Below are 234,409 nucleotides of genomic sequence, written 5' to 3' on the forward strand. Positions count from 1 at the left end.
ATGTGTTTTGGAGGCATTAGGGACAGCGGAGCAGAACCGAATGCCTCCAAACATGGGAAACAAACAAATTACCACTGTGTGTGTGTGTGCATGTGTGTGTGTGTGTGTGTATGCATGCATGTGTGTGATTGCTAGAAGCAGTATGCAAGTGCTGTGTGAAAAAGTGATTCTTTGCTTCAATCTCTGATCGTGTTACTGAGATAGATGCTATGTGACTTGACTGCGCGACTCGATCGCACACACACACACACACACACACACACACACACACACTGTGGCCTGTCATGTTAGCGTGCATGATTTGAAGTGACAGGCCGTGTGTGTAATAACAAGCTAGCAGTGGATTTATAAGAGCATAAATGTGTGTGTGGTAACGCCGCCTGACCTCCCATATCATTAATGCAGCGGATGCTCATTGGCCCGTTAGCTCGCTCCGCCGATGCTCATTGGTCCAGAAACGTGTTCCACTGATGCTCATTGGGTATTTTATTGCTTGTGTCGGTCCAGGGACTGCTCATTCACAAGGATAGCCTTTATTATGATTAAAGAGGGCTCCGCTAAAAGAGCATTCATCCGGTCTTCCTAGATTATTTTGGCAGTAAAGAGCAAATAAGTGGGATTCAGAGTGAAGAGACAAATATATGACCCCTTGATCTTGCACGGATGAGGTGGTAGCATTATTTTAAAAACAGTTTTTAACATTTAAAACTTGTTTTAAGGGTTTGTGTCCGATCAAGTTTTTTTTACCCCCCCGATCCGATACCAATCTTTCAATATTCAGTAGCTATCGGCCCGATCGTAAATAAACAAAAATGCCCTCTCCTGCAGACACATAAAGCTTTTCTTATCTTACTTGTATTCTTCTAGTTAACGTGTGCTCGTTGCAACTGGAATAGCGCTTTCAATGCCTATGTAGCGAGGAGAGGGTAACTCCCCTTGGCTCAGGAAGCTCCAGCAGACGTTAAAAACCTGAGTTCCTCTGCTCCAGAAATGGACTGGTCATCTAACACCAGAAACTCTGTAACCCTCTCTGTAATATTTTTCACCTCTCTTTAAATTTATGGCAGCTTTTCCACTAGCCAACTGCCGTTAAAAAAGAAGAGGACCAAGACGCTTTGATGCTACAGGGACGTAGTTTTGGTTTATGGCAGACCTAAAATAAATAAATACAAAAGATTGGGATTGGTTGAAGCCCGATATCCATCTGATCCGAACATTTAAAAAAAAAAAATGCCCGATACCGATCCCCCTATATCAGTTGGGACATCCCTAACTTCTACTTTCTCACCCCACAATCCACTTCATAGGTCTTTTTGAACATACAGTTGATTCAAGCTGATGGCACCTGCTAGTATCATAGAAATAAGAGCACTTTTGTCTCCCCCTTTTGACTTTGAGAGTGATCACACCAACACTGTTGACGCTTATACAGTCTACACTTCCCTAGTCCCTTTACTTTTTTCAGTTTTCTCGATTAAGGAGAAACACACCAACTGTAATTTGTGTTCGTTCTTGCCGTCAGTCACTTTCTTTTTAGACTGTAATCTTTCCTAACAGGTCGTTTTAAACTACATCATCAGAAACTTCTAGGATTCCTGTGATTTGTTTTATTCTTCCTGACCCCCTGTCAGTGATTCATAGAACCCGAGTTACATTTGTAACCCCTGCTTCTCTGCCATAGATTTCTCCATACTCCTACATACTTTAGGCTACTCTGTCTATTTTTCTATTGCTTCTCCCCATGTCAGCACTTGTGGTATACTGATGCAATGGAGCGGGAAGATTTAAAATGACTTAATTAGCATTGTATAAACTTATTTGGCAAGTGACTGAATGAACAGACAGTGTAGCTTTAAAGTATAATTGTTGCACAGAAAGTGACAAGATCACAGGTCCCAGAAAAATAACTGGAATATCTGAGCCGGGACTAAATATGATAATAGGGGGTACAGAATTTGTCAGCGGCCTCATTTTAGCCTTCAGGAGATGACAAATTCTAACCTCCTTGTATTCATCGTGAACCTGGATTTGCTAACAGATTCACAAGAGACGGATGAAAGCTTCAGAAACAAGAAATGCTCATCATTTGGAGAAAGAGATTGGCATGGGTCGACAGGAACAGAAAAAAAGATAAGATAAAGGGATGATGGATGAACAGTGAGAGAGGAGAAACATTCTTTGCTGACACCTGATGGAAAAAAAAGCTCTGAATGTGCAGAAACTTGTGTACAAACACTCGACACTTCCATTTCCTCCTACCTCTTCTCTAACTTTACCTCTGTCTTCCACTACTTTCTATAACCAGTCCTCATATTTCTTGTCTTCCTTGTGTACTATACAGGAGAAAAATACAAAAAAAAACTGCTATAGGTGCAAACCAGAGGTAGAGGTTTAGAAAAATGCTTATAGTTCACCTTGGTTATAGAGGCTGACACCTTGGAGTTTTGATGAATGAAATCTGTCTCTAAAGTGTTTCTGTAGAATCATTTTGTTTTTTCCTGCAAGAGGAACATCAGCCTTTCTGAAGCTGCTGAGCTGTTTCTTATGAGAGACACAAACGTGTGTAGAGGAGTTTGTGTATAATGTCACTACTAATCTGGTGTTGATTGCTTGAGATGGATTCCTGTTTCCTGACTTTCTTCTCCATCCACTTACGAGGCTGATAAAAGTGACTTTAAATCAATCACAGCGGATTTGTTGCAGTTTCTGTCAAATATTGCGGTGTCGCGTGGAGTTTTTTTTTTTTTAGTCCTGGAAACTGTGTACGAAACTCTACGTGGTAATCCTGCAGCTTAGAAAAAAGAAGGGAAAATCATTACACCTGGATATCAGCACCGCAATCTAAAAAATCCTTGCAGTTCCCATGCGGATGCAAACATAATTAAAGTCAAACAAAATATATTACAGTGCATGCCAGGAATACAGTTTGTTACAGCGAGTTACTGAAATTAAAATCCTATGTCCTCTTCACATTATTGCTTTTTGTAGAACAAGGTTCTACTGTTTGTTACCCTTGCTGTTAACAATTAAACTGTGATGATTAAACCAATTGATTAGTTAATTAATCTATAGTTCATTTATTTTTATAAATTATTTTGTTTACCTACAACTAAAACATAGTAGCTGCCATTAAAAAACTGTTGGAGCCATATTGAATCTTAAGATATAATTACAAAATGCATAGACTTGTTTTGAGTAAATTATGGTATTTCTATTTATAAAAGAAATTATTATTATTGCAATCATCTAGATCTGGAGCCATCTTAGTTTAAAATGTATAAAGGACCTTAAGGACCTCCCACGGACAGATGGCTATTTAATTTTTGTTGAATGAGCGTTTCGAAGCTGTTAGGTGGCGGAGCATTAAAGTTTTCCGACCACACACTCACACACAAATGTTTCGGACCTTGCGTATTAAGTTACTCGTTTCATTTTGTTTTATAATTATGGAAAGTCAACCGGAGATTTATGTTCAATAAACATCAAACTTGGACGAGCGTCGTCTCTGCGCGTGCTTATTAAATAGTGTGTCGGTAACTCTCCACCTTAACGTCAGCTGGCTAAAAGGAGAAACACAAAGGATTAGCCACTTCAAAAACTGTTTAACTTCTTCCATCATTATCTCATGATAACATATTTTAACATGAATACTTTGAATGAGAAAACCATTTCCAACTTGACCTTTTAGCTAATGATAGCATTGATCAGAAAAGTAGACCTAATTAAGAGGTGGACAACGGAACAGCTCCTCAAAAGTGAAGCCAAAGCAAATAGAGCTCCCCCTGGTGGCTGGCTGCAGTATAGGTCTTAAGCTCCACCCCCTCCATGTTAGTGGATGAGATATGGGCTGAAGAAAAACACTCAAATACATGTCAAAAAAATTCCAAGGATGGTTTCTGTCATTTCAGGTAGTTAACATAACACTGATGTATGTTCAAGTGTCCATTTTTCTGGTAAAGTTTGTTTCAGTTAGTTATTTGACGCTATAGAAACAGGATGTGACATCATCATCACTACAAGTTTCCATGCCAGCTGCTCCAGGAGGTGACCAAGTAGGACTGTGAGAGTATTAAAAAAATAAATCAGTACAGTGTCTAATCCAACGTTTCCTTCTAACTAGTGGAGGTAGAGTAGAAAGCAGTATTGATTAAATGAAAACGAGAGTGAGTGTGAAGGAAGTGTGGGCAGGCCATCAATATCGCGGCTTAATGTGGCTCCACTCTCAGACCATATTGCGCAGACTCTGGATCCAAAGTCGTAAGATGGCGCCCCCCATATCCCTGGGAAAATAGCGTCAGTTTGGCCAATGCAAGGAAGTGGGTATGCGTTGTCCATATTTATATACAGTCAATGGACGTAACTGACGTATTTGCGTACTCCGCGTCACCGGCGACAGTGACGCGTCATTGCAACCCTAGTCCATTATCAATCGATTATCTTCACTGTCTCTTGACAGTGTAGACTTATAAAGGATCATAGTTTTGAATATGAACAATTGGCACTTAACGTTGTAGTTGTAACTACTGCGGCATATGCAAGTGTTACTGAGCTTCAGAGTTAGATCTGCGTTGAAAGTATTGTTTGTTACTTCAAGTCTGATGCACAGCAAGCTGCTGGAGTTGACTTTCAAGAGTCAGTGAGCCGTAGGAGTGCAGAACAATAATTGATTGGCTCTGAGAGACTGGAATCAAATGAGTGAGCTGCTCTTAGTCATCTTCCCGGATGAGATGTGCATACTGAGTTACAGTGCGTCTAACCTTCTCTCCTCTGCCACCCGCGGTAGTAATTATCATGTCCTGTGCACAACCACTTCAGAATTCAACAGTGTTGCTTCCTTATTCTGTGTTTCAAGTGGCACAGATAAATAAGTGTCAGTGCAGCACTTAGCAGCATTAGGGTTATCTGTATGTAAAGATGGACAAACCCTTCTGCGATATGATCCACAGGATTCCTGTAGTGCATCTGTCGCCATCTTTGCAGTGTCTGACTCTACTTAACTCTGCCTAACTAAAATGAGCTCCACCATTTGCTACCCCCCGATCCCCTTGAGACAGAAAAGTGAAAACCATGTTGACTTACCACCTGTAACCCCAAACGTCATCTGACGCCAAACCCCATGCTGAGAACTTCAGACAACCAGCCCATTCCCAGTCTTCCTTATTCGTATCCGTCATCAGAGTCAGGGTTCAAATTAGACTGACCCCTAACCAAGTCACACTGCAAACTACAAAGGAGGCTTGTTCTGGCACCATAGCGTCTCAAAGAAGTGCCCCCTCCTCTACATCTTGCAAGCAGAATCTTCCCACAGCTGCCAAAATGTTTTCACAGTCCTAGGAAACTGAAAGTCGGTGTAGAACCAACAGCAGGAACAACGTGGGAAGCTTCAGGGTGCACTTTGTCTGAAACAAGTGTGTTGCCCCAACGCACACATACACTGTGATTGATCTGAAATGGATCATTATTGGGAAAACCTTACCCAAAGCTGTAACCAGACTGGTTGCTCAAGATTAATTGAATATTCCATTGGATGAAAACACACGCCCATAGACATATTATCTGTCTACACCAGTCTCAATGCACAATTTGCTTCTTGGACACTGCACCAATCTCCACACCAACAGGCACAATGTAGGATAATTAATAAACTATCTGCACAGAGGACATAGTACAACTAAACAAGACAGTGGTTGGACACTGATACCGACCAGTGGATTTTTTGGCTTTGCTGCTTTGTTCAACTTTTTTTTTTTTCTATTTTCACAACATATACAACGCCTTTCGTTCGCTCGCAGATGCACACACAGAGGTCACTGATTGTGTGTTGTCCGGTATCCCACTTTCTGTTGGTCCATCTGGAGCCAATATAACCCTACCGCATGGAACAACAATAGTCTGTGTGTGTGTCTGTGTCGAGAATGAAAACTTGTGATAGCAATTGCAAACAACCACAGGCTTCAGAAAGACGACCCAGGTGTATGTGTGTGTGTGTGTGTGTGTGTGTGTGTGTCTACATTTTTCATGTGAGGGAAACTCTGTGTGTTGATGTCTGCCTGCATGTGTATGTCATTTAGGGGAGTTTGTTTTCTGAAGCTTTTGTGACAATCTGGTTTTCATTTCCTGAAGGATGATTTCCTTTGTCCCTCTCGCTCTCTCTCTCTCTCTCTTTTTCATTCCTTTCTTTCTCTGTCTCCTCCAAATCTCCTGAAGAGAGCATCGTCTTCTTTTGTCCTCGAAAAATTGACAGCAAACAGACGTACAATGTGCGACATATTCTGAGGAAGCTAGCATGCGGTATGAACAAAAGAAAGTAACGTGCTAATTGCATGTCATTACTCCCAACGCACAGTAATCAGTTTAATTGAAGTTACTGCACTTTTCTTCTACTATGTGGTGATGTTTCTGTGATGTTTCTTACCTACAGAATTCTCATAGTTCTGTTTCTTCTCAGTGTTTGACAATCGGAAATTCAACAGTTTAGAATGATTAAATAAAAGTCTGGATATAATATTGGAGTGACGTGAATGTGCCGATTTACAAAATGTTCTAAGGAACATGAAGTCATTTTGATTTGAGGAAACAACTACAGTAGCTGTAAAACTGACATTCTTGCCCATCAGACTACACTCAGTTACCCGTTATGCAACTAATTAAAGACATTTGTGAACATCTGAATTGCTTTAATAACAATTTGGCGAATTCTGATCAGTAATATTCCACAACACTGCTGAAATGTGATATTCTGAATAAATACTGTAGTTGCGCGCAGAGGGTCGAGACTGCAAAGAAGTTTCTTCAATTAATTGATTTTTATTCATTTGCCATGTACAAGATATGGAGTCATGGGAGTGCCTAAAAAAAAAAGAAAAAAAAAACTGTAAAAGAATAAATAAATGTTTTTATTTATATAAAATTAAAAGAAAGCTCTTGTTAAATGCATATAATTAACTCTGCTTTTTAAAAATTTAATATTTTTATATATGTCATCAATTCTTTTAGTTTTTCCTGATTATTCCTTTTGCTTTTTTAAAAACATATGAATAGATCATTTACTTATTCTTATTTTTTATTTCCACGTTTATTTTTTTCAACTCTTTTACCAACATTTGCGTCACTTCTGATACCATAGAAGAAACGAAGCCGTAATAGTGCATTTAATTGCAGACCATGTGATGTTGGTGTCCTTCTTTCTTCTCTATGGCTGTCTGAATGTGGTTTATGAGTTTACCTTCAAAACTCTCTGATTTTAAACAATTCTTGGTTTGTCAGGAAACTGTTTATACTGTAACTGCGGAACGATTTTGACCTTTTTCAAATAGCATTCGTTCTAAAATCAAGATGGATTAACACTTGTAGGACATTAAAAATGCTCTGACTTGGATATTTACAGTCACGGAAAAGTCATATTACAGTGCATCAGGTCTCCACTGGGAACCCTGGAGGAGGACTAAGGTCGATAGTGACTCATTTTCACACCTCTTCTCTCTTCAAGCCAAACCCACTCCTAAGCATTAGCAGCAAGCTACATCTCATAATCCTTCTTGTTTTCTCCATCGTCTCACTCTGCTGCTGTTTATCAGCTCGAGAAAGAGGAGAAAAGGGGTGAAAAAAGGAGGTTAGTGAATGAAACTTTCCTCCATTTTCTCACCTTTAAGTGGAGTCACTTTCAAATTTTAATTTGTACATTTGAGGCAGACGAAATACTTGTAAATGCCGCAAAGGCTGTAACGCACGACACCCTCAGCTCAACATGTTCTGTTCAGTATTTTCTCTATTTCTGTCATTCCTTTGTGTCAGAGGGTTTCACTCTTAATGAAGATCGTGTCAGGGTCTTGATTAGGGTCTTAACAGTGAGGATTAAGTCTTGCTCTTCTTATTCTGGCCACTAATAGAGTTAATAACAGGCTTATCGGGTTCACAGGGGGATTCTACTGATGCCTGTTGCAGCTGTGTCTGTGTGTGTCTGTTTATTGTTCCTTCGTTTCTACTACCCACAATTCTGCTCTCCCGGCCCATAATTCCATCTTCCCTACTGTGCTATTTAGTTGGACTTTATTCTTTTCCTGTGTTCCTTTTTTTTTTTCCTTACCCCCCACCCCCACGGTTATGATGGGTCATCAGGTTGCCATGGCAAAAACTTTGATTATCACCCAGGTTGAGCGGATGGCGTCAGAGAAATGAATTTTCCGAGAACTGTCAATAATTTAAAAGGAAGAACATTTGAAAACTCTGAACACTAAAGTGGACAGAGAATAATAGAGAGAAAGCTTTTTCTGCCACTTCACTGTTCATGTCCCGCTGAATGCTCCGGGAGCACCGTAACAGTGCAAATACAAACTTACACAAGTGGATGAACTGAAGTTCTTACATAGTTATGCAGCATTTTACAGTTTTCTGTACCCCCTGAACCTCTTAGTCTGGGGCCCGGGACCCCCTAATATGGGGAACATTAAAAATATGAGAGGTCTTGAGAAGTTATGGGCGAGAGAGATGGGAGAATATGCAGCAAAGGGTGCTGGTTCAAACCTTATCCTGCTGCAGTGAGGACTATATGCTCAATTTATCAGGTGCTCGCTCAACTAGCTGAGCTATAAGGGTGTCTGGTTTGACGCTGATAATTTTTTTTTAACCCCTATTAAAAAAATTTCAAAGCATATATTAACTATTAGGAGAAATCACTCACTGCTTATTGCTTTAAAGTTATAGTGCACAACTTTTATCTCCCCCTTCTGGCAGTAAGTAAGTAAGTATACAAACGGTACCAAATATATGTAGATATCAACAGTTTACCGTCCTGCATTCCTTTCTCTTCTTTAGTTAATTTCCAGTGGTAAACCATAATTGTCCTTGCCTTTGATTGTTTTCTTTTTTCTTTTTTTTTTATCTGGAATATAAGAAACTTTTCTTGGACACATTGATTCTATTTCAGGCCTTCAGACCACCAGAGACGGTAAATTCATAGAACCCAATTACATTAGTAACTACCGTTTCTCCAACATGGGCTTTTCCCGCTTTTCCACACTCCTGCTTGCCAGGTGTGTAAAAGCAGTGGGTAGCCTTCTCCATCGCTACATTTCCTGCCCCCTGCAGCTCTAGCAAACAGTCATTGCTAACTGATGTCATTGCTGACTGATGTCAAATGCGTCACTGCAAGTGCGCTAGTGCGAGAGAGTTGGCTCAGATTTACCTGGCGCTCATCGCCTTAATCATCATTTTGTAAACTCATTTGGCAACGGCATGATTGTTATATTTATTTGTATTTAAAAATCCACCACGTTAGCTTTAATTTGATGGGCCAAAAGCCAGACATATTGGGGAAGACTGCTTTGTATCACTGTTTGTTCAGTTCATATTGGGATATACCAGTACTGATTACAGAAAAAATACCAATTCTCTCTTCTATTGTTTTTAATCCATTCAGATTTTTGGGGGGGATCATTTAGACATTTTTGTTGGTTAGATATACAGCATTGTTATAGTCTTTTTAATTGTTGTTTGACAGCCCAAACCTTCTCTCACCACTTAAAGATCTATTTCCAGCTGCAGCGAGTTCAGCGGCTAAAGATACAAACATTACCGTCAAGGGTTAGGAGGAGAATTATGGATGGTATGAATGTTAATGTTTAATTGGCCGTGGAGAAAGAAAACAGTTTGCCACCACATTGCTCTAATCAATAAAAATATTCTAATGATGTACTTGCACTTCATAAACGTGGAAAAACAAATCAATAAACGCAGGTTTCTGCAAGTTTTTATTTCAGGTCTTTTGTATTTGTAGCCTGATATTGGAAAAAGTCCAACAGTGTATCAGTGTGTTTACTCAGACGGGCACAGTTGAGTAGAGAGCTTTAGGGTCTGCGTATTAGCTGTCTCTGCTTAGTAGAAAGAGGATGTTGTAGTTGTATTTTTAGGGTTCCATTCAAAGCCCTAGAAGAGGAAAAAAAGTTTCCAAAATTCCCAGAAAATTCTGAGTCCATTGTATGCCATGGCAATCATAATGAACTATGCCTGAACATGAAGGATTGTCTCTCACTTATATGAAAACTGCGACTACTTGGTGACTGCATTCCATTGTTGAGTTATCCATTTCGTCCTCGTGGCTTTCACGTACTGCTGTTTTCTTGCAGTGGATCAAAGTTCAGAGTCTTTCCACATAACAGACTTACTGTATGTGTCCACACATCGGAGTGCAGATTATCTAATGGCAAAGGCGGTCGAGCGGTTCAAGAGTCTGATATGTGTAGGCCGTGAAGTGTGGGTTTAAACTATGATTTTACCGTCCCCTGGAGTCCAAATCGGCAAATGGAGGGAGATAGAGAATAAGTGTTATAGAATAAAATCTCCCCCCCAAGTACCCCTCCAGGCCTGCTGATGTGTATGTGTATTTTCAGTCAGCTGCGAAATGGGTGATTCCTCCTCCTGGTTTAAAATCTGAGAGTAATGATGTAGAATGGAAGAGGTTTATAGAGGCATTAAGCCCACCTCATACTCCCTCACTAACGCTCTCTCTCTCTCTCTCTCCCTCTTTCTGTCTCGAGCTCTTACCTCTTCACCTCTCTCCCCCTCTTCCTCAATGTCCCCCTCTCTCTGTTTTTATGGTGGCATTATTATCTCGCTCTCCCACCCATTACTGTTCAGGTTGGAGCAGAATAATAAATTCCGGGATCATGCCGATGCAGCGTTTCTCCAGCTGAAGCTCATTCTGTGGACTCAACAGAAACGCTGCACCGAAACAACACAAGACAACAAAGACAGTAGAATATTCCTGTTTTCTTTGCGTTTTTTAACGTTTTAAAATGTATATTTTTTTAGGAAAACACAAATCGGTAGGAGTAAAAGTTGTTGTGGTTAATGGTTAAGGTTAAGGCCGTCGCACTATGATCAAAGACTTAAACACATTTAGAGCACATTTGGTGATTAGTGTCTGAAAAGTATGACAAATACCATTTGCGCTCGAGCAAGACAATTGTGTTCTACAGTGAATGTGGTGTGACGGACCGTAGGGACATAATTCACCACAATCAATGGTTTGGTGTACATTTTACACACTGTTATGTGTCATGTCTCCTTTGTTTCTCGGGTCTCTTTAAGGGTTTAGGGTTATTCACTGTGGTGAGTCAGCTGGGTTAAGAGTTTGAGGTTGCAATAAACAGAAGTGGATACTTGTACATCTCTACTCTGATGCAATTTCTCCAGTAGGGACTAAACTGCAGCGAACTTTTCTTCTAACTCTCTTGTGTGCTGTGCCAGTAGACACATTAAAGTTGTCTAATCATATCAGCTCTGCAAAATGGTGAACATCACCAAGATGTTTTGGTGAGCGACGTTAGCCGTCTAACCTTGTGTGTGTTTGCTTGTCTGTCTTCAGGTTTCAGCCTATGGAGGAAGTGTGGTCTTCACCGTGTCTTACACCACAGACCAACAAGAGCAAAGGGCCATCAGAATCACCTCGGAACCCGACCTAATCATAGAGGTAAGCTCAAACATCAACGAGCATTGACATACAAACACGAAAGCTAGATTTCGCTTTTACCCTTTGCACTAGCCTAAATGCACCTCCTCAGCAATGGGCCTACAAACCGTGGCAATGCAGGCCACAGCAACTGTGATTGGCTGGAAATTTATTTTCTCATCCACGTCTCTTTGTGGCTGTACAAGTACCAAAAATTCTCTCTTTCTGCCTCATAAACACTGTTTTGAAGACCTCAAAACAGCTGACTAGCCACCAACTAGCGTCTCAGCAGCATAATTACAGAATAATGCAGACAAGAATTGCTACCAACAACATTGGCCACTTATGTAGGCTACAGTGTTTACACAAGCCGTAGGTACATACACTTTGCATAGGAACCAACAAATCAGGCCGCAACAACTGTGATTGGCCAGAAATGCATTTCCTCGTCCATTTCTCTTTGTGGCTCTACAAGCACCAAATAGTCTCTCGTTCTGACTTAGTTGCCGGAAAATCTAACAACAGCTGACTAGGCGCAGACTAGCATCTTAGTAGCATAATTACAGAATAACGGCGACCCATCAGCCCACATGACGACACTACTGACCGTTTTGTCCACGTATGTAGGCTATAGCGTTTGCTCTATGTTGACTAACCCAAACCACGTCCAATGAAATCTGGACCTAGATCCATAAATGATCATTAAGAAAGAAATAGTAAAGAAGGAAGGAAAGGATGGAAAGAAGGCAAGACACTGGAGAAGTAAAGAAAAAGATTCCAGCTAATCTGCAAGGTTTTAAATGTAGTGTCTGGTAGTTTGTTTAAGTTTCTGTATTAAACTCTGTGGTGAGCAATAACTGATTCTGCAGGATAAGGACCCGTTCCTAGCTCTTAACAAATGCATTGTTCTTGTGTTGGGAGCAAGTGTTCACAGCCAGAGGAACTCGAGTACAAATGTGTGTTTACGCATGTGTGTCTGCGGCATTATTTATCTCTACCCGCAAGCCATTTGCTTTTGCTGGCAGTGAAGACCACTAAATGAAGCAGCAAATAAAAACTGTAAAAAAAAAAAAAAGCAAAAAAAAAAAAAAAAAGCAGACAGACGGATACTCACAAGCAGCTCCAGCTTGCAGAGAATCGCTGAACTTAGCAATAAAAAATGCAGATAGAGAGTCCTTCCCCCCCTTCCCTCTCTGTAAGTCTTTATAATGAGCAGGTTGCGATATGATGTATGGCGGCAATAAGCAAAGCAGCAACACTATTAGTTAACTGTTTATATCTCCCCTATCACCAAGCGACACTGCGCGTTAGTGTGTGTGAACCTGTGCTACACAAAAAATAACAACGCTGGCGTATACAGTAAGCAGGCTGGTGTGTGCGCGCATATGTGTGTAGAAACAATCCTGTTACTTTTCAGAAAAAACTTTCTACCAATGATGTGTTAAAGTAGTGGAGATGTCCATAAGAACTGTTTGATGGTTTTTGAACACGTGGGAGGACATTCTTCTGAATCACTGGATGGAAATAGAAAAATAATTAAAACGGAAATAACAAATTTCTTCTTGTAGAGACACGATTTAAGTTTAAATCTAGACACACATGGATACACGTACTATCAGAATTGAAAGGAAAGGAAAACAATACATAGAGAAGGAAGAAAGGGACAGAAAGAAGTCAAGACAGTAGGAAATAAATGAAACAGAGTGAACAATGGAGAAAGGAAAGAAGGAATAGGAAAAAAAGAATAAGGGAAAGACAGAATGGAAAGGAAAGACTAACGAAAGATGGAATGAAGAGTGAGGAAGAAGAGTGAAGGAGGAAAGAGGGAAAGAAATGGAGAGGAAGGAAGAAAGAAGAAATGAGCAGGAAGGGAAGAAACAGGAAAAAGCTGGAAACAAAAGTCAGGCAGAATGAAAGATGAAGAGAAAGAAAGAAAGAAAAGAAGGAAGCAATGAATATGACAAGGGCTGAAGACTGAAGAAAGATGGAATGGACTGTGAGGAAAAAAAATGTAGCTAATCAGGAAGCAAGAAAGAAGAAACAAGATAGGAAGTAATAGGAAGGAAGGAAAGAAACGATAAGGAAAGAATCTGAGGAGAAAGATGGATCGTCACAGGCCAGTGAGCTTGTGTTATTTAAAGACTTGTCAGTGAGATCGACGGACTGGGAGGAGGAGGAGAGGAGGACAAGTGTCGGTCTTGTTGTCAACAAAAAGCCTCTCCAAATGATGACAAATAATGAACCACCTCCACACTGTCAGCCGGCGTTCTCCCTCTTGTCTCCCTTTCAGCTTTGTGTCGTTCTCCTTTCTCTCTCTTCGCCCACTGTTTACTCTCTGCGTATCTGCGTGCAAGTTGTGATATTTTCTGCGGCGCGTTTCCGTGCGTAACGCGGGAACGAAGCTCGCGTCTGGGGTTTGTACGTATTTGGGATCTGAATAGATAATAATCTCTCTGTCTTTGTTTGTCCTGTGTGGCTTTGTTGCTTTCTGCCTCTTTCTCTCAGCCCGTGCCCACTCCATCAGCCTCCACCGACACGGCTGAAGGAAATGTAAATACCGAGCCATCGTGACAGCCATAACAACCAACCACTGTTCCGCTCACAAGTGGATTTTGAGTTGGCTTGTATCAGATTAATCAGACTGTATCTACATTTTTAGTTTATTATTTCTTTAAATTAAAGTATAGCGGCATATTTTAAATTCTTTAGTTGTTCAAGAATTCTAGAAACATCTACAAGCAAGTTGTATTGGTATAGACATGTTTGCTGTAATATGATAAATGTAAAATGAAATGAAGTAAAATTATAAGCTGTTTTATCTGTTCTCCGTGGTAGTACACACTCATAACATAAGTTTAGACATATAACTATTCATGATGCAATACTATCCAAAAAGAGTCTGATTGGTCCTAAATTCAACAATTCAACAATCCTACAAAGGAGATGATATACTCCCGATTGTCTCAAACTCTTGTCTCAACATCAGAGAGTCATAGAACATCTGTGATTATGTAGTGTACACACAGAAAACATGGAATATTAATGAAATTCAACAAGCTATACTAACGATAGGCGATGAAACCCTTTGGAGATGTGAAGTGGACAGGTGTCAAGTTGAACTAATCTCGAAAACCGGCACAAGCGTCTGATACAGTTGACTGAGAATTTCTGCAAACGCTGCACGAAAAGACCAAAGCTAACAACTATTACAAACATGTTAATGAGACACACTTTTAGACTGGTGAGACATTTCTTTCTGTTTGAGGAAAAGCTTTTCCCTTTTAATCTGTCCTAGCACAACACACAAAATGTGTATAAATCTGCACATAAAAGTAGTCCATTCATTCATTCATTCGTTTTCTGTAACCGCTCGTACTCTGGAGGTCCGCGAGGGGGCTGATGCCTATCCTAGCCGCCACTGGGCGAGAGGTGGGGTACACCCTGGACAAGCCAAAAGGCGAAGCTCTCAATGTACCGCTCAATCTACGTTCCAAACCTCACCTGTGGTCATGAACTTTGGGTAATGACCGAAAGAACAAGATCGTGAATACAAGCGGCCAGAATGAGTTTCCGTCGCGGGGTGGCCGGACTCAGCCTTAGAGATACGGTAAGGAGCTCGGACATACGGGAGGAGCTCAGTGTAGAACCGCTGCTCCTCCATGTTGAGAGGTGGCTAGGGCATCTGGTAAGGATGCCTCCCGGACACCTCCCGGGAGAGGTGTTTCGGGCATGTACCACCGGAAGGAGACCTCGGGCCGACCCAGGACACGTTGGAGGGATCATATCTCTCGTCTGGCCTGGGAACGCCTGGGGGTTCCTCCGGAAGAGCTGGTTGAAGGGGCTGGGGAGAGGGCTGTCTGGGCTTCCCTGCTGAAGCTGCTGCCCCGCGACCCGGACACGGATAAGCGGGAGAAGACGAAGACAATTAACCTAACAAGCGTGTATTTGAAAGGTGGGAGGAAACCGGAGTACCCGGAGAGATCCCAGAACCTTCTTGCTGTGAGGTATCGGTGCTCATCACCATACCACTGTGCTGCCCTGAACGTAGTCCATAAGTGCCTTATTTATTCCTGTTTGTATAACTTTATGCTAAATGCTATTTAACCTTAACAATAGCCTCTAGAATAGATACCCTCTGTTAACACAGATGGCAAGTAACCACTGGAAACTGTTTGGAGAAAGCTAGTCACTTAAAAGAACAGTACGAACCACTGTATGTGGTTTCAACAGACTGACTCCAACCAGCTTGACCAACAAACCCTATCACGTGGTGGGAAAGTGCAGATGAAGGGCTTTAAAAGCTGGCAGGCAGTCGTTCTTCCAGTTTTTGTAGGGCACCACAGAGCGTTGTCACACCTAAAACAAGTACAGTTGGTCAAATTGGTCGTTTGCTCAAGTGCATAGCTCAGAACCTGGTGAGATGGATTCTCATAATCTCCCGAGATTCTAGCTATTTCACAAGGTAAACTTTGCCCTGCTGTTTTTTTGATTGCGTCTGCCCTTACAACACAAACCTGTATATTTGTTACTTAATCTTTAAAGGAACCAGTTGGCTTGGGGATTAGAGCCATATTAAGGTTACAGAAAAAGCACAAAGAATGATAGTTGGTTTGGGCCTTTTATGGGTGTGATTGCTGAATGTATTTAGTTACTTTCTGTTGTGATACATAAAAGTGAGGGACTGTAAAACCCTGTCTTTCAAAAACATAACACTGTTTTCTGAGGTGACGCTGTCCTTCTTATCATTCTGCCCTTTTTCTTTGTCACTCTTTCACTCCATTTTATATCTCCCATCTCTCTGCCCTGCTGCTGCTTTCTCTGTCTTTAGTACTCCCTCCTCCTCCTCCTCCTCTCTTTCAATTAGTTTTTATTTAATGGTTTATTGGCATGGTAAGCTCTCTCTCTCTCTCTCTCTCTCTCTCTCTCTCTCTCTCTCTCTCTCTCTCTCTCTCTCTCTCTCTCTCTCTCTCTCTCTCTCTCTCTCTCTCTCTCTCTCTCTCCATCAGTAGTTGTCACTCTGCGTTAGCCGCTACATGTCATTGATCTGTTCTCAACAAGAGATAGTCTGATACCAGACCTGGGCTCAATTCACTTTGCATTTAGTCCATTGAAAATGTCAATAGAAAACTGCAGCTCATTCCCTAATGACACATCATTCACTCTCACTCTCTTCTTTTCAGTAAACAGTTATGATAGGATGTGATTGTCCTCCCGTGTAAGAGGCACGTGAACTTTCTTATAGCTTCGAAGAGAACAAAGCTGGAAATACATTTGTTTCTTTTTCTCCTAACTAGGGAGGCGGGATGAAGATTATTGACAAGAGGTTTGGCCAGCCGGTGTACCCGCCCTCACCAAGCACCAATCACATTGTCCTCCTCCCGGAGAACTTCCTGGTTTCAGAGACAGCGCAGCCGATAAGTCGAAGGGACTTCCTGTCTGTGTTGGCCAGCGTGACCAAAGTGATGGTCAGGGCCTCTTACAGCACGGAGCCCAGCGCTGTTTACAGGTGGGAACCGCAACATGTACTGCACAGGCATTAAACCATAACCGATTGGGCTCTATTTGATAGAACATAGAAAAAGCTTAAAGTTGGCTCTAAATTCCTGGACTTGGTGTGCATAAAAAAAAAAAAAGTTAATAAAATGAATATTGCATTAGCAGTTATAAGTGTCAGCTGTATGAAACACAATGACCCACCCCAGAGTTAATACCGTTAGGCAGCTCTTTTTATAGCCTGTGAATATCCCTACTTTAACCTTGTCTAACCTAAACATAAAGATGGCGGGTTTTATGGGCGAAGCCTTTTGCTGCCTTCGAGTATTTTCCGCCTGAGAGAATGAACTCGGGTCATAAAAGTTGTAAAAGCCCAATCAGCCCAACTGCCGTGTTTATACACATGAAACTGTATGTTTAACTGTGAACATGAACAAGACTACCATTTTCTTGATATTTTTATCTGTTTCTGTGGGTGTGTGTGTGTGTTTGTGTAGACTCCACTCGTTCTCAATGCAGGTAGCGAATCCCGCTGCCAGAGGAGAGAGGAGGGCATCAGCTGTAGAAATGTGTTCTTGTCCTCCTGGATATGCTGGAACTTCCTGTGAGGTAAACACACACACACACACATGCACGCAGCTTCCCATACGACGATTGAAGGACAATTTCCTAGCACGCATCAGCACACGCAAGTTTTTCGGTTGCAGGATGCTGCTGACGTGCAATCATTCCAGCCTTGACTGACGGCGTTATGTTTTTAAAATGGACATATTCAGGCTCGTGCGCTAATTAGAGTGTAATTACTTCACACTACAGCTACTTGAAGACACACAGCTCTGTCTGGCTCTCTAACTCTGTTGCAGGCGTGCGTTCCCGGGTTTCGGAGAGTTAACGGCAATCTGTATAACGGTGTGTGTGAACCCTGTCACTGCCACGGACACGCGTCACAGTGCCACGAGGTCACGGGACATTGCCTGGTAAGATCACGTCACCTGTTTGTCGGTCTGAGTCAAACACAGAGGGATTTATTCTTTTACTCACAACAAAAGGTCAAAAAAGATAATGGGGGAATATTTTAACGTCTCTTTTAACTCATACATCTGTCACCCCATTTATCTTAATTATCGTACTATAGTAACATCAATATAGCTACATCAATCAGCCACAATATTAAAACCACTGACAGGAGAAGTAAATAACATTGACTGTCTTGTGCTTCTGGGAAACTTTTGGACCTGGCATTCATTCATGTGGATGTTATTTAGACATGTAGCACCCCCACCCCATAGCAATGGCTCTCGAGACTCTTCACTGTACCCTAAACCCAAAACCAAGTCATTTAGGGATGGTAGCGAGGAAAAACCCACCTTCTGTGGTCCCCATCTCCTTTAGGCCACCCCAGTTGAGAGAGAGGTAGAGGGAGAGTTGGGAGATCATTGGGGAACCCCTTGAACACCCATTGATCCATTCATAATTTAAGCTATACTTTCTAGAACATAAACACAGGGTTTGACTGGAGTCTGAGAGGTTTAAAAGAGGTTTTCTATTCATCTTTGATAATTAAGTTTGCTTGGATTCGCCACCTACTGGCGATGACAGGAACTGCAGAGTGAGACAGACATATACTTCATACAGTATATATACACAGTGCACACACACATACATATATGTCAGCCCTCTTATGTGCATCTGCACACACACACACACACACTCCTCGGCCTACACATTGCCTTGGGCTTAAGCTGTCAGCTGGCGTCAAGCTGAATTCGCACTTGCACAACTAAACACACACACACAAAAAAAACAAAAAACAACACACATACACATGTGGATTTTGTATTACCACGTTATCTTTCATTATTAATGAGGAAGACGCTGGGATGTGTCAGAAGGAGAAACACAGACACAGAAAAAGACAACAGACAGACAGGCTCACTCTCTCTCTCTCTCTCTCTCTCTCTCTCACACGAAGAAAAAGACAATTTGACACAAGCTCACTCACAAACAACAACACATACACCTCTCCTGTGGAAGTCCAGTGACATGGACACAGATGCACATACATAACTCATTCCTGTGGACTGATAGCTATGGCTGGAGCTGAACGACTAAATAAATGATGCTATGGTCCTATAAGTTCAAACCGTGTGTCTGTGTGTGTGTGTGTGTGTGTGTGTGTTCTAGCAGAAATTAGACGTTTGATTTAAGAAAAAAATGACTAAGAACGAGCAAAAACATCGACAAACAACAGAGTTACATGAAACTGCAACTGTTGCCTTAGCTGGACTTGATGCAAACAGTGACAAAGGCAAGCAAGAAAATTAAACAAATAGCATTTAATTCTGACTATATTTAATAAAATGACACCATCTAAGACTCAAAATCTTACAATTTTTCCACTGGCTCAGCGAAAACACCATGTCAGTGAACAAGCAGGACAAAAACCTAAGCGGTTGCTGGAGTTTGTACTTATGGTAATGAAATGCAATGCTACTCCTGAACTATATCATTAACCCCGCTGCTTTGTGCTTGGGAATAATTTGTTTTGACAGCTACACTTAATAACACCAATTCCACATTTGTAAAACTGCACCAGCAAATGCCCGCTTTCCTTGTAGTGGTGGTGGGGTAACCCCTGAGCCTCTGTAACCTTTAACCCCTAGCAACAAAGCACTAATTAGGCTGCTAATATAAAGCAGGTCTATTCTTAGCTCCCTGTTTCCTTCTGAGCTCTAACTTGAATCATTTGCTAGTGATTAAGTACAAATTAACACATAGCGCCACTCTACATTCAGCGTCATTATTACTTTGTGATGGTAAGATGAGCCGTTTTTCTGCTACATTTTGTGTATACTACACTGGAGATGATGCAAAGTCAGTTTGGATTGAGTACGACACATGCACGGCAAAATCAAAACACCCAAAATGAGTCTTAACTGAAAATATAAAAGGTATCTGCTTTAACACGGTGCTGTTTTGATGGATCTTCTCGTGACGTTAGAATCAATTGCTCCGGCAGCTTGTTGTTTGTCAAATAAACACCTTGCCCTCCTGACCCTAACAAACCCTCGCCCTGTTCGTCTCCTCCAGGACTGCTCCCACAACACCGCCGGCCCCCACTGTGACACCTGCCTACCTGGTTACTATGGCAATGCTACCCGTGGGTCACCGGCCGACTGTCAGCCCTGCGCCTGCCCGCTCAATCTTCCCAGCAACAAGTAGGTTCTGCAGACCCCGGGGGTTAATGCTGCCATGACAGCGCAGTTTAATCAAACGCTCCAATCTATCACCGCTGACCCCTCTGACTCCACTTTTTTGTGGTTTCTCTTCATAATCCTCGCCTTTCCTGATGCTTTTGTCTTATTTATTTATTTTTTTAAGGCTATCTCCACAGCTAGACACCTCATCACTATGGGTACGGCTATAATTGTAATGACATTAATAGAAATATCATCACCACAGGTAGATGCATCAATATAAGTAGGGAAACATCTCCCCCGTGGGTGGAAATGTCAGCGTCGTTGTTAGAAACAACATAATTGTGCTAGAAAGCTTAACGTGCTAGAGAACGTAAGCCTCCCACGACACTCGGAGGAAATTTGAAACCCTTCACCGTACTGTTCCTCTCATACAGACAGCCAGTCATGCTGTGCACACATCACAAGCTTCAATCACAGCTGCTTAGATTGCACCAGCTATTTTCTGAGGGATGCAAATGTACCATCGTACCGCTCGCGCACTACATCACACTGGTTTTTAGCAGTTTATAAGAAACGTTTTTAGAAAAGTTTGAACAAAGGACAAAAAAAGCTCCAAGAATGACTTAACCTATACTAAAATTTTTATTTATTTTATTTATTTATTTGATCGGGACAGTGCACATTAATGAACATCTGTTCAGACAGCAATAGACGTAAATATCCAGAGACCCTAGGCAGGTAACACAAAAACTTAAGACACAGGACAGGACAATAAATCACAATAAGAGGACATCACAAGACACTACATTACTAAGAAGATTAAAGGCAATGGTTACAAGACTGGTTTGCTTTCAACAAGTGCTTAAGGTGAGTTTTGAAGGTTTGTAATGTGGGACACTCCCTTATGGAGATTGGAAGACTGTTCCAGATCTCACTGCCCTTTACAGAAAGAGCATTTTGTCCAAAGGCTGTTTTTCTGTGTCAGACCTCACAGTCCCCTCTAGAGGAGGCCCTGGTCCTGAGACAAGGAGTGTCATTGCTATGGGGTGGGGTTGTCTGCTCTGGTCTAGGTGGGTGGTACATGTCTAAGTAACGTCCACATGAATGCCAGGCCCAAAAGTTTCCCAGCAGAACATTGAACTGTCACAAGATTGTCAATGTTATTTACTTCTCCTGTCAGTGGTTTTAATGTTGTGGCTGATTGGTTTATATTAACCTCACACAGACACAGTTAAACTTGAACTGTTACAAAGCTATGACAGCTGTGGTTGCTGCTGGCAACAGAATATTACAACTGGAACTGAATGGAAACCAGACGGCATTAGTGTTTGAATGTCTCCACTAAGAGCAGCACAGTGGTGTAGTGGCTAGTACTGATGCCTCATAGCTAGAAGGGTCTGGGTCCAAACCTATGATTATTAGGTGAATTGGTGATTCTAAATTGCATGTGTGTTGTAGGCATGAATGTTTTTTTTTTCTTTGAGTTAAGGGAACGTATTAGACTTTTTATATTTACCACCACTATTATAGATTTGCAGTCTTTCCAGATGACCAGAGAGAGATGTTGTGTGCTAGACGACGCACACACAAACACACACACACACACACAAAAGGCAGCAGCAGCTGAGAATTTTCCTGCAATCATGAAACGTCATGGTCGAAACTCTTAAGAGCTAAAGAAAGACCCAACTCTCTCCCTCACCTCTCTCCCCTCCTCTGCCTCCCTCTAACCCCGGCAGTAATAATAGCTTGACGGTGCCGTTCCTTTCAGCCCCCTCAAAATAGCCACGCCGTCCCTTCTGTGCGCCGAAGCCGGTCACTTAAATAGCCAGTCAGACTGTTCCAGTTAGCAGCGAGTCGAAGCTCATATGAACGTCTAATAAAGTGATGTCCGTATTAGCTTCGGCAAAGGAAGCAGTGCGGTGATTTACCCCGGATCGATGGGAATCAGTTTAGTGCTCGAGCCCTGTTCCTTTTATTTACGCTGCAGCTTAATTACCTCACCGCCAAGGAGGGACTTTCTTTGTCTGTCATTTAGATTTAAATCATTTCTACCCACAAAGAATGACCTCCCCCCTCGATTTGTATCTACAAAAGAAGATGTTTCTAAATCTTCTCCATTATAGCAACAATTATCTCCTGTTGTGTAGTCATGGCCTTCATTTTTGGACATATTATGCCACAAAGACATTTGCACTGATATTTATTTTTCTATAAATAAATAAAAATCAGTTAGAGTAAATTATTTTTGTCCAATCAGTCCCTAATGTTCACACGATTTAGATATTCTCCAAAAAGCTCCACATTTGTCTCTCATACAAGTTCCATTATTACAGCAAATGTTTTGGATGGAAGTGTTTTCTGTTTGCGTCTCCATCTTGATTTAAGTCTTGTATTTAATATTTACACACATTAGACATTTTGTAGATTGGAACTGTGTCGCCCGAGCCGATATTTCCGCTCACTATCAGCTTCAATTTAATTGTCTATAACAACTAATATGTTTTCAGTGATACCATGGTGATAACTTTTACCACATATTTAGCAAACAATCTCGTATGCTCACACTTTAACATGTCCCACTACACACTCATACTGCCAAAGACAATACATCCTCTAATAAAAAGTGGTCTTTTTGGTAGCTCTCGTGTTTTACCAGGTGTTTGAATGAGACTGAACTGTATACACTGATCAGCCATAACATTATGACCTCCTAATATTGTGTAGGTCTCCCTTGTGCCTCCAAAACAGTTGTGACTCATCAGAGAATGGACACGGGTCTTCTGAGGGTGTCCTGTGGTGTCTGGAAACAGAATGTTGTTAGTGGGGGGCCTTTGGGTCCTGTGGGTTGAGAGGAGGGGCCTCTGTGGATCATCCCACAGATACTTGATCAGTTTAGGATCTAGTGAATTTGGAGGCCAGGTCAACACCTTGTGCTGTTCTTCATGTTTTTTTGAGTTGTTCCTTTGTCAGGCTGTGTCCTGCTGGGCATGGCTGCTGCCATCAGGGAATTTCATTGCTATTGGGTGGGGGTGCCTGGTCTGGTCTAGGTGGGTGCTACATGTCTAAGTAACATCCACATGAATGCCAGGTCCAAAAGTTTCCCAGCAGAACATTGAATTGTCACAAGAAGGTCAATGTGATTTGGTCATAATGTTATGGCTGATCACTGTACATGAATGTCTGTTGTTGTGTTCTCTACACATAGCATTCCATTTCATACAGTATACCCCTCACAAAAAGTAAAAAAAAAAAACAACAAGCCCTGCTGTAGCACCTTGTCTCAGTTTCCTTTATGGATGCTGCTGATTTTCTATGATTCTTATTAATGTGCTATTTTTCTGTTTCTGTTCCCTTACGTGCTCAAATCCTACATGCTAAATCCATGCCAGATTTATTTGTAACTCGGTGAAGCAACTCACCGTTAATGAGCCAGTCAGTCGACTAGTGAGTCAGTCTGGGGCCTGGAACCCGAGCCAGCAGAACTATCTATAGTTTATGGAAGTGGGAGGGCGACTGAACAAGGGAAAGACACTATCACTTTACTCTCTCACTCTCTCAGTTCACGCAGGGGGGAAAGAGTGTTTTCAAAATCAGGACTTTACGGTCGTGCATGTGTGTGTTATAGCGAGTGGAAGTTAAATGTGTGTGTGTGTGTGTGTGGGTTTGTCGAGAGTGTGAATGTAAGGACTAGAAAGTGAAAGCGGGTTCACGGGTGTGTGTTTGTGTTTGTATGAGGAGACGAACAATGGCCTTAACTCGCCTCTGTCTTGCCCTCTTCCCCCTCTTCTTTCTGGCTGTCTCCACCCTGGGACAACGCTACCAAACTCATCAACAACTTCAACAACAACAACCACGTCGTCATGGGAACCATTACAGCTTCAGCCCCACCTGCCGCTTAGGTGAAGATGGGGACGTGCTGTGCGACCAGTGTCAGCCCGGCTACACGGGACCACGATGCGACAGGTAACAATCTTATTAAAAGTCCTGGGTATCATTCCTGAAAATGTCTTTTTGGAAAATAAATCAGCCTTTTAGTCAGTTGTCGCGAACGAGAACAGAAAATGCTGCTCATTAACAGTTATTTTCTCTCGTTCTTTCTCATTGACCGTCCACTTCTTCTGTCCATGGCATATTTTCTTGAGTGACATTTTTGTCCCATTAGCAGAGGGCTTCTGTACCAAGCCAGGACTAATGAGAAGCCTTCCTCTCTGGATGTTAGTCTTGTTAAAACTTCAGGCTTTTCTGTCATGTGATGACGCGGACTGAGTAAATATAGTCTTGTCACCGCTCAGACTGAGTGTGTACATTTGGACTGTCTGTGAAACTGCACTCTGCATCTCTTCTTATTAAGATCAATTTAGGGAAGTATTATAACTTTTAAAAACTTCCGACACGGCCTGAAGGAACAGTTCAACCTAGCATGAGCTGAGGTGTGATTTACTCTGTATGAATGAGAAGTGACCTTATAAAGAAAGAGGAATATTTTGCCTGTTTCTGCAGAATAAAGTGATGGGTTCATCTGAAAAAGTATCAGAACACGTGAGAAACAATGGCACATGCTGAACCCTAAATACAGTATGGGTTTCTAATAAGCCACACAAGTTGTAACTATTGTTTTTTATTATTTTTATAAGGTTGTTCACTGATTAATGCTACATAATGAAGCAACACTTGGGTTACTAGATTGTATATACAGAAAAAAAATTGTTAAACCATTAAAAGACCACCAGTGTTTTAATAAGAAGAAAGGACAGTGTGCAGTTTCACTTCTAGTGGGCTGTCTGAGGTTAAAAATATTTCTAAGCTGTTACGTCCACAGTTGTATGGAGTTGTTGCTAGATTCAGTTAAGTCTTGGTACCTGGTCGGAAGTTCAACCATTCAGCAGTTTTTCACAACCTGATTTTTACAAATGTCTTATTCATCTATAATGTATTAATAAACAGTGTATTAAGCATTTAATAAGCAATGATAAACCCCAAAATAAACAATGCCTTATCATGAATAAAGATAGCGCACTTTCATTCAAAATAATCACCCTGTGTTTGGTGTTGGCCGTCCCTTTCATAGCTTGCCTGTTTGAGAGCAATATACGTCATATAAAAATAAAAATAAAACAGATTTTACTGTATATGCTATAGTATGAATTGGACACGTTGTCCAGTGCCCACATGTATTCATCTTTGAATTTTTTGTCACGCAAGTATAAGTTCTTGCAGAAGTTTGTGCTAGGCGTCGGTTTTCTTTTTTAAAAAAATCATTTATTCAAATGCTTTTTCAACCTGTTTTAAGTGGATATTTTATATATATGTGTGTATCTACAGTAAATATGATGTTATATAGAGATATTTTAATCTCCACCATTGCACATATGGTGACCAAACGTTGTGCCCTTTTATGTTTGCTGCTGTTGGTGGACACAGGGCCTCAGCTCACTGCCCTGCATAGTCTGCATGCCTCGCCGTGCTGTCCACAGCAGAATCTCTCTGTCTGCCTTTTAGTCTTTTTATAAACCTCATTTGCCAGTGGAAGGCAAACTGACTCATTGTCGGTCAATTTTATTTATTTTTTTAACTGTCTGTCCCATGGCATCTGCGCCGTGTTGCTATCCGGCCTCTGACCAATATAGGCTAGTCCTGGAGTGTCGTTGAGGGGACAGTTTAGCAACAATGCTGTATTAATGAGTGAGCATTTACAGAAATGTGTGTCCTATTAAGCTCTTTTAGACTGTCAATGATTCATCAGTAGCGTGGTTTCTAAATTTAAATTGTCTCTGTGCGTGAAGGTATGTGCAGCTGAATGCACATGATTCACATGTATGTTCTGATGCCATATGGTGCCACCCCTCACACAGAGAGCAGCCTAACGGTGGACAGAATCTAAGGGAGAGACTGTTGCTTCGACTCCGAACACGTAGGAGCAGACGTGATATAAAATAATATTTTATTACTTCTGACAGTACTAAAGTGGTAATCAGCAGTTGCTGTTTCTTGCTCTATTAGTCTAATTGATACCTGCCATGCACTACCTGCCATTACACTTCATTATCTACGGTGCTTTTGTTGTTGTTAGTGGTAATTAATTGTAATGTGCCAATTTGTCTGTATTATGGGCTTTAACAAAATAAGCTCCTCTACTCCTCCCGTGCTAATAGACTATCCACTCGCCGCTAAGTGATTCTGTTTTTCAATTTCCCGTCCATAAACAGCCATTTAGAGTATAGCTGAAAGCTCTTCAATGCAGCTGCTTAGCTAATATGCCCGTTAAAACACGTCGTAAGCCGGTGTTTGGGATTCGCCAGCGCGCTTGGATGTAATTGGACTTGCAGATAAGCTGCTTCAGATGTTACGCATTCATTTGGATTCGGGTGACTCTGTGCCAACTAGCTGCAGATATGATGGATACGACGCGCTTTAATTGATCACTCTTTCATCCGGAGAACAGGAGCATTATAATGAGGGTTCCTGTTAATGTTATACCATATATTGATATTAATGTTAACGGCCTCGCAGATGACAGTTATTCCATCACGCCTCGGTGATGCACCTTTTAATTTGGTAGAATGTTTGTACCGCCATTACCGGGAAGAAAAGGATTACCCTCTTTTCAAACGTGGCAGGTGGCATCCAAAAAACGAATATAATAACGACAACGACAACAACGTGTTACTTGTCAGCGGGAGTATTAAAACAAGAGTTAGCAGAGCATTAGTTCAGCATTACTAGAAGAAAGAGTTGCAGGAATAATAGTTTGCTGTGGATCTTTTCTGGTGAGGGTTCAGTCAAGGTTTTTGGAAGAGAACATTGAGATAAAAACTGACTATTAAACATTTAAAAATATCAAAAAAGGAATCTAGCCCGGTCTTTGTGTTGCTCATCTTTTTTGTCGGTCTCATTTTTTGTACCTAAAACCAAGCAGTTGTGTAGCTGATGCATGCAAAGTTACATTGAGAGCCCCTGAAAACCTGAATCCAAACCTTCAGTATGTGTTTCTAAAATTAAATATGCAATCAACAATCAAAAGGTAAATTCATTTTATTTTCTTTATCGGTTGAAACACACCTCAGAATGAAATCTAGACTCAAATTCTGCTTAGAAGTGAGTCAGTAGTCCATGCTAAGTAACTTCAGCAAAGTAACCTTAAAGGACAAAGAGTAAACAGTGGAAATTGTCAACAAACATGTACCGATCAGGCAAAACATTATGACCTGTCACTTTTGGACCTGACATTCATGTGAATGTTACTTAGATATGTACCACCCACTTAGACCAGACCAGGCACCCCCACCCCATAGCAATGACACTCCTTGATGGCAGCAGCCATCCCCAGCAGGATGCAGCCTGACACAGACACACACACAAAAACACTCTAGGAACAACTCAAAAAAAACATGAAGAACAGCACAAGGTGTTGACCTGGCCTCCAAATTCACTCGACCCTAAAATCATCAAGTGTCTGTGGGATGATCCACAGAGGCCCCTCCCCTCAACCCATAGGACCTATAAAGGCCCCCCACTAACACCATTCTGTTCCCAGACACCACAGGACACCCTTAGAAGGCCCATGTCTATTCTCTGATGAGTCACAACTGTTTTGGAGGCACAAGGGAGACCTACACAATATTAGGTCATAATGTTATGGCAGATCAGTGTATGTCACATATCCTCAGACTTTCAAGTTTCAGATGTCAAAATACGTCACAGATAGTTTATTCTACCATGCCTCTTCACCTCTGGTTTTAACACTGATCCAAATTCAGTGTCTATAGCTTTAAATGCCAATAAGCTTCTTCTGGCCACGCCTCTTTCTGGAACTCCACAGTTGTTGCCACGGACACACTCTTTTTGGGCATCTCATATTTTTCCGACACATAAAGTCTTTATGTTAAAAAAGAAAAACGTCACAGTAGTTTAAATACCTAGTACATTTTCAAATAAACGTCATATTATAGCTGAAACTGATCTCAAAATGCTTTAAGGTTACGGAAAAAATAAATGGTAGGACGGAGGGACAGTCTTCCCCTGGCGCCGTCTCCTCATTCATAACACTAAAAATAAAAGAGCGGCCTATCAACCAAACCCCTCTCTGTTTCTGTAACTCTCTACCAGTTATGCTCACCATCCGTTTCCTCTGCACTCTGATGGTTTTGACCAGGTGTTTAACTCCCCCCGCCAATGTATCTCCTGCAGGCACTCACACTATAAATACCTTCACTTCCTCTCGAGGCCCAAGCGGCCACACACACACATACATACATACATGTAAGCTGGCTGTGTAATATAGAATAGAGTCGAGTAGGAGGCCTCAGATCCTGCAAATAAGACTAAATACAAACACGCATACTTTCTTTCTTTCTCCTCCTCCTCTACCAGGAATGATATTGCTGCCAGTACAATTCGCCACTCGACTAGGAGGACGTACTTGTAGCGCACCGACCGAAATACACACTTGAGCGACAAGCGTGCACCCACACACACATACACACACAGAACCTAATAAACCAGTTCTATTGAGTACCAAGGAGGGTCAGTGATAATAATGGCTGGCTGCTCTTGACTCTTTCCCCCTCCGTCCTTTCTTTTCCCTCCTCTCTAAATTCAATTCTCTTTTCAATGTGAAGACCCCCTTCCCCTCCTCCTCTTCTCCATCTCTCCCTCTCTCTCCTATTTCTATCCTCCCTCCCTCTCTTCTCACTTTTCAGCCTGTAGAGCTTTATTTCAGCTTCTTTATTTGGTTTCAGTGGCTCTTGTCACGGCGCGGCACTCTCAGGTTAATATATTTCCCGGCATCTGGACGTCCGCTTATTATTAATCAAATGAAAGAGTCTGGAAAAGCAAAAAAACGATAATAACAAAATCTCGGTTTGCTTTTACAGTTAACACATCTGTGTGTCTTTGTCCTTGCTCGAGGGTCACGGAGACCATTTTTAATTTTTGTTTCCGTGAATGGCACAGATCAAGAGGCTGCAGTTATTTATTTTTCACTACACATGAAGAATGTGACAACATAAAAGATAACCAATCCTTTTTTGAAATCCCTTTTTTGAATTTGCCTTCAACCGGGACCCCAGATGTGTCTTTGTGCATTAAAAGTTTACATTTTAATGCACAAAGAACTCTAATGTCTTATTACCATTAGTAGGCGTAGCATATATAAATATATTTCACACATACGATTGTTTTTATTTGAGTAAAACCTGGGCAGCCTACTGCGAATACTTGGAACGTAAATGCCTGAAGCCAATATATCGTGCTCTTTTTAATAAGACTTACTTTTTAACAAACTTTCATATCTGTTGATGCCTGTTTTGCCCTCTGGCTCTTTGTGCGTGTTTCTGTCTCGTGTGTTAAATTTGAATTAAACTATTTTTCTTTAACCGAGTATAGTCTCGCTGGTCAGAGGCGAGCTCTAGCGGTCCTCGTAATTCCCATGGACTCACCTGGGTGAGTTTTACCGTTTTGTTTATTTGGTGATCGGATATCGACCGCCAGCTCTTGTGGGATTACACGTTAATTAGTAATCCTGCGTTTGGACATCGGCGCTGGAGGCAAAACGTTATTTTTGACAACACTGACCTGCTTTAGAGGCTGAAATCTGAGTCATTTTATGTGGATGCAAAAGAAAAAGGAGGCGAGACGAACCACTGTGTATTTGTTTGCAGAGCTGATGGCTGAGAAAAGCTCTGTTTTCAAGTATTATTTGGAGCATAATAGCAGAGCAACATTGTGTTTTCAATAGATATTGTTGTAGTACCAGCTCTTTCAATAAGAGAGGGGGAGAATAACGGTTGCTACAACTTCAATGCACAAAGCTAGGATGGTGATCAGGTTGTGAGGTATTGTGAAGTGTCTGTGTAAAACTTTTTTGAGCTCTAACATCTCTTACTTTGTACAAGTGTGCTTGAAGGAAGTAGACACACAGTTTGTGCAGAGAGTTTCAGCCACGTCATTCCCAGTGATGCTGATGAGGGTCCTTTCGATGCAGAATCCATGCAGGATTCACTAACATGTTTGCTACCTGCTCTGACAATATACAGTACGTGTGCAATCTGTGATACCAGAGCCTTCAAAATATTCCTCAACACAGAGCTGACCTGTCCTCACAAACCGGTTAGCCAATAGTTTGCAAGGCTGGAGTAGAGAAAAGGGAAAACCGCAACACACCTTTTTTGAATCTAAAAGTTTTTGGAAAAGCAGAGATGCCTCTCCAAGAAGGTTATTACACTCTTATAACGTGCAGTAAATTGTAAATAACTACCAGATATTAAAAGTTCCAGGTATTCTGGAAAATGGCCAAAAGTACTTACTTACAAAACATTTGTCTGACCTTTTTTTCATAGTCAAAATGAGCCAAAAACATCCAGGTGGACATTTCGTGGCTTAAAGGTTAAAGGGTTAAACATTATGAAAGATCAGGATTGTGGATATGTGCAAATATACACAGTGGCAACCTTTAATTTGATGGTGACAGAAGGAACAGATGAGCGAGGCCACGTTTGCGGGGTTGAACGTGGTGGGAAACTTTGAGAATTGGTGGATTATTCACTCCTGTTAGCCAAGCGAGCAGCTTAGTAGAAGTGTTGATTTGAGGCAAACGCATAGTGACTGTTTATGCTGCCTCCTAGATGTTCCAATGGATACTACGGCCAGCCCACTGTACCAGGGGGATCCTGCCAGCCCTGCGATTGCCATGGCAACCTGGACTTATCCATACCTGGCAGCTGCGATCCAATCACGGGCCAGTGTCTGCGGTGTCGCCGGGGTTATGGTGGTGGAGCTTGCGACAGCTGCGCTGAAGGTTACTACGGAGACGCCATCACGGCGAAAAACTGCCAACGTAAGTAATCAGACTAACAGTAGGGATGTTTTATTTTGTCTGGCGTGGCCACAGTATGGTGGCTATAGTTTCTTATAATACTAGCAAAACTTCTCAATGTGCACGTTACATTGGTTCAATATCCAGTAGAATGGTACCTTACTTCCCAAGTTTTGATATTACTGCCTCAGTGCTGTTTAATACAGTGGCCCTGAAGGTCAAAACACAATGGCATTTCACAAAACACAACAACATTACAGAAAACACAACGACATTTCACAAAACACAACGACATTTCGGATTGCGGAAAGTGTAGGGGCGACACTTCTTGTTTCCGACTGGACAGAACCTGATGTGTAACATCATTTCCTGTTTCTACTCCGCTGTGTCCGTGCACAAGTTTTAAACCACGTTGGAAAGAATGGAGGACGAGATGGCATTAATAGAGGCTATTTTGAAAGAGGACACACATATAATGTCATTCTTGATATGCTTTCAACTAATCATGACATTAACATGTCCCTCGGAACCCTGAAAGCACAGTTGAAGGAGTTACGACTGAGGAGACGGGGCAACTACGTCCTCATCGTGCGTCCCCTCTGCCTCTTTAAATAATGCCAATGTCTTTCCGCAAGACATGCAGAAATTTGGCAACGACTGATATTTTTTTCCACAATGTGGACAGTACATGTTGTCTGCTTTCAAAGCGCATCACAGTGTCTACACTTACGCGTAGCGGACCATTCACAAAGCGTCATTTCTTGACTGGCAGCGAAACAACCAATCACATCAGCTTATATTTTAGCACGGCGGGTTCTGTCCAATCAGAAACAAGAAGTGTCGTCTCTACACTTTCCGTAATCTGAAATGTTGTTGTGTTTTGTGAAATGTCGTTGTGTTTTGACCTTCAGGGCCACCGTAGTTTAGGGAATAAATCAGACTTTGCATTGACATCTTGACTTTACAGAGCCTGCTTGTAAGAAATTTAAATAGATAGTATTGCTTTGGGGTCTCCTACTGGTAGTCTCAGAAAAAGATCCTCAACTCCTCAACGTGTCTTTTTTAAGTGTTTGTGTCGGTGTCCATCTGCATCCCCCGCAAACTCCGCCCCCTCAAAGCCGTACGCCTAGGGGAAATACTGCTCACTGAGTACAAATTGGATCAAAGTGATATAATGACAGCAGTTTGTCTTGAGATTGTCAACAAACAGCATGTCATCAGAATAATTTTAAGGAACATATAATCATAAAAAAAATGATGTACACAAAGAGACTTCAAGGGAGAAAATATCAAAAATATCATTTGGTTTTCAATAAATCATTATATGGAGAGCCGGCAGTGTGTCTCAGCGGGGGCGTCACACTGAAGGGCACTATTTCCTTTACGGAAGTCAGTGTTAGCTAAATGATACCTTTAATCCTATCACTAAAGGATTGAGTAGATAGTACACCATCTAGTGTGGGTGTGTGTGTGCGTGTGTGTGTGTGTTCGCGTGGACAAGCAGCTGTGCTAGTAGGAGGTGTGATGTCGGAGCGGCCCACTGACTGCCAGCTGTGTTTAAGAGCAAGAATGAAAACTATACCTGTAGAAAAAGGGAGAGTTGGGAGGGAGTACAGACGTACAGATGGCTCTTGTTTGTGACAATGTTCATTAAAACCTGTGCTGTCGACAGAAACTGCGGGGCGGGCGAGAAGACGGATTAGCAGACAGCGTTAGCGATAGACAGGCAGACTGATAAAAAGACGGATAAAAGTGTCAGAGCAGCACAAAAGCGGGCAGACAGGCTGACACAGGGTATTAATGTGAATTTGATAGTCCATTGTTCTGTAGTTGTTTCCCCTCTCCACCCAGCTAAATGGTTATTGATTAATCAGCCTGATCTATTGCTCTCCTACAGTGCTGATCGGCTGCTTGTGTCTGGGAGATGGAGAGTTGTTATTGATCCTGTACGAATGACAAAAGACCACCAAGAATTATTAAAACACAACAGCTCTCTCTCTCTGCTTCTGTCAGTCTATCTCTCTCTCCCCGTCTGCTTCCCTCTCCCCTATCGCTCTCACTCTTAATGAATTTTATCGAGTGGAGAGGAGAGTTCAGGCCGAGTCCATTTGTGCGCTATTAGACTGTAAAAATCCTTTACTTTTTTTGTTTGATGTAAGAGTTCCAATCTGAAGCCTTCTCGGCTGCAGCCATTTTGTGTCTCTGCCTAATATTGGTTCAGTTTAATTTCCTCAGAAAATTGGTTTGATTTTTTTGTGAACTTAACCACGGAGCAATTTGTCCGAGGAACAAATTCAAGAAAATTAACACCTCCGTCCATTTCTCACACGGGGAAATAGTCGTTTGAAAGTTGTCGAAAATATGTGTGGATTGGTCTGTCAAACATTTGTCCAATTACTGGAACAAAGTGGATATGAAGTAATTCAATAATGTAATTATGCTTCCTGTGTGTCTGACACTTAATGAAACTTTCATAGATGCTTTGAGCAGCTGATCGATAAACTCTTTGAGGGATCTTAGGGAAAACTCACAACTCTAATTTTCCAACTCTTAATGGACTGTTGATTATAGAAGCCCTGACTCTTTTCGTAAGATAAATGGACCTAAAGAATTGGCAAAGTGCAATTTAATACTCTATCTACAAGAAAAAAAGTAAAGTAAGTCAGTCAGAAACAATTCAAACGTGATTTTTTTTTTATCAATGATTTTCTGTTCATAGAAAATAGAATGCATATATAGTGTATTATAGTGAGCATCAATAATGATCACATGTATTGATTTTATGTTGGATAATAATTTGTTAGTCACACGTTCTTTTTACAAAATCACAGATTCCTACTATGTTTCCATCATAGACAGTATAAAGATGGACGACGAATGGCTCCTCAAAAGTGAAGCCAAGGCAAGTAGAGCTCCCCCTGGTGGCTGGCTGCTGTATAGGTCATAAGCTCCACCCCCTCCATGTTACTGGATGGGACTTGAGCGAAACTAAAACACTAAAATACACGTCAATTCCATTTTTCTGATAAGTCTTGTTTTAGTTATTTGATGCCGTAGAAACAGGATATGACATCATGTTGACTACAAGTTGCCATGCCAACTGGTCTGTGAAGTGGTCCCGTAGGGCCGTGAGAGTTGGGTCATCAACAGCACGGCTCCTCGTCGCTCCACTCTCGGACCGTACTGTGCAGACTCTGGCTCCTTGGTCGCAAGATGGTGACATCCAGATTCCCAGGAAAGTAGCTTCAGTTTGGCCAGTGCAAGGAAGTGGGGACGTGTGGTCCATATTTATATACAGTCTATGGTTGGCATCTAGAAAAATGATGTACTTACTGTGTTTAAGAATAACTGCAAGAAAGGAGGTAGGAGATTATGTCATGTCCTGACATGTTATGTTTAGTTCTTGGACACCAAGAGAGGCCAAAGCAGGAAACAAAAGAACTTTAATTCAATTTATCAATCAGGATCAAAAAGTGCATAACCCTACAAATTTCAATCCAAACTAAAGAAGAAACTGGTATCTAGAAAAGCTCCAAAGGAGAGAGTCCATGAGGTAGGAGGGAAGCAGCAAGAGAAATGGATAACAGGAAAGAGACCACACAAACAATCTAGTAGCAAAAATCCAGTCGAACTCCAGAATTTGAAGTGAGCCTGATAATGTGGTAGACATCAGGTGTGTCTGCAGTCAACCACCAGGAAGCCACGCCCTGCCACTCTGAAATATATGTCTCTAATTAGGGAAGCCAGACATAACATGGCAGACCACACTTGCATACAGAAATGCAGTTGCAAATAAATAAAAACTCCTTAGAAGTTGTCTTATATTTTCCCTTCTTCCAGTTTGTTGAACTATTAAAGTACATTTGTACAAAGCATATTTTATCCCATCTGCCCCATATAACCTCTTTGCATTTAGAAAACTTTTCATTGGGATCACATTTCTTTAGGGTCCATAATTTTTGCAAAGCCCAGTATAGAATCATTTTTACTATATTTATTTACCACACACTCTTCAAGCACTGATTATAGCTTACAGTTATTATGTACAATTCATGGGACACAAAAAATAAAGGGAAACACGCAATATATGTGAACTAATAATACAGGAATCATGGCTTTTTCCTTTTTCAGGAAACACATTCAGAAATATTTCACTGTGTAACACAATCACAATCAGAGTTCAGGGTTTTCAGTCTGTAAATGGACACAATGTATTACTGTGCCTGCTCTCTATAGAAGTAAGCACCCAGCTAGCTCTAAAATCATGCTAAAAGAGGAGAAATTTAGAGATTTAACGACTTTGTTTGTGAGTATACGATATGCGTGCGTACACGCGGCACATGGCAGATGCACAGTAACTACTCCTACAGCTTGTTGATGCGATTGTTGAGTAACAGAACATAATGTATTTCAACTTGAAAGCGCTATCTTCACCCCGAGCACAAGCACAGAAAATAAAAACAAAAACTAACATTTCATCCCACAAGGCTTTGCATTGTAGCAACTGACAGAACAGAGTCCAGATGGTCCTTGAAGGGTGAAGCTAGGGGGGTGAGAGACTGTGAGAGAGAGAGAGTGTGTGCCAAACGGAGATAAGCATACCATACAGTATGTGCATGTTTTCCTGCACGTGATCTAGTGTGCTTGTACATCTGCATGCATGCGGTGTAGTAAGTTTGCGTGTAGGAGGGCATGTGTGTCTTTTTCCGCAATCGCGTGTGAAGCATAAATCGATATATATGTTAGGTAGCGTGTGTAGGTTTCTGTGTGTGTGTGTGTGTGTGTGTGTGTGTGTGTGTGTGTGTGTGTGTGTGGACATCTGTTGTACCCTTCTCTCGCTTTCCCATCCCACAATCAGGTCCGTCCTTCTGTCTCTTTTACATCTAAGAGGAGGGAAATGGCAGGACGTTAAACAGGCTGCGTGTCTGTGAGATGTGAGCTGCTGATTTCAGACGGCGTATATGGTTTTGTGTGTAGGGATGTGGTCTTCTGACAGCCCATCCACCAGATGGAAGCTGTGATGTTCAGGCTTTTAATTGTATATCTAAAGGGTTGATTGGCGTGTGCATGTGCGTTGTTTTTTCTTTTCCTCCGAGGGGATTTAGGCACAAGTTTAAATAAAGTTGAAGTCATGCAAAGTATCATAATTAGATAGGGAGAAGGGGTGAGGTTTGAAATGGGATAAAGGCCCTGAACTGAATGTTATGCTGCATTGGTCAATACCATAGACAGTATGAAGATGGAGGTGGAACTGCTCCTCAAAAGTGAAGCCAAAGCAAGTAGAGCTCCACCTAGTGGCTGGCTGCAGTATAGGTCATAAGCTCCACCCCCATGTGAATGGATTGGACTTGGTCCAAACTGAAATCCGAAAGTATGTCAAATAATTTTTTTTTCAAGGATGGTTTCTGTCATTTTAGTTAAATACTACTGATGCATACTCAAGTGTCCATTTTTCGGATAAGTTTTAGTTACTTATTTGACTCTATAGAAACAGGATGTGACAATGATAACTACAAGTTGCCATGCCGACTGCTCCGTAAAGCGGTGCCGTAGGACCGTAGAGTGGGCAAAAAATAAAGTAAGTGCAGCATATAATCAACATTTCCTTGTAACTGGTGGAGGTAGAGCAGAGCGTATTGATTAAACTGAAATGTGAGGGAGTCTGGCAGAAGTGTGGGCGGGTCATCGATATCGCGGCTCCTCGTGGCTGCGCAGACTCTGGCTCCAAACTCACAAGACGGCGTTGCTCGTATCTAGGGGAAAATAGTATCAGTTTGCCCAATGCATGGAAGTGGGGACGCATTGTCCATATTTATATACAGTCTATGGTCAATACCAGCAACATGAGGCAAAAAGTCAGTCTTGTAATGTCTGTTTGTGTTCATCAAAAGCTAATTTTTTATGTTTCTTCATTGTTAGAGCCAAGCAGTCATTTGTTGATTATTTTTACCTTGCACCTGATTTAGAACATACAGTGCATGTGTAATGGTTTGACATTTTAAAACTCTTCTTTCAATCTCATGCATCATGCATTTCTACATCAGTAAAATGTTCTCCCATCATAAAGCTTGTGGGTTGCGGTAGGAAGGAGGTTTACTTTCATTTTTTAGATGAATGCCACCTATTTGAATTACAACATTTAGAAAGCATGTATCTCAATAAACAATCGGATTTTCCATGCATCAAGTTTTTCTTGAGAATACATAGATGGGCTCATCGCTTTGTTTAGACTGTGAAGAAGAATGCTGATATTTAGTCTAGCTCAGAGGTCTTCAACAGGGGGTCCGTGACCCGCGGGGGTACTGCAGGGGGGGTTGCAAAAATCTTTTTCCATAAATTTAAATGTCTTTAAATACACGTATACTTAAGTAGGGGGTCCCCGCTCCATCTCTCCATCAGTTTGGGCGTCCTTGGCCTGGAAAACGTTGAAGACCCCTGGTCTAGCTTGAAAGTTTGTTATCGGTATTGCCAGGTTGAAGTTGTGTTTCGTCCATTGTATTGTGCACTTCAGGTGGCTCAGATAAAAGCAGTTGCAGTAACAGTTGCAAGTATTAAACTTTATTTTATCAACCGATCAGTGCTGCATGTTATCTGCGAATTGCTTAGACCTGCAGTAAAATGTATCGTTGTGAGCGTTGAGTTGAATTTGAAGTTGTAATAAGCTTCAATTATTCCATTTTTTCTTTTTCAGAAAATACGACTGTGGTTGTAATGTCCTTTGCCTTTTTTTTTTTTATAACTCATTTTCTCTTGACGCTAAAAAACAAACAGGCAAAGCTAAGTCAGCCCACTAGACTGAAGAATCTATTTTGGTAATAGGAGATTTTCTGTAAAGTGCAGTGAGCAGGATATTGAAAAAGGATATCAGCAGCTAATCCGGAAGAAGTCCTTAAGCAGGATCTGAGCTCTGTAGTGCGGAGTAAACACACTCACAATTTGTGTTGTTGTTAAATATGCCGCCTCTCAGCCTCTTCTCTGCTCTCTCTCCTGCAGCCTGCCAGTGCCACAGTAATGGCTCTCTGTCTGAGGTCTGCAACAAGGACAATGGGCAGTGCCAGTGCAGAGAGAATTCGGTTGGGCGACAGTGTGACGAGTGCATGGTGAGTATTCTGACTGTGTTCTTCATAGATATTACCAATATGTGTTGACGGATTTCCACTTCTTCCACTCACAACTCTGATCCCGTCCTTATTTGTTGTAGTATATCATTGCGTAAGCAGGAATATGTGTTCTTTGGTGTTGTATATCCGATTACATCTATGACTGCTCTCATGTGTATTTTATTTTGTCTTTCTCATCACTTCAAATGTAAATGAGTGTTCAGTTTCCAGAGGTGGGAAGTAATGAAGTACAAATACTTCGTTACGTACTTAAGTAGATTTTTCAGGTATCTGTACTTTACTTGAGTATTTCTTTTTCTGACGACTTTTTACTTTTACTCCCTACATTTGTACACAACTATCTGTACTTTCTACTCCTTACATTGGAAAAACAGGCTCGTTACTTTTTTTTTAACCTCCATGGATGACAAGACGTAAAAGACGTGACATGATCAGACATGACTAGAACATCGGACTAGAGAAGGAAAGTCGACGATGCGCTTCCTGTGTTCTTCTTCTACTGGGTTGAACAGGCAGCCTGTTGATTAGTTTGAGCTCTGCTGCCACCTAGTGACTGGAGGCTTGTGTATCGCTTAAGCGTCAATAAAGACACTAATACTTAAAGTCCACCTGACCCCACTATTTGAGAACTACTGGTCTAATGTGAAAAAACTAATTCAGGTATGGTGTGGTATCATTAGCTTTTTGAGAATTTTTTTAGAAGCCAGTTTACAATGTTAGCAATGCTATGGGAACACATTGTTTTGATGGTATACAGCTAACGCTAGCTAGCTCTCAGTTTAAAAACAACAACCCAATAACCCTCAGTTTATTATTAAAAATGATCCAGATGCTCATGCAGGACATCTGGTCAGTTCAGTCTAGATTATTCTGCTAGAACGTTTTTCATTTTGCAAAATTATCAATTGTTTCATTAATGGCAAAATCATTTTTACTTTTTTCTTAAGTACATTTCAGAGCCTGTACTTTCTTACTTTTACTTGAGTAAAGGAGGTGAATCAGTACTTTTACTTTTACCAGAGTATTTCTATACACAAGTATCCGTATTTTTACTTAATTACAGAATGTGAATACTTTTGCCACCTCTGTCAGTTTCTGTATTGCTGTTCTCCAAATCACACACAGTGACCTCTAAGTGCTTGTAACGCATTAGGCCTCATGCAAGAAACAATCACAATGTGTTCTTATTTTGTTAGTAACCAATGATTTCTGTTTTTTGCTGATTTTTCCCAAGAAAAACTAAATTTTTCCCAAGATAAGAAAAAAACAAAGTTATTAATTAATTCATTCATTCATTCATCTTCTGTGACTGCTTGTCCTATGAAGGTTCGTGGGGGGGCTGGAGCCTGATCCCAGCTGTCATATAGCATCAGTTTTGCCACCGCTGGGTTTCTAAATTTAATGTATTGATGCTCTCAGAAATCAAATGTTTGCTTAAAGTTTATTTAAACGTGCTACAATTTCAGTTCTGCTGAAATAATTCTTCTTTTAACCTAAGATAACCTTTTTTTTCTAACATTTTTTTGTGGCATTTCTTCCATTCATGGTACAACACCTGCCCTAATATGTAGAATTACCAGTTATTAAAGGTTACTTATCTTTTCTGCACTACATTTTTAATACTTTTATTGTAGAAATAATGCGATTAATGGTGTTGAAATGCAACTTTTCTACGTTCAAATGAATATTCTTGCTGTGATTTGCCTTGCCCTTTGATTCTTATTGGTCCCCCTCCCTACCTCCAATCCCTCCACCTGCGCTGTGACCGCTCCAGCCGAACTGCTGGTGGGATGCAGAGCTTCAGGAGTGCATGCCCTGTCGCTGCAGCCGCCACGGATCCATCTCCCAGCGCTGCGACATCGAGGGCCGCTGCATCTGCCGCGCCGGCTTCGTGGGCCGCCGCTGCGACCTACGCCGGCAGAGCTACGAGAGGCGGGAGACGCGGCGGCCCGTGGAGCGCGTTCCCGTGGCAGTTGTGCAGCAGAGATGGGGCGGGTCTTCGCGCACGGGGGGTTGTCCCAGGGGCGCTTACAGGCCTAAGACGGGGGTAACACGCGCTGCACGTGGATGACAGTGCAGTGTTTAAAGTAGCATGGGTGTGTAATTTGTGTGCAGGTGAACATTTAACGTGTTTGTGACACATTTCACTTGTGAAGCAAGCAACACAACGCTGGTTCTTCATGGTTTTGGGGCCTTGGTTTTAAAAACATTGCATGGAATGGAGGTGTGAGGGTTTTACTAGCATGTTGTGTCAGTGAAAGACATTTCCATTTGAAGATGTTTCTGAACGTAAGCAGGCTCCAGAGTGTGCCTATGTATGTGGTGAAACTTCATCAGAAAAATGTCGCCCTGAGGTAAACCAGGATTTTAAATGTCAGTAGCTTTTGGAAAATAATGATGTTCAAGATTTTTGGCTGTCCTTTAAAGAGCATTTTGTGAGTTCCAGTGTCTGGTGTAATGAAGCAGCATGCGTGGGACCATGCATCTCATGTCACCATAACCTCTTTGCGTGCGACTCTTCTAACACCGCTTTATTTATTTTTTTTTACTGACCCGCTGTGTCTCATGTTTCACCAGCCTCAGACTCACGGCATCGCCACGGGCGGAGTGTGCGTCCCGTGTCACTGCAACTCGTTCGGCTCCAAGTCGTTCGACTGCGACGAGACGGGCCAGTGCCGGTGTCAACCGGGCGTCACCGGACCCAAATGTGACCGCTGCTCGCGAGGGTTCTTCAACTTCCAGGAGGGCGGCTGCACACGTAAGGAGAGATTACACAATCACATTTCTAATTTACAATTAAAGGACTGATGCACACACAATGCTGTACTGTATGTTAAACTGCTGCTTGGTCCTTCTGTTTGCACACGTTGTCTGACATTTTCATAATTATTGCAAAGTCAAATCTTTTCGTGCCTGTAAAGTTAGCAAAAAACCCCATTCAAATATGGCATAAAGTTATAAACGGCTGCTTATTTTGCTGTGTACTGATATTACACCGATCAGGCATAACATTATGACCACCTTCTTAATATTGTGTAGGCCTCCCTTGTGCCTCGCAGCCCTCAGAAAATACACAAGGTGTTCACAGCAGCTCACATCCTGGCCTCCAAATTCACTAGATCCCAAACTGATCAAGTATCTGTCGGATGATCCCCAGAGGCCCCTCCCCTCAACCCATAGGACCCAAAGGCCCCCACTAATATCATTCTGTTGCCAGACACCACAGGACACCCTCAGAAGGCCCATGTCCATTCTCTGATGAGTCACAACTGTTTTGGAGGCACAAGGGAGACCTGCACAATATTAGGAAGGTGGTCATAATGTTACGCCTGATTGGTTTAAAATCAATCTTTAAAAGTCAGATTTGCAAGAATTGACTACCTCATAACAATGTTGTCTCTGATTTGAACATTTTGATGTTTGATATATAGGTACGTAATTCCCCAGGCAAAAAGCTGAAGTTGCATCAAACTAAACATTATCTGTACAACTACACAATGACAGGGACAAATAAAGGACATGCTGAAGGAAATAATGAGGATCCAATTAAAGAATTTAGTATCACAAGATAGAAAGAGGAAAAGCTGCGTAGAGAACCTAGCTGCTGATTGATATGAACGTTTCTGAAGGTTGAACACACGGAATAACAATGACATGACCAATAAATTATGGAGCTTATGGATTTTTTTTTATTATGATTCTTGTCTTGTGAATAAGCAAGCAGCTAGTAAATGTTATATGACCAGAATGTTTATGGAAGAGATTGTTCTGAGCGGAAAGGACGCACTAATATAATGGCACGATGAACACGAGCGACGGGCTTGTCTGTCTGACAGCCTCTTTGCGTTTGTTCGGATTAAATGGCTAAACATCCTTTTACAATTGGACATGGTTGATTTTGTTTGGAGACTTCTACCTCTAGACATTATATTGACGCTTGTTTCTCTCGTTTCCATCCATGATTGGTGTCCCACATGGAACGATGAGCGTTGTCCAGCAAATAAATTTTCCACAACGAACATCAACTCCTTGCACACAGCCACACGTTAACATAAAAGTGTCTCATTTAAGTTAACATTAGGAAACCTTAGCTGCTGTTACAAGCTGTTGGTATTATGTGTTGTATGACCTGAAAACTTTTTCACTTCATTCTTAATCTCCCTATGAAGCAGGACATTTCCTGTAAAGATAAAATAAGGAGCTAACCCGGCCTCCCCCTCTCCCAACAAGCCCAGTCTGCTTTTGTTTGGATGCAAAATTAGCATACGCCCCCGAGTGCAGGATGAGTCATCAACGTTTGTAAATAAATTCCCTGAAAGTCAAAAATAACCCAGAAAAAATGACCTGTAATTTTAATTTTATTTGCCGTATTTTTCGGACTATAAGTCGCACTTTTTTTCATGGTTTGGCTGGTCCTGCGACTTATACTCAGGTGCGACTTATATATTAAAATATATCATTTCACATGTTCGTTATTTTCACACTGACGGCCGTGAGAGGGCACTCTAGGCTTGTGTGCCACTATCTGCTACTCCTATTACTGCTGCGTAATAGCGGCGGCGCGCCGTCTACCTCCGGAGTTCGCGAAGTTGCTCAGAAGTGACACAGAGGATGAAGAATTCAATGGATTTAGTGATCTGGAGTGAGATCGAGAGTTTGGTAAACTTGTTATGTTGTTTATGCTATAGTTATCTGAATAACTGTTAATATGTTACGTTAACATACCAGACACCTATTCAGCCCGTTGTTCTCTATTCTATTGTTAGTATTATAACTTGCCTTTCAAGATGAAATGTGTTCTTGGTCTCTGATTTTATCAAGTAAATTTCCCCCCCCAAATGCGACTTATAGTCCAGTGCGACTTATATATGTTTTTTTCTTCTCCATTATGCATTTTTTAGCTGGTGCGACTTATACTCCGGAGCGACTTATAGTGCGGAAAATACGGTATTTTTTTTTTTTTTGTGATTGTTGGGCCAGATATTGACTTTCAGTCATCTATAGACCAAGACTTATCATCCACATCATCCGTGACAAACCAGGCTGTAGATGTTGCAAACTTTCCACCTCCCAAAATTAGAATTAATCACATCACATCGCCCAGACATGTCTTATGTAATGTGTTAATGATGCAGTTTACAGCCAAAAGAAGAGAAGTTGTGATTTTACCAGTAAACCTAAATTCTCCATGTGTTGAATATTCCAAGAAAATTGCAAATATGACTCACAGTGTGCAACTGTGGTTCCCAAAAGATTGAAACTTTCAGCTTACCAGCAGCGAAATGAATAAATCGAAATGGGCAATTCTGGAGTTATGCTCTTTAAAGATGGGATTTCTTACAATAAACTATATAAATATATAACTAAATCTTCCAGCTCACTAAATTAATGTGAAACGCATAAGAAACACACTGATTTATCTTTCTTCTACTCACTTATCTCAACCACCTTCCTCTTGTTCCTCCCCCCCTCTCTTACAGCCTGCGAGTGCAGTCACGTGGGGAACAACTGCGATGCCAACACGGGACAGTGTATCTGTCCTCCCAACACTATTGGTGAGAGGTGCGACCGCTGTGCTCCCAACCACTGGGGCCACGACATTGTCACTGGATGCAAGGTAGGCTTGAACTCTTCGTCCAGAGGGCAACATTTGTGCAGCCTTGAGGCAATGAGTGGGTTAAAATATATAAAAAAAAACAACAGGCACATCTAACTAATCTAAGAGACTATTCATCAGTCCATTTGCCACTTCAATAAATGTCTACCGTGATGGATTAATCTAGGAAAACAGTAGCTAAATTATAATACTGTTAGTAAACCCTCATAATAACTTTAATAATAACACTATTTCCTAATAAACTAATAAACTTCACCCTTTTAATAGCAGAGGTAAATTTAAAAACTGGGATTCTCTTTCATAATATTTCGCTCGATGTCTCACTATGGGATGCACGCCTCGCTGCAGCCCTCAGAAGCATTAATCTCATTACGCCAATCCTGATTGGCTGGTGAACGTGTCCGTCCGCCATAGGTAGTCCCACCTACCTTAAATAGCCCAGGCGGACGGCAACACGTCATTCAAACACCTCTTCTCACTCGGAGCATATCTCGCGTCCAGGGCTAGCTAGCTAAACTGTCCACAGACTGATCTTTTTTAGCTTCGGTCGCCGGGCGCTTCTGGCCTTGGACGTGTTCTGCCAGTCGGTCACACCAGATCGACCCCAGTGCTTCCTCGCCCTCCACGGCCTGGTCAGCACTGTCCTCGACGCCTCACCACGGCGCTTCGAGTACCGAGTATTAACACACCAGTTAATCCCTCGTCTTCATAAGTTAACACACCATACTGCACCCGGTTAACACACCAGTTAGCTGAAACACCTAGTTAGCACACCAGCTAACTGCCTCGATTAGCCTTGCTGGCACACCAGCTAGCGAGGAATGGAGGCTAGAATCCCTCACACCAGAGGGCACGGAGACTCCGGGGCCCGTCCCTGTCGCTGTGGGAATAAGATCTCGAAAAATGATCCACACCAGGTCTGCTCGAGCTGCCTAGGGCTGGAACACGCCCGACTGGCTATCGATGTCCCCGGCTCGTGTCAACACTGCGCAGTGTTCACAATTAAGAGTCTCCGCAGACGGCTAGCCCGCCAGGCTAGCTTGTCTGGGCACGACCCCTTTCTCCCTCCCGACGGCGCCGCCGCAGAGGACGGAGAGGAGATGGCGGTCGCTGCGGTGGCGACTCCGAAGGCTAGCGCCAGCTGGGGCTCCCAGCTCGACCTAGCCGCGGATCCCCCGCAGGAGGAAGATGTTCTGGAACTGGACTATGGGGACGATGAAGATGCCGCCTCGGAACTCCTCATATCAGAGGATGAAGAAGAGGACGACGTCTTCATCACTCCGGCCCGGGCTGCGCAGCCCGCGGCCTTCGTCGCCTCTCGGGATGGAGAGGAGGGTAGCATACCAGCTTCTCCCCTCCCCAGCTCGGACATGCTCGACGTGTGCAAACGCGCTGCTGCCCGGCTTGGCATCCCCTGGCCCGCTGTCGTAGCTGAGACCACCAGATCCCGCTACGAGGGGAAGAAATTGCCCTTGGCCAAGAGCGCGACGAAGCAACTTCTCCCCGTCTTCCCAGAGCTGCTGGATGAGGTCGCGCGCTCGTGGAGAGACCGCCCTTTCAGCAGCAGGAGCCCGATTCCCGGAGCCTCGTCCCTCGATTGTGAGGCGATGGACAGCCTGGGTCTGCTCCGCATGCCTCCGATGGAGCCACTCGTTGCGGCGCACCTCCACCCCCGCCTGTCAGCGGTGTCCCCTCGGAGCCCCAGCCTGCCGTCCAAGTCGGACCGTTTTCAGTCAGCCCTGACTGAAAAGGCGTACAAGGCGGCTGCGCTTTCGGCCAGAGCGCTCAATGTCCTCTCCCTGCTCACGGCTTATCAGGCTGAGTTGTGCGAGGATTTTGTGCAAACTCAAGACCCAGCAACGTGGGAGGAAATACCGGTCATCACCGACCTGTGTCTCCGTGTCCAACGCTGCGCGGTCCAGGCCACGGGGAGATCGCTGGGGACCATGGTCCTGCAGGAACGAGCGCGATGGCTCAACCTCGCCAACCTGTCGGACAGAGAGAAGGACGACATCCTGGACATGCCCATTGTCCCGGAGGGGATTTTTGGTTCCGCGTTGGCCTCGATGCAACGGCGGTGTGAAGCCAAAAAGAAGGAGGATGAAGCTCTCCAGCTCTGCCTCCCTCGAAAGCCCCAGCGCCCTCTCCACCTGCGCAGCGTAAAACCTTTGCGCAGGCCGCTTCTCAGGTTTCGCAGTTCAAAATGCCGAAACAGCTGAGACCCCAGCCCGCCCCACCTGCCCCGCCTGGTCGGCCCGGCTGGCCCAAAAAACCCCCGGCCCCGACTGCAGCTTCGCCGGCGCGGCCCGCGCAAGCTGCCAGCAACCAGGCCAGGAAGAAGAAGAGAGCGGCCTGACCACCCCTCTCTCCACCGGTGTTGCAGCTGGAAGTTCCCCGTTCTCCAGCTCCACCTGTTTGGCTTTTGAGCGTGCACCTGGGGGTCCCCCACGCCCCCATCTCCCAGCTGCCACGGACCGTGCCAGAGCAAGCCGGGAGAGATGGACATTTGACGGCGGAGGGTTCAGCGGTTACCCCTCTCTCATGTCCACAAGCACGCACACATACACAAGTTTTCACGCAGAAAATAAAGTGTGTTCCACTGTCGCATCCAGGCCGCGGGCTAAGGGCGCAGTTAATAAAAGCCAAATTTGTCAAAATAAGCAGCGCGGTGGCGACACCCGCTGCCCCCCTCCGGCGAGAGGCCGCGGCTCTCCCCGGGGTGGGGGCTGTGAGGTCCCAGCCGCTGCGCAGTCCTCCCGGGCAAAAATGCACGGCGCCGCACGGGGACCGTGTCGTTCCACCACGAGAGGGCGCCACCGCACCACGACGGGCGCCTCTCCTGGTGGAGGGACTGCGATGCGTGTCGCCTCTCTCTCTCAGATGGGAGAGATGGGCCGCACTCGCAGCCCCATCCTGGGTGTTAAAGACGATCTTGAAGGGTTACAGGCTGCAGTTCGCCGCTGTTCCCCCGCGGTTCGCCGGTATAATACAATCCCAGGCTCAGGGAGAGTCAGCTCGTGTTTTACGAGAGGAAATCCTCTCACTGTTAAACAAAGGAGCAATATGTGTCGTCCCTCCCGCACAGTGTCAGAGCGGTTTTTACTCCAGGTATTTTCTGGTCCCCAAACGGGGGGGGAGCGGGATTCGCCCTATCCTGGATTTGCGGGCTCTGAACAAATATCTGAGGAAATACAAGTTCAGGATGCTTACACACGCATCCCTGCTGCGTCTTGTGCGTCAGAACGATTGGTTCACTTCTGTCGATCTGAAAGACGCGTATTTCCACATCCCGATCTATCCTCCCCACAGAAAGTATCTGAGGTTCGCTTTCCAGGGGATCTGCTACGAGTACCGCGTGCTCCCTTTCGGCCTGTCTTTAAGCCCGAGGGTGTTCGTGCGGTGCACGGAAGCAGCAATAGCCCCGCTGAGACGGCGGGGCATCCGCTTGGCCACGTATCTGGACGATTGGCTGCTTTTGGCACAATCGGAGCAGGAGGCCAGGGCGCACACGCGTATTCTCACACGGCACCTAGTCGATCTGGGTTTTGTGATAAACGCGGAAAAGAGCATGCTGTCCCCGGCGCAGGGCATAATCTTTCTGGGATTATCCCTGGACTCGGTAACTTTCACGGCGCACCTGTCGGCGGAACGAGTGAAAGCTTTCAGGACGTGTCTCGGGCTTTTTCATCCAGGCAGGTCTGTTCAATTCAGATTGTGTCTTCGGTTACTCGGACTGATGGCGTCTGCCATCCTCGTAGTCCGTCTCGGTCGCCTCCACATGAGGGAGTTCCAGCTTTGGGTGGCCTCGTGTGGGTTGGATCCCGTGCGTCATGGCGCGCGGAGAGTGTTGGTCACACCGGAGTGCGCCAGGGCGCTGCGCCACTGGCGGGCCCCGTCCTTTCTGACCCTGGGGGTGCCCATGGGTTCCGTCCTGTCCAGGAAGGTGGTCACTACGGACGCCAGCCTGACGGGTTGGGGCGGAATTCACGAGGGCCGGTCTGTGAGGGGCCGCTGGGGATCGGACCTCCAGCGGGCTCACATAAATTTTCTGGAACTTTCAGCGGTGTTCCTCTCCCTGAAACATTTCCTTCCGTCTCTCATGGGTCATCATGTCCTAGTGAGGACGGACAATACGACGACGGTGGCGTATATCAACCGTCAGGGGGGATTGCGCTCCCGTCAGTTGCACATGCTGGCACGCAAACTGATCCTGTGGAGCTGCGGCCGTCTCCTCTCCTTGAGGGCGACGCACGTCCCGGGCGCGCTGAACACGGGCGCGGACCTGTTGTCCAGAGGCGCGCCGGTGTACGGGGAATGGGCTCTGCACCCGGAGATTGTGGGACAGATATGGTCCCGCTATGGTCGGGCCGCGGTGGATCTGTTCGCGTCGAGAGAGAACGCGCAGTGCGCGCTGTTTTACTCTCTGCGCAGCCTGGATGCTCCCCTCGGTGTAGACGCACTAGCGCACGCCTGGCCGCACGAGCTTCTTTACGCGTTCCCTCCCCTGGCCTTGATACCCCCCACTCTGTCCAGAGTGAGGGAGCACGGCCTCGCACTGATTTTGGTAGCTCCGCATTGGCCTGCGATGCATTGGCTGGCGGAGATATATCGGTTACTGTGCGCTCAGCCCTGGCAGCTCCCGCTGCGCAGGGACCTGCTGTCGCAGGGGGGGGGGACGGTCTTCCACCCGCACCCGGAACGCCTGGCGCTGTGGGCTTGGCCCCTGAATGGCTCAATCTGTCGGCTGTGGGACTGTCACAGCGTGTGATTTCCACGATTCAGAGCGCTCGGGCCTCCTCCACTAGGTCTTTGTATGACTGTAAGTGGAGAGTGTTTGAGGGGTGGTGTCACAGTAACGGCCACATTCCTTTTCAGTGTCCGGTAGGAGTGATATTGTCATTCTTGCAGGACCTGATTGACAAGCGAAAAGCCTTCTCCACGGTTAAAGTGTACTTGGCGGCTATCGCCGCCTGTCACGTGGGGTTTGGGAAGCGAACGGCTAGCCAGCACCCTCTGGTTTGCCGTTTTATGAAGGGGGCGCGCAGGCTCCTCCCCGTTTCCAGACCGCTGGTACCTCCGTGGGATCTGGCTGTGGTTCTGGAGGGACTTAAGGGCCCTCCTTTTGAACCACTGGAGGGAGCAGATTTGAAACACGTGTCTTTGAAGACTGTGTTGTTGCTGGCTCTGGCTTCGGCCAAACGAGTTAGTGACATCCATGCGCTTTCGGTACATCCGTCATGCGCTCAGTTCTTCCCGGGGGATGTGAGGATGATTTTGAGGCCCAACCCGGCTTTTGTGCCCAAGGTGTTGGGCTCATGTTCCCCTATTGACCTTGTGGCTTTTGCTGCTTCATCAGAGGGCCAGCAGTCACATGCGTTATGTCCGGTTCGTGCGGTGCGCACTTACATTGACAGGACTAAGGGGTTCAGGAGGAGCGATCAGCTGTTTGTCTCCTGGGCTAATCCTCATAAAGGAAAACCTGTCACGAAGCAGCGCCTATCCCACTGGATGGTGGAGGCGATTGCTTTGGCCTATACGAGTCAGGGTTTGCAGCCACCTGTGGGCCTGCGAGCGCACTCGACTCGGGGCTTGGCCGCATCCTGTGCCTTATTCAGGGGAGTCTCTGTTCAGGACATCTGTGCTGCGGCGAGTTGGTCCTCGCCTCTCACGTTTGTCCGCTTCTATAGGTTGGACGTCTCCGCGCCATGCGTGGCACGCGCGGTTTTACTGTCCTGATGGGAGCAGAGTGTTTTTCCCTGTGGGTTGGTGGACGCTAGATAAGCTTGTCTGGCAATACGGGAGCTACCACATCCCATAGTGAGACATCGAGCGAAATATTATGAAAGAGAACTTTAGGTTATTTACATAACCCCGGTTCTCTGAGTAATATGAGTGAGATGTCTCACCAGACAACCCTTCTTGCTTGGGCGAGTGAGAAGAGGTGCTTATCTTGAATGACGTGTTGCCGTCCGCCTGGGCTATTTAAGGTAGGTGGGACTACCTATGGCGGACGGACACGTTCACCAGCCAATCAGGATTGGCGTAATGAGATTAATGCTTCTGAGGGCTGCAGCGAGGCGTGCATCCCATAGTGAGACATCTCACTCATATTACTCAGAGAACCGGGGTTATGTAAATAACCTAAAGTTTTTGTTTCACCCTTTACACAGATATCAGTCTGAATCTAAATTTGCTTAAATCTTTTTTTCTCCTCTGCTTTTCCCTCTGTGCCGTTTACAATAGCTCTCTATTTTCAGCTCCTTTTCATCTCTCCTGACTTTCTTCTCTTTCCCCCTCCACTCCTTTCTCCCTGTACTCTGTTCCCTGAGTATAATCGCCCTTGTTTACCCAGCCTTTTTTCTCTTTATTCCCTTGTGTTCATCGTCTTCTGTAATTTTACATTTTTCCCTCATACGCTTTCTAACGCAACTTTGTCCGAAGCGGTTTGAAAATGAATTGTTCTGCACTGAAGCTACTGAACCAACGAGCCAATCTGAAGCCATAAAAGTAAACCATTAGATGCAGCAACAGGCTATTAGCAATAAGAGTATAAAACGTGGAAGTACTCTAAGAATCAGTTGAACTAATTAAACCGGAAAAGGACATTATTTGTGACAGCGATGATCTAAAAGAGGTGCCAGGGGCAGCAAACGAAGTGCAGCAAAACAAAGAAGCTTATCACGAGGGAGGCCTGCATAAACATAAAGATGCAGAAACAAACAGCTTCTTGTTCGCTGTTTCGTGGAGACTTCACTCCCTCGATGCGTCATGCGTGTCCAGCGTCGGCACACATCTCATTTAAAACTCAGTTATGATCATGTGACTTCAACTTAAGACATGCAAGCTCAACTTTCACCTCGCCAGAGTCAAATAAAATTGATGTCACAGTATTCCTCAGTGCATCATGGCACAAACTAGTGATGGGAAGTTCAGATCTTTTTTGGGAGCCGGCTCTTTTGCCACGGCTCCCAAAAAAGAGCCGGCTCTTTCTGCTCCCGAACGGCTCTTTATTTAGTATCGTTTATAGCCTAGTATTTTAGCCCAACAAAGCAAATACATATGGTTTGTGTGTTGATAAGCCCTTTTGCATTCATTGCTTTTTATAAGAAGCCTATTAATTGTCTCATGTTTTGGAGTCATTCTGTTACAAAAGCCTTCTTACTTTTGTTTAATATATCAATACAGCTTTAATTGTGCAAACAAATGAACAAAACACTGCATTCAAATCCACACAAGCAAAAACAGAACCAAACTCATTGAACAACCGGTATAAATGTCCTTGGTGCAGATAAAATGATGAAACTGTTTCTGTTTGATGTTGAATTTTTAATTTTTTTTACAGCAGCAATAACCCTTAGCCTTTGTGTGTGTGCGTGCATATAGGAGTGTGGCTGCAATGTGATCGGCTCAGTGACCCAGCAGTGTAACGTGAACACGGGCTGCTGCATGTGCCACGAATCCTTCAGAGGAGAGAAGTGCAACGAATGTCAGATTGGACACAGGGACTTTCCTCAGGTAAACGACGCGGATTAAAACCGTGCCAGTCGTTTTGTTTTTTCTGCTGAGATAAAAGAAAGGGGTGCCGCTTGGAGAGAATCCCCGTTGGCTTCAGTCGTCAGAGGCTCAAGAGTCTTTGTGGCTCGACTTGAACAAGGTGGAGAGATTTTCCTAGACATGATATCACTGTTATTACAGATTTTCCGAGCCTCAATAGAGGGATTTGTTCGCTAAGGGATTGATAGACGGCCAGCTGAGACACTTCATATGAAATGAAATGATGGGTGAATAAAAAAAAAAAAAAAAAGGTCCAATATCCTGTTGAGAAGAGAACTCTTAAAAAAAAAATAAAATCCACAGCTGACACTAGAGTGAGACGATAACTTGTTCATTCTGGAGTGGAGTTTAATGGCCTGGCGAAGCACTAAGCTAGGGCACACTCTAGTAACTCCTCCCTGAGCCTGTTGTGTTGTTGATAACCCAAAACTTGGCGTCGTCTGCATCCACATTCTCCCACAGTGCACCCGGTGCGAGTGCGACATCTCGGGATCGGACAGCCAGACCTGCGACCTGGAGAGAGGAGTGTGCGGCTGTGCTGACCGAACGGGAAAATGCAGCTGCAAGGTAACGCACTCACACCTTCCACACAAGGGATTAAAGAAGCCCTTTATTTATTTTATTTTGTTTTTCAAAGTAAAATAAGCAGTACAGTGACTGCTGACGCTCACGACTTTCAGAAAATCAGCTTTTCAGAACAATGTGGTATTTATTATTCTGAATCCCACCAGAGATGATAGTTTAGATTTTAAATGTCAGTGAACATTAAAAAAAAAAAAACTACTTCCCATGCTTTTACTCTGTCCTTTCCTCTTTTGAGAGACTGCCTATGTTTGTGTCTTATTGTATGCCGTATGTGTGTAATTATTCCTGTAAATGCCACAGGGCTGAGCGTGACGTGCGTCTCTGCATGACGGCCTCCATATACTGGCACAAATAGACAAATATATGCGTACATTCACATACAGTACACACTCCATGCCTTACCCTATTAAATGTATTAACAAACTACAGTGGAAAACAACTGAAATTAATAAATTAAATTTAATGGAAGAGAACTTCTAAATAAAATTGAAATGGAAAAAGACATCTGAAAAGGCAGTGTAAAGTCACCATCTTCCTGGTGATTTCATGCTGAGCTGCAAACCATCTCATTCTTATCTTATTATTATTAGACCTTGTACATTCCTGTTGCAATCTAATATATTTCCTGAAAAAAAAAAAAAAAGATATTACACAAGGAGGTGACATATCTTGACTTTGACATGATTTTCACGGCAAACACAACCAGTGTGACTTCCTTAATCCTGCTTGATGGATCGTCAGGACTTTGATGAGTCGTATGGTTACTGGGTGAATACTCTTTATTATTGTGTTTCTGCACTCTATCTAAACTAGCAACTGAACTGTTGAACTGATACCTACTTAAACATATACACCTATTAAGTGTAACATTATGACCACCTTCCTAATACTGTGTAGGTCTCCCTTGTTCCTCCAAACCATAGATTGTATAAAGATGGACGGCGGACCTGCTCCTCAAAACTGAAGCCAAAGCAAGTAGAGCTCCCCCTGGTGTCTGGCTGCAGTATAGGTCATAAGCTCCACCTCCTCTATGTTAGTGGATGGGACTTGCGCCAAACTAAAACACTAAAATACACATCAAATCATTCAAGGATGGTTTCAGTCATTTTTGGTAGTTAATGTAATGTTGAGTCATGTTCAAGTGTCATTTATTTGGACAAGTTTCGTTTTAGTTTGACGCCACTACTCTAAGGCCGCAGAGCACAGTATTAATTAAACGAAAATGTGAGAGAGTCTGGAAGAATTGTAGGTGGGTCATCAATATTGTGGCTCCAAAGTCGCAAGATGGCGCTGCCCGTATCCTCGGGAAAATAGGCCAATGCAAGGAAGTGGGAGAGACATTGTCCATATTTATATACAGTCTGTGCTCCAAGCCAATTGTGACTCATCAGAGAATGGACATGGGCCTTCTGAGGGTGTCCTGTGGTGTCTGGCAACAGAATATTGTTAGTGGGGGCCTTTGAGGGAAGGGGCCTCTGTGGATCATCCCACAGATACTTGATCAGTTGGGGATCTAGTGAATTTGGAGGCCAGGTCAACACCTTGTGCTGTTCTTCATGCTTTTTTTTTTTTGTTGTTCCAAAAGCGTTTTTGTTTGTGTGCCTGTGTCAGGCTGCATCCTGCTGGGGATGGCTGCTGCCGTCAAGGAGTGTCATTGTTATTTTGGTGGGGGTGTCTGGTCTGGTCTAGGTGGGCGGTACATGTCTAAGTAACATCCACACCAATGCCAGGTCCAAATGTTTCCCAGCAGAACATTGAATTGTCATAAGATGGTCCATGTTATTTACTTCTCCTGTAAATGGTTTTAATGTTGTGGCTCATTTTGTAGACAGGTTTGACAAATGCGAAACTGTTCAACTCCCCAAACACACTTACCTGCTGTTTATACAGACGTATGAAGCGTCTATTTCTCACCTCTCATCCTCTCTGAGAGCTGATCATTATCAAATTTGCCTGCCTCTCATCAATAGCTTGCTGTAAGACATGCTAACATATACAGTATTTGTACAGACCAGCTCAGAGAGGTGACACCTTCCTTTTTCTCTCCTCTGTCACTTGCTGATCACATTATGCCACGCGGAAAAATGCTAAACCAACACTTTATGCGTGCGTACACACACCCCCAGATCCTTGGCCTGTAACGAGGCCTCAGATCAATGGCTGTCATCTTCATCTCTGAGCAGGTAGGAGGTTGACTGCCTGTCACGGTGACAGTCGTTTGTCACCTGTCTCTGTGTTCATCTGTTATTTTTGCTGTCTATATACTGGTTACCAACCTGTATGCCATTCTATTTGTGACTTTATGGAAGCAGACTCAGAGCTATGCATTTGATAAAGTACATATTATGTTCTTCATGCTTCAGCACATTCGGTTTAAAATGAAATCATGGTTACTACATTAAAGTGGCAGGTGTCAGCTGACGTGTGGGTGGGTCAAACTAGAACACTGTGGTTGCTTGTTGATTCCAGGATGCAGAATACAGGACTGTACATGAGCAGTCTGTGTGCTCAGAGTTAAGAAAATGCAGAATTTGATTCAGAGGGACAAAACTCCTAAATATATTTCCAGAGTAGTTAAAGAGCTTTTCACTTGTTCTCAGCCTAATTGACTGGCATCACTCCTGCATGCCAGCAAGAGCTCAAGGTGTCTGCATTTACAGCTTAGGAGAGCATTCCTATTGATATTGCTGCAATGTGTGTCCTAACTCATAACCCATCATAATTTGTTCTGAAATGTTGATTGAACAATATTGAGTAATAGTAATAATACCACTGACAGGAGAAGTAAATAACTTTGACCATCTCGTGACAATACAATGTTCTGTTGGGAAACTTTTGGAAACTTTCGTGTGGATGTTACTTAGACATGTAGCACCCACCGAGACCAGACCAGGCAACAATAAATCAAGTAATGGAAGACATATTTGATCATTTAATTATAGGTTTTGCATCAACAATATAACAGCAATGATGCAGAATACTAAAGTCGATGTCCTCGGTTCCTCGCTCCACTTTCACCTTCTTCTGACGTTCTTGGTTCTTGCTCACTAATCTGCAGAACTTTTTGACAGAGCTCCCCATTAATTGGATGACATTATGTTGACAGCACTGTAAGCTCCTGCTTCTTTGCAGAGAGGAGGCCAAACACAGAGTCCTGTCCACGATTCCATTTTAAAACCAGTAAGCTCTTGGCTTATTTACTCCAAATGCAAACATTCAGTCCACTGAGATTCTCACTGCCACCCCAGTGGAAACAAAGAAGTGTCTGGATGCATTTCATTAGCTTAAAAATCCAAGTTAACAATTACTAATAAAGGCTATTTACCTTGGAATAGACACACTCGCTTCTTAGCAGAACTGCAGTCTTGTAACACCTGGATTTTATTTATGGGGCGTTGTAACCAATGTGGGCGGCACAGTGGCGAGTTGGTTAGCACTGATGCCTCACAGCGAGAAGGTCCCGGGTTCGAATCCATGGGCCGACTGGGCCTTTCTGTGTGGAGTTTGCATGTTCTCCCTGTGACTGCGTGGGTTCTCTCCGGGTACTCCGGCTTCCTCCCACCGTCCAAAGACATGCTGGTTAATGGGTGATTCTAAATTGGTCGTAGGTGTGCATGTGAGTGTGAATGGTTGTCTGTCTCTCTGTGTTAGCCCTGGGATAGACTGGAGACCTGTCCAGGGTGTACCCCGCCTCTCGCCTGATGACAGCTGGGATAGGCTCCAGCAGACACCGCGACCCTTAGCAGGAATAAGCGGTTACAAAGATCACAATTATGTTTAAATGTCTCGATATAAAATCTTTAGCTGAAGGATTTGGGCATTCTCACAGTCTCAGTCTAGTTTTTGTCTCTTAGACCAACACACTGAATCTCAAGTGCTCTGGGAGTACTCAAACTAAAACTGCCCCCTGGTCTCAAACATAAATGGGAACTCATTTACACACCGCATTAAAGAATGTCCCAAAACTTTTTCATCTTGCTGAGTTTGCCTGTTATGTGTCTGCTTTTAGGAAAACGTGGAGGGAGACAACTGTGATCACTGTAAGCCAGATACGTTTGGGCTGTCGGTGCGGAATCCGCTGGGCTGCAGCAAGTGCTACTGTTACGGACTGACACACTCCTGCACAGAGGCACAAGGACTCATCAGGATGTGGGTGAGTACACACACTTTCATTGTTTTACTCCTTTTATTGTCACTGTTTTCAAATGACTACATAAAACTCACCTTGTCTTTTGTGCAAAACAATGAAGTGGCGCTAAGCAACAGCTCCACTTCCTGTCTTTTGAAAAGTTTGACAAATGTAAGATGTAAGCTGTTTAATTTTAAATCACCTCTGAAGTGTGACACAGTTTGGGCTTTAGGTGTCTGTTGTGCTCTACAGTAAAATCAGTGTCTGAGACTTAAGGCTCATTTAAGGTACTGCGGGGCATAGACGCCGTAACCTACGCATGTAGCCTACGTCGGTGAGAGCCATTTATGGTTGTACGTTCATCATTCTGGCTAGCTCTTTAAAAACACCACCCAAACACGTGTTAAGTTTTGTTTCTACTTCCTGCTTCGCTTTCAACAATGGCAACTGAAACCTTTGCCGAAACTTTGCTGAAGATGAGTCATGCTAACGTTTGGATCTCCGAACCTCCACAGTTAACCTTTCCTTGATGTGTTCCATCTTTATTGATCCAAAACAATCAATTTTAAAATTGTGGAGATGGAGAAGCAGCCGGAAATACTAAAGTGGAAACACGCTACTACCAAGTGGACCAGTCACAGCTCTTGCGGTCTGCGTCACCACGGCATGTTGTTACATTTCTGGGAAGGCGCGCATCAGCTTCGCCGTTAGAGTCTGCGTAGGTGTCTGGGCTGTCGGCGTAGCTACAGCGTCAAATTGACGCAGACACCTAAACCGCCTATGAGAGAGTGCTTTTGGACAGTTGTCTTTCCATTCCACAAAAAAAAAACATCTAACGTAAGCAATTTGTTACATCCCCAGTGACCCTTAAGAGTAGTTTCTGATCACTCATGATCTGTCTTGCCTGTAACGTGTTATGAGAAAGGATCTGACCAGTAGTTTCCTGCAAGGTGAACTTTATTTACACACTACCTGCACCTAGCTTTCTTGCTGAGACAACACATATGACAGCTGGCTGCACGCTACTGACTCAGCCTTCTACCAGTGTTTGTACACTAAATTCTATGTTCATCATATTTAATGACAAGCTTTGCTCCGTGGAAAATGAAAGACTTGGCCATGCGCATCAACCAGCTGACTTCAGTACAGGAAAAGTTACTAAAAGTCAATAGACGTCATAGTTTCAGTTTCATCCAATCGCTCTTGAGTCGAGTCTGGTGGCGAATAAACCTTCAGACTGGCATTGCCCCCCATAGAGTCGATCCACTTTGCCAGTTGGTGAAACCTGAAACGTGCAACTTTTCCAACGCTGTCACAGTTGTCGGAAAAGCTACAGCAAAGGTGTGCGATTGGTGCATGAAAATTACATACACCAGCTTTAAGTCAAAAACATAGGCCTTTAAGAATAACCTTATAGGAATAAGAATAATAGTCAGCGGCTGAGCCAGGGTCTTTTTAATAAAGGCCCTTCAACGCAGAAGCGGTTGCCATCGGCAACAAACTGGGGTTTCCGTGGCAACCATAGAGTTTTTAGGATGGAGGGTGGTGAGAGGCTTCATTTGAACAACAGGCAGTCACTTCATTTATTGTTGACACAGAGAGAGAGAGAGAGAGAGAGAGAGAGAGAGAGAGAGAGAGAAGGAGGGAAAGGTGGACGGAGAGAGACAGAAAAAAATTGAGAGTTTATGGGAAAGAGGAAGATTTTCTCTGAACCACTGAATCATGAGATTACACTGAGTACACACACACGCACACACACACTCAGTCACTCTATCTACACAGTATGCACATACACAAAGCAAACACAGTACACATGCGTTCACACTACATGGGATTACACGGACGTTTGAGGAGAGGAACATGTGTAGACACAGACACACATTTTTCCATACATTCCTTGTGGTATTTACCTTTGAGAAGAGAACTATGTGAGTGATTGGAGGAATGTTTACTTGAAGACCTGCACTAATGTGACACAGTTATTGTGACCTTCATTTGTAATCCTTTTTACTTCAGTGAAACCCGATTTGATGAAAGAACTGATATGAAATAATAGAAACAAAAGCCTAGAGAAAAGACTAGTGGTAGCTGTAATTCAGTGACCATAGGAGTTCCAATCTGTGCAGTTGGTTAAATAAATAGGTATTGTTGGACTGTAAATAAAGATGCACAGTATGTATCCTCCATGATGTTGCTCATAGGATACCTGAAGAGTGGGTCTGAGGCTCAGTTTCTTGGCCATCGTCATATTTGTACTTCCTAACATGCTTTAACTCCTGGCTACTTCAGAAATTGGCAAAGAGGTGGAGTTTGAGTGGAGACTGGTTGGGCGGGTAACACCAACGCAGATAGCTAGCAACATGTGAGCCCTCCCACCTGCCACTCAAAGCCTTATAATAAATTAATAAATTAAATAAATATAAATAAATTGGTGAATTTCTTTCATGCATAGTTGTCAGGAATGAGAAGAAGAGCAATAAAGACCAAAACAGTTTTTGTTCCAGGCAGTTTATTACTTTAAAACATAGAGGTCAACTTGCGTTTTGAGGCAACCCCAAGTGGCCATTGGAGGAACTGCAGCTTTTGGCACAAAACAAGCTTTTTAAATGGCAGTAAAAAGGAGTCATTTTATTTCATCTCTGGTGGGATGCTTTTCTCACAAAATGTATCAAATCCCTGAATAATAAATATTGAATCTGTTATATTAAGTAGGAAATGTTCCACTATGTTCACCAGCTTCCTGCAAGTGGTGTCAGTCTGATGTTTGGTGCTGAGCAGGTGGTGTGCACTGAGCTCAGTAACACAGCCTGCTGGACTTTTTTGTGTCTTTGTTTCTTTTATTAAGTGAGAAATCTGATACTCTGTATGATAGGTATCTGGAGTTTACTTTATTCTAAGTAATACTTAATGCAACAATGAGCCGTTTCTCATTTGAATGTTCGACCACCTCTCTATCACACGGCCAATCTACAGTTATAGATTTCAGATTCTGTCTCCTCAACCAGAAAGCAGCTTTCCATAATGCCTCCCATATTATTCACATATCAACAATGCTGGACTTCAGCTACAGAGAAAGAGAGAGAGACAGAGACAGACATCTTGAGCTTGAGCAGATGAATCTATTTTTGAGGCGGTCCACTCAGCCACAACCCACAGTCAATAATAAACCCTGATATTATTCAAGTAATATTGAAATATCAACATGTGAAATGGGAGGGAGAGAGAATGAGAAAGAAAAGGGCTAGTTTCTCTCCAGACTATCAGGAATAACTCAGATATTATTCTCATATCGCAGAGCCAGGGAAACACTGACACCATCAGTTTGAGGTTACATCCAGAAAGGAAAGACGTTGACACTGACTGACTTTCACCGCTAATACAAATATCAACTAAAAATCAGTCTTCACACTAACTGAAAAAGAAACAGAAAAAATGTCTTGAGTCATTACCTGAGAATAGGTCTCGGTTCTATTATCAGAAATCTTCTGAAAGTAGCGTGCAAAACTCAAAATAGATTTGTCCGCGTTGATTAAACCATTGAGGAGCCAATTTGATAAAGATATAGGAGTGATTTGATGCCTGCCCTGAGAAGTGCTTCTAAAGGACATTAGATTCAGCCAGAGAGTAAAGGTCATTTTCTATTCAATAACATGATTATCCACAAATCTCAAAGTGCCTGAATTAATATAGCTATTCCCTTGAGTGAAATCCTGAAAAGGCTTGGGAAGCATGCATAATTCTCAAATTATGTTTCAAAGGTGCCTCTAGTTTCACCAGTTCTAGGTTTTGCACATAATTGATCTTTCCGTGTTATTTCATCAATCATCTGTGTCCACGGCCGCAAAAAATAAAAAATAAAAATCAGGGAAAAAACGGAGAGGATCAAAGTTACTGACATTTTCTGTTACCAGACAGGAGCCTCAGATACAATCCTTTTGAAACAGCTGTCTAGTGAAGTCAAAGGATGGTGGGTGTGAAGCACAGTTTGGGTCAGGGTCATTAGGAGGACGAGATGAATTCGCAAAGTGCAATTAGTACATAGAAGACTTTATCTGCAATTTTTCAATAAAATTAACTTCTATTCCTTATTTGTCCACTAGGGGTTGCATTGTTTTAGTAAGAGTTGTAGACCTAACACATCCCAGAACTAAACAGCAGGTGGCAGTAATGTGCTGAAATTGCACTTGTTTTTAATTTAAACATTTCAGGTTGTTCATAAAATGTTTTGTAAAAGGATAGTTCCTAATGTCCTTGTACGTCTTCGCACTAAAACAAAGGGAAACATTTAGAGTAGTCGTTATTTATAGGTTATTATGCTATTACGTTACTGGTCCGACCTGCCTGAGATCATACTGGGCTTTATGTGGACCCTGAACTAAAATTAGTTTAGTACACTAATACATTTAGATATATAGTATGTGCAGGTAACGGTGTGAATATTCTCCAGGATATAAATTATCGGGATATTGGGATTAACCTGAACATTATTAATGTCATCGTTGTGTATCCTAGCTAACACTGAAGCCAGAGCAGACTGTGCTCCCCCTGGTGGACAAGTCCAATGCCGTAGAGACAAGGAGAGGAGTCAGCTTCCAGCACCCGGAGATCCTGGCTCATTCAGAGCTGGTCACGTCAACTCTGTCTGAACCGTACTACTGGAAACTGCCAGAGCAGTTCAAAGGCTCCATGGTAGGAAACATTGCTCTGTTTTTTTTTGTTTGTATGTTTTTTCACCAATTTATTTTGTAATATATAATTTGGTGTTTTGTGAAACTACTCTGAAGCATTTTTAAAGGTACCTTTTGCAGATTTCTTGTCAGAAAACATAAGTTATGTCCATGTATGTACAATAAGTGTTTATTCTTAAAGGGGAACTACCGTTTTTTACAACCTGGACCTTATTTCAGGCATAAAATACGATTGCGAATAGATAACAGGTAACTCCCGTCTCAACGTGGAATAGCACTAGCATACGATAACAAAAAATGAACGAGTTTTGCGGCAGATAATGCGTTATTTAGAGGCTGCGTTTCGGTGCCCCAGTCACTCCCACTATATGGATATACGCTGATCTAAATATAATCCGAATGACTCCAAATGACACCAAAGTTATAAGGTGAGTAAACAATTGTATTTTATGAAAGAAATAAGGTCCAGGTTGCAAAAAACGGTAGTTCCCCTTTAAAGTTTAACAACTATAATTATTGCACTTCTTTCCTCGTACAAGACTATTTAAGTCAGGGGTGTAAAACATACAGTCTGGGGGCCAAAACCGGTCTGCCAGACGGTCCAAAGAGGCCCGCCGGATAAATTCCCAAAGTGCGAAAATTACATAGAAGACACTAACTGCAATTTTTCAATAAAAATAGCTGCCATTCCTGAGTTTTCCACTAGGGGGCGCACTGTTTTAGTAGGAGCTGCAGACATAACACAACACTGACACCCAGAACTAAACAGCAGATGGCAGCAATCCGGCCAAATTAAATTTTAAATTTTTTTAAATTACACTTTTTCATGATGTACTTTTACTTTTTTGAAATAAAAGAAAGCGAATATTATGGAGTTAATTATAGGTTATTATGCTATTATGATACTGGTCCGGCCCACTGTATGTGGCATGAGTAGGCCTGTAAAGTCCTTGTTCATGTGCACGAGACAAACAAATCAAGGCTCCATACTGCTACATATCCCTTAACTCTCTGAGCTTCCAAATATAAATTAGAACTAAAAATCTTTCTTCTGTCTCTTTTTAGATCACAGCATATGGTGGGCAGCTGAAATATGCCGTGTACTACGAGGCCAGAGAGGAAACCGGCCCTTCCTCCTACGAGCCGCAGGTCATCATTAAGGGTGGCCCTAACCGTAATATGGTGATGACGCGCCACATACCCGGACTCCAGATTGGTCAGCTCACCCGGCATGAGATCGACATGACAGAGGTACAGTAATGCTTTAGAGGAAAGTGAGATGTTAAAAGGATGTGGGGGTACGGGTTTTATTTTAAGTCAGTCAATGCAAGCAGGTGTTATTACACTAATTGGTCAAATGGATTTCTACACACTGTTTCTCTGCGTGCAGCATGAGTGGAAGCACGCAGATGGCAGATCTATGACTCGAGAGGACTTCATGGACATTTTATTCTACGTGGACTACATCCTAATTAAGGCGTCTCACGGCAACCTGATGAGACACAGCCGGTAAACACACAGTTCCATGCACTCCCACCCAGCGTGGCCCACAATTAAATATGCAACAAGATAGCTGAATAAAGAATAAGCTGTGGGAAAACCCTCACTGTTCACTTTCATCTCAAGGTGTGATAATAAAAATAGTCTTTAAACCTTTTTCTCCTGAAGAAAAAATATAATCTGCCACCCATAATCATCATAGTCCTGTCCAGATATTCAGTATCATGCATCAAAATATGAATATGTTCTTTCAATTGACACGTCATTATTTTAATCTTGTGTTCTCTCTCTCCCAGTATTTCAGAGATCAGTCTAACAGTGGCTGAAGAAGGCAGACCCACCAGAGAAAGTGAGAAAGCTCATCAGATAGAAAAGTGCGAGTGTCCAGCGGGATACTCTGGACTCTCCTGTGAGGTATGCACGTAACATATATACATGCACACATGGGGAAACTTTATATCTGCAAAACGTTTGCTAAAAGTGTTTCATGAGAGTTCTGGTGCACGTAATCCGTCGGTGTATGTCTGGTAGCGTTTTAAGCCTTTGTTAAAATCCTCAAAATGATTGAATTTTTGGGAAGTTTGTAAGGTGCTGAAGTGATTTAAGAGATTTATGCAGAAAAAAAGCGGAATACGGTTCAGACAGCAAAATATTAAGTTTTTAGAGCATTTTTTTTTGGAAGTGGACATTTTTGTTCTTAATGACTCAAGAGGTCAGTAAATTAAACTGATACCTGAGGGTTAAATATATATCACACTAAATAGTTAGGCATTATTATCTTTAGGACCTTTGCTTCAGGAATTTTTTTCTAACTGGAACCCTATTACGGAAGTTTTAATAAATTGTGGGATGAAATTTCTAAAACTAAACTGCAAAAAACACACTGCATTAGAGTCAATAAAATATCTAAGGCATCAAAAGAAAAAAACAAAAACAAAAGAAAGTACTACATTTCAAAATACATGGCAACCGCTGGAGTAAGCTGAAGTCTCTCCCTCTTTCTCTCCCGCCAAAGAATGAGTTCTTTTCGTGTGCCGCCTTCACTCTCAGCGAGAATGAGGAAAAATGTAGAGGTCACAGACTTGGCTTTCAGTAGTATCAAATAAGTTTCCAATTTTCCGTGCGTTCAGAATGTTAAGCCTCTGCAGCGCCTTTCACACTCTCCTGTTTTTTTTTTTTTTTGTTAATGTCATATTTTATTTTATTTTATTTTTTTTTGCTTTGCTTAGCCGGGATTAAGCCTCACTGAACATCTCCTCCGCTCGGTTGTGAGTTTGTCAAAGCAATTGACTTTCAGCTGCGTCGAGCTCCTTCTCCAAAGCCGCAGAAATCATACGCCGGCGACTCAATCTTTAGTTTAATGAGGATTTCCGTGGAGGCGGCTTATGAGACACGGACACGTCAGCTCGGGGGTAATTCCTGCCGGACGGCCGGTGCCTGAAAGTCATTTAGGTATTATTGTGTTAATCTCAAAGGAATACAAGCAAACTTTTAACTGTATTTTCAACCTCTGTTTCACTTTGCTGCTTGGTGTGCAGAGTCATGCCCGTGTGTATCGCCAGAAAAAAAAAATGTATATATACATGATTTTAGAAGCTACAGATACAGATTGAAAAAGTGCCAAGTAGCAAACGGTAGCTAAACTTGAAATGTTCAGGTCGCGGAGGGCTCGGCTGACAGATGGTCGTTCTATTTGTAGCTGCCGTCGTTGTTAATAAAGTATTTTTAAACGGGCGTTTAGTGCTAGCAGAGGGAACAGATGGCTCTTTAAATGGACTCCATTAATTATTACTGAACAGGAGAGAGAGAGAGGAAGAGAGAGCTACCTTGCATGTCTGTGTGTGCATGACTGTATGCAGGTGTGTGTGCGAGAGAGAGAGAGAGTGTGTGTGTCTGTGTTCAAAAGTTACTGAAGGGAATAACTCTTAATTGAGTGTATGTGAGTGAAAGAGAGAGTGGTCAACAGCCGCCTAGAGAAGTAACGATTGGAGATAATTACGTGTGTGTGTGTGTGTGGAGGGGTGTATTGCATCGGGCACGGTGTGATTGTAGTGTAGGAACACGTGCTCAATCACAATCTTAGAGTGCACCTCTGCTTTTAATCTTTTCCTAAATCTTTACTCTCATTATCTCTTTCATTATCTTCCCGTCTCTCCGTGCAGGAATGTGCAGCAGGTTTCTACCGCCTTCGCGCCGGCTCCCTAACATCTGCTCCGGCGTCCAGAGTGCCCACCGCTACCGGCATGGGCAGCTGTGTGCAGTGTCAGTGCAGTGGGCACTCTTCCACTTGTGACCCAGAGACATCCATATGCCAGGTAAACGAGTGTGTGTGTGTGTGTGTGGAGGGGCGGGCACGGCGGGGGGGAGGGGGCTCGTAGAGCCATATGCTGGGTAGTTTCTGGAGAAAAGAGTGAGGAGACGGAATGAAAAAGGTGTGTGTGTGTGTGTGTGTGTGTGTGTGTGTGCTTGTCGGGGGGCATGTCAGGCTCTGTAATTAGCCCTGCAATAATTAACGAGCCCCGGCTTACTCATATTTTGTGTAATTTCCTTTCACTCTGGATCTGACCCAAAGCTATGTCGCTGCTTTTTTTTTGATGAAAATGGGAGAAAGCTGACAGAGGAAGAAGGAGACGGAGGCTTTGACATTAAGATCAAGCTTTCTGGACTTTTACTTGTCTAGTAGCCAAATGTTAAAGGAAGAAAATATAGGCCTATAAAAAAATATCACGTGGATAAACTGGGATCTTCAACTTGAGTGAAGCAGAGTTGAATAGAGTGGAGTATTAAGATGTACAGGTGTTTACATGCCCCAAAACATCATGCTCTCTGCTCTCTGTGGAGTGTTAAACCTGTCAGAATTCATACTATTATATTCATTAGTAGGAGATGGTGACCAAGCTGGATCCAGATCAATTCCAGCTTTGTTCATCTTTTCAAACACAGCCATTCTTATTCCGACTATTAGAGCAACGTCAGTGTGATTGTAAATGCACCAGCTGTTAATCAATTTATAACATTAACTACAAGGTTTTTTTTAGAAAGCAAGTTGGGTAGTTACTAGAAGATGTTGCTAGCTAACATTGTCACGTTACACCGACAGTCACTATTCAACTTTTAGGCCTGAAAATTAATTTCATGGTAATGTCATTTGTAAACATATAGGTTTCTAGAAGAACTCCTGGCAGGTGAAATAAAACATTGTCTCAATCACTTGGTCGTAGCAGACCCAAGGAAACCACCATCTCTATTGGACGTTCCTTCTCAGTTTGGCTTTGTGGCCAGGTGGTTCTGGGTTTTTATTGGTTGTTATTGGTCATTTTCAAGACCAGTCTCTGAACAGTCTCTGATTTTCAAGTGGATTCAGTCCCAGACTTGATGGATAACTGACAACAACAACTGAAGACGTAGTCCACTCGTTAGGAGCATAAATATAAAACCTATAGCAGCCACACACACAATAAAATCTACAATATATAGAATACATTATGAGAACATGGAAGCCCTGAAAGAGAAATGTTTTTACCTTCATTTCAGTGTGTGCATATTTTCCGCAGCTGCCTACGTGGTTCATTGTGGTTAGAAACGCCACTGCACTCCATTGACCAGTTGGTTTAAAGTCTGCGCTGTATATTAGAGATAGAGATATTCTGGCCATTGGGATTCTTTTGAGACTTTAATGGAAATTTCCCAAGAGGATTTTTAATATTTGTGAATATGGTCGTTAGTCCAAGTGGTTGAACTTCTTATATTAAACAGTTGGAGCACTGTTGCAACTTTCCTTCTGGGAAAGCAGGCTTTTATTTTTCCTCAAAAACTGTATGTATGACTTATACCTTGTGTGCCCTAGGTATAAGTCAGTAAAAAGCTTTTGCAGTGATCTTCACTCTAATTTATTTAATTTGTCATTGTGTATAGGGTGGTTTACAGGAACATTTTAATCCCTGCAACAACTGAAAAAGTGTGCTAGACACATGCTAAACAACACTCATGCCCCAACGTGGATGTCAACATTTCTTGCCTTCCATTCGGTGTTATTTTTGTTTTCTTTGTGCACCGGGCTCTTATTCCTCTCTTCACTTCTTCCATTTCCTTTTATTGTTCGTCCTTTTCACCACTCCTCTAATTTTCTTTTTGTCTGCCCCATCCTCATTCCCTAAATTCTCTTCCCTCTCATGTTCAATTATGTATTTACTCATCCGTCGTCTTCTTTTATCTCTGCCCGCCTGCCAGTCTTTTACCTCCAATCCTTTCTCTATTCTTTTCTCCAGCCCTTCGTTACACTCCCTCTCCTTTTCTTTCTCTCCTCTTCTTCATTTTTGTGCATTCAACAATTTGTGTATCCCACTTCTCTTGCGTTTCACTCCTGCCTCTCTTTGCCTCCCAGCCATTTTTTTCTTTTTTTCCCGCTTGCCCATTTCAATCTCGCTCTCCACAACGGCGTCATTAGCATTTTCTAACCGAGCGGGCTAAATTGAAAATGCTAAACGAGTTTGTTTCTGTGGTAATTAGCGGTAACGAGGAACACAGGAAGTTAATGGAAATGACTTGCCTCGTTAAGAGGCAACTTCCTGTTGTACTGATTGAAGTTCCCATTTTCAGCAAACAAGTCGGAACACATAAGACAGGACCCCGGGGATATGGAGGGGAGAGAGCCGTGCGTTTGTGTACAGTATATAATAGATTTCTGCGAGTTCAAATGTCTATGAGTCATTTGTGTGTTTGTGGGGTGTGTGTGGTGAGTATTTGTGTGTTTCTGTGTACATATTGTGGCATATTTACGTAAAAACAAGCCGTATTTTGGCACAGCATCTGTCAGAATACAAGTGGGAATAGATATTGTAGTGTGTATGTAAGGCTGTATAATAAGAATAGCCAAAAATAATATCTGCATATGAAAATATTTTGGATCTATTTATGCTCATGAGTGAAATCCTGCAGGGAAAATTAATATTTTAAGATGGCCTGCTCTTGAGGAAGGAATCTTGTTAAACTGTGACGTGCAGGGTCGCACCTGTCGGCTAACAGCTAGCTGGTGCAATGGCCCGTTCCGTTCATTATTTGCTTGTGGACGACTACGTTCCTTACCAGAACGAGTCCAGGCCGGATGAAAGTTTACCGGCGCGGAGGCCAAGAATGGCTCCGGAACTGTGGGCGGCGAAAGGATATGAGTAATGATTTCTCCGCCGCCACAGCAGAGAGGCTCGGCACAGCAGAAGCAGCTGCGATCGCAACGGGCACTTCCCACTGATCGTCTGCATGTGTGAGTCTGCGCCAGTAACTGCACAGTCAGCTCATTCCTGGAAAATAGAAGTCAGTGTTTTCATCTGTAAGAAGACGGGAAGCTCGTGATTACGGTGACAGTTTAATTCTTCTTTCAACCTATGCAGAAACCAGAGCGTGAGAAGAGAAACAAGAGTGGCAGTTAACAAAACTACAAAAGGACACGCAGAAGGCTTGTCATCAAATCCTTTCAAATACACAAACAGTTTTACAATGACTTAGAAGAAATCAACTGCAGACCAACTGATGAGACTGATTCAAGAGAGGTCAGCTCTGTAGGAGGGTTTGTAGCTCTTCCTTGGTGCCTAGGAAGTAAAGACGACTACCCATTGGTATCAAAAGTTATATCCTTCCACACGGGTGCAGAACATACACCAATCAGACATAACATTATGACCACCTTCCTAATATTGTGTAGGTCTCCCTTGTGCCTCCAAAACAGTTGTGACTCATCAGAGAATGGACATGGGCCTTCTGAGGGTGTCCTGTGGTGTCTGGTAACAGAATATTGTTAGTGGAGACCTTTGGGTCCTATGGGTTGAGGGGAGGGGCCTCTATGGATCGTCCCACAGATACTTGATCAGTTTGGGATCTAGTGAATTTGGAGGCCACGTCAACACATTTTATTGAGTTTTTCCTAAACCTTTTTTCTGTGTCTGTGTCAGGCTGCATCCTGCTGGGGATGGCCGCTGCCATCAAGGAGTGTCATTGCTATGGGGTGGGGGTGCCTGGTCTGAGCTAGGTGGGTGGTGCACGTCTAAAGACTGTTACATACTCCTCAAGAACAGAAAAATCAGGTCGTTATGGCCAGGTTATTTATACTTCACGATAAACTCAAGTGCAGTACTCCTGGGAAGTCCTCATAGGGCCGTTCCACTGCAGTGTGTGTCACACGTGCTAAGCATTGTGGGAATCTGACATTCCGCATTAAGCACGCCCTTCCAGTTTCACAGAATAGTTTATCGGACACCACACAAGAAAAATGTTTTGCCCAAATGATGTGTCGAGAACAAAATTCCTGGTATTTCTCCCTCTTTCTCTCCTGCCAGGGCACTGTTAGCTCAGGCGAGATCAGTTGTCTTGTGGCCTCAGAGACCAAGATGATGTCAGGTCTCAATATGGACTGGATAATGTGTGGTGGAATCTTCAGTTGCCTCTCAACTGTCATCGCCTAGTCTCGGGCCGTGGAGAGCAAACCAACAGAACAGCCTTTCTGTGTTCTCTCTGGAGTATGTAACAAGCTTAAGTAACATCCACACTAATGCCAGGTCCAAAAGTTTCTTAGCGGAACTTTGTATTGTCACAAGATGGTCAATGTTATTTACTTCTCCTGTCAGTGGATATACTGTTGTGGCTGATTGGTGTATGTTCCATATGGTCGTTGGGTGCAGTCTTTGTGATGTGTTCAACTCCAACCTTTAGCATTCATCGTTGCTGCCCTGAAGGTGGCGGACGCACCCTTTTCCCAGCTGGGTCAGGCTAGCTAGCTCCAGGATTGGGCAGCCTTTCCTCATAATATCCAGCTTTTCCCTCAAAGTCCGCTGTGAAAATGGCTTTCTAAGAAGAAAAGCCTCTCCTTCTTCCGCCATCGTGGGTTCAAAAAACAGCTAACAAAACGTTAACGGGGGCGATTTGCTTGTGCAGTTCGCCAACGGATGAACATGAGCCGCTAGCTTGGCTTAAACAGAGCGGTTCTCTGACCCTCCAATCAGAGATCAGAGGATGTACCGTGGGCCACAGAGAAATACGAACTTGATTGGTTAAGGAACAGCATCACTACAGTGTGTTTCAAGCTTCAGCCGTCTGCAGTTTAAATTGTGAAGACCCAGGCAAATTTCCTTGACTCTGGCAACGCATGATGGCTGAAATATGATAAAAGTTCTAGTGCAAAGTTACACTGCCAGAAGTGTAAAATGTAAGTTAGTGATTTTGATAAAGGTTTGGCCAGCAGAGAAGGCGTTGCTTGCCCTGACAGCCCACCACTGGTCACAGTAGTTCTTTTATGTCTCTTTTGTGCGTCCATACCTTTACATATACGCCCTTAAACCTTTAACCTGTTGATAACAGTCCTGCCCACACAATCCTTATATATTCCACGTGGTGTTTTTTCCTGTTTCTTACCTTTTACTCTATTGCTTTTTAAATAATGGATTGAAGCCGATATGACCAGTCCGTCAAAACATTGTCTAACCTTGGAATAGACTTTGAATTACCACCTCACAGCCAACTACACCAATAATCCAAAATGCTACTATTGTCAGATCTTGTGATGCGGACTGACAGCTGGTGATTAGAACGGTATGTAGCTATTATTTCTGATTCTTATTTGGTGCTGTTGCAATTCACCCGACGCTGCCAGGATAATTGTCTCATTTACCAAAAGAAAAAAAAACGAGCCTCTTCAGTGCCATCTTGTCAGTAATCAAGGAGCCGATGAAGAATGACCTCGCCTGTCGTCTTTTCATTTACTCATTGTCAACTGGAAGCTGTTGCTCCGACACAGAAGGAAGGCTGTGCGCGGCGCATTTCTTCATCTGAGACTTTCTCATTTCTGAGCCTACATGTAACCGGTTGCCTTTTGATTCCACAGATGTCTGTAAACCATTCCAAATGTCTTTATGTTCTCGCTCAAGCAAATCTGGTGTCTAGTGCCTTTTTTTTTTTTTTGTTTCGTGCCGGTGGCAATTTTCAAAATACAACATCCAGATAAGTGTAGCTCGGGTTCTGTTTTTAATTTAATTTGAAAATTAGCCTGCTTTTTTTTTTTTTGAGAGATGAAAAGCTCTCTGGGTGAGTGAGTTTTCTGTCATTGTGCTACAGCTGCAATCATTACGCTCACAGTGAAATTCTGCCTTTAAAGCCAACCACACGCGCACCAAGAGCTCACGCTGTGTGGAGGATGATGGAAATTTCGGCGGCCACATGTTGGAGTCATGGATGAGTTGGAGAATGATTGGAAGTCAATAGAGTGCATTCACGATTTCTAAAATGAATTCCTCGTGTTTTGCGTCGGTAGAACTGCCAAGACAACACGGAGGGTGATCGGTGTGAGCGCTGCGCCCCGGGATTCTACGGCGTGGTCCGAGGTCTCTCTAGTGACTGCAAACCCTGCGCCTGTCCCCTTACCAATCCAGAGAATAAGTAAACTGTCTTTATTTTTCATTCATATTTATTCAAATCTGCTGTGTTAATGTAGACACTAATGCTCCAAAAACTCTTTCTAGCTTCAGTCCTACCTGTGTGTCAGAGGGATTCGATGACTACCGTTGTACGGCTTGTCCTGAGGGATACGAGGGCAAATACTGTGAGAGGTCAGACGCACTCACCAAAAATGAGTCAATCTTCCCATAATTGTTGAGCTGAGCTGGGAAATCATTAAATTTAATAGGGGCGTATAGGTTCATATATTCATAATTAATCAGATGCACAACACATTTGGATGTTACTGATGATGAATTTTGGAAAACTGTAACACAAGTTCATGCAAAAGTCTGAAAACCACTAGTGAACATATTTTAGGTTGCATTTGAATACTTGATTTTGCAATATTAATGCAATTAGTTCAATAATTACATTAAAATGTGACAGATTTTTTTTATATAATGGTAGAAGTTACCTAATGCTCTCTTCACGCGATCCCCCACCCCTGTCTAGGTGTGCCACTGGTTACCACGGTAACCCGGGGATGCCTGGCGGCCGCTGTGAGGAGTGTGAGTGTTCCCCGTGGGGGGCGTTGCCCGGACCGTGCGACCCTGTCACGGGCCAGTGCCGTTGCAGGGTCGGGGCGTCGGGGACAACGTGTGACCAGTGCATGGGAAGGCATGTGTGTGGAGCATCCGGGATCATCTGTAAGACTAACACACAACTTTTTACTCGTTATCATGCTACTTTTGTTTTCTTTGAAAGGTCCCGTGCGCAGCTTATAAGTCACAAAATGAATTGAAGAGCATCGGGAAGGTTTAAAATCTACTTGGAGATGTGGCTGGAACTGTGAGGCCCTTAACATTAAATGAAAATTGAAATCGCTGTAAAGATTTAGCAACAACTACAGCAGCTACCACAAACGTAGCTTAGCATTGCACCCTGAGGATTCACATTCCATAAACCCTCCTCTCTTGGACACCCTCTCTGTCTCTCGTCTTCTATTCTGCTGTCTCTATGGCGCCTCTCCACCTTGCATTGTCACCCGATGTTGCGATTTTCACTTTATTTTGGTGACGAAATGCAAATGAGCAGTCAGAGCCCCTTTCTCCAGTTGCCATGGGAGACAGGAGATCGTGGCAGAAGTCAGATTCGAGTCATTTAGAAAATAATTTCAATGTCATTTGGAGCTAATTTAAACTTAATATGACTATAATGGCAGGGCCAATTCGGTGCCATTAGCATGTCTGGAGGTAAGTGTATGCACGCCAGTGAGCGCATAGAAGAAAAGGTTGGAAGACAGAGGCTGATGTGAAATTGCCGCTGTCAGGTCAGTGAGGAAATTGCTTGCTCAGGTCTTTATGTGTTCAGACACAAAGCGTGTGTTCATAAATTGGCAGCGCCAGTGCTGCACTGTACCCTGACACCGAACCACTCGCCTTTGCATCCAGACTATAATCACAAGTCCTGATGGTTTACACAGAGTGGAGCCATCAGACTGCTGTTCACTTGTTGAGGAGTGATTGCACACTGGGTTTCTGCCTGCGCTCTGGACTTTTCCCATTTTGCCAGGCGCAATTGAGCACTTTGGGAGTCGGCAGTGTTGGGTGAGGGAAAAGCAGACTCTCATTTTCTGCATAACAGCATTCTCATAGAAATGCAGCTCAATTTCAGTAGATGATGTCATGAGTCATATTAAATGTTCCCTATATCTTCATGAATAGTACAATCATTATCATTGGGATGAAATATTCATACAATATGCAACACAGCCTCGGGATATTGCAATCTGCTTAACAATGAAACATGTTTGTTTATGTTTTTGTATATTTAACTTATTCTAGTTACATTTTTAAGGCGCAGCAAGATGTAAAACTGAGGTTTACAGGATATATAATAATCACAAATCCACCTGACCTTAACATTTAATACTGTAGCTACTCCACATATGACCTGACTACATAACAGTGGTGGCTGTCACTCATACTAGTCTTTTAATTTTAATGCAGATTAATGTAGAGTATAATAAATATGAAACGCACAAAGAATAAACTGTGTGTGTTGAGGATGGCGAAAAAGATTTACAGAGGCTGACTTCTGACCACAGGAGAACGAGAGACAACAGACAGTTTGGCTTCGTCTAATCCTTAAAAAGTAACAAAACTAAACCAAAGAATGGGTCACAACAAAAATAAAGGCAAAGGTAGGACATCGTCTTTCCCACAAAGGAGGGTAAGTGCCACATGTAGCATGAATGCTTCCCAATGTCTGCCACTCCTCTCCCAGTCCTGTAGTCCAGACCCGTGATGACCTGAGTGGAGACAGCTACACTCCATCACTTGCTCCTCAGGTAGAGGGCAAAGAAGCGGAGATGCAGGAGAGAGAAAGGAAAACACAACAGGGCATTGTGCAGATCGAGGGTGGTGATGTGCATCGCAGGCCAGAAAAATGCACATGACCGTGGAATACATTATAGTTTCACCTCTTACAACTTTGAGCACAACTCATTGCAGTCACATTGGATTACAATTTAGTTTACACCGATTAGCCACAACATTAAAACCACTTACAGGAGAAGTGAATAACATTGACCATCCTGTGACAGTTCAATGTTCTGCTTAGAAACTTTTGGACCTGGCATTCATGTGGATGTTACTTAGACATGTAGCACCCACCTAGACCAGACCAGGCACCCCCACCCCATAGCGATGACACCCAGCAAGATGTTGGCAAAAAAAACCAAAATAAATAAATAAAACACTTTAGGAACAACTCATAAAAACATGAAAACCAGAACAAGGTGTTGACCTGGCCTCCAAATTCACTAGATCCCAAACTGATCAAGTATCTGAGGGATGATCCACAGAGACCCCTCCCCTCAACCCATAGGACTTAAAGGACCCTGCTTCTGTGTGTATCATTATCAACATGATAGTAGTACACTTGCTAAGCCTACAACATGGCTGAATGTCTTCCAAATATAAAAAGTGACAGGAAACCGTGACACAGCATTTTGTGAAACATCACAGCTTGTACCTGTGTAATAAATACAGCTTCCACACGGTGTGGGGGTTAGGGAATACGATCCTTCATCGGTGGGATCCTTGACAGGCTTAGATTTGACAAACAGCCATTTAACCCCCCATAGAATGTACTCTACATTAACTGTACTTATGTGTGTGTGTGTATGCACAAGTCTGCATGAATGCACTGGTTTATTTGTGTGTTCTGGGTTTGTCAGAGATTGATAGAGTAGAAACACTTTTTTATTTTATTTAATTTCTCTTTGATTTCCCTTGTCAGAAATTTTAATTTGTGCAATAAATCAGCCTTGGGCTACAGAAGGGAAAAGAAGTTCACAAACACACACACACACACACACAAATGTCTGTGTGTCTTGGTGAATTCCCACGTGTGTGTGTTTTTGTTTTTTGCCTGCAGTGCGTGCTCATCATTGTGGCTTTTTGCCTCTTTGTGCTGAATTTCATGCATCGGCAGCCCCGTCGTTCTGATGCCAGAGCCACTTAAACAGGAAAAAACACAAGCATTTTCATACTGATGTGTTTACGAGCTCACACACACATAGCAGACTAACACACATTCATTTGTAAAAAATACACTTTTACGTCTTCCTTTCTTCTTGTTTCCAACTGCCGAGGCAAAACTTAAAAAAAAAAAAGCTGATACACACTCACAACCAAGCCGGCTCTGTCTAATGGATTCAGACGACCTCATTACACACTGCCTGACGCCCTAACTGCTTTTATTTGTCTCTCCAGCCTGTGATGACGAGTGCTCGGGTCTGTTGATCAGCGATATGGACAGGCTGTATCGCATTATCTCTGATGTCACTCTGACCACGCCCCTCCCACCACCTTATAAGGTGTTGTACCGCTTTGAGAACATGACGGAGGAACTCAAGGTAAAAAAATGTTTCTGAGAAAATATCTCAAAATGACTATTAATGTCCTAATTGTAAGGGATGCCGTCTCTACGTTCACTTGAATAAGCTTGTGCTAATCCCTGCGTCTGTTGCCACATCACATTAACAGATTTACAGATTAACGCCTCCAAATTCTCTGTAGTTTTTTGACACAGTGGATTATTTAGGTGAGACAGACATAGTGAAAAGCCGATCATATGTAGCTGGCTAGGCTATTAAGCTAATATTGGCTCCAGCAGCTGGTTGAAAATGCTGCTAATGGCTTTTCTTATTTTAAAAAAGAGAGTATCGTAGTCATATAATTGACACTTCATTCAGATTAAGCCTCAATCTCAATTTTGTGACACTTTCTCATATCGGTTTTCCCAAGTGTCTTCTTCTTTTTGCCTCATTATGGTGTATACCAATCAATAATGGGTTCATTACTGCCCCCAGAGGTCAGAGGCCTACTGGTAATTGACAGTCACTGAGAGCCACAGTTGTAATTGGCATTAGAAGCTCAGTGTAACACAAATGTAAGATTTATTTTCACTCAAAAGTTTTTTATAACTACATTTTAAAGATTTACAACAGAACCAACTGTGATTGGATTACAACTTTATTCATTTAAATGATGTTTTGAACTGCGACGCAGTTAAAATACATTGGGTTTTATTAGATCTGTTTGCGATGCAATACTTTCTGTCTGCCTTCCTCGCCTCTTGCCCTCATTTGTTCGTCCTCTTCTCCAGCTCTACAGCACAGAGCCGGGGCGGTTCAAAAGCCTAGCCGAGGGCCAAAATGTGTCAGGACGTTTCTCTCTGTAATTCCTCCAATCGCTCTGTTTCTCTCCCGCAGCACATGCTATCGCCTCAGAAAGCTCCGGAGAGATTACTGCAACTGGCCGACTCCAACCTGGGATCACTGGTGGTAGAGATGGACCAGCTGCACAGCAGGGTACAGACCCTTTTGTTTTTCCTCCCGACTCTCGCCTTTAGTCTCTGTCATTGTCTGCTCTCCCCACTTTCTCTCTCTCGTTATCTTTCTTTAGCGCTCTTTCTCTGTCTGCAGCAGACGAAAAAAAAAATAGACTGTGGCAGACACTGAGATGTAGTTTCTGTGGTCCACAGCAAAAACAGGGACTGTGTTTGTTCTATAAAATGAAAAGAATTATTAGGAAATATTGTCCCAAAGGGTATCAATTTTTTAGTATAATTGTAGTTCCTCATTCTTTTATAAAGCTAATTTTCAAGTAACGATGTTTATGTACGTGATTGCTTGCTATTAGTCTTCCTGCAGTGCCCTTCGGTATCGGCATTACCGCCGTTAACTGTCAAGCAGCAGGATAGCCCCCCCCCCCCCCCCCCCCCCGCATGTCCACAATGCAAACAAAACAGAAACCAGCTTTCTAGAGACACAGCTCCACAGTGCTCGTTGTGTTCCAAAAGCTCCACAGGGCGCCTTTTATGGTCCACATCAGATTCTGCTATAATGGTGCAATATTCCCAAGCAAAAGTTTCATCCAAATTATCCCAAACCTGTTGAAATAAAAAAAATAAAAAATAAAAAACTATCACACCCCCCTGGAGCTCTGGCCGCTGCTCCTGGTTACTAACACAGCTTTGCTTGGCACAGACACCGGATACCGGGATCGATATGAATAGAATAATAGGCCTATTTGGGAATCCACCCATGCTTAAAGTAATTTAAATGAAAAATTGTATTGTTTTCTTGTTTTTTTTGTTTTTTTGCATTGAACATACTCGGTAAACACCCGAAAGCATTTCTGTGGCTTATATAGAAAGATTTCCTCTCTGTGCACTCATATTTATTTATTTATTTATTTCACAGTTTTCTGTAAGAGGAGTTAACCAAAATAGAAAAACACTTTTTTCCGGAGAGTGGAAGGGGTCTACAGATGCCAAGTGGAGGAAAATAACATTCATATTCATGCTGTCAAGCTACACCCTTTTAGGGCTGAGACCTTGACATTTGTTGACAGCAATACTATCCCCCCACACCCCATCACACGTATACTCTCTCTCTCACACACACACAGCAGCTAAAATGATATAGCATGGTCTTGTCAAATCACAACAGTAATTACCTACACTCTCTCTCTCTCTAGCTCTCTCTTTCTTGCTTTCTTTCTTTCTGTTTGTGTGTTAGGATGTTTTTTTCAAGGCCTTTTTCAAGAATTCCTCTGCCTCTTCGTATTCTCGGTGTGTGCGTTTAAGTGTGCGGTTTGTGTATTCTCTTTATGTCAGCGATTCATCCGTCTTTGTATTTGCTGGCACACAGTAGTATCGATGGTGCGTACGTGTTGTGTGTGTGTGTGTGTGTTTGCGCGCGCTGCCGTCATCATCTGTCATTCTTTTTATCTCTAAGACCTCATCCCTCATTTCTCCCCCTGCCCCTCCTTGGACAGAAGTCAATATGTTGACTTATTCAACACGTGTTTATTATTTTATAATGCGAATATATGTGTGTGTGCGTGTGTGTAGGCCACGAAGGTGTCTGCTGACGGAGAACAGGTCGAGGACGATGCTGACAGGATTCATAAACGAGCGGAGGACCTGGAGCAGTTCATCAGGGATACGCTGCTGGGAGCTAAAGGTAGCAGGAACGAACACCGCCTCTCCTCCATTAGCTGCCGCCATCCTCTATTTCCTGTCAGCTGGGATTTCTAGATTTATCTGAAGGCCGTCTCGCCAGTTTCATCTGTCATTAGAGAACATTGCATTATATCACGTTATATTAAATGTACAGGATCCCAGTGGGAAATTTAGCTTATTACGTTACAGGAGAACGATGAGGATATCAGGATAGGAAAAAGGTGGGGAAAAAAAGAAGCTAATGAAATGAATGAGTAGAATAAGATATTAAAGTTTGGCATTTAAATGAAGACGCTGCATCTTTCAAGAAGACAGCCAAGTTTAAATGGATGTAAAATAATCGTTAATGTCAAGACTTGTTTTGAACGCAAAAATCACCCAAAAGCAGGAGACTCTGCTAGCACCCCGGGGGGCTTCTCAAAACATCTCACCGCCTCCTTGTTAGCTCGCTAATGGAAAACGTAGCTCAAACAACAGCGGCTGATGGGGCGAGAGGCCAGATGCCAGCGCTCCGTGCCAGATGCTGGTGCAAAGTGTCGCCTGAACAATGAAGAGAGATCCAGCAGGCTGCGGCGACGCTAGCCACGGTGATAAAGAATCGCCCGCCGGGATAATAGTGTGGGGCGGCTCCGTTTGTTATGCTTAGCAGTCAGTTAAAAAGTCACCGTGCCCATGGTGCAGGATGCTGGCTTTACGAGAGTGCACAAATGAAGAAAAGTCCTTGTTCAGACTTTAGCGTTAGCATGAATGCTTACAGTCACAGTTACTGGAGGTTTTGGGGAATGTAAATCTGCTATTTACTGTCCTCGTGTGTCTGTCTGCTGTGGTTCTGAGCAGCTAGTGTAAAGTGGGATTTTAAAGCTTTTTGCCCAAAAAAAAACAAACAAACAAACAAAAAATGTTGCCTGCTAATGAGAGTGGCAAATCAAACTGGGAAAGTTGCAGCCAACTGGAAAAAAACAACTTTCAGTTAGTTAGTTATTCTCTGGGGGGGTTTATACCTACAAACAACTCTGCAAAAACACGTTGTTTTTTTAATCAAAGGCTATAGCACATTTTTATATTCTTTAAATCAATGATAAGTAAATTATTTAAGTGATCAAAGGCCTTTTGCATCGTAAGCTCTTCTTCTTTTGCTCTGAAGCTTCTCCTCCTTTAGCCTTAGTGATGGGGTTTTTCTCCCTTTGACACATGAAGAGGAAAACACATCCGCATGAAAGGGGTCTCAGGCCTCTGTGCAGTAATTCCACGCCATCAATGTCCTTCCATGTTGGAAGTAGTATTTTATTACTAGAAAAGAGCTGTCTGCCTCTGTCAGGTCTCCTTTTTTAAAAGTCACTCTGCTTGTTTGTACTGGGTTGGTCAAGCTCTGGTTGCTGTGTACTTCATATTGTGTTTTCTCCATGCTCCAAAATCCTATGAATGATAATGAATTTTCAGTGGTATTAAAGTTAAAAAAAATAAACAAAACTGAAGCTAAGCTCCAACATTGCACAATGTGCCAGTAAACCAGCGTATTTAAGGCCAGCTGATCGACAAATGGTCGAGAGCCACCTCCTCAACTTTCATTTCAGGCTGAGGTTTGCTCAGTCACTCGCTTCCAAACCCATTTCTGTAGTGCAATGTGTTATCCTGTACACTGATCAGCCACAACATTATGACCACTGACAGGAGAAGTAACTAACTTTGACTATCTTGTGCCAATTCAGTGTTCTGCTTCGAAACTTTTGGACCTGGCATTCATGTGGATGTTACTTAGACATGTACCACCCACCTAGACCAGACCAGGCACCCCCACCCCATAGCAATGACACTCCTTGATGGCAGCAGCCATCCCCAGCAGGATGCAGCCTGACACAGGCACACACACAAAACCACTTTAGGAACAACTCAAAAAAACATGAAGAACAGCACAAGATGTTGACCTGGCCTCCAAATTCACTAGATCCCAAACTGATCAAGTATCTGTCGGACGATCCACAGAGGCCCCTCCCCTCAACCCATAGGACCCAAAGGCCCCCACTAACAACATTCTGTTGCCAGACACCACAGGACACCCTCAGAAGGCCCATGTCCATTCTCTGATGTGTCACAACTGTTTTGGAGGCACAAGGGAGACCTACACAATATTAGGATGGTGGTCATAATGTTATGCCTGATCGGTGTATGTCAAATAAATTTTTTTTTAGGGGAATTATTAATGTACTCTATAAGTCTTCTAAACTCCAATAATCTCTTTGTTTGTTTGCAGCTTTAAGTCCCTTAACCCTGGACAGATTTAATTGAGTTCAGGGTTAGACTTACCGGATTTAAATCTATTTTAAATGACTCTCCCTTTCTCGCAGTGATGGCAAAAAAAAAGCAAATGTGCTTCATGTAAAACTGTAAAGTTCAAATCATTAGTTATTATGATTACCATTATGAGTTTTTATGGCTCCTGGGATGAAAAGAAAGTTACTAAAGCAACACATTCTGACTGGCTGTGATGAAACTGTTCTCTCCTTGCTGTTGCTCCTAGCTCTCTGGCCCTCTGCCTAATCACAGTGTGATTATGGTGGTGTGGGTGTGAGTGTGTGTGTTTCTGAGAGAGGGGGGAGAGAGGAGAAAAGAGAGAGAGAGAGAGAGTCGTGGCTCACTGGATGATTGAGAGTAGCAATTAGAGACTTAATTAGTGGCTATCACAAACACACACACCAGATACACAAACACCAACGCCAGTGTGAACACATTTAGAGAACTGTGCACACACACGGACAGACGAGCACACACATAATGAGGCAAGAAAATACTGTACCCACTTTCCTCAGTGTGTGTGTCCGTGTTTACCAGATCCCATAATAGGATTCCATCCACGTTTTAAGTGTTTAATTGGCTTTTAAATCCCACTATGTAATTATATAGCTGTGAGACACACACACACACACACACGCATGCACACACACATAGAAACTCACACACACGCATACATACAAATGCGACGTGCGCACATATACACACGAGCAGTACAGCTGTTCATTAGCATGATGGCTTTACTTCTGTCTTGGCACTAATCACATCATGTTTACATTTCAAATGAGAAGAAATGCTGCATTTCCACAATCACACACACACGTACACACACACACACACACGCATTCAGAGTACAGTATTTAACTTTCAACTTGCTTTAATCATATCATGTCTTCATTTCAAATGAGAAAGGGAATGCCTCGCCACTGCAGACGCACAAACAGCCCGCTGCGTGCACATGTAATGCAAATGCGCCTACACACTTTTTCTCTCTTGTGTTTCGCTCGTTCACAGACAGATACATACACTGCGCACACTCCTCATTAAGGTCCAGCAGTTTGAGTATTATTCAGGAGAGCCTTGAAGTGTTTTAGTGCAGTTTCACCATTGATTTTTTTTAAATTTCGCCACCCCTAATTTGATAAAGGAGCAGGACAAAACTTCACATCTGCCAAGAATTGCTGGCTTTGAATGGTGTTAGAACAGAGTCACACACACACACGCATGGCTGTGTGTGTGTGTGACTCTCAGCGTGTGTCCATGTTTAAATGGGTGAAGATCAAATGCTGTGATTTTGTCTTTCTTTTTGAGGCCTGAAGTCAAAGACAGGATGCTAATCAGAGCTCTGCTGTGCGTCTGTTTACTGGTTGTACTGGTTGTAAGTTTCTAACATACCGTACTGTGTGTGTTTCTGTGTGTGTAGATGATTTCTGACTGCACACAGTAGGAGTGCTGCTCCCAGTGATTCAGGATAGGGTTTGTAGCTGTAGCCTTGGAAGTTAGCGGTGTACACCGATCATCCACAACATTATGACCTTATGAACTTAGTACTTAGACATGTACCACCCACCTAGACCAGACCAGGCACCCACACCCCATAGCAATGACACACCTTCATGGAAGCAGACATCCCCAGCAGGATGCAGCCTGACGCAGTAAAAAAGAAATTCACTAGATCCCAAACTCATCAAGTATCTGTGGGATGATCCACACAACCTATAGGACCCAAAGTCCCCCACTAACAACATTGTGTTGCCAGACACCACAGGACACCCTCAGAAGAACCGTGTCTATTCTTGGATGAGTCACAACTGTTTTGGAGGCACAAGGGAGACCTACACAATATTAAGAAGGTGGTCATAATGTTATGCCTGATCGGTGTATACTCCATATTACTACCACTATGCAAGTCTAATTGTGATTCAGCCAAACTAATGAATAATCTGTCAGTCTGTTGCTTGATCTCTTTGGTCCAGACAAAGTGCCATGAAGTTTGAGGAGACTTGCATGCTGCTTCCACAGTCGTACCAACAAGAAGTCGGCTTGCATGCCACATGACAATGTAAAAAGAGTGACATGTGGCGGCAAACACACAAAGAATTTCCATCTAAATCTGCAGCTCTCGATCGCTTTTATCTCATTGTTTTAATAGTATGTCCAGCTTTATGTACTGACCTCTGATTAACTGACTGTAAACTCCACAAAGTTAATGACTAGTTTAACTGTATAGATGGTCTTTTAACAGATAGCATAACCCAGATTTTTCTCAGGAGATGGTAAAAAACTCATTTGAGTTAAAACACTGAGAATACTGGAATAGTTGGCAAACGCATAAACCAGCAGAGACACACACACAAAACTGACATGTTAAGTTCTTCTCTCCCAAGTAGCTCGGAGTTGATGTTAAATTAATGATGTTAATCAAAGCCATGAAGGCAACTAAAATAAAGGCAAAATAACATCTGATGGCATGTTGAGGTACGCGTTTTCAAAGTGTTCACTGTTCCTGAAAACTATTTCCCGGAGGAAATATCAGTGGAGCTGGAACAGAAACTTTCGTGCTACCACATGAACTGAATCAGTTCGTCTGCGGCATCCTCACAGCAGTCTCTCTGTGCGTCTGTGTGTCCAGACCTCCAGTCGAAGGCTGCCGAGCTGAACCAGACTCTCTCGCGGAGAGACGGAACTCCAGACAAAAGCCTGAGCGAGATGAAGGAGGAGATCCAGGCCATGCTAGCTGAGATGAGAAAACGACAGCTGGGAGGGAAGAAAAGCATCGCAGAGGAAGAGAAGGAGTATGGAAACACACACACAAGCACACACACAGGTCATGCATCTCTCTCCCACACACAAGAAAAACACAGATTTTGAGAAAACTTTGCAAACAGACCAGTCTTTGTTTCATGCAGCTGGGTGCACACAGACCAGAGGTGTTAATTTCTTAATGAACAGACTGAAGAATAGTGTTTTGGCCCAGAGAAAAGAAATCTTTGCTTGTGTGCATATTTAACTCTTTTTAATGTTCAGTTTCATTTATTTACTTGTTTATTTTTTTTGAATCACTAAAATCACTCAGGACATTCATGAAAATTAATAATTTAATTAGTAATTCAAGCAGCAAGCTCCTAAAAGCTAAAAACTGAAGCCAGCATGAAGTGTCAAATACTGCAGTTCATCTAATGTCCACTTGAGGCTGGCTTCAAAAGTAAGTCAATCCCCGTAGACTGTAGAAAAAATGGAGGACGCGTCTCCACTTTCTACCATTGGTCAAAGAAAATCAATGTATTTGACGTCGACTTTATTGTTTTAGTTTGGTCGTGGAGGGGATGTGGCTTACAACCTGTACTACAACCAGCCACCAGGGGTCTCAGACACTTGTTTCGATTAGAGTCTAATTGCTTTGTAATCATAGACATTAACAGAATTGTATAAAACGAGTATAAAAAAGCAGCCTAATCAGAAAAAACAGCAAAGTATTCAATATTTTTTGAAAACCGGTTAGTTCTTATGTGGAGAACACATAATTTCTGAAACGTTCAGCTTTTTTGAAATCATGTAAAGGCAGGAGTTCTGTGATTGCTTTCTTTCTTTTTGTTGATACAGGAAATACCATCCACCGAGCACACATCTGCGCTGCATAACCTAAAGCCACGATTTTCTGTTGATGTTTCAACAAAGTGTTTTTCATTTTGTCGCTCTCGCTCACTTTCCGTCTCTCTCCCTCTCTCTCTCTCTCTCAAGGCATTTGATGGCATTAGTAATCTATTCATCCGTCCTTTCCCCCTCTCAGTCTGTCTCTTTCAGCAGTAAATGTTGACGAGGTCGATGAGTTAATTAAAAGTATCACCGCGGGGGGAAAGAAACAGAGAGAGGGACGTAAAGATACAAAGAATGTGTAGTCAGAAAGAAAGTCGCACGGCGAGAGGGGAACAGCTGACAGATGGACGGAGAGCTGTGGTGGGAGAGCGTATGAGAAAAATGGCCACTGAACGACTTGTCTGTCAGTCTGCTGTTGATTATTTGATTGAACCCTGAGGGGGAGATTTCAGCTAGTGCAGCAGAGAAAAAGAACAAGCAAAGATAGTGCTGAATAGATGCTTCAATAAAATTAGCAAATCTGGCACAGTTATACAAGTTTCATATTTGATATATTTCTTGTGTTTTTTATTTATTTGATATATTTTAATTGTGCAGTTGGTTTGAGGCAGAGCTGCCTTTTTATTTTTATATTCTGTACCGTATTGCCTTAGTGTTTTGTTTCATGAGATGGTTTGGACAACCCTCCCTTTTTTTATTTAACTTAAATTCCTTTTCTTCTTTCTGTTCCCTTTAGGGTTCATTAAAGTTTTATCAGATCCAATCATTGCCTTGCACACGTCCCCAAAACTGTGTGAAACGGTCCTCTGAGTGATGTTACCTGGAGGATGCTAGATCCTTGTTGTACTAATTAATAATGAAGGTAGAAAATAGTATTCATTAAAGGGACGCAAGGGTAAACATATGGTTTATAAACTCTTTTAAATGTTTCCAGAGTAAGAAGATTTTGTAAAAAAAGAAAATGTCAATTTCCTACAAAAATTGGATCAAAATAAAGGGTGCTTTGGAAATATTGGTTCTGAACCAAAATTAGTAAGTTTTCTAACCAGTTGAGCATCTGGCTTCAGTCACATGGCGTACGTTCACTGTCACGCCAAAAGTAAAACATCGTCAGCATAATGACGCAATTACAAATTCTGTGTGCTTCACAAGTCCTTCCTACTATTTCTAAATGTCATACAGTTTTTAGATATTTGGAAACCTTGTGTTCCACCAACCAAATCAGTTTGGGACACTCATGAAACTTGTCTGTATTTCAAGCAGCGACCTCCAGAACAAAAAATATATCTCAGTGCTTAAGTCCCAAAAACTGCAGTTCCTCTCATGGCCACTTGAGGGGGAGGTGCAAAAGTGAGTCAGTCCTCATAGACGACCGTGTTAAAATGCAGAAATAAACGTGTTCACAGCGTGGATCTGTGGATCACATAAAGAGGTTTTAAGCTATCATAAAGAAAGGCTATGAGCAGAAATTGTTACTTTTCAGGCGTCCATAGTTGTGACTTTTTAGACTTTATCAACTCTTCTACCACCACAAATGATGTGAATGTTGGCTTCCCAGTTTTGGAAAGTTACAGAAATCGTTCTCTCCCCTTCCAATGATGTTGTTGGAAAGGTATTCTGATACAAACACCTAGTATTCCTGATGGCGTATACTAGATCAGTGTTCTGCTAATTCTTCTGCATGCCTGGTGCCACACTGCTCACCTGAAAGCTCATATACTACATTCGTTTGGTGCTAACAGAAGTTGCTCATTTAGCTTCTCATGAACCAATCTCAGAGTCTAATTTCAACTGTGGGCAACATTACCACTGTCACGGTGACATTATTCAAATGCCCTACATGGATACCCTTCTTTTGCATATAGTTTAACACACTATGTTAACTGGTTGATAGAACTGTAGGAGTGAGGGTGAGAACAGCTTAACAGGGCTGTGAATTATTAATGAAATGCCCCTTTATTAAAGCACGATGACAGTTTAAAGTTCATTTCATAGTGCATGGAAAACTCTGAATAATACCCGGCTCTTGATATCTGTTGCATTAGGCTGACTGCTGTGTTATGCTAATACGCACAGATTAGACACGGTGGTTAAGATTTAGTTATCTCTGTGCGCTCCTCGTTGCTCTTATTAATGTAGCATGCCACGCTGCAGCGTACATGTTGCTTCACCCGCCCACCCACTCACATGCAAACGCACATTCGTGAGATATTTGAAATGCTTTACGTTGCTCCGGTTAAATCTAAATTTCCCTGAGGGCTCAATACAAGACGGCCGCGCTTTCACTCCAGCGTTTCAGTATTCAGTCACATTGAGTGAAACTCTGTCACACATCACAACAACTCCCCTCGTTTCTCATCTGTGAATTATAGCATTAATATGTACTAATTGATTTCACTATTTCACGTACACGTACAACACTGTGTTAAATGTATATACTCCAATGCCCCTTTTCTTCCGTTTCCAGTCTGGCAGAGGAGTTGTATCAGAAAGTCAAAAGGATGTTCGGCGACCCTCATCAGGCCACAGAAGACCTGAAAGCAGAGGTGATTATAACTTTAATCTTTAATACTCCTTTTTTTTTTGTTTGCAGTTTTCACCAAAAGAATGACATTAACTTTAATACCTCCCCATCTGCTTTCCAAGATAAAAGGAAAGCTCTCGGACCATGAAGAGAAGCTCCAGGAGGCCCAGGAGCTACTCCATGAGGCCCAGGGAAAGACGTGGCAGGCTGGGGCACTGGCTGAACAAAACCAGGCTAACCTCACGGCCCTGGAGGTGCAGGCACACGCAACTATCAATACACATACACAGACAAAACACGTCATCTCTTTTAGCACCGACTGATGATGAAATATTCAGTTTCTGTAACAATAGTCGCTGCGCACAACACAACATGTGCAGTGTTAATAAGTAAGGTTATGATGACAGCTAACTAGTCAAAGCAGACAATTCAAGTCATTCTGCTGCACCTGTTATATACACCGATCAGGCATAACATTATGACCACCTTCCTAATATTGTGTAGGTCTCCCTTGTGCCTCCAGAACAGTTGGGACTCATCAGAGAATGGACATGAGCCTTCTGGAAACAGAATGTTGTTAGTGGGGGCCTTTGGGTCCTATGGGGCGGGTCTCTGTGGATCATCCCACAGATACTTGATCAGTTTGGGGTCTAGTGAATTTGGAGGCCAAGTCAACACCTTGTGCTGTTCTTCATGTTTTTTGAGTTGTTCCTAAAGCGGTTGTGTGTGTGTGTACCTGTGTCAGGCTGCATCCTGCTGGGGATGGCTGCTGCCATCAAGGAGTGTCATTGCTATGGGGTGGGGGTGTCTGGTCCGGTCTAGGTGGGTGCTACATGTCTAAGTAACATCCACATGAATATCAGGTCCAAAAGTTTCGCAGCAGAACATTGAATTGTCACAAGATGGTCATTGTTGTTTACTTCTCCTGTCAGTGGCTGACCGGTGTATATACAACCCACCCTTTGCAATAAAGTGGTTTATTTAAATTGTCATCACATGTTTGTTCTACCATTTGCTCTGCCTGAGCAGCTGCTGCTACACTGCTGGCATGTAATGTTTCCTTACCCTGACAAATAAGTCAATTAAGTCAGTTCCTGCTGAACGCTGTTGTTGTTGAAGGGTATTTGCTATAGGGGGGTGACATAGTCAGAGCCATGATGCCAGACATTAATCGTACCGTACGTAGCAGCTGTGAAGTAATACGCTCTGAGTGCATTTTATTTCTCAGAATTAAAACTTTTTTTTGTTTGTCCCAAAAATAAAATAGATTTAAAAACTCCTTAATAACCCACTGAATCTCACCATCTATAAATCTCAGAGACGACTTAATAATATTTTCCTTTTAAGCTTTTTGCTTGTGATTCATCATCAAGGAGGGCTCAGAGACGGCGTGTCCCCAACGGAAGCAAACTAGCATTTATTGGGAAGATTATTTCTTCTGTCCTAGAGGAAGCATTCTACAGTGATCTCTCACACATATAGTGCACTCCCTTTCTCCCTTTCTCTCGCTGAAAGTTTTATGCAGGTGAAACCACACATGGCGTTTACTCCGAGTTCAAATGTTCATTTAATCATATCAGTAATTGCGTGTCCCGGTGTCCTTTCACTATTTTCATTATTTTCAATAATTGGAAATACCTTGAAAAAACAGTTTCCTTGACTGATTTTCTGTCTGTCATAATAGGAAACAAAGATTAAATTACACACACGCACCCACACACTCTCATACTCATGCTCATACACTACATAGTTTGCATATACACTGCCTAGCCAAAAAAGAAAAAGAGTCGCTAGCTGGATTTAACTAAGCAAATAGGTACGAGCCTCCTAATCACTGCATGGGTGATTATCTTTCAGCTGGCAACAAGTTATTTAACCCCAACTGATGCAATGAGTAGCTTCTCATTTCTTAAACAACCATGTCTAAAGACACATCCTGTGAACGTGGAAAAGATGTTAGTCTGTTTGAGAAGGGTCAAATCATTGGCATGCATCAAGCAGAGAAAACATCCAAGGAGATTGTAGAAACTACTAAAGTTGGATTAAGAACTGTCCAACACATTATTAAAAACTGGAAGGATAGTGGGGAACCATCGTCTTTGAGGAAGAAATGTGGTTGGAAAAAAATACTGATTGATCAGTGATCACTTAAACGTTTGGTGAATCAAATCGTAGAAAAACAACAGTAGAACTCAGGGCTATGTTTAATAGTGAAAGTAAGATCATTTCCACACGTACAATGTGAAGGGAACTCAAGGGATTGGGACTGAACAGTATAGCGTAGCCTTAAGAAAACCACTAATCAGTGAGGCTAACTGGAAAAAAAGGCTTCAATTTGCTAGGGAGCATAAAGATTGGACTTTGGAGCAATGGAAGAAGGTCATGTAGTCTGATGAGTCCAGATTTACCCTGTTCCAGAGTGATGGGGGCATCAGGGTAAGAATAGAGGCAGATGAAGTGATGCACCCATCATGCCTAGTGTCTGCTGTACAAGCCTGTGGGGGCAGTGCTATGATCTGGGGTTGCTGCAGTTGGTCAGGTCTAGGTTCAGCAACATTATGTGCCCAAAATACATGAATAAATCTTGTGACATTACAGAAGCTATCGAAACAATGCCACAGCGAATGTGTACTGTAATCAAAGCTAAAGGCGGTCCAACGAAATATTGGAGCGTGTGACCTTTTTTTGTGTGTAACCAAGCAGTGTATATTCATTATAATGAGAAAAAAATGTGGTTTGAAGTTTATTTTGAGTTGGGACTGCAGGACGCATCACAGCTGCTGATCCTGGTTCGCTCTGTTGCAGAGGAAGCGATCAGCTGTCAACGGGGTGAAACAAGATGCGCAGAAGGTCCTCGGAGAAGGAGAACGTCTACTGGAGGAGGCAAACCAACTTTCTGACGACATCCACAAGGAGATAGAGGTGCAAGAGTCGACCTAGTTGAAACCCATAGAACCTGTGTAACTCTTTAAAACCTCTGTCTAGTGTTGGATATTCTGCCTGAGGCCAGCTTTGTGTGTTTTGGCCTCGGGGAAGAAGAGTTTGAAAGAGTGGAGGGCATTTCTCTGTTTTGAGTTTGTTTCTTTGCTCTGTTCTTTCTTCAGTTCAAATTATTTAATTAGCCCCAAAATATGGAAGTCCTGCTATAATTAGTACAGGGAGGATGTTGCCACAGATGGCAAAATACAGAACAATACAGATTCTCAACTCCGTGTCATCAAGCAAAGTGTGTTTTTCTGTCCGTAGGACCTGGAGGGGATGAAGGGAGAGCTCGGGCCTCTTCATGACCAACTGGACGATAGAGTCAGTCGCCTCACCGATGGTTTGAGTGATGGCAGCCTGGCAAACCATGTGCACGACGCAGAGGAACATGCCAAGCAGCTGAATGATTCTGCAACCATCTTAGATGGGTAAATAAAACACACTTTGTACATGTTTTCTCCTACAGAACAGCAAAGCCTAGGTTCCTGTTGGTATACAAGGTATGGCTGAAAGATTAGAAAGATGCCGCAGAGGCATAAACTGCACTTCATTCATGGATGAGGTTTCACTGCAGAAACTTGAAAAAACTCAACTTCACAGTCAGCTTCACAGGTCAGATAAACTAAATTAAGTTCTAACCTCCCAGAAAATCGACCAACGACGATGAATGTTGAGACTTTTCGGATTTCTTTATAACCTCCATTGATTTGAAATTTAATTACCAAACAAAGTGTGTATATTAGACTGAATGGGAAATCAATGTCCATTTCTTTATTTCCCCCCCACCCCCTTCCCTCTTTCTACAGTATTTTGGCTGAAGCTAAAAACCTGTCCTTCAACGCAACAGCGGCCTTCAATGCCTATAGTAACATTAAAGCCAACGTGGATGCAGCTGAGAAGGAGGCGAAGGCAGCGAGACAGAGGGCAAGTGAGGCGCTGAATTTGGTAAGAGAATTCAACTCATTTCTGATTGGTCATATGACTCTCCAATTGCGCGCAGAAGTATTTCTTTCTCTCGTGTCTGAAACCTGCCCGAGAACGAAATCCAAATGGAATATTCTGATAAGGACTGAGCCTGGCCACAGTAATGTTCACTACAAAAAGCTGAAATGTACATCCATTTACAATATATGTAATCCACCTCATGTTCAGGTACTGTATACATATACCACAGATACAATGCACAAGCACTTTAGCTTTCCGGCCTGTGAAAGTGTTCTCTCAGCAAAAAAGCTGACGCGCTTGTGTGTTTGTGTTTGAGTCTTGCATGCAGTAACAGTAATGTAAGCTTGTGCACTCCATTAGTCACGGCTGAGAGATCAAAGCTCCTCTCTGTCCCCTCGTCCTCCCTCTCTTTACCCCTCTACTTCTTTCATTATCATGACTACACACACCTGAAATCGCCCTTTTCCCTCTCCGAACCTTCTTTTATTTCTTAATTTATTCTTTTTTTTACCCTATTTTTGTCCTCATCCTCCACAGTTTTTTTTTTTAGATTTCTGTGTGTTACATTTTGCCTTTAACCTCGTCTTTGCTTACTTATTCTTGGATCGTTTATTTGATTCTCCCTCCATTTTAGTTTTAATTTCCTGTGAGGTAATTTGTCCTTTTTTTCTCTGCCTTTATTTTGCCCTTTTTCTTTTTGACTCGTCTGCCTCATTTGCATTCTTTTTTTGCCTAGAGTCCTCCTTTTATTTTTTCTTTTAGCGAGTAAGCGGTAGAACGCTATAAAGACAGTGAAACGAGGCAGTACAGAAAAAAAAAGAGGTCGAAGGTGGAGAAAGGATTTGGGCAGTAGTTAAGTCAGTTGAAAACCCCTTTCTTGGAGAATCATTTAGCAATGCAAAGTAGCTTCTGTACGCTTTGATCCTAAGGAAAGGTAGTTCAGTGTGCACATTACTGCACCTTTTTATGTAATTCTTGCGCAGAATCCAGAATATTCAGGAAGTCTTTTATTAAGTCTCGGATGTTCTGTATTTAGGCTTTAGGTCCGGAGGTCCCAGTAAAGGAAGAAGCTCAAGGTGCACTCAGGAAGAGTCACATACTGCTGAATGAGGCTAAACGGCTTCAAAATGATGTCAAAGGTAACGTGAATATATTTGTGTGTGTACAATATACTGCTTACAGAATTTACTCTACATATTGTGAGATGAAATTTATACACTGTAAACAATTGTTTGGTTCTGCTTGATTCTTTCTTTAAAGCAGTTTATCCAGCATCTATCAGTTAGCCATATTTCTTGACGATATGTCTTTGGCCCAATTGCAGTCATTCTGATTCCACCTTAACTGTTTACATGCCCCAAACCATCAGTCAGAATGCAACGCTTAATTCATTCAATAGCCAAAGATGATTTGTCACATCGCTTGATGCTTACCCAACATGGGGCAAGCGCACACTGAAATAATATACGCCGATCCACCACAACATTATGACATTATGTAAAGTAAATAGCATTGACCATCTTGTGACAATACAACGTCCTACTGGGAAACTTTTGGACCTGGCGTTTGTGTGGATGTTACTTGACATGTAGCACCCACATAGACCAGACCAGACACCCCCACCCCATAGCAATGACACTCCTTGATGGCAGCAGCCATCCCCAGCAGGATGCAGCCAAAAAAAAAAAAAAAAAAAAAGAAAAACGTGTAGGAACAACTCAAAAAACTTGAAGAACAACACAAAGTGTTGACCTGGCCTTCAAATTCAAAAACTGATCAAGTCAAAATCTGAAATCTAAAACTTGACCTGAAACCCCCAGAGCAAGCCTGAAGGCGACGATAGCAAGGGAAATCTCAGGTTTTCCTTGCTGTGGGATGATCCACAGAGGCCCCTCCTCTCAACCCATAGGACCCAAAGGCCCCCACTAACAACATTCTGTTGCCAGACACCACAGGACACCCTCAGAAGGCCCATGTCCATTCTCTGATGAGTCACAACAGTTTTGGAGCCACAAGAGAGACATGGTCATAATGTTATGCCTGATCGGTGTATGTTAACCCAACCAAAGAGATGCAATCAGATTAAGTTTACATATTAGAGATTAGGCACTAATGCTTTCCTGAACATATTATGAAAGGTTTACACCACCTCCCTAAGTCTGATTAAATCTGTCTTCCGTTCAGGTCAGTCTGTTCAGACTCAGGCCTTCTGATTGGGCTGTTATTCAGACAGAAGTAGAACTGTCACTCCTCATTCGCCTCTCAGTCTTAGTCTCAGTCAGTCTTTCCCATTAGGGAGGTGAGGGAAGTGATTTCATTAGCAGGCGGCCTTGGCTTCAAATCAAACTACCATCATCATTTACCTTGTGTGCGTGTTTTTTTTTGTGTGTGTGTGTGTGTGTGTGTAGAGAACGCAGACAGTGTGGCCGGGCTGAAGGGCAGAGTCAAAGCAGCGAGAGACAAAACCAAAGACCTGCTCAAAGCCGTCAATGGAACCATGGAAACGCTCAACGCCATCCCCAACGGTATGTCTGCACAAATACGCCACATGTGACTCTGTTTGTGTGTGCGCGCGGGTGTGTGTGTGTGTGTGCACACATGCACGCTTGGGAGAGAGATAAAGAGAGAGTGGATCAATATCAGTGTGCGGATAGAGGTCAGTTGCCCTGGCAAACTCAACTTGACACAATCATGTCAGTACTCGCTGATACACTCTCCGAAATGCAGCGCAGCGATAGTAAGGTCGCCGATCTGAAGTAATGCACACGGTTGTGTTTGGAGAAAACTGTTATAGGCCGCTTCTAAATGGATGAGACCTAGAGGTTAACACATCATGCCAAAAATCCAGTTTAAATCCCTGCTCGTGAGTTTAAAGTAACTGAATATTTATAGCATCTCAAAGACAGTCAGATTGATGGTTATGAGTAATGTTCAGCAACAGTGGTGTCGTAGCTTTACAGTGGAATTCCTAAAGCCAAGAAAATGTGCTTATAAACTGACGTAACCCACCAGTTGTGTCAGAACAAGTAAGGTATTTCAACAAAATTCTGACTGGGTATTGTACAGTCTGTACCTTCTTTATTCATCACACAGTTTAGAGTCGTGAACATTTAATAAGAACTATAACATTATTATTACCTTAAGTTAAAGGTCTCCCTCACTGTAACTGTAATAGGCGGTTTATGCTTCTGCATCAATTTGTCGGCGTAGCTACGGCGACAGCCCAGACCCTGCGCAGACATCAAACGTTGGAGCCTGATGTGCACCTTCATGGTGACGCAGACCGCAAAAGAGGTGATTGGTCCGCTTGGTAGTGGCGTCCGCTTTAGTATTTCCGGCTGCTTCTCCATCTCCACAGTTGGTCGATTGTTTTGGATCAATAAAGATTAAATGAGGAGGTTCGGAAATACAAACATTTGTACGACTTGTCATTGCCGGAATTTCGGTGAAAGTTTCAGTCGGCATCGTTGAAAGTGAAGCAGGAAGTAGAAACAAAAATTAGACACAGTGCCGGCTTGCGTTTGGGTGGCATTTTTACAGAGCGTACAAGTATAAATGGCTCGCACTGGTGTAGGCTACGTGCGTAAGTTACGGCGTCTTTGACCCTCAGAGGTCACACTTAACTGTTTTCATGCTAATGGATTATGCCATATACATTTATTAAAATAAACTTTACCAGCCATCAACTTCACCCAAACAAATCATGTTCTTAGTAATGCATGGCATTTGCTTAATAATAAAATGCAATGTATGTAATTTATAATGTATCATTTTGTGTTTCTATTATTGCTATTGACAGACACAGCAGCTAAGCTAGCAGCCACTAAGGCCGTAGCAGCGGAGGCTAACGCCACAGCCATAGACGTCCTGGAGCGCCTCGGAGATTTGAACCTGCGACTCGGTGGCCTACAGCGCAACTACAGCGAGCTGGAGGACACGGTCAACGCAGCCAATCAGATGATCCAGGATCCGGAGAAAAACAGTAAAGTGCTTTACTGCTGGCTAGTTACACGGTGTAGTAATAGTAGTGAAGTAAAAGCAGAAGGACATCTCTTGTTCTTTGTTTTTTCTTGGCTCATTTAACAGTAATGTAGACTTTCTTTTGGATTGATATTAATAAGTAGCAACTAATTTTATTAGCAATCAATAATTAAATTCAATAATTTTTTTCCCTTTTACAAAAACCTTTCATTTTAATGAATAAAGTAATAACAAAACCTCGAAACTGACCAAGTGAAAGATTTCCAAACTCAAATATATGCCTGCTTTATCTCAACTTTTAACTTTTTTTTTTTTTTTTTTTTAGATAACTGGTAAATTCAACTGAAATTTGATATTTTTTCTCTCTGTCTCCTCTCCCTTTTCAATCCCCACAGCCATCAGTATGTATATTTCACTTACCTTAATATAAACACTTATCATGTATGTGGTGCACCAATACCAAATTGTAACCACAATGTTATATCTTTGGCAGCACAAGATGCTCGATATTACAATGATATATGAAGCATAGCAATAAAAAGGTACCGAGACATCGTGAAATGCTTCGCCAACAGATTTGAAGCTTGGTTGGCCTTCTTATTGGTCTGCTGACCACCACTGACTTAGTTAGCATTGAAACAGGCAATTGTGGTTCATACAGTTGACAAGCAGCGGAGGAAATACCCATAAAGATTAGTTATTTTTTCACAGTCTGTCAATGTTAGCACGTTACCTGTAGACTGGAGATTCTTGCAGGTTTTCAACGTTTCTCTGTAAGAATACTTTTTTTTATCTTCCCTCGCAACAGTCACATAGAAAGTATGGACTTGACAAATGTTAGGAGCCCTCTGACTGGTGGTCAGCAAACCAATCAAAAGGCCAACAAAGGCTCAGTTGGTGTAAATGTGGTGTAGAAGTATTGGATGCAGGAACAGTATTGGAGCACCACCCATTAATTTCATGACCATCTTTAACAGCCATCAAGTAAGCTATAGCTGCTTCTAATTATAATAATGCCTCTGCATGAGCATGAGAGCTCTGCACATTGCAAGGCATAGAACCTCCATTTAATTTCTTTCTTTATCTCATTTCAAGCTTACACAATAAACTGTATGAAAGTAAATAATAATGTAGAAACTGTTCTCTTCGAGCGCTGAGCTACGCTAATTGTTTGGCTCTCTCTGGCTTTTTCCCATTCTTCTCGCCTCGTCCTCCATATTTCTCCTTCTTCAGCAGTTTTCTCAGCTGCCATTGTGATCCATTCTCTCCTGCAAGCTCTCAGCTTTCTCTTTCAGCCATGATACACTGTATAGTATTATGATTACAAGTGCTGCGCTGTATCCCTATTGTACTTGATCTCTCTCCACCCTCAGTCCACGCTGCAGGAGCCAAAGTGAAGGACTTGGAGGACGAAGCTGACAGGCTGCTGGAGAAGCTGCAGCCGATCAAGAAACTGCAGGACAATTTGAGGCGCAACATCTCACAAATCAAGGAACTGATCAACCAGGCCAGGAAGCAGGCTAACTCAGTAGGTTACACACACTGTCAGTCCAGTTATGTTCAGTGAGTTATGTTACGTTTGGGCTTGTGTCGTTAGCGGTTCTACAGTAATTTGAATTTAAAATTTAAAGCACATAAGTATCAGTAAATTTACCTTTTTTCACAAAGGTTTTAATTTAAGGATTCTAGTAAGATTTTTTTTAAATAATTAAAGCAAGGTTTATGGAAAGCATTTGAAAATTGTCTTAACTTTTATTCTACTGCGCCGAAGTTTTTCATTTTAAAAATTTTTGGGGTGTCAGCTGGCCCTTTTTTTATGGACTCAATATTGTAGGAACGAGGCAGGTGCTCTGGCACAGATGTTCACTCAGACTCAAGGATGCATTGATAAAAATTGTGTGGCTGTAATTTAACCAAATCAGTCGTTCATCATATCATACTGAAATTATGACAAGATTTTGCACAAATGTTAAAAAGGATAAAATAGTGAAGATATGCAATGTTATTTCCAAAACAAATTTGTTGTCAACTTCACTTTACAATCGTAATGTTCTGCAAAAATACTGCAGAGCTCTAGGTAGAGGCGATATAGGCGGGGCGCCACCTGCTGGAGGGGACACTGCTGCAAGCCCTCCAAAAAAATGCAATAATAACAATAATATTAATAATTAAATAAAACTCCCGATTGGGAACCCTTTCTTCATGCTCTGTCTTGTCCCGTTGTTTCCCATAATTTGATTGACCTCGCCATAATCTCGCCTAGGGCAACAAAACGTCTAGAGCTGCTTCCAAGTCTATGAGTCTGGACGGACAAAAATGGAAACTTTATCGAAAGCAATGACATCGTATTACAAGACAAATAAACTGCACATACCAACGTATAAACAAAATCTAAATTAAAATACAAGATGATGCAGTGATAGGCAAATTATCACTTAGAAACTTCTCTCTACATTTCTCTTCTTTTTTATTCCTGTTCCTAGATCAAAGTGTCGGTGTCCTCGGGTGGGGACTGTCTCCGTAGTTACCGCCCCGACATCAGAAAAGGGAGGTACAATACCATCATCCTTCACGTTAAAACCACCACGCCCGATAACCTGCTCTTCTACCTGGGATCTGCCAAATATGTGAGTATGCATTTTTACAAAGGTACTTGGACATCCTATATGTGCTGTCTTTGCCCTTAAAATACAGAAACTAAAATCTTCTGTACAGTCGTTTATATGTTTGGCAATAATATCAAAAACGATTGGTGTATTTGAACCTCATAAATCTGAAAAACCCTGATTACACCCAAACCATAACTGTGATTTGTCATGTCAGTAGACGGCTAAAGGTGATTTAAACAGTCATTAAATCTGTTTTTGTGATTAATACGTACGTCTCTGTGGCTCAAACTTTGTGTAATGTTTTAAAATGCTACATATTAATGCATTCATCATATTTAATGTAATGTTGAGGTGCTGTCTTATATATATATTGTGTGTGTTTGTGTGTGTGTGTATAGCATTTATCATACTTGAAAAAAATGCCTGCATTCAAAACTGCACACACACACACACACGCACAGCCTGCCACTCACACATAACCTGCACACACTCCCGGAGTGATTTGTCTAATACGAGAATAATTAATACATCTTGACACATATTCACCCCTATAAAACGGAGCCCACCGCTGTTTTAAGGTACCGCTGATGATCCCAAAGTGTGCTCGTGTATGTGTGTGTCGGTGCGTGCGCGTGCATATGTGTGTGTCTTAACAAGCAGCAGCAATTAACAACAAGTTTATGTTGCTATCAGCTTCGGCCTGATTTCCCCCGAGAAATCTGCGCTCTGCTTCATCTGACTGGGAAGTCTTGAAGGCACGTTTGTGTGTGCAAAGTGCTTCTGTGTGTGTGATATTCCTTAATAGTGTAGAATTCATAATGAATAGCAATTGTGTATGTGCGTGTGTGTGCACCTCTTGCATTTCACTAATAGTGTGTAATGCTAGTTGAATAATAACGATGCTGCCCTGTGATCTGTACTAATGAATAATCACCATTACCCTGGAGAGACCAGGAAGATAAGTGTGTGCACTTATGTGTGTGTGTGTGTGTGTGTGTGTCATTTGTGTCCTCAAATGTGACTCTCTAATAATCTCTAATTGTGCATAATACTATATGAATAATAATGCTGTGTATGTACTTGGGAGACAGCATCCAGATGAGAGCATATGCTCAAAATTCACTTATTAATTTCTTTTGGCTCATACATAAGTAATAAGATCATTAATCAAAATACAGCAAGATTCCCGCGAAATACCACGAACGGAGACAGATGGAGGAAACTTCAGCCTTTGTGCCCTCAGAATAGACCAGAGCTGGGAGTGAAATCACTTTCCCCCGTTCGTTCATTCATTCATGTGATATATGCTCCATACGGTTTTCTGTAGGAAGTAATAAATTGGGATTTCGGACTCTTATTAATCATCATCTTGCGCCGCTGCCAACAGTGTTGCATAACCCCCGCGTTATGTCACCTCGGAAGCAAAAGCATGACATTTGAATATACAAATTCAAATAGAGTATAGCGCATTTGATGTCAGTAAAATTGTATGCAGCTAAATGCTTCCAGATTTTTCTTTGCACACATTGGAGATATTTTAAGCGTGTTGGCTAGATGTGTATCGGGTTATGGATTGTGTACATGAAAACTCTTAGTTTCTTCTTTTTTTTTCACTTAGCACAATTTGCATGACTTAAACCTGGGGATGCTTCGATGTCACTTCTTCACGTCCAATACTGCAAACTGCAGATACCAGTACTAACTCTTCTAAGCTGTTAACATTTGTCGAAACACTTAAAACAACTACACTGAGCTGACATGATGACAGAAATCCTGACAGCTCTCACTCACTCGTTTCGAGCTACTGCTGCATCTCGTGTGCGTTACCTGTGACACACCTGCCTCTCAAAGTTGGGTTTAAAAGCATTTACAGGCTCATTCAGGCTAATGGCTCATGTCAGATTATGTATTATTTTCCATATCTGATTCCACGTATTTTTGCCCAGGATTCAATCAATATTGATGCGTTGATACTATAGATAATTGGCTTGATACACTCTCTCAAGAAGGGGTGTCAAACATAGGGCCCAGGGGCCAAAACCGGCCCGCTAGAGCGTCCAATCTGGCCCGTGATGAATTAGCAAAGTGCAAAGATTATATAGACGACGTTAACTGTATTTTTTTTAATAAAAGTAACTGCTATTCCTAAATTTTCCACTAAGAGTTGCGAATATAGCACAACACTGAGATCCAGAACTAAACAGCAGGTGGCAGCAATGCTCCGAAATTGCACTTATTTTTCTTAAGAAATTCCAGGTTGTTAATTAATGTTTCGGAAAAGGATATTTCAATAAATGTAAACATTGTTATCATGTACTTGTACTTCTTTGCACTGAAACAAAGGGAAATTTTTGAAGTTGTCGTTATTTACAGGTAATTACTATTATGTTACTAGTCTGAGATCAAATTGGACCCCTGAACTAAAATGCATTTGACACCACTGCTCTAAAGCTTATATCTGGGCTATTGTACCCTCTGTATGATTACGATGCAGACATTTACTATGCACATATGAGTGTCGGACTAGAGTGTCTGGTCATGTTGCTTGCATTAACTGATGTTTTCATTTTTTAAATCCATTTTTCCATCACATTTAAAGGGTGACTCCCATTTTTATGTGTGCATATTAAAATCCTGGAATACCTATTTATAATACATACCACAGCTGAAACTTGGCCTACATATACTGGATCTCCAAAGATTAGTTTCCTTTATTTTAGTATTTCAAATAATATATTGATGTTAAAAATGGTGCATCCTTGAAAAAAGGGATTGACTAGATTCTTTGAGTTACTGGCTATGTATTATCGTGACTCTGAATACAGTAAGCCTACCTCCAGTTCAGCTCCTTAACTGTGTTTACACGATGACTTGTCAAGAGCAAAGCTGTGCACAGACGCTGTTCATTCATCATGTCTCCTCTGTGTGTGTCTCAGGTTGATTTCTTGGCCTTGGAGATGCGAAAGGGGAAGGTGAATTTCCTTTGGGATGTGGGTTCAGGAGTGGGGAGGGTCGAATACCCCCATCACACCATCCACGACGGGAACTGGCACAGGATAGAGGCGTCTCGGTAAGACGCGTGCACGCACACATTCAAGACCAGGTTACATTTCACCTGATGATGCTAAGAATGATGATGCAGTTTGGTTCTGTTCAAACGTGCTGACATGCACTCATAAGTTGAATATTAGTATGTAATATTATTTAATATTAGTAAAACTGACTGATATTCTCTTTCCCCCTCACTGTGACCAAGCCAACAACAACAACCGCTAGTAGCTGTAAAAAAAGAAAATAAACAGCCACCACAGGACATCATCTCATTCATGCTACTGTGGAAAACATGTTGTTTCACTTGGGAAATCAGGAGTTTGCAGCCTTATCAGCCTGTGGCACACTATTACATAGATATAGTGTAATCTAGCAGACTAGTTTTCTCCTCTGTGAAAGCTGCAGGGGTGTTGTATACATACCATCCAACACTCGGCCCATTCTCGCGGAGGAGATGGCCCACCTGCACCATGCATTTCCATCTGAGAGATTTCCCAAAGGTGTTTTCCAATTGGATCAAACAGACTATCAGTCTTAAGAAATGTTCCCTTACACGACGCAGAAATGTTCTTCCCGCTACGAGAACAAACTCCAAGGAGGGCGATTCATTTCAGTGTACAGCTCCGAGGTTCCACCGCAGCCAACGAGTGTTTCTATCATTCACCTTTGGCAGTTCATAAAAACTGATTCCAATCGACTCCAGAATGTGCAGACATAGTCTTGTGTTCCAGACAGAAAGACATCAAACCCTCTCCCCCCTTTCTCCCTTTTTCTAACTACAGCAATGGGTTGAACGGTACCATATCAGTGTATCCCCTGGAAGGCTCTATGGCTGGTATGATGCCGACCCCGGCCAGTGCCAACTCGCCAACGGCCTTCACCATCTTGGACGTCGACCAGAACGCCTACCTGTTTGTGGGAGGAATATTCGGCACTATCAAGGTATTTGTCTTCGTCTCTGGCCAAGACGACGTCGAGAACCTGTCTGTCTTTTATTTTCCTCATTATTATTTTTCTCTATTTCTGTCTCCTTTAGAAAGCAGAAGCAGTAAAAGCATCAACATTCACCGGCTGCATGGGGGAGACTTTCTTGGATGGTAAACCCATTGGATTGTGGAACTACAGAGACAGACAAGGAGACTGTAAAGGATGTGTTGTCAGGTATGCAAATCATTCACAAATCATTGATTATTTTCACATTAGAATGAATAGAAAGAATTGATTTTATATAAGTTATGTAATTGCTCTTATTTTATAAAAACACAATTTTGAATGAAAACTCTTTGTTCAGTCACTTTTCTTGTGGAGCCTCCCTTTTAACATTCAACAAGAGTCCACTTTAACGTCTTCCCTACTTTGCATTTTATGATTTGAGACCTTTCAAATGTGCCGTTCTATGTCTGTGTGGCCGCAGCCCCCAGCGTTCAGATACTGAGGGGACAGTTCAGCTGGACGGTGAAGGCTACGCTGCCGTGGGACGACCCACCAGGTGGAACCCGAACGTCTCCACCATCACCTTCCAGTTCCGCACCTTCTCCTCTGATGCTCTGCTCATGTACCTGGCTACTGAAGACATGGTGTGTATGCAACAAAGAAAAAAAAACTGTATGAATTCCGTGATTATTATCTCTGGAAAGGGCAGGAACGATGATGAGGCCAAACTTCATGTAATTATTTTAGTGCTAAAACTGGTGTAGATTCAGTTAAAATATGAATAATTCACTATATAGAATGGAACAAACAATAATTAAAAGACCTAGGGCTCAATGTCTTACAACTTTTGCAAAGTGACTGATTATTAATCCCAAACTGGAAAACTTCACTGTTGCAGCAGCAATGTACAGGCTCTCAGCATACCATATATAATATACAGCAAAAAATGAATAAAAATAAAATAGCAGCTTTGAAGCTCAGTGTGGGTGGCTCTGATTGCCGCCATGTTTCCAGTGCCTGACTGCACCTGCTGTAACTCCTGCACATTTCAAAAATTGGGTGATGATAGCAAGAGAGGAGCTAAGGCGGTCATTTGCAGACAGATACAAACCTGAGACAATGTGGAAATTAACTATAGAGACTAAAACTTTATTTCTGCAATAAAGTGGGGATTGAACTTGTGTTTAGAGCAAGCCTCTAATGGTCATTTGAGGAACTGTAGTTTGTTGACACTTCACTTGTTTTTTCGCTGTCACTACCTCACAACACTTTCTCCACGTCTGTTTTTCTCCACAGAAAGACTTCATGTCCCTGGAGCTGTCGGAAGGTAAAGTGAAGGTGAACTTTGACCTCGGATCAGGAGTTGGCAGCGCCACGTCAGCTAACCGCCACAACGATGGACGCTGGAAATCCCTCACCATGTCGAGGAATAAGAAACAAGGTATCTTGAGGGAAACGAGTGCCCGGCTTATGAATGAATGGAGCAGTGAAGTTAGAGGGGAAACAAGCATGTACGTGTTCCAGTGGCGGGGCGTGCAGTTTCCACCTAGGCCTTCAACGCCCTCCAACCTTATTCAAATCGTTACAGTGCCACTGCTATAGAAACCATCAAGATCATACAGACACGCAATAAAACGGGACGTTGCATCGTAGGCGGTTATCTCGTATATTGAGATGAATGCCATTACTGAAGCAAGAAACTCACCTAGAACAATTCGCTGCAGCTACGCACCAGTGCCATATTAGTCAAATCCAGCAGAAATGTCTACCCAATAAAATGGTAAAAATACACATAAAAGATGTAAATATAATTAATTTTACTCACCAGAACTTAAGAAACAATTTAGAGGTCTCCTCGGAGCATGTCAGCCAAGGGTAGCGCTCATAGATGCTGACCTGAAAGTGGCGGACACCCTTTTCCCAGCTGGGTCAGGCTAGCTAGCTCCAGGATTGGGCGGCTTTTCCTCACTACATCTAGCTTTTCCTTCAAAATCCGCCATGAAAAAGGCTTTCTAAGATCTCCAACCAAATCAATAGCCTCTCCTCCTTCCTCCATCGTGGGTTAAAAATAATAAATCGAAACGTTAACAGGGACGATTTGCTTGTGCAGCTCGCAACAGATGAACGTGAACTGCTAGCTTAGCTTAAACAGAGCGGCTCTCTGACTGTCCAATAAGAGGACGCTAAAATGCTGGCGCTACCGTAGGCCACAGAGAAGGCCTAAGAATACGAACTTGAAATGTGATTGGTTAAAGGAACAGCATCATTACAACGTATTTCAAGCTTCAGCCGCCTGCAGTTTTAATTTTGAAGGCCCAGGCAGATTTATTAGACTCCGGCAACACATGACGGCTGAAATATGATTGGATAAAACCTCTAAGGCAAAGTTACACTGCCAGAAGCGACGCAGCTGAGAGACAGACAAGCCATAAAATGAAAAGTATAGGCTATTGGAAATAATTTAATAAGATTAATGTGAAAATATTAAAATGTGTATGTATTAAAAGTGATTTTGACTTCTCCAGCAGAGAAGGTTTTGCTGGCCCTGACGGCCCATCACTGACTGTTATATAATAAATATCTCTTTAACTGTTTACAAAGCCACGGTGACCGTAGTGGATGTCGACAACAGCGCCGTGGATAAGATAGTGGCCACATCTCAGGGTTCAGCTACGGGTTTGAACCTCAAGGAAAAACAGAAGATCTACTTTGGAGGGCTGCCAACGATTGGAAACTACAGGTATGCATCAGAATGTGCACGCTTTCACACAGATGGAATCACATTCATCTCAAACCTCTTTTGAAGTTAAATTAGTTTTCTTAGGCTGTTATTTCCCACTGTCATTGTCGATCAAGTACAATCAGACACTGCAAACTTGCCTATCATTAAAAAACAAACTGTAGTTTACAGTGTGTTACACCATTCACAAGCTGAAAATGTGTGTGCTAATGCTTTTATATCATGTTTTGTCTTGACAGCATGAGAGCCAGGTAAATAAACTAAATGAATAAAAATAAACTGTAATAAAAATGTATCTAAAAATGAAATCAATTATCTTTGCATGAGGCTAGCCTTGCTGATGTATTATAGTCCATGTGTATTAATTCTCCGCTGCCCAGTGAAGCCTCCTGCTCCTCCACATAGCTGCTGGAAATCACTTTCTCTGTGCTTATTAATCAGAATTTGACGTTTGTTCGGCGACATTTTAGGCTGAATTTCTCATTTGTAGCCCGCTTTAGCGCAGTAATCATATTCAAATTGTATTTTATAGGCAGATCTGGCACTTTCTGGAGCCTGACAAGTAACAGTGTTGGCAGTGCTACAACATCAACTCAGTGAAAACTATTTAAAAAAACAAAAAAACAAAAGGTGTATTACAACATGTTCAATCTACCATCGGATGTCTAAATATCATCTGAGGGTTGATTTTATTTCCCTTCTGACTGAATAACCAACCAGGACAATACCAGATTAGATGCCACATTAGAAGCCTGAAAATAGATTACAACAAAACACAAATCTCAGTTTATGACCAAGGACAAACGGCATATTCAGATTGTTGCTGACGTCCAGGCGTCACTCTGCTTCTGGATAAGTGATGCATTAATTTCACCGCTGCATCAGTTCACCTATTTTTTATGACACTGCACTGCTAAGGCACCACAGTTTCGTTTTCTTCATCTCTAAACGCTCTGTACTAAATGTTATTTTTATTATTCCTTCTTTATAGGTCAGAGGTCAACCTGAAGAGGTATGCAGGCTGTCTACGGGAGATTGAGATCTCCACAACTCCATATAATCTCCTCAGCAGCTCCGATTACACTGGGGTCACGAAAGGATGTTATGTCGAGGTAAGTGGGGGGTTCCACTTTGTTGTACTCAGTATTTACACTGTGGAGAGAGATTTAAAGTTTAAAACTTTTATTTATGTGCCTTATTGTAGATTCTTTATTGTGCGTGCAAAAGTTCAAAATCTCCGAGGAACATTTGCAATTACAGAGTAGTTATCATGTATGAATAAGAGTGAGTGAATAGAAGGTAGATGAATTAACATGACATACCTTAAATATTAGTTTTGAAAAGGCCTTGACATGTATTCATCATGTTCATCCATTCCTGACCTTGCGTCCTTTACATTTTTTTAATTGAGTGCCTCCCTTTTATTCTTATTTGCCATTCACTTGGGGCTGCTTTTTACATAGCTTCATTCAGGAACGTGGTTTTCTGCAGGGAATAAAACAGAAAGGACTAAAGGTCAAAAAAGGCAAAGCCCGGTTTTCTCCCACACACACATTTATATGTGTGTGTGTGTCTCAATACATGTCCTAATACATATACACATTCTTCAATTGCTTTTTATGAGTGCGGCGTTCGCGTGTGTCAACGCACACATACACTTCTATTGAATTGATGATGCAGTTTCCAATGCCATACAAGGCATTTAATCTGATTTCTATACACTTGTACCATTCATGCATACTCAAAATACCCAAAGCAGCCGTGCTCACGGTGCGCGTATAAGCTGAGGGGACTGAAGGCTGGTCAGTGTGGTCAAATCCAACAGACGAATTAGCGTAGCTCAAATTGCTAGAGACAATGCCGGTTCTGATAGAAAGGTGTCAGAGCACATAATGCATTGCATATGAGCCGCATACCAGTCTGGGTATCCATGCTGACTCCTGCTCACTGCTGGAAGCGTGTTCAGTGGGCACATGAGCGATACAACTTGTGCTGGATGTCGCTAAAAGCTTGATGCCAGATCCTGCCCAATACCTTTAGAGATCTAGTGGAGTCCATGCCTCAAGGGGTCAGGGCTGTTTGGGCTATGGTTAATTGGTGTATTTCAAGTCAGCATCCTCTGAAGGGATGGAACCATGATTGTGTGTGTGAGAGAGAGAGACAGAAATCCATTATACAACCTGTCAAAGAAGTCGGACATGGATAACGTTGCATAGCACACCTCTAGAATTAGTCTCTTTTGTGAGTAAACCTTGGTAAAAGTCTGTGATGGTCACATAGTTTTGATCAGCCAAACTCACTCATTTTTTCACAACCTCTACTTTTCAAGCGTCTTTATTATGCGTCTACATCTTTTAACTAAACCACTCATCCACTCTTTCTCCCGTGTCTTACAGAACCTGTACGCCGTCAGCTTCTCTAAGCCAGGGTACATCGAGCTTAGCGGGCTGTCGCTGGCCGTCGGCACGGAGATCAGCTTGTCGTTCAACACCCTGGCTGACACCGGGACCATCCTGCTTGCAGTGGGTGGAGCTTCACCCACCAACCAGCAGGTTCCTTTTCCATCTTTTTTTTTTTTTTTTTTAAACACAGAGACATGTCAGTACAGTTGCAGTGAACACTATAGTTCTAAGCGAGTTTTGAGTACGCTGAGCAGTTTGCTAAAAATTGAAGACTGGCACTTTATTTTATGTGGTTCCATGCCTAATTTCCTAAAATTAAAATGAAAAATAAATTAAATAAATTGTAAAATGATGTTCTGTTTAAATAACTATGTATAAATAGCAGCTCAGACCATACACCGAAATGAACTGAAATCTGAAATACCTGTACCTATTTAATAGGTGAACGCCAAAATACAGTTGAAAAAAGTGAGGTTAGACACTAGGACTGACTACAAAAGACTCATACATCTATTGATTTTTGTTTTATTAGATAATGAATCCCTCAGTTATTTAGTATTATTTGGTCAATTTATTCTTTTGCTAACCTTCCATTAAATAATAAGCAGAACTTCTACCATTGGATTTTTCCACTTTTTATTTAAACTCTTCAAACAATTCTCATAATCATGTGCTTGTGTGAGTGAATGGGTAGATGCACCTGTGAGTATAAAGTGCTTTGAGTACCAATAGGTAGAAAAGCGGTATATAAAAACTAGGCCATTTACCATTTAATTTAACTTCAACTTCTTGTTTTAAGTGTAACTGGAAAATAACCTGTATATTATTTTTATTATTCAAAAAGTTGCTAACACCCACTAAGAAGGTAACATTAATAGAAATGTACTTTGTTTACATTATATTGTGTTATTTTCTGTTATTAGTAGCATAGTGCATACTAGGATTTTATGAAGTATGGAAAAAAAAAAACATACACCGATCAGCCACAACATTATGACCAAAGCAAATGACATTGACCATCTTGTGACAATTCATGTTCTGCTGGGAAACTTTTGAACTCGGCATTCGTGTGGATGTTACTTAGACATGTAGCACCCACCTAGACCCCCACCCCATAGCAATGACACTCCTTGATGGCAGCAGCCATCCCCAGCAGGACACACACACAAAAATGCTTTAGGAACAACTAAAAAAAAAACATGAAGAACAGCACAAGGTGTTGACCTGGCCTCCAAATTCACTAGATCCCGAACTGGTCAAGTATCTGTGGGATGATCCACAGAGGCCCCTCCCCTCAACCCATTGGACCCAAAGGCCCCCACTAACAACATCCTGTTGCCAGACACCACAGGACACCCTCAGAAGGTCCATGTCCATTCTCTGATGAGTCACAACTGTTTTGGAGGCACAAGGGAGACCTGCACAATATTAGGAAGGTGGTCATAATGTTATGCCTGATCGGTGTAGTTTACATATTGGTGTATTTATAGATTATGTCTCTAATGTTACTTTAGTCTTTACAGATACACTATGCAGTTTATTTGTCTGCTATAAAAAAACAAGGTTTTCCTTCATAGATAGTTTAACAGTTACATCGGTCACTTTAAAGGAAAAGTCAAGAAAGTATGGGGACGTAAAAGTAAAACATTAAGCCGCCTCACATTTTTCTGAAACTCTTTTCACCACAGGCCCGCAACGCCAACGTCTTGAGCTCAAAGAGGAGAAGACGGCAGTCAGGGGAGGTGAGTCCAACTCCGGCTAATGTGCACCCAAACGCTACCCCCCCTTCTCCCTAAGTGAATGACGGTTACATAAGTGCATATTAATGAGATTTGCATTTTGTTGGCAACTTGGCTAATTGGATTGTGTTTTATCCAGAACTCCCTCACAGTGTTACCCATTTACAGGTGCGCAGTGACACATTCCCTTTAGTAACTGTCCGTTCGGTACAGTGGCAATCTTAGCTTTTAGCTGACTATGCTAACGCGCGCATACAAGCACACAAGCACCTTTACTCTAAGTGAATTAAGTTCCCATGAGTGCATATTAATGAGATTTCAGTCTGTTGGCAACTATGCTGATTAGATTGTCTCTCAGCTCGAAACGCACACACACATACACAGATAGACACACATGCCACACACTTACACTACACTCTGTGACATTGCTAAATAAATAAATCCAGTATTTTGTCTCTCTTAAAAACAACATGTACTTCCATGTTTGTGCATACGTTTGTCTCGCTGGATGTGAGGACATTGCTCACATGAATGCAGAATGGAGAGCGTGTACATGTTTGCGAGGCAGAGCGGGGGACAGAGGGTTACCTCTAGCTTATCCATCATCACTGCTTGTTGGACGCATAAATCTATTTTTACTAACTACGCTGGCAGGCAGGCAGGCTGCGTGCGCGTGTGTGTGTGTGGAGAAAGGTTAAGCGAGGTTAAAAACACCATCAACTCAACTTGGCCCTGACTAATGGCTGTTTTAGAGAGGGACGCGGAGAGAGGCGGAAGGAGAGAGAAGGGGACGGGAGACAAAAGGATGGAGGGATAGAGGTGGGAGATTTAGAGGTGAAAGCAAGGATGGAGGAGAAAGAGCCGAAAGGAAAACCGAAGGAGATGAGAGGAGGATAACGGAGGAGAAAGGGGAACGGTGAAAAGGCTGGACGAATGGGAACGAGAGGATGAACACAGAGGGCAGATGGAATTAAAGAGTGTAGCTTAAAGCAGAATAAGAGAAGCTCTAAAACAGTGTGTATTGAAAAGAGAGAGAGATGGAGATAAGCTCAAAGGAGAGACATAGGTCAGAGAATAAATATAACAGCCGTAGACTGTATATGAGGAGCTTCACCACACAGCATGTAGCGTCATAGAAGGATTATCAGTGAAGTCATACTTCTGGATAAAACAACAGGTTTCTGTGGTAATTGTTAGAGAATATGAAGACTGAACTCTCTTAAAAGATACTACCTTTCTTTGTTTTTTTAGGAATTATGCAAATGTAACAGTAGCTCAGCTGCACATAAAAATAAATAAGTATGTAAGTTACTTTAAGCAAAAATGTACAAGATTTGCATATGTGTGCAAGAAACAGAAACAGAAATAATAGTAAACAGAATTAAATATTTACTGAAGAGATTTAGGGACTTAACTCACGCAGTAAGCTCAAGCAAGCTCAGCCTTTTGAGTTTCAGTCTTTGCAATTAACGTCAGCCATTGTTGCTTACCATCCAGACCGTAGCGTTCATTTGAGCGCCGTCCCATAATGGCGTTTGACTTGCTTATTTGACCTCTGCAGTTTGAGCAGAACACATGGTTGTGCATGACAATACTTGCCCACAGCTAACCTAAATATAATCTCAGCAACTGGCCACCTGATGTCATTAATAGGGCTGCGCATAACTATTATTATTGAGTATCTTCCTGATTATTTTGTTTAGTGAAATAACTATATGGTCTATAAAATAAATAATAAAACTGTGAATAGTTTCCAAGATCTCAAGTGACCGAGCAGCAGTCCGATATCCATGATATGCATTTATAATTTACAGGCGAGAGCCAATCGACAGCTTGGATCACATATCACAAATGTGTCAGGCTGCGTTGCTGTGGCTTGACTAAACCAGAGGCAGTTGTCGTTTTAATGGCAAAAGCTGATATCAGAGGTGATGCCCGTGAAACCAGCTCCTCTCAAAAGTCTACTGGCAACTTGTTTCCCATCCCACCATGACTAATTCTATAAAAGAAAAGTTTCTTAGCTGTCACACACCTTCTAATGGAAAAGTCATTCTGTAACTGCTTGTCCTGCGAAGGGTCGCGGAGGGGGGCTGGAGCCTATCCCAGCTGTCATCGGATGAGAGGCGGGGTACTAGACTGGTGTACCCCAGTCTATCGCAGGGCTAACACAGAGAGACAGACAACTATTCACCTACGACCAATTTAAAATCACCAATGCAGACTCAGGGAGAACATGCAAACTCTTCTTGCTGTGAGGCATCAGCGCTAACCACCACACCACTGTGCCACCCCGCAATTTAAACTCATTAACGGTTATTTAGACTCAGATGGACTTTATTCATCCACAAGGGAAATTGCTTGGTCACAGTAGCTCTTGAGAACCACGAGTAAAGAGAAAGATAAAATAAGAAAGAAATTTAAAATAGAAGTAAATATAAGGACAAATCTAGTAAGATTTCTGTAAGCAAAAAATTTACAAAATTAGCATATGAACAAATGGACAAGAAATAGACACAGAAGTAAATATATATTATATACATAGGAAGGATTATTAAGGTGCATGTAGGTGCAATAATGTGCATTCAAGATATCATAATGCAAAGCATATTCAGATTACATTTAACAGGCTATTCATGCTAGTTCACACTAAACAAGAACTAGTTCAAAGTTCAGTTCGCACAGATAAAAAGTGAACTAGTTCAAGTTCATAGTTCACATTTTTTAATTCTAAAATGAACATTTCACTTTCATTTTTTCTGTTTCATATATATATATATATATATATATATATATATATGAGCAGCTTCGCACTACTCTTGTTTAATAGAATCTCTGACTTCTGACTGGCTTCTTTTTTGAATAACCACTGACTGTAGTATGTACTAGGAAATAACTCAGCTAATTGTGTGGATCAGTTGCTTCTGCGGTGCCAGAGGCGGATTCTCTTTCAGCTGCACCAGCCATCCTGTATGCCGTAAATCGTGTGTCGGCTGACAGCTATCATAAAACTTTTTTTTCTTTACTGAACGGGGGTGAACGTTGTTATTTCCCTCCAGATTGAGCGAAACTCACGTCTACGCTCACAGTTGGAAAAATTATGCGTTCAGTTCACAAAATTATGAACGGCGTTCATGCACAACACCGCCGTGCTCCATAGCACGCACAGGCAATGAACAATTAACCAAAATTAGCACAAACACTTGAAAAGTAAAAGTGTGAAATGTTTGTTTAGTACATTCCTGGTTGCTGCATTTAAAGGTCATTGAATGCATGTTAGCGTCCCAGTCTTCAGCTACATAGTTTTCATGTATGCCTGTCTGTCTCCGTGTGTGTCTGTCTGAAGCTTCCCCTCACTGTGTACACTTTTGTACGAGTCCCTTCATTTGTAATAGTCTGCCTTTGTCTGTCTGTGTGACACGTGTCTGTACACCTGTGTGTGTGTGTGTTTTGTGTGTGCGTGTCTGTGTGTGTGGGAGCATGCTTTTGTGTCTGTGTATGAGTGTGAGACGGCGCGGCGCGAGCCATGTTGTAGCTACATCTCAGTTCAATTTGTCCCCCGACCTCAAATTGAAATTCCATTTTCAGGTGGTAAATTGTCTCCCACTTCGCCCTCTGGCACACAGTGAATTAAAATTCAAATTAGCCTGACCCTGCACCACTGCTCTCTAACACCTCTCTGTCTGTTTCGCTCTTTCTCTCTCTCCCCATCTCTATCTCGCTCGCTGTTTTGCTCTCTGCCCTCTCATCTCTTCCCCCTATTATCCTCTCCTCTCTGTTCCTCTCATCTCTTGTTATCCTTTCCTCCCTGCTCCCCGTCCTCTTCACTCCTCTCCTACCTCTCTACCTCTCTCTCTCTCTCTCTCTCTCTTACTTCCCCCAATTTTTCTCTGTATGCTCCCGCGTCTCTCCCCTTCTCATCTCCCCCCTACTCATCTCCCCTTTCCCCTTTTGCCTTTTCTCTGCTGCTCTAATCCGGTCTGTCTTCCCTCCTGTTTGTCTTTTCTCCTCTCTTCACTTCTTATCTGTCTGCTTTTCTTGTGTCCTTTCTTTACCCTTTCCCTCCTCATCCTGACAATCATTTGTACAGTTGTGATGGCGTTTAATCCCAGTTATGCACATTTTCACTGTGATATTGAAGCAGCAGCTTTGGAAATGCTTTTGAAGCTGGAATATGCTGATTATGTTTCACCTGTTCTGTTGGTAGTCCGGGGCATTCATTCGCTCTTCGGCTCTTAGGGTTGACAAAAAAGAAAGGGGCTTTTACAGTTTAAAGATGGCTGAATAGTTGTTTTTGTCAAGTCGCTGCCTCCAAGGTCAAGAATGAACTTTTGGAGCCTTTCGTTTTTAAGGCTCCATTCAAAGTTATCTCTCTATCTTTAATCAGATTCTTGTGTGCATTTTTTTTTCTCTCTCTCATTAAATCATCAGTAACATGTCTATATATGTTTGGCCTTGCCGAGCATTTCGACTCGTGTTTTCCCTTTTAGCCTGTGACTCAACAGTGTTTTCTTGGTTACATAAAGGTTACATTTTTAAAAAAAAAAAACACACCCACGCTTGCACTTGTCAAAATAAAGACTAATATATCCTCTTTTCAAGCCTCATCACTCAGTAACGCTGAATGAGTTGGCTTTTTTGTTGGTTATATAGAGCATATGGAAGCTGGAAATGTGTTTCACCTCCTCTCCTCCGGTTCTGTGTTCTGACAGTAGTTTGGATGTACACTTTCCCACAGTAAATAACATTTTTTGTTTTGTTTTTTTTTGTTATTTTTTCCAGCCCTACCTCTCAGTCATGCTGAGCAAAGGCTCTCTGGAGGTCTTGGTGTTTACCGGCAGCCACAGTCCGCGTCGTGTCATTAGACGACCTGAGCAAGGCATACTGAATGATGGCAAAGAGCATTTGCTGCGCATTGAGAGGCTGCCCGGCAGGTTAGTGTGTATTGCCGTGGAGGTTTGCTTTTTTTTTTTTAATACCATTTAAGGCTTATTTTTGGCTAATCCACTTGTGCGTTTCCACCAGATCATTTTCAGTACAGGTGGACGAGGAGGCCAAGAGGGAGGCATCGCTTCCCAATGACCAGCCGATGAGGTTGCAGCGCATCTTCCTCGGTGGTATTCCCGCACAAGTGGAGCAGACGACCAACAAAGCCAACGTCCCGTTCCAGGGATGTATTTGGAACCTCATGGTCAACTCTGTGTAAGTGAAATGTTACACAGCAAGTTTGTTGGAACACGGTGCCAAAGTTAGTTTTTTTGCACATGAAATCTTGTGAATTAGATTTTTTTATTATTTGTTATGAAGGCATGATCTTGGGTTGTTGGGTTGTACAGGTTTTAAAGATGTTATAAAGATGGACGGTGGAATTGCTCCTCAAAAGTGAAACCTAATCAAATAGAGCTCCCCCTGGTGACTGTCTGCAGTCTAGGTCATAAGCTCCACCCCCTCCATGTTAGTGGATGGGACTTTGGCCGAACTAAAACACGAAAGTATACATCACATAATGTTTTTTTTTTCTTTTTCAAGGATGGTTTCTATCATTTTAGGTAGTTAATATAATTGTGATATGTTTCGTTTTAGCTGATGCTATGGAAACAGGATGTCACAGAATGGCGACTACCAGTTGCCATGCCAACCACTCCGTAAAGTAGTCCCGTAGGAGAGTTGTAAAAAATAAATAAATAAATAAAATAAGTACAGTGTATAATCCAACATTGCTTTGTATTAAATAAACGAAAACGTGAGTGAGCATGGCAGAGGTGTGAGCGGTTCATTGGGCTCCACTCCTGGGCCGTACTGCACAAGCTCTGGCTCCAAACTCGCAAGATGGCGCCGCCCGTATCCCCGGGAAAATAGCGTCAGTTTAGCTAATGCGAGGAAGTGGCGATGCTTTGTCCATATTTATATACAGTCTATGTGTTTTACCCATAGATGGTATATAAAAGTTGGCAGTAGCCACCTGGTTAGCTGGATGTGAAGCCAATACTGAAGTACTCTGAATCGTAATACCACTGGATTCTGGCTCCAAAAAACCTATGATTCCCACAGACGTCCATGCAACAATTGTCAACTCTTTTCATTCACTTTTTGCTCATGACTGAGATAAAATGTTTTTTCCACAAATCATTTTGATGTTATTAGCGTTATCACCTCTTTTGATCGTAATTAAATACCTATGAATCCCCAACAAGAGGTGTGTTTTGTTGCGTGCCCGGCTTGATTAACTACTCTGGCCATGAGTGATAGACTAATCGTTCTTGGGGTCTCAGACAGATGCATGCCCCGCTCCTCCCCAGCGCCTCCCTCCTGTCAAATATCAAACTCAAAACTTCAAATGAGTAATATCCCTGTGTCTATGTCCAACATTTATGTACAGCCCGTGGTTTTAAAGCTGCTGCGGGTATTTCAGAGTTAGTGCTTCGCCCTTACATTTTACACCTAAAACTTTAGTAATTGCGTCACATCCTTAAACTAATAAGAATTTCAACAGGTACAAATAGTTTTTCTCATCTAAACCTACACACTGGGATAGTCAGCTGTCTTTTAATATGTTAAACTCCAAGTCTAAAGACCAGTTCACCCCTATTTTGCAGTAAACCTTCTATTTCCTTAAACCTATTTCAGTATTCGGTCAGGACAATTCACAATCCTAATGATCACCCTGTAATATTTTGTGCTAGTGGACAACAGGACTCTTGGCCGTCATACAATGCTGGGTTAAAGAGCAGTTAACAGGATGGCTGGAGGTCATGATGGTAGTGTTGTTGTTGATGATGATGATGATGATAAAGGCAGCGTCTCTCTCTGCCTGAACAGCAGTAATAGAGCTGTCCGACATCATAAACACGCTCATAACTCAAATTACACCCCTTCATCTTTGTGTGTGTGTTTATGTTTGCTTCTGTTTGTCTGTTGCTCATCCTCATTTCACCCCAACACTTGTAACTACCCAATCTACATCTGGCTGTAACACAGTCCTCATTTGTGTGCATTTCCTTTCTATGTTCTTGAGGTACCTACCCTGACATGATGGATCATTAGAGTAGCATTCATTGGGGTTAAAATATGGCCAAAACTAATTCCTCTAATTACAGAGTATCTGGTGGTTAAAGGACCAGTGCAATGCGAGTGGGCACCACCCACAGTCATTTAGAACTCAAGAAGCTACTTGGATGAGTGGAAAACATCTTCAAGAAAAACGCAAAGAAGTCCAGTTGCCTTTTGTTTTGTTTTTTTCCCATATACCATGACCTGGATGACTAAGTTCCTTCACATAGTAAATATTACATATATTGATTTATACAGTATATATGACCCTGACCCTTGTGTTCAGAGTGAACACCAAACTATTTTACAGAGATGAGTCTGAAAGTTTTCACTTCCCCAGTAGGTTCACTCCTTTGCTGTTACATTGAATTACTCTTTACAAGTTCACTATCTTCTTAGCTCCCCGTCCCTTCAGGATATCCAACAATGTTAAAGAAACTGGACTTGGTTGAGAATTCTTGAAGACATTTCATCAAGTATCTTCAGTTTTAAAGGGACTAGTGGGGAGTTCAGGTTTAAATAGGAATATCTGTGTGTGTAACCCATCAGCAATTTGCTTGACTAGTGTTTGTTAATGACCAGATACTTACACGACGACTGTCTCTTAACGGTTAGATACCTACCTTCTGTTATGGGCAACTGTTTTATTTTTTCCTTGTTCTCTTTCTCCAATGAATGGTGACCATTATCAGTTAGAGGCCTCATATCCTTTCAGGATATTGTTTGGTGTTGGTAGCGACCAGTCAGGGCTAAATCGGATAGTTAGTTTATGCGATCACAAAATCACACAACAGTCCAACTTGCCAGACCCAAGCTATGGGTTGTCAGCTGATCCCCTGTGGTGCAAGCCAATGAGACTATAGACAATAGCCATAACTTTCAACATCTGAAGGAGTGACCACTACACCTATAACACACCCATTTTTCAGCTGTGATGGCCACATTGTCCTTATAGAGACACCAAAAATGATCTACTAACATGCTAACTACATAGCTAGCTACAGTAACTGCTTGCTAGCTTTGAAATACTTCAGACTGCTACCTGTTGTGTATTTTGGCACTCTCTTATGATGGACAGGTGGTTTATCCAATCAGCTGCCTTTTTACAAACACTTTCCATGAACGACTTGCTGCATCTAATGTTAGATGTTAGACGTCAACTAAACATACTCTCGTTGTTTGTTCCTCTCTCAGACTGTCAGATTTCTCCCAGCACGTATCTTTCGAGAATGCTGAAATCGGCCAGTGCCCCTACCTCGGCCCGCGTCCACCTTATGTGTCAGAGGAGGTGGAGCCGGAGAAGGAAAAGGAGAAGGAGTCAAAGCCAGTCAGTCGTCCACCAACTCCTGCCTCAGCCACACCCCCTCCAGGTCCTCCTGCTGTAAGTCGCTAAAATTAACATGGGAACACAAATGGACTCAGACTAATAAACATTCACAGCCATAACTATATCCGATTAATACTTGTCAACAGAAGGTGGATTATTTTAAGCAATCACAATAAGTAAGTATTCCTATTACACCAGATGGTTCTTGATTATAGTTAGCGAGCCAATTTCAATCTGTTGACTTAGAAAGGACATATCTGCACTTGAGACAAATGTAATATACTACAGTGAAAAGAAGCACACACATTTACAGAACTGCACAGATTTCCTACTCCATCGTGATATATTTTTTCACTCCGTTATTCAGAACCTACAAACTCAAACATATTCCTCTCTGACGAAATGCAGCCATGGCCTGCCGTGTTAGCTTAGCGATTCATCACACAGCCGTTGTACAGCCCATTAACTCTTCTTTATAGTGCCTTTAGCCTTGAGTCACTAAACTCCACTTCTGGCAGCCTGTCATGCTCTGTGGAGTCATGGCACTATGCTAGGCTAACGGTGCATGCCATTTATGCTTTATGAGCACATAGGAGCCAAGCACTCTGAGCTAACGTTTAGCCACTATGCTAAGAAGCTGGCAGGCAGCGAGTCGTTCATTTCATGCTGTTATCACCGGGGTAGGCCAGATATATTTCACATACTTAATATAATATATGTCGTACAGCAGCCATAGCCTATCAGTTACCTAGTTAACTGCTAAACTACACCTCTTATGGGACATTGATCATGAAGAACCAAAGCAGTGCGCCAGCTTAGCTATAACTCTATGGTTTGTTGCTTTATGGACTGTAAGTACATCTGTTTTATGATATAGTCAGCCATAGTCCACTGAGTACCCATCTTTATGCTAACTGTATTAGATTATCTTTATAATTCAGGTGTTTGTTGGGTGTATATTGATGTCTCCTTAACAGATTTCCATACAGGCAAATGCGTATACAGTATTTCCCGAGACAAATGAAAGTTGTAGGTATTTTTCAAAGAAGATTGAGGAAAGTCTTTGGAGGAAATGCAGCAGCAGTTTGCACATTATAGAGAACCAGTGTCCCCTCTGGGTTTGTTCCAGAGTGTATTTTCTCTGTATGGAGTGTCTTTCTTTGATCCTTATGAAAGGCTGAACATGAAACACTGTTCTTATATCTTATACTACGCTGGTAGTAGGGTTATCACACAGTTTGAATTTTTGGGATTTAACAAAAAAATTCAAGTTATTCATTTATACATGTTTGCATTAGAAACCTTTATTCCTCCATCAGACTGTTGTCACTTTTGTGTTCTAATGGATCTTATACAGTTAGATCTGTATATTAATGGACACTTTTATTACTTTAGCTATAATTAATGTGACTGTAATTTGAGGATATTCAGGTCCAAATTAGAGTAAGAGTTTAGGCATTACGGCTTTAATATAAAGCAGTGATAGGATAAGATTCGATTGCCATTATCAGCAGTAGTCATTTTGTGCAATTTTTGCAATAGGTGTGATGCAACAACACGTATGGAGCTGTGCACACAGGTTGCGACATGCAGTTTTTTTCTTCACCAGTAAGAGGATGTTGTCAGCGTACAGACATAATCACAAGAAGACAGAAAACAACAGGCTCAGCATGTGCTTGAATAAAGAGGCTTCTTTATCGCCTACTCCTCTGCCACAACATATTCTCTACTTCTGATTCTTCAGATAGTTACTGAGCACCAATTGAGAGGTTGAAGAGCCTCTCTGCAAGGCTCCAGGCTCCAGTAAACCTCTGGAAAAATACCATTCAGACTTAATTTTTTATTTTTTAAAGTGCATTCCTTTTTTACTTGCCATTCTGATTGATAAACATGACGACTGTCTCTAATTAACATTTTAAATCACAGCTCTCTAATTTCCCTCAACATGAATAAAGTATAAGGGAGGATATATGTTCAGCTCCACAGCAACAGGATGTTTTTGTGTTAAAAACTGGAAACAGACTTTGACTTATTCTTCTTCAGAGGTAACAAAATCTACCGTAGATCAGAGTCTAATAAGGGATCATCCATTTTCCTGCCTCTTGCTGTTTTCTGCTGCTTGTCCTCACGACTGTTATTATCATTTTGGCTCTGCTGCTGCTACAAATCTCCTTCCTTCCTGCTGACCTGCAGGAGGCCACGCCCCCTGCCCCGCCTGCTGCTGTACCCACTCCGCCTGCTGCTGTAGTGCCACCTGCTGACACACAGGAACCCAGCATAGACTTGGTACATACCGCACATACACTCACTCTGACATGTGTCCGTTTTTAGCTTTTCTTAATAAATCCAGTAAAAAAGACAAAAGCAAACAGTTCATCTGTCAAGACTTTCTGACTTACTGATAAATCTTCAAGAAACAGGTCAAAATACTGCTATTAAAAAATAATTGCAAAACAGCTAGTTTCTCAGACAGACTTTGATCAAACAGGAATATTTTTTAGATTTGGTGCAGTGGTGTGTTACTGCCGCATCCAAATGGCATTGATGGAGTCAAAATAAATTAGATGTTCATTATAATGGAGGCACATGTCACCTAATGCAACTGTGTGGCTCACTGATGGCTTTTCAATAGTTTCTGGGGAAAACAATGGAGCTCTGTGAAACAAAGGCACCAGGCTTTGGCTACATAGACAGTTGTTGTTAGCGGGTTGAATGCATAATTGTTGGTCTTTTCATGAACTGTTTTGTCAAAAAATACACCTACAGCGTTAGGCATGTATTCCTGTCTTCTGTTAAGGGCATTTGTTTCCTTTTTTTTTATTTTATTTTTTTAAGACTAAAGCTTTCCGACAGCTACCTAGTTTACAGTCAGAGTGACCGGCTCTACTTGACCAGCTCGGGGTTAAGTACCTGCCACCCAAGAGCTCTTGACGTTGGTTATTAAAGAAAAGAGCTTGTGCATCTGTAGGTGCATCTGTTATAATAGCTCCTGACTCGTAGTATATCTCCTTTTCAGGTAGGTTAAGGAGTCATGTGCACTTTAAACCGTACTTTGACGTGTGTAAAGACTTCCTTATCTGCTGTATTAATTGCCTAAAGCTTTTATAGTTTCATTTTAATACCTAAGCTTGGGGCTGTATGTAACAAAGCAGTGACCAGAGATATAAGCTTAAAGGAACATTGTACAGCCTTTAAATGGGTCATGAGTTGAGAGTTAAACATTTGTGACTAAAGCTAATTACTACCAGAGGCCAAAGGAGTAGCTTCTCTGAAACTCACAGTACAATAAGCAGAGCGTGTACTCTTGGGAACACACACACACACAGTCCTGACTAAATGACTTCAAATTCTATTGGTGTGACCTCCAACGAAAGACCTGAATGGACGAATGTCTTCCTATTGTTAGTTTAATGGAAAGACGCAGAACAGATGAGAGAAAGGGAGGGAAGAAGAGGAGGATGAAAGACAGGAGAGAGGGGAGACAGAAAAGGTGCAGCCATGGAGGAAGGGAGGAAAAAGAGGGGAGAGCCTTTCTGAGCAGAGCGGCGCTCGCCTTTTGTTGGCTTAATGGAAAGACGGTGGAGAGAAAGCGGGAGAAGAATAAAAGGAGAGGGAAGGAAAGGGCTTCTGAGCAAGTGACGTCTCCCTTTTGTTAGATTGGGGGGGAGAGAATAAGAAAGAGAAGAAAGGGGGAGGTTGAGGAGGGAGGAGCGGATATGAGGAGAGAGCGCGATAAGAGGTGAGTGTCAGCTGTAACAAAGCAAGGTCACGGTGTGGGGAATGTCTTCACTTGAAAGGGAACAAGAGAGGATTGGAGATTGAGACACACATACACTCACGCTCCGTCGTCTCAGATCTTCTCTTGCTCTCTCTCTCTCTTCCTTTTTCTCTTTTTTTCTTCGCTAACTTTGTCCCGTGCTCACATTGGAGGTGTTGCAAAGCTGCTTTACCTAATGGGTGATGTATATTCAAAAGAGAATAGGACAGGCACAGACATGAGATTTAGGGATTTGGAGGAGAACAAGAAAAATTGGAGGAAGACGAGAAGAAAGTGTAGAAACTAAAGTGAGAACAGATGAGCTAAGGATGAGGAGCGAGCAGTGAGCGGAGAAGAGGAGAGGAACAGAATAACGGGGGTAAGATGATACGAGAGGGTGTAGCAAGATGGATAAAGTCAGAAGAATAAGAAAAGAAGAGGGTGGTAGGAGACAATTAAAAGCACACACAAAAAAAAGGAGAAAGAGAAAAATAGAAGTACTCTAGATCCAGAGAGATGGGGGAGAATAATGAGAGTAAAAACCATGAAAGGTAAGAGAAACTGGAAGGAGTAGGGGCACAAGAGGTCAGTGTAGTAGATGATGGTAACATGAAGAGAGGGGATGGTAACAAGAAAGAAGAAAAAATGAAACGAATGGAGGAGGCACAAGTGGAAGAAAAGGTGCAGAAAACAGGTGATGTAGTGGCATAGAGAAAAAACATGAAAATAACAGACAACGTAGAGAAGAAGGGGGCATCGTTTTGCAGCCAATATGAGCAGAAGATGAAATGCGAAAGGAATTGGAAGAGGGCAAGGGGAAGGAATAGGAAGATGAAGCATAAATTAAAAAAAGTGAAAAGAAACGGTGGGATGAAACAGATGAGAATAAAGGAGTGGAGAAGAAAAGAAAGGAGCAGATGGGAGGACAGGAGGGGTGACATGTAATGAAAGGAAGACTTGGATATAGGGAGAGGAGGAATGAATCAAAAGCAAGCGGAAGAAGGGGAGTCAAAAATCCTAAATAATAATGTAGGATGCATTACAACAATGACACCTTGTGGCCACTGACAGAACTACATCAATGGATATCCAACAAAAACAGCTGTGACATTTCAGATAAAATGAAAATATTTGCAGGATTTATAGGAATCAGAGGTTGGAATGATTCATAGATAGAAAAGCCACATCAAACTTAGCTTTGAGGTGATGAGGTGTACAGTAATAACTCAATATTCATCTTGGTAATCTGCACTATAACTAGTTGGTGTTACCCAATTAATCCCTGGACTAAAAATCCACATGAAATACAGTTCCTGTTAACTTATTTTTAAACCTTTTCAATTATCAATTATCTTGTTTCATGACCCATTGTGATCAACCGACCCTTCAAGTCCTCACTGATCAGAGGCGGGAACCCTATTAGTGTGATTGGCGTGTGTTCTGCCTGGGTGTTAAGGTTCCTGTTGACAGGAGGCAACAGGAGCGCCGTGGTGAGACCCTGTCAGAGTAACTGACATGTTATGTCCAATCTCCAGGACTCGTGTGCATCGGCTGTGGCCCCAACGGCGCTCGAGAAAGCCTATCAGTTTGGCCTGACCAGGAACAGCCACATGAGCTTCGCCTTCGATGACACCAAAGTCAGAGACAGGTAATTTCAAACTTAGTTGTTTTTTGTTTATTGTGTTTTAAATGTTATGCAGTGCACACAGTCCTGTATGAGATGTGCTTGCATGTACATTGTTATACAGTGTCAGGTTAATTACACCTTCCACAAATAATTGACTGACCTGAGAAATTCCTATTGACACCATAAGAGTAATTATAATATCTATAGAAGTTTTTCTAAAAATATAATTATATAAATATTTGTTAGATTGAACGATGTACTGCTACTGAAGGAAATATTCAGATCTTAAGTAAAAGATTAGATTCAGCTTTATTGTCATTACACATGTTCAACTACAAGACTATGGCAATTACAGCAGGATATGTACACACTGTGGTTAATACTGTACGACAAAGGTAGCAATGCTGCGATGTAAAAATACTCTTGTAACAAGTAATGACCCTGAAACTGTTACGCACTTAAATGTGCAACTATAACTAACAGACTATAATTCCCCTTGAAACGGCTAATGGAGCGTTATTCTTTCGCATTTTGTCGAAAAATAATTGGTCAGCTCCAGTGACCTGAGCCATCGCTTCCTGCATTTGATCAGAATCTGGCAGAGTTGCTGTTGAAGGAGAGACGCAGGGAGGACGTGAAAATTGTAGAAATCGTCAAATTTGTGTACCACCCTCAAGTGCACGATGAGTCATCGTTTTTAAACCATTTTCCAGGAAATGAGAAGTGCTAAAATAGTATTAAGAAAACCTGCAACATGTGTAGTATGCTTTAAGCGTATACACCAATCAGACATAACATTATGACCAATGTGGATCATCCCACAGTTGCTTGATCAGTTTGGGATCTAGTGAATTTGGAGGCCAGGTCAACACCTTGTGCTGTTCATCATGTTGTTCCTAAAGCGTTTTTGTGTGTGTGCCTGTGTCAGGCTGCATCCTGCTGGGGATGGCTGCTGCCATCAAGGAGTGTCATTGCTATGGGGTGGGGGTGTCTGGTCTGGTCTAGGTGGGTGCTACATGTCTAAGTAACATCCACATGAATGCCAGGTCCAAAAGTTTCCCAGCAGAACATTGAATTTTCACAAGATGGTCAATGTGATTTACTTCTTCTGTCAATGGTCATCCTGTCAGTTTAAAATGTTTTTAATGATGCCCTATATGTCTATTAATCTATAAAGTAGCTTGTAGTTGCAGTGAAATAAACAACATTTGACTCTAAAATGTTGAAAACTAAAAGTTTGTGCTGAAGCAGCACAAACAAGAAAAACTACAATAATTACGCTCCACCACTGCAGATGTACAGGTGCTCCATGCCGACCGCATGTAACATGTTCAGCACAACAAACCTTGATGTGTGTGTGTGTTTCCTCCGTATGGAGCACAGTCCTAAATAAATAAAAAGAAAAAGCAACAACAGTGAGTGAGTGATAGTCTGGACAGGATACGACTTCTACAAACACACAGGCCCAAATCTCCTGTATAAATAACGAAGTGTTGGAAGGAGCGAAGATGTTGACTGAAGCAAGCCTCACAACAACCATCCTGTTCCACAAACTGACAATAACAAACAGGAAAATGATAGAGAGAAAAAAACAAAAAACAGAAAGTACACATTCATTCTATCTGTAGAGGAAACTATGTCTGGTGTACGTTTTAGGAATTAATAATCAGTTGTCAGTGGCTTTTTTCATGGAAAATATCTAACTGCGTGAAACTACAATTTGTATTTTGTTCCATTTACTGTAATTGATATAATTATTTGGTATGGAAAATATCCAAATAGTTAATAAATGCCAAGTAGATGTTTATGCATCTGAATAACATCCTAGTGTGCCCTAAACACATTAAGATTTTAACTACTGGACTATTGTTCAGACACTGATGCTTTCATATACAAATACAATGTGTGCATGTGTGTCTCAGGTTGATTCTGGAGTTTGAGCTGAGGACGAAAGAGGAATCTGGTCTTGTCCTCTACATGGCGAGGATCAACCATGCTGACTTTGTTTCCATACAGGTATTTATGTTTTCTTTGTTTTTCTGTCCCGTAGTTTCCAGACTCTTTTCTCTTACTGTTGTAGGAACCGCTACAGTTTACACTGGAAGAGCTGCTGCTTCTTGTTAATTCTTAAGTTTTCCTTCCTATAAAGCAGACACTCCAGAGACATCACTTCAAGGAGCAAGGCCATGTACGTTTTTCTCGTCATCTCCACACTGAATCTCATTCTGTCTTCCTGTAGATCAAGGACGGACAGGTTTGTCTAGGCTATGACCTTGGTCATGGAAACATATCCGGCTGCGTCCCCTACTCCATCAACGATGGCAACTGGCACAAGGTAGGACGCTCCTACTCACCCAGTGTCTATTGTTTTAACATCGCACACAAGCACATGTTATTTTAAGGTTTACAGTATTTTCTGTTTTAGAGGTTTAATTGCAATGAGTTATAGGCGGTTTAGACTTCTGAGTCAAATTGTTGCAAAAGCTACGGTGACAGTGCAGACCCTACGCGGATCCTAGCCCCATAGCCTGACGTGCACCTCCCCAGAAATGTAACAAGATCTGTGATTGGTCCACTTGGTAGTAGCGTGTTTCCGCTTTAGTATTTCCAGCTGCTTCTCCTTCTTTGCAATTTTCCAATTGATTTTTTTGGATCAATAACGATGGAACACATCAAGGAAAGGTTAACTGAGGAGGTTCGGAGATACAAACAGACGTATGACTCGTCTTCGGCGAAAGTTTCAGTTGCCGTTGTTGAACGTGAAGCAGGAAGTAGAAACAAAAACAGCGCCGACTAGTGTTTGGGTGGCGTTATTACAGAGCGAGCCAGACTGATGAGGTACAAGTATAAATGGCTCGCATCGCTGTAGGCTACGTGCGTAGGTTGTGGCATGTCCCGCAGTACTTTAAAAGAGCCTTTAGGCAACTTTTTGAATGCAACTTTTGTCTTTCTTCAGTATCTTCATTCTTCAACGACGGTCAAATGTTTTCAAAACATTTAGATGTTTAGATACTTTAGATACTTTTTATAATTGTATTTATTTTAACCATTTTAAACATAATAGTTTCCCATTATTTAAATGATAAACACTATTTAACTGCTTTACTGAAGTCTTTTGATCAAGTTCTTACATGACACAATCGTGACCTCGCCAATCCCAGAGACCTGCATCATTTTCAAAACTCCTAATCTTCTACTGTTTTTAATGCAACCTTACAGAGTCGAAACTAAACTAAATCTAGTTGCACTGTACAACTTGACAATAAGGACTATTCTTATTCTAATGCATTCATAATTGTTTCCAATGTCCTACCTGTCCCATGTCCTCTTAGGTCCGTGTGAGTCGCACCAAGCAGAGGAGTTTACTTATGATTGATGGCCGATACAGTAAACAGATGACCAGCCCAAAGAAGGTACATGATTTTTAGAGTCTTCTAATTGCTTTTCTCATAGATAACAGCACATATAGATTTGTTGTTGGCATTTTTTCCTTGTTGCATTAATAAACTTCTCCTGACCAGGCTGACCTGTTAGATGTGGTGGGAGTGGTGTACGTTGGAGGATTGCCACAAAACTATACCACCAAGAGAATAGGACCGGTAATAACACACACACACACCTTCAATTCAGTTTAATTAATTGACATTGGTGTGGTTTAAACAGAACAATTTACAAAAAAACATAAAGCATAAGCATGAATTGAACGTTCCTCTCATCTATTCCCAGATTCTCTACAGCATCAACGGATGTATCCGCAACTTAAGGATGGTTGGAAGTCCTGTGATTGCAAAGGGAGCCTCTGCGGGTAAATACGCGTTTGTGTTGCATGCAGGATTTATTTTTTAATCTTACACATGTAACCGATAGTAACAGTCAGTTGTTTTTCTTTGGTCGCTCTGAAGCGACCCTTGAGGACTTTAACTTCAACATGGCCACGCCCACCTCCAGTCACATGGTTGGGAGGTGTTTTGTCGCTACCGAGGCGGGAACCTACTTTGACGGCACTGGCTTTCTGAAAGCAGGTGAGATAGAAATCACTTAGCAACGAGCTATGTTGTGATCCATATCCTGTTTATAAAGGTGAATGATTATCTCTCCTTGTCTGCCTTTATTTAGTCGCTTCCTATAGAGTGGGCCTAGACGTGTCAATTGCGTTGGAATTCCGAACGAGCAGAACCAGCGGAGTGCTTTTGGGCATCAGTAACCAAGGCAACGATGGACTGGGTCTGGAGATAGTCCAGGGCAAGGTATTCAATGATTAGCCCTCAGGAAACAGTTTAATGTAGGCTACTGACCTCTGGAGTCTTTAAGGATAAAAATGTCCACTTCCAAAAAACTTAACTGATTAATAGTTTTTTCTGTGTTTTTCTACATAAATCTCTTAAATCACTTCAGCACTTTACAAAAATACCAAACATTTAATTGTTTTAAGGATTTTAACCCTTTAAATACCAGTTTGATTACTTACAGTCACTGTTGTTTTTTTTACAAAAAAATTATTATTTTCTATAAAACTAATGTTTGTAGGCTGGGTTATTTTTTTCAGATCAGTCTTGGATATGACCAAGATTATCTAAAATATATTCACTTTAATGCATTATTAGTTTTTATGTAGAATCAGATTTAAAACTTACTACCCTCTTGAGTCACCAAGGACAAAAATGTCCACTTCCAAAAACTACAATAAAAATAGTACAGATTAATATTTTTTTTTTCTGCTTTTCCAGGTTAAATCTTTTCATCAACTTCAGTTCTGATCAAAAATATCCAATATTGAATCATTATCAGGATGATGCCGGGCTAAATGGCATTTACGCAGAAAAAAAAGCAGAAAATAGACAATTTTGTCCTTAATGACTAAAGAGGGTAGTGGATTTTTGTTTTGTTCTGTTGACCTATTAGAATGTTTATTTATTTATTTATTTGAATTTCTACCTTTGTGTAGAGAGAGACTTTTGTTACAAAAAAATGTGCCATACGCACTAACAAGGCCAAAATTATGGCTAGATGAAGAGGAAAAACTGTCCATAATGATGCATGAGAGTTAAAGGATTACTTTAACTATTTTATCAGAGGGTTAAGTTCTTCCTCTTCATTTTCTTTCTCCTGTTACTCCTCTTCTTTCTGCACTCCTTCTTCTGGATTCGCAAAAACAAATTGTGTTCCTGCGTTGTGTCAAACCCTGCATTGTACTTCATACATTATTCTCTCACTCTGTTCTTTTCCACATTCCCGTCGCCCTCAGTTGCTCTTCCATGTCGACAACGGAGCCGGACGAATCACGGCCGAGCACGTGCCCGATGGGGATGGGTTCTGCGATGGCCAGTGGCACTCCGTCACCGCCAACAAGCTTCGCCACAGGGTGGTGCTGGTGGTTGACGGGAAGCAGAGCCAGGCAGAGAGTCCCAACGCTCGCTCCAACACCTGTGACACCAACGACCCCATCTACGTCGGAGGATATCCTGGTATGAACATGCTCCGACACACATTATTAAAATAATTCTGACACAAAAATAAAGATTCATGGCAATAAATGTAACAAGCACATAGAAAACACACGCGTCACCATAAATAGGAGAGCGCCTTTGGCAAAATCTCTCCCAAAGAAACATGTTTCTGTTTCTCAGGTGGAGTTCGTCAGGCAGCTCTTTCTACCAGGACTTCCTTCAAAGGTTGTATGAAGAACCTGAAGATCACCAAGGCTTCTAAGACCATGGATGTGCAGTTCAACAAGGCTCTGGAGATTAAAGGAGTCCAGCCTCTCTCCTGTCCTGCTGTTGCTGCGTAGCTGGTGATATAAAGCATCTTGCTTTGTTGTCTCCCAAGAGTACTTCCCCAAGGTGCTATACAGAGTTTGTTACATTAGGGAAAAAAAAATCTCAAGTATTTGAAGCAGCACTGGTCAAACTTATATGTGATAATAATGTCAGTCTGTATTTCTATTATTAATGCAACAGAAGCTTCCCTATGGAAGCCCAGTGCTAATGTCAAACCTACAGTCTGTGCAGTCCATTAAAGGGAGAGTTCAGTTTCTTTGAAGCAGAGTTGTATGAGTCACTTATCCATAGTCAGTCTATTACCCTCAGTAGATGGTGGCTGGCTTACCTCCAGTTTGGACAGATATATAGATTTTTTTCCTGGACTGCAACATTCATCCACAATTAGGGCGACTTCCGTTGATCCGATCACCAAGTGTGTGAATTCTTTCGTATGGCCCACTACAGCAGCACAACTGCTATTTTATAAGATTAGGTAAGTCCTCGTATCACTCCCTAGAGCTTATTGATAGTAGAGCAATGCTGCTTTCCAGTTCTGTAAGTTGTAAGCAGTAGTTTTATGCACGTTTTTATAACTTACATTAAATAAAATGTAATATATCCATATCCACTTAAAATTGGCATCAACCATTAAGGTGACATCATACTTAGCACCATCTAAGCAATTGCAGATTATAGTAATAAACTGAAAATATTTCTCTAAAAAAAAGTTTAACAATTAATGGAGGAGTTTTGGTTATTAATCGACTACTCAGAAAATATTCTACAGCTTAAACAAAGAAATGATTGATTGAGTGACTGAATAAATAATCATTTGCTGCAGCCTTACTATAATAGTATTACCACCGATGGGAAACTGAGGACAGATTATCCCTTTAAGAGCTCTGACTGTTGAAAAATGTATCTAACCCTGAACTAATAAAACAAAGGCAGGAACTGAAGCACCTTTTGTCAGAATTACTTTTGCTGATCCCAATTGTTTGGATTTCAACGGCAACAAGACATAATTTACTGATTCTTTTTTTTAACATTTCTGAGGGTCCTCCTCTGTCCAAACCAAAATACACTTAACCAGCAAACACGCCACATAAAGAAACATGATTAAGAAATGTAAAATCTACATCTTTCGTGCAAATTCCCTCTTTAAAAAAGCATGACGTAAAAAAAGACTGACTTTACTCCCAGTGTAAGACTCATTTGTATTAGTTAAAGTCTCTCAATGCATTTCATAGTTTGTCCACTAAGTTTATTAAAGCATTAGTATTAAGACCCGTGTTATGGTTTCAAGCTTATCGTGTTTTGGAAATGAAATGTAATGTGTGAACATTAAATCAGCTGTGTTTGTCCCTCTTGAAGAGGTAGACAAGGGTCCTCCTTAAGTTTTACCAATAATGTTGTTTTACCATTTAAACAAACCCCTCTAGAGTATAGAATGAAAAGTAATATTTTTATACCTGTGTGATTGTTCCAAGTTTGTCCTTCGTAAACCTTGTCTCCTGAAAACTGGACGTGAACATTTCTTCAGTGACGTTTGCTTCTGTTCTTACCAGGCAAACCATATATGAAGTCGGGCTCCTGGGCCAATGATCAAGTTTGTTCTAAATGTGACAAAAACAATCAGATTATGCATCGAGTCGTTCTGAAGCCAAAAAGCTAGGGACCAAAAATCTATGCAGGAAACGTTTGAAGTGTCTAAACAGTTGTAAACCAACATGTTTTCCATGGGTCGACTGGGGCCTTTCTGTGTGGAGTTTGTATGTTCTCCCTGTGTCTGCGTGGGTTCTCTCCCACCGTCCAAAGACATGCTTGTTAGGTTAACTGGTGATTCTAAATTGGCCGTTGGTGTGAATTTGAATGGTTGATTGGAAAACTACATTTACTGACACTTCAACGGACATGATGAATAAATCAGTTGTTAGCTGTTGTTTTTACTTTAATATGGGATGCAATATGCAGTTCACATTCCACACTCAACAATAGCTTGAATGGAACATTTTCACATCTGCCTGAATTGCATGAATTTCGGGTATGTTTAGATGACAAACTGAAGGTACAAGGTTTCTGCAGGACATACCCTTTGTGCTCTGCATGGTGTGACCGAAATTACTGAAGCGGCTGTTTCTGCAAATATATTCCTGCCAGCATCGCAGAGATTGTCCTGTCCTTCTTTAAGCAGCGTTCAACAAATTCTAACTTCTGAACCGCGGAGGCCGTCAGACTAAAGCCATAGTGATACAGTTTAACGTGAATATGATAAGACTGCTTAAAAAACGAGGCTTTATACTGAAACTCCACTAGGTGGTGCTCTTGCGCTTTGGTTGTCTCCATGACAGAGAGAGGCTCAAGGTCCTGTTAGAGCACGTTTAGCTCTAATCAGCACTGCTTATTTCCTCAACTTTAGCAACAGATTTAATGAGAACCAGCAGATTAATTTCAGCTGTGGCCACTACTGTAAATGTTTTCTTCTCTATACTGGTCCCAGCAACCAAGAGAAATGCATTTACCTGCTCTTGCGTTCCAAATACACTAGAGGGCAGTATGAAACAGCAAAAAAGCAAAGATGTACCTGTCAGATGGAACTGCATTCAAAGTTTAAAATCTCCCAGGATTTTTTTCCCACGTGATGCAAGGACTGGTTTCTTTGCAGGTCCTGGAGGAATTAAATAGACGTGATGAAATAAGAGCCCAAACCTCATCTCTTCAATGTGCATTGCTCTTTTTTTTTTATTATCATTATCTTCTTTACATAAGGTGAAGAATGGTTTCAGCCCACTACACCTCAACGGGGCTCAAGTGGAATGTTTAGAAGACAGAATATAACCTAATGTTTAATAATCAACTTACCTTTTTATGACAAGATTTACACCTCTGAGTGTCTGATAAAAGGACATGTAATTGCGGATTTACTGATCTGCATCATCAGAAGAAGTAGAGATACGTAGGTCTAGGATACATGATACCTTTATCTCAGTGTGCAGTCAGGATCTGCTGCACAATAAATTTCCAATCTAATAAAGTTGTTCCGTTTACAACTGCTGGAGTGTTGACCTTTCGACAATTTCTTGTCCTCCCTCCAAGCACCTTGGTAGCAGGTGAAGTCGAGCCAGAAATACAACTTCGTCCACAATAGATTTCAGCCACTTTAAATGACGCTGAAACACTTATAACACAATAATGTATTTGCAAAAGAATAAACGATTATTAGAATCTTAAAGTTCAATTCTGTGGCTGCTATTGCCATGCCTTTGAGCAGCAGATCTTTCAGTATGTGTTTGCAGCGCTCATTTTAGCAAACGTAGCTAGTGGTTAAATGTAACTTACTACTGTACCAGCTACGGTATTTCTTTAAAAAGCTGCAACTGCAAAGATGTTAAACAAAAAATAAAAATAAACAAACAGAAAAAAAGAGTAATATCTTGTGTCATATAATAGTAAGTTGACCTAAAAGTTCATTTACTAAAAAGTTGGTGTCCTACTCCACCTGTACCCTCATTAAAGCAGGCAGCCCGCCTTCAATTCAACTGCAAACGTTTACTCTAAACCCCTCCCCCATCCCTCTTTCCCTTACATCGCCCTAGTGAATGACGTGAGATTAAACAGCTAGCTACGGCATTAATCTAAGTCTCGTTTTGACACTGGTCAAGGCATTCAAGCATTCCATGTTTATACCACTGAAAAGAAAGCGACAGCCTCTTCAGCTACCATATTAACACGAGTGTAGACAGTAGATAAGAGAGAAACAACTGAGCCCGGCCTCGTTTCGGTGCAAGGCTTTTGAGTAGAAACCTCCTAAGAAGAGTAGTTTATCCTCTACGCTGCGACAGCACTGTCCTGGTGTCAGGTATGGTGACTTATTGCATGCTGTCGGCCCTCTGGAACTGATCTGAGGTGAGTTTCGGACGTGGTGGCGTTCCAGCCCAGCAGTCTTAAAGCTCGTTTGGCACCGTCATCCCCCCTCCCCCACCGCCACAGCCACAGCCACACACCCCAGGGTCCATTTCCACCTGCTACCCATTGGGTAAGCAGCTCTTCTGGGTATGGTTCCTCCTACTCTTGATCCAGGCCTTGTCAGGACGACTGCATGAGGCCCGTCAGCCGCTTGCCCGTCAGTGACTTGCCCTGCGAGGAAGCAGGGAAGAAGGGAGGTGAGGGAGACAGCTGCCAAAATGGCGTCATCTTAAAAGCTTTTCTGAGGATTCGGAAAGGGCACAGTGGGAGGAAAACTTAAAGAATAAGAAATCATGTCATTGAAGCTCAACCTTGACTGATGGTGAGAACGCATTAAGAAATAATATTAAACCAATAAAAAAATAACACAAGAGATATGCTATGGGGAAATATCTGGATTTATTAAGTCCAATATGACTTACATAACATTTAGTTATTGATTCTTACAGCTTAACGTGTCTGTGGAGAGATATATGGTGACAAAGCCAATTGTGTAGAGCAGAGGAATCCGCTAACCCCTTTAGCTATAATTTCACAGTGTCAAACCTAAAAATCTATCCTGCCGTCTTCCCTACTTGCAATTCTTTGTTCACAGCCACGGAGGTGGACGAATGAATCTGTGCAATGGACAAGTTGTCCCCCCCAGTCAACTATCACCAGACCTTTCATTGAAACCAATACTGAGGCAAAGAACATGTCCCTCCAGGGAAGGAGCCAAAGTGCAGCCAAGTGTTTGAATCACTGAGTGGCTGGAATAATCACTTCTCCTGCTCTGCTCTGGGTTTTGCACCCAAAAAACCTGAGTCGCAGAGTTCTTACTTTTCTTACTTGGCGCTGACAAATAATGACAGCAGTGGTGTTTACCGTACAGTTTACCGTACTCCTTCAGTGAAAGCGGTTTGAAGAGATAAAAGCGGAGACGCTCACCACACTGCGAGTGAACTTCTCCAGGGAGGTGCGTCGCCCCTGCTCCGTTTCAGGCTGGTGAGTCGAAAATAAAAAAATAAAATCATGTTTTCAGTGCATGAAGCCAGGATATTTAAATGCATCTCTCACATTTAAGGACTGATTCATTTCACCATATTGCTGCATTTGCAGATTACTGCTCTTAAACATTCCTGCGGCAACTATGGAAAATATTGTCTTCTATAATAAAATGGTCGCTAGCAGTCGTCAATGCAGTTTTATTAACACATAACCCATGAATGTTACCTCCCGCTCATTGATGCCTCTATACTGAAGAAACCTTTGATAAGTATACTTCGTTTCCTACATTGCAAGAGCTACCTCCCAGCTGTATACATCAAGAATCACTACATCCACCAACTATAAGCTGCATTTTATTTCCATCTCTGTCCAGTCTCATACAATATACAATGAAATCTTTAAAGGAAGTGGTTTTATAAAACCTGATCTAGTGAATTTGGAGGCCAGGTCAACACCTTGTGCTGTTATTCATGTTTTTATGAGTTGTTCCTAAACTGTTTTCTTGTGTGTGTGTCTGTGTCAGGCTGCATCCTGCTAGGGATGGCTGCTGTCATCAAGGAGTGTCATCACCATGGGGTCTGGTCTAGGTGGGTGCTACATGTCTAAGTAACATCTACATGAATGCCAGGTCCAAAAGTTTTCCTGCAGAACATTGAACTGTCACAAGATGGTCAATGTTATTTACTTTTCCTATCAGTGGTTTTAATGTTGTGGCTGATCGGTGTATATGTAAGTGGTGGCTAGTTGATATTTTCTGGTGTTAACCATGAATTAATTCTCATTTTATTTACCAGCAGATATCTTTAAAGTATGATTTGTTGAGCTATGCCCAGAAATGTAGCACCAAATTTATATCAGTTCATCCTCGAGTCCAAGCGAACGTTTGTGTCCAAATTCGACAAAATCTGTCAAGGCGTTCGCGAGAATGGGACGGACAGACAACCCGAAAACACAACGCCTCCGGCCACGGCTGTCGCCAGCATAAAAATATGTACACAGAAGCGATCTCATGGATTGATGACAGGCACTTACTTTCTTCCTCGCCATGAGCAGGTCCTGGTACACATTGGAGCGCAGGAACCGTGAATAGCTGTCACTTTTCATCAGCTTGTATATGTGGTCCTAAATGGGCAGAAAGAAACAGAAAATCACATTTTTATTTTTAAACACCAGCAGCATGATATATATATATATATACACATCTATATTTAGCTCTGTGCTAATGATGTGCAAAACTTGCTAACTGGAGCAGAGTAAACTTAACGATAAAAGGGAGAAGATGGTTGTAGCACCCAGCCAAGTAACTGACAGCAGAAATCTTTTCTTTATTTAACTCTGCCCTTATAAGCCTGAAACAGAGGAGGAAATTTGATAGACACCACACAACCCCCCCAGCAGCACCCGCCTCATCTATTTCCCAGCGAGGCGTACTCTCTAGAAATCAGACCACAATACAAAGCCATTAGTTGATTCTGGTGAAGCATGTAAGAAAGACAAATGGGGCAGACAATAGTGTGGGAACGAGCTCTGGAGAGGTCTCCGACACAGATCAACTGAAGAAATACTGTAGAAATTAAAATGGGACACAGGGCCTAGCAGTTTATACCTTTGGCCTATGAAATCCAAGAAATCCTGACACACGCAATGACAAGTTATGTGCAAGTCTTAGTTTTAAGATGAAAACACAGCCTGTGTATGTTAAATATGAAGCTACACCCACTAACCTGCAGAGAAACAGTCCTGCACACAACCCCTCATTATGTAAAAATCTTAATTCACGTTTTTTCTTATTAATACATCAGTCTCATCTTCTTTTTTGACAGTGTTTCCAAAAAGTGTCCACGTACAGCAATTTTAAAGGAATTTCCAAAGAACACTGGTTGTAAATTTGCAGTGCCATTTAACTATGCGGAGCTCCTGGTTGATTTGTGTGCTACTTTCTTCGTTTTTCACGGGTCAAACCATCAAAACTGTGATGGAAATTGAACCAAACATCCCTGCTTTTGAAGTATAACGGTTTTATAGTAACTGACATTCTTTCTGTGTGGTCAGCCAACCGTAGAAGAGCAGAGATCCTTTCATAGTTGGCATATGTGCACATTTAAAGGCAGCAGGTGCATCATTCATGTGCATTATTACCTCAGTTTAGCCAGACAAGTTAACCTTTAGCTCTGAATGACAGCTGGGAATAAAGGAGGAGGCTCCGGTGCAGGTTGCATGGCATTTTAAATACATGGGTGATCTGTCCGCTGAATATACTTTAAACAGGAGTTGTAGATATTTTTATTTATGTGTGTAAAGTCAGGTTCTTCCTTAAATTTGATGCAAAATGTTTTGTTACAACTGGGGATTTAAAGTGGAGGTTTACTGTGGGATCCATAGAAAATAAAGAGGAATACTTCAATATAGTTGTTCTTCTTTAATGCCTAATGAGAAGATTTGACTAGGATTCTTAAATTTCCTAATTTAAGTATTAATATTAATTTATTAAAAAAGGATCTAAAAGACAAGTCAGATGGATTTACCCGAACTCTATGTCTGTGAGGTTCTCAGTCATTCAGGTGATGTTATATCAGACACAAGTGAGTATCTGGTTGTTACAGACCGTTGTCACACGAGACTCTGGTGTGCACCACCCACAGATGTTCCTGTTAAAAACCTCAGCCCCCCCACCAGTCATTTAGAACCGAAGAAACCTGGTCTATGTGCGGTGAAACACCTTCAACAAACCCAACTAATCGAGTTCCCACCGTTTCAGCTCTGCTTGGATATAATGCACTACTTGCTGCATTACCACTCCCTCCCTCTGTTGCTGTGTTTCTTCCATTTTTTTCCCCACCTGTGCGTCCTCGTAGCTGTATCGTCCGGGGTCCTTCAGGTTCTGACTGGTGCGTTCATAGCTGTGGGAGTCCAGGTTGATGGAGCTGGGTGCTCCCTCGGCCAGGAACTCCGTCCAGATGTCCTGCGCCCTCTGCGGAACGTCCTGCTGGGGCATCCTCTTCAGGTCCTGGACTGCGAGCCAGAATCTGAAAATTTAAATACGGTAAATAACACTGACCATCTTGTGGCTGTTCAATGTTCTTCTGGGAAACTTTTGGACCTGACATTCATGTGGATGTTACTTAGACATGTACCACCCACCTAGACCAGACCAGGCACCCCCACCCCATAGTAATGACACTCCTTGATGGCAGCAGCCATCCCCAGCAGGATGCAACCAAAACAAAAATATATAATATATACTGTATATATACTGAAGTGAGACTTGCATTAACCAGCGGTGGCAGCAGAGAGCCACTGACTGACTGCCTCCACTATTAGATTGTATCTATATTGATCTGTGAACTGGTTTAGCAATATAGAGGGAAACACCTCTGGGGCCTGCTCCTCTCGCTCACCAGCCCTATTTCTCACTCAGTGTCACACTCTCGTTCTCTGGTGCTCCTCCAAAAGCTCCCTCATAAAACCAAAAGCAATTAAAGGTCCAGAAAAGGAAAACAAGAGAGAGCAAGAGAGGGTGACTGGCGGTGATATGCTCTCACCGTCTCACAGTGTGTGTTAATTTTCCTGTGTGTTTTATGTCCCTGTGGCTCAGAGGTATCAGCCTCCATACTATCCTGTTCATCCCCCAGACTCTATCATTCTTAACACGTTTCTTCTCCTCGCTCGATAGCTTCCGGAAACGCTCGCCCTCAACAAACACTACAATAACACCACTTACTGCTGCTGTGGCGCATTAGGAACATGATGTAGTGCGTAAAACTGTTTAAATGAGGGATGAATTTAATATTTGTACTGTGAATCAATAGACGACAACTCGGTGAAATCAACAACCTCGTTCATTTCGAGGGAAAGAGCCACTTGCGCCTGAATAAACACACAGACTGGACGTGTACGGCAGCGTCAAAGTGCTTCCCTCCGCTGTTGATTTATGGGATATGGGTGATTAGCCATGCTGTCGCTGTTTGCTGGCACTGTCTGTTATCTTTGGGCCTGGATGCGTATGAACGTGTGTGACTTGAGGTTTATCTCAGATGGGCGAGCGGTGACCGATTCTCAGCTGTGAAATGAGGAGAAGGTCAAGATAAATTAATAATGATCAAAAACTCCTGTGAAGTTTTACAAAACCAATCCAGCTTGTTAAATTGGAGAACTGCCCATCTCACCATCTAAGAAAATAGCTGGAAAGTTTAGGATAAGTCTCAATTCACAGCTTGTTAACTCTTGACATTTTCAGAAATATGAAAGTCAAATAGCGCTTTCGTCATAATTTTACATGTCATAAAAAATGGCCTTATACTTTCCTTATGCCTTTGCATTTCTTCCTTTGAGATACCCTGTTGCTAGCTCGCTAATCTGATGGCAACCATTGGCTAACAGGAGTGTTTTTAAGACACGTGGCTAATGCTACAACTCGAATGCCAAGTGTTTTGTGTACACAATTCCACAAGTTGTAACTATGAGTACAAGAGTTCAATGTGAAGGCAGCATTAAACACAAGTATCTTAAATGAAGAATCTAAATGTGCCATGTTCTGCTCTGCTGAAACATATCTGTGACTTAAAGGAACACTGTCTCTTTATATTCACATTAAGCTACATGTAGCAGTTAGCTATGTTTAGCATGAAGACGATATTACTGATGGTTACGTCCTTAAAGGAAAAGTTCAACATTTTGTTTTACTGGGTTTTATTTTGCCGAGAAGATTTGCATCATTCTTATGTCAGTGCATTAAACATTAAGCTAACGGCTAACAGCCAGTTAGCATAACTTAGCTTAGAGACAGGAAATAGGGAGAAGACAGCTCAAAAGATAAATAGTGTTTAGGGTAAACCTCAATCAGACTTCAGGAAGTTACTGTACGTGTTTAATCTATTTTTATTATTAACGATAAACAACAAAGGCTATAAAACGCTTCTTGTTGAAAAGCTATAGCGGATCGCATCTTGTTGCCTTTAAATATTACCAGGCTAGCTAGTCTTTAATTCCTTTCTCTGTACTGACTCATTTATGTTCCTGCTCTTTTTTACAATAGAAAACACCTTTAAAGACACTAGTTGGATCTTTGCTGAGCAAAACAAGAAATTAATTATCCCTCCAAAGATTATCTGTATAACAATTAGGCTCAATAGGGCGTGTGTGTGTGTGTGTTTTTTTTTTTTTTTTTTAAGCCCTAATCTTTTTATCCCAGAATTTTGCATATCCATGATAATTATGTTCCTGCTGTTGCTGCTCTTTTCTTTCTCAGGTGACTGGGAACTGGCAAGCCTCCACTTAATTGTTTGTCCGTGTTTGCACTGTGCAAGTGGGTAGAAGTGGTAGGTTGCAAGAAGACAGATGCCAGAAAGAAAAATCTTTCAGAGATTTTGAAAAAAAAAACTGTTGTACTCTCCTCAGAGAAAACATTTACATTGAAAATCCAACGTCCGTGATCTGCTAGAATGATCACAGCGCGCAAATTGAGAAGATCATGAAGATTACTGAACACTCTTTTGTCCTCACCGCAAGTTTTCAGAGCTGAACTCTGACTCCAGAAACTTGAGGAAGAGATCCTGCCCTGCCGGGTCCTTCAGGGCCTCCTCCAGAGAGAACCCCCACTTCTTCACCCTCTGCTGACTGGGCTCCTTACTGGGAGAGATGGAGATAACTGAGACAGAAACTACTGCATCAAGACTAAAAGAGACATTATAATGGATTAAACTGGAGGCAAATGAGGCATAAAGTCACAGTGTGACTCAGAGGTGAATACAGAGGAAGGGCCATGATGGTAAAACTTATCCGACTGGCCTCTGAGAAGTGTGTTGATGTGATATTAGTGTGTGAGGAGAGGCACATTATGACAGGCGTTTTAATCTCTGCAGGGATTTTTTTTTTTCTTGTATCCTGCAATTAATCAATTCCGATGAATTATTAAGCTACATTAGGCACAATGATTATATGTCTGCTCTAATTAATTCCTGCATAATTCAGGAATAAGTCAGGAGCTCAGAGCATAGTGCAACTTGTTGAGAGCTGTGGCTGTCCTCTTCACTTCCTTCATGCTTTAAGTCGGTAGATAATCAATAATTTGCCGTGAGCCTCTACATGTTTGTGGTGGGTTCTTTGAGTAATTCAGTAAAATCAGTCTTTATTGTTGCAGCTCTTTAAGGAAGTATTTATTAAAAAGATAATCATCATTAACCTAAGCTTCAATAACTCCGTAAAAAAGGGCTTTTCTTTTTCAGAATGGAAATTCCTTTTTTAAGTTTAAATGTTTTAGCATGCAAGTACACTCATCAACCACAACATTAAAACCACCTGCCTAATATTGTCTCCATTTTGTCATAAAGTTGAGGTGCATCGGGAAATGGACATGGGCCTTCTGAGGGTGTCTGGCACCAGGACATTGATAGGGGAGTCCTTGGGTCCTATGGGTTGAGGGGAGGAGCCTCTGTGGATCATCCCACAGATACGTATGATCAGTTTGGAATCTAGTGAATTTAGAGGCCAGGTCAACACCTTGTGCTGTTCTTCATGTTTTTTGAGTTGTTCTTGAGCAGTTGTTGTGGTGTGTCCGGCCCGCCATATCCTGCTGGGGGTGACTGCTCTCTTTAGGGTGTGACGTTGGGGTCGGGATGTCTGGTCGGCTACGATGTTTTGGTTGTCGGTAAGTGTCTAAATCTAAATGAGTACCAGGACCAGATTTCTAAAGATTATTAATGTCATTCCCTTCACCTGTCAGTGGTTTCAGTGTTGTGGCTGATCCGTATTCATTTACAGTAATAAATCTGAACACTGTGACACAAATAGATCAAACAGACATTTTAGAGTAAAATAACTGTAAAATAATAAAGTAGTTTTCTCTTATTCTATGAGCATCTTTCAAGCATTTTGTGGGTAAGCAACTGTATATGTGTAGTCACTGTTCACTGGCTGTGACAATACCTGGCCTCCAGGTCCCAGAGGGAGGCGTCGTCGCTGGTCCAGGGGTTGGATGGTTCCGGCGCCGTCACAAACGGGTCGTACTCCATGTACTGCTCGGTGTAGGTTATCAGACTGAACACACACAACACCGAGCACAGAAGAGGGTAAAGACACAACAGCAGCAACACGTTGACCATTCAATGTCATTTCCCGTGTTTACACGTGAGCCACCGATTGAAGGTTTTCAGAGGTAAATCGAGTGTGAAAAGAAAAAAAAAAAAGACATTGTTAAAGGGGGAACATCTGTCTGTAGTCTTTGATTGTCTGAGATGAATGAGCTTCACATCAAAAAACGGCGGGCCACTGGAAATGTTTTCCTGCTCACAGATTAAACAATAAAACATGAAATCATTATCGCAGAGTAATCCCTCCATGACATAGAACATCCGCTCTCCATTTATAAATCAATAAATGTGTTAGAAATTAACTGATCGTGAAAATTTATGAGTTTAAGAAGTTTAAATCTTTTGCTGGGACAATGCAGCGTGCAGTTTTGGTTCACATTTCAATTGGATTAGACCTTCTAGTTAGGATTTACATGTAAATGTTTTAAGAAAATATGTCTTGGAAAAACCTTTGTCAGAGCTTGTCTCACAATTCTGAATGCCCCACGCACACACACAAAAAAAAAGTATAAAAGAGGATAATCCAAGAGAGGAACTACAAATAAGAATCAATTACACAGGGAAGAGTGGTGCACATTCACAGAAATATAAACCCGTCCTATAATCTGGAACAGCAAAGCACAAGGCAAGACGAGTATCAGCACCATGGACAGAGACACAATCAATAGAGATGGTTTGGTTGCTCACGTGTCCAGTGATTTCTAAAAATGTGCATGAACTTAGAAACTGGAAAGTCATTTTAATCAAATGACATCTTCTCAAGAGAGGGAGGAATAAGCATTTTGCTTGGCAGTATGCCAAGTTTGAACTTTTTACTTATACTTTACAAGTGCTCAAATATGCTGAAACAATGTCGGATGTTATATAGGGCATTTTTTTATTTTTATTTTTTTTGGGGGGGGGGGGTTGATGTGCTAAATATCTCAGTCGTTTAGTGATGCAGTACTGTTGAGACCAAAATCAAGCTGTAAAGTAAAAGCAAACAAATGTGTTTGCACACTAATTAAGGAGAACTGTAGTGGTTGAATCAGCACATTATGATGCAACTTTATTAGCGGCAATTCACTTTAATTGTAAATCCACTGGATTCATGGCAGACAAATATCTCATCCTGCAGACTATCATGTACTTAATGACGCATTCTTATTGTAAGTAAGCACAAATTATCCAGAAGTTATATATCACATCCTCCATATGACACCAGCTGCTTTGAACGCTATCAGTCAAACTGACTGATTCTGTCTGTCATGTTATTTCTTGCTGTATTTGGGTTAATGCCCAGCGCTTTCCGCTCTGTGGAGCGCCAATTAAAGTCAGCTCGGTGTGTGAAGTCAGGAGGTTAAAGGGTCACGCGAGCCGAGCAGCGGAGCAGTAATCACTGTTTTTTCTGCTCTGCTGGGAAGTAATGGCCTCACTGGCTGACTGAGCACAGGATGGAGGCAAATGCCGAAGTGTATGGGAGGCAGAGAGTGAGCAGAACACAGGTATGGATTCATGTGACACTAAGGATATCTGGAGAATGCAGTCCAAGTAAATATAATACAATGTAATATGACAAATATAACATTTTATGAACAGTCTTGAGATGAACCAGCTTTGCTCTCGTTAATAGGTTTTTATCTTCCTTCTTATCAAATATTGTAATGTATCTGAGATTGCTATGTTGTTTTTTCTGCCTTTGGCGACTGTCATGGGTTGTAATGCTTAAAATACCTTGACATCAATCAATCAGCCTTTCTTGACAGTATTGCAAAAACCTGCCTTGACATTCTTGCTTCCAGACGGAGTCACTAATTCTGAAGTCACTGAAACAGCATTAATATATTTTACACGTATCATTTTAAGGACTCCACTGTGTCATGCTGGATGTCTGTCTTATAAGGTATAACCTAGCTAGGATGCTCAGATCCTTCAGAGTGCAGGGAGCACTCCTGAGGACCTTCTATGACTCAGAGTGGTCTACTGGAGCAGCAGCTTCTCAGCGGTGGACAAAAAGAGACGGAACAGGCTGGTGGTGAAGAAGGCCGGCTCTGTTCTGGCCCACCCTCTTGAGCCTGTGGATGTGGCGGGTGATCGGAGGATGGAAGCAAAGCTGTCATCCCTGATGATGATGGAAAGCCAGTCCCACCCCTTCCATGGCCGTGTGCTTCATGCACGCTGTATGAAGGCTTGTTACTGAAGGTCCTTCCTTCTTGCCGCTGCGAGGCTGAACAACCAAGCCTGCCTCCAGTAGACCACATACGTAGAACTTATTTATTTAAAGTTTACTCTTCTTTGTCTCATGCCCACTGTCCTTAAAACTATATGTTGTGGCGACACTGACAGTTTGCCTAGTGTGGAATAAATGAAAGGATTATCGTATCTTATGTTTTAGCTGGGGTTCCTCGCATATGACTGTACCTGACCTGCATGTCGCGCAACACACTGTATGCTGGGTCTGTGCCTTGCAGTACCTCACCCCACATCATGAAAACTAAACACGATAAAATAAAACCTTCAATTTGTAGGTTGCAAACAGCTAAAACGGTCTCAGGACGCGTTAACGCTCCGGCATGCAGCACAAACACGGCAGCGTCCATTGGTCTGTGATATAAATGTTGATTCCAGTCATTTTTAGTCAAAATCGATGAATTTACGTATTTTCCTGTTTAAACTGGGTTAGGCTTGTGTCTTCGGTGCGTGCCTGTGGTTAACTCCCCGTATGTCACCAATATAATGGTTGTACACACTTGTATCATATTTTATCATTTATGATTGTAACATATTTAGTCTTGTTGATTTGACATTAAACTGCACCGAAAAAGCACAAGATGAGGCAGCCAGTACTTCTGCCTCATGGGAAAAGGCGCTAGTGAGCCACGGGTTCATGCTGTTGCTCTTCTTCTACTCTGAGTCAACTATACAGTAGCGATCTGTTTATTGGGATCCTTTCTCTGTGTGAATGCCAAAAATAGAAGATTGCAGTGGTGGGCTGTTAGGGCCAGCAAAGTCTTCTCTGCTGGCCTAAACTTTATCAAAATCACTGATTTACATTTTAATATTTTCCAATTAATCTTATTAAATGATTCCCCATAAATTCCTTTTCATTTTATGGCTTGTCTGTCTCTCAGCTTTGGTGCTGCTGGCAGTGTAACTTTGCATTAGAGCTTTTATCCAATCATGTTTCAGCCGTCATGTGTTGCCAGAGTCAAAGAAATCTGCCTGAGCCTTCACAATTAAAACTGACTGAAAACAATGTATTACATTTACATCTTTTATGTATATTTGTCATTTTATTGGGTTGACATCGATGCTTCTGCTGGATTTGACGTATGTGAGTCTCTCACTTTAGTAATGGCATTCATCTTGCTATAAGAGATTCCCGTCTACGATGCAACGCCCCGTTTTATCGCGTATCTATATGATGTTGATGGTGGTGTCATAACGATCATATATAATACTATATTATGATAGAATATATATGTGTGTGTGTGTGTGTGTGTCCAAATAGCACCAACAACCCTTCTCAGAAATCCCAAACTTCTTTTTCTCTGCTTCTAAACGACAAACACCACAGGTTCAGACGGGGTGTCAAGATCAAAATTACCTCCATCTGTCTCCGCTCTAGCAGAGATACAGAAAAAAAAGAAAGTGGAGGACAGGCTTGTGTTTTAGATTATAGATGGGGGAGAGAGCAGGGAAGACGGGACGGCAGACGCTTTATGAGAGAAACACTGACTCCTTCAAACACTATATAGTCAAGATAAAGATTAGACTCTGAATGTGGAGCATCCCGTACCTTTCAGCAACTTTGGACATCTTCATACAGTGGCGATCGAGCTGGGTGTTCAGGAATAAGATCTGAAAGAGGAGATGACAGGACCTTTATTACAGAGCGTTGAATTTGATCATATGATTGTTAGATTGGAGCAAAAAGGGAAGCAACTGTCTCAAATAATCGAGGGCTCGTAGTGCACGAAGGCAACAGCAGCTAGTCACCTACAGGAATTTGAAATGGTTGGACAGGATGAAGGTGCAGTGAAGGGTATGTGACTGTGAAATCAAATGATTTGTGGAGTAAAAATCAGAGACAGAACAAATGTGGAGGTGCTTTATAACACAAGCTCACGCTTTTGTGGCAACGTTAGGAGCGATTCTTTTACCTCTTTCTCCACGTCCTCCTTGGTGCCTTTTCTGGAGTGCTGCAAAGGAGTGTGTACGGGACTCTGAGACTGCGTCCCCTCCTCTGCCAACCCGTACACTGACTGGGCCGTAGGAACACGAGCGAGGAGAAGAAATGGGACAAGGAACAAAGAGATAGAACTTATTATTGATTTCTCGCAGCGTGGAAAAGCATGAATTTGCTTCGACATAGCGTTGTCTTGAAATTTAAAGCACTCATGTCCACACAGCTACCAGTCAGTGAAGGTTTTATAAAACTACCTTTAAAGAAGGAGATTCTCTTTCATTTTCAGGAACCTGTAAGGAAAAACTTATCACCCGAGCTCATACCTTCTTAACTCTTTGAGGATTCTTCATGCGTCTACATTTCCTGATGTCCATCTCTGTCGTGTTCACACATCCAGGCTGGACATAAAACAAAAAGAGTGTGAACATTTTAAATATTACACCTGATTTTGATTTAATTTTTTTTTCCAGTAACCCAAGAGAAAGCTGTGGAAAGATTGAAATGAAAGAGAACGTGGATGGAAGAGAAGCTTTAATCTTCCACACACACACACAGCGGCTTACCACAGGCCTGTGGACATCCCAGAAGGCTCTCTCCTGGCTGTCGAGGATCTTCCTCTCGGTTTTATCCTTCTTCCTGTCGATCCTGCAGATGAGATCAGTCGGTGTGAGGAATACAGCTTCCCTAGCATCAGCATTACGTGCAGCATTTGAATGAGGACTAGAGGAGAAAAGAGTCTGAGTAGTCTGGGGATTAGAAAGTTTAGAAAAATCTTTAGTTGTGTTTTTTTTTTTTATTCCATTATTGAAGTTCAGAATTGATCCAGCTCTGTCACGAAAACTATTTTCAGGTACTCTTTCCTGAGAACGTCCAGTTCTACGCAACTTACACCGATCAGCCACAACATTATGACCACTGGCAGAAAACAACATAGACCATCTTGTGGCAATTCAGTGTTCTGCTGAGAAATGTTTGGACCTGGCATTCATTCATGTGGATGTTACTTAGACATGTAGCACCCACCTAGACCAGACCAGGCACCCGCACTCCACAGCAATGAAACACATCCCCAGCAGGATGCAGCCTGACACAGACACAAAAACGGTTTAGGAACAACTCATGAAGAAGAGCACAAGGTGTTGACCTGGCCTCCAACTTCACTAGATCCCAAACTGATCAAGTATCTGTGGGATGATCCACAGAGGCCCCTCCCCTCAACCCAGAGGACCCAAAGGCCCCCACTAACCAAATTCTGTTGCCAGACACCACAGGACACCCTCAGAAGGCCCATGTCCATTCTCTGATGAGGCCCAACTGTTTTGGAGGCACAAGGGAGACCTACACAATATTAGGAAGGTGGTCATAATGTTATGCCTGATCAGTGGATAGCTCAACCTAATAGCTTTCTAAAAAACACGCTAAGACAAAAGGAAACTGGACCTGTTTGAGGTTCCACAATAACAAAGTGAAGAAGCCACTTTTAGTCATGCAGGGGTCCCGCTGTTTTGTGTCTGACTTAAAATATCACTCTATCATTGGCGGTTTAAAAAAAATAAATATATACATATATATATATATATATATATATGTATACTGGACAGATAATCTTCCATGAAGTTACTCTACAGGAGGGTTAAATGAGGTCTGTGAGAAACACTCCCTGCTCATGATATAGGAGATCACACTGACATCGCACCGTATTGTTCGGTCTTTACCTTCGGTGTCTGTGACCACAGTAGTTGCATGTGTTGCCTCGGTAACAGAGCACACTTACTTGACCTGGGCCTCGGCCTGCATGTAGATAAACTCCCACTTCCTGGCGAAGGCTCTCTGCAGCCTGGCTAAGTTCTCCTGTTAAAGACAAGATCGATGTGAAGTCCACAAAGAAAAAAGTTGGTTTTAAAACTAAATAAGCCACACCACAGTTTAAAGCCGCTAGAAGCAATTTAGGTCTCATATCATCACACGCGTGCACCTCATCTGACCTTTAAGAGGTTGTGATTTTTTCTGCCTCTAGCTGGACACCCAGATCAATGCCAGCAGCTCGCAGGAATAGTTCGACACTCACCGCCTCGTAATCTGCCAGCTCCAGCCTCGTCTTATTCTGCATGGTCCGCTTGCACAGGTAGATAGCTGAGGGGGCGAGAGAGGATCGAAGACTGGAATTTATCACACGTTGCATTTATCACATGCAGCCACTCATCTGTGCATCTCCCCACCACACGTGGTATGGAGCATAATCAGTTTTGAGCTGTCTGTCCTCTTTTGGATTATGAGTGAAAGCGCGTGAAGAGGCCCTGAACCACAGCCACGGATGCCAACGTGTCAAGATGAAGAGCGGGAGCAGCGATCGACTAATCCTGTCAGCTGTGATTCAATAAAAAGCTCAGATGGAGGTAGTTTGTATTTACGTTCATGTATAATATGTTTGTGGTCCGGTTGTGTAATTATCTCTCTAGTGGCACAATCCACAAGTCCCACACAGGATCAAAGTCTCCCACACATATTTCCTCGAATTGATTTGCGCCAATTAAAGCCTCTAGAACCGAACATTCGTGTTCCTTTGACTCTTCGCTGAAGCACACAACAGAGAAATAATTTCATTGTCAGAAGCAGTTTAACCTTTACAATACATGCAGCCTTCAAACGGTAGAAAAATATTATTCCACTTGAATTGTACCTGCAAGTTTGCCACAGCTGCAGTAGGTGTGAACATGTAATCATATTCTAAATATAGATTTACATATAGATTTACTTTTTTTTTTTTTTTTTCCAGTGTGGGCCTTGTTTTTACATCCAAAGCAGTCGATTGCTTGGTTTCACTGGAACTATGCTTTTACCACCATCTACTCTAGGTAATATACTGACAGTTGATATAATGCCTTCATAAAACTCCACCTCAAAGAAGTCAAAAGTACCCTTTAAGGTACCACATAAACCAAAATATAGCACTACTGTGGAACATCTAATTGGTTTTATAGTGTGCAGGAGTGACAGTGAGATATGGTCTACAAACTCTACTCTGCGTTAAAGTTACTGTAAGTTTTGAGTTTAGCAGCTCAGTAAGAACCACTCAGGTAACATTAGCATCACTGTGTTGCTCAGTGGTGTTCAAACAGGGTTCATGAAACATTTTGAAGTGCTGTTCGGGGTTCAGAACGGGGCTCGATAATAAAACACAGCGGAGTGAATCCGTTTATTTAATCTCTGCTGACGTTAAAAGTATACACCGATCAGACATAACATTATGACCACCTTCCTAATAGTGTGTAGGTCTCCCTTGTGCCTCCAAAACAGTTGTGGCTCATAAGAGAATGGACATGGGCCTTCTGAGGGTGTCCTGTGCTGTCTGGTAACAGGATGTTGTTAGTGGATCATCCCACAGGTACTTAATCAGTTTGGGATCTAGTGAGTTTGGAGGCCAGGTCAACACCTTGTGCACACGAAATTTCGTTGCATTGTTATACAATGACAATAAAGCTTCTATTCTATTCTGTTCTGTTCTTCAAGTTTTTTTTTTTGAGTTGTTCCTAAACCGTTTTTGTGTGTGTGTCTGTGTCAGGCTGCATCCTCCTGGGGATGTCTGTCATTACTATGGGGTGGGGATGCCTGGTCTGGTCTAGGTACATGTCTAAGTAATGAATGCCAGGTCCAAAGGTTTCCGAGCATTACATTGATATGTCAAAAGATGGTCAATGATATTTACTTCTCCTCCTATCATAATGTTGTGGCTGATCGGTGTAGGTTCCACTCTCACGGCCTCATTAGCATTAAACCTATACACTGAGTGCACCAATAACATTATTATGAAAAGTAATGGCCATCAGGACTGTTTTATTCTCCCAGTGGGGCAGAAATTTGATCCAAATCAGATAAAGTGAAGTTCTGAATTTGGAGCCCCGTGACATCATGCTGTTAAATCAATTATATTGATTGACAGCTCCTACCTCAACTATGGTATAGTATATTTTTCCTCCCGTGCAGAGGTACTATATTCATGTTTAAAAACATCGATTTTTATGACTGAACATCGCTCTTTAAAACACAAAGGAGAGCATGTGGTTCACTGCCAAGATAAAACACAAACGAATAAAATGTTTACATCAAGGTAAAACCAAAGCCGCAAGTTTCTCACCATAGTCTGTGTTCTCAGGCTCCCAACAGTTGGACGGCCAGAAGTACGGTGCCTGGAGGGTGGGGGGTGAGCAAAAAGAAAATGTGAGTTTCAAAAGAGATGCTGCAATCGCTGGCGATTATCTGCCGAACCCCTGAGGCCGCTCTGTGAGTTAACAACTAATGGACGAAAAAGTGGAGTGAGGACGATGACCTTCACGATACATTTGTTTTCCTGTGAGACACTGGAGTGCACATGATTGCGGTGCCGCGCTGTGTGTGCAATCAAAATATATATATATTTTTTTATCAGGATTGAACACATTGAGAATAGCTGACTCCTGAAACTCCTGAAACTGCAGACTAAGAGTGGGGTGTTGCAGGGGCATGAAAACACTGCAGCATCACGGCAAAAGGAAGAGTGATCAAATATGGAAAATAAACAATCAGAAAGAAAAAAAAAAGCACCTAGAAAGGTTTTTACGAACATCTGCAGTCATTTCAGTCAGGGGAGATAATGCATGGTGTTAACTGTTTTGATTTACCTTCTGTGTTTAGTCTTGCATTTAATTTGCCTCCAAAATGAAATCCTTTCAGCTCTCCTCCTCCCATCTCACGTCACTTTGAAGGAGGAGAACGAAGGTCAAACTACGCACCGCCGTCTGGTTTAATTAGACTTCTCCACAAGCCCCGGTGGAGATTCAACCTACCAACTTGACTCTCTATAAGATGCTACGCAGAGATCGCTCTAACCTCACCACATGACCTCTTTGCCATTCCCTTCTGAGGAATCTGAAAACACAGTTCCCTTATTTTAATTAGGGAATTCAGGATAAAACGGTCCAGCATAATTAATCTGTGACTTTGACGCCGATGTCTTATCCGTGAACAGTGAAGGAGGCTGGACCTGTCAGCAGGCTTTACTTTCCTTTTTCGTGCCTTGAGGAGACTCTAATTGTAGCGTACTACTCCACACAACGAGTCCCTGTCAGGCTTTTGGTAGCTGCCTACTCAACCCAAACCCAGACCAGCTTCCCCCTGCTCGCTTGATGAATATTTTAACAGATCACCATTCATTTTTAATAGGGTCGCAGGATCCCAACAAGAAGCTGGAGATGGTGGACAAGGCCTTTTTGTCATCAAGATCAAGATCAGTGTGCTGTAATTCCACAGCCGAGCAAGTAATCTTCAACGGCTGATGGGGTGTTTGTGCAAGTAGTCGCCCTTACCGTCAGATTAACCTTGTTGGACTTTCAGCATATTACAATAATGCAGAATGATGAAGGAAGCTGGTGCAAGATTATGTCTGTACAAAAGATGCAGAGTAATAGAGAAACTAATCTCTATTCTATTTACAAAGGGCTAAAAGAACTAGAGGAAGACCTAATATTGTAAATTATATTGCTGCTAAACTGTATTTCTTTGCTTTTACCAGACATTGACAACAGAACGTCTTAACTAAGCCCTTTTTTGTCACTGCTTTTACAAGATGGACCTTCTTGACTTGAATCCAGATCTTTATAAAAGCTTCTATACGTAGCTTTAAAAAGATTAATTCTATGTTCTTTCTAAAAGCAAGAAAACAAAACAACTAAGTGTGGCCAGCCACGGTGTCAGCGAGACGCCACGAAGTATTGCTTAAGCGCCGGCTGATGTCAGCTAGAGAAACACAACGTATGATTGGCAAACTCTTCACCACATCATTGGATCACTCTGTGAGCATCTCAGTTTATAGCTTCATATCGCTAGCTTCCATTGAAGATTTATAGTGGCCTGTTGCTTTTTGACCTGTAGTTTGGACACAGCAATAAAACTACGGCCTCACTGGTAGCTCTCTGAGGCACAACAGTACTTTGAGCTAAATGCGAACATCATTATGCTAACATGCTCACAAAAACAACGCTAACATACTGTCACTTGACAGATATAAAGTTTTCCAAGTTCAACACCATAACAACAGCGGGCACTGTGCAACATGGACCTACGAAACTTACGTACCATACAATCCTTAGTAGGCTCCAACCCCAGTCAGAAGGAACAAACATTGACAAGGTCAAAATGTATTAACTGTATGTGGAATCAAATTACACTGCAATAAGGGTAAACAATAAAGTTAATCCAGACTCGAGCCTTGAAATAATCCTATTTACGTGAGTGGAAAAGACTACGAAGAAGAGCAAGAGGTGGAGAACACGCACCTGCTCATGGCTACAGAAAGAAATGACTTGAGGTAGCTATTTTTATAGCTTGCACAAACATAAGTTTGTGAGTTGTAGCGTCTTATATGAACTGACCTTTTTGTCAAAACACACTTGTCCAGACTAAAGAATATTTGTGATATCACGTTAATTAGAAATTCTTTCACAGTGCTCTTTGATAGGTGAACAGACGGTCACAGAAGGTCATTTCAGTCCCAGTCTTTGTTAGAACCACAACCAAAGATGTTGCCACTTTCACATTTCAACATCCAAAGGTCACAGTGTACCACGCTTTAGTGGTCAACCAGTCATAGGTTTGCATGTCTACATCTACTTAGAAGCACTAATAATGGCTCTACATGGAAAGTTACATGATTACAAGCAATCTTACGTTTAGGCACGTGAAAGGCTAAATCGAATGGTGGACCAGTCAACACAAAGGTACGGATTCTGGCACGTCTTAAAACTAGAAACGTTGCAACAACGTTCTCTTATTGTCCTGAAATTAAAGTTAAACGTAGAATAATTACATGGAGCATCTGCAGTACGGTTGTAAACTTCTTACCTCTTCTATGCTAACTATTCGAGCAGATGTCTCGCCAAAGTCAATCTGGTCTCACAAATTGGGCAACTAGATACATCACAGTTGCCTTTGCAGTGACCTCTTGTGTAATGGTAATCGTAGCAGAATCAGTGGATTTACTTTCTTGGTGACATTTGATATTTAAATTAGTATCAGGTGACAAAAGAGAGAGATTCTTGCATTATCAATTGACAATGCAACCCAAACCTGTCAATGACGCTAGTTTACAAAAAAAGGTTGCACATTAAGTATCAGCTTGTTCCTGCTCACCTGAAAGCGGTAGAAAGTGCCATCATCTTTGAGGGAGAGGACGTGGTCTGAGATAGGGAAGAAGTACCCCTGAGCTGCGATGAGACTCCCGATGTGCATGGCCTCAGCTGCAAAATGAGCCAAACAAATCACAGTGGATTTCTCATCACTCCTCGGATTATCAGCAATGTAATATCGATGTGGAGGTAATTGACTCAGTGGCAACAAAATAAGGACAATGAGATCAAATGCAGCACTTATGAAAGCAATATCTTGGCAAAAAGCATGAATATAATAAAACAGATCAGCTGCCAAACATTTAAAGGAAAGACAGGCGTGTATTTTGGATGTCTATTGTGTCATTTTAATCTAAATTAGATTTCTTCTAAAGGATTCGGCCCTGAGGTGTTTGGGGTGTACAAGGATGACTCAGTCACTGAATCATTGTGCAGGCTGTGGGCTATTGTACCAGCAATAAAGACTCCTCTCCCACCACAACTCCTCAGGCTCCGGCAACTAAACAACAAAAGTACATGAAAAGCTAGCCAGTATTTTTGTTGAAATGGTTATTTTCCTGCACAGTCTGTGTTGTTGTTTCGTCTCTGCATCCACCAAAATAACCTTTAGCTTTCTGCAGATACTACTGAATACTATCTGTACTCCACGTATTGTAACCACCTCAATGATAAATAAAATAATAAAACAGTTTTCTAAAGAAAGTCTTGCAGTCCCTACCACCTACCTACCACGGTGCCTGTGTCCCTGAATTTCATGAAGTGTTTACATGTCTTAGTAAATAAAGCTTTCAAACAAAATGACTGTTGTCAGGGGAGATTGAGGCTTTATTTACAGTCTGAAGTAATTTTTTTTTTTCATAACATACCTGGATCCTCGATGGCCAGATTCTTCATGAGCCACTGTACAATGTCTGTACCTGAATAAGGTTAGAAAGGGAGAGACAAACAACTGTTACAGAGTGTATAGTTATAAAGAAACGTTATGCAATAAGGCAAGAAACTGTCAGTGAATGGAAAAAACATTTGTTCTTTAAGTGGTTTATCAAAACATATTGATCATTGAATTAAATTAAGTATTTTCCACATGTCAACGCCACACCTAGACACGACTCCAGACCTTTCACCCGCTTAGCTGATTAAGAAATATGATGAAATAATGATGAAGGCATATCCCCACCATCTGTTCATGAAACAACTCCTGAGTCAAGTGTCCGATCGCTTTCTAACCCCTTAAAAAAGGGATTGTGGATGAAAATGGTAGTACTTTCTTCATTTTTCCTCTAATTTGGATGTGAATACCTTCAAGTTAAAGCTTACAGTCTGCACTTCAAATCTACATTCTTTATGTTTAGGGAAACAGCTAAAAGATTGCGTCAAACTGTATGTGCAGTGCATGGCACAATTCAAGTGGGATTTAAAAAATATCGCTGCCTTTTGTTCGTCTGATAAAACAAAAGACATAACAGAAAACGATGTGCAACAGGAGAAAGTCTGCAAACGTATATTTTTTAAATACAAATTTTAATAATAAACCAATTCCAAAAATGTTAAATCATCTCATGACACTGGAGCCCAGGAGAAGGAATGTTTACAGACTTTTATGCCAAAAAAAGCCTTATTTACAGCAGAGTTAGAATATCATCTCATCTGTGCTTCCCCTCAGCTTTCCTGAGCGAGTCGGTGTTTAGTTCCCCGTCATTCATTAGTTTTCTGGCCTTCGGCGCTCGGATGCAAACATCTGAGCTTCTGTTCCCCACATCTATCCGCTACTGGAATAATTGTGTTTATTGATACACTTTGCCTATGGCACACTGGGATAATGTATCTTCCATAAATGCAACGAATGAGGGGGAGAAAAAGAAGAGTGTTAATAGCTATTCTTTGTTTTGTTTTTTATTTGTTTGTGTTGTGTCAAAGCCTCACACTGCAACTCTAGCCTTTTAAAGTGATTTAGTGATTTGCCCATCAAAGCGATTACAGCCAATAGGCAAGAAGATCTGTCCCTACCTGTCAAGTTCAAATATTGAGATTTTTTATTATTCTTTATTTTGACAGAGTATGTTTTCACATCAGCACAGTTCAGCACACTCACACCTACAGCAACAGCTCTTCTGAGGCAGTCGGGGGTTGATTGCCTTGCTTAAGGGCACCTTGACAGTAGGAGGACAGCATTACTCATTCCGTATCCACACTCACACTTTCTTTTCCAAACATTTAATCATACGTTGTCCTCCCACTTTACCTCCAGCTATTGAGCTATTCTCCAGTGAACCACTGCAGAAGCAAGAGAGCAGGAGTCTGAGCAGCTGCAACACGTGCTGTGATTTGGATATTTGACTCATCTGGAGATCTAGTTTGGTTAGGTTCTAAAATATGATCACAAACTACAAAGGGATAAGGGAGGTTTGCCTCATAAAATTATTTTTTGTTCTGTTTATGTATTTTTTACACCACAACAATTTAATTTTGATTTTATTTTCTCTATCAGCAGATTAAGACTATCTAGCCTTTGTCCAAAGATGAGAAACTAAAGCTCTATAATCACTATGGGTTGGTGAAATCCCACTATTTTGTGTGGCAAAAGGCTGGTATAAGGCTTTTATGATATAAATAAATAATTGCAAATATTGTTTGTTGGTAAAACAAAAATGGCGGCAGTATTGGATTTTCTTTACAAGTAAGGAGATGTGATGTTTCACACTGTGAGCAACCTGGTTGACTGGCACATAAGAACTGGCAGGACTTACTTTATAGTTGAGAATTAAGTTTCTTTTGGAGATCTGCACTGAACAGGCACAACATTATGACCACTGACAGTAAACATCATTGACCATCTTGTGACAATTCAGTGTTCTGCTGGGAAACTTTTGGTCATGGCATTGGATGTTACTTAGACATGTAGCACCCACCTAGACCAGACCAGGCACCCCCATCCCAATGACACAGGCACACACACAAAACCGTTTTAGGGACAACTCAAATAAACATAAAGAACAGCACAAGGTGTTGACCTGGCCTCCAAATTCACTAGATCCCAAACTGATCAAGTATCTGTGGGATGATCCACAGAGGCCCCTCCCCTCAACCTATAGGACCCAAAGGCCCCCACTAACACCATTCTGTTGCCAGACAGCACAGGACATGTCCATTCACTGATAAGTCACAACTGTTTTGGAGACACAAGGGAGACCTACACAATATTAGGAAGGTGGTCATTATGTTACGCCTGATTGGTGTAATTTGCAGTTAAAATATATGTTACTGCAATACTTAGCACATTGTGAATAGTTTAAAATCAAGAATATGGTATGGCCATGTTGCAATAAAAGATAACTGCTACCCTAATATCCCCGGCAGAAAGATAACTGTTGTACGATGCATCACACGGGACTAGCTGTGCACGTGTTGTGATTTTGTGTGGGCACGTCTCCACAGACAGATGCCCAGATCCGGACGCTGCGAAGGCAAGGACTTTCAAATCATTTCATCAGTGGGCTGTCGGGTGAAACACCATTTTGTTCCCCCGTTTGGCAGCAGACAGTCTCTTAACATGCATCCCCACCCCTGCTATTCACATTTTATCTCACAAGCGTGAAAAGGACCATTTGCCGTCGTATTAGGGATTTTATTCTTTTCATCTATCTATTTACTATAAAGAGAATAACGCTTTATTTCCAAAATGTCAAATGAAAACACTTTCCATAAACAAATCACCCTGGGAACAAGTGACTGAAATGTCATCTTTTGAGCTTTCCAGGAACACAAGGATCTCAGCATTTCCCACAATCCCCTTTTATCTTTCACTCATCTCTGCTCGCCAGGTACTCACTGTCCATCACTGGTGCACTTTTACACTTAATGTTGGCACAGCGCCGGCTCCCTCACTGTCTGTCTTTGACATCTTGGTCTGTTTTTTCTCTCCATTTCTTACCTGTAACAACACTGGGGATTTTAGTCATGAAGCTCTTGACGGTTCTGATGGGCACGCCGTCCGTCTCGTCCTGGATGCGAGTGATGATGTCTTCAATCTGCAGAGGAAGACAAAGGACAGAAAGAGTGACGGAGACAGAAAAAGATCCATCTGAATCTTGAATACAATCCATCTGAGACAAGGATGGGTTAAACACGTCAAATTGAACCTGCAAACTAAGCATTTAGTGAGTGGATGTGTTGCTTTAAACCAGTCTTGACTATTCCAAACTCCAAAGACATTTATGATGATACTGTAGTGACTCATCTGTAGTCCAGGGGAAAGAAGATGCAGGTTTAGCTCAGTTCCCTGTGAAACCCACAACTTCAAGATAACTGCAAGACTTCTAACAAATTCCAAGAGATAAGACCGCATCACTCACATCCTACGTACTCTACTGGGCACCTGTAAGGTATCGAATTCATTTTAAACTTTTAAGGCCCTACAGAGCATTGCCCTTTCTATATAACACTATAGATTTACTCACACAACAACACACCCAGCTCCTGTCTGCAGTCCTAAGGTAAATCCCTCCTTACTGTTCCCACTGCACACCTCATCACAAAAGTTAAGGTTTAAGGTCGATAAAGTTCCATCCCATCATCTAGTTACAAAGCTACATACACCAATCAGGCATAACATTATGACCACTGACAGGAGAAGAAAATAACACTGACCATCTTGTGACAATTCAATGTTCTGCTGGGAAACTTTTGGACCTGGCATCAATGTTACTTAGACATGTAGCACCCACCTAAACCAGACCAGGCACCCGCACCCCATAGTAATGACACTCCTTGATGGCAGCAGCCATCCCCTGACACAAAAACACACACAAAAAAGCTTTAGGAACAACTAAAAAAAAACATGAAGAACAGCACAAGGTGTTGACCTGGCCTCCAAATTCACTAGATCCCAAACTGATCTAATTGGGGGATGTGGGATGATCCACAGAGGCCCCTCCCCTCAACCCATAGGACCCAAAGGCCCCCACGAACAACATTCTGTTGCCAGACACCACAGGACACCCTCAGAAGGTCCATGTCCATTCTCTGATGAGTCACAACTGTTCTGGAGGCACAAGGGAGACCTACACAATTTTAGGAAGGTGGTCATAACGTTATGCCTGATTGGTGTATATGACATTGAGAAGTAATTAAACTGCACAGGACTGAAAAGTTCAAAACACTGCAAATTAGATTCCAACGTATGGTTATATTTCATGGTGGTGACAAGACAAAAAAACATGCCATGCAATCGTCTCACATGAGCAGGTTCAACAGGACAGCTCAGACCTGTAGCCTCTCCTATCGCAGATGCACAGATGTTGACCGAAACACGATGCCCAGTTTGCGCCGACGTAATCAGATTAGAGTTTGATTCACTGCAAGGCCTCTCTGCACAGATCCTCAAGAGTTTGCTTCAGTGAGTGGGAAGGGAGAAGTTGGTCGCTCTGGAGACAGCTATCACAATCTACTGAACAAACAGGCAGCTATATATAAACCCTGAATCAAATCCTGAGCGAGAACGCAGGGAGAGGCAGCATATGTTTTTTACGCTGGGACCGCTAAAGCGATCACTCAGTAAAGGAGTGCAGGGACAAAAAAAAAAAAAAAAGCAAAAAAATCAGGAAATAAATACAGTCACGCTTTCAAGAAAAACGATTTTAATGTACCGTTCCTCTCATACAGTGCATTATACTGCATGTACAGTACAATATGTCCTCACACTGTGTGCAGGTTTTCTGACCCTTTTAGCTTTATGAGTACATTGCTAATGTGCAAGCTAGCTGTCAGTGGAGTATAGTTTTAGCAGGCACCCACGCTGGGTCAAAGCTTCCATCACTACTTCCACAACAGACTCTGCTCAATGTACAATGCATTACATAGACTGGACATAGTTTAAAACGGACATATACTTTCCAAGATCTTTTTAAAAGTCTTGAAATGATATACTAAAGTGGAAACACGCTACTACCAAGCGGACCAATCACAGCTCTTGAAGTCTGCGTCGCCGCTGAGCATAGTTACATTTCTGGGGAGGTGCATGTCAGTTACGGTGCTAGGGTCTGTGCAGGGCATGGTCGGGGTCTGGGCTGTCGCCGTAGCTTCTGCGTCAATATAATGCAGAAGTCACGCAGGCTGCATGTGCAAGTTACGGCATATAGGTCCCGCAGTACTCTAAAAGAGCCTTAAAGTCGACTAGTTGGTACAACCCCTAACGCAAACATTAAAGAACATTAAAAAAAGTAAAGCTCAAAAGCACATCTTGTTTACATGCCAGCACAGACCCTTCCTACCAGTCTGAGTCTTCAGCTTTCTGCTTTTCCCTCTCTGGCCATCCGACCGCCATCACCCAGTTCCTCTCTCGTTGAAAGAAATAGATCTTGGCTCTCTGCCACAAGCAGTGGCACAGACGGCTTCTGGCTGCACTTCAGAATTAATATAATAATATGATTCTAACAAGACTTTGATGGTGCGAGGAGACAGACACTCAAACGACTTTAATGGCTTCCGCTGTCACAGACAATTTACTCCCGCTCCACTAGTCACAAACAGGAAATCACAACAGGTTTACAGAGCACAGAATTCTCTGTGTAATGTTATTTTACATCACAATTTTCCTTCTTCACAAGCGCAGCAACTTCTATTGTTTTCAGACGTTCCAAGGTGCTATGGGTTTTTTGGTTTGAAACCTTCTAAATCGTGATCTGAAAACTGCTGCACATGTGTAGAGAGTTTAATTTTTGACATGGGAAAGCTTTATTTTGAAATTCTGAGACATCTACATTTGCACTTGTATTGCACTGCTCTGGAGTTGACTTCACAACAGCTGACTTTCAGAGATTTTACCACACAGCTGCAAGCTTTTGAGTCATCAAATCTATTTTTGCAGAATTTTCTCACTGGTCTGGTGTGAAGCTCTGGATCTGACTGTCCACAAACAAAAAGCCGGGCTACTGGAGGCGGGACACTTCATCTATTAGTTACTCTTTGCTGAAAACCTTGGATTTACCCAGTTAGGTGCAATGGATGCACTAAAATGAGTAATAGCCTGTGCAAATAAACTTCATTACAAATCGTGCAAAGGACATGAAATAGGATCAAGAAATTCCAGTTTGAGTAGTTAAAATATGCCCAAAAGCAGATTGTATTGTTCTGACGAGTTGCAATGGCAGCAATTTTTTCCTTTCTTTCATCACAACAATAATACGGTTAACAGCAGTACACAGCCTTTCTTGGAACATGTGTAAAGGTAACATACAATGAACGTATGCAAATATTTTACTGACCATTGTAGCATCCCTGCTGTGACAATACAGTATCAGGAAACTATATGTCCCCCCTAAAGCCATGCAAACATATTCATGTGTGCACATTTTCTGGATTGCTTGAGTGTTGCGTGTGTTTGTTTTGGCTTTGAGTGCAGCCCAGTGGGAGCAGATTGGAGTGTTATCGCCACACTCTTAGCATGGACCAGCTAGCGGGCTGGCAGGTGTCTTGGCACACAGGTTGGTCATGGGGAGACGAGGGAAACTGTATGCTGTTGATTGTGGTTTAATGATCCCATCTATTTGTGCTCACCAAAAATGACACTACCTCAGTCCCTCAGTAATTAGATTTATTGTTTGAGTGGATATCATACATTCTTGAGTCTTATAGAAGACTGAAATAGGCGTCAGATGGGTTGTGTGAGGAGGTAGAAATAAGTAAATACATATAGTCCCCACACTTAAAGTCATGGTGTCTTTTAAATAAATGCCTGTTAAGTCACTGTCTGTTGCAGAAGAAGGTGATGCAATGTTGACTGAGTGCACGGTTTAATGATGAAGTATTGTTATACAGTTTCATTTTTAGAACTGGGTGTCTGTGGTGACATTTCCTCCAAAAACCTGTATGAAATAACTACTAACATGATCTCGGTAAATACACATGTCTGGATATGAATGGAGAATACTGAATCTGCCATTAGATGACGGCTGATGCAAACCAAACACTTCCTATTGCAGCCGCATCACATTAATGAGCTCAGCAGTTATTCATTCATCAGAAAGGCATCCGCTAAACGAGACAACATCTTTTGAACATGCATATGTTTAAACCAATTCAGGGAGTGATGGAAGGAGAAGGAGCAGCCACGGTGAGCTGTTAGATGAAGAGCTGCACACATCCAACCTCTCAGTGGGGTCATCCACTTCTTGGTGACTATAGAAAAAGGCAGTGGTTGCATGATTTTAGTACTAAGATGACAATAGTTTATTTAGTTGACACCAGACTTTTGTGAGCAACTGTGATATGATTGTATACGGCACACAGCATCAGTTTGTAGACAGAATAATACTTAGTGTTAAACCTACTGTGCTGTTACCACAAGTAACTGTAGGTGTTGCAAAGTCAACCAATCTTGAAATGTTCAAGACTGCCACTCCAATCTTCCAGTCTTATCACTGATATTGTGCTCTTTTATGAACTTGCATTCACCGGCAACAATTTTAAGTCCAATGGCAACATTTGCAGATCGTTGCACATTGCAAACGTTACTGCAAATCAATTCTGCTTAAGGTGGTTCAAGTTAAACAACTGTACTCCAGTACTAAGTTGAACTCCAGTACCCCTTTTAAAGGCCAGACAGGCAATATGTTCATTCACTGATCTGCTCCCCAGGTAACACCACAAGCTCCCTTTATAATCAAATAAAAATAAGCAGGGGATATAAACATTTCGTAAATGATTAATGCTATTGTTATGTACCTGTAAATTGCTCTGAGCGTTTATTAGTGCATGCTGAAGCTACCGTATCTCCTCAGCTGGGCATATTTGAAAACGTGTGCTAATGAAGATCATTAATAACCATATAATGCCAGTTGGTTTGAACTACAAGCGTTATCAACCATTCTTAAATGTTGAAAAGGGAAATTAAAGTGCTGCTACAGACTTCTGTCTCATATCATAAAGAGGCAAACTTCCTCCAACGATTTCAGGTGCATTTAAAGTTTACATATCAAAAATAAACGTAGTTATATTGCTTAATGTCTTCTGTCGGCTAATAATCTAAATAAAATTTACTGCCCTTACTGATAAAAGTTATAATAATAATAATAACAATAATACATATTTGACATAGAGTATATACTGGGCAATATTGACACTGTACAACAGCTGAATAAATGTTCTTTCCAACACCTTGAGATAACATGGATGTTATCTCAGCTTGATGCTACTGTACATGTCTAGGGCATTTCAGGTCGTTGGTTGGGTTCAACCAGTTATCAAAAGGGGACATTTATTCAATGTTCAACACTGTGACTAATGAGAAAGCACTAAGTTACACAAGAGTTTTTCCAGAATGGAACTGGGCTGTGTCAGGCACCAACGACCACATGGGACGAGGCCACAATAGCTCACAGCTGAACTCGCCACCGGGCATGCGCGCCCAAACGCATGCAGGGGAGGCCAACAAAAGTACACTTTATTGTAAAATAGCCCCCTTTTGAATTCCTGTCCCTGAAACAGCTGCAATTAGCCTTTCTTGGCACAAAGCGAAATCTGTGGGAGAGAAGACTGACAAGACCATTACTGTGCCTATAATGAACCAGGTATACATCCTGCTGAGAGAGAAAATGTCAGCCATGGCCCTGAGGAGTGGGAATTTTTGTGCACCGATACCTGGGTACCACATTTTGAGAGAAAAGAAAGAAAATGACCTCCTCTGAACGGTACCATCCTCACAGTGACAGCTTAATACGCTCCCAGATCGATAGCAGCCTGGCTGAGGGCCAGCTTGAGAACAAGCAGACGGATGACTGGAAATCAAGTCAACGATCTTGGGATTGAATACCCTTACTGATGATTTGACCACAGCTTATGTACTTTAACTCTTACATATCTGAGCCTTTACAGATGGATTTTAATCTTTGTCATCTAATTCAGTTTCAAAGATTTTTAGCTCTAAAATACACAGATCAGGCACAACATTATGACGAAGATGAAGACAGAAAATAACCATTGACCATCTTGCGACAATTCATTGTTCTGCTGGGAAACTTTTGGACCTGGCATTCATGTGGATGTTACTTAGACATGTAGCACCCACCTAGACCAGACCAGTCACCCCCACCCCATAGTAATGACACTCCTGCAGGGTGCAGCCTGACACAGGAACACACACAAAAATGGTTTAGGAACAACTTAAAAAAACAACATAAGGTGTTGACCTGACCTCCAAATTCACTAGATCCCAAGCTGATCAAGTATCTGTGGGATGATCCACAGAGGCCCCTCCCCTCAACCCATAGGACCCAAAGGCCTTCACTTACAATATCCTGTTGCCAGACACCACAGGACACCCTCAGAAGGCCCATGTCCATTCTCTGATGAGTCACAACTGTTTTGGAGACACAAGGGAGACCTGCACAATATTAGGAAGGTGGTCATAATGTTATGCCTGATCGATGTATATTATGAACTTATATTATGAACTTATATTATGAAAAATTCAGACACGACACACACAAGCAAAATCATTGCTTTACTTCATGTACTGATGGACTACATGCTTGAATGTACCTGGGGAGAACCGCAAGCCATGAGTTGATTAATCTGAATTTTCCAGAAGCAAGTCATCCAACTAGTCTTAAGAGACCACGGGCTGCTTCGGCTCCTTCCACAACGCCTCCAGTAAATCTGCATATCATCCTTCACAATCAACTGATTGCAACGTATTCCTATGTGCTTTGAGTGGCACTTGCATACTGACAAAATAAATAAATAAATATTAACTCTTGGGCTGAAAGTCAAGTGCCAACAAAATGAAAAAGAAAAAAAAGTAACTACCACATAGTGTGATACAGTCTGCAAAAACAGTGCTGTTTAATAGTGGCATGGTGTTTTTCATGTTTGCATTACGGCAGAGGTAAAGCAGGAACATCTCCAATCAACTACTTCAATGACGTTGGCAACCATTCACACCCAATTAATCTAACCTTTGACCGTTTGGGTAAGCAGAAAGAAATACGCCAATCAATCACACATTACGTTATCATTAGCAACAAAATAATGTTTTTTTTTTATTCTATGCATATCAAAATTAGTCAGAAGATGATACAAGTGGAGAACTAGTGAAAATGTTTGGATCAGAAGACATTTAATCTACATTTTAGGTCACATTTGACACATTACGCCTGAAAAAGACTTTTTATCTGCACGTCCCAGAGAGGCAGTATACTGTATTTACATTACAAATATTTGATATTCTCACTAAAAATAACTCTATTGTGATCTCTTGAAGTGGAAAGCAGCTCATTTCATAGTGAGAAGCTCTAGTAAGACGGCGTTAAAGGCAGGAAGTACGTTGACACGTGTGTCATGTTGCTAATATGAGACAATTTTAATTAAGATCCGCAACAGAAACACACAAAACACTGAGTATTTATAGAGCAGAGAGGTCTGGCAAAGAAGGACTGCCTTGGAAATGGCATTAGTCACTCAGCCGATCGAAATATACAGCTCACACAGATAATTAGATCATAAATCCGATTTCTGACCCTCTACGTTATCACCACCATGGTGAAGAGACACAGACATTTCTCAAAGAGAAGATAAAACTCTCTAAGCAGAGTTTTTTCTGAACTAAAGCAAACACCATAAAGTTACCAGCAAGCCAAAAATGATGACTTAAAGTCTCCATCACTTTTCCAAATTCTCCTCATGTGGGGAAAAAGCAAGAGGTTGATGAAAATACAGAGAGCACCAAGCACCTGTTAATGGTTCATCTCATTACACGACTGGCGGGGCCGAGCTACGGTAATTAGTCGTTCTGTTTGTTCAACTGATCTTTTAGGGTGGGGGCAGAGAAGATAATTCTGAAACCACTGACCGTATTTAAAGACGGATGAACTCTCCTTGCCTGACTTTCTCCAAGCTTATTCAAAAGTGGTGAAATGTGCAGAGAGAAATGTGAGGCAGACACTTGGTGTAGAGGAAACGGCGGGTGACCTGTGACAACACCCACCCGCCACTCAAACACCACGCCATTAATTATGCATTCAATAAATTTATGGTCTGAATACAACATAAATGGGTGAATTATAGTAAACTTCGTGCCCGTAGAGGTGTCATGAATGAGGAAATTAGGCATCGAGACCAAAGCTATTATTGTTCCAGGCTGTAAACATGTTTGCAATTCACATCACCTAGGACTGACTCTCTAAAGGCCATTTGAGGAACTGCGGATTTATTTTGACACTTCCGCCTCAGCTCGTCCCAGAAGCCCTGGAACAGGCGCTGGTACTGGTAGTTTGAGCAATACTGTGGTGTAAGGGAGTTAACTTGTGAATCCCACTAAACTGAAAGCTCATGTCATTTGTTCTAGCAGAAAACATCTGTTCACCTTCCTGTTCAAACAGATTTCAAACTCGCCTCGTCAGTGCAGGACCAGTCAAAACCATGTCTATATAGTGTGGTCTACTTAGCCCCCCTTGGAAATAGAAAATGAGCTGAGAGGTCCCCGACTACTTTGCATGCATTCAGTTGTCTAGTGATGCCAGGCTAGCGACTGCGTTTAAACCAAGCAGTTCTGCATCTGTAAATCACGCTCTGCAGGGTTAGCGATTACACTGGCGTGATGTGTGTCACCTTAGAAGCTCTAGTGTATGTTTGAGTGTGCACGTATGCAGGTGAGTGCCATCTGAGGTAATGGCTCCTTCCGAGACCAACTTTTCTTTGAACCGAGCACCTTTCCTCCCCCTGCAGTTTCCCGCTTCCCACAGCTCCCGCTCTGAGATCTCTGCACTGCTGCATATATCACATGGCTCCCCCGTAGAGCACATCACAATCAGGCAGAACTTCAGCATTAGACTGCCAGCGGTCATTCCAGGGATAAGTTTTTTTTTTTTTTTTTTTTTGCATTTTCATTGTATAACACTGCGTTTCATTCCGGCGTAATTTATGTTGGTATAACGGATCGTGGAAGTGTAATCTTTTCTTCTTTGTGATGAATATCATTCAGAGCTCTACTGTAAATCCTCTGAGAAAAGAAGCTTGGCTCTAGGCTGCAATCTGAATTACATTTCCAACAACAGGGCGATAACTTTCTATGAAATGTTTTACGAAAGTATCGTGAAAGTACATTAAAAGATTAGGAGCCCGCTATCTTTATTGCAGACTCAGTGAAATATTTGATCTTATAATATGCTACTGTATTGTAATGAGAAAACTTTAAAGTAACAACCCAGCTAACTGCTATTTTTCTCAACAATACAGTTCATATTAGACTTTGTTAGGGATCTATATGTACTATTTCTGTTAACAAATCCAATTACGTCCCCTTCAGAGTTCCCTAAAAAATCCTGTTAATGTTACGTAAGCTCAGTCTCTCGGTTGTAAATCACCGAATTAGGATGAACTTGGTGGTGGAACATTTTTGTCCCCTAAGGTCTGGACTAAATTCAGAGCAGCTAATGAGCATAAATATGAATTAATAAATGATCTGTGTGAAAGAATCCTCACTGCTTGCTAGCGGGCGCTAAAGTAGAAGATAAGAAGACGAGATAAATGGTGGTGTAATGAAATGTGGTTGAAAACAAACAGCCTCCCCCTCAGCCTGGAGACTGGAGAAGCCCATCAGCCCACTATTAATGATGAATATAATTTATTGCCTAGGATTAGGTCAAATGGTGATTGTTTCATTTCTAAACAACATACTGCATATTATATTTCTTTTATTTTGATTTGCAGCCTCTTGAGTTGACACCCGACAAGATAAATACAAAACAAATAACCTAAATGTAATTTAAAACGCTTATTTCACAGTTATTAGCATAAATCATAAAATCATCATCATCATCATGTTGCTCTAATTAGACAGTTGGTGAACAGTGAAAATATGATCTTCAAGAATACATTGGGAACAACTCAAAGTGTTTCCTGCTGAGAACCTTTTGGACCTGGCATTCATGTGGATGTTACTTAGACATGTAGCATCCACCTAGACCAGACCAGGTACCCCCACCCCATAGTAATGACACAGGCACACACAAAAATGGTTTAGGAACACATAAAAAAAACATGAAGAACAGCACAAGGTGTTGACCTGGCCTCCAAATTCACTAGATGCCAAACTGATCAAGTATCTGTGGGATGATCCACAGAGGCCCCTCCCCTCAACACATAGGACCCAAAGACCCCCACTAACAACATTCTGTTGCCAGGCACCACAGGACACCCTCAGAAGGCCCATGTCCATTCTCTGATGTTTTGGAGGCACAAGGGATACCTACACAATATTAGGAAGGTGGTCATAATGGTATGCCTGATTGGTGTAGTCTTGATTGTGTGTATTATAATCATTGCATTGAAATGGAATAGAAGCTGACATTAAAGAATAATTTTAATTTCTCTCATGATGGCTAATGTAATTAAGGCAACATTTTTTTTCCTCTTTTTTTTTTTTGGGTTTACAACCTCTTCATTATTTACTAATCTGTTTAGTAGAGCCATGTGTGACTCAGCCCATACTGCCATGTTCACTTTATTTGATCCAAATCAGTTGATGAAAATGTCACATTTCAAGAGTTTGCTTCAAATTTGCTTCATAAAACATGGTTAATGACAACGTTTCTGGTCTGATTCCAATTTAAAAGATGGGGAGCTGTAATGTGATGCTTGACAAAGACGACTCTGACTAGAAATCTCAGTGTAAAAGTGAACATGTGGGAGCAGATCTGATCTCTTGTCTGGTGATCTTCGAAACTTCACAACTGGAGCCAGCTACAACAGAAAGCAATTTGGATCACGCGCAGTTCCTTTTTTATAATAACGTTGCTCAACGTGTAGTGACTAGTTTCTATCAACGTGTGCTGTATTATTGAACATTTCTCTAATAATAGCACTTGGTATTACCATGCACGACGTCCTTCTCTCACAGTTTGTATTACGTCTCCCGAGGCAACATATCCTCATCGAGTTCTTCGCTATAAAAACGAAACACATCATTTCCAAGCTAGTGGTCTCCTGAAGAGGCCAACAATGATATGTCGACCTTTTGTTGAAGTGTATGATAATATGGGCTCCGATAATGAATCTTCCCTGAGATGGGAAATGTTTAATGAAGTCCGAGCACGTACAGTTCATGATCACACACCGCCGTGAGATTACCCAAAGAAGAGAACTTGTGCAATCTCACATTGAATCTAATATCTCATGCAAGATATTACCTTTTTTTTTTTTAGTTTCATTCGAGAAGAAGGTCAAATTAGTTTCATCAAATATATTAAATGCGAAGACTTTGACCAAAATGTATGTGCGCGCGTGTCACACGTTCAGACTGTCTCACACACACGAGCTGCAAATGAATTGCCATTCTTGCAGAGTGGGTGTAATGAGTCATAGCGGAGACGGTGAAGCCGTTTGCCTGCGGAGTACGGGTTACGTCTGAAGGTCAGATATGATGGCTCTGCGACAGTGATGATGAGTCTTACTGGTTTCAGCCCAGTGCATCTGGCAGCAGGGTGGCGTGACTGTTAATGGAAGTGTAATGACAACAGGATGGCTTTGCCACAGTTGACTGGCTGGTGCATCTCTGCTTGACAGCTGATACCATCCCAGAGCAATTTATGAGGCTGGTTGGGATTCCGGACAACAAAATGAAAATGTCATTCGGCCTGTGTTGTGTGTCTGAAACAAATTATATTGTTTCTCCTACAGCAATATCCACTGAAAAGATAATCTACAGTGATACCTCTGTTGTTGCTCAATCATGGCTACTGTTCGTACTGACCACGGGATGAAGTACCATTGATAATACGGGAATCAGGAATTCAGTACAACTTTGACGGATGGACAGATTGAGTGGAAGTGGTTAAATGCGTTTCTAAACATTTAATGTCAACCAGAAACCACAATAGCAGCTCTATGAGGGTGCAGTTACCAACTCTGGTGCTTTGGGCTACATGCTAACATGCGTCACCACCTTAATTAATGTGTTCCCATGCTAATATTTGCCATAAGCAGTAAACAAAGCACGGAGGAAGTAAGCATATGAATGTCAATTGTCCAGCTGGTGTATATTTGGTCAGTAACCGAAGTACTGCACATCCATCCATCCGTGTATCCATCCACCTATCCATTCAGCCACCTTTCCATCCATCTCCAGAAGATAAAAAAAAATGTGCAAAACCACAAACAAAGACACCGTGAGAAATGTAATAATCCATCGTGGTGTATGCAGTGCAATCAATCAAATGTGTAGCCTTTGGTGAAACAGAAAAAAATTACTTTCTAAATCTGCTTAATGGTGCGTATGACTACAACAACCTTGACGGGGGAAAACCTTCTGCTGTGAATACAAATACAGCTAAAAAATGAGTAATCGTGAATCCTGTATTTACTTATCTTCTAGTCGCTGGCTTTAGTACTTTGATGGGAAACAATTACTAGGGGCATGTCACAGCTGATGGAGCTATACATATATATATATATCTTATGATGTCTTATTTAATTTCAGTTAAAGAAAGAAACAGCAAATACTGTAAAAATTGATTGGATGGTAAAAAAGGGGGTGGGGATAGATGTCCATGACTTTGGCTGCAGGAGGAGCAGGGGAATACAGCCTGAGCCTCCTTTGGTATAGGTAACACCATTGGGGTGTGACATGTAGTGCAGGAGGACAAGCTGCCTCAGGCCACAGTGGTACAGCGAGGGGTCTAGCTTACTGCAGCAGGAACCAAAGGATTACCTGGCTTTTGTTTTTACGGCATGGTTCCATTGGTTCTGCTTTGGTTGAGTAACCCTCCTGTTATGTTGCGGCTCTAACTGACCCATTTTAAAGTTAAAAAAATAAATAAAATAGTTAAAAGTATTTTTTTTTTTCGGTATGACACTATATTTGCAACCCCTCCCCCTCCATGTTTATATTACATTCATACTATTTGGGAAAGTTTGACCCTGAATGGGTGAAGAAAAACATTCATTCATTCATTTTCTGTAACCGCTTGTTCCTGTGAAGGGTCGCAGGGTCTGCTGGAGCCTATCCCAGCTGTCATTGGGTGAGAGGCGGGGTACACCCTGGACAGGTCTCCAGTCTATCGCAGGGCTAACATAGAGGGACAGACAAACATTCACACTCACATACACACCTACGGCCAATTTAGAACCACCAAGTAACCTAACCAGCATGTCTTTGGACGGTGGGAGGAAGCTGGAGAGAACCCATGCAGACACAGGGAGAACATGCAAACTCCACACAGAAAGGCCCATGTTAAGTAAAACCTTTGTATTTTACATGCAGGTCTTTCTAATGTACATTAAAAAAAGTTTTAACGTACAATTTTTTTATGAAAAACAAGTGAATTATCCTCATTGAGCCATGATCTGTGAGAGGTAAAGAACACCAATGCACTAAATGTTGATTAAAATGGTGAGTAATGGGGTTAACAATGAGATCAGAAACCAAAACCTTTTTTGGTTTCTGACACTTTTAGATAATTAAACATGACCCGAGTCAAACTGACCCAGGAACATCATCGCTGTTCCTGAGAACAAAACGTTAACAGGAGAGTTAATGAAACCAGGACTGAAAAAGTGTGTGACAAAGTTTTACCTTTTTTGAAAAGTAATAAAGCGGCTTCAGTTTCTTTTAAAGCTTTAGCATAGTCATCACGCACCAACAGAAAGGTTCCACTGTTTTATAATTAGATTCCTTCTTCTTCTCCTAACTCATGCATTATTTAAACACTTTATTGGTAATTCTAGGTGCTTAGTAATATTAGAAAATATACATGCATGTGGTAGTCTGGTGTCTTGTAATCAGCGGATATCAATAATAAAATTCTGGATATTGTAGAAAAAATAAAAATAAAGGGCACTTATTGCCACTGGAACCCAAACTGGAAACGTGTCACTGTGGTCCCACAAGGACAGCCGCTTTCATACATAAGTGTCAGAAAGTATATTTTTAGCCACTCCTCAGGAGGGATTCGAGTCCCTTCTCGGCTGTTTATTGTCCACTGAAAACTACTGTTTTTGGGAGATGGAGTGGAGGGATGCTTCAAGACTCTGGTTGGCGTTCAGCTGATTGCTCCCGTCCTTCGAAGGACAATCACTATCTGAAGAGCACTGCATGTGAAGGAAAGATTTGACGTTTTGAGGTTATTCTGTTCAAGCCTATCGGGTAACTTGGTCCTTTAGCATGGAGGGGGTTCTCTTATATTGGAGTTATCAATAACCCCCTGATGCTCTGCATAATTATTTGTAAAAAATCTTGTCATATTATTCACCGGAAGATTGAGTGACCGCTTTCCCACCAGTTGACATATGCGCAGTTGAATTTGCTCTGCATACTTATGAATCTGTTGACAGCATTACATGTGTTTTCTGTGCAAGCTGTCGCGGACACAAATCAAAAGTCATTGAGCAAAGGGAACACTTGCCCTTGATGGATCAGCCCCGTGGCATGTTGTCACATTACACTGAAAGCTCCACCTCATTACCACGCAGGTAAAACTCACTGCACTCAGACTGAGTTGGGGCCTCGGTGATGAATGAAAGAAATTTGGTACGTCCATTGTGTGAGGTTAACAATGCTGCAGGGGCTTTCGCTTGTTTGTCTGACACGGCTCATTTCTACAAGATGCATTATACGAACTGTAACAAATAATTTGACTGTGGCACTTAAATGGCAAAACAAATTACTCCGTGCGCTCTCCGTGTCACAGATAATTTATGATTTTAAGCAGCCAAATTAATGAAGTTGAGGCTGTCGTGTCATCATGTGTGTAAACACTCTCAATGTCCAAACGTTCAGATGGTTCCTACTGCTGTATGACGCCGGTATTTAACAACACCCAACCCATTAAAGCTTGGTTTAGACTTCTGCAGCTGATCTACACAGAGCATACGCCTGTAATTAAGCTGCTAAAGGAGTAGTTGGCAACTAGACGGCCATATTGAATTTCTCTGTGCGCTTCAAACAAAGGTGATTGGAACTGACCTAATAAACGTAGAACAACAGTAAGCTTCATTGAAATCACTGCCACACACTAAAGAGCGAAGAGATGAAAGAAGATGGTGTGTAGGAGGAAGAAATAGAATTAAGTAGGATTTAAAAATAGAAAACTCACAAGAGACATATCTGAGGTATATTTGCTTGATTTGACTGTACACTACTCTAGGAAGTCGACTAGTCGCTGATCACATAAGATGAAGCCCATTCTACCGTGACATGGAGAATATGTAAGTCAGTCCTGAAATATAAATATAATATAAATATAAAGGCATCCGCTAACACTAACAGAGGAACAGTCCATATCCTCTGGACACCAGTCAATTAACAACTTCACCAAAAGTCCTGCAGTAACAGAGAGAAGGAGGCTGCCAGTTGGCAGTGGCAATGTGTCTCTTTGTCTTTAACAAAATGCAAGATCTTCAAATGAAATTGTCTCAGGGAACAAATTAGAGCCCAAAGATTTAAGGCAAGGCCATTTGACCAAGAAAATGGATTTCATGAATCCAGCTCAACTATTTGGGGTCACAGTTCGGGTCTGAAACAAGTGTGGTAAAAAAAAAAAGCAAAAAAACTTTATTATTCCAAATTCAATTTACTTTTCAACATTAGAAAAGAAGTAACACTATGCATGGTTGCATTAAACCAAAAATCAGCAACTGTGCAGATCTGCTTCTGCATCTGTGGGCTAGTTCACATCAGCTGAAAACATGGAGCCCTGAATCTGTTAAAGTCCAATTAAAGAAAACTAATTTTGCTGCGTTAACAAGCAAAGGAAAAATGGTACTCACCCATTAGTTCATAAGATGGAGGTGGGTGAATAATCAGCACCTGAATATGTGTGGACTCAAACACTCAAAGTTTTGTTTTCCCATGATGCAGTGGGGAAAAATACAATGAAAGTACAGATTTGATTTTATGTGATACCCTGTATAATAGGATTATACTTAAATTGGCTGCTGGGGACAAGTAGAGTTTTCTGAATCTGAATCCTGTTACAATTACAACAGCAATTTTTAACAGTGCACAGAAACTAGAAAGAAAATAGAAGGGGGGCGGTTTGCCTCATTGTTTTAATACGTTCATGTCTTTGAATATTAGTGGTTCACTATTCAGCTACAGTAGTTTAAAAACTAGATAGTTGTCTCCATAGAGGAACATATACTTCAATTTAATATTTTCTTTCTTTTAAGCGTGTACAATTTCCCTAGCATGATCCAGGGTTTCCCATACAATGGTAATACTATGGCGGCCCGCCATGGTTTCATAATGAATTGGAAATATTTTTGCATGTTTCAAATAACGTTGTGTATGCTAATTGTAGCTAGCAAAGTTAGATTGAAATTCAACTGTTTACTTTAAATTAGATTTATTTAATCTTGCATACATTTGTTCATAGAATACCACGTTTTACCAGCTTTTTGTTTAGTATTCATGTAGATGAACTACACAGGCTGCTGCTAGTTGTTGCTAATTACGGTATTGCGGTACTTTTTGGACTGATACAAAACACATGCTCTTGTTCGCTCTTGTTGTTTTTAACAGCTGGGATAGCATCAAAATAATGGGCTTTTATTAAGAAAAAAACAAACACCAGGGTCTCACGGAATCTTGTGGGAAACATCTATTTTTATCTTATTTTTTTTTTTTTTTTAGAAGAAGTAGCAACAGTGAAGAATTCTTGAAGCTGAAACCCAGATCAGGTCAAAGTTCTCGTAAAAACTTGCCGATTGAGTTTTATTTTTTTCCTGGCATTGAGCCGACCAGCCGGGCCAGACAAGCAGAAAGTGAGCTGAGGTCAAACTCTCCCTGGGTAATAATCAATCCAGACAAGTTTTCATTGCTCCCAGCGAGGGACACCAACAGAGTTGACCTCGCGTCTCCAAGACAGACACATCCATACCTGGCGGAGAGTGAGTAATCATCACAGGGGGAGGCTGATTATTTTCCATTCTCCCTGTTTGCCCGTGGGAGTCCGAGGCTGCCTCCAGCAAATTATGCCAAATAACATGTATCAAATAACGACTTATCCAATGCATTCTTCATTAAACCTATATGAGAGATAAGAATAGTCATTGTATTATCATTTTACCATCATCACGAGAGCTGACAATTTTCCCAAGAGATTAAAAGTCTCTATATCATCCAGTTCCACAGTAGCTGGCAAGGACAAATCCACAATTTCTCTGCTTTGGTGCAAAAGTGATATACTCCATAAATCCCTGATCCTAATCCATTCCTGTTGTCTTGAATTAAAATGACTTGAATGATTATAGGTACACACAAAACAACATTGACACCATCACATACCCAATGGCTCTTAAATTCGGGATGCCTGACGCAAATAAACCTTCTAATTGACATTTTAAATATCCCTTTGAAAAGTTTGAGCTGTGTGCCAAATAGCAGGAGTGCATTTACAAAGACACACATCATTCTGAATTAAAAAAGAAACCAAATTAAGGCAGCAAAGGGGAAAAAAGAAGGGGCACTTGGCATTCCCTTTACATATAAGAGACTGTGCCCATTTCAACTTCATTCTTGGTTTGTCAGAGAAAATCCATTAGCCCACAATTTAGTGCTCTCCTACTGCACTGTCAGACTGAATAGGGACGGATACGTGGGCGTCTCTGGAACGGCGCTCATTAAAATCTTTTTATCTTACCTAACACTTCAAGGATTCAACACAAACAGCAAAGACAGAGGAAAAGAAAGCCTTTTTAGCTCTTATGGGGAATGTCAAGACTCTTTCTAATTTTCTTTTTCCTTTTTGGGGGGCCTCGGAGCTTTAAAGTTTCAGATTATTATTGGAAATACCTCTAATTCTAGGTCACACCTCACTGAAGGCTTTGCTATAAGAATACACCAATAAGGCGTAACATTTTGACCATCTTCCTAATGTTGTGTAGGTCTCCCTTGTGCCAGTTGTGATTCATCAGAGAATGGACATGAGCCTTCTGAGGGTGTCCTGTGGTGTCTGGAAACAGGATACTGTTAGTGGGGGCCTTTGGGTCCTATGGGTTGAGGGGAGGGGCCTCTGTGGATAATCCCACAGACCTGTGGTCAGTGGTCATAATGTTATACCTGATCGGTGTATGTAGCGTGTTTTTCTTGTATTATACAAACACAAAACCATTTATTATGAGTATAAGCTCTTTGCATCTCTCATTAAATCTTCTCTACACACGAGAAAAGTAAATTTCCAACAACCATTAGCAGGATGGACATAATTAGTTAGTGCAAACATTCATGGAGAAGATGTTCTCTAATAACTTCAGTCCTCCCCTGACTTCTGATTTAGTGCCACCAGCAGACTGATTATAATATCTCAACAACGTTTAGATTGATTACCATGAAACATTCATGTGGCCCTAAGGATGTATTCGTACATGCACCGGCTCACAGAGCTGCTAGTCTACAGTTAACATCAAACTAGATTTATATTATAAAGTTTGAGCTGCTTGTAAGGTAGGAAGATGTGTGGGTGGAGAGAAGAGAGCCCTCCAATAGTCAAAAGATTCTTCACAAAAGAGAAAGAAAGAGGAGCAAAAAGAGTAATCCATAATTAACTTACATACCCAACATGCACATACAAGACACAGAGGAAAGCTAAGATTTGTTGTCTTTTAAACAAAATAGCCTCTTTGAAATTACATAATCATTTTAACATAAATACAAAAAAAGCCCACATGTTCTTTTCTTCTATCTCGACAAAACATCCGTCAGATCGAGCCGACATAAGGACACAGCTAAAAAAAAAATTTGAGACTGTCAGAGACAAATCATATACCCACGAAACTAAATCGCCAGCTGCAGAACAGAAACCACATCATCTGATCATTCCCACAGATCAGTGGGTGGCGGACAGGCGTGCACACTGGGCTCCATTAAAGCTCATTAGCAGGATTAAAGAACGAGATGTGCAGGTGTCAGTGGCCACGACTCCAGGCGGGCTCACCTCGACCCTGGTGAGCAGTTCATAAGCTGCCTGTATGCTTAACAGTGAGGAGGCCCTAAGATCTGAGATACAGGCTCAAGGCTTGCATGAATAAAGACTCTTTTAATATATGTCAGTTTTATTTCTTTGTTTTACTCTTCGTTTCATCCCCGTGGCACCTTATTTTTAAAAGCGCTTGCCAAAATAGTGTAGCGTGCGCTCAAGAAACGGTGAAAAGTAAAAGATTAAAGGCTTCTTCAGAAACATTTTCATGGCCATATTTTACTGCAAGATAACAATCCGAACATGTTGGAGCAAAACAGCTGGTGGGAATCTGATGTGAACAATCTGTCTTAACACCATCTGCTGTAACAGACACTGTTCTCAAGAAATGCTGGACTCTGCGGTCTTCTCTGTGGAGCTTCAGCCTTATTCTTTACATCAGGTCTCTGTAAATCCTAAACGAAACACTGGTCTATTCAGAAATCTATGCATAACTTTGGTGTTCATTGCACAGTTTTTGGTGTCTTTGAGTTTCCAGGTCTGCACTGTGCAACTTACGAAATGGTGCTGCGAGGCGATTAGGGACCAGATAAGAAATCAAGCCTCAAAGCTGTAATTTTTGTAATGCGCATTTATTTATTTTTTATTGTTGAATCAGTCCAAACTTTTTTTGATTGTGCACACACAGAGTAATTGTCACATCTAGTCTTTCACCAGCTGAGTTTTGGTGCACAATCAAGATTTCTTCTGCACGTTGCATTTGTCACAGATGCAAAAATTACACATATAGAGCTCTGAATCCATTCTTTGTCGGAGTTAACAAGTCACTTGAATCTGTTCTGTGTCACTAGTACAAGCAGCATTTATTAAAGTGATATTTTATGACCAAAACTCCCACAGCTGTTGTGCAACCTGTGTTGCACCCCTGTTCCTGTGTGTGTGCTTGTTCTTATAAAGCCTGTTGTCATACAGCAGGAAACTGAGGGTCTGAGTCAGCGCTGAGTTCCCCCAACAGATTCAACAAAGCATGTTGTCTAGATTACATTCTCATAGGTCCAATTAGAGTGAAGACTGAGCTCAGTTTCATATTCTACCTGCCCCACTGAAAGAGACTCGGTACACCTTAAACAGAGAATTTATTCATCTCAACGCTTAAGAAAGAAAACCACAAAAATGCCTTAATTGACTCACACTTGGTCTTAATTCGCCCACATTCATGAAGTAGTTTGGTTTGCTTGAGCACTATGAAAAACAATCACTTTTATTGCATTATTATAGCCTCAAATGTTTTTTACAACCTAATTTCTCAAAAGGAAAAGATTATCTGTTATTGTAATTATTTCAAATACATTCCTTCAGGACTTCCCGTTAAAGCAACTGCAGGGACTTAAAACAAGGCTGGAGAAACCGTAACACAGACCACTTATGAAAGCATCACAGAAAAGGCTGCCTTTGTATTAGGATCAGGTGAAATGTCTCTTGATTTATGTCACATCGTCTTAACTATGGGTTTAAAAGGGTTAAAAAAATGATTTTTAGCCATGCTGTTATACAACTAAAAGGGTTTTATGTGTCCAATCAAGTTTATGACAACGTTGCCCCTTCGAACCGCTATCTGTTGTAGCATCTGGATACTTGAGCAGGTCAGAGTTGCAAATACCAAAAGCACGCAGCATCTACAACCGACATGCTCACAGCGGCAGTCCTTGAGTGAGATTTATTCTTCTGTGTCAGATCCACCAAGAGAGAACACGTCGTAGACTTCGCAAGCTGCCTACGGCGTAAAGAACATTTATTCCTTTGCACCGGAGCGTCAGTATCGTTATGAGCGGCTCATGTTGGAGTTCATAACAACTACTTTTACCGATTTCACTGCAACGCACAAAAAAGAGAAGGCGCCTGAGAGGATGACGTGTAGAAGGAAGAAGGTGTGAGAATTTTCCGAGATTCTCTGGAGACGTGAATGAAGAAAAGCTTTTTGGATCAATCGCCGCAACATTCCGTTTCTACCGAGGTGCCCAAAAGGCTTTGAAGTACCTAGAGCGTAGATCCAACGCAGTAGCATAAATGCAGCTGTAAGCTGCATGCTAATGGTCTGTTACTGTGTTAGCATGCTAAAAACATGTGATCCATATTCCAAAACCCCTTCATCATCAATAATTCGCAACTACATTAACTAAACATTGCAGTGGGGCTCGTAAGACTTGGGAGTACTCCAGGCCGCAGATGCTAGGAGGTGAATAATTTCTATGTTCTTGAAAAAGAGGCATGTCATTAGTGTTTCCATCCACTTAAAGGGGAACTACTGTTTTTTTACAACCTGGACCTTATTTCTGGCATAAAATACGATCGTTTACTTACCCATATAACTTTTGTGTCATTTGTAGTCGTTCGCGAGATATTTAGATCCGCGTTTATCCATATAGTGGGAGTGACTGGGGCATCGAAACGCAGCCTCTAAATAACACATTATCTGCCGGAGTTACCCGTTATCATCATCCGAGGTGTAACTCTGGACTGAACGGGGACTAGCACTAGCGTACGATAACAAAATATTGGTGAAATGAACGAGTTTCGTGGCAGATAATGCATTATTTAGAGTCTGCGCCTTGGTGCCCCAGTCACTCCCACTATATGGATATACGCAGATCTAAATATCTCCCGAACGACTACAAATGACACAAAGGTTATATGGGTGAGTAAACAATTGTATTTTATGCCAGAAATAAGGTCCAGGTTGTGAAAAAACAGTAGTTCCCCTTTGAGATATACTACACTCAGCACCTCAGCTCGTTTGTTCGTTTAGCGAAGAGAGTCTAATGTGGTTTATTTGCTGAACCACATGTGCATTACCTCAAACCAGGACCATTAAACCCTCATCTAGAACGAATACTGAGCAGTACTGTTGCTGCTGATCCCAGTTTAATTTTACACTTCTTTACAGCCTTAAATTAAATGTTCTGGTGATTTGTCTCAAAGTGAGAAATTGTGTCAAAAAGTGTTTTAATCAAAACAGCGAGAGCGGACAACTTTTTCTGGCGTAGGCGAAAGAAAGAAGGGAACGTATGAGCCAAGAGGGATTTCATTTACCGGTGTTAGTATTCAAGGTGCAACAACAACAGACAGCTTTCCTCTAGCACTGTTGAGAAGGCCACATATTTCAGCCTTCCATTGAGGATTGCCATCGATTGCTGTGATAGCCCCCCGGGAGCTGATGGTCTGATAGATAGTGGAGTAGCCAGACATTGCTCTTGCAGCCTTCTGTATGCTCCCCGGGTTCAGGACAGCCTTATTTATCCTTCTCTTTTTCCTTGTCAGGCCCAGGAGATGAATATACCCGCAGAGCTGACACTACCTTTTAAGCATTTCTTGAGAGCTCTCTTCAGGCATACTGTACAAGTGCAGGCTTCGGCTGCAAATGAGGACGAAAACACTTGAGAGTGAGTGGGGCCTGAGGATGTGCAGACAGGAAGTGTACATCAGGGAAGAAAAGAGCTCATCATGACGGTTCATTTTGACTTGAAAAGCAGTGGGCAAGAGGACACTGCCATTTTTTTCTGAACACATCCCTCTCTATCCGGCCGCTCAGACTGCAGGATCATTTCCGTACAGCTTTGCGGTCGGTCAAGCCCCTGGCTGCTCGTAAGGAGGTTATGCTGCAATTAAACTGTTGTGAAGTGACTACATTACTCAAACTACACCAGAAAACTGCTCCTTTACCCGACTCATCTAATTTGAAAGGTCATTCGGGAAAGTTTGGGTTGAAAAAAACATGGCACTGACTTCAGTGATATTCAGTGCGTATTTACAGGATGATGGTTGTTCAGTAAAATCAGCAAGACACACACAACCTTTTTATCCCTTTCTTTCGTTCATCCCCATTTCCCGTCTTTATTGCCACAGACTATCAACTAAAGCGGAAACGGCATAAAAAAAAAAGTGGCTTTTAATGAAAAGAGAGACCGGCTGGTATGTCGAGCGCCGCGGACGAGGCTCCATTCATTGCTGTTGAATCAGGCTTGAGCAGTCAAGTAGAGCCATGATGTTGGAAAGTCATTTCTTTTCAGCGCAGCGTGCAGGCAGATAGCGGCATGCCATTACCAGGCACAAGGAACGCTCTGGACAGTTATTCCTCTGGGCAGCCGTGGGGAGATAACGCACGCACACTTTCAGTCATTCTGACACACATGCAAACACACACATCGTCCATTTGTTGGTGCGTAAAGCAGTGTGACGCTGTCAAATAAAGTAAAAGGATAAATGAAAATGTGTTTGGCTTGAAACAAAACATTAGCATGGGACTGGGACAAAATAAAACATGTCAGCGATTCAGTTCCCAGGTCTTGGAATTGAATGCAATGTTGAACACAACTCAGCTGACAGGAGAATAATTTCACTCATCCCTTTAGACTATCAATAATTTACTCTTGCGTGCAAGGAGTCACATGTATGGGGACAAACCATGCATACAGAAACATGCATGCAGTTTCTTATCTTTTGCGCGGAGTTGTTCCAAAGAAATCCATCTTTTTCCGCTCATGAATCTAATCCCATCTGGTGGAATAAATGCATGCACACAACCACATACAATCATCCTTAGTCACCGAGCAGGGGGCCCATTAGTCTGTGATGATATTTAAAGGTGTCAAAGTGATAAAGTAGAGCCGTGGGAGACCTGTAGTCACTTCTCAGGAGTGTTAAAGGCCACTGTGATTCAGCTAATGTCAGAAAACTGAACTTGTGGCCCTGCTAAATGGGCTTTAAACAACATGCAGGGTGGTGACATTAATATGAAACCAGATTATGCTCACAGAGGACACAGACGCTAATGTAAACTTTATGCTAACCTTCCAGAAATCCAGAAAGCAGCATGAGACATGTCTAAATTGTCTCACCAAGTTTCTGCGAATGTTTTTCAGATAATTGATTCACTAAAGACAGATGCTTGTCTTGATTGTCCCTCATCCCTGACAGAGTTTATAGTCGTAAATGGTTAGAAAACATCAAATTTTCTGATTATGCAGAAGAACATATTAAACTCGTGTCGAGACTTGACATTTGCCGTTGACAGTTTCCTGCACTGAACTGCAAACATTTGCTGTTGGCTCCTCTCTATTAATTGTTAGTTTATTCGACTCCTTTTTCGATGTTAAATGCTTTGTGGACTTTGTGTCACAATTTTGAAAAACATTTATGGGGGCAACATTGGTAGAGGATACACACTGATCAGCCACAACATTAAAAACCACCTTGTGTAGGTCTCCCTTGTGCCTCCAAAACAGTTGTGACTCATCAGAGAATAGAAAATGGGCCTTCCAAGGGGTGTCCTGTGGTGTCTGCCTTTGGGTCCTATGGGTTGATCAGGTTGATGCCAGGTCAACACCTTGTGCTGTTCTTCATGTCTTTGAGGGTTTTTGTGTGTGTGTCTGTGTCAGGCTGCATCCTTCTGGGCTGCTGCCATCAAGAAGTGTCATTGCTATGGGGGATGCCTGGTCTGGTCCGATCTAGGTGGGTGGTACATGTCCAAGTCCACACGAATCCCAGGTCCAAAACTTTCCCAGCAGAACACTGAATCATCACAAGATTGTCAATGTTATTTATTTTTCCTGGTCATAATGTTGTGGCTGATCAGTGTATATGTCCTTTGAAATCTTAATCCGTCATGCACTAAGAAGAAAATATTATTCATGGTGGACATGACGTGGCCTAAAATTGATCCCTGCTACACATGCTTAGTACCCTGCAGGAATTCTAATTGGGGCCTCACTACAGGCATCCATTGCGTGGGTTCTCGGGAGCCGGTGCACCCACTGATTATATCGACTCTGTCCATTCCTATATTAAGCTTTCTCAGTGTCATCTGACAACTCCACTAGGTTTCTACTACACAGTGCAAAGCATGTCATTTTGCAGACAAAAACGGCACCACAGCTGTGTTGACCTAATTGGCTCGAGGGACTGTATTAACCAAGCACACAAGGGCTCTCACACTGACGCCAGTGCTGTGTCAGTCTGCTAACAACCTGACATTTACAAAAACAACAACAGATAAGTGTTAATAAATGTAAAAACAAACAGAGAAGACTGCGGAGAGACTGGAGACACCGTGTCGCCATAATCAGTGATGTCAGACAAATTTCTCAGGGACCAGTTACGAACGTTTGTTCTAAATTAAAGAGAGGACGATCTCTCTGTGAATGTGGTTTTATTGCCTCAGCAGTAATTCATTTATTTTAAAACTAAGCTATTGTATGAGATAGTGCAACTCACATATTGAAGTGTTTATAGAGAAACTGCCTTTCATTACATTGGAAGATAGACAGAGGTTTCTGCCATCTCCACTTTTACCCAGAAGGACCATATAGTTTTGAGTCCCACATTACTAATAGTTACATTACTGCTACCACATTACTGCTATTCCAAACTTGTTCAAACCATCAGAGGAACATTTCCAAAAATTTTACTTTTTAAAGACAATTTTACATGCTTTTATTTTGTTCATATTCATATGAATTATAATAACTTTTTTCCTACCAACAATAAATCAATCGCACAACTTCAGGCAGTACGAAATTAAGCTGCCATGCTTTTAACCGGAACCAGGAAAAGGAATCACATCACTCCAGTTTTAGCAAGTCTCCCCCAGTTCCCAGTATGTCTTATGTCTGATTTTAAGATCCTAATGGCCATGCCCCTGGCTATATCACTGACCTTTTAGCACCATACAGGCCAGTACGTACCGCGATCATCGGGCCGTTTTTTTCAGGGCCTGCAGCTGAAACAAAAGGGGGCAGGGAGTTCACGGTCGTTCGTTCAGTTCGGGCCCCACAGATGTGAAATGACATAAAATATTTATACAGTATAATATAATTATAAGTTATAGGTTGGCACAAAAATCTGTTAGTGTGTGAGGGAAACAGACCGGAACCGACCTCAGTCGCAGTCAAATCAAACATTTGATTCGGCCCAAACAATTTTTTGGGCCAAACCAGGACGCAATTGAGTATTGTGAACTGATTGCCAACCCACCTGCAAACACACAGGAAGTAGTGTCAGAAGATGACGGGAAGCAGCGGGCGCATGAAAACAACGATGGCCAACAGCGAGAGCGGCAGGAGCACAAGTGCCTATATAACGCTGGTTGCAGTGCATACTACAACTGTCGCCATTCGCGAGAGTTTGCACGAGAGTTTGATGCGTTCAGTTGGCTTTAGTTGGTTTGACAAATCGTCTGTGATCTCTCATCAGTTATCCCCAGTCTTTCAGTCGTCATACAAAAATCTGCTGAAGCCAGTCTGTTAGTGTGTGCTGGTAGTCTTTTCAAAATCTGCAAAGACTACGCAAGCTGTTTTAGCACAGAAACCCACTCTAAACTATCCACTAAGACAAACATTTATTATATTAGTTATCATCAGGACTACAGTGTGGTGTTTAAGAATCTTAACTGAAGTGTGAGATGTGTGAAAAGGTAGTGCAACAAGAAAGTAGTTACATTCCTGTGCAGAAGGCTTTTTCTTAATCATTATCAACTGATATCAAGATTATTTTACCAGGCTGCTGATTAGTGAGCTATGTTGTTGCTACTGTTGTACACAATGAAGCCTATTAGATTACAACGCCACGAAGTCTGAAGGTGCCGTTTGTTCCTCTGGGTTAATTAGACTGCCGCAAACCCCACAAATGAAGCTGCTCCTTTGAAAAATGGGCCTGTCTCCTTTGATTAGCAGTCAGCATCACATACTACACACAGGCATACACCTACTGTATGAATACAAAGCACACACGTATACACTCTGTAAGAACACACACTCACAGAAGATGCAATTAAACAAGGGTGATGGTGGCCATTAACGGATCGATGCATCAGAAGAGAGGAAGATGCAGACAGCATACTAGGATAGCATACAGAGGCTCAGTGGCTAAAGGATAATTGTGTTTGCACATTCAGACCTTGTATACATACTCAAACAGGAAGTTGGGTTGCTTAGTAATTTAATCTCAAGTTACGCCAGGAAGAATCTCACAGACGGGAACATGAAAAGGATGCCAAGTTCAGTGCTGCTCTACCAAGGGCAACGCTGAGTGTGAAGCCTCAGTGAGAAAGGACAAGGGATACACAAACTTATTATTATGTTACTTCAAACCAAATGAAATGATTCTGTTTACATGGATGATAAAATTGGACAGGATATACAGTCTGTAACATCTTGTGACAATTTAATGTTCTGCTGGGAAACTTTTGGACCTGGCATTCATGTGGATGTTACTTACACATGTACCATCCACCTAGACCAGACCAGGCACCCCCACCTCATAGCAATGACACTCCTTGATGGCAGCAGCCATCCCCAGCAGGATGCAGCCGGACACAGGCACACACACAGAAATGATTTAGGAACAACTCAAAAAAACATGAAGAACAGCACAAGGTGTTGACCTGGCCTCCAAATTCACTAGATCCCAAACTGATCAAGTATCTGTGGGATGATCCACTGAGGCCCCTCCCCTCAATTCATAGGACCCAAAGACCCCCACTAACAACATTCCGGTTTCATAACTTTATTGACAACACAACTTAAACCATCCGATTTCAACGGTGCTGCGATTCTTGTTGGAAGAACTATTTGCTTCCTACATGTCTCCATTGTTTGCGCAAAACTCGGCTGATGTTTACCCCCCATGAGGGAATATATGTGTGGAGGGGATCCATTTATTCCAGCCCGAGAGAAAAGAATGGATCAAGCATTTACTTGGTTATTAGGGGCCAATATTTAAATCTCTAGCAGATTGTCAAAGGTTTACACCACCTTTCTCAATCTGCAGATCCCTTCTCGTTGGGTCAGTGTGATGCAGACGCTTTTGTTCTGATTTTGTTCAAACTATTAATCTAATTATTAGTAGAATACAAATGTTCATGTCAATGTAACCGATGAGACTTCACATTCATATCAGTTTTAGAAAACCTGTAAACTGAAAAAGTAAAGATACCGTGGTCCTGAATTCAGTCTTATGTCTTTTGTTGAACTTTGACACAAGCAACTAGACAAACATCCATCATTACAACTTTTGCTGAGATCCTTTGATTAAATTCCTTTTGACTTACTGTCATTTGCCTATTATGTTTGCTTTTGCTAGCGTTTCTAATTTTAACATGCCATTACGATCGCTGCTCAGCAATGTAACCATCCAATTACATAAAACAATTATTATTATCGTTAACATTTCTACCATGCAATATTTTGCTATAAAGGGTTTAAATGAGATGTGACCTCTCCTTCTCACATTCTTTCCTTCTTTCTTTTATTTCTGCCAGGAAAAATTCACATCACGGCAGCACTGCAGATTGAAGTCAAAGTTGTTTTTTTTGTTTTGTTTTGTTTTTCAGAACCACTTTTAAGACCAGGCAGTCTCAAGACAGGTTGAGTGCAATGGCACACACTGAATTTTCAACATTTGTTTTCTTAAAAATCTGAACCTGCAAATTGCTGCTCGGTGAAGAAAAGAAACGAGCCGGTGCCGCTCCATCTCCGTCACAGCAGGCAGTGGCTAAATTAAGATGAAACACGCCAAAGGGGAAGCGTATGCAAAGTCGTGGCAGAGTCCAGGGCCATGCAATAATGTGCAATTGTAGATGAGCTGCAGAATGGCCTGTCAAAGGCTCCATTGTTTGGGTTTAGTCAAACATTTGATTCAATTATTTGCTTTTTTCCCCCTACACAGTCATGACAGATAGTTTTAGCCCGAACGTGAGATGATTTTAAACAAGTTTTCAGAGGTTTGGGGCATAAAATATAAGCTCGTAATCACAGCATTCAGTTGATTTTGACTTTTAAAGAGAGATCACCAAAGAACAATGTCAAGCAGCAAAGAGAATCTCTCTTTTGGCAGTGGGTACAAGATGTTCATATCTATCTAACATCTGCATCTAGACGTATCAAACCAGCAGCAGCAAAAATGTACTAACTCTTTGACTGCAGTTTCTGTTTCTGTTTCTCTGGAACAGACTGGGACGATTCAGTCAAATTCGAAAGGTTGCACAGGGAGGTAGCAAAACAACAAGTTGTTCTTGTGAAGATGAATGAAGCTGGAATTGACATCGTTGGGCATGGTTGGTGAAAACATGTGTCCCTCTTGGTCATAATCTTCTACTGAATGAATTTAAATGTGCAGGTTATGAGTTGGTGGAGAAAAAAAAGCAGATTTGATGCTTCACAGTGGGAAGAACGACTTTGCACATGTCAAAAAAGTTCTATTCTGGTCTGTTTCAAGGCATGTAAAGACATATACAGTTTCTAATCAGATACTTTTTAGGAGTATTGGTGTGAACAGTTCAGTTGGAATCTTGTATTTCACTTAAACTGAAGACAAACCACAAGATTTTCTTGCCAGATTTTACCCATGATTCTCAGTTGGGCAAAGTCTACATCAGTCTGCACTAGTTGGGGACAGTCAGCATGGGTAGATCGCACAAAATCTGCATGTATAATACTGTATATATATATATATATATAATACTACGAGGCTCATCAGCTCCAGTTAATGAATTAAGGTCTGTCTTTTATTGATTAACAGCCCTATCAACACCCTGCAGTTAATCATGACCATCATGGGGCAATGGAAACCTTTGCCTTTTTCACTTTAATTAAGCCTGCCATCGAACCGCCACCCGTTTCATCCTGCTGTTGCTCACTGGGCTGACCGCAGCCAGAGGTCTTCATAGTCTGACTGATTATCGTTAATGGCCCAGTCGGACTCAGAAAACTTTTCGCACTTCAGCACAGCCGGATCTGACATAAAAGGACTGGCAGGAATGGAGGCTGTTCTATAAAGCTCCTACAGAATTCATGACAAATCTGTGAAATTCATAAACAGGATAAATTGTACCGTCTCTCATAAACCCAGCATGTTGTGTCAATAAAAACCTGTCAAACTCAAAGTCTTTGTATATTTGCTTTGCACAAAAAAGCGTTCCAAATTTATGCAATGAAATGCTACAGAGGCCACGGTTAATAACACAATATCCCACCATCCCTTCTCTGCCTCGGTAGATCCTTGTCATGAGTTTCCGACATGGCATTTCTGTACAAAGTAAGTGGCCCCTTGCTGTTTTCTGTATGACTGCCATGATGGTGCTTTACAGTGTCATTTCTACGTTCTGTACTGACGACAGAATCGTCTGCACAATTTAAATACTCAATAAGTGCTCTCAGATGATGGCAGCAGCAAAGGAAATGGTACTTTGTTGCAGCCGACGCCTCACTGGTATCTGATGAAAATACCAGATGCGAAATCTTGTGGAGTTTTCTTTTAAAACAGACTCAAGTCTGTGTTCTGCACCTCTTTGCAGGATTTCTTGATTTGTTACCACAACCTGTTGATCGATGGAACCGTGTTTTAAGGAGGGGTTCTGTGCTGGACAAAAGTGAAAAGGATATTTCTGTAGTCTTTAAAAGTTCATATTGATAGAACAGATTCTCTGTGCCGTTTTGGGTATTCATGCTACACTAGCATTAAGAAGATCAGTACTTATAACGGATGCATCGCCAGTCAGATACGTGCACACAAACACTTTTAGGTGAAGGCTTTTCATACATTTCAGTAACTACATTAATATCCAACTTTTGCACAACCTGCAGTGGAGAAGGAACGGGTTTGTGCTAAGGGTTCTCATTTGAACCATTAACTAACCTCTTCAGAAAAATTACCATCCCGCAGAGGGTCACCAAGTAAGGTGCTGTCAAACCTCAGAAATGACTTTTAAGTGGGAGCAAGAGCTTCTGAAAATAGAGTATGACGAAAAGCAAATGCATGCCCTGCGTCTGAATCGCTCTCAGACGCACACACAGACAAAATTAACAATTATCTGACAGCTGTGAGGGGAAATGCACTGGATGATATTTCATCACTGGGGAGCTAATATGGTAATATCACATTAGCAGAGTTTGGATATTAAACGCTGGAATAAAAGAGGATTTTGTCTTATTGCAACATTTCTTTGCACAGAAAATCCAACAAATCCAATCAACATATAAATAAATAAAATATATCATTTTCTAGACAATTTAGACAGAGTAATTGAGATTCTGCTTCCGTAACTCCCTTTCAAGGTGCAGACATGAAAGCAATTTCTTCAGAAAGGTCAGAGCGCAGGGTTGCCTTGAATTCTTCACCCCTGAAGCAGCCTGAGGTTAAGTGCTTGAGGTCAATGTCTCTCAATCAGTGTTAGCTGGAAGAGAAGGTATAAAATCCTCCAGCGGTGGGTAAACATCACCGTCAAGCTCTTGCATTAAACATCAGCCCCGTCGGCTTTTATTCCAAATCTCCAAAAACCACATTTTAGCGTAGAAGGAGAGTTAGAAGTCACGTTAGCTTTCTAAAACCAGTTTTATAGGGTTCGTTTTAAACCAGGTGATGGAGAAACAGCAGCACATATCAGTTATTACAGTCCCGCCGTTGCATCCTCGTTCATTCGTTTCATTTTTCATACTGTAATTCAAATAGCGAGTTGACAGTAACTCAGGGTAATGTGTGTGCGTGTGTGTGTGTGTGTGTGCGCGCGCGCTCAGTCCGAGACGCGGCAACGCATATACGTAGGAGTAAGAGCTCCAATTATTTAAACAGCTCTCTGGAGCTCTTTCCAAACCTGAGACGTAATGCAAGTATAAGTGCATTTCCACCAGCCAGCAATTTAAGCAAATTATAGATTATGCCAAAGAGTATGAATAGATCTTTCTGCCATTTTCCACCTACAGTCGGAAGGATTCTGCCTGGCAACCAGACTAGAGGGCTACCTTGTGTATTATCAGATGCCTGAAACATTTGTTGTGTGGACATTAGAGATTAATAGTTTGGTAAGATTAAAGCATAGATAACAGAATTATCTGTGTCACCTACGTATGCAGTTTTTCATGCATATTTCTTAGCATATTTGCCTCTTATGCCTATTGTTTACAGGTATTGCTGCAGGCTTTCACTAAGCGGGACCCAGAGGTGTGGACTGAAGTCCCTGGACTTTGGATTCAAGTCACAAGTTTGACTCAAATACTATAACCTTCACCAAGTCCAAAAATGTAAAAGTATGTAGTTAAAAATTATTATTGCTGCTACGGAAGTTATATATATATATATATATATATATATATACACACACACACACATATATACACTGATCAGCCATAACATTAAAACCACTGACAGGAGACAATAGGAGGATAGGGTTAGGTGAATAGGCAGGATGCAGCCTGACACAGACACACACACAAAAACGCTTTTGGAACAACTCAAAAAAAACATGAAGAACAGCACAAGGTGTTGACCTGGCCTCCAAATTCACTAGATCCTAAACTGATCAATTATCTGTGGGATGCACTGGAACAAGCATAAAAAGAGTAGCTTCATCTACAGTTCATGTAGTGGCTGATGAAATATTCAGATCCTTTACTTAAGCCCTAATTCTACATTCTCAGTGTAATTTTAGCAAATGTATGTAAATGTCATCAGGAAAATGGGCTTAAAGTAGTAAAACTATGCAATATATTATACATGTGTGAGTTTTTGTTGCCTTTTTTCCCTGTTGTACCAAACCGTGACCCCCACACCGAGGTACGTACCGAACCGTGACTTGTGTGTATCGTTACACCCCTACAAATTAACCTAGCGAGCATGTCTTCGGACGGTGGGAGGAAGCCAGAGTACCCGGAGAGAACCTTGCTAAGGCTTAAAACTCAAAGTTCAGGACTGGGGACTTGGGTGGAAAGAGTTTCTTGTGACTTGGAAAACACCGACTTGGCACCACTTTTCGCTGTACTCAATGCAGTTCATGTCAAATCAGCTAATTAATGGAAAAAAATAAATCATCTCTAAAGGCACTTATTGCAATTGCATTGATCCCAGTCCGCTCTTTACCATAGTATCCATCAGCACTTTCCAAGTCAACACTACCATCTTGAAACATACCTCATCTTCTCCTCGCAGTTGATTACGCTCCTGCCAAAGATCTGATGGACCAATCAAATTGTTTGGACAGCGACACAGTCAAACATGTCATCAGAGCGCAGTCGAGTCAAATTTGTCCACAACAAAACAGCTCTGATTGGTTGTAGGTGTATATAATTGCATGCAGAGATATTTCATATTCTGATAAAAATTGCATGTGGCTACATATACGCAACATTACTTCTCAACATGAAAACAGCCTTTCTTGGAGAAATGAGAGCAACTTGGGAGGTGGCTTTAAAATGAGGCTCTAAAATGTGCTCAGGCTTGTGGTTCCCCCAATGGATATCAGTAACAATGAAACAGACCTTCCTTATTAGGATCCCTATACAATGTTTTTGTGACCCCTGGGGCTCGGAGCGGGATGGGAGAGCACGGTTATGGCGGGCAAGAAGCAAACTGACAGTCTCATTACTGCAACACATCCAGGCTGCGCTTAAAAGGAAATGACAAGTCTATTTACCATCAGTGCCACTGGAAGAGGCCTCAAAACCACACGTGCACACACCGTTACACCCCAAGCAAGTATGCGTGCGTGCTTTTCCCAACACGCAGGAGATGCTGTTAGGTGTACACTCTAATCGGATTACTTCATTTGTCAAGAGCATGTGTCAATTGGCGTAAAAAGCTGCACGGGTTTGCCCTTTATTCACCATCGATTCTCTCCGAGCTAATTCCCCAGACGAATCGCTTGTGGCAGTCTGCTTTCCACGAAATCTTTCATGGCTCGCAGGGTTTTCAAAGAGTAACACACGGGCCGTGCCGGGGAAGCTCCCCTCTCGGTCAATGGTTCGGAGAACAGATGTATGCTGAATTTATCACAGACGGAAAGATGATGAGAAGAGACGTAATCAGGGCTGAGGACCTTCCTATGTATAATAAAGTGGCTTTAGCAAAGAATACACTGAGGGTTATTTGTTAGTTGTGTTGTTTAATTAAGAGCAATGTGCAGTAGAGAGCTTTCTCGGAATCAGACGCTCCACAGTCCTAAACACTGAGCTATTTTAAAAAGGAGCGTTAACAGTACAATTACTGCTTTATACAATAATCCCTATAAATGCTATTATGCAACTGCAGTAACAGAACAAAAATAAAATTAAGCAAAAGCAAATGCAGATGCAGAATATTACTTACCATATTGGTTTAATTAAATACCATGAAATCACCTTAATCATTTCTTTTTCAGTCCTTGTGTCATGTAATTTACTGTGAAATGTTCACAGCTGTGTAATATCGACCTGTGCACATAATATCAACTAGACTACGGTATTATTAAAGTCTTTTTGTGGTTTCATGGTCAGGCACCGCTAAGACCTGGTTGACATTAGGGAAAGACTGGAGTCTGGTTTAATACAGAGACACCGGCAGGTCCAGATCTCTCAAGAAGGGGAATGCTGGACAATGTGGCTAAGATGACGAAGGTGACCCTTCCAGCGTGCGGCTCAACAGGGGATTTACTAGATGTTGTGACACTGCACTGAACAACTAATTTTTTGCTCTTCAATCACCGCTAACTACTTTACTATTAATGAAAAATAATTTCACAGTCATCGGATTCGTTTAATTTTAGGTGCTGCAAATCCAGAGTGAATCAGGGAGCAGTGGCGCTGGGTTAATTAATACATTTTAAAATCCAGCTATTGCAATCATTTTACAATAAGTGCAATCACACAAATCACTCTTTTAAAGTCTATCACTCACTTTTTTAAAGCATTAAAATGATCTATCTCTGTCTCGTTGAATCCCCCCAAGGAAAACATGACAGGTCCATTCAGACATTCCTGCACATTGGTCTTTCACGGGGATGCCTTGATTGCTAGTTAACTGGCTGCCACAATGATTGAGGAAAAGAGAAAAAAAAGGGGGGGGGGGGGGGGGCAAGGAGGCACTTTGAATTAAATTGCAGCTCCTGCCGATTGAACTGCCTCAGTGTAAGAGTCTATGAGAACAATATGGACAATTTACAGCCATTATGAATGGTACCAGCTGGACTCTGTGGAACACTGCTAGATGTTGATTACAATATCTGAGGACAGTCCACAACACACGACTCAGCACAGTGGTCGCCCCATAACCAAGAGGTGTCAAACCGGTTTTAGTTCAGGGGCTACACACAGGTCAGTTTGATGTATTTTGATGTCCCCAAGAGGAAGAAGCTGGTTGATTTTTGTTTTTGTTTTTTTTGTGATGGCTTGGTTTGTTAATGGAGAATTCTTTGATTTCAAGCAGGCCGGACCAGTAACATAATAGCCTATAAATATTGTTTTTGTATAAAGACGTACAAATACATTCTGAACTATCCTTTTACAAAACATTTTATGAAGAAGCTGACATTTCATAGAATAAAATAAGTGTAATTTCGGTACGTTGTCGTCTGCCGTTTAGTTCTGGGTGAAGAGTGAGTGTAAGAGTTGTGTTCGCTACTTTTACTAAAATAGAGGACGAATTAGGAATAGCGGTTACTTTTATTAAAAAGTTGCAGTTAAAGTCTACGATGTAATTTGTGCCAGGGGCCAGATTTAGACTTTCTGGCGGGCCAGTTTTGGCACACCATGTTTGACAACCCTGCTATAACCCAACAGAGAAGCTGCACATATAAAAGTAGAGAAAGCACAGTACGTGGTGTGTCTTGGATATTTAATTACATTTAACCAAATCTGCAAAGTGTGTTTGTTGGCAGGATGGAAATCCAGGCTTCTAATGTCACAGCCCTACTCTTTGTCTGCCCTCTATCCGCACCAATCGCCACGCTGCGACTCTGGTGCAATTAATAATTGTTGCATCGTGATGTGAACCCCAAGAGGAAGAAGCCGGTTGTTGTTGTTTTTTTTGTTTTTTTTAGCATTACCACGTTGATTAAAGAAGATTTTTCAAAGGGAAACTGTAACCAGCTCATTACTTGCAGCCTGCAGCGACTGAAGACATGATCACAAACTCTACTGTCAGCTTGAAAAATACATGTAAACACAAGCATGGGCTGATGCAGGGACCATAACACCATATTTCCATAACAAAGGAAAATAAAGTCCCATATGGCCCAAACAGCAGCTTCTTACTAACCTACTGACAGCCCGTCCCTAGTTAATCAGCTGTGTGTCAACCATAAATAATTCATTATTTAACAGAAAGCCTTGTTTTTTTTTAACTAGTGCAACAAGCCTAACAAGTGAAGCTATGGCTGAAGGAGCACTTAAACATTCCCAGAGAATCCTGAGGCTCAAAGTGTTTGGCTGAGTCAGCTTCTCTCACACGCATACACAAATCTCTCAGGAGAGCGCAGAGCAATGATGGGAAACTGAAGGAAAGCGGTATCCACAAACTTCTCTCAGCAAGCTGAACATGTCAAACACCAAGGCTCCACCGAGAAGTCTCCATTTACAAACTATGCCAAACAGCCTTTAATTGCCACCCCCTCTCTCTGTACCGCTTCCATACTTGTTTGCATTGTTCTGATCCAAAAAGCGCTTTCAAAGATTAGACTTAGGTCCCATGCCTTGTACTGGCAAGTTAAATCCTTCTCTATTCTTGTAGGGAAAGCCGAATGTGGTATCAAATAGGATCGAAAGCTTTCTTGAGCCTGCATTTGTGAGGCTTTTTAAGCATCTTCCCTTCAGAAAGGCCACTAATGGCAGCCTGAAATTAGTTCCAACCTGTTCCAACCTGCACTTTGAAATAGTTTCTTGGGCCCAGGTATTTCTAAAGTGTTCCTATGACCAAACCAATCCCAAATTCCACAGTGTGAACACAGGATCTGCAGCAGAAAGCTTGCTTTTTCTCTGAATCTAAGCCTTGCCCCTGCTAGTTTTACCTGCTAGCTAACTAACATTAGCATCAGCATATAGCCTACAGTATAAGGAAATACAAAGCGTGCACACTTGCTGATTGAAGGGACTGAAGGCACACGACAGCCATACGAAATAACTTGTATTTTCTGAATATGCGTCACCTTGAAGGGATCTATGAGATTTTTTAATCACCTTGCAAATAAAGACATAAAAATTACATATAAAAACTACTGACAGTAAATAACATTATGACCATCTTGTGACAATTCAATGTTCTACTGGGAAACTTTTGGACCTGGCATTCATGTGGATGTTACTTAGACATGTAGCACCCACCTAGACCAGACCAGGCACCCCCACCGCATAGCAATGACACTCCTTGATGCCAGCAGCCATCCCCACCAGGATGCAGCCTGACACAGACACACACACAAAAACAGTTTAGGAACAACTAAAAAAAAACATGAAGAACAGCACAAGGTGTTGACCTGGCCTCCAAATTCACTAGATCCCAAACTGATCAAGAACGGTGACAGTGCCTGCGTTTCTCTTTTCCCCCAATCATCACACGCAGCAAAAGTGAAGGTTAAACTTCATTTTGTGTCTCTAAAAATCAACCAGAAGATCTACTGAAGCATTCTAATCAGGAGACCATCAGCAGACATACAATGCTCTGTCGCTCACCCCAAGGTAGGGCTTTAAGCTCCTACTGCTGCCGATGTATGAGAGAGCAACGTGTCTCGCCTCCTTGGATCCTGCTGATCGACACCGCTGCACGTCTATCAGCTCCCATTACATCCTTGGCAGGCCCTCTCTACTCAACCACCCCTGATGGATATTGATCACCTGCTTTCAGCTTTTCCCCCTGTCAGTCAAACCATCTGAATCACTGCGCCACCTCAACCCCATTAAATATTAACACCAACTAGCAAAAGGCCAACCTCATGGATCAATTCCTCCCAGAGAGTGAAGTGCTAAAAAATTTTGGAGAGATCTGAATTTTTTGGCATCCTTCAAATCCACGTGAGCCTTTCATTGAAGTCTTAAGGGGGTAATTTCTTTGGCAAAGAGCCGACGTTAAGCAGCTGCACAGTGAATTATCCCTTAATATGGTTTGATTTGGCAGAGCATGCTCAAAAAGAATTCAAGCAAACAAATCAGTGAGAAATGAAGGAGGAAAGTGGAGATTTCCACCTTTAACTTGACAAAAGCTCCTTAGGATTGTTTTACAAATCCTGAGGAAAGGAAGAAAGAAAGAAATTTGTCTCAATGTGTTGTTTGGAGTGAAGCAGCCAATTAGCAGTTTCATTATAAAGTAGCAGGAGTTTGCTTTCAGGAAATAAAATGAAGGATTGCAGAAGAAGTAGATCAAGGAAATTGTAGACTCTGTGTGTACGATTTGTAAGTGAAAGAGTGATGAAGAAGAATCGGATGATTGAAATGGAAAAACAGACAGATAAATAAAGCAAAGCTGGTTTCACACCCTAACAGATCAGCCCAGTAGAGCAGGAAACTTCTCCATTGACGGATAGCTTAATGTTTACATCTTAATGGGCTCTATTGATAGAGGAGGCAGCGAGGCGGAGATCTATAAAATCTATACTTATCCGGACCGTGTAAACACCTCTTCCATCTTCTCTTTTTGGAATCAGGGGAGGTGACTCGCGAGGAAAATAGCACCCTGTCCATCTATCCCAACGGATTTATCTGGATCCCGGTCGTTTATTCGCCGTGCTGCTCAATCCTTTCGTCCTTGCTGAGCTGCTCTCTAAAGCTCCTTATTTTCTTTGTCTGGCATCATGTTGTCAAAGGCTGATACAACACTTTTAAGCGGATGCTTGGCTATATGGTGCATGCTCTTCTCCTGTCTGTTTTCCATTGTTATGCATTCCTTTTCCACAGATCTTATTTCCATCTCTATCACTGACGTAAATGTTTCTTAATTAATTAAAAGACCATAGACAGTATAAAGACGGACAACGGAACAGCTCCTCAAAAGTGAAGCATAAGCAAGTAGAGCTCCCCCTGGTGGCTGGCGCCAGTATATGTCATAAGCTCCACCCCCTCCATGTTAGTGAATGGGACTTGGGCCAAATTAAGACAAGTACATGTCAAATAAATTTTTTTTTCCCAGGGTGGTTTCTGTCTAATACGGGTGCATACTCAATTTTCTTTTTAATTAGTTATTTGACATTACAGAAACAGGAGGTTGACTACATCATGACAACTACTAGTTGCCATGCCAAACTCTCAGTGAAGCGAGGACGTGAGAGTTGAAAAAAACAAAAATAAAGAAGTACAGTGCATAATCCAACATTTCTTTGTAGCTTGTGGAGGTATAGAGCAAAGCGTAGTATTAATTAAACGAAAACGCAAGTGAGTTTGGAGAAGGTGTGGGCGGGTCATCAATAATGCAGCTCCAGATGGCTACGCTCTCGGACCGTACTGCAAAGGCTCTGGCTCCAAGCTCGTAAGATGGCGCCGCCCGTATCCCCAGAAAAATAGAGTCAGTTGGACCAATGCAAGGAAGTGGTGATGCATTGCCCATATTTATATATAGTCTATGATTTAGACACATAAAGCACCCACATCTTTGCCAAAAATAAGAAGTTGTCTCACCATCTCTGAAACCATTTTCTGTACAGATATAGATATCAGATAGACTCAGTGGTAAAAAATAAATAACAGAAATTCCTCACAATAATAAAAAAAATGTTGGCTTAAATGTGACTCTAGCCATGAACACATGGCTTTGGCCATATTGTAAATTAGACTTTCAAGAAATGATGTCAAAAGTTCAAGCGCGTCAACATCAGCTGCTCATAACAGCTGACTAAACAAATCACACTTCCACCTGGCTGATCACATTACCACTGCAGTTGATGCACATCACAGCCATCTCTCTCTCCATCGCAACAAACATGTGATGGTAATGGCTTTCTATTTGCTGAGCAGTCCATTACAGGACAGTTCAGAGGTATGTTTTTTTATTCTTATTTAACATTATTCCCCCAGAATCCCCCTTTATATATTTTTCTATCTGAAATGCTACGTGTCTAAACAGCTGCAAAGTAACAGTCAGGAATAACCAGAGTACAGTCCCACCGTCTCTCTGCTCTGACTCACCTTGGAGACCAGAATTCAAAGAGTAGCAGGAGGCTGATGTGTAGCTGCTTAAAGAAGGAGTGTGAGATAGAGGATGAGAGGAGAGGACTGACAGAAGCAAGCAAATGGAGTACATCAAAAAGATTAAACATGAACACGGACAGTTAAGAGTGTGTATAGAGGATTTTAGGAGCCTTACTCTCACTCTTCATCAAAGGTTTTTTTTTTTTTCACTCTTTACTCAGTAAAACTGTAAAATTGTCAATCGATGAATCTCTTTTGTGTTCCTTTCTGCAGTGACATTTCTTTTACAGGTTAATAGTCTTTAAAAAAAAAACGACTGTGTAGGCCGGGTCGTATCCTGGACTTTATTCATTTCTAATTTTGACATGTGTTGAGCTGTTCATGAATTGAAAAACATCGTGCATTCAAGGCAAAGGCCTCACGTTTTGATTTAAAAATAACATTGTATTGCTCATTCCATTATGTTGAGCATAAAAACTAAAACCAGATCTGAACTACACACAAACGGAATAAGTACAAAAACCTATGCTTTTAGTTAGTCCAGTACATTCAGATTGTCACATCTCTACAGTCTCTTATCGATGTGCTCGTTGCTATTAAGAACCAACCAGAGTGAAATTAACTAAACTGTTTCCATGGACACTAACTATAATTATCTGTTGAGATGTGTGTGTTTACATGCCCAACAGACATCCAACCAAATATAACTTTAACCTGATGGAAATATAACAGAAGATGACTACTACTTAGTCATAATCTAAGACGATGATGTATCAATTCTGGCTTCATTCATCGATTAAATTTTATTTAGCGTGAATAACAACACAAATTGTCTCAAGACTCTTTACAAAACCCAGCCTGAAACTCCCCCCAGAGCAAACAAGGCGACAAGGTCGCAAGGAAAAACTCCCTTTTAACGGGAAGAAACCACGAGTAGAAGGCTGGCCGGGTAGAGACAGAAACGCCCACATGTGGCTAACATGCACAGAAAGAATTTATTTCAGCCATCAGATCATGAGGTGCTAACATGTTTCTATTGAACGGATTAACAGCAAGTTACACTACCCCTCTCAATCTGATTGAAAATTCCTTCTGAGGTTGGATACCATCGGCCCACGTGTTCAGCATCCAAAAAAATTCTATTAATACATAAGGCATCACTAATGCATACACATACAGTAAATATGTTTGATCGCTAATGACATGGGGTTTGACATGATAAAGCTTGTGTGAGTGTTTTTGTTTTATTTCATATACTGTCATTCTAGGAAGCTGTTGCTTTTCTTGTGTTACTGTATTCACAAAAAAAAACCTAATAATTATTGTAAAGCATGCGTGTTGTGAAAGTAGACAAACAGAACGAAAAACGTACACCGAACGAAGGAAGCGCTCACTCATACGTGACCGCTCTGATTGGAACATTGTTATCACAAATGGACAGTTAACATAATCAAGAAAGCAGAGCCTGCAGACGGCTTATTTAATTAGATTTTAATGTGTTTTTTTGTGTGCATACTGTCATGTGTGAATCCGGCTAATTGAAATGTAGTCAAGAAGAGGAAGACCAGACAAAAAAAATTCCTATTAAATTGAGAATTTGCATGCATAGAGTGATGCTCGTTTTTTTTTTTTTTTTTTCAACCACAATCTTCCTTTGTGTCTGCTCTTCTTTTATATGCATGCCTAAAAGCTGCTGTCCCTCCCTGTCAATCAGACAACCTCAGGTATGGCACACAATTTCACCATCACTTGAGCTCCAGCGAGAAGGTCGGCGGAACAATTTTGTGAGGGGGAACGAGAGGGAAGCAAAAATGAAAGCTATTAAACGTATTATAACCTCCCGCCTTTGAGTGAGAGAGGGATGGCGTCGGCCTTTGCCAGTGTGTTTATCTACCAACAGAGCGTGTGCAGAGAAAAGTGTGGCAGCTGGTACAGTGTGTGTGTGTGTGCGCGCGAGACAAATAGAGTCCAGCATGTTAAATAAAAGAGACGAACATAACATGACAGTTATCCAGAGTGTAATAAATTATTTTTGGACCATAACTGACGGTGAGACAGACTGTTAGTTATAATCTACAGCATAAAGTATCATCCATGCTATTCTCCCAGAGGGTCAGTTCATATTTTATCATGCAGGTTTTTTAATATATCTCATATCAGCATGGCACAAGATCAGTTTACACAAGCCGCTGTAAAATCCGCAATTAAACCTGCATCACTGGCCTCAAAGAAAGAACATGTCTTTGAATCAATGAATGCTTGGTCATATGCAAACAGTTACTGGTGCTTCTGTAATTTTGCTTTCAGAAAATAAAACAATAACTCTCCAGGTAGTCCGGCTTCCTCCCACCATCCAAAGACATGCTCATTAGTTTAATTGGTGATTCTAAATTGTCCGTAGGTGTGAGTGGTTGTCTGTCTCTCTGTGTTAAGGCTCATTTAAAGTACTGCGGGACATAGACACCGTAACCTACACATAGACGCCTATTAGCCCTGCGATAGACTCTTCGACCTGTCCAGGGTGTACCCCACCTCTCGCCCAATGACAGCTGGGATAGCTGTCATTGGGCGATACCCCCCCCCCCCCCGCGACCCTCCAGAGGTCAAGCGGTTACTGATTAGATTCTGACTTGTCCAACGTACACTGAACCCTGAGCATCCATACCTTGCCGTTGCTCACAATGAACAGATGTGATTAGAAAGGAGGCAGCTTCAGTCTTCCACTCACCAGCAACAACAACAATCCTCGTTTGCTGAAGGTGTTTAACTAGATATCGTGTCGTCTATCGTCCACTGTTCCTAACAAGGATTACTGCCGACCAACCAGATCTCTCAGTTCAGGCCACTATCGAGTTAATATCATGCAGTCTCAACAAATTGTCAGAAAGGCTGCGAAACACAAGTCTGAGCTCATGCACATATTTCATTAGCCAACAAGGCAGATAAAACTGGAGTTTGAGGATTTTATGCTTCAGAAGACATTAACAGACTGGTTTACCATGAATCCGTTATAAAAAGTCAAGTTGAGCCAGTTAAAGTTTGTCACCCTTAAAGAACCACCGTGTAGGATGTTGTCCACCCCCTAGTGGTGAGGTTGCAGATTGCTTCCAAAACTATGTTATCGTTATATATTACAAAAAACATTTAAAATACTTAAAACATCTCTTCTGGAAACATTTTTGGAGTAAGATGTCAGTAAAATAGGACCAATCCCTAGATAGATGCGAAATGCTAATTGTAAGCCAAGAAAAACAACAATTCGTAGTGACAGATGATTACAATTTGATCCCTGTAAATCCCTCGTACTGGACCTTAAAACTCTACAAAATGAGGCGATAGGGACGCATGTAGATTTTTTCCATATCCTCCTCATCCATTTTAACAGAAGTGAATGAAGTATTAAAGTCAAAGATCTCAAGTCACACAGCATCACAACCAGCACATCTCACTTGCATTGTTTCAGCCCTTTTACAAGCTTTTTCACTCTCGTTCTCGCCGTGTGCTGAAAAGCATTTTGCTTCTACTGCCGTTGGCTAGAACCTCATCACCGTCCACCTGTTTTGATTCTTCATTCTTTCTGTGCACCCTGGGGTGGGTCTTTATTTCTAAAATCTTTCACAATGGATGCATTACTTGCAGCACTCCCTGCTCATTAATTTAAGAGGATATTCTGTTTTGCAGCAGCAGGGCACATCCGCAAGAGTACACTTAAAGCTTATGGTTCATTCACAGATCTAGCCACAGTATATTAAACACTCCATTCACCATTGGCAGCCTAATCAAGCCACAACCAATAAGATCAGCCGTCTCTCTTCTAGACTGGTCGAGCTATTGAGTTTTAGCCCCAATAACTCCACATGCACCAGAGCTTCTGAAGTTCCTTTGGCTCAGTTCCAAGTGGAGCAGAGACACAGTGTGGCCTACTTCTCGCTTTGCTGAAGTATTGTTGTCTGCCAACATGGAAGCAAAACTGTACAATAAGAGAAAGGCAGCGAGGGGAAAGGGAGAGAGAGATAGAGAGAGAGAAGAGCGAACACAGAGCTGGGCTGTGAAAGAAAAACATGAGATGAGATGTGGGAGAAAAACAGTCAGAGCAAAGCAGTTTTCCAACTTTTCTGTTAAATCTATCTACAAAAGGCTCTTTAACAATAGATTTAACTCGTCTTCCCTGCTGTATCCGTTCTGGTGCACAGAAAAGGATGTCAAATTACATCCAAATAAGAAAATGCCAACAAGGCCAAACGTCGATTGGGTTTCCATCAACCTTTACTCAAGAGAAAACCTCAGACCTCGCAGTCTTCACTCCAATTCATCCCAAAGGTGTCAGGACTCTGTGAAGGCCAGTCAAGTTCTTCCACACCAAACTTGCTCATCCATGTCTTTATGGACCTTGCTTTGTGCACTGGTACGCAGTCATGTTGGAACAGGAAGGGACCATCCCCAAACTGTTCCCACAAAATTGGGAGCATGGACTTGTCCAAAATCTCTTGCTATGTTGAAGCATTCAGAATTCCTTTCACTGGAACTAAGGGCCCAAGCCCAGCTACTGAAAAAACAACCCCACAACATGATCCCCCCTCCACCAAACTTCACACTTGGCACAATGCAGTCTGACAAGTACCGTTCTCCTGGCAACTGCCAAACCCAGACTTGTCCATCAGATTGCCGGATGGAGAAGCGCGATTCATCACTCCAGAGAACCCGTCTCCACTGCTCTAGAGTCCAGTGGCGGTGTGCTTTACACCACATCCGACACTTTGCGTTGCACTTGGTGATGTATGGCTTGGATGCAGCTGCTCGGCCACGGAAACCCATTCCATGAAGCTCTCTATGCACTGGTCTTGAGCTAATCTGAAGGCCACATGAAGTTTGGAGGTCTGTAGACTCTGACTCTGGAGAAAGTAGGCGACTTCTGCGCACTACACGCCTCAGCATCCGCTAACACCGCTCTGTCATTTTTGGTGGCCTGCTACTTCGTGGCTGAGTTTCTGTCGCTCCTAGTGCCTTCCACTTTGTTATGATACCTGTGGAATATTTAGTAGCGAGGAAATTCCACAACTGGACTCGTTGCACAGGTGGCAGAGCTCCTGAGAGCGACTATTCTGTTGGGTGTTCTGTTTGCAGAAGCAGTCTGCATGTCTAGGTGCTTGATTTTATTCACCTGTGGCAATGGAAGTGATTGGAACGCCTGAATTCAGTTATCTGGATGGGTGAGTGAATGCTTTTGGCAATATAGTGTATGTTGTGCATTAGATTGTGCAGTATTATCTTAGGCCTTTGCAGGATTGAGTTTCTAATATAATTACATCATTATCAGCTACTGCACTTAATATGTGTGTAACACCGCAGTAGCTTATTTACAACCCCCTAGTCTGAGAGTGACTCTCAGTGGTTCCCTCCTGTCATCATTCATGGTGGCACAAATGGAGGTGTGATGGCCTCCCCGTTATCATCCTGAGAAATGGAATAAAGCAGCGTGCATACTGCTTTCCAGCGTGCAAAAGTTTACCAGCAGAACACTGAATTGTCACAAGATGGTCAATGTTATTCACTTCTCCTGTCAGTGGTCATAATGTTATGGCTAATCAGTGTATAAGGTGTTATATTTTAATACAATGAGTGAGCCAAATATTCACAATATTCAATAAAAGGTTCATTGTACTATAATCCATATACTGTACAAAGGAAATGGTGTGTTAAATGTTTGTGTGTTTGATGATGATTATCAAAAATTAATGCTTTAAGGATTCATCAATGTAATGAATGCTGCATGTGGGCCTTGTGATGCAAATGGAAAACAACACTAAACACAGAGCAACACTGCAGGAATCTAAACTGCTCTTGACAGATCAATATCGTCCTCTGGTGATTGTTACCTTTCCCTTTGATTTATGTATGAGATATCCCGCTGTCACGTCAATAAGAAGAACCACCTGAAATAAACTGAGGAAAATAAGAGCTCTGTGGCTCAAAAAAAAAAAAAAGGACACCATGACCTGGATGACTGACAATATTCACAGACACAGTGTTTCTGTGAATAAAATGAAGAATCCAGAAAATGGTGAACACAAAAGAGTAGGACTAAAGATGGATATGGCATTAAAGATGGAAAGCAAACTCATCTAAGTTGAAAGTAAAGAGAGGAAAGACATGTAGCTAAGGATTGATCGGGGCATGCGGAATAAGAGACAGGGCAGAATGAGAGGAGACGTTAATGGAAAAACGATGTGCGGTCTTATTTCTGTATCATCCATCAGTGTGGGTTGTCTTTTCGTTCTGTGTGTGTGTTTCCTTTTTTTTCCCCCCATCATGTGTGTGTGTCCGTCCATCCAAGTTCTCTAATGGACCCGGGGCTACACGGGGAACGTGCCTGGCAAAAGTTCACATTCATTAATCATAACCTGCCACTTGGCGCTGCAACCTCTGCTAGCATGGTTCCTGCCTTCTCCGAGCTCCCTCAGACACTGAAGTAAAGCACCATTATATCTCCAGCACACCAACACACCACACTGGCCTGGATCCATACGGCATTAAGCTCACGCTTTATCCGTCTGTGGCAACTTACAGTGCAGCTGCATGCTGTATCATGCAATACTGCAGTATCTGGTATGGCAATTTATAGTAAGAAAGGATGGTAGAAGTCTTTAAATCTGTTGTGCACAAGCGTTGGGCTGTCCTAGAGTCTGAAATTCTCCACCAACACTCAGCAGTAGGCCTGTCAAATATTCTCCATCATGCAGTTTAAAGGTTAGTGATAAAACAGAAATATTACAAAATAGATTCAAGTGAATTTGTGCAAACATTACCTTCCCAAACAAGTTCAGAAAATGTGGATTAAGCTTGTCAGGTTTTAATCTTCTATATGCACTGGTGAAAAACAATGCTTTTCAAGTCAACTGGCAATTTCTGTTTGCCAGAGCTGAAGAGAAAAGCAACAACAAGGGAAGGAAAGAGCAGTCTGCAGCAAGTAGGAGTATGTTAGAATGGCGACGAATAAAAGTTACAAATGTAACCCTGGTACCATGAATGATATGACATAGAATCTAAGAAGTATCCAAGAAAAGTTTCTGATGTTCCAGATGAAAACAAAAAATCTGGACTCGGAAAGGATTACAGTCTAAAGGCCCAGAGACACCAAACCAATATCAAAAGATGTCAACTTCTGTTAACCTGTGTCTGGACAAGCTGCACGTGAACACACTACAAAAACTACAGCCAACAGCGAACTGGAAGAGCAACAATTATCTGAAAGGCTACGAATCTAGGAACAGCAACAAACCGTCGTACAGAACTGACCTCAACTGAACCACGGTGATCAGTTGATCTACAGATATTGAACATTTGTGTGGATTTAAATGTTCAGATGAGATGAAAATGCAAATTAAAAAGAGCCTTCTGCATGTTCACCACAAATATCCTGGCCTGCAGCTGGACAGCAGGCTGGACTGGTCAGTGAACTCTTTTTCTCTTTACAGGAAAGGGCAAAGCAGGTGCTACTTCCTGAGGAGGCTGCAGTGATTTGATCCAGTCTACAGAGGATCATTAAACAATGAATAAGGTACATTCAGAGAAAAGCTATAATTCACAAAAACAGACCTTGTTGTCTGAAAACTTACTGAAAATACCGAGCTTAGAAACAGGAGCAGGCTCAGTTCAACTATGTCCGATAAATCGAAGTTTCCAAAACCACTGATACGATGTGTATTCTATAAGCAATCCATCAGCTGTAACAGGGAATCGGCAGCATGGATTTAGTCAAGGTTTATCTTCTCAGCACTAAACGTGTATGTTATTCATAATAATTTATCAGAAGGTGCAGATGATTTATTGATGTTTGGTTCCTGCATGTAACTAACACTTTCATTACCCGTTTCAAAAACACATTTAATGTTTCTGCACCTCTGCAGCCGGGACCATCCCGTCCCAGCTGGAGGACGATAAGAGAAGACGGCTTTGAATAGCCTGCCCTGCCTCATTATTTTGGCTCGGTCTGCTTGGTTGGCTGCTGCGAATTAACAAAACAGGTGTCACCACACTGGGCTGAAGCAGTGCATTAGCACAATAATGGCTGCAGGTGTATTTACCTTCTATCCAAATACTAACACCTTTCTGAATATATTCACTTCCACTTTGTTGAACTCTACCATCTCTCTTTCTCACACTCCCTTTTCTTTTCATAATTGTGTGTGAATGTGGGGAGGAGGTGCGTGTACATGTTTGAGCCCAAATGGTCTTTGTGTAGTTGCAGTCCTTTGATGTGCAGTCCTTTGTAATTTCTGCCAAAAATTTGACAAGCGAGAGGAGCGTGCACTACGTCTCATTACAGCCTAGAAAACGCCTGCGTCATTGTTTCCCTAACAAAACAAAATGTTAATCCCTATTACACCATGAATATCTGTGAGATTAATTAGGGATTAAACAATTTGCTCTCGGGACAAGACCACTGTGTGAACAACAAAGAATTATGGTGCTACAAACCCCGGATAAACAACAAACTGCTCACTTGCTCACTAACCGAGGGCTGTCTCCCGTGCTCATTATTTGCTGTGAGTCACCATCTGCATCATAAATATCTTTCACATACAGAGCACACAATCGCACAAAAGACAAACCCTGCTGCACCTACACAGAAGAGGCCGTGTTCCGGCTAACATAGCAACGATGCAGGTGAACATTTTAAACACGTTTTTCTTTTGTATTGCCCACATTTATACTACTTTTTTTTTTTTTTTTTTTTTTTTTTTTTTTTAAGATATATTTAGATTTAGATATTTTTTGAGCTTCAGAACAATGTTTTTGTCATGCGGTCATTTCTATGAATTTTATCTCGGGTTGTGAATCAAATCTTATCTGTACTAGTAATAAAGGTACACTTCACTATCGTATAGCTCAACAGGAGACAGCCAGTTCACGACCGTAGACCGTAAAAAAAGTGGACGCCATGACAGCTCCTCAAAAGTGAAGCCAAAGCAAGTAGAGCTCCCCCTGGTGACTGACTGCAGTATAGGTCATAAGCTCCACCTCCTCCATGGCAGTGGATGGGACTCGGACCAAACTAAAACACTAAAGTAGACAAGTAACCTTGAGGATTTGAGGATATTTGCAGTTTTATCGCCAAGTCAAACTTTTGTTTTGTGAGATTGGATGTGATTTCATGTAATTAACTCGGTAGCTAAAACAAAATGCTATCATAAGCTCTGTCAGCAATCGGTAGTTAGCATTTGTAAAGTCTGAATCCATAATCGAGCTTCTAAAAAACAAAAGTACAGTCATTGGGGTCATTGATAACACTGGACACTTGGGCTCCAAACTCGCAAGATGCCGGTGCCCAAATTCTAGCCTTAGCTCAGAAATGTAACGATGCGTCGCAGTAACACAGGCTGCAAGAGCTATGATTGGTCCGCTTAATATAGTAGAGTGTTTCTGCTTTACCATTTCTGGCTGCTTCTCCATCTCAATTTTCAAATTGATTGCACTGGATCAATAAAGATGGAACACATCGAGGAAAGGTTAACTGAGGAGGTTCGGAGATTCAAACATTTATAAGGTGAAATTTCAGTGAAAGTTTCAGTCGCCGTTGTTGAAAGTGAAGCAGGAAGTGGAAACAAAAATTAACTCAACTGACAAAAAAGACAAAGCGCCGGCTAGCGCTTGGGTGGAGTTTTTACTGAGCGAGCCAGACTCACGAGCGCACAAGTATAGGTTTAACCTTGACACCATCCCATAACAAGCACAGCCTCACCTCCATTTGGTCAAATATGACTGGGTCTGATCTCCAGAGAATCTCGCTAATAATGTCAGGCTCTCCTCAATCAAATGAATTTCTAAATATAAATCTTAATTCACAAAAGTAACTACAGCTATCAATTGAATATAGTGGGATGGAATGTAGTGGAACAGAGACATACATTTTTGTACAATGAGAAATTAGAGTATTTAGATAGTTTACATTATATATTTTGTGTTTGTGTGTCCAACCACACAGTATGTCCATTTTTTTTTTAAAAAAAAAAAGCCAAGAGAATTCACTGATGTTCTGCCAAACACATCACACACACACGCTTGCAAATTCACGCACCCAGGAGTCAGTTGCAGTCACTTTATATTCACGGGAACCAACGAAAAATCCCGAGCGCTGACAGAGAAGCGAGGCCAAGCGGGCTCCTCTGACACCTGCTGTCCGACACAACCAGAGCATGACAAATACACTGATGCCTCAATAGACTATAGCAAAGACGACCGGCTCTTTTCTGTCAGGAGTAAACAAGTGAATGGACTTACAAGGACTTTCGGAGTCTGGTTCAGATCAGACGCATTCAAGTGCATCTGGTTGTAAAGTTGTTGGTGTTTCTTCTCTGGCTCTGGTGCTTTGATGTTTGAATATATTCTGACACACAGAAGCTATCTGGAGCCAATGTGTGGAGATGAGAAGTGATCCAACTTTTAGTCTGGGTCTTTCTCTTCAATCTCTTTAGTCAGTGGCAAATATGAAAAGATCATCTCTCATCCATTTTAGTCTGAGTAGACCCAGGGTCAGATCTGATAAAATATGCCAGAGTCAAATATTTACTCCTCATTTCAGAAATAATAGAAGCAGGAAACTGAATCAGCGCAGCATTGAGTGTACACTGAGGAGGATTAGTTTGGATTAGATGTGAGAGAAACAGGAACTCAGTGGGGACTCAGGATGTCATTATTTCTGCAGGCCCGGGGAACGCTCCCTCCTAGGGAAGGACTGCTGCCACCAGGCTCTACAGCAAACACAGGCCAGAGCTGCTGTCCTGAGCTGATCCATTACTTTTAATGAACTAACAAGAAGGAAACTGCTGGGGGTTCATTAGTTAATATGTGATCTAATAAAATTGTTATTTAATTTTTTTGAAAACGCCTTGCATGAGTGTTTTTTAAAGCTTTTTAGGAGAAGAACAGCAGCCAGGAGCTGATGGGTTTGAGTCTACTTTAAGTTTGCTCACTTTAAGTTTGATTTTTCCAACATGACATGGACTACCACAGATGAAGGCAACTGAGGACAAAACATGATTGACAAACAGCAAAAAATGAATGTTTTGAGGAACAATTAAGTTGTGCATTAAAATCTATATTTTAGGTAAGGTTCATTTCCACAGTGAAACTAAGCTGCACTTATCAATGGATCAAAATACCATGTGTTAAGTCAAGGGTGTCACTCATGACAAACCCATGGAGGAATCTTTAGACCATTAACATTCATCCTCAGTTAGCTTACTGGCCCTCAGCTTCGTTTCAGATCACTCTCATTAACATCTTTTCAGTCACAGATTAAACTAGTGTATGCTACCAGCACAGGAACTTTACAGCAGTAGGAACATATTGAAAGTATTGGAGCGAATGTGCCTCATGGGTTTAGTGGGGTTAGTGGATGGAGGATGTGATAAAAATTGGATGTTATAATAAGAAAGCTTTGCAAAAAATTAGTGTGTAAAACGAGAACCCAACAGAGAAGCTGTGAGTAAATTGATGTGAGACACAAAGGTATTATTTTGTGAATGTTTTTCATCACATTGGGGTTTTCGTAGTAATGTGGCTTTGTGTCTGCGAGATTAAGTTTGGGCTTCTTCATATCAGGTTCTTTGAGAGATTCATACTGGCCCTAAATAAAATCCATTGACCTCACCGGTTTCCACTTTTCAGTAGCTAGTCTATAGCCCTATTGGCACAGGGCTGGTTGTATTTGGGGATGTCCGGTAATTTGTAATAACAGCGGTGGTCGTATGTGATCTTAATCCTGTGCGAATTGCCCATGTCCGTACTTTACATTTGTAAAGTAAAAATTACACCGCAAATTACCTACCCTATTTCTCGTGTGATAAAACTAAACCAGTGTGAATCGGCCTCTCGTGGCCTAATGTTGTATCAACCTGAAAACAACACTGTCCTGAGAACATGAAAGAATGTCAGATGATGCCACAAAACAGCTTTAAAAGTCAAAATAATACACAAAATGTGCACGGCATACGCTCAGTTTATACCTTTATAATTGCTTATCCCTGTGATTAAATAAATTTATGTTGTGAAGGATTACTGTAGGGTTTCAGAATAATTTTATGATAGAAGAGAGACAGAAGAGAGTACTGGCTCTTAGGTTTTTACACTTCAGTCGCCTGGAAATGATGATATGTCAGTGTTGCTTTTCAAATAGTTTCCCAGGTGGACACAATCAAGATGGATAACAAGGCTACAACTCAAAATCGTGCCTTATTATTTTTTTTTTTACATTCACATTTAAGCAGCAGCAGATTGAGATTGCTTGTCGTGGCACGGGCAGAGTTTCTCTCATAAGTGTCTCATATTTCTGCCTTTCCCGATCTACACTGGCAGGAAGCCACGGAAAAAGAGCAAGAAAGCAGAGGTGAAAGAGGGAAGAGTGATCATCTTGTCATCTCAGAAATTTGCAATTTAAACTCCCCCAATTAGCCTCTCCCCGTCACCTTGATTTGATTAGCCCGCCGTTCTTCTACCTGCTCTGTTATGATGAACTCCACTCAGATGTCTGCGGGCGGCTGCACTGTGATTAGATGTGCTTAGTCATTCACTAAGTGACAAGCAGAACACACACACCTCCGCCTGGGCATGCATGAACACACAAAAAGATTATTATTTCTCATGCAAAAAAATAAAAAAATCACAGAAAGCTTAAGGTCTTAAGGTGTTAAGGTCTGTCTATGATTCCTTTATCAGCCCATGATACTTTTATTTAAGTTTATAGATGGATAGTTTAGTAGATACTACTGTCCCATTCATTCATTCTGTTTTACAACTCTTTTTTCCCACATTCTTTATTTTTAATAATGCACAGACAAACCACTGACGAGGATAAATTCTTTGCAGCGGGCAATGAAAACACAAGACACTAGATTGAAAACCTGTTCAGCCATTTCCTACTGAAAATGAATGAAGGCGTTGCTACGTGATCAAAGTAACAATCTCCGTCCGCGGTGTCTGCTTGGATACTGATGGCATCAGAGTTCAACAGAGAGCTGTGCAGAGGTTCAGCGAGCTATGATTCATGTTCTTGCTCACCAATGAATACCGTTGCCGTGTGAAATTGCCTAATAAATATGCGCCGGAGCGCGGTTACTGGGCATGACTGGAATTTTATGGTTCATAAAAAAGGGCTCAAAAAACTCGAAGGCATAAAATAAGTCGTCACCTTGCGCAGACGGCGTTTCAGATCAACAATAAATAATGCAGTAAATAAATTCTAAATGGTCACATTAAATCATTCTTGTTTGTTTTTTATAGCTGCACAGACTACAAGGACAAATGTCCTTTATGCAATTAAGCTGATTTGCATGCTATTGTTGTTTTAAACACGCCAGAGGATTCCTTTGCTCTGATGGAAATCCTTGATTTTCAGCACTGATCAGCCGCAACATTATGACCACTGACAGGAGAAGTGAATAACATTGACCATCTTGTGATAGTTCAATGTTCTGCTGGGAATCTTTTGGACCTGGCATTCATGTGGATGTTACTTACAAATATACCACCCACCTAGACCAGACCAGGCACCCCCACCCCATAGCAATGACACTCCTTGATGGCAGCAGCCATCCCCAGCAGAATGCAGCCTGACACAGGAACACACACAAAAATGGTTTAGGAACAACTCAAAAAACATGAAGAACAGCACAAGGTGTTGACCTGGCCTCCAAATTCACTAGATCCCAAACTGATAAAGTATCTGTGAGATGACCCACGGAGGCCCCTCTCCTCAACCCACAAAACAGTGTTTGTGTAAATTCTCTCCCCGCCAGTAGGGGGAGCCAAATGTTCGGCACTGCAGCTTTAACAGTACATATCCATTGCATAGGCAGGTTAGACTTCTGTGTTAAGTTGACGCAGACGCTACGGCGATAACGCAGACACCTGCACAGACTCTATGCAGAGCCTCGTGTTGTAGTTGACATGCACGTCTCCAGAAATGTAACTACTTGCTGTGGCGACGCAGAGCGCAAGAGCTGTGATTGGTCCGCTCTGTAGTAGCGTTTTTCCGCTTTAGTATTTCCGGCTGTTTCTCCATCTCCGCAATTATCGAATTGTTTTGGATCAATAAAGAATCAGTAAGGTTAACTGAGGAGGTTTGGGGATACAGACATTTGTATGACTCGTGTTCGGCTAAATTTGGCTAAAATTTTGGCGTAAGTTTCAGCTGCCATTGTTGAAAGTGAAGCAGGAAGCAGAAAAAAAATGAACCCGACTGGCAAAAAAAGACACAGCGCCGACTAGCGTACATAGGTCCTTGCATTTAGGTCCCGCAGTTCTATGCGTCTTTAATTCCATAGACCAGACCAGACACCTTCCCTGAAATCATCCTGATCAAAGATTCCAACTTTTATATGGAGGCTACATAGAAAGATCTGGTAAGATACATGCCACAAAACATCAATCCAAATCTGTTTTAAATATCAAAGAAGGTTCCCAACTTCACTGACAACACTTCAACAGAAGACAGGCCGAGATGGACCCGTGTTTTTAGCATTGCGGCCCACATCGATTCCAGCTTTGTTCATCTTTTCAAACACTTGTTTGAACTTTTTTTTTTTTTGCTACCACCATGTTTCCGTCCATCCTGGAAACTCATCAACTCACCTGATATTTTCTCCATGTGAGGCAAACTCATTCCAACCTGAGAGAAATGACCAGATGAAGTGTTAACATGGTCGTTAGGGGCCAATATCTTCCTAATGAACAGGTAATCAAAGGTTTACACCACCTCCATTAAAGATTTTTTTTCTAATCAGGCCAGTTTGTTCTGACTGAGGTGGTTACATGAGTCATTTGCACTCTGACTGGTCTGTTATTCCTATTATTAGTAAGGTACTAGTGTCCATGTGAACATGGCCACAGTCTAGCTGGAATAATACAACTTTAAAACATCTGATATCAAAATCTCATTTATAAAAGATGTAAAAGAGGTTTGTATAGCATATACAGTAGACAGTTGGTATGTGGCTGACATGTGTACAACATTATTTCCATTTAGCCATCTGATGTCATAGCATCTAGGCAGTTAACACTATTCCATTTATTGATAATAATCTCTGATATGTCCATTGTGATTTTAGAATCTGGTTTAAAGGACAAACATTCATCTAATTCTTCGCCATTCTAAAGTATCATCACAACTTGCGAGACTAAAAATGGGAGTTTGTTCCGAGGGTGGCACTCGAGGAAAGGCTACACAGGGTCACTTAAATGTCTGGTCCTTGAGGGAAGGCCTTAGGAGGTGGCAGGTGGTGCAATCACTCAAACCAACGACTGAAATCACCGAAGATGTTTTGGCCTCTGGCTCTGTTCCAGATGGGGTCAGTGACAACATGCCAAGGGCTGAAATCCGTCAAGGGACACAGAAGGGGAGCAGACATCACTATGTGGAGGGTGAAGTTTTCTGATGATTGAAACTAAATCTACATATACAGCTTGCTGACAAGTTGAATGTTATTCTGAGGATAAAACGTGACGGATGGGGTCTGACTTCAGCATTTCAAGGAGTGCTGGCTAGACTAAAGCGGGTGTGAGCGCCTGAAGAAGTCGTCCAAGTCCACTTCCAAATATCTCTGGTGCAGTTCAATAGAAATATGAACACAACAGGGATATATATTACCCATTAAGCCCCATCCACATGTTAAGCGTCTTGCTTGTCATCCATTGCTCGTCTCTGGTGGACATTACATGTTCTGTTAGCCTTCATAACATTTCTCAATGCAAATTTTCCAGAGTGAAGCCAAACAAAGGAATACTTATTGTGTATGGATGGAGTTAGCTGTTCTTGCCGTTATTGCTCTCTATTTGGAGATGAAAACACCACCAATAATGGTGCCAGCTTCATCTGGGTTCACCTGAGGCCCCTAAGCTGTTGAATTTGTTGGTAGGAACCAAAGCTGTGGACGGGGGTTTTCTTGGGAGCAGTGTCGAATCATATGTGAATTAACTCAGAAATCAGTCACTCTCATAAGTTGCAGTGGTACCCACCTGCTTCCCATTTCCTAAAGTGTTTTCACCCATCACTGCTGCAACTCACTGAGTTTCTTAAATATTCCATCTAACAAGCGAATTTAGCCAAAACCACAACATTTTAAAGAGGTTCTGCCGCTAAAAGTACGTCCTGAAAGCTGATAACAGTCACTGTTGTTTAGTCTTGGTCTTTAAACCTTAGCATGACCACCATAAACAAAGTCGTCGCCCACAACCTCAGAATCGGAAAAATATTCAGCCATGTTGCAAAAAACAACAGTAGCAAATTATAGGTTGCGGGTGAGTGCAGCGCTCAGAGGTGACATCATCCAGGTCAGAAGTTAGTAGGTCAATCTACAGACCCTGGATGATGTTAACAGGCAACTCCGGGACTCAACGGGGAATAGCATTAGCGTATCATGACATATAGTGGTGAAATGAATGAGTTTCGTGGCAGATAATGCATTATTTCGAGGCTGTGTTTCGGTGCCCCAGTCACTCCCACTATATGGATATATGCGGCGCTCCGCTGGATCTAAATATCTTCCGAACAGACAGATAAAAAGGCCTTGTTGGGCAGTTTAGATGCATGCAAACTCCTGACATTCATCACAAACTAATGCACAAATATCTCTCCATTGCAGTAGCTAAATGCATTCAAAAAGATCTCTCTTTAAAGGTAAAAAAGTAAACTCCTGCTTTTATGGCGGCATCCAACAATGATCATCCAACCTCCAAGCCCTCTTTAAGGACACGTTCCAGCAGCTCAGAGAAATATGGGTAAGAAGGTATCTGTATAAACAGCCTGTTACGTACACAGGCCTGCGGTTCAACGGCTGCTAATATCTGACTGGAAGCTGGAGAATAATGAAAAAAAAAGCTGCAATACACACACACACAGCTGTACAAACACTCACACTCAGACTGCATCCCGATTCCCACTTTCTTTCCTTATCGCGCACACATACACTCGCACAATGTTGCAGAGCAGATGCTGGCTGACGGGTCTGAATGCACGTTGGTGAAGGGGTGAGTCAACACCTTCCACTCTTTGTCAACAGCACTGAATCCCCTCGCCTTAATATCACCTTCTCTGTGTGGGTGTGTGTGGGTGTGTGTGTGTGTTTGTTTCATTGCTGACAATGGAAAAATATAATCCAGTGGGGAAAATATATTAATTCTCATACACAAAAAAAATACATCTACTGTATGTACACTAGAAGAACACTAATAGAACAGAATTAGACACATCAGAATACAATAGAATATAATTACACATATGAATAAAAAATAGAATAGAATAGGACACATCAGTATAGTGTAGTATAGAGAGACAGCAGAGTAAGACAGCAGAATAGAGGGAGTAATAAGAGGAGGAGGAGGAGGGAGACAGGGAATAAAGTCATACACCATCTTTGGAGCAGATGAATGGTTCCCAGTAGACAAGACGCAGCGCTTCTCCTCCTAATTACTCCTCAAACACTGACCCAGCATCATCCCTCATGTTCAGCCTTTATTTAACCCTAGAGCTGACCCTCACTCGGGCCAAAGTGAAGGTGTAAAAAAAAACCTGAGTTGATAATAAGAAAAGAAAAAAAGAAACAAAGAAAAACCTTGTTGAAACCCTCACAGCTTTGTGTACGGTGAATCATGACCACCATTTGCATCCCATCCCCTCATGCTCAAGGATGATTGATGACTCATCCAGGAAGACTAATGGAAATACAATCCAGGGCGTAGTGTACTTACAGTATTTCATAACAGCCTTCAGCAAATATTGTAAATCAGTATTTCAGTTTACTGCTGAGGGTTTTAAAGCAGAGAGGCTGAAACTTTTAGTAATCCATTGCACAATAGATGAATGTTTGGGGCAATTAAGTCTTTTAATGTCTTTCTCGCATTACAAAATAATATTATTGCCCAATTGTAGTAAAATGAGCCCCCATAACCCACAACCCACGTGGATGATGGCTTTATTTATTTTTTTCCGGGGAGGGTTTCGTTTCCCGAAGCGAGTCTAACGATGATTTATTGGTGCTGAAACGCTACATGAAGGAAAACAGACGCAGCCGACAGACGGACTGTAAATCGTGACAGCACTTTTTGTTAATCGGGAAAATGATATTACGTCTCGGCTGCTCTTCACCTAAAGTAACCTTTACCGTGTGTAGTCGCCGTGCGTTCTCGTAGGCTGTGTGAAGCGTAGCCACGTCCATCTGCTGCTCAGTTGCACTCGGTAAAATCTTTACATCTCACTCTTAGCCTTCGCCGTTCATATACTTTTATGTTTTCTCTCGTTGCGTTTCACTCTTTCACCCAGGTTGGTTCTCTTTCTAGTCTAAACCCCCTCCTCCGACCTGCATCAGGAAGTCATTTATCAAAGCTGACACTGGCCTTTGGTGCCGTACATTTACTCCTCACACCTCCTTCCAATGCAAATACATGTCTACCATGGTCTCAGTGGAATATACATACAAAAATCCCTTTTCTGTTAATTGTTTTCCTCGTGGGAATGTTAGCAAATCTAAATTACTGATTTGTTACATCAGTAAGCAGTATCACAGCAGTTAAACACAGAGAGATTCATTTCTCCCAAATTCTTTTACCCCACAACAAATTTATCTATCTGTCCAGTGGAAAACCTCTTGAGAACAAAGGTGGGTGAATTTGGATGGCAGCTAAAATTAAATCTCTGCTATCAGTCCATGACCAATAGGAGTAATTAATACGGTTAAGCAAATTTTCTAAATGTTTACCACAATGAAACGTCGTCCACAACTTTGGTTCCTACCACCAAATTCACTGTGCTGATAAGGGGCTTGGAAAATCGGGTAAATCCAGATGGAGCAGGCAAGAATAGATAGCACACCATCCATGCACAAACAATACTTTTAAGGCCTGCTGGTTTTACTCCGAAACCTGCAAGGGCATTACATTTCTGCTTCTCCGCATTAATCACGCCCACTTCCAATTTCTGACCAATCACAGAATAGTCGCTGGACACCACACGAGAAAAAAGTTCTGCCCGGTTGATGTGTCTAGAAGAAGCTGCGAAACGAGGACTGCGAGAACAAACTTCTCGCTTCTCGTGGAGTATGTAACAGCCTTAATGGTAGCTCTTCCAGTTTCCTGGTTATTTCCTTTCATGCAGAACTAAAGTGCCAGCTGACCATTGGCAGTCTTTGTGACGCGTTCAAATGCAACTTCTTGATCCAGACACAGGCCACGTGAGGCCTACTTTCAGGCCTCATAACTCTCCAAAACTCTGGAATAGTCTTCCGTCCCACATTAAGTCCTGCTCCATTATCGACTGTTTTAAATCTCATTTAAAGTGCTACCTCATTTTAAAGCGCTACCTCTTTTCTCTTGCTTTTAGTTCGGTCTGATGTTGCCCTTCTGTCTGGTCCACTTTAAACTGATTTTTATTGTTCTCCTATTGTGTTTTACCCACTCTCTTAATGTACTTTTATTTTATTATTTTGGCTTTGGTTTGGTGCTTCATTGTTATTATATTATACTATGCATTACTGCTCCTCTGTATTATTGGGTTTTACTAGTATGGAGGCAGATGTTTTTATCTGCCTTGACTGGAAAGCACTTTGGGTCAACTTCTATTGTTTTTGAATGAGCTATATAAATAAAGTGACTTGACTTGACAATGATAAATATATACCGTGTATCTATGACCGGTAGAGCCTTTTGGACTTTTCAGTGCAAATCTAATTCAGAAACTCCCAGAAACACTGTCACATAAACTGAGGCAGAAAGCTGAATTAAAATATTGCAGCAGCTCCAACCCCAAACTCAAAAAACCCCAAAATACTCTGAGTTCTAGTTAGAAGCGCAAAATCCGACCGGTAAGCTCTAGCTGCATTTCTCCAACAAAACATTCACTACCGACTTCCTGGACAAGCTGCAAGACAGAAATTAATTAATACTGTCTACTCTGCATTCATGTAGTAACTATACACCTCTCAACTCTGAGTGCAAAGTTACTGGAAGACAGGAGTTATCCTAGCTCGATTGTTTCTCGTAGTTCTTCCATTAAGGACACTCTTAACGTCCGATAAGTGGAAATAAGTTTTTATATTCTTCCAAATGCTTGTGTCACTCTCTTCCATCGCCTCCTCCCCGCAGAGTGTGTTTTCCCGTTCGTGATAAATAAGTCAATGAGTGCACCTGCCGCCTGCGTGTAAGCAATACTGATACAGTCCGTGTTAACTGAGGAGAGAGACGGCAAGATTGCCTCTGGAATATTTATTGCCCTTGTGTTTTATTCATTTCGGGGGTGATATACAATGATATACTGTGTTTATTTCTACAGGACAGGGAGTATATTCTCTTTGCCTTTCACTATGCAGTCGGGTGTCCGAGTCCACCGGAAAACAGCTTCTTAGAAGGAGGGGAACACACTAGTGCACTGGAAGAAAATTCCTCTTAACCAGCAGTTTTCCAGAGTTGAAGAGGGGAGAAACTGAGGAGACGGAGATGAAGTAGCCCATAGCAACTATGAGCATGGTGGAAAATACTAGGAAGCATGACGGTCCCAATTTCAAAAGAGGGAGGATCACAGTCTAAACAAGAAAGTGATGCCTCCAATAACAGTGGAGGTAATCTGTGATCTTAATCCCGTGCGAATCGTCCATGTCCGTAATTTGCAAAGTAAAAACTAGACCATAATGATCTGTCCTATTTCTCGTACCACCGAAGTCATGCGATAATAATAATGCGAATCGGCATATCTGCGATTTTGGGTGAGTTTCATTTTGTTCGCAGCTTTTTTTCTGCCTCTTTTTACTCAAGAACGATGAAGGTTTGTGTTAAAAGTTTCAAGAGCTGTTTGGGGTGAAAAGTCAATGTTGTAATGTTTTTTTAGCCTTTGTCAGCGTTAACAGACTCATATTACCTGTACGCCACTAGGGGGCGTTTGCGATATTTTAGGCTTCATTTTTGTGAGGCTGTCAATCGGTCCATCACATGCAACTTTACATTTTTTGGCTTGTCACCAAGAGTATGACACACTGAAGACACTGGTCACGTATGTGCTCAACATGTTCGGATCAACAAACACCTGTAAAGCTGCTTTCTCAAAAATGAACTCTATAAAAACGCATGAGAGGAACCGACTATTAAACCAGTCTTTGGAGAACTGCTTGCATTTCAAGCCTGACAGGTTTATCCTCATCTTTGATTGAAGGCACAAGCTACTTTTCAGAGGGCGTTTGTTTAATTTGGAGTAGGATATGTAGCCGTTTAGAAGTACTCCACTGAGATAAATGATTGCTTTGGAACTGTGGAAACTCTTTTGAATTTTTCTCAACAGGAAAAAGAAGCGAGCCAGAGATCTCGTTTCCTCCTGACATTTTTATCCATCCGACACCCGAGATGTGGCTCATCTTACCTCCCCCTGCGCAACCTGTTAAAACGTATCCCACACTTCTCATAAACCCCCATTTGTCACAAACTCTGCAAATTTAACAAGCATGTTTCATCTTTCTTTCTAAGAGTATCATACTGGAAGGTTTGTTTTTCTGAACTGCACCTCTTATTTCTTTCACCATCTGTCCAAAAGCTCTTCAGCTCAGTTTGCGCTCTTCAGCAGCGAAACTCCTTTTTATTTCTGCCATATGGTGATCCAGCAGCTTTTGAGATACATACGACCCCTCGGCTCAAAGTAGAAGACGCTCTGTCACCATTAAACGGGAAATGATTGCGATTTATCAAGAAATAAAATTACTTTTTTTACAATCCACACTACTAATTATTTGATGGACTCCAATGAATCATATAGTATTCATTACAACTCAGTTCTTTAGTGATAATGAATCACTTGTGCGGATTAAAAGAAGTCCTTTAACCATTTAATGGTTCAAAAAGATTCAAGGAAACGAAGCAAGTTTGAATTTGATTCAAAGAAATCCAAGCTGCTGAAACAGAGACACTTCAGTGGTATAAAACATCTATAGCACATTAAGAGCAGGCCTTCAGGCTATCAGTACTTCCTAAATGTCTCAGAATTCATTAAACATCCAAACAACACGTGAAATAAGTGTACACTTTTGTCTCCTGCTTTCCAAAGCTTATGTCTCATTGGAAAAAACAGTAAAAACATCCAGTAAACTGAAATGGCTATGCACCAGAATAGAGATGTTCTTTCCAGTTCTTTTTCCAGATTTTCTACCCGAGAGCCCCAGTAGGACATCAAAGCCTCTCTCTCTCTCTCGAGTCTGAAGCACCACCAGCACCAACCTGGCAGGTTTACCTCTCCACAACTAACATGTCCTCTCAGTGAACTCACCTTTAAGGCTAAGTGGAAAAGCAAGCTTTAAGGAATAGCTCAACTACAGGTTCAAACTTTCGGCGGCAACACGAGAGTCCAAGAAGATTTGGAACAAGAAAGAGGCGACGGGGTTCATCTTTCCTCTTACCTTTCTGTAAACAATCATGTTGGGCGTGTCATCGTCCAGGTCTATGGTGCTCATGGACCTCATGGACAGCAGAGGGCGAGTCGGGGGAGTCTGGGCGATCTCCTTCGGTTCTTCTGACCCTTCGTCGGGTTCCGTCGTGTCCCCAGCGCTCGGTTGCTGCTGCTGCTGCTCCTCTTCCTCCAGCTGCTGCTCCTGCTGCTGCTGCTGCTGCTCCTGAGGTGCCTCGGCCATAGCTACAGCCTCCCTTTGTCGTCTTCCCCTGTGATAAGTTATCCTCTCCTCTTTATCGACGCCTCTCTCAGCGTGTGCTTTCTCTTCTGTGTCTAGAAGCTGCTGTAGAGAGAAAGAGAGAGAGAGAGATGGATTAGACCTTACAACCCTCAGCGGAGCTCCAGTCTCCCGTCTCTGTCTTTTTTCTTCTGTCAGCAGGCAGAAGACGGATGAAATGAAGGCATCGTAAATTCTCCTACTTTTCTGTGTTATCTCTTTTACAGCCATTGCTCCCAGCCCACGGTCACATGAGACTGAAGTTAAAGGACAACAATACACTGTGGATAGGTTTCCTTTTTCTTTCTTGCAGTCAACCATCTCAGTTTATAGGGTGGTACATACTCTTTACTCCATGCACAGTGAGGCCACTACAAGCTAAACTGACATTATAGATACTTCCTTTAAGTTATGGGATTGTTATTGGTTCCTAAATCTTAAACACTCCAGTGAAACCAATTTACAAAGTGACTCAACCAGGCCTTTTTAAACCAGATAAACGTCACTGTATTCTCCCGTGTAACAAAGTTTTAAACCTGGCGTCTGAGCCCATATTCAGGCTGGAGGCGTTTTAAGTTAACAAGCAACGACTGATTTACCAGAGGAGAAGAAACTGCAGCAATGGAGAAGCCCATCCACAGCAACTAGGGGTAGGGCAGAAAAATCTAGGAAACATCTACGAAAAATGTCTGATGCAGACGAAAGACGAAATAGAAACTCAGGGTTCAGGGTTCAGAAGGATTATAACGGACTAAAAAGTGATTGACGGCAACAGAAAACAGTTTGTCTGTAGTTTGTTTTATTCTCAATGGAGGAGGCCGAAAGAAGAGAAGGGACCAAAGTCAGACACAGATGCATGGCCAGCTACATTGACATCAAGTCACCAGTGAAGTGTTGCTCAAGCACTGGTTGATATTCACTTTCAAATACACGGTGACATATTTGAAACAATCAGATATGATTGGCTGACGCTCAAACGGGTCACCGAAGCACTGAAAAATGGACAGGTTTAGTAAAATAGCAGGATATATACACCAATCAGCATAACATTATGACCACTGACAGGAGAAGTGATAACATTGACCGTCTTGTGATAATTCAATGTTCTGCTGAGAAACATTTGGACCTGGCATTCATGTGGATGTTACTTAGACATGTAGCACCCACCTAGACCAGACCAGGCACCCCCACCCTATAGCAATGACACTCCTTGATGGCAGCAGCCTTTCCCAGCAGGCTGCAGCCTGAACGGTTTAGGAACAACTCAAAAAACAAACAAACAAACAAAAAAAAACATGAAGAACAGCACAAGGTGTTGACCTGACCTCCAAATTCACTAGATCCCAAACTGATTAAATGTCTGTGATGATCCACAGAGACCCCTCCCCTAAACCCATTGAACAGTGTTTGTGTAAATTCTCTCTCTGCCAGAAGGGGGAGCCAAATGTTCCCGAACTGCAGCTTTAACCGTATTAATCCATTGTTTCAACATGTAACTTCTTCAATTAAACTTCTCAGAGAGTACAGATACCAAAATGTGGAAAGATTCTAAATCTGTTCTGTAGAGCAGCCATTCACAGAAACACCTATGCACATCCAGTATGACGACTCCATAGTGTATTTACTGACACACACATCTCATTATTCAGGCCTGCCTGACAGCTGTCAAAATATTGTTATCTGAGAAGAGATGAGCTGATATTAAGTGAGAAATAAGGAGTAGAGTGGAAACAACAGGACAGAGAAAGCAGGAGGTTCCTGCATGAGGACCCTAACTTACACCTCCTCTCCTTGTCAGAGTGGAGCTGCGTCACTGTCCCAGCACATTACATCTGAATCCTAACTGGAACCAAGCCCCTTTCCATTTAGTCCACCCTTAATGGTAGATCATCAAAGCATATTCATCTTTAGACAGCTGGCCTCTTTACAGGCTGAACACGACTCATAACTGCGCTAAATAATTAAGGGAATCTGAAGAATTCCACGCTTGATTAAATGAAACCAAATTTTGATCACAGACCACACAATGGAAATACCATTTGGAATGGTGAAAATCAGGATATAAAGCTTTCCCTTCCTGCAATCATATGATTATTTACACGGAAGCCGACTTGTGCGCTCAAACCGAAGGAAAGTTACTTCATTATTTCATTCCCTTTTGATTCATCCATTCATGTCACTCAGTTCTCTCTGTACAAATTGACACAAAACCTCCATAATACTGTAAAAAAGAAAAAAAAATCCAGTCACATCTTCAGTCTTACCCCGGTTGACGAACACGTTGAATGAAGAGCTCCACTTTTTTGTAATATTCTGGTTGAGAACAAGAAAAAACATCTTCTAAGAACCTCATCAGGGCAAATGTTTGGCAAAGGGAACCTTAAAGCTTTTAAGGACGTATGATTGAGCACACCTGTGCTTTGTCATGCAAGTGCACATGGGAAATGTAGTTCCACTGGACATTAGAGGCTGAATCAGCACAGAAAACAAGTGAAATGGAAGAAATACAAAAGCCACTGTGAGGTAAAACCACTGAACGCATTAATAAACTCCACATATGAAGGTCTGTTCAACCTGCGCTCAGATTAACCTGGAGCTTGTAGGGAAAAACAATGAGCCGTGTGGTCTGGGTGCATCGCTCACTCTGTGCACCCAGCAGGACCCCGGGTTTGCTCCGCTGCAGTCTGATTAAGCACAAATGAATTTGTAAATACGCACCACGCGAGCGCAACTAGCAGCTGAGACCGTGCTTCAGCCACAACAGAATCGGCAGAATTTTTAGCAGAGTGCTCGCCTCGTGCTCCACAGCAAAGTTTAAATTTAGCGAAAACCAATTATCGCGCCGTTAGTCATCCTCACTTGAAGCTCGTGAAGAAACCAACCCTGGAGTGATTACAAGCAGATTAGGAGCAAAGTTTTAGATTTTATTGAATTGCTCTCTGATCCTTTGTCTTAAACTTAATAAATATTTTAGGAAACAGCCAAGGGTTTGTTGACAAGATCAATACCACCTTCATGTCTGTGTGGAAGATATCAAACAGCAGAAGCTAGTTAGCTTAGCACAAAGATCAGAAACAGGACACATGACTATTATCAGACGCACGTCTAATAACATAAACCATTCATTTTTAAGGTTAAGACTTGCTTTATGATTCATGTAAAGCCCCAAGAGATGAATAAAAGTCTGTGTAAGGTCCTCTGAAGTGAAGTGGAGGCACAACTGTGTGTGGTGTGTTTGCCACTGGCACAGGCATTTAGCTCCATGTCAGCTGGCTCTTTAGATCAATACTCTCATCAGCCAGCTGTTTGTGTGTATCTGAATGTGTGTGAGGACATGCTACAGTGTCTGTGTGCGCGCGTGATGGAGCCTCAGAGGGCTGCTTCACACGGAGAAACGAACATGCAGCATTTGTCTGAAAGTGCAAATCAGAAAAGAATTAACTGCGTTTTCTGAATCAGCGTCTACTCGACCCGCTGTCTGTACTACAGGCGTGCCATCTGTTTAACCGGCGCGCCGAAAGCTGCAGCTCACATTTGGGATGTGATGTTCGTTTCCCCCGCAATGCTCAAGTTCACACTCGTGGAATCACACGTAGCCCTGTAGGCTGGGATCGATACCTCCGTGCGTTCACCCCTGATTTTGCATATAAATGAAATGCAGAGGTTGAACGCTCTCATCCGATCAGCCGGGATCACTGATCACTGATTTAGAGATTCAGAGGCGGCCCTCTGCAGTCGAGGCGCTTTGGTTGTTTTGATTTTTGGTGTCACCTTGAGAGCAAAGTGCCACCCAAAGTCGATCTGTCGCTTTAAAATGAAATGATAGAGGGAGCAATCATGGCTCATTTGATGATCAGAACAGTCAGAACCAATCAGAAGGAAAATGCCTCATGTAAGGATGTGACGTCGGATTGACAGGGCTGCTGTATGCCACTAATGATCCCTTTAGCGACTAATAACGTAATGTAAACGCTTGATCCGGTTCCTCTCTGGGTGCAATAAACACATTCTCTCTGCACATGTTTGCACCATGTGGGATGAACAACAGGTGATGTGACGAGTTTCCTGGAGGGGTGTTTATTGACCTTCAGTCTGTGGGCATTATTCAGATTATTCCAAACACACGAGAACTGAGGGTAAACTGGTTTGCACTCATAGTAAAGCCAAAACTAACCAGCACGAAAAGTTTTAGCTGATTCTTTCACCCACTCCGGGTTTTCAAAGCGGTGAGAATTAAACGTAATGCATCTGTTAAAACATTTGTCCTTGATGCTTTTTTACGCTTTACAAAGTGAACTGCTCTTTGCTCTGAGATCCGGTCAGATTAACCTGAGCAGTTGTGCAGATTTTGCAAGGTGAAAGAGGAGGAAGTCTGTGATTTTTCCCAGAAATCAATTTAATGGATGAAGGATTGCATTTATTTTTTCTGCACGTCTCATATGTTTACTCCAAATTAACCCAATTACACTTGAACATTCCTTTTACCGACCCTCTCTCTCTTATCGGCACACGGTGTGATGACAGGAAGTGGAAGCACAGAGAGAGATTTCTTGCTGTTTCTAAAGTCTGTGCTATTCTTTTCCCTCAGGAGCATTCACAGCGAGACACACACACACACACACCGCCCATGACCACCACCACCACTACGCTTCAGGCAAAACTGGATGAGGACGTCTGGCTGCTTTACGCTGAGGGGTGGCTACAAATCAAGGACGCACACCAATTCAGAAGCCGTTCATCTTTATGCCTATGTGCTGATAAAGATGCTGTTGCAAATACTTACGATGCGTGTCATGTTACGTTTCATTTATACATTTTACTCTAACACTAGTCAAATTAAATTAAAGATAAACTGATTGGAAATTTGGATTCTCTTGCTTTGCCCAGACAGACTGGAAAAACTCCAACCACGCCATCCTGAGAAGAGATCCAGGTTTCAGCAACAATTTCGTACACTGGTTGGGGTTTGTCTAAAACTGTGCCACAGGCAGAGCTCCTGGTTTCAGGCTTCACACACGATTTAGCAACCTCGCCGCCACACAACTACATGCACCCTGTCAAGCCGCAAGAGCTTCATCATACTGGCCACCAGTGTTGTTGAACGCTAAGGCCCCGCCAACCAGTTGTCGTCTGAGTTCATCCCGGAGGTGCTGGGTGGCGATGATAAGGTCAGAGCTCCGCGCGGACCTGTTCATTTCCTCTTCACTAAAACTCAAACAACCGTTTCATCCCGGATTCCACTTGGAGTGCACAGAAACAGGGAAGGGTGTTTGGTCCGACTGTCAAGTTGAAGACACTTTTATTTTATTAAATATAGACAAGCTGATGGAGCAATGAGATTTATCTTTAATGTAAGCATGAAATCTACATCTGGGGTCCACGTATCCCTCTCCCTTATAACATAATGTCATAAAAACATCAGCATGCTGCAAGACCTTTGACATAATATAAGGCTGTTTGTGTTTGATGGATGGTGGTGATACACATCTACTGACATATATCCCCATCTCTCCAACATCCCCTGACACACACCCCAGCCTGTAGCCTAATTCATACCATCTATGTCACATACACATGCACTTGAAGACATTTTTTTTTTTTTACATGCACACCACACCTCTGTCACTATCCCCTCATGCCGTGCACATCCTAACAGCTGCACACAGAAATTCCGCGCACTACAGGACTTGGAGCTTCACCTAACTCCAGCTAAGCTTCCTTCAATCACAAGTGGGATTAACAGCATCCTCCGTGGTGCGCGCACAAACACACACACACACACCTCCGAAATATACATACAAGCAGCACCTCAGCTCAGCACTCTGAGAAACATCGCTGCACTGACTCTGTTTCGAGCGTCAAAGCGCAACAAGGATTCAGTTTTTACATCTACAGCTTCTTTTCTACATATTCATTCTTATCCCCATGTCTCTGTCATCACCTGCTTCTCTTCAGCCACATCCATCCGTCCTTCTTACCTCAGCGCCGGCTCATCTCTCGCTTGGAGCTCCGGAGCCAAGACGCGGCTTCACAGACTCACGAACACTGAGGGGAGAGAGAGAGAGAAAGAGAGAGAGAGAGAAAGAGAGAGAGAAAGAGAGAGAGAGAGAAAGAGTGAGAGAGAGAGAGAGAGAGAGAGAGAGAGAGAGAGCGCAGAAGCGGCTGCAGGTTTCTCACAACTAACATGCAGTCACTTATAATGTATGTGTGTGTGTGTGCGTGCTTGTTTATGTCTGTGTGTGTTGTGGGGACTAAGCTCACACTGTAACATTATGGGGTCTCATCGTGGTCAGATTACCCTGTCCACCAAGCCTCTGCTGTGAGGTCCCTGAAGTTTAAATTTGGGATTTTTAGAGCCCTCTACAAATTATTTTCCAATAATAAGTTGCATGATGATGATGAAAATGAACACTTGATACTGGTTTTACAAGAGGTCTCCAGTTGTATGAATGGAGGGCAACCTTGAACATGCTGTTTTTGGTTAATTCTACTTTATAAAATCTCACAAATTTTACTTCATAAATAGCACATCATGGACTCGGCAGTGTGAACCTTCAAGGTGAATGGAAGAGCCTCAGTTGAAGGTGGTGTAGAGGGTCTTGTTTTTGGTAGATGGGCTTGTATTTTATTTATGCAGCGCTTTTCTTTTAATTGATACTTTACAGTCACAATGACAAATCTACCCATTCGTTTACACAAGCACACTCACATTTACACACCAATGCCAAGCACTGGGAGCAACCCAGCGTTCAGTGTCTTGCTCAAGGACACTTCAGCATGTTCTCTGTGTATTGGGGATCTTACCACTAACCCTCTGGTTCATGGGCAACCCACTCAAACCTACTAAGCCGTAGCCGCAGGCTCTACGTGGAGAACTTACCAAAATAATGTTTGATATTTTGTGTGAATCTGACTTGAGGTCCAGTCCACTTTTGGCGTTCATCTACCAACATGGTACTAATACCTTTCTCCGGGGAATCAATCTAAATGAATGTATGAAAGTGGGAAGCCACTCTTAATCTGTGTTCACACTTCCCACGAAAAAGCAACTGGCTACAAGAGATTTTCAATGGAAGCCAACAATATGAAACTACGAGCTAATACTATGAATGCAACTTAAGATGGCCCACATTAATTTATCATACATTTTCCATGCAGGGCATTAGAGCATATACAACATACAGTGTGTGTGCTCTTCACATTTTATAGTGTTTATATTCAGTGAATAGGTATGGGTGTACAAAGCAGGAAAATGTCTGTAGCCAAATTATTCAACCTTCTTTGCGATCTATATCAGAGGCAAAGCATTTGTACTATACTGTACATATGATTCAACAATAACTTTTGTTATCTGCAATACACTTTCTTAAGGTGTCAGTACTTATATATTGTTCAAATATATTACACAAAATTAAAAAGAATACAGGCGTAGTAACTAATGATAGCAGTGTGTCATTTACACTGGCCTTGCTTTATCCTAATTTCCATGCTGGTGTTTGATTGTGCATATTTTTGGTTAATTATTACGGATGTTTCCAACTATAGGATTTAAAATTTAAACTAACTGGTCACATAATGATTAAAACTATGTGTCTTTGGAGGTAATTTGCTGAGATTTAGTTCCCCCATCTTCTTGCAGTGTACTGGACACTTCCATAATTCCAGTCTTCAGAGGAAAGAATCCCTGAAGGAACAACCACTATTTAATAGCATCACAAGCCACTGGGACTGGAAAACACTGGAATTATATTTATTTGTATAATTACATTTACAAATTAATATTGTAAACAAATTTCTATCATTTTCATTAATGAACATGATACAGTAATTTCTGTGTGATTTTAAACACAAAAAACTTCACTTATCTCTAACTGAAAGTAATTACAGCATTACATCATAATTCGGTGCTTGCCTCAGGAAATTTAGTGGTTGAGACTTAATGGCCCTGGTTCCGACTGCAGGTCAGAATCATCATTTATTTAAACTCTGTCTGATGTGTGTAGCAGCCCTGAGGCAAACACTGTAGGAGTCACTGAATGTATTTCTTTGTACGGGTCACAGATAGCGCAAGCTTTCATCTAATCTGTTTGGCATTGTTAAAAGCTTCCTTGTTTTTTGTCTTTTTTTGCAAGTTTTCTGCAAAGATCAAGTGCAACCTTGATTGTGTTGCACTGCATTTATAAAAAACATACAGTACAAGTAAATAATTAATAACACATTAGTGGCTCCAAATGGAACTCAAAGGTAACAGTGAAAGTTTGCCAAAAGCTGTTACATTTTCAGTAAATCTAACTTGTGAGTGATGTTTGGCACATGTGAAGCTTTTAGTGCAACTTCAAAAGGAAGGCAATTTTCATTATATTTCATCATTTTGAGACTCCACCTTAAACTCATAATCCACAGATTCTACTAAAATTTGTTTGCAGACTTTCCTATCACCTAAGTAATAATAATCACAAATCTCTCTTTGCTGTCATTGCAATGCTCTGTCAGTGGTTCCGTCTGCATGATCTCTCTAATGCTCTGTCCTTAATAAGTAAGACCAAATAAAGTTCTTATAAATAAAGATGTTTTGTAGAGTCCAGAGCCTGAAACGGCCAGAGAAAGCAGTAAGGTGATGGGGCAATGAAAGATTCTCTTTTAACAGAAAGCAACATTGAGCAGAGCTCATCTCACACAGAAGGACCCATCTGCTTGAGGTCGGCTGAGTGGAGGGACCCAAAAAAAAAAAAAAAATGAGTTGTAGCCTTTTCACATCCTCATGGCATCCAAACATTCACTGAAAATGGACAATACTCTTGTCAGGATTAAAAGATAGGTACAACTGAATATTGTCTGCATAAAAATTATATGAGTTGCTGCTGAAAGAACTGATGATCTGCCAGAGAGGCAACTATTAGCTTGGAAACTAAAAAACTAGGATGTTCTCCACACTGTTGTACAGAGCAGGTCTCTTCTGAGTCATGCTGATCTACAGTTTATTCTTTCTAGATCGTGATGTTATCAGAAATATATTTGTGTGTTTGAGTGTTCAGGTGAAATGAAGATTGGTCAACTTTCGTTCGGTTAGAACTTTCGTTAATCACTTCAGTTTCTCTTCTTGTGCACTGGTTCTGTAAGTTGATCAGCCAGATCAGAGGGATCTCTCTCATCGACACGTTCTATTATGGATTCACCATGCTGAATCTGTTGTAAAGCTGGCATCAGGGCTCTGATGAGTGCCACTGAAGTGGGGCAAATTGTAAAAACTAGGCTCACAGATGCTAACTGATGCCCAATACTTAAAAACTATTTGTTGGTTTTACTGAGATAAAAAAAAGATACCATAAGAAAACCACTTAATTATCCCAAGATAGTAATATATTTCTATCACAGTTTATAGAGGAAAGCACTCAAACATTGCTCAAATGAATCAAAAGATTCTGTGGTATAACTCTTTTTTTCTTCACTTTTCAAACTTTCCCAATTCTCCTGTGTCTGTAATCTTTTCTAATTTCTACATCCGCAGAGCCAACGGCTCTGAACAAGGGAGCTGCAGACCCAGCAGATGAACTCTTAGCTGATGGGGACTTTTGGCCGAACACTGAGGCACATCAAAGCATCTGATGCAACGATGGAGTGAGGGAGGAAACTGTGTGCTTACTATAGTCAGGAGGGGTTTCACTCCCCAGCTTTCTCTGTGTGTGTGTTCAGCACTGTCTCACATTAAGGATGTCAACAGCAGACCACATGTTTACACTGATACAGGCGGCACATTCTCACAGCTGGTGTTCGAGACTAAAAATATTTGCTGCCCTAATTCAACGAGCCATTACTGGGACGGAGAGTAAAGGGACAGCATGCTGCTTCAAAGGCCGATTTCTTCTTGTTGCTTTCTGACTTTCATCCGCTGCTCACTGTGCAAATGGCAGTAAATAAATAAATAAATAAATTGAAGTCAATGAGCTCACAAATCAATATGCGCACTTACAAGGTAACTGTTGTCAAAAACAACATTCATACTAATGGACCTTTCTGTTCACACACACACACACACACACACCCCCCCACACACACACACACACACATCACATCTTCTCATATAGCCTCCACTCTGGACCAACTGAATTATTGAGCGACAGTAAACAGGAAGAGAGGATCCCACTGGGGTATGTCTCTGTGTGTGTTTGTGTGCTGGTAAGTGGTCGGGTGAAAGATGCCCCATATTTTTATTGCTCCTGCACACACACGCTTATCTTTGTGCACCTGTATAATTTGCAAGCACCCTTGATTTTGGAAGCTAATTTAGATCCAAACATACAATCATGCTAAAGCTCAACAATAATCAACTGGAGTGGGGGTGTAATGTTGATCTGTATGTGTTAGTTGCTCATCAACAAGACCATCTAACTTTTAAGAATAAATTACAGATAAGTTTTCTTTAACTGTTTCTTTAACTGTGTGCACACTTGAGAAGGAAGTGTTATTTCTAGTTAAAAGGCCACGGTTGGACAGTTTGAAGGTGGTTCACAGAGGTTTGGTTAAACAATCATCTGCACCTCAACCTTGGTCACCACAGATTTTATTAAGCAAGAAAAATCGTAAGTACATAAACTGGCTGAGGGGATTTTCAAAAGGCAGGCATCGGTCAAAAATGGCACCCAAATATCAGAGGTCGTGCTGAACACAGACACTTAAATGCCAACTCTAACTGATCACATTTTCAGCAGCAATTATCAGAGCTTCTATCTTGGTTGAGTTTAGTTCAAAGCTACTGCTAGGCATCAAAATATTGATTTAAAATGGACAATACTGCCATCAGGTTCAAAAGAGAAGTACAACAGAATGTCATCTGCATAAAAAAATGATAAGAGATGCCAGGGTAAGGTTTGATAGTCTCTCCAAGAAGGGGCATATATAAAGAGAACAATACAGTCTGATTTGTTTCTACTTTTGGAGACAGACATTCAGAATTAATTTTTTTTTTTTTTTTTGGAGGCTTATTTGGGTTTTAGCAAGCAAGGATAAAGTATCTCAAGTTTCCTCCAGTTCCTTTTGAGGAGATACCAAGGTTTTTCCAGACCAGGTGGGGTCTATAATCCCTCCATGTGTTCTGGGTTTGCCTCAGGGCTTTTCCTTCCAAGTTGTACATGCTTGGAAAACCTCCACAGGTATCTGGGGGGCATCTTAATCAGACACCCAAAGCAACTTAACTGACTCCTCTCAAATGCATGCAAGCCATGAAAAAGAAAGGATAGTGCAGAGGAGGTTGGGTAGGTGGATGGAGTTTGCATGTTTGAAGGTCAAATTTATTTTTGTTTTAGAAGCAGTTTTATAGTAGAGTACAGAAATAAAAAACAGTGAATTCTGCATTGAGTTTCTAAATTTCTTGTTCATTAGTCAGTACAGGTCTTTGCTAACGGACTAATTAGAGCTTAACGTCTGAGATGTCAAACAGAAATGTAGAGATGTCAAAGATGTGTCACTGAAACCGTCTAGCCATCAGACAGTGACGCACGCTGACAGGCTTTGGTGTAAATCGACGGACTACCTTAAAAACACGAAGGCCCCCGGTGGTATCTGGACTGACAGCAAACAACAAAGCTCTGCCTCCGAAGAACAAAACACCTCCACTTTCTCTGCCTCTCTTCTTGAGTGCCTGATAAGAGCCGAGAGCAGCGCGCAGACATGAAGGCGTTGTGTGGGCTGCTGGAGTGTGTGGGATAAAAGCATCAAGGGTCCGTACGTGACAGGAGAGAAAGAGAAAAAAAGTTGAGAGATGGCCACAAGCCGCCGGTACACAGAGACGGCTCGTTCTTTTGTTCCAGGTCACATGGAGGCAGAAATGAAATGGAGACGCAGCCGCATTACAAGTAAACTTCCTGATATTTGCACAATGGAGGCTGTGGTCTGATTTCATTATGCACATTTTCATAAAGTTTTGTTACAGAGGTAAAGTTACTGTTGGTATGCACATCTACTTCTAATGGAATATGTTTTTGTTGTTAGATTTCAATTGTTTTCTCATGGTCGACAGTGCTGCCACATCATTTCCAAACTCAGACATTATCTTTGTTAGGTGAAGGACGTTTCAGTTGGAACAGAAATCTGAATTTGAGTCAGTTTCTTTAGGCACAACGTGAGGGAATAAAGACGTACAATGACACTGTTAAGGTTCTTTGTGTTTTCTGTTTTTTATAGAACCTTTTTATTTTAACAAAAACCCAAATTAAGAAGATTTTCACCTAACATTTGCAGCTGCAAATGCAGGGTAATGACAGTGGCTGCGTTCATTTGGAAATGCGATAACCGTTTATTTACAACTACGAAGCTCTACAACACATAAAATTTTGTTGATACCAGCCTAATGACTTATCTTTACTAGTCAAAATGTTTTCAGCTTAAAGAGCTGGTTGGTAAATCTGAATCTATAAATGGAAGTTCAAAACCGATGAAAACATAGACTGTACAGAGATGTCAGGAAACACTTGGATTACGGTGCTTGAAGTTTTTTGACTCGTGACTCAACTGGTTTAGGCAGCGCCCCGGAAACTGACATCCCCTCTCTTAACTACTACCCATCAAAACAAAGATGCCGAAAAACAAACTTTAAATGAGAGATCGTTCGGAAATGAAGGTCAAAACTTACTGAGGTAACAAGAACTTAAATGTTGGTTGGACTGAGATTTAAAGCGTCATCATTGAATAACAGATGAAGGTCATAGTTAGGGACAGGAACCCTGTTATGGTCATGGAGAAGTTGGGCTAATGGAGATGTCCTGGACAACCAGGGTGAGGAGGAGATGGTGAACCGTCTAAAGATATGCTTGTTAGGTTAATTGGTGATTCTAAATTGGCAGTAGGTGTGAGTGTGAATGATTGCCCACCCTTCCCCCTCCCCCTCCCTCTCCCCCCTCCAGAGGACAAGCTGTTACAGAAAATGAATGCATGAAAGGTGCAGCTTTACTGTGTTTTTGTTTATTTTACCACGTTATTAGTTTCCCTTTCAGACATCAGACTCCTGGAAACGCTGAACGATGCCCTCCTCATTTCCGACTCTGACTCAAACGTCACAAAAACCCAGCAGGCTCCGGTTCCCCCTGATCAGACTTCACTTTAGGTCTTGTCCACTTCTCTCTGTGATGAATCCTTGAAAGGAACCCGCGGGTGATTCAGCCCCCACATTTTCCACCTGTACCAAAAGATGACTAATCTGTGGCCTCCTCCGCTTTATACCTCTCGTTCACCACCGCCGCCACCACCTCCTCCTCCTCCTCTGTACTGACACCGCAGTCGCTGCTGCGCTGGCCTCAAACAGCCCCGAGAATCACTGCAGGTGGACGGATGCAAGCAAACAGAGAGATGACGGGCCAACGAGTTTGTTTACAGCTCTCTTAGAGCAATTCTTTTAGTAGACAAATTAATTATCATGCTCACGACATGCTTAGGTCAGAAATCCCTGTATTTATTTGCAACCAAAAAGACAAAACTATCTGTGCTGTAATGATAATTGAAGCTTGAAACAGAGGTAAACCTGGTGGTGAAATCAATATAAATACCAGGTTTCTATATGGTCATTTCCACAGTTTAAGACCTCTAATGGCCTCTTCCCTGGAAAACAAAACAAAACATTAAATTTTAGGATAATTTCATGTGTAATTAATCCAAGAAAGTCTTAGCATTCAACACAATTGGGTTTAAAGGAGTGCATTTTGTGTTAATTTAGCTGTATGTATATTACATAGACTGTATATAAATATGGACAATGTGCAGACCCTTCCTTGCATTCGTCAATCTGACACTATTTTCCCGGGGATACGGGCAGCGAGATCTTGCGACTTTGGAGTCTGCGCAGTACGGTCCGAGAGTGGAGCCACGCGGAGCCGCGATATTGGTGACCTGACCACACTTCCTCCAGACTCACTCGTGTTTCCGTTTAATTAATACTACGCTCTGCTCTGCTTCCACCAGTTACAAGGACATGGTGAATTACACATTGTACTTTTTTTCATATATTTTTCACAACTCACAAGTGGTTGGCATGGCAACTGGTGGTCGCCATTATGTCACATCCTGTTTCTATAGCATCAAATAACTAAAACAAAACTTACCCCCCAAAAAAAAGACTCTTGAACATGCATCAACATTATGCAGTGACTGAAATCTTGAAAAAAAAAATAATAATTTGACGTGTATTTTAGTGTTTTAGTTCGGCCCAAGTCCCATCCACCAACATGTAGGGGGTGGAGCTTATGACCTATACTGCAGCCAGACACCAGGGGGAGCTCTACTTGCTTTGTCTTCACTTTTGAGGAGCAGTTCCGCCATCCATCTATATACGGTCTATGATATATTAAGTTTTAATGTGTTTTAGAGTCGAGTTCTGAGTTAAACTCCACAGTTGATCATCACCTTTTTTTGTGTTTCCACTATGAACTAATTTCTTCAGAAGATGTGATTGATTTTTTGCAGCGATTATTATCAGATAGCTTGTTTATCACATCAAAACAGTTTGAATTTTGTCTGCAGAGTCGTTTAAAGTTAAAATTTCTATTTCTGAAGCTACTCAAATAACATTTATTTTCCTCTGAAGCAGTGGTGCAAGACAAAATTGAACTTTAGAGGTAGGAATATTATTATTATTATTTTTTTTTTAAAAAGATAGAGATAAAATATGTATCACCTGCTATCTCCTCTTACAGAGAGGTGAGAAAAGAACACAGGAGAGGTGGATTTCTGGCTCCGGCTGTTAAAATCCAATCAGGTGCGATCAGTGCGATGGTCGGAACAACAGCAGCCGGAGGCAGCCACAGGTCAAATCCCAGACCTCTCACCCTCTCCAGTTACTCACAGAGAGATGCAATCAGGCCGCAGCTTTGGCAGGAGACATTAGAGAGTAATCCGCTTCCCCTCTGACTGAAAGAGAGCGGTCGTTGTTAGTGGATCCATTACTGAGGAAAGCAATATGACAAACTGTCTTTCCAAAAGTAACCAGGAGAAATGAGTCGACAGCAGCACGTATCGATACGGCATTTATTTATTTCAGAAACTTTAATACTGTGATCACTGCAAATGTCTTTTTCATACCTTTACATTTTACAAAGACAATGGATCCGGGATGTAAACAGTATTTTAAACCTCTTAAGTTGTGTGCTTTATCAGAGCTGATCGTCCCTTACTGTCTGTTCTTCTGACAGGAGGAGACAGATCGGATCACCACACAGCAGTGCAGCTTTGTCAAACCTTCCTCCTTCTTCCTCCTCCTCCTCCCTGCTGCATTCACTGACCTCGCATGACTGAAAACCAGCATCCCTACAGGACAAACCACCCTCCAGCCTGCTCCTGTCCGATCAGCGACGCTCAAGGAGAACTAGGGTTCACATTTTTTAGTTTTAGAAGCACCTTCCTATTTGTTTTGTCAGGAGCTGCAATGGCAGGGGAAACTATACGGAGCAACATCTAGACAAGATTTGCACAGGAATGGATCAAATTCACCCTTTTTTATATATCTAAAAAAAAAAACAACAACCTACAAACACAATCCTTTATAGAAAACATTGTGCAAAGGATCTCAAAAAATAAGATATTACAAAAAAATGGAACATTTGAAACATCCAAACATTCACGTATCATTCCGTGGAGAACAAACAGAAACAACTGGTCAAGGAAAGAAAATCGGAAATAACATTCACAACTGGGCCTAACATCCGAGGCGATGCACACTTTTAAAGATGCGAGCAAAACATCTGCACTGCACTGCAAGTCGTCGTTTGGCCGTAGTTTCGTTCAAGATACAAAAAAAAAAAAAAAAAAAACTAGAGCACTTTCCATTTACAATAAAATACAAGCCTTTAGCGAATCATTTACGCATCGACGTCGTACTACGGACACAAAATGAATCAGTGTTCAGGGCGAGAACATGTACGGATAGGGGACATTTACGCCTTGTTTTTTGTGTGTATTATAGAGATTTCACATTTTTTGGATGACTGTTTTTTCAGAACTGGACAGCTAGTAAAACTATTTTAAAAACTTTAATCAGCTATTGACTGTCGGTCTACTGGTGCAGCTGACGAGAGATTCTTAAAACAGAACCAAGAGTCCACTCATCTCTCTGCAGAACAGAAGAGCTGAATGTTAACTTTCGCTTTTTTTTTTGTTCGTAGTAAACATCACATTTCTGTAGGCTTGTTTTATTTTATATTCTATTTTACATTCTCTTTCTGATTTGTGCTGATGCGCTGCAGGGTGTTAGTTGCGCCAATTTAGTAGATTTAAGGCCGTTAGTACTCCGCGAGAAGCGAGAAGTTTGTTCTCACGCCCGACTGCAGCCCTCGTTTGGGAGTTCTCGCGGCTTGTTCTCGACACGTCAACCGGGCAGAACTTTACTTTTTTTTCTCGTGTGGTGTCTGGTTTCTATTCTGTGATTGGTAAGAAATTGGAGTGGGCGTGGTTAATGCGGTAAAGCAGAAGCGCTAGCGGCCACTCCGTGAGCTCCCAGATGCTAATATTCACAGTGTGACCCTAATCTCTCCTTGGTAGAGATCGCTGTCTCCTGCATCTCCCACAATGCTTAGCACGTGTGACGTGGCAGTGGGCGGATCCTATGAGCACTTTCCCCGGAGTTCGGCACCTGAGTTTCTCGCAAAGTATAAATTACTTGGCCAGAACGAACTTTGTTCTTGATCTGGCAGCCCTAGGAGCAAGAACAAATTTCTCGCTTCTCGCGGAATATGCGACAAGCTTTGGAAAGGCTTGCACCCTTTAGCTTTAACGAACAGAATTGAATTGACACCACTGCTGTCGCCTGTTTGCTTTGTGTTTTGAGGGGAAAAAAAAAAATCATCTTCCAGCTTCACTTTTATCAAAGTTGCTATGTATGACATGTATGTGCGTGTATGCATGTAAGGCACACACGTGGACACATTTCCACACGCTTCCACACACACTCTCTCCCGGCTGGTAAAAATAAAGCCTTGCATCGGATCCCTTGCCCCCCCCTCCCCAGAAAAAAGACATTTACGCGTCAACATCTGCGACTATGAACCTGATTAGAAATGAGTCAGGTGAGTGCGTGTTACAGTACCAGGTGTGTTTATGTTTCAGGGTGAAGAAGAAGAAGAAGAAGAGCCTTTTTCCCTTTTATCTGCTCCCCCAGGTGCTGTTTCAAAGGCACGTCCTTGCTCTGCCTGGGAGTAAATGACCAATAATAAGTGACTGTAGGCACGGCTGGATACACTAATGTACATTCACACAATGACCACACACACACACACACACACACACACACACACACGGTACAGCAGGTACTGTAGCTCCCTCCCTCTTATTTCCATTGGGTTTCGAAAAGATCCTGAACCTGAGGACTAGACAACATCCACACACACACATACACCTTAAGGTCTGCTCCTTTTCTTTGTTTTTCTTTATCAAAAATCAACTTTTGATTGTCTCTCAAAGCTGGCTTCTGATTATTCTTCCTGTGTGTTTTTGGGTGGTTTCCCTGGTTGATGTCTGACTGATTGCTGAAGAGGAAGAAGAAAAAAAAAAAAGAGAAATAATAACAATAAAAAAAAGAAAGAAAATACAAGAGTGACTGGCAGCACAGTTACAAATCATGACATTTCCACTGGTCACCACTAGAGGGCACTGTAAGCAACACGACAGCAGGCTCGGGCACCACAAAATACAACATAATACAGAATAAAAAGCATATAGTCGGGCTTTAGCCAGAATTAAGAAAGAAAGCCATTTAAATAATATAGCTAGTGAGTCTTGAGGAACTAAACACTGATGTCAGTTGTACTGTACGAGTAGAACAACTTATTTATTGGAATTATAATACAAGGAAATAAATTAAACCTGGGGGGAAAACAAACAAACTAAAAAAAAAAAAAAAACTCTCCAAACTCCCCCCAAAAATGTCTCTGTCATTTACAATCAGCCTGCTCTCTGTATTCCAAACAGTGGGATGACGAGTCCTCAACTTTCCTTTTTCACGACGTTCAGCGGAAAAAGGACGAAGGCTCTTGTGCGGCAGTTTGTTGGTACCCTCGAAAATCATCCTTTTCCCACTTCAAGCTTCTTCCCAGAGAAAGCTCTCCCTTTATTTGTTAGTTTTTTGGAGAGAGAGAA

At 41.9% G+C, this 234,409-nt stretch overlaps 2 protein-coding genes across 2 annotated transcripts; one reads left to right on the forward strand and one right to left on the reverse strand.

Moving 5' to 3' along the window:
- The first annotated feature begins 30,456 nt into the window (after nt 1–30,456).
- lama2 (laminin, alpha 2) lies at nt 30,457–128,648 on the forward strand. Its single transcript, XM_084560984.1, has 57 exons — nt 30,457–30,983; nt 37,926–38,058; nt 40,657–40,837; nt 43,560–43,696; nt 44,281–44,373; nt 44,614–45,855; nt 46,080–46,215; nt 46,309–48,458; nt 48,605–49,342; nt 51,080–51,182; nt 51,654–51,886; nt 55,845–55,988; nt 60,477–60,653; nt 61,718–61,903; nt 62,043–62,161; nt 62,449–62,566; nt 64,315–64,467; nt 70,449–70,573; nt 70,657–70,743; nt 71,087–71,280; nt 74,353–74,495; nt 75,354–75,452; nt 77,000–77,111; nt 82,032–82,194; nt 85,464–85,542; nt 85,643–85,774; nt 88,326–88,442; nt 88,767–88,930; nt 89,309–89,746; nt 91,743–91,972; nt 93,247–93,429; nt 94,802–94,956; nt 95,912–96,055; nt 98,974–99,107; nt 99,871–100,030; nt 100,125–100,249; nt 100,503–100,665; nt 101,318–101,462; nt 102,623–102,761; nt 103,001–103,012; nt 103,753–103,979; nt 105,042–105,313; nt 106,852–106,905; nt 111,682–111,833; nt 111,925–112,101; nt 115,144–115,330; nt 117,470–117,562; nt 120,569–120,681; nt 122,583–122,676; nt 122,900–122,995; nt 123,993–124,073; nt 124,182–124,259; nt 124,387–124,465; nt 124,563–124,682; nt 124,777–124,907; nt 125,705–126,125; nt 126,288–128,648. The coding sequence occupies exons 1-57, from the start codon at nt 30,754–30,756 to the stop codon at nt 126,446–126,448; spliced, it is 12,252 nt and encodes a 4,083-aa protein (XP_084417110.1). The 5' UTR covers nt 30,457–30,753; the 3' UTR covers nt 126,449–128,648.
- A 430-nt stretch (nt 128,649–129,078) lies between these two features.
- LOC311499090 (regulator of G-protein signaling 6-like) lies at nt 129,079–216,340 on the reverse strand. The gene is made up of 17 exons (XM_084559937.1): nt 216,029–216,340; nt 153,720–153,816; nt 150,655–150,705; nt 149,793–149,899; nt 146,764–146,815; nt 144,697–144,761; nt 144,403–144,479; nt 143,192–143,273; nt 142,952–143,026; nt 142,603–142,704; nt 142,239–142,300; nt 138,297–138,407; nt 136,875–137,000; nt 134,212–134,398; nt 132,405–132,494; nt 131,313–131,366; nt 129,079–130,556 (listed from the first exon to the last, which is right to left on the reverse strand). The coding sequence occupies exons 1-17, from the start codon at nt 216,257–216,259 to the stop codon at nt 130,506–130,508; spliced, it is 1,620 nt and encodes a 539-aa protein (XP_084416063.1). The 5' UTR covers nt 216,260–216,340; the 3' UTR covers nt 129,079–130,505.
- Between the last annotated feature and the right edge of the window lie 18,069 nt (nt 216,341–234,409).

This window comes from Chelon labrosus (genome assembly GCF_963514085.1).
Source record: "Chelon labrosus genome assembly, chromosome: 14".
Classification (NCBI taxonomy): Eukaryota; Metazoa; Chordata; class Actinopteri; order Mugiliformes; family Mugilidae; genus Chelon; species Chelon labrosus.

Bases quoted from the DNA above. Each gene is read 5' to 3' on its own strand.
- lama2 (XM_084560984.1), top strand. From the start codon at position 30,754: ATGCTGCCTCCTAGATGTTCCAATGGATACTACGGCCAGCCCACTGTA. The intron at 46,216-46,308 runs GTTCAGCGGTTA...TGTCGCATCCAG, and splicing joins TGGACATTTGACGGCGGAGG to GCCGCGGGCTAAGGGCGCAG. The intron at 77,112-82,031 runs GTAGCAGGAACG...CTGTGTGTCCAG, and splicing joins TACGCTGCTGGGAGCTAAAG to ACCTCCAGTCGAAGGCTGCC.
- LOC311499090 (XM_084559937.1), bottom strand. From the start codon at position 216,259: ATGGCCGAGGCACCTCAGGAGCAGCAGCAGCAGCAGCAGGAGCAGCAG. The intron at 143,027-143,191 runs GTAAGCCGCTGT...TTTTATGTCCAG, and splicing joins GGGATGTCCACAGGCCTGTG to CCTGGATGTGTGAACACGAC. The intron at 138,408-142,238 runs GTACGGGATGCT...GTGTGTGTTCAG, and splicing joins ATGTCCAAAGTTGCTGAAAG to TCTGATAACCTACACCGAGC.